We start from the raw sequence: 243793 nt of genomic DNA on the forward strand, positions 1-243793 counted from the left end.
ATACCTAGATTCCCCGGGCAGCAGTTCACTGTGGAATGAAGGTGGTGGGTGGTACAAACGTGCCCTCTATCTCTAACAGTCTGCCCCCAGGACGGCACCCGACCTCACTCTCTCACAGCTGGGTTTTACACACCTGAGGAGAAATATGGATTCATTCAGCTGGCCCCCTGTGGCACTCTTGGGCCTCAGCTCAGTCGGGTTGTCTGCGGGAGAAGAGTAATGTTATCCACAGGGACAGAAACCACCAAGAGCAGAACACAACACACCGAGACACGAACCAAGCCTTACCTAGCCTGAAAGACTGGCTGGGCCGAGGAGCTGCCTTCTGCCCTTTCCCTTGTCCATTCTGAGAGCTTGGCAAAAGCTCCCTGGAATCCTGTGGTCCAGAACATCCTATGACATTTCTGCTGCTGGACAGAAAAAAATCAGCACAAGCTCACTTCAGACTCCCTTTGGTTTTGTAAACAGCACAGAAGGTGTCCGAGCATGCCTGCATGGTGACTTATTCTACAAAGTCACAGAACTGGGCAAGTACAATTTCCCAGTGGGTAGCTACAGTCAGCCCTTTCTAGATGTGAGGCATCTAGACCGACAGGTCTAAAACCCCTTTCTCTGACAAACAGTCAGTAGCAGACAGACAGACACCAGAGCCTGGAGTGCCTCAAGAACCAGCATTAGGTTTCCCTTCCTGTTCCTCGGCCTGGGATCAAAGTCAACAAGCCATGGAAACTAGCGGTAAGAGAAGCTGGTCTGTTGATGCCCCAAAGAACAGAAGTGAGGGGTCGCTGAGGTGGAAGAGGGAAGAGAAATCCCCTGTTTGCTCTAGTTTCTTTTATCCCTGTTCATCTGCTGCTAGGAAACCCTGAAACTGTCCTCTGGAGACAGCAGTAGCTGCTGGCCATTGCCTGATGCTCTCTCTGGCAGAGCTAGGACTCCAGGCACGTGAGCACATCCCCACACCACCCATCCCTCACTGCCCTTCCACCATCCCAAAGGCATCCAGCAAGACACACGAACTGTCACAGCTCCCAAGGGGTCAGAATATCAGGTTGGCTCCATGTTTAAAGACCAAACACCCCAGTCTCTCACAGTAACTGCAGGACTGGGGAGTAAGACCAACTCGTCCCACCTGGCCTTCTCTCAGACTGAAAGACAGCTGCTCCCAAAGCCTCCAGCCCACACCATCAACCAAACAAGCAAAGACGGAGTGCTTTCAGCCCAAAACCCAAGGAAGGAGGCTGGCTTCCATCATTGCCAACACGAGTGTGCCTCTCAAAGTCCTCACAAGAAAAAGAAACAAGACACAGACTGAAAAGGAAGAATCGCATCGTGCAGCAGCAAACGGAAACACTTTGATTTCTAATTTTGAATATAGGGAGTTATCATCGATAGAGGGATCTTTTCCAGCTTTCTAAGTGTCTCTGTGTGTGTTGTCCGGTGTGGAGGACAGCATAGCAGGGGTACTCTCTCTCTTCCTGCTCCATCCCTCCTCCCTTTTCCCCTTTTCCTCTCCTCCCCCCAACACACACACACACACACACACACACACACACACACACACACACACACACACACACACTTTGGAGATGAGGAATTAAAGGTCAGAGGTGTCCTGGCTCTCTGACACCAACAGTCAAGGCCCGGAGCCCAATCTGCTGACACCACCTCAGCATCTCTAAGTGATAGTGGACCGGAAGGTGGAGCTCTAGCCCCACTCTGTAGCTTCACAGAGCAGAGGACAATAGTGAGAATGTGGCAGCTGCACCCTGGGTCACAGACACTGATGATCAACAAACTCCAGCTTCTCTACACAACACACTGAATTTGGCAAGATTAGAAACACTTAGCAGTCACTTACCACTGAGCCAACCAGCCGGGGAGGGAGGAGGGAGGCTCAGCCGACGCCAGTGAGCAATGGGGGGAGTCAGCCAACACTACCACTGTGCCTACTGTCTGACACTGAGAGATTTCAGAACAACAATGAAATGCCTGGGCAGGGCACACTAAGATGACTGTGGTCACACATGACCACCACATCCTTAGTGCTCTGAACTAACTTTGGGGTCACTTGGGTACGCAGCCACAGAAGGCTGGCAGGAAGCCCTCTACACTCAGGCTGACAACTCCATTCTGACATTTCTCTTCCCCATCACATGACCATTAGGGGAACAAATGCTGGCGAGTCACACACTGGTTCTATGGTTTCCCCGCAGGGGTAGCCATGTCACATCTACCCACACTTCATGACCACACTTCCCTGAATGGCACCCTGCTTTGTGCTCAGCACTAGGTGCGCTGAGCACACCAGACTGGGACTGCCACGTTCGACCCAATAGAGAAAAAACGAACAGAAAATGAACCAAATGGAGAACTAACACATCGTGACTAAACCTGTCCTGAGGAGCTCTAATTAAGCAGATGTTAGGGACCATCAACCAGATGGCAGAGCGGCACCGGGCAGGGCACTACCTGAAGATGCAGTCCTCAGAGGCCGAGGCCGAGGCCAAGTCTTCTCTTCTCAGGGCGTCCTTCCAGAAGGAGTGCTGCAGGACTCCCTCCCATGATAATCTTTAGGAAACACAGGGGCACAGCTCATGAAGGGGAATCCAGACCTGACCCACAGCGTGTCATCAGACCCCATCATTCACCAACATCACTTCTCAACTCTTTTGGTATGAAATTAATATTCCTTAGCAAAAGGAAAAAGTCAGAAACCTTTACAGCTATAGAACAAAACTCACGTTCACAACCCTCACAATCCACTAAGCCTAATAAAAGTTCTTAGGTTTTCCAACTAATGTAGGAAGGGATGCTATCGTCAATTTGAAATTTTAAGGTAAATCACTAATTATCAAATTACAGTTCTGTCCCCCTTTATCTTACTAAATGAGCAAGATTGTTTTAGTTGGCTGTGTGGCTGGAATGTGAGCTGTCCCCTGAGATCCATGTGTGCACACTCATTCCCTGCTGGTGGTTGTTCACGGAGGCTGTGGAGCCACCAGGAGGAGGGGCCTAGCTGGGAGGAAGTGGGTCATGGGAGTTGATGGACAGGCCTGGACATTTCCTAACCTGGTCCCACTCCTTGCCTGCTCTCTGCTTCCTGACTGGAAACACGATGTGACCAGCTGCCTCATGCTCTGGCTGCTGCCCCGCACCACCATGAAAACCTCTGTCTCCCTCAACTGTGAGCCCGAACCAGCCTTTCTCCTTCCCTTGACTTGCCAGGCTTGTCACTGCAGCAAGAAGCATCCCTTTGGAGCTGAGCACACTGCACTGATGGGAGCTAAGCCCCCCACTTACTGTCCAAGTGTGCACACTGCATACACTGCACCAATGGGAGCTGAGCCCTTACTGTCCAAGTGTGCACACTGCATACACTGCACCAATGGGAGCTGAGCCCTTACTGTCCAAGTGTGCACACTGCATACACTGCACCAATGGGAGCTGAGCCCCTTACTGTCCAAGTGTGCACACTGCAGTGATGGGAGCTGACCCCCCCTTACTGTCCAAGTGTGCATACACTGCACCAATGGGAGCTGAGCCCTTACTGTCCAAGTGTGCACACTGCATACACTGCACCAATGGGAGCTGAGCCCTTACTGTCCAAGTGTGCACACTGCATACACTGCACCAATGGGAGCTGAGCCCCTTACTGTCCAAGTGTGTATGTACACTGCACCGAAGGGAACTGATTCCCCCCCTTACTGTCCAAGTGTGCACACTGCACTGATGGGAGCTGAGCCCTTTGCTATCTAAGTGTGCACATTGCACTGATGGGAGCTGACCTCCCTTACTGTCCAAGTGTGCACACTGCACTGATGGGAGCTGAGCCCTTTGCTATCTAAGTGTGCACACTGCACCAGAGGGAGCTGAGCTCAGTGGAAGGACACTCTCTCCAACATCCAAAGAATACAGGAGGAACCAGAGGATTCTGAGGAAGAGGAAGAGGAGGCAGAGGAACAGGAGGTGGAGGGAAAGAGAGAGAAGGAGGTGCAGGTGGTGTTGATCTGTGATCTCAGTGCAGGAGGCTGGGGAGGGACCAATATGAGCCATACATGGAAACCCTCATCTCAAAAAAAAAAAAAAAAAAAAAAAAAAGAGACGGGGGAGGAGGAGGGAAAAGCTTTATACCCATGTAAAGGGAAGCAGGTCTCCACTCCTCACCCACACAATGCTGTCCGTACCTTTTCTGAGGATCCTTCTGTAGTAATCCATCCAGCAAATTAATGAAATCTGAGGACGCTTTGGGGAATGAAGAATCTGCAAACAAAGATTTTCCAAAGGGAAGACGGTGCTGAGAGGAGCATGGACTTTGTCACTGTCCATCAGCAACATCAAAAGTAACAGCATCTAATTCTTCAGACTGTAACAGACAGACAGACTGAACCCATGGACACAGCGTGTGAGTCACAGAGGACCAGTGTGCAGAGCAGAGAAACAAACTCTAACCCAGATCTCACATGTGCATCTCCACGACTCCATTTTAAATGCCCCAGAACATTCCTGTCCCTGAAATAACGGCACTGAGGGTTGCCAGCCAGAGCCTCACACCGGGTCTTCGGTGGTTAGCTGGACCTTATTCTCCAAAGCATTCCTAATTTTGCCAGCTTTGCTCTGTAATTCACTGTAACTCTGATCCTAGCAATCCCTCCTTTCTTTGGAAAAATGTCCACAAAGAACTAACAATAGTGAGCACTGGGACATGACAGAACTTTCCCCACTCCGTGGTTCTCAGAGATGGGTATGCACTGTGACCATCTCCAATCATGGTTGGAAGAAGAGGCCAGGACAATATGACCTAAGAAACAGCTGGGTACCCTTTCTTTTTTTCTTTTCTTTTTTTTTTTTTTAAGATTTATTTATTTATTATGTATACAGTGTTCTGTCTGCATGTACACCTGTAGACCGGAAGAAGGTGCCAGATCTCATTACAGATGGTTATGAACCACCATGTGGTTGCTGGGAATTGAACTCAGGACCTCTAGAAGAACAAGCAGTGCTCTTAACCACTGAACCATCTCTCCAGCCCCTGGGTACCCTTTCATAGAGCATCAATACACACAGAATGCCAAGTATGTGGCCACAGTCTGAGTACAAGCTCTGTGCAATGAGCCACCAGCTGTATGGAAGTATTTGGACTCACCAATAGGAGAACTGAGAAATGTTCCACTTCTTCCTACTGAGAAGCAACCCTGAAATAATCATACGGGGCAGTAATACACATACACACACACACCTTTAAATCTTTCAACAGACTTCTTGTGCTAATTCATGTTTTTAAATGAGGGAAGCTGTTAGTATGACTTGGTTTTCACTTTCAGTATCAAAAACGGGGAAGAAAATGTACTGATTTGAAGCTGTCATCATGTGTAGCTCTGAGGGCTGTGATTGGTAGAAAGAGCCTGGGTGAAGGTGGGCTTCCACAGGTAAAATGACTGGCTGTGCTCACCTACCCTTTGGGACTGGCGGCAATGGATCTTCATACAGAATCTTCTCAATTAACTCTGACACGGTTTCTGAGAAGAATGGAGGCTTGCCTGAAATCACATGAACCTGCAGAATCAGTTTGCCATCCACACTAATCCCAAACTTAACTACAGGTATTCCAGGGGAATGTACACTATCGTAAATACAGGATTTACATGATTGGTGGGAAAAGGCAATGCCTGATAACACACCAGGCTATGAACTTCCTTCCTTCTCCAATGCAAAAGAGGTTTCCAAGTCAATACTCAAGTTAACACGGGGTAAGCAGCACCGTGATCAAGGGTCTCATCTGAGTCACGGGCTCACAAGCCACAGTCTGAATTTCTACTTTATTCTCTAATGGTCAGGCACACTTCAACAATGCAGATAATTATGAAGAATCATTACAAGTCAGAATGCTCACAAGCCTTCCTAAGTCTAACATTAAGCAATTAAGTTGAAACTGTTCACACAAAAATTGTCTAAAACCAGTTCTGAGATACCTGCTAGGTCAGGCACTTGCAAATAACACATGAAACCCAGTTTGCTCTTGGTTTTAGTATAGTTTTGATTTTATAATGAACCAAACACCATCACCTGAAAACATTTCATAAAGCAGACAGCCCAAAGACCAGAGGTCACTGGCGACAGAAGAGTCTGTTCCCTTCATGATTTCCGGTGCCGCATATATCGGGGAGCCTGAAAACCAAACAAGAACAGTTAGACATCTGAGTTATCAAAGACAAAGAGCCACAGAGATGGAAAGGCACAGGGAAATGTAGCACGTACCATAAGGACAGAATTTCTGGGAGCCAGTGAGGTGGCTCAGTGGCCAGAGGTACTTGACACCGAGACTAATGACCTGAGTTCAATCCCCCACCCCCACCCAACAGAAGAGAGCAGACTCCTTCAAGCTGCCCTCTGACCTCCGCTCACAGTGGCACAGACATGCCCACATATCTACTCCCGTGTGTGTGTGTGTGTGTGTGTGTGTGTGTGTGTGTGTGTGTGTGTGTACATGTGCATCAAATGTAGGTAGAAGCTAGACGCTGACTTGACATTTGGTGACCTCCTCAGTCACTCTCCTCGTTTTTTGAGACAGGGTCCCTCACTGAACCTGGAAGTTACTGGTTTGACTAGAATGTCTGCATAGCAAGCCCCAGGGATCCCCCTGTCTCTTCTCCCCTGGACTGGGGATTACAAATGTGTGCAGCCACACCTGGCTCTTCTTACATGGGTTTTAGGGGACCAGACTCAGGTCCTCCTGATCATTCAGCAAGCACCTCACTCCTTTAGTACCCCTGATGCCGCTGGCACCATCTCCCTGTCAAACCCCTCTGCCAAGAGCACACCTGGAGGACCTGCCTGGACTGCAAAGACCAGCCCTCGACAGGGCTGAGCACACTGGTGTGTGCCAGGCACATTCTGAAGCTGACTGAGACGGGCCTGCTCTGGGGAGTGGAGACAAGACACTGTCCAAGACCTCTCCTGCTGACACACCGTTAGAGACACAGGGACACTTTAAGCCAAAGACGAAGCTACTCTTCGTCCAGAATCTCCCGTCTTGTTTCTCACGCAGTGTGTAGGTGGCGAAGCAAGTGGCTTGGGTTATGGCGAGGAAGCTGCCAGCCCGCCTACCTCTGGCGCGGTTTCTCATGCTCTTCTTCAGTGTGTTCTCTCCACTGTCACCACCTCCTTCTTCTGCAGCCACCAAAGCAAAGAACTCCTCCAGACTCTCTCCTTCCACCCTCGCCAGGCAGAAATTGCTGAACTTCAGTGTGCCAGGCCCTTCCAAGAGTATCTAGGAAGGTGGGAAATCATCAGTGTCTTCATAGACAGGTTTGGAGGGACCTCTCCTAACCGTGCCCAGGGCGTTGCAGCCCTCTCGCCGTGTGATGGCTCAGAAAAATGCTGACACACGATGCTTTTAAAAAGAATGATAGAAAATTACATGTCCACACGGTTGGGCTTGCCCGGCGGACCACCTAACTATTTCCGATTCAAAATAGCCATCTCCGGGTCAGACATCTGGCGGACCAAGACTCTGTGGCTTTACGTGGTTGCGTAAAGTGCGCATGCAGCCATGTAATCTACACGCATGCGTGGAGTACCCACACGAGTTCCTGTACGCATGCACAGCCCAACCTTTATAAAGCTGGTGCCATCTTGCATGAGCCCCCCTTATCTCCTCACCCACGTGTGTTTCACACAGGTCTGTCACCTCTATCCTCTTTAATAAAAACTCTTCTGTGGTCTTGTCGAGTTCGGGACGTGTTCCTCGCGGGTAAGAGCGCCATAATAACTAACAAAGAAGCCAATGGGCTGGAGAGATGGCTCAAAGGTTAAGAGCACTGCTTGCTCTTCCAAAGGTCCTGAGTTCAATTCCCAGCAACCACATGGTGGCTCACAACCATCTGTAATGAGATATGGCGCCCTCTTCTGGCCTACAGGGATATGTGCAGACAGAATACTATACATGATTTTTTTTTTTTTTTTGTCGGAGCTGAGGACAGAACCCAGGGCCTTGCACTTAGTAGGCAAGCGCTCTACCACTGAGCTAAATCCCCAAGCCCCACTATACATGATGATAAATAAATAAAAAGAAGAAGCCAATGAACTACAGAAATGATCCTGAGAGTTGTGGTTTAAATAAAACTGGGAGCTGCTCCCTAAAATACCAGCCAACATGACATCTTAGTAACAGCAGAATCAAAGCTGACACTGTCCTCTCAAATATCCATTCTCAGACACCATGGAGCCACCAAGGAGCCTTGGGCTGTGAGAAAGATATGAACAGACAGGCTGCATTAAGAGATAAAGGATAAAGGTAACGATGGCCGGCACTCCGTATCCTCAAACCCACAAAGTCAAACAACTGTGTATCAAGAAAAATGGGGGAAGATTTTCTGATGCGCACAAGTGATGTAAGGCAAACACAGCATTCGATGTATAGGCCTGGAGTATTATAGGATGTGGGTGTTTGGTAGGACTCAAGGCCACTCCCCAAGAACACACACAGAGAGTGAGAGTCTAAAGATCCACCTACCTGTGTGGGTCAAGAAAGGACATGTAGTGAGGGGTTTTAAACTGAGGACCACAGCTAGTGCTGGCCTGTAGACTTGGCCCAGGTGACCTCCTACCCACTGCCTAACCCTAGGGGTATGGCAGCCTTCTCAGGCTACAACAGGGAAGGAAGGGCCCTGCTTTTTCGGCTCTGTGGGGACTCATGGGAATCTCACAGATAAAGGGCTGGGACTGACTCAAGTTGGCCAACGCTCTGTGTGATCAGAAGTTGGCTGCGGATTGTCGAACCAGCCCGGGAAACAGCATCCTTTTCAGCCATATCATTGAAAATGCCGGTGGACACAGTAATGGGCCTGGTGACCTTCTGGTGAGAGCAGTTTAAAGTTGGCCTTAACTCCTAGGCACTAACACTCACTAAAGGTGCCAGCTAACCCACCACAGTGGCCTCTAACTCCACCATCAGCGTCCCCTGGAGACCTGTTCAAACACAGACTACCATCCAGCATGTCCTAACCCCACAACTCCAAAGTTGTTCAAAACAGCAGCCACTGGTAACACATAGGCCAAGGGTGGGGCAGTGTCTCAATGAAACTTTACCAGCAGAAACAGAACCCTGCCCAACTCTCTCCAAACCCTGGTTTTCTAGAACAGTTTACATGACAGACCCTCCTACAAAGTTTTGCAGTAAACTCCATTAAATGTCCCACAGAGGGCAAAGCAAACTATGGCCTTGGGCCTAAAGCCCACGTCCCCACTTGTTTTCACACAGCTGTGAACAAAGAGCTTTTAAAAAATAAATAAAAATTGTATGTTTTGGGCTGGAGAGATGGCTCAGAGGTTAAGATCACTGGCTGTTCTTCCAGAGGCCCTGAGTTCAATTCCCAGCAACCACATGGCAGCTCACAACCATCTGTAATGAGATCTGGCTCCCTCTTCTGGCCTGCAGGCGTACACGTAAACAGGACACTATATACATAATAAGTAAATAAATAAACCTTTTTTTTTTTTTTAATTGTATGTTTTTTTGGTGGTGAGAGGTTGTTTTGGGTTTTGTTTTGTGTTCGGTTTGTTTGGGTTTATTTGCTTGTTTTTTCAGACAGGGTCTCAATCTATTGCCCAGACCATTCTGAAACTCACTATGTACATCATACTAGCCTTGAACTTACGGCAGTCCTCAAGTGCTAGGATTGCAGGTATGAGTCATCATGCCTATCTCTGAATGGTATTTTTGTTGTTATTGTTGTTTCATTTTGTTTTGTTTTATTTTATTTTTCAAGTCAGGGTTTCTCTATGTAGCCTTGGCTGTCCTAGAACTCATTCTGTAGCCCAGGCTGGCCTAGAACTTATAAGAGATCCACCTGCCTCTGCCTCCTGGGTGCTGGGATTAAAGGTGTGCACCACTACTGCCCAGCAAGAAGAGAGGCAGTATTTCTTAATATGGGGAAATCCTGTAAAATTCAAATTTCAAGGTCTATAAATGACACCCACACATCTGCATATTGTCCTAGCTGCTTTCTGCACAATGACAGCTGAGTGGCTGCAGACCTGTTTAGGTTTGTAAATAGTCCAAGCAACAGTTATCAAGTGTTTCACAAGCTCACCACCGAGTTTTCCTTTCAGTTTTGGTGTTTGGCTCCCACCCTTCTTCCTTTTTAGTTCCTTATCCATAGACAGATGGCGGCAAAGCAAAGCCACAAACCAAACACTCAGCTTCCACTTTGCTACATAAAGGACAAGAAAAGTCAGGCCAGTGACATGTGCAACCCCTAAGCGTATGGTTTATGCAACAGGGCAGGATGCCACTGAACACACTGCAAATACCACAGAGAAGAAAGCTACAGAGTGAGGTCGTGACTCAAGCAGGGTCACACCAGCTTCCAGAGTCAGCCTGGGGCCAACCCGAGAGCTGAGCAGGCTCACTACGCTTGAATACAAACACAGAGGCATCTTCTTATGGAAAACAATGTTATGAAAACAAAACATTGTCTGTGCAGTCAGGAACAGTGCACAGTCACAAATGCTACTGTCAAAGCAAAGGCGTGGCCGTAACTGAGTGCTGGGGTTTAAGTGCTAGGAGAATACTGTGCGGGGCTTACCACTCACAGCACACAAAGCCAGTGAAAAATCAGAGAGAGACCTCTGCAGTGAAGAACTCTGTCCCAAAAGCTACTTAAATAGGCAGCTATACATAGGTGCTATAGGTTTCCTTTTATTTTATTGAGAAGGCTCTTGCAATTGAGACATGAGGCATGAGGAAATCAGAACTCAGGAGTTACCTTCCCAGGAGTAAGGTCACAAAAGAGGATGCCAAGCCTGTGCAGATGGTGCAGCCCTGTGACCAAATCCACCCCAAACTCTCTCACGACATCTTCTGGGAGGTTCTCGTCCTGAGCAATCACAGTTTCTAAAGAACCACCTAAGGGAAATGAGCTTAGATCAGCCACATCCACCATCCATCATGGCTCCCCCAGCCAGCATTGTGTCTGGCTCAGCCTCTGCTGCTCCTACCTGTGCACAGCTCCACCACCATCCAGAGATGATTGCTGGTCTCGTACCATTCATGGAATGTCACAATGTTCTTGTGTTTGATTTCGTGGGTGAGGCGGACCTACAAAACACACAGCGCTCACTTGGCATCTCACTGCAACTGGAAAAGCAGACAAACTGGGGTTTATCTACAGCCATCAGAAGTGTTGGTTCCCAAGGGTGGCCTCAGGGAAAGGCAAGGGACCTTAAGAAACAACACAAGCGTGCCAGCACTAACTGCAAAGAACTATTTATGGTAAATGGGTGAAAGTAACATCAATATAGCCACTGCTGAGGGAGGAACCACGGCGTTCTGTGATTCTGGGATGGCGCTAAGTCCCAATACGTCCAGTGGATGTTGAAAACATCATAATCTGAAGGCAAATTTAGTGTGTTTCCCTCACCCACAGACCTAGCTCAGCCTCACCAGATGTAAGCACACTCAGCCATAGGCTCAACATTTACTTTACAATAAACTATGTCATAGCACACACACACACACACACACACACACACACACACACACACACACACACACGTGCTTTGTGGACATGGCGGAATGAGAAAAGAAACAGTCTAAAATGTGCCCTGGGATTCCCCTCCTATCCATGACTGCATGGCAGACAGAGCTGTGGATCTCACCTCTGCCTGGCCACACAGGACAGACTACCCCAGACCCATGCCTCAGCCGTCTGCACTCCCCACCCATCTACCTAGTCTATCCCTCCTGTGATGCTTATGAGTCCCTGCCAGTGGCTCCTGGGGTCTGACCTGGCATCTGCTTCACCTGTGCTCACAGAAGAGCAGCCTTGGAAGGCCCAAGGCAACCTCATGCCTATCCTGAAAACATTTCCTCACCTCCTGCAGACAGCAGCAATATGTTACTAAAAGTCACTGGCCCAGCCGGGCTGTGGTGGTGCACTCTTTAATCCCAGCACTTGGGAGGCAGAGACAGATGGATCTCTGTGAGTTTAAGGCCAGCCTGGTCTACAGAGCAAGTTCAGGACAGCCAGGACTGTTATACAGAGAAACCCTGTCTCAGAAAAAAAACAAAAACAAAAACAAAAAAAAACAAAACAAAAAAAAAACAAAAGTCACTGGCTGAGATTTTTCAAGAAACTTCCAAAGGGGTTTTATTCAAGATACCAATCCTGAGCAGACCTCCTCCTCCTCCTCCTCCTCCTCCTCCTCCATTCCCAGCAAACTGCTAGGGCACGTGAGGCTGAAGAGATTTCAGAAAGACTGGAGTGCAGAGCCAGGCAATGAGGGCAAGCTGATGGTGGCAGCTTACATGTGCTGGATCTCCCTTACATGGGTGAAAACAAACACTTGGTGCTGAGGGCCGTGGGGGTACACAGCGGTGACAACTGATGATTGACAAGTAGACCCACCAGATGTGTAACTCCCTGATGGGGAGCCCTACCTGGCAAGGCCGTGGGGTCACTAGCTGTGGAAACCACCTGTTTTCTTATACCCCCCTAATAAGAACAGCTATGGGGTGCTTTCCACAACCCTCTGTTAGTGTTTTACATCTCTGGGCACACATTTAGCTGTGGATTTCTGTTTAAGCTGTATAGTTCTGATGAACAGAAATATTATCTGAATATTCTTCTTTACTGACACAGGAAAGTAGTAGTAATCTCAGTCTCAAAGACAGCCTTTTACACATTTTGCAAAAATCTTAGAACAAGTCCAATATAGACTAGCTGCCCCTACAGAATACATACAAAGACTAGGATAGAAACTTGAAATCACATGGCCTGAGGCAAAGTTATTGATGACCGTGAGAGACCAGCTCCCACGATCCGCTCAGGGTAATGAAAGGCATGCCTCAGAGTAGCGAGGGGTAGGAAACTTTCTTATCTGAGGGTAGTTAGGAGCAGATTTTAGTGTTGTTTATTGCTAAATCAAGGCCAGGCTGTTCACATCAAGACCTAGTCCTGGCAGTAGCCCCTTTCTGCAGGTACCCTGACCTCTCAAGGCTCCGCCATGTTTCCTGGCTGTGTGGGTGAGCTATGGCTGCATTCCTGCTGAGCTGCTCCTGGCCTGGCTCCAGGGAGGAGCACCTAGCCCTAATCCATCTTTTGTTTAACTGACACCTTTGTTTGTCCTCTGAATTTTCTCTCAGAGTCTCCCAAGGATACAAAGGCCTATGCAAAACTTGGTTCCGGAAACCTGGCAAACCGTGGTACCTGAGAAATCGAGGAATTTACACTTGGCATTGTATCTCTGGGAGCTCCTTTTAGATGGTTTTGAGCATTTGGAAATTAACTGGCTAAACTAGAATAGAGAGAAATTAAAATGCCCAGGGCGAAAGGAAAGGGTCAGTCCCTAGAGTCCAGAGAGGCTGGACCCCCCCCCCAGCCTAGAAGGGGGTCCATTCTTAAGGTGCCTCTGAGTCTTCTTTCCAGGGATCACGGCAGGAGCTGCTGCAGAATGTGTGTGCGTACGTACGTGCGTGCGTGCGTGCGTGCGTGCGTGCGTGCGTGCGTGTGTGTGTGTGTGTGTGTGTGTGTGCTGGGTGAGAGAAGAAGAAACATGAAGGAGAGAAAGAAGTGTAAGAAAGTGAATGTGTGAAAGAATGAATGAATAAAATGTGATAGACTAAAATCTGTTCCTAACTACCCTCAGATAAGAAAGTTTCCTACCCCTCGCTACTCTGAGACATGCCTTTCATTACCCTGAGCGGATCGTGGGAGCTGGTCTCTCACGGTCATCAATAACTTTGCCTCAGGCCATGTGATTTCAAGTTTCTATCCTAGTCTCAAATGCTCACCCAGACAACATCCTACACTCAGAAGAATGCAAGAGCAGTATCTACCTTCTCCTCACATCTTGAACACCCCAGCTCCAGGGTTTGTCTCCATTGAAGCCTCGCCTTGAAGGCCATTGGTCTGTCACCTCTCCACCCCCAAGTCCTCAGCTTTTACCTCCTTAGCTGCACAGTGCAGCTGAGTTCTCTCTTCACTTTGCATCTCTGACACTCCAGGCCCCAGCTGTCACAGTTGTCAGCTCTAAATTGCTGTCTCCACCTCCACTAAGAAGGCGCTTCCCGCCTCCATTGTATCAAGGTGCATAGTGAATATCCTCCCAGCAAATCAGTCAACAGAAGCAGGGCGGAGCCTAGAATACCAGCTCCAAAGAAGCCAGGGCGGGAGTCCACTCAGAAGGAGTGGAGAAGCCAGTCAAGGTGTGGCTACCCTCTCCACTCTCCTCCTGCTGGGTGCTGTCTTCTGCTCTTGCCTGCTGGGTCTCCACCCATCCCTCTGTACGTTCTTCAGGTTATAATGGAGGAACCCAGACCCCTGCCATCTTCCCTCCCCGGACCCAACATCGATAAGTACAATGATGCTCAAATTTGCATCTGTTCCAAATGTGCTTCTAACCAGACTAAAACACACACAGCCTTCCTTACAACCCACTGTAGACAATGGCTCCTTGAAATCAAAGTCAACCCTGTCCTTCTCTTAGGCATTCTGTCCCCTCTCATGACTGGCATCTGGCCAAATGCCCAACATAACCATTGCTTCTCTTCCAATTCTTAGGTCCTGTTAATGTCCAAAACATCAGCTCCGCTCCACAAAGGGATCCAGGCTCTCTCTTTACACAACACTAGAACCCACAAGAGTAATCTGTACTGTGAGAAGAGAGCGTCTGCAGGCAGGGAAGAGAAAGGCCTGGAAGGCTGAAAGCAGGCTGCTAGAATAATACTACCTGTGTTACCGAGTGCACAGACACCACTGAACAAAACTAACCTACAGGGACAAAACTCAGAGCAGTAGGTGTGAGCAGCCTGCCCTGCCACCATGGGCACAGACCCGGAGCTGTGAGAGTAATCTGTGCTTTATTCAGACAGTCAGCAATATGGGGGGCCACAGCAGACATTCCCAAGCCTTTTCTTGTCCTTCTGGTGGTCTCATCTTCTGTCACCATCCCCCACCCAGTGTGCACAGCAAAAGACAAACAGTACAGCCAGCAGGTCTGCATTCCTCCTCAGCCTCCATTTTGGACATTGTCCAGGTTTATAGTTAACTCAGAACAACCTGTTGGCAGCATGAGCAGATTCCTTCCCACAGAATGAAGTGTAAATGTGTTCCTACAAAAATACACACTGGGCCAGCAAAATGGCTCAGTGGGCAAAGGTGCTTACCCCCAAGCCTGATGATAGGAGTTCAATCCTGGAACCCACAACACAAAAGCTGGTCTCTGACCTCTGCAGGAATGTTGTACGTGCACAGGGGTTGCATACTGGAGCATGTATATGGAGGTCAGAGGACAACTTTTAGGAGTTGGGCACTTCCTTCCACCATGCTGGTCCCAGGGATGGAGCTCAGGCTCATCAAGCTTGGTGGCAGGTGCTTCTCCACTAGCCATCTCGCCAACCCTCACACACCAGCTCCTAACATAAATGTCTATCACCGACCCCTTTGCACCAGAACCAAAAGAGCTGCCAAGGACGTGCTCATTACTCATTATCAAGACTGACAGCACCAGACAGAGAGACAGGGCCCTCATTCCAGAGTGAAAACATTGAATCTGGACACAGCATACCCAATAGGTTCTGTTACCTATCTATCTATCATCTATCTATCTATCTATCATCTATCTATCTATCTATCTATCTATCTATCTATCTATCTATCTATCATCTATCTATCTATCATCTATCTATCTATCATCTATCTATCTATCTATCTATCTATCTATCTATCTATCATCTATCTATCTATCATCTATCTATCTATCTATCATCTATCTATCTATCATCTATCTATCTATCTATCATCTATCTATCTATCTATCTATCTATCATCTATCTATCTATCTATCTATCTATCTACCTACCTACCTGCCTACCTATCTACCTACTTGAGTACTAGGGATAGAATCCAGGGCCTTACACATTGTAGACAAGCATTCTACATCATCCCTTGTTTCTTTGAGCCTGTGTAGCCCAGGCTGGCTTTGAACTCAGTCCTCTTGTCTGCCTCCAGACTATTGGGATTGCATGCTCACATTACCTGGCATTCTGCTGCCGCCAGGCAGGTGGAAACACCCAGGACTTACCCAGTTGGTCATTTCAGGCCGTTTGCACTTTTCAGTACAAAGAATGGCCACAAAATTGATGGTGCCCTTCCGACGCCCCTTATACACAACAGTCTTGCTTCCTCTGCCAATCTCCTCATACAGGATAAAGTTTTCCATATCCGGGTCGATTTCTCATATGTGGAAAAACAGCATCTCTAGCTCCTGGAAGGCGAACAGAAATGACGATGACAAATGCAAGCTAGCTGCACCAGAGTTGGCCTAGGAATGTGGAAACTTTGCCACCAATTCAATGCCACCACCAGCACTGGAAGAGAGTTGCTGTGATTTGGGTTGTTTGTTTGCTTGTTTTGTTTCTAAAAAAAAAAAAAAAGAACTGAGATGTATTTGTTCTTATTTTATGTGTGTGGGTGTTCTGCCTGCACTTATGTCTGTGCACCTCATGCATGCCTGGTGCCAGCAAGGTCTGTGGAGGGCAGCAGATGCCCTGTGACTGTAGTTATAGATTGTTGTTAGCCTCAATATGGGTGCTGGGAATCGAACCCGGGTCCTCTGGAGAGCAGCCAGTGCTCTTAACTGCTGAGCCGTGTCTCTAGTCTCTCTCCCACCCATTTATAATTTTTGAGACAGGGTCTCACTATGTAGCCCCACTACTTAGGATTACTATTGCTATGATGAAACACCATTGTTGCAGAATATTTGTTTAACTATGTAAAAATGTGTCACTGTTTTACCTTGCCTGCCTAAGGCACCTGATTGGTCTAATAAAAAGCTGAACAGCCAAAAGCAAGGGAGGAGGTGTAGGCAGGTCTTCTGGGTAGGGAGAATAAGTAGGAGGAGGAATATAGGCTCGGGGAAGAGAGAAAAAGAGATGCCAGGGGCCAGCCAGCCATGGAGGAAGAGGGAAAGGGGAACATAAAGAAAGAAAGAAAGAAAGGTAAAAAGCCCGAGGCAAATCATAGGTGAATAGAACCGGTCAAATTAGGTTAAAAGAGCGACTGGGACAAGCCTAAGCTAAGGCCAAGCACTCATAATTAATGATAAGTCTCCATGTCTTTATTAGCGGCCCAAAGAAAAAATTCGGACTACCATGACCAAAAGCAAATTGTGGAGGAAAGGGTATATTTGGCTTACACTTCCACGTCACTGTTCATCACTGAAGGTTGTCAGGACAGGAACTTATGCACAGTAGGAACCTGGAGACAGGAGCTGATGCAGAGGCCATGGAGGGGTGCTGCTCACTGGCTTGCTCCCCATGGCTTGTTCACCAACCCAAGGATGGCACCACACACAATGGGCTGGGCCTTCCCCCCATTCATCACTAAGAAAATGCCCTGCAGGCTTGCCTGCCTGCAGCCTGATCTTATGGAGGCATTTTCTCAATTGAGGTTCTGTTGTTTGTTTTTTATTCTTTTTTGAGGGGCCCGTCACCCAGCTACCAAATAAATAACACATAGAGGCTTATTATTACTTACAAATGCCTGGACTTAGCTTAGCTTAGTTTCTAGCCAGCTTTCTTTATCTTAAATTATCCCATCTATCTTTTGCCTCTGGGCTTTTCCCATTCTCTAACTTCTGTAAATCTTACTCTTACTCCGTAGCTTGCTGTGTAGCTGGGTGGCTGGTCCCTGGAGTCTTCCTCCTCCTCTGGCCACTACTTCTCCTCCCAGATTTCTCCCATATTCTCTCTGCCTGCCAGTCCTGCTATCCTTTCTCTTGCTTTGCTATTGGCCATTCAGCTCTTTATTAGACCATCAGGTGTTTTACACAGGCACAGTAACACAGCTTCACAGAGTTAAACAAATGCAATATAAACAAAATTTCTTCTCCCGTGACTCTAGCTTGTGCTAATTTGACATAAAACTAGCCAGCACACACACGGATCTTTATTTTTCAACCTATGCAAAGCCAACCCTAGAACAGATCAAAGACATTAATATATGACTGGAAGCAGCAAGTGCTGGGAAAGCCAGGGGAGCATTCTGCGGCACAGGCAGAAGCAAGGACTTCTGAAAAGAATTTCAACAGCCAGGATATAACCAGGTGAACAAACAAATGGCATCAGCTTCCTCACAGCAAAGAAACCAGTCAGAGCAAAGGTACCTGACCAAACAACATGGTCTTTGCTATTAATATATCTCACAGAGATTAACATCTGGAATCTACAAAAGGAACTCAATAAAAAGCACCAAGAATATAAACCACCAGCAAACAAATGAGAAAATGAAAGGAACAGACAGTTCACAAAAGAAGAAAGACAGATGGTGGTAAATAAGTGAAAATGTTCAGCACCATCAGCCCTCAGGGAAATGCAAATTCAAAGAACACTGAGATTCATGCCAGTGTGAACAGCTGCCATCAAGGGAGCATGGGTGAGAACTTGTGCAGAGAGGGAGTCTGCGGCAGAGGATGCAACGTAAGAAAAAACATTCTGGCCAGGCAGTGGTGGCGCACACCTTTAACCCCAGCACTCAAGAGGTAGAGGCAGATGGATCTCTGCAATCCAGGCCAGCCTGGTCTACAGAGTGAGTTCCAGGACAGCCAGGACTATACAGAGAAACCTTGTCTCAAAAAAAAAACAAGCAGAAGAAGAAAGAAGGGAGAAATGAAGGAGGGAGTTAGAGGAAGAGGAAAAAAAGAAGGGTAAATAAAGAAGTTAGTAAGTTAGTTAGTTGATTGGTTGGTTGGTTAGTTAGTTAGTACTTAGAGCTGGGCAGAGAGTCACAAATAGGCTGACATGGGTCAGGCTCTTCTTTTTCACAGTAAACCAGTGTGGCCTCAAAAAACAGAGAGACACACCTACGGTCCAGCCCTTTTACTCCTGTGTGAACACATGCACATGTGTAAATACACGCACATGCATGCACACTCACACTAAGGAAGCTCAGGCAGCAGACACAGGGAACTCTGCATCTCCGTTCACCCCAGCCCTGCGCAGGCGCAATAAACAAGATGCAGAATCAACCTAGACGCCCCCACACAGATGAATGGAAGAAGAAAATGTGTTCTAGACAAACAAAAGAGTGCCATGCAGCTGTCAGGACGAGTGAAATGACACATTTTCAGGAAGATGAATAAGATCCGGGGTCACTGTGGTGACTATGAGGTAAGGCAGAGCCAGGAAGACAGACACTGCCTGTTTCTCTCTCAGGTGGAATCTAGATGTGAACATATACAATATGCAGTATAGTATATAACCTAGATTTAAACATATACTACATACAGGGCATGGGAGTAGATGGGGACTGTAAGGAAGAAAAAGAGCCTAAAGAAGGAGAGCTCAGAACAAAGGGTAGTGAGAGGCAGGGAACACACGACACCGAATGTTTTCTCTCATATGCAGAATCCATATGTAAATGTCAATGCTGCAAAGGCACAAGGGGACCACAGGAGGAAGAGGATAAACAGGAGGGACAACAGAAGCAGGAGAGGGTAGCAAGGGGCAAATATAAGCAAAACAAAAACTGGTTTATGTACAGAAAAATATCAAAATGAATCTACTACAGCTTAAAATATGCCTTTTTTGTTTTGTTTTGTTTTTTGTTTTTTGAGACAGGGTTTCTCTGTGTAGCTTTGCGCCTTTCCTGGAACTCCCTTTGGAGACCAGGCTGGCCTCGAACTCACAGAGATCCGCCTGCCTCTGCCTCCCGAGTGCTGGGATTAAAGGAGTGCACCACCACCGCCCAGCTTAAAAATATAACTTTTTAAAAGAGAACACGGGGGCTGAGAAGACTGCTCAGCTGGTAAATGCTTACCCTGCAAGCCTGAGGACTTCAAATCCTCAACACATGCACAGAACCCAGAGTGAATGCCGGTGCCAGTAATCTCAGTTTCGCAGGGCGGAAACAGGAGGAGCCCGAGAGCTTCCTGGAAGGCTAGTCTATTCTCAACAGCCAGCTCCTGGTTAGGGAGAAACCTTGTCTCAAGGCAAAATGACAGACAGTGACAGAAGACACCTGACACCCTGCTCCGCCTGCACACACAGGCACATGCACCAGTACACTCACATGCATGCCACACATGTGTGCATGCGAGTACACACACACACACACACACACACACACACACACACAGCCATGTCAAAACCGTATCAATGGACTGGAGAGATGGCTCAGCTGTTAAGAGTAACTGCTCCTGCAGAGGACCTGAGTTCTCTTTCCCAACACCGACATTAGGCAGCTCACAACTACCAGTAACTCCAGCTCCAAGGAATCCAACACCATTTTCTGGCTTCCAAAAACACTCAACATATACATGTGCACACGCACATAAGTAAATAAGTATAAGTCAACAAATAAACCTGGTTTTTTAAATTAGGACTTTAAGTAGGTTACAACAAGCCTCTGAGTTTGGAGTTCTTTAACTCTGCAGGCCCAACCTGGGAATGAGAGCTCCTCCTCCTCACATCATTTGAAACTGATCCTGCGGGCTGGAATTCCCTTTCTCCCATCATCTGAAAGAGCATTTTCCAACGCAACCAGCTTCAACTAGCAAGGAAATGTACATCGACCAGGTAGGTAAGCACGAGTGACCCTGCTCCCCCATCCCTGTACTGGAGGAAGTAGCCAAGCGTGTGAGGATGAGGTGGATCAAGGGTAGGATGGAGCCTCACCTACCCACCCACCTGTGCGATGGTGGGGACCCGCGTCCCACGCACTCTGCCTCGCCAAGGCGCGGCAGCAGCCTGGACAGGGGAACAGAGGCACCCAGCGACCTGACCAGCTTTCCCTGGACGCGTGGATACGGCCTCTGCGTCACCATGGCAACCGCCGAGACGCGGGAAAAAGAGCGGGGCCTTGATTGGCTGATCGCTAACTACGCAGAACCCGGAAGTGAGCGGCTTTACGTGCCCATCCAGCTACACTAAGGACCTCACGTCGCTTGTGGAGTGATCTCGCTGGTCTGAGAGGAGATTGGCAGCTGGAAAAAGACGAGACTCGTGAGCAGTTCCCAGGTCTGAGCGCCGAGCATCCCTCGTGTTTGGACGCTGCCACTCCCATCTCCATGACAACACGCAGAAGACCGGAAGAGAACCGGATACTGAATGTCTCGGAGCTTCCGGTCCTATGGGCGGGGCCGGAAGTGAGAATCCTCGCGCACACCTTCCCCAACCCTGAGGCCTGCGCATCCTTTCTAGAAAGATCCCAGGGATAAACTGGAAGGAAATGCGAGACCCACAGAGCACCAAGGCTGGCCCGGCTCGGCGTTTGCACGCCCTCCCGTCTCCATGGCATCCCGCAGAGCCCTGATTGGTCAACTGGCCGGAGATTGGCGTACTATAGCCGGTCCCCTCCACGCCTGCTTGTGGTATCCCCAGGGGCGCGGTTCCCTCAGCTTCTTCGGGAAACTTCTCGGCCTGGAGCCCCACTGGTCGCTGGAGGCTCTGCGGACCCAGGCCACGACCCATCGGCCTCCCAAGTCAGGGCGCGCAGTGTTGACTCAGATCACACCCGAGAAGACAGATCTGGGTGGGACGTTCGTTTCTGCCTGATCCCAGTGCCTTACGTGTTTATTTTGCTGCGTTTCCTCCTTAAACAGGATTTCACTGTGTAGCCCAGGCTGGCCTCCAACTGGAGTCCTCCTTCAACCTCCCCAGAGCCAATAATATCCTGGAGGCGCCACCAAATTTCCGTTCCGACGTCAGAGGAAGTTACTTCTATGGAAGTAACAAAGCCCAGTCCAGTTGATCCAGAATTCTACTTCCAGGTTGTGGGTAAAGGGGAGATAGGATCGATCTATGTCTACACCTTCCTAAGGATAGGTTTCTAAGGATAAACCAGAGTATAATTCCAGTTCAGCGCATTCTGGGGGGCGAATAAGTTTGTTGAGCTTGTTTACAGAGCCCAGATGAGGGGTTACAGACAGGAGCTTAGGCAAAGAGTCTCACTGGAAAGTCTGCCCAGCGTGGAAGACGGCTTCCCAGTGGCCACGTAGGTGGAGCGCCTCTCCCTCATCTTCCACCCCTGTATCTCTAGGTCCTCCCCAATGCACCCTGCCCCACTTGTAATTAGGACAAATATGCATATAAGTGAGTGCAAGGAGGGTCTGGAAGCTCAGGTGAAGGTCCAGTGACCCGCATGTCCCCTCCTATGTAGGAATGTCAGTAGTCAACTAGACCTGCCGTGATAATGGTTGGCAAGCAGACATACCTGGGCTTATGAAGGTGGCAGTTGTCGGACTCGCAAGATGGTTGTGTATGTGAGAGGGTGCGCGGAGGCAAGAGGTCAGCCTTAGGTGATATTCCTCAGGAACTGTCCACCTTGGTTTGATGCTTGAGACAGAGTCTCTCACTGGCACCTGGGGCTGACTGACCCTCAAGCCTTAGGGATCCACCTGAAAAGCTAAAAAAAAAAAAAAAAAAAAAAAAAAGTCGAAGTGGGCCATACCTTGAGGGCCCTGCCAAGGTATGCCACTAAGCAGACACGACATTTGCAACAGAATTAGTGCAAGAGGTTTGTTGGGGGAGAGAGAGAGAGAAAGAGCAAAAGGCCATGTCCAAGTGGGGGTGTGAGAGGCAGACAGACAGACAGACAAGAGAAGTGAGAGAGGTAGAGCGAGCTGTGCCTGTGGGCACCTTTAAGGGGTGCACACGTCCCATAAGTGACCATGAGAAGGCACCTGGCAACAGGTGACACGATGTGACTGCCGACTACAGAGGCAGGCAGCTGTAGCAGCGAGAATAAACCACCTTCCCACCTCCACAGCCCTAGAATTACAAGCATGCACTGTCACACTTAGCTGTTTATGTGGTTGCTAGGGATTGAACTCAGATCCGTGTGTGTGTGTGTGTGTGTGTGTGTGTGTGTGTGTGTGTGTGTGTGAAGCGCTTTACCAACTATTTCAGCAGTCCCAAAAGGAACATTTCGTACACATCAGACTTGGCAAGCATTTCTGTTTTTGTTTTTGCATCTAAGGATAAATATCTTTGTGATAGGGGACATCAAAGTTGCCGGGCGGTGGCGCACGCCTTTAATCCCAGCACTCGGGAGGCAGAGCCAGGCGGATCTCTGTGAGTTAGAGGCCAGCCTGGACTACCAAGAAAGTTCCAGGAAAGGCGCAAAACTACACAGAGAGACCCTGTCTCAAAAAAACAAACAAACAAAAAACGTTTTACTACATTCTGTGTTGAGGAATAGAATCCCAAGGGTCCCCACAGACTCATGTTGAAGGCTTTCTCTATAGCTGGTGTCGATGTTTTGAGAACTAGTGGAAATATTAAGTGGGGCATGGCTGGAGGAAGTGGGTCTTTGGAGGTGTGCTGTGCAGTGTGCCTTCCTCTCAGACTCCCTCTCTGAGCTTTCTGGCCACCATGAGGTAAACAGTCCTGCATCGCCAGCCCCTCCTTCCATGGCAGGGAGCCAGGAGCCAACTGTGCATTATGATGAACTCCTTTTAAATTATTTCCCTCATGTATCTGTCACAATGGCAATTAAAATTAACACCTTGTTTTCAAAATTCTTTTCAAACTTAGGCATTTCCCCTTAAAGAGATTTTTTTTTTTTCTTGTTTCCACTTCTACATTAAATTACTTAATCCACCTGGAACTTAGTTTGGCAAACACAGAAAATTAGAATGTAACTTTATTACTCCTAAGAATAATTAGGCAATTATGCTAGCAGTAAGATTGTCCCTCTCTTTGGGAATTTTTGATATCTCCCTCATTATAGCTCTAAATTTTAATGTATGCATTGAAGTCTATTTCCAGGCTATTACTTTTTCTCCATTGAGCTATTTTTGTATTATAGGAGAAAGTTCTTAATTTCAGTTTTAAATATTTATAATAAAAAAGGAAAAAATTATCTGCAGTGGTACCCTTATATTTGGGAGGCTGAGAGTGAAATACTGATTGAGCCCATGAAGTTAAGAAGCCAGCCTAAGCAACGTAAGACATTATCTCAAATTATTTAAATTATTTGCAGAGAAAGAGGGGCCTGGGCTGACCAGACGTGAAGGGAAAGGAAATGGCTGAGAGTCTAAGCTGAGTCGTTGCAGTGCTAAGCGGTGCTGACAGCCAGGCTGAGGACAGAGAAGAGCCTGATGTGAAACAGTAGTGACCAGCAACCTTTGCCTCTGAGAGCATCACGTTTTGGGGAGAGACAGAGTCTGGTATGGAGACTCTGGGGGTCATTTTATTCAAACCACCATATCATGTAGATATTGAGTGAATGTCCCAGCCTGCCTATAATTCCAGTCTTAAAATATAGACGGGATTCCTAGAGCAAGCTGGCTACCATGACTAACCATATCCAAGAGTTACAGGTTTGACTGAGACCTTACCTCGATAAATAAGGTGGAAGAGCTATAGATGATGGCCCCCCACATCAGCCTTGGGGTTTCATATACATGTGCACACACATGCATGCTCACCTGCACATGCCTGAGTACCCACACAAAGGAAATGTGCACAAATACCCCACTTGAAAATGAAAAGAAAACCCACATATATGAAAAAAAGAAACAAATGTTAAAATCTTCTAGCCTTTCGGAAGGAAGACCACACTGCGGCTATCTACAGCCTCATCTTTGTGCAACAGTGTATCAGTTCTCACTTACCTATCTGCCCATGACAGCACCTGCTATCAGCCTTTACCCATTCCTGCCTCTCCCTCCATCCTCCAGCCTCTGTCAGTCTAGTCTCCTGTCGACCTGTCAAGATAAATTTCTTCAGATTCCACATACAGGTAAAATCATGCAGCCTTGGAATACAAGGATACTGACCAACTTGTCATCATACAAGATGTCCTCTGGACCTGGGGCCACTGCAAGTGCTGCCGTGGAAAGGCTCCTATGGTTGGATGCAACCGCTCTCCTGGTGACTCCTTTTGAGGAGCAGTTCTCCTCAGAAAGCTGTGGTAGACACTATTAGCTATGGGACATGAGCTGTCAATCATCAAGTGTATTGTGTCATCCACTAGCCATAAGACGTGTGTGCACAGTGCTGCCATGCCATCTCTCCTAGCGGTCTTGAAGGCACTAATATGTTGCCTAGACAGGCTGTTCACCTTTGGTATGCCTTCTCTCTGTGCACATCCATCCTTTTCTGCCCTGCAGCTTTTCTCCATGGGGCACATTCTCTTTCATCAGTTGGCTGGCAAACATTCACGGATAAATTACTGTTTGCCTTGCATGATGATTTGTTGAAGTCAATCAGGAGTGCCGGATTCTGAGAACAGGAGAAACAGAGAGATGGGGGTTGAAGACTAAAGCAAAGAAACACCTCTCCAGATGGGGAATTAAGGGAAAAAGGAAGGAAGGAAAAGAAACCTATTAGGACCATTACTTTTTCTTAAAAAAAATATTTTATATGTGTATATGTGTGTGCCTGCTTGTCTGTTAAGTACCCCTGTGTGTGCAGTCTCTGTGTAGCCATCAGAGGGCATCAGATCCCCTTGAGCTGGAGTTACCAGACAATTATGAGCCACCATGTGAGTGCTAGCACCAAAACTCAGGTCTTCTGCAAGAATGTTGGGAGCACCAAGTTCCTTGAAACCTAGGAGATCCACACACAAGGGCAGCAAGTGCTCTTAATGACTGTGAGCCATCTCTCCCAGCCCCCAGAGGGAAAATTTTTCCCCCCAAGACAAGGTTTCTCTGTGTAAAAGTCCTGGCTATCCTGGAACTCTGCAGACTAGGCTGATCTCAAACTCGAAGAGATCCACCTGCCTCTGCCTCCAAAGTGCTGGGATTACAGCCGTGCACCACCACTTCCTGGCTCAGAGGGACATTTTTGAAGAGCAAATCCACCCTGCTGGATGGAGAAAAGCCTGAAGGAAATGCAACAAGATTATCATACAGAGACAACGGATTCAAGAAGAGGCAGCCACCACCCACACCTCACAGAGCCCAAATGTAGCATGAATCTTAACAGGTCTTCTTAATTAAAACAAACCTGGAGCCAGTATTGGGGTGAATTCTGGAAGATCAGAGAAGCAAAGCAAGCCACAGCTACCTCACCTTGCCGGTTCCTCAGCTGATCCTGTTTCCTCAGACTGGAGGCCTCTGTGTCCTCATCCAGAATGAATCTCAGCTGAACTGCTGCTCAAAATCCTAAAAACTTAACCAGCCAAATGCTTGTAGTTTCTGGCCCTCGTGCCTTATATACCTTTCTGCTTTCTGCCATCAATCCCTGGGATTAAAGGCTTGAGTCACCATGCCTGGCTGTTTCCAGTGTGGCTTTGAACTCACAGAGATTCCAAGAATCTCTGCCTTAGAAATGCTAGGATTAAAGGTGTGTGCCACCATTTTCTGGCCTCTATGTCTATCTAGTGGCTGTTCTGTTCTCTGACCCCAGATAAGTTTATTAGGGTGCACAATATTTTGGGGAACACAATATCATCACACTTATTCCCATCCTTCTCCACCCTGGAGACCCCCAGCCTGTCGCTGGCTGCACCTTGGCCATCTGCTGCACAGACTCCTTTTCCTACACCTACACTCTCTCTCATATCCCAAATGTTTTCATTCTTGCTCATCATACACCTCCTTCTTTCATTTCCCCACTCACAATTAACTATCTTGTTCCTGTTTCTTTCATTAAAGTTATCTGTTCAAAAAAATGGAGAGATGGCTCGGTGATTCAGAGCACTCCTCTTCTAGACGGAAGCCATGGTGGGTGTGGCCTAGTCTCTGAGGCAGAGGCCCCCCCTGCTCTAAGGCCGTAGGCTTGCTGTGTTTGTCGAGACGAGTCACGGTGTATTATATGAATGCCCATTCTAGGCTGGGCTTGAACTCACTGTACAGTACAGATAGCCTCTAACTCATGGAAGTCTTCCTGTGTGAGCAGCTCAGCTGCGTGCATTATACATAGCACCACTACACCCGGCATTTTTATTTGTCTGGTTGGTTGGTGGGGAGAGGAGTTGCTCATGTGTTCATTAGTTTTGTTTCATGACACGGTCTAACGTATCCCAGGCTGGCCTCAGACTTGCTGTGTATGAAGTCCAGGCTGGTGTTTAAACTTCCTGTCCTCCTCTGAAGTTCAGGGACTGTAAGTATGCACTCTCATGCATGTTTTGTGTGGTGCTGGAATTGAACCCAGGGCTCTGTGCATGATGGGCAAACACTCTACCAACTGAGCCACATCTCCAACCCTTCGTTTAGTTTTGTGTGTATTTGTTTGTTTGTTTTGAAACAGAGGTTTACCCTGCAGCTCAGATGGGCCCGGAACTTACTGTATGACCAACACTCACCTCAAAATTGTGGCAATCCTCCTGCCTCACATCCCAGGAGGCTAGGATTATGTTCTGAGCCACCGAGCCCTGGTAACGTGCTATATTGGGAATTTTTCCTGCTAAATGCCATTTCCCAAAAATAAGTGAGAAAATCTGATAAAAGTTACATATTCTTAGCCAAATGCAAACTAACTGCATAGGCTTGAAAAAGAGATTGGGAAATCAGAAGATAAAAACAGCAATCAAAGAAGAAACGGGACCTCTGTGTAAACTTGCCAGGTCCTCTGGGTCGCACACTGGTGATTCTTCTCTGCCCATGGGTAATAGCGTCCTTAAAGGACTTACTGCAGTCTAGAGACAATGCAATGCTTATGAATAAAATGATGTCTGGAGTTAGAGTTTGCTGGAAAATAACCGCACAGGGTTGGGGAATGAACTATCGAGACAGCCCACATCAAAATGACGTTCTAAGCCTGGAAGTATACTTGAGGGTAATACATAAGACTTGATTTTTTAATGCTTGAAATCTGTCTAGTATGCATTAGGCAATGGGTTTGAACTACACACTGCAAACCCAAACAAAACCAAACTTGTTAAATGTGGCAATGTTAATCTCAGGCCACCAAAGGATGAGCAAGTTCCAGAGACAGACAGTACTGGGTTTTTCTCATTCACCACAGGAAGAGCTGGGAAGGTGCTAGGCAGTGATGGAGAGAAAGAATTCCTCCTGAAACATATTTTCCATGAGTTGGACCCTAACCTTCCTGTTCCCATGGACACCCTGAGATTCATGAAATTTCTTGCACTAAAACACTTACTCAAAACTCCACAGAACCTGGCTACTAAAAAGGAGGGTGCCTAGCCTCCTGCTAGCCACAAATCCACATCCTCACAGTTCTTTCTCAGCACTCTAGTTCTGCAATGTTGAGAGACTTATCATTCCTGGGACAGAAATGCCCCTGATTTATATGACATATGTTATATTTTGCTTTCTAGTCAAAACCTATTTTTTGGAAGATTATTTATTTATTATGTATACAGCATGTATGACTGCAGGCCAGAAGAGGGCACCAGATCTCATTGCAGATGGTTGTGAGCCACCATGTAGTTGCTGGGAATTGAACTCAGGACCTCTGGAAGAGCAAGTCAGTGCTCTTAACCTCTGAGCCATCTCTCCAGACCCAAGACCTATTTTTTAAGTGTCTTGACTATTGTCTCATTTACAAGTTCTACAAAATTTATATCTGTAATTTGTCATCATGTTTTTTTATTAACTTAATTTTTGGAATTTTAAAATTTCTGTCTATGGATAGTTTGCCTGCATGTATGTCTATGTACCATGTATAATATGCCTGGTGTTCACTGAGGCCAGAAAGGGCATTGGGTCCCCTGGGCCTGGGATTACAGATGGCTGTGAGCTGCTGTGTGGGGTTGTGACTTGAACATGGGTCTTCTGCAAGGGCAGCCAGTGTTGCCAACTGCCGAGCCAGCTCTCTTACTCACTTTTAAATGACCCTATGAAGTCACGGCCTTCACTCTGGCATTTCCACACACATTTGTCTTGGATGTTTTTACTCCCTCTGGATTATAGAATGCACCACCATTGACTTAAAGTTCCCTTGGCATCTGAGTGGAACTGCCTGAGACCCACTGCACTGGGGAGAAGAAGCACCAAGTCTCTCCATCTGGCTGACCTGGCTAGCATCCCACTGCTATCCTGAGTCTTAATCAACTCTAATTAGCCATGACAGCCTCCTATCAGTCCATCTGGGTGGACAGTGAGAGGGCCCCAGAGTGGCAGAGAAGACCTGAGGGGCTCAGAGGCCCAGAGAGGGGTAGCAAGAACAATGGGAAGGGTTTCTAGAAGTTGTTGGTGTCTCGTGCTTTTACTGTGGAAAGGGAAGAGCAGAACACATGCTGAGGGTCACTGCTGCTTAGGAATGATGTCACTTAATTCTCTCTCTCTCTCTCTCTCTCTCTCTCTCTCTCTGTGTGTGTGTGTGTGTGTGTGTGTGTGTGTGTGTGTGACAGAGAGAGAGAGAGAGAGTGTGTATGTATGTGTGTGTGTGTACATATGTGAGTGTGTGGCTTTACTGAATACTCTTTTCTAGTTTTTAGTTGTTATTTTATTTATTTATTTATTCATTCATTCGTTTATTTATTTATTTATTTATTTATTTATTTATTTATTTATTTATTGTTTTTTTTCGAGATAAGGCTTCTCTGTGTAGTTTTGGTGCCTGTCCAGGATCTCACTCTGTAGACCAGGCTGGCCTTGAACTCACAGAGATCCACCTAGCTCTGCCTCCTGAGTGCTGGGATTAAAGATGTGCACCACCACCACCTGGCTTAGTTGTTATGTGTATGGGTAGTTTTGCCTACATGTATGTCTATGCACAACATATGTGCCTGGTGCCCAAGGAGGCCCAAGGAGGGTGTTAGATCCCCTGAAATTGGAGTCACAAATGGTTGTGAGCCACTGTGTGGATTCTGGAGCTAGATAGAACCAGGTCCTCTGCAAAAGCAGCCTGTGCTCCTATCCACAGAGCTGCCTCTCCAGCCCTATTGCATCTTCTTTTATTGTATTTTTATCCTTCCTGTTATGCTCATCTTTAAATACAATAGTCTTTTGATATATCTGTGTAAACACCATACATGTGGATTTCCATTTTCTCCCACATTGAGAGTCTTACTCATTGACTGATTGGCTGGTTGATTAAGATGGCGCCTCATGTAGCTCAGGTTGGCCTTGAGTTCACTATATAGCCAAGGACGATCTAGAACCCTTGACCAACTGCCTCCACCTCTTCATGGTGAGACTGCAGACATGGCCACTACAAGCAACCTGAGCAATCTAGCAATCTTAATTCCCCCACACACACTGTGTGTGTGTGTGTGTGTGTGTGTGTGTGTGTGTGTGTGTGTGTGTACATACCCACATGTGAGTGCAGTGCCTGTGGAGGCCCAAAGGGGACATCAGGACCATTGAAGTTGGAGTTAAGGGCAGTTGTCAGCTGTCAGATGTGTAGCTCAGGCTGGCTTTAAACTCATGACCCTTCTGTCTCAGCCTTCCAAGATGATGCTGCTTAGATGGAAACCCACCTAAGCTTAACTCACACCTATGAAAAAGATCCATCTTTTAGCAGCCACCCGGAACACTTGGACAGACAGCCTGCTGTCGGCTGTTTTTGGCTTCATGCTCCTGTCATCAACAGTGTCCTCTTCTGTGAGGCAGATGTGCTTTGCTGTCTTAGCACCTTCTGAAAGGCATGAACAGTCATCTCCACAGCTGTCTACTGTGGTGTCGTCACACCCTGGGTCAGGGTGATTCAGGATAAAGTAAACTGTGTTCCCTAGTCACATTCCCCAATGAAGTGCCCTTCCTCACTGCCCAGGGCTGTCTGTGCAGGCTGCTTCTCACTGGCTGATATAGTCCTGAATCTCAGGAAGATAAATGGGAGGTTATTCATCTTGGGTCACGGCTTCCTTTGCTGAAAGTGAAGTTCAGGAGGAAGACTTTCTCCTTGTTGGTGCTGAGCCCATGGGGGGGGGGGTGGGGGCTGGAGTTTTGTTTTCTTTACACATTCTTCACAGCTCAAAGACAGGTGGCTTCACAGCTGGCCCTGCCCCTCCTCACCTCCCTTGGGTGTGACATAATCACAGCCTCTCAGAGGTTCCTTCACAGTCTCTGTTCTGACGGTCTCAAGCATGGTCTAGCACAAGGCTAAGCACTGGCCAGTATGCTGCCTTGGAGCACAGGCTTTCTCCCAAATTAGCCCCAGAGATATTCAGAGGAAAAGGCTTTTTGGGTGGAGACAAGGTCTCAGATAGCCCTGTTAGCATCAAACTCGCCACATAGTCAAGCATGTATGAATGCTTTGCCTGCAGAGGCTAGAAGAGGGAATGGAATTCCCTAGGACTGGAATCACAGATGGTTGTGAGCCTGTGTGGGTCCAGGGAATAAACCTATGTCTTCTGAAAGAACAGCAAGTACTCTTAGGCACCCAGCAATTTCTCCAGCTGTGGTGGTTTGAAAGGAAATTGCTCCCAAAGGAGAGGCACTATTAGGAGGTGTGGCCTTGCTGGGAGAAGTGTGTCACTGTGGGAGTAGGTTCTGAGTGCTGATATGCTCAAATTGCTCCCAGTATCACAGTCCACTTCCTGTTGCCTTCTTATCAAGATGTAGCCAGCACCATGTCTGCCTGCATGCCGCCATGCTCTCCGCTCTGATGATAATGGACTGAACCACTGAAACTATAAGCCACCACCTCAATTAAATATTTTCCTTTATTAGAGTTTCCATGGCCATGGTGTCTCTTCACAGCAATAGAAAACATAACTAAGACACCAGTCCATTTTTAGTTTTTAAAAACAATCATTTATTTATTGCATTTGTGTATATGTGTATGTCTGTATGTGCATATATGTGTGTGCATGTTTGTATGTTTTTGTATGTATATATTTGTGTGTCTGTGTCTCTGTGTATAGGTGTGTGTGTGGCATTCAGAGGACAACTTTCTGGAATTGATTCTCATTCCACCTTCTGAGTTCCTGGGAACTGAGCACACTGTCAGGCTTGGCAGCAAGTGCCCTTACTAACCAAGCAATCTTGTCACCCTGACTCTGTGAGGTTTTGAGTCCTCCAAGCTTCCATCCTTACTCAACAAGGGAATTCCCACTTAGGAGGACACAGCTACACACTAGCCTGATCCAATGTGCACGACAAGCAGGCACACACATGCCATGCAGAAGAGTGTGTGATGGAATCTCATCATAGTGCCCAGGCTGGTCTCTGCTGTGGGATGTCTTTCTGTATGCGAATATGTGAATATGTGTGGCTCCCATTGGATAATAAACAAAACTGTTTTGGCCTATGGCAAGAAAGCTTACAGTCTGACGGGAAATCCAAGCAAAGATTCAGAGAGAAGGGTGGAGTGGGGAGAGATGCCAGCCACCACCCAAGGAGCAACAAGACGCCAGCAGACCGGTAACTCCATGGCCCTGTGGCAACACACAGATTAATAGAAATGGGTTAATTTAAGATGAAAGAGCTAGCTAGCCAGAAGCTGGAGCCATAGTCTATACAGTTCTCGTAATTAGTATAAGCCTCCGAGTAGTTATTTTATAAGCAGTTTCAGGACCTCAGGGCTGGGCTGACCAAAGAAACTTCTTTCTGGTTACAGGTCTCTAACTCCTGCTACCAAGTAGCCCTTATGCCCTGCTCTCTCTGGTGCTGAAACTCCAGCCCTGATAGTTCCAAGCCTAGCTGCACATGTCTTTTCATTTCATCAGCTGTCAATTCGAGCTGTTCTTTTTTCATTAACTATGAGTCAGGCACCATTTCGGGTGCTGGGAATGAACCATGAATAAACAAACAGGAATCTGGTGGGTCTTTTGTTTTCCTCTGCCCCATATTTCATCTTGTTTACTCATTTCTCTAGGCATCCCTTGAGTCCTGGGAGACGGGAGTTGAGGTTTTAAACTCCATGTTCCATCTTTGGGTCCTGGGAGATGGGAGCCGAGGGATTAAACCCCAAGTTTATCTTGCTCAGTTTCTCAAGGTGTTCAGTAGAACAGAGCCCTGGATACTCAGAGGGACTCAGTACCCTGCGGTGGCTTTCACATCCCTGTCTCATTCTTTCTATTCCTAATTCCTCTCCCTCCCCTCCTATGGGTTCACTTTCCTGAAGAAACTACCTATGTGTTAGCCTTTCTGGGCCCAGGCTGACACCGTGAAGACTTCCAGTCATCGTCTGCATTGACCTTGGGACCCAGGCTGAACAGCAGGTTTCTAACCAGCACAGAGGAAAATACTCTTTTTTGTATTTTCCCATAGTTACCACCTCAGAACCTGGAGAATATCAATACATGTGTTGGCTGTTTTTGAAATAGGTCTTACTATGTAGACCTGGTTGGCCTGGAACTATGTAGAGCAGGGTGGTCTCCAACTCACAAAGACCTCCTGCCTCTGCCTCCTGAGTGCTGGGATTAAAAGCAAGAGCCACAACTAACTCAAATGGGTTGGTTTTTATTTGATTCAACAAAAAAGAAGAGTATGGTGGAGTATGGAAGCCAGAGACCTCTGCCTGGTGTCCTGTAACGATGAGACCTTCCGGGGCATTTACCACTTCTCCCCAGTCCCTGTGCCCTTGCCTTGTGCTGCGGAGCAGTGGCTTGGGCAGTGCCTGCCACCTGCTTCCTCCATGCTGGGAGAAGGAAACCAGTTCCTTGTCCTCAGGGGCAGGACCCACAAGTCTGCACTCTGGCACCAAGAACAGTTGTCAGGGCCCTGCCCACAGACAGGACTGGGACCAGGTGACCGACCTCACCGTTCTCTGTCCCAGCTTGGCGTCTCAGGGCTGTAGGAATCCAGTCTCAGACAGCTGGTGAGAATGTAGCAGCACAGGACAGTTGCAGTTAAGGCTGACCACTAATTTGATGTTTCTGTGGTTCTGTGACACTTTTCTGCCCATGGTTTCCTGCAAATGAGAGGTGTCCAGACTTGTGACATGATGCTGTCATCTACAAAGTTTGTACTCTAGCATAGCCAACTTACAAAAAAATTAAATTGAAAAACATCATCAAGATGCCTTAGGTTTTAAGTAAGGTTGCCACTTGGTGCCGGTTAAGTTCAAGGTTTTCCTCAGGCACACATGGGCATTGGCAGGAGGCATGTATACACCAGGAGGGGCTCAAAGAACACCGCTCCTCATCCAGTCCTAGGGGTTTTTTTATTTTTTAATTTAAAATTTTTATATATTTTGGTCATATTCCCCTTCAACTCTCCCAAGATCTCCTCCTCACCCAATTCATGTTCTTTCTCTGTCTTAAACAAAAGCATGTGTGTGAGCACACACACACACACACACACACACACACACACAAAGAGCCAGTTTTGTCTTCGCTAACTACTCCTGAACAAGTTACTCCTTGGAGTGTGGTTGATACACCCAGTGACACTCCGTGGGAGAAAACTGATTTTCCCTTTACCAGCAGATACCAATTACAGTTTCTTGGTTAGAGGTGGGAGCCTGTGTTCACCTCTCCCACTCAGTGCTGAGCCTCTGTCTGGAACCTGTGCATGCTGCCACAGTCTCTGTGAGTTCACACGTGCATCAGCCCCACTGTGCCTGGAAGACACTGTTTTCTTGGAGTCACTGTCGCCTCTGGCCTTACACTCTTCTCACCTCCTCTTTCACGTGGGTCCTTGAGCCTTGAGGGCAAGGGTGTGATATGGAAATTCCACTTAGGACCAGTGCTCCGGGTCTCTCACTCCCTGCACATAGTCTGTGTGGTCTCTGTTAGTTCCCATCCACTGTGAGCAGCACTTTCTCTCACAGGAGCTGAGCAGGGCACTGGATCTCGGTCGAGTGTGGTAGCTATGGGTTCCTGGAGTGAGTCAGGAACAGCTGAGGAGGGCAGTGATGAAAAACTAGGGAACCCCTGCACCTCCAATGGTGGCCAAGTCCCAGGGGAATGGAGTTAGGCCGGGCCAGATCTTAGTTCTTAAATTCCAGAACTGGAAGGCACTGGACCTGTGAGTTTTTCTTCAGGTAATCCTACTGTACCCCTTTAAGGCCCTCACTGCTGGATGCAGCACCTTTTCTACTGAAAACTGGGTTCTGAGGCAGTTCAGTTTCAGAGTCTTAAAGGTTCCTGGACCCTGCTGGCCAGTCCCTTGTCTGATAAGTTTGTGTGTGATTAAAATTTTTATTGAGACAATTATACATTTACATTCTATCATAAAAAATGCTTTGCCACCTACCATAGTGGTGTATACCTGTAATTCCAGCACCTGATAAGTAGAGGCAGGATGGTGAGTTTAAGGCAAGCTTCAGCTACATTGTGAGTTCAAGGCCAGCTTGGGCTATATGAGATGGTCTCAAAACACCAAAACAAACCAACCACCCTCGAACCCAAAACAGGGCTGGGGAGATGACTCTCAGTGGTCAAGTGTTGACTATGTAAATATAAGAACCCAGCATTCATGCAAAAAGCCAGGCACGGTGGCATGTGACTGTCACCGCTGGGGGAAGAGGGGGACAGAGACAGGCTGATCCCAAAGGCTTGCTGGCCGGTCTAGACTCATCAGTGAGCCCGGGTTCAGGGAGAGACCCTGTCTCAAAGACTAAGGTGGATATCACCCCTCCCCGAGGCTCAGGGGCACCACAGAAGAGGGAGCCAGAGGATGAGGAGGAGGGCTGTGAAGTCTGTCCCCTGGATATGGTGTGGCTGTCACACACACACACGAATTCACCGACACAAGATCAAGCTGGACAGAAGTGGGCAAGATGGGATTGTTTCCAGGCCCACCCCTGACTGCAGGGCTGTCGGCCATAGACAGCTGCCCAAGAAAGGCGAGTCATTCTTTTCTGAGGATGTAGTCACATCCTTTTCTTGAGTCTCATGCTCCACACCCTAGTGCATATGGGCAGCACCAACTAGATTGGGTTATTGAAAGGAAAAAAAAAAAAGATATGAAGTTGTGAGGGGAATGTGTTGATGTGGCCATGGAGTTGGAAGCGGGACATGGGGACATATCTGACCATATTTCATTGTTCACATGCATAAAATTCTCAAGAAGAGGAGTAAGGTGGGGAGCAACAGAAGACATCTGATGTCAACCTCTCTGGCCTCCCCATGGGTGTGCTCACACACCCCACACATGTGCACACATGTATACACATACACATGCATACTTCATATGCACATATACATACACACTGCTCACCTGGCCTCAGCTTTTTTTTTTTTTTTTTTTTGAGACAGGGTTTCTCTGTGTAGCCCTGGCTGTCCTAGAACTCACTCTGTAGACCAGGCTGGCCTTGAACTCAGTCAGATCTGCCTGCCTCTGCCTCCTGGTGCTGGGATTAAAGGTGTGCACTACCACCCTCTATGGCTTCAGCTCTTAATTTATGTTCCTGAAAAGCCTTTTTATTTAGAAAGAACTTCAAATCTATTTTAAAAAAAAATCCCTAGGACCGCTGAGACCCAGACTCACCGTTAATCTTTGGCCCAATCAGTTTACCCCGCCCCCCCATCAAGATGTCTTTTCCTTCCTGAATCACTTGAAGGTACTTTTGCCTCTTAAATCCTAAGAATAACGATAGTCTTGTCTGTGCACATAGTAAATTTAACATTGACCCAGTATTTTAAGATCTATAGCACAGATTCCAGTTTTGCCAGCTGGAATGTTCTGTACATCACCCAGCGCTATAGAGGCTTATGATTTAGCCACAGTCATTCAGCCCTCCTGTTCCAGACAGGTCTCAAATCTTTAGCTGGTTTGTTTGTTTTGTAGCTCTGTGATTTAGGAACACAACTCATCTTCTGGGAATGCCCAATAGACAGAGTCCTGAGGACGATGGCCACCTGTCTCACAGGTGGTCAAGGTGTCGCCGAACTGTACCGTATATAGTCATTAACCCTTCCTCTGCCACACACACACACACACACACACACACACACACACACACACACACACACACACACTGCTGTCGCTGACAGTCTGGAGAAATGGGCTAGCTCAAGCCAATATCTAGAGACAAATACCTGCCTCCCTCACACCCCCCGTTCCCAGCGAGCATTCAATCAAGATTTTTGCCTGAACAATTTTCCTACTCAGTTCCTATCTAGCCCTGAAATTTGGAGGGCCTGGAGGAGTTTATTTCCTCCACATCTTTGGTTCAGGTTGGAGTCCGCTCCAAGTCTGTTCAGTGTCCCCTGGGACCGGAGGGAGAGACCGTTGGAAAGGAGCTCGCGTGGGCCGCGTTAACACGTCGGCGTGTTATTTGCAGGAAAGCTTCCTCCTGGAGGGTTTCATTGTTCTCTCTGTCCCCGCACCGGCTCCTTCACCCTTTGGCGGTGTTGCCCACACTGCGGGGCCAAGGCCCCCTCCTGCGGTCCTAACTCCGGGCTTGACTCGGGGCTCATTCCGGCGGACAGCCGCGCTAGCAGTGGGGTCCCCAAGCAGCCCTCGCGCGCAGGTCGGGACGCACGCGCCGGGATTTCGAGTGGGCCAGCGCTTGGTCCCGGAGCCTCTCACGGCGGGGAGCGCGAGCGTCGCGCGGGGGACCGTCGCGCAGGTGGCGGCGGGGCCCGGCGGGGCGGGGGCGGGGCCGGGCGGGGAGGGCCGGGCGCGCGTCGGGCGGTGACGGCAGCGCGAGGGGAGGCGCAAGGCCCGGCCGCGCGGAGCCATGGCGAGAGGCCGCGCTGCGGCGCCCGCGACACGGTCCCCGGCCCCGGCCCAGTCCCCGGCCGCGCCCCCGCCCGCCGCTCCGGGGCCTACTCGGCCCCCGCCCCCGCGCGCCCCCGGCCCGTGACACGCGCCTGAAGAGCCCCGGAGGGTTCCCAACCGCTCGGGCACCCACCCACGCCGAACCCCGCAGCCCCGGGAACGCGAGCCACGGGCGGCCGGGGCCGGGCCGAGCACGACGCGGAGCAGCGACACCGGCCCCGGGACCGCGCCCGCCGCCCCCGCGCCTCCTGCGGTAAGTCGCCAGTGCTCCAGGCCTGCGGCTGGGGAGGGGCCGCGGCCCGACTGCTCCCCTGTGGCACCTGCAGGGCTGGGGACACCCGGGAAGGTGCCCTAAGGCCATCGTGTCCCGCCGTGCCGCGTGTACTCGGATTCCGGGCCCCGGCAGCCTAGGTGACAGTCGGGCGACCTTCAGAGAGCCCCGGGCTGGAGCGCGCGCAGCACCCACATTTCCACTCGCCGCCTGAACTTCGTGTGCAGGACATCGTGCGCCTAGGGACCCCCTTTCCATCCTGAGAGTGAAGCAGTTCACTTTGGGTCACTTTTTGGACTTTTGTTTTACAATTCTCTGTCGTCTCCAAGGTCAGCCTCTTGCGGGTAAAAAGCAAATGTCATGGAATGTCTCTTTGTTATTAAGGGAAGATTTTAAAAGTTCCCTGGCTGGGTGCTGGGTGCTAGGTGCTACCCCCCAGCCCCTTAAGGCTCAGTTTTAGAACCAGTTATCGCGCTTGCTCAGACAGACTTTACTGCCCACTTTGAGCAGGAAGAATGAGTGCCGAGGCCCCCGGGGTTTTTGTTGTTTGTTTCCTGATTTGTTTCGCCAAACTTTGAAATGGTGTGTGAGAGCGTTGACAGTACTGTCTGTAGCCAGAACCCATGCTCTTTCCTGCCTGGTCTTTCTGGTCTGGGGCAGGTGGGAGGAAGCCATAAGGAAACAGGCTATTACAGGGTCTTTTCCATTTTCTGACCTACCAGAGCGGCTTAGAGGGAGGGGGCAGCTTGAGCTCTGACCAGCCTCCAGCGACCCTGAGGGTGTGTGTGTGTGGTGTGTGTGTGTGTGTGTGTGTGTGTGTGTGTGTGTGTGTGTGTTCACGCGTGCGCAGGTGCAGTGGGGAAGTCTCCCTGTTGGGGTGGAGATGACAGGTGGAGATGGACCTGCGTGACCGACAGCCACCTTCCCCTTTGGTCACACTCGAAAGGCTGTGTAGCTCTGTGATCTCTGACCCCCACTTGCTCACAGAGAAGCCCAGGCAAGTGGAGAAGTAGCTGAGGATCAGAGCTGTGCCCCGGGGGTGGCTGAACTGACTTAGTCGAGGCACAGTAGGTTTGCCAAGGGCTGGATTGCTGTTGGCCACTTGGCAAGGCACCAGGCCCATTTCCTGTTTGATGCCCCAGGGACGGTTGGGGTCCGGTTTCCTGCGCAGAGCCCAGCTCTCCCCTTGGACCGTGTCTCCACCCTGGTGAGGTAAGGACGCTGGTCTTGGAGTAGGGAAGCTGACATTCATAGCCTTTCTTCTTTGCGGTCCCTGTGACCTTGCTCAGCAACCTTTCTTACCTGGCTGTCCCCTGGGACAATGGAAGGAATAGAGTTGGTGTTACTTTATGGAAGTTTGACTGCACATCAATCATTGTGTATTCTCAGGTCTGACTGTACTTGTAGCTTGGTAACTTTTTAAAAGTCCTAATACGAATAATTAAGAGATATTATACAGTTATAACTTTTATAGGTTTACAGTGTGGGTCAAGCCAGATGCTGTAAATGGGCTTTGAGAATGATATGTCACATGATTCACACTGAAAGGGGTTCAAACTTTCAGTTTCCAAATGGCAGTATCTCGAAGTGAGCCATCAAATGAAGATGTCTTTCTTGCCGTTCCGAGGTTGCCCCTGGGCTTGCCCACCTGTCGACCTCTACATTGCTAGATGGTTCTGGCATGAGCCACCTGGGCTCCTGATGTGGACCTCCTGCACCCGCCCCAGGTACAGGGTAGGCCTCTGGCTTCTGTACTCCTCGGCTCTGGGTTTTATAAAGGCCTCATTGTTCAGTTACTCCAAGCATCTGATAAGAGAGTGGGTGAGCAGACAGGTGGCCACCTTTCCTACCAGGGGAGGTCCTTTTCTCTCCTTCAGGGTTCAAGTGAGCAAGGCTTGAAGGGTGAAGCGCTCACTTAAACTCATTGCTGGCTGTAGACATACAATCAGGCCTTTCGCATTTTATTTCATTTATTTCTGTGTCTATGACATTGTATGGAGGTCAGAGGTCAACTCCTTCTACCTCCTGAGGGCTCCCCAGATCGAGCCCAGGTAATCAGACCCCTCAGCCAGGCCTTTTAAGCATACTTTCATCTCTGTGCCCCGGCTTGATAAACTGAGAATACATTACAGTGACCAACCTCTCCAGATTGAGTGTGTGCCCCTTGTTGAAAATGGACCCCATCTGTTCAGGCCTCTGTGGTTTGGGGGAGGGGCAAAGGATGCTCTTTTTCAGAGATGCTAGAAGACTGGTCCCACAGGAAGGGCCACATGGGCCACATGGGTCTGACTTTACTTTGCAATCTGGGGTTAGTGTCTGCTGGGTGGGAGGTGCTCTGATGAATGCAAGTTCTGGCTCCGCCCCTTTTTTCTTTCTTTCTGAACAATGTTCCTTGATCCAGCTTGCCCTCTTAGTAGGGGTGTAAGTAAGGGTCACTCTCAGCTTTGAAAAGGTCCCTTTAAGTATGTGATGTACGTGAGAGCCGGCACGTCTGTCTGAAGGTGGACGACTTGGTGGTGCTGAGCCGCCTCTGGACAGGCTTTGTGTTTTCTGAGCGGCCGTGTAGCACAACTCACTTGGACACTTGCTTAATTACCGAGCTGCTACTAAGGCACCTGAGGTGAGACTGGGTGAGATGGTGGATAGGCAGATCTCAGAATCCTTGTCTAGGTTTTGGGGCAGCCAGCCAGTTCCCAGGCCACCTGTTCAGGAGGCCTTACCTTTCTAAGAAGCACAGTGCAGCCTGCGCTGGCTAGCATGTTTCAGTGGCTTCTCAGGTGGCCACTTACAGCCAGCAGCCTCAACATGTCAGACTGTAAAGTGTGCTATCTTGATGCTTGTAGTTTAGTCCTGTGGCCATCAGTGCTCTGGAAGCTGGCAGAGGGGCTAGGGGGTGAGCCCCAGCCTCCGATGCCTTTATGAGTTAATGATTACTGTGATGATGACCAGGATGTAGGATTCATCTTTTGGGGGTGTGAGAGGTGGGGAGGTCTCATGCAGTCCAGGCTGACAGCAAACTTGCTATAGAGCCAAGACTAATCTTGAACTCCTAATCCTTCTGCCTCTACCTCCTGTGGCTGGGATACAGGCATACACCACCACACCTTGTGGATTCATCCTGTTTTGATTTTGAGAATGTCTTCGTGTTGTTCTCAGCTAGTTGTCAATTCTGAGGCTGGGGGTGGGGTGGGATGGGGTGGGGGGTTCCAGCCTCAGGCTCCCCACTGCAGGGACTGCAGGCCTCAGCCACTGCACCCAACTAGGACTTGTATTCCTGTAGGGCAAAGGTCCTTCAGCTCACTGTCTGAACTGAGACGTGCTTATGGAAAACGCATCCTGCCTTCCCTGATGTCCAGAAAGCTGTCTGGTTAGTGAGTATCCTGTGTGGTTTGAATGAGAGATGACCCCTATAAGCGAGGCATTTGAACACTCAGTTTCCAGTTGGTGGTGCTGTTTGGGGAAGTTTAGGACAGCTTCCGCACTGGAGGAAGTGGGTTGCTAGGGGTGGGTTTTCTGTTCCACTTCCGGTTCTTTATGCTTTGTGCTTGTGGTTGAAAATGTGATTTCTGCATTTCCCCACCTCCCGTCATGCCTGCTGCTTGCCAGCCTTCCTGCGTGATGGACTCAACCTCTTGAACATGAGCCCAAATATACTCTTTCTTCCTTCAGACACCCTGACTGTGGTGCTCTGTCACTGTAGAATGTCATGTGTGTGCATTTCCAGCTGAGAGGTCTGGAGGTGGCTTCTTTCTAGGCTGTCCTTTAGCTCTAGACTGCAGGACATAACGGGACATTCAAGAGCAGAAGACAATTCACCAGATGGAGTGTTGTGCCCACATCAGAAGTAGATACTGTGAATAACTAGGGCAGATAGTATGTGAAAGTAGCCACCATGATACAAACAGCCTGGACTGCAATGTTAGACCATGCTGTATGGCTGTATGTATTCCCGGGTCTTTGAAATTAATCTCTCTCCAGCTCAGTCTTGGACTTTATCTCTCTGTTTCCCCTCATCTCCTCCTCCTCCTCCTCCTCCTTCCTCCTCCTCTCTTCTCTCTCTCTCTCTCTCACACACACACACACACACACACACACACACACACACACACATCTCTCATCTCTTTCTCTCTCCCTCTCATCTCTTACCTCTCATCTCATCTCTTTTAAGAATTAGGAATGGAGCTGGTGGTGGCATCGGTGGTGGTGGCACACACCTTTAATCCCAGCACTCTGGAGGCAGAGGCAGGCAGGTCTCTAAGTTCAAGGCCAGCCTGGTCTACAAAGTGAGTGAGTTCCCAGACAGCCAGAGCTGTTACACAAAGAAACCCTGTCTCAAAAAATAAACAAGCAAGCAAACAAACAAACAAAAAGAATTAGGGATGGATAAATGACCCAATTAGTTCATCCAGAACCCAGGCAGAAATGCCGTGTGGCCTAGGCTGGTAAATTCTTGCACTGAAGAATTAGAGACAAGTGGATCCTGGGGACTCTGGCCAATCAGTCCTAGTTGAGCTCCAGGCTAGAGAGAGACCCTGTGTCAAAACATGAGACAGACAGTTCCTATGGAACAACACCTGGGGTTGTCCTCTGGCCTCCATATACACAGGTGTTTACCCACGTGCATGTAAACATGCACACACACACACACACACACACACACACACACACACACACACACACGAAAAAGAGTTAGTTGGAGATAGCCCTGAATGTGTGACTTGCATGATGTGACATTTTATGAAAACTGTGTCCTTAGCTCACCCTCCCAGCACCTCAACCTACTGCACTCTACCTTTATACCCGGACTTTGGTACTTGATCATATGATCGTGTTGATTGAAATAAGCCACCATCTACTGACAAGTTCACAGAAGCAAGCAGGTGGGAAATTCCACGCTGAACTGTGTTGCTCCAAACTGATTTCCATTCCCTAATATCACTATTAATTATACCAGAGACACGAGATTCCAGTTTTTCTTTTACTTTCTCTGGATTTGGAAAGTCAAATCTACACAGAAGGAGTCGTTGGGTTAAAGGTTATAGGTTCCCTGGTTGGCTGATAGAGTGAGTGAGTCCTTATAAAAAATCTAGGCAGTTCTTTCTTACCAACAAAATATGCTGTGGGACTCAGTGATTTGTACTGGTGAACATTGTGGGAGCTCTCAAGGTTTTATTTAATTTAAAAAGTGATGTGTTTATGTGTGTCTCTCAATGAACTTGCACTTGAGTGCAGGTACCTGTGGAGACCAGAAGAGGGCATCAGATTCCCTAGAGCTTGAGTTACCGGTAGTTGTGGCCACTTGTGGATTCTGGGATCTGAGTTCCAGTCTTCTGTAAGAGCAACACTTGTTCTTAACTGCTGAGCCATCTCTGTAGCCCCGAGCATTGGATTTTAGAATTTGGCCCAGTGCAGGCTTATGGATCCATAAGAAAACATTTCTAGTTTGGGATCTGGCCAAAGAGAGGATTCTCCCTAATGCTGGAAGTGCTTTGGCCTCACCTGAGTGAGGAGGTTCTGCAGGTGCAGAAGCTTTCCCAGGCTTGCTTGTCTGAAGGTCGCTGGGGACTTCTTCAGGAGGTATCAGGTGTCCTCAGTGGGAGGAGAAGCAGAGATGAGTGACCACAGAGGGCTGGTCTGTTTGTGCCAAGATCAGGAGCTCAGCTTGTGGAAGGAGGAGCTTGAAGAGGGCACTGTTTATGAGAGGTTAGTCTCCACTGTTTCTGGGTGACCTTTGGTCCCTGCTGTAGTGGCACAGGCAGACTACAGGAACATAGAGGGCACATTGCTCAGATCAGGGCCAGAGGGCATCAAAGTCATCTTCATCACCATCACCATCTTCATCACCACCATCACCATCTTCATCACCACCATCACCATCATCACCATCTTCATCACCACCATCATCATTACCACCATCATCATCACCATCACTACCACCATCGACACCGTTAACCACCACCATCATCACCACTATCCTGCCAATCTGGAAGCTTCTTCGACCTGCAGAATATCAGCCCTGCTCAATCTAGCCTGCATTTTAAACACTCTCCAGGTGGTGTGTGTGCAGAGTCGTCTCTGTTTACACAGACAGGTTCCTCTCTGAGCTGGCTAGATCTTGTGGTTGTTGGGAAGAACAAGTCAGGAGCATCAGCCCCTTCCCTGGCTGGCAGAGCTTCGGCTCAGTGTCCCTTCACCCTGCCAGGCAATGAAGGGAAGGGCTCAGTGTTTCTTAGCAAAGATTGCTGAGCCCACTCCTTCCCCACCCTCACCTTCCTTTAGTCCTGTACAGTGAACTGTAAAGTGGGAGGAGCTGAGGAGAAAGGAGCAACTGCCCTTAGCAGCAGCCAGGAACACTCCCCATCTGCCTCCACAGGAATCTACAACACCAGCAAGATGTGTGTTGTTTATGTATACATCCTCATATACATGTACACATGCATATACATTTGCATATACATATAGACACATGCCTATACATACATGCACATGCATATATACACACACACGTGTGTATACATATACACACATGCATAGATATATATACACAACATATACAATACATATGCATATCATAAAACTACTGTTTTATGGTAGGGTCTCATGTAGCCCAGGCTGGCTTCAAACTTGTCATGTAGCTAAGGATGACTGAACTTCTGAGCCTCCTGTCTTCCCCTCCTAAGCACTGAAATTGTAGGGTGCTCCCTTGTGTCAAGTTTTATGTGCTGCTGGGGATCAAATCCAGGACTTTGTGCATGCTGGAGAAGCATTCTACCCACCCAGCCCCAGCCCCAGCCCAGGCTTCTTGTTCTGAAGGATTCACCAGTTCTGCCCAGTGGTTAGCTGGTCACTGACACACACACACACACACACACACACACACACACACACACACACACACACATACACACACACACACACGTTTTTCTGTTGAGTGAATCTAAGTTCTGGGTCAGTCACACTGAGCAGGGGTGGCTCAGGGCACAGAGTGGCAGCTGTTTGGGAAGGTGAGAAGACCCAGCACCACCTCCTCTTGCCCGCTGCCATCCCTCTTGCCTTTCAAGCAGGCACAGACCCCTCAGGCCCTAGGCGCCCCACAGCCTTATGTGCCGATGAGAGCAGGCAGGCAATCTTTGCCAAATTCTTTGTGTCTTTCCCCAGAGCTGCCCAATTCCCTTAGTGTGAGATAACTGAAAATCTACAGTTCCTTAGATTAGCCTCTTATTTCATTTAAAAATACTGATGAAATATATATTACATAAATCTATCATTTTAACCACTTTCAGTGTGTAGCATTTAAGTACTTCTGTGTTGTGTGGAAACCATCACCTACATTTCCAGAACATTCTTCATTGTCCCCAACTGGAACACAACCATCTGTCCTTCTTTCCTGCCCTGATGACCACCCTCCCCTATCTCTCTGAACTTGACCATGCTGGAAACTTCACACAACTAGAGTCATTGCCCTTGGCTTATTTTACCCAGCATAAGAGTTTTGTTGGTTTGTTTTGTTGTTTTTTTTATGTTTAAATGTGTTAAATTTCCTTTGTAAGGCTGAATAATATTTCATCCAGTAATGGACACCTGGGTTTTCCGTCATTTGCGCTTTGGTGTATAGATAATCCACTGGGTGCCTGCATTCATTTTGGGGGCGTATGTACCCAGAATTCCAGTTGGTGAATCTAGGAGAGGAAAAAAAGGCAGTTCTGTAAACTAGTTTGTTATGATGTATGCTGTGGTGATATACTGTGTACCCCAATAAAACTTATCTAGGGATCAGAGGACAGAGCCAGCCACCAGATTAGACACAGAGGCCAGACAGTGGTGGCACACACCCTTAATTCTATCACTTGGGAGGCAGAGAAGGTTTTGCTTGGGAAGTACACATACACACTTAATCCCAGGAAGTGATATGGCAGGACACAGAAAGGTTTATAAGGCATAGGAAACAGGAACTCTCTCTCGAGGCTGAGGATTTTGTAGAGGTGAGAACTTGTGGCTGGCTTGCTCTACTTCTCTGATCTTTAGATAAGTTTTATTGGAGTGCACAATATATTACCACAGTATGCCTTCTCATTGTTCATGGTGGGGATGGAGCCTACCTCTTCGCACAGGCGGAACCTGAGCCATACCCCAGCTATGTGTTCTGGTTCCAAATACAGGGTTCTCCTGGCAGATAGGGCTCACCTGTTAGGTTGTGACTTTGAGTTGGGGCCTTGGGGGGTGTGGTCATGGTATCAAAGGTCATTCTCAATGGTCCACATATGGGGGCCTTTCTCTACTGCTAAAACCAGTGGAGAAATTGAGGCTCTGCCTTAACTATGGGGATGGGCAGATGTGTGTCGTGTTATGAGGATGGAATTGGTGAACTTTGTGCCAGAGGATTAAAAAGGCAAGCAACAGAATAGCAAGCCCATGCTGTGATTCAGGGAACCCTTTAGTGGTTTCAGAGCGAAGGTGGGAAGGAGGGACAGGAGGGGCTGTTCCGTGTGACTCATGGCTGTGTCTCTGAGCATGGTAGGTGGGGGCCTATGTCCCAAGACAGGCAGAGAGAAAAGGAGCTTGCCGGGGCAGTGGGCATTTTCATTCTGACCTGGGATATGTTTTATCTTAATATTTTTTAAGATTTTTTAAATTTTTAAGTGTGTGTGTGTGTGTGTGTGTGTGTGTGTGTGTGTGTGTGTATGATGTGAGTGCTGGTGTGTTCGGAAGTCAGAAGAGGATGTTAGATTCCCCTGGAGCTGTAGTTTAGGTGGTCGTAAGTTCCCCAACTTGGGTGTTAGGAATGAAACTTAAGTCTTCTGCAAGTGCAGTCAGTGCTTTTAATCACTGAGCCATCTCTCCCGACCTGGGGCTTGTTTTAAATGAGATGCTGAATACTGTGGGTATCAGACAGGCCTGCTTTATGGACATGAGTGAGTGTTTTCATCCATTAGTTTAAAAAAAATTGAAGGTTTTTATTTTCTCATTTAATCATTTTTCATTCATTCATTCAGGCAAGATCTTATGGAGCCCAGGTTGGCTTTTAATTTACAGAGATCTGCCTGCCTCTGCCTCCTGAGTGCTGGGATAAAAGGTGTGCATCACCACACCTGCCTAAAATTTTGTTTTTAAAAAGACAGAGTCTGTCTATGTATCTAAGCTGGCCTTGCGCTCATGATCCCAACCGCCCCCCCCCCCCATCTCCCAGCTTCCTGAGGGCTGGCATCACAGGTGTGCTGGCATTGCAGGTGTACGCCACCATAACTATTTAACAGCTTTTGGATCTAATGGTCTGGATAAAGTGTAGTGTGCTGGTGAGCTCCCTCCCCCGCCACCTCCCCTTTAGAGGTGGTTAGAGGGATTGAACCCTGCAACAAAACTCTCTCTTCCTTTTCCTGTTTGCTACCCTGGGGTCAAACCCAGGGCTTCATTCATGTTGTACTAGTTTGACCATCCTACCCCCCACACCCCCCTCCCACCTTCCTCCCCGCACACACACTCCCCCACCTGTGCCTGGTGTTGTGTAACAGTTTCTTCAGAGGTTAAAACATTCCACCCTGCAGGAAGCTCCTTAAGCGGGAATATAAATAATTCAAAATAGCTTCATGCAGTCCCTGAAACAGACCACACCCACTAGGCCCCTCCTTTCAAAAGTAAACAATAAAGGCTATGAGACCCTCCTCCAGCTGAACTAAGCTGAGGCCAGCGGTGGCGCACGCCTTTATTCCCAGCACTCGGGAGGCGGAGGCAGGAGGATCTCTGAGAGTTCAAGGCCAGCCTGGGCTACCAAGTGAGTTCCAGGAAAGGCGCAAAACTACACAGAGAAACCCTGTCTCAAAGAAACAAAAAAAGAAGGAGGAGAAGAAGAAGAAGAAGAAGAAGAAGAGAGAGAGAGAGAGAGAGAGAGAGAGAGAGAGAGAGAGAAAGAGAGAGAGAGAGGAAGGAAGAAAGAAAGGAAGGAAGGAAGGAAGGAAGGAAGGAAGGAAGGAAGGAAGAAGGAAGGGAGGGAGAACGAGAGAGAGAGAGAGAGAGAGAGAGAGAGAGAGAGAAAGAGAGAGAGAGAAAGAAAGAAAGAAAGAAAGAAAGAAAGAAAAGAAGACGACCCAGAGGCCAGACTAGCTGCTTGGAAGAAGCAGAAACCCGCTGAACTGCCTGGGAGAGGTTTAGACCAACTGAGGCAGCTGGAAAGGATGCTCTCCGACCTGTTGAGCGGCCTGCAGGCAGTGCAGTGTGTGCTCCAGGTTCCTACCTTTGTGAACTGTCACCCATGCCGAGCGGGCTTTGGAGATACAATTGTCTGAGTCATTTCTGCTCTTGTAAGTATCCTCTCCGTAACCCCAGTAATAATAAGCTCATGGTTCACCAAGTTGGGCTTTGGTGGTCGTGGGCTCCTGATTTGGGGTGAGTAGATGTGTATGTTGCATCTTCCCAGGAGGAGTTTTGCCGCACACCTGGCACTCTGACAGTTCCCGAGGCTTTGCCTGCTGTGCTGGCCTGAGAGAGTGATTAGGGACGGCACGAGTTGGTACCTACACCTGGCCCACAGTGCTCTGCCGAGCCCTGGCCAGACTGCTGTCTTCCCTGGACAGCAGCAACACCAAAGGGCCTTGGCACCATCAAGCACTGGTGTGGACTTGGGCTTTGAGGAGAAAGAGTTAGCTTTGCCATGGTCCCAAGACATTAGGAAAATCCCTTTGGACAGGACGCTTGGATACAAATGATGACATTCCAAAGATCTCTTGTGGGAAACATGCTGCTTGTTGTTGTGTATTTAAGGAAACAGTTTGCTATTTGAGAAAACAAGCGCGATGTTTTTATTATTGCGACAGCAGATGAAGGTCCCAAAGACATCACGGGGAGAACAGGACAAATACATGCAGTAGATGTGTTTGTCCTGTAGAGGAGAGGGCTACAGAGCGAGATCCAGGACAGACAGACAGACACCAAAACTACACAGGGAAGCCCTGTCTCAAAACACAAACAAACAAAATCAATACCATAGTAATTAGTACTGTAGGAAAGCTTTTGTTACAGAATGGAACCTGGAGGTACTTTTAGGTGTGACGTGCATGGAGGTCAGATGACAACCTTGGGCATCGGTCCTCACCTATCTTTGAGACCGGGTCTCTTTTGTTGTTCATTGCTGTGTACCCCAGGCTATCTGGTCTGTGAGCTCCTGGGGATTCATCTGTCTCCACCTATCACCCCACTAGACTGTCACCCGGGTTACAGATGCACTACAGTGCTTTGTGTCACGTGGGTCTTGGGATTTGAACTCAGGTCTTCAGGCTTGTTCGGCAAGTGCTCTACCCCCGTCCAGCTGTTAGACAGAAAGCAATGATGCTTGTATAAAGGGGGCATGACTGTGATAAGGGCTGTATTTGTGGCTCAGGGCTGGGGATGCATGCAATTTAGGGATGGAACTCTTACCTAGTTTGCATAAGGCCCTGGGTTCAAGTCCCAGTACCACACAAAAAGTAAACAGTAATTTATAAGTATTCCTTAGAGGTTGGTTATTTTTATACATGCCAAATTCTGTTTGATGGAGGACAGCAGAGAGCATGACAGACAGTGCCCTCCCGGAGCAGATGTGAAGGTTCCCTGGGGTAGCGAAGGGTTGAATGGTGGAGCGGAGTGTCTGACTTTGCTGTGGTAAGATGTCCCAGACCGATGAGTGTCCGGACCCTTCCATCTCCACCTGAGACCTGCTGAGAGAGCGCTGCCTTTACTCAGCGTGAAGGAGGGCGGTGACTTCAGCCAGTGTGGTGGGTCCTGGTGGGGTGGGAAGAAGCTGAGGCAGGGGAGGTGGGGGTGGAGGGAGGGTGGGGGGGGAGGCAGGGTCAAGACTGAGCCTGTGAGTTGGTGAACCATCACAGTTGCTCTGGGGGACATCCCTATGGCAGTGCTCCCAAGCAGGCCTGATGTGATGCACTCCTCAGATCTCCATGTTGACATGTATGGGATAGTGGAGTCTTTAGGCCAATGCCTGCGACAGGTAAGGTCATCCATGGAGACGCATCTTATGTAGAAGGATTCCAGCAGAGTTGCAACAGATCAGGAGAGAGAGAAGTGCTGGGGCAGGAGCCCGAAGGAGCACTCATGGTCACAGTGATGCAGTTCTGTGGAGGCCACGGACCTGTTTGTACACAGTAGGTGTGCAGATATTTGCCCTCATACAACCTGGTTTCCCATACTTCAGTAGAGATGTGACACACTGTTTATATCTATGGAGGGCTTTAGTCCACTAGTTTCAGGGAGGTCTTTATTTACTTTACATTTTAGTGTATTTGTGTGCGTGCGCATGCACCCTGTGTATAGTTCAGAGTACAACCTGGCATAGGAAGTTTTCTCTGGAACTCAGGTCATCAGGATTAGTGATAAGAGCTGAGACAGCCGACCAGCTCTATTATTACTGTTTGTTCTTGAGAGTGGGTCTCATGTAGCCCAGGCTGGCTCACACTCACTATGTAGTCAAGGCTAACCTTAAACTTCTGATCCTCCTGCCTCCATCTCTGAAATCCTGGGCTTACAGGCGTACACCATGACACCTGGTTTATGTGCCGGGGTTCAAACCCAGGGATTTCTGCATGCCAGCCCAGCACTCCGCTCCCTGAGCCACAGCCTGTAGACATCTTACACCATCATGTGGTGCCTGAGCCCTGGTGCTGTTCGTGACCTTCTGTAGGTCCCTTTTGGACATCATCCATGCTTGTCTGTTTTCCGAAGTGATTGAGCCTGGATTAGGGACATTCCTGTCCTTTTCTGAGACTTGGGGATGGAGAGCTTGACAGTTAAACTGTGGAACTATGGTTAAGTCAGAGCCAATCAGAAATTGAGTTCACAAAGATTCCTCTGCAGCCCTGTGAGAACAGATATAGTGAGAAATTTGACAATACTGAGTGCTGGGAGGGTGAGGAATGTGTCTCATGGGCCCCACATAAAGAACAGCTGGGATGGGTGTGGTGGCGCATGCCTTGAATCCTAGTACTCTGGAGACAGTTTACACGTCTCTGGAGTTCTGGCAGTTTGATCTATATGGAAAGTTCCAGGCCAGCCTGGGCTACACATGAGACCCTGTCTTTAAAAAAGAACAGCAAAAACATCAACCACTAGGAAACCTATTAATATTTTCTAAAGTTGAGCATCCCCTGGTGTCCAGTGCTACACTGACCCTTAAGCATCTCCACAGGAGCAGGTACTTGTACCTACCTCATAGCAGCTTTACTCACGAGAACCACCAAACTAAAGTCCCAAATACCCTTCACCGGGTGACTCGGGAACGACTTGTGTGTGGTGTAGCCACACTCTGAAAGGAGTGAAGCATGAATACATTCAACAAACACCTGGGTGTTGAGAAAACATATGGAGCAAAAGAGACCAGATGTACAAGTCCATGCTGGAGGATTTCAGAAGAGGCAACATTTTTTTCATACTGATGGAGGCTAGAAATGTGAGTGTATTACACAAAGTAGCAGACAAAGGGGCACTGCCAGTGTAAGATGTCATTAAATCTGTAAAGTAGTTTGAGTTAATTTGTCAGCTCTCAGGTGGGAGCCCAGCAGGCTGTGAGATAAACAAACAGGACTGGCAAGATGGCTCAGCAGGCGAAGGTGTGTGCCGCCAAACCTGAGGACCTGAGTTCTAGCCTTGGCACCCACAACATCCAAGGAGAGAGCCAACTCTTGAAATTGTCCTCTGATCTCCATACCTGTTTTGTGGCTGGCAGGCTGGCACATGTACATGTGTGTGTGCACACCCATACACACACACACACACACACACACACACACACACACACTTTGACAGATGGTCCCTAAGGCAGTTGGTATCCAATCTTTGGGGTGGGTAATGAAGCTTGAGTGTTTATTCTTTCTTCCCTGTTTCCCTGGGATATTTAGTTCTTGTGATTCAGGGCGTTTGCCCGGGGTCCAGAATTTAAAGGACAATGACAAAAATCTCAGGAATTAAGATTGGACTTTTTTTTCTTTTCTTTTGGTCAGGAATTGAACTCAGGGCTTCAAACCTACTAAGCACACAGTCTACCATTGAGCTACATCCTCAGCCCAGGATTAATAGTGGTTTTAGTACAATACTTTAAACACTAAATGACAAAACCCAAACTCATGAGAAGCAAAATAAAAAAGCTTAATTCAAGGCAGGATCGGCACTGTTGGCTTTCATTTTGGCTCAGTTTCCAGTAGAGCTCAGTAGGAACTGAAGATGGAGCCAGGAAGAGTCTGCAAGACTTGAGAAAGAGCAGCTTGGCCTGAAAATGGAGCCTCAAAAGGACAGAAGGATGAGATTGGAAGGACAAAGACAATTCGATGCTCAATGGCCCGGCTGGCAGTGCCCTGTGAAGGGAGTCAGCTGTGTGGGTCTCAGAGCAGGTTCTGTTCAGTGTGATAGATACTCCACAAAAGTACTAAAGTGTACTGAGTATTTGTGATCTTGCTTAAAGTAATGTAAACAATAGTTTGTAGTATAAAGGCCTGGGCAAGAGCTCCTCTGTCCAGCTGTGTCCCCAGCCCTGCAGTTACTGTCTTGGTGATGTGTGTATGTGTGTGTGTGGTGTGTCTGTCTGTCTGTCTGTCTGTCTGTCTGTGTGTTTTCTCTTTAGTTTGTTTCTTTTTCGGTGTTAACTTGTGAGCTGTCATGATGTTAGAAATCAAACTATAAGCTTGTCAGGGCTTGTGCAACTCGTGCAGCGTAAATGAAGAGGACGGCACTACCAGCTTTTAGTGTGAAGCACACTCTTTGGCGGTTAATCATTGCCCACCTTTTATGAAGCTGTGTGATTGCTGTGTGTAATTACCTGGTAGACAGTGAAATCTGGTAATTTGTTAACCTTGAGATTGCATGTGTGCTATTGTGTGTTACAGAGTGTGGTTTTGCAGAGGGCTCCTCTTTGTCTTTCTCTGGTGAGTAAGCTCTGTGTGCTGGATGCCCATCTGCCAGTTAGGATGTGTTGCCCCAGAGTCAGAGCCTCTTCTGGTTGCCATGGAGACAACCACAGCACCACTAAGCATCCCCTCCTGTGGATTCTAGCCAGGAGTCCCCATCCTATGCCTAGGTGCAGTTTCTGAAAATGCTGGAAGGTCTTTCAAAGTGCAGTTAGTTTCCAGAGCAGACAGCCAGCCTGTCATCACACTGCTCTGTTTACCTCCCCACCCCTCCCTGGTCTGTGGGAAATGAGCCCTGGGCTGCTCCTGGAGGGACCCTTCACTGCCAGCAGGCCCTTGGGACTTCTGGCCTTTCCTAGTTAGGAATTCCCTCCCACCTGTGTCCTTTCTTTGTCTTTTCATTTCTTTCATGTGTGTGCATGCCTTTGCATGTGTGTGTCAGGTAGGCGGGGCAGTCCTGGGCTGATGTCTGGTGTAGTGTTGATATAGTCTAGGCAGATTTTTCCTGTCTTTTAATCTTTAACTGGCAGCAAAAACAAATCTGAGCAAGACCCCTAGACTGTCTCCATATCTTCCTCAGTCTCTCTACCTTATTTTATGAATAACATGCTTTTTGGCATTTATTTATGTATTTGAGTGTGTGTGTGTGTGTGTGTGTGTGTGTGTGTGTGTGTGTGTGTGTGTGTTGGGGCACTCTTGTGGGATCACATGGGTTCTTGTTTTCTGCCATGTGAGCTCCAGTGATCAAGCTCATTAGGCCTGAGGAATGCCTTTTTCGCCGCCGCCACTCTGCCTTATGTTTTAAGGTAGTCTCTCACTAACCCTCAGATATCCCTGTCTCTGAGGGTGCTGGGACTCAGACTCTGGGTCCTCATGCTTGTGGAGCACACACAGTGCCATCCCCCAGTCTCAGAACTTCCATGTCCCCCTCTCCCGTGCTTGTCTTTCATGCTAAGGCAGCATCTTTTCAGAATTGTTGGGTCTGAGCCCTGCAGCTCAGGAAGGTGGTGGGCGTGGCTTCTGGAAAGGAATAGACTGGGGGAGGGTTAGACTTTCCCTCTCCCGAGGATCTGCCGAGGAAGGAGGCAAATGCAGTCACGTGGGGGTGAGCTCATTAGTCCTGGGACGCCAGCTGCGCTATTCTTAGGGCATTTGAAGTCCTGGGCAGATGTTCTTAGGCGAGGTTCCAGCCATGCTCACTTCCCACATATGGTGTAATACACTCTGGAAAAGAAGGGTTCACACAAGTAGGTAGCTTTCCCGGAAACAGCGATGGTTTTTTACCAGACTTTTTCCTTTTCAGTCTTTCTGTTTTTCCTGTCTTTCTCTCACTTCTTCCCTCTCTGTTTTCTGTCTTTTCCTCTGTCCTCCACTTTATTTTCCAAGTTCTCTTTCTGCCTGACCCCCCCCCCCCCCCCCCCACAGCCTCTCTACTCCTTTGAGGCTCTTCTTATTTAACCCTGTGTGGAACTTGGATGCTGTGAGACACAAAGTCTGTCTGTCCTGGGTCTACTGTGAACCCTTGCATAGCAAGTGTCAGTTGTTCTGTGCTGAGAGGTCTGGGGTCTCCTGGGGTGGAGCTGTTATTAGCAGGAGCTAAGTTTGAATTGCAGATTATCTTCCTGTCCTCATACTGCCACAGTGGCGGGCTGAGAAGTGAGCCTGGGGCCTGTGTGACACTAGCCTGCTGGTCACCTCTCCTGCTGCTGTTGTCCTGGGTCCCACTGGTCTGCTTCCTCGGAAGCTTCCAGGTGGTTCCTCCCTCTCCCCTCACAGCCTCTGATCACAGGACAGAGTCACTGTCACACTGTCTTCCTGGGACCCGTGATGTGACGCGTCCTGGGCAAGCCTCTTCCAAGCACAGAGTGGTGCCAGCTTCTCCGCAGGCGCCCGCTTCTCTGTAAGCGCACCCTCATGTTTATTCCAAAGTTCAGCAATTTTGATCAGTTTAAATTTGTGACTATGGCAGAACTTCCTGATCACACATAACATAAGGAAGTGGTCTGTGCACAAATGAGCGGTATTTATGACTAATTGTGGTCACAGCCGTCTGAAGGACACTGCAAGGAGAATTTCGAAGAAAAGTCAGTATATCTGATTTAGAAAAATACTTATGGACTTAAAATAATGTTGAATTAAAAAAGTCAAAGATGGGGGGTGCCCCAAACCTCACTATGTGGTGAGGTGAACCAATACTGAACCCGGAAACTGAGTATAGCAGTTCATTTCTTTTCTTTCTTTCTTTCTTTTTTTTTTTTTTAAGATTTATTTATTACGTATACAGCATGTATGACCAACCAGAAGAGGGTACCAGACCTTATTACAGATGGTTGTGAGCCACCATGTGGTTGCTGGGAATTGAACTCAGGACCTCTGAGCCATCTCTCCAGCCCGTTCATTTCTTTTTAATTGGAGAACAAGTGTTTGCCTTTTCTGACGTTTCCTGTGTCTGTATCATAGAATACGAGGCCTCTGCTCACAGTTGCTGCCCCTTCTTAAGTTCATGAGTTGGACTAGAGAGATGGTTTAACAGTTAAGAGCACTGGCTGTTCTCTCATAAGACCCACAGTTGGTTCCCAGCACACATGGCATTGGGTAGCTTACACCTACCTGTAACCCCAGTTTTAGGGACTCGTACATACTCTCCTGGCCTCCACTGGCACGAACACACACACACACACACACACACACACACACACACACACACACACACACACACACACTGGCCTGCCTATCCCCCAGAGTGGTGAACTGATAAACTGGGCCTTTGTATATTTGCCTCATGGTTTGTGCTTATGTCAGAAATGCATGTTTTTCCTATTTCATCCCTTTTCAGTAGGTATGAATCACCCATGATTGGAGCCAGGGGATTCCTGGCAGAGTCAGGAGAGGGTACAAGATGGTGTGAAGTATGTGTGAGTGCCGAGGATGGAGCCAGACAGCAGCCAGGGGAGAAGACAGAGTGGCAGACCGGCAGGCACAGGTGTCTCTGGGGAGGTTAGGGGTGAGTAGAGACTGAATAATGGGAACGATAGGAGATGTGCAGGCCAAGGTTCCCAGGCCCAGCAAACAGCAAGTGCAGGGACTGGGGAGGAACACTGGGGAGGAGGGACCTGGTGGTGATCAGGGCACATAGACACTCCATATCCCGTCTATGACCTGCCTGGTCAGGAGAAGAAGAATTTAGATTGTGATTGGAATATGGTAAAAAGCTGCTCAGGCGAGCAACATGGTCCCTGTTGCTATGGAGAGCCGCAAGAGTGAGGCAGGAACAGAACCTAGGAAGGGGAGTTCTGAGGGAAGGTGGTGTTGGAGGCTGTGGGGTTGGAGGCACCTGGCTGTGGGCATAGAGAGTCTAGCATGAGAGCCGGATCCATGTGCCTTCCTAGTGGAGTTTGTGACATCAGAGCATGTCGACCTTTGGTGCTGATGGTTTGACAGGAGATGTTCTGTGTGATTGCTGATCAGGCATTTGCAAAGATGGCATCTGGCAGATGCATTTAAGAAGCAAATGTCATCATCACCTCAGGGTAGAGCTGGAGAACTGAGAACTGAATGTCCTTGTGTAGCTGAGCGGTCGGGTGTGGTAGTCACACTGTTAGATCCCAGCAGTACTCTGGCGATGATGAGGCAGGAGGATTGTGAAGGCAGCCTAGATCATAAAAAGAGTTCTAGGCTAGTCCAGGTCACACAACAGCCAAACTGTCCTGGTTTGCTTTAATTGTCAGCTTGACCAGCCATCTGGGAAGAAAGCCTCTGTTGGATCAGACTGGCCCATTTCAGTTGATACAAGAGACTGAGCCCACTTAGGGCGGCACCATTCCCTGGGCAGTAGTCCTGGGTTGTGTAAGAAGGCTAGTTGAGCATGAGCCAGAGAGTGAGCCAGCTAACAGTGTCCCTCTGTGGCCTCTGCATGAATTCCTGCTGTGGCTTTCCTCAGTGATGGACTGTGGCCTGGAAGTGTAAGCCACAGAAGCTCTTTCCTCTCCCAGGTTGCTTTTGGTCAGGGTGTCTTATCACAACAACGGAGTGAAATTAAGGAACAAATGTAGAAAAAAAAAAAGTTTTCTTGAAGGAAGAAGAGAAAATCTTGGACTTCCTCCTTCACTGAGGATCATGAGGCGACCGTTGAGCACATCACAGACAGGGAAAGGACAGAGTGCTGCATTAGCAATGACAGCTGGTGTCAGCCGACCTAAGTTGAAAGCTTTCCAGAGATTCTCAGTGGCTCGGTGATGGCTTTTCTTGTGTACTGTGACTTTGCGCCTCACCCTGGGGGCTGGGAATGTGGTGCAGTCCACAGTGTGCCTGTTTAGCTTACATGCAGCCCTGAGTTTGATCCCCAGCAACCACATAAACTGGGCGTGGCGGTGAGGGAACTCAGGAAGTGGAGACAGGAGAATTTCCAGTTCAAGGTCACCCTTGAGTACATTGAGCTTGAAGCCAGCCTGAGATACATAGGAGCCTGCTTCAAAACAACAACAACAACAAAACAAAGACAAAACAAAGAAAAACCCAACAAACATATAAAAAACATAAAAATTTACTACATTTAACCATTATTCTGTAAACTAGAACCTGGTTGCCTGAGGCGAGCCTGCACCTTCCTCAAGGCACAGTGCCGTTTTCCTCAAGGCATGGCAATCATGCGGTCCCAGTAAGGCTCAGCAACCAGCCAGCTGTGGAAAACTCAGCTAGTTTGCTAGAAGCTCATCATCACCTGCCTTACCTCAGCAAGGGATGCAGATTCATTCCTGGGCCCCAAGGCTCCTCCTTGGGAGGCCAGTGAGGGGACAGAATGTCCTGTTGCTTCCCAGACAAGACCAGGGTGGAGGTAGGGGAATCTTCTCTGGGCTAAAAGACTACCCTTTGCCCTGTGATGATCGTGTGAATTGCCAATTTTCTTTTTAAAAAATATGCATGTGTATTGATTGATTGATTGATTGATTGAGACAGGGTCTCAGTGTATCTCTGGCTGGCCTGGAACTCACTATGTAGGCCAGACTGGACTCAGGGTTGGGATTAGGGTGAACTCACAGAGATCTGTCTACTTCTGCCTCCTGAGTTCTGAGATTAAAAGCATGTGCCACTATGCCCGCCCACCCCCCTCCTCTTCTCTTCCCTCCCCCCTTTAATCCACATGTGCATTGGTCAGGTGAGGATAGCTGGTATAACTGCCATGCTTGGACAGCACATCTTCTAGTGGGTTTCTGGTTTGTTTTTATTGTCAACTTTGCACAAACTAGAATCACCTGGAAAGGGGATCTCACTTGAAGAACTGCCTCTATTTGAGTGGCCTGTGGGCATGTTTCTGAGGATTGTCTTGACTGATGTGGGAGGGGGCACAGCCCATGGTGGCAGCACCATCCCTAGGCCGGTGGGCCTGGGCTGTATGAGCAGGTTAGCTGAGCATGAGCTGAGAGGAAGCCAGCAGCAGCGTCCTCTGTGGCTGCTCTTCTGTCCCGCCCTGACTTTGCTCAGTGCTGACTATTCAAGCTGCAGTAAACTCTCCTCTGTTAAGTTGGTTTTGGTTGGACAATTGGGAGCATCCAGGATCTCCCCAACTAGCTCCTTCTAAACATCGGTCATGTCTGACAGGGTTACCTGCCGTTAGGAGCACAGGGAGTTTTTCCTTGCCCTTCCCTGTCCTGTTAGCCTTCCTCTCTCCACCCTTCTGCCCCTACCTGGGCTTCGCTAAGATTTTGCTCAAATAAACTTAGGAGTATGACATCCAAAAAAACATTCTTTCCAAACTCTAAAGAACTCCAGAACTTGTTTTCCTGATAACCAAATTTCCTGATAACCCCAAATTTTTGAGAACTATGTTGGGCCTTCACCTCATGTGTTCACTGTTAGGTGTGGTCTGTTTCAGTTTTCATTTCTTCCTGGGGTGCTGTGGCTACAGCTTTGTGGGTTGAGTGCCGGTCTAGGGCACCAGAGGCCCTGGGTTTGATCCCCAGCACTGTGATGGGCACACAGGAACCTTGGCGCTGGCCTCAGAGGGCTGGAGTCCCACCTGGGCTACATTAGACCCCTGTCTCAGAACAAAGGAAGAGAGCTAGCCCTCTCCTCGTAGTCTCTCCTGGGTCTTGTTGTTCCCAAGACCATTCATTCAACATTTTATCTTGAACTAAATGTGACAGCCTCTGCCTTTCTCATAATGAAGAGCCCGAGACAGCGAGTGAGTGCAGGCCCTGCTGGAGGTGCAGCTTTCCCAGCATTCTCTTAGACGCTGACAGCGGGGTGTGCTTGCTCTGGAAGTACTCACTTTCCCAGTTCTGGGTGCCTGTGAACAGACTTGAAGTAATTAGTGCAGCCTCACTGGTCCATCTCAGCCAGCACAGGAAGGCTTTCCACAGGGCAGCTGCTCATTACCCAGCCACCAGGGCCCTGACCCTCCTCCTCGTGAGTGGTGTGAGCTGCAATTAGGGGCTTTGGAATGGGGATAAGTGATTGCTGGACCATAAATAATGCAATCTACCCTGTCTCCCAGTGACTGTGGCCTCCACAGTCTCCACTTTGGAGTCAGGAAGCTGGGACCTCCAATCCTAGGTGCAGCCAGGGTAGGCTGTGTGATCTTGTGGAGTTCTTAGCCAGTGAGCCTTGATATCTCCATGCACAGAATAAGGCTGTGCAGGTGACCTGTTCACAGCAGTGAGACAGGGAGATGCGGGAGTCAGCCTTGTTCATGATCATTGGCAGCTCACAACTCCCCTGCCTCTGCTGCCTACATGTCCGATTACCTGAGTTTGCTACCATGCCCCGTTTGTATCATGCGTGCTGGTGTTTTGAGACAGCGTTTCTCTGTGTAGTTTTGGTGCCTGTCCTGGATCTTGCTCCTCGAACTCACAGAGATCCACCTGGCTCTGCCTCCTGAGTGCTGAGATTAAAGGTGTTCGCCACCAGCACCTGGTGTTTGTACCTAGTTCTTCTCCTTCATTTATTATGTTTACAGATGTATTCTGCAGGCCAAAAGAGGGCACCAGATCCCATTATAGATGGTTGTTAGCCACCATGTGGTTGCTGGGAATTGAACTCAGGACCTCTGGAAGAGCAGTCAGTGTTCTTAACCTCTGAGCCATCTCTCCAGCCCAGTACCTAGTTCTTAACTCAGACCTGATCATGGAGTTTGCAGCAGTGTATCCTTCTGTCACCAGCCTCTGTGATATAGCAGAATTTCTGAAACAATCGACTTATTAAGATGGATGATTTATTCTGGCTCATAGTTAAGAGCCTCAGTTTGTGGTCATTTAGCCAGTGGCTGTGTACCACGGTGGGAACTGGCAGGAGAGGAGAGCCCTGGTTCCTCCATCCACTGATGTCACACTCCTGACACCCCAAGGCTTCCTATTAGACCCCACCATCTCCCAGGGGTCCTGTGGTTTTTAACACTCGTTTTGGGGGGCTTTCTGGATCCAAGTGAGAGCATGGCTCACTGTGCCCCTCAGCTGTAGGGTGGACGATGGGCTAGATGCTGCCTGTTCCCTTTCCTGAAAGAGGGATCAGTCTGCCAGTACAGGTGGGGCCAGGCCCTTCCCCTAACCTTCCTGTCCTCCCATACCTGCCTCTCTGGTCAGGAGCCCCCAGGTTGTCTGCTTGCCCCCCTGGGTTGGCTCTTTGGATGGGTGGAGAGAGGGTCTCCTTATATAGCTCAGGATGACCTCGAACTCCACCTCCCAGGTGCTAAGATAATATGACCTGAAGTGTAAACCTACCGTCTTTCCTATGCTTAAAACAAACTTAGAACTCCCCCGGGCTCAGAAGGGAGCTGCCATCGCTCCCACTTGCTGCAGCTGTTCAGGCCTTTTCAGTTCCCCACCCAGGCCTGCTTTCTGTCCTCCAGACTTCCTTTCTGCCTGTTCCCCTGTGCCCCCTGCCCCCCTTCTCAGCACATCCCATTCTGGCAACCTAGCTGACTCCTGCTTGCCTTTGAGGGTTGACCTGGAGTTGGCGAGGAGGCTCTGTCTGACCCCAGGTGGCCTGTCGGGATCAGCATTTTGACAGTGGCTCAGCTGCTATTTTTGTCTGTGGCCACTTGAATGTAAAGACCATGGTAAGAGATGACACTGGTCAGCAGGGGACACCCAGGTGGCCGATCCAGCATCTAGCACTTCACTGGAAGGGCCATTCCTGCCCTTGTCATACAGGGCAGAAGTGGATGAGATCATTGCTCAGAAGCATATACGTCCTGTGAGGGCTGGCTGGGGCTGGCTCATTGGCTCTGGGCTCTCAGCAGCCGTGGTTCATGGTGGAACCTGCACATAGGAGGCACTTTCCCTGGCTTTTGATTTTCATGATGCTCAAAGTGTCTTCTCTTAGGTTTGAGTTGTTCTTATTCTGCCCATTTCTGCCATGGGGAGTGGAAATGCACACTCTGGGGGTTGGAAGCTGGCCCATCGAGCAGGCTTTCTCTGTGGCTTTACCATGCTTGGTCCCCACACATTTGTGAATATTCATTTGTTTATTATGTGTGCTCCTGTGTGTTCTTATGTGTGTAGACCAAAGGTCTCAACGTTGGCCGTCTTCTCAAGTTCTTCTCCACTTTGGAGTTTAAATTTTTTTTTGACTTTTTTAAAATTTGTGTGTGTGTGTGTGTGTGTGTGTGTGCGCGCGCGTGCGCGCACGCACCATGGAACATGAGTGGAGGTCTGATGTAGTTGAAGTTTTCTCCAGTCCCACTTGGGCCCCCACAATTCTACAGCCCACTTATAAAATAATCACTCAGAAGATCATATTAATTAAAACTGCTTGGCCATTAGCTCAGGCTAACTATTGACTAGCTCTTACATCTTAACCCATTTCTATTAATCTGTAAGTTGCCACATGGCTTGTGGCTTACCAGTACTTTTACATCTCGCTTCCTCTATGTCTGGATGGCGACTTAGCCTTCCTGTTCCCAGAATTCTCTTGTCCCGCCTATACTTCCTGCCTGGCTACTGGCCAATCAGCGTTTTATTTATCAATCAATCAGAGCAAACATTCACAGCATCCCCAGCAGTCTGAGAGCATCTTTTGGGAGTCAGTTCTCTTCTTCAGGTTGTCAGGTTTGGTGGCAGGTGCCTTTGTCTGTGGAGGCACCCTGCCACCATCACACCACCCTGCTTTTTGAGGCAGGGTCTCTCACTGAACCTGGAGCTTCCTGATTCACTAGACTGGCTCAGGCGACTCTCCTGTCCACCTCTTCAGTAGTGAGATTACAGGTGTGCACCCAGAATTTTTATATGTGCTCTGGGTGATTGAATTCAGGTCCTCATGTCTGTGTGGCAGACATGTTACTGACTGAGCTAGCTCCCCAGCCCACATTTGTGACATTTTAGAAATGGCTCTTGAGAAGAAGAGGCCTGCCAGGGCAGACTGTGTGCACTGCAGTGTCTTTTAGCCTTCTAGGGAGTTCCTACCACTTTGAGTATAACCCAGCCATTGCTGAGATATCACTGTGGAATTCCAGACATGTACTGTTAGTACATTGTGATACAAAACAAGCTGCTTTGGGAGTTTCAGGACGTGAATGATGGATGGGTGAGGAACATGAGTGAGACAGCATTCATCTCGATGGACTGGCCTTCCCTCTTCCTTCTGAAAGTGGTGGGAGGTCAGGGGCCTGTCTGTCCTGCGCTCTCAGTGAAGTGCTGAAGGGATGTGGAGGTGGGGTCTGGGGCGAGTCTGGGAGTGATGAGCAGACACAGCTCCTGCTCTGTAGCGCTTACCGTCCAGTTCTGTAGACTGAAGATTAAACATTAATGCAGGTTTGTCTGTGATACAGCGGCACCACTCAGGTCTGTGCACTGGGCTACTATGGGGCTGCATAGCCCAGGCTGGCTCTAAACTCACTGTGTAGTCCAGAATGACTCTGGACCTCTGCTCCTCCACCTCCCAAGTAGGCTTTGCAGTTTGCACACATGCCTGGTTTTACACACTTCTGATTGTCCTAGCACCTTTTGTTGAGAATTCTTCTTCCATGTTGATTGTCTTACTGAAAAGCTGAAAATAAGGGGTTATTTTTAGTGGTCAGAGCAGTTCCATTGATCTGCACTGCATGGTGAGGTGGCACTCTGGATGCCTCGGCTCTGGAGCAGGCAGAGCGGGCAGTGGGAGTCTTCTAGCTTTGTTCATCATGATCATTTTGTCTATTCTCATGCCTTACACTTTCAAATGTGTGTGCCTTCTCTCTCTCTCTCTCTCTCTCTCTCTCTCTCTCTCTCTCTTTCTCTCTCTCGTGCAGGTATGCATGTACTTGGGTTTTGAGGTCAGTCACCTTCAGGCATTTTCCTGTTCAGATGTCACCAAGGATCTCTCACTAGGCTAGATGTCTGGTGAGCCCCAGGGACCTCCTAACTCCGTCTGCCTAGCCGTGGGATTAAAAACACAGTCCAGTTGGGCAGCGGTGGTGCACACCTTTAATCCCAGCACTCAGGAGGCAGAGCCAGGAGGATCTCTTTGAGTTTGAGGCCAGCCTGGTCTACAGAATGAGATCCAGACAGGCACCAAAACTACACAGAGAAATCCTGTCTCAAAAAAACCAAAAACCAAAAACCAAAACAAACAAACAAAACAAAAAAACACAACAACAACAAAAACAAAAACAAAAAAAACCAAAACCAAAACCAAAAAAAGCTCACTCCATCACACTAGCTTTCTTAAAAGTGTGGGTTCGGGGAGTGAATGAACTCAGGTCCTTGTGTTTGCAAGGTGTGAATTTTAATGGCCTGTGGGTTTCCGTGGGAGTTGCATGAAGTGTGCAGATCCACTTTCCAAGCCCCTGACATTGTCATCTTTCTGTCCTCCCTCAGCTTGAACGTGTCTTGATCTCTGTCTGCAAAGTCTGTAGTCTGTAGGACACTGAGCATCGTACTTCACTGGGTTTACATCTAAGGCTTTTCTTTTGAGGAATATTATAAAGGGAACGGTTTTCTGAGTTTTGTTTTTGAAATGCGTGAAACAACTGATTTGTTTACTGCCGCTTTGCTGAACCCTGTGTTTGCTCTAATAACTTTCTCTCTTCCTTTTCCTTTTCCTGTTGTCTTTTCCTGCCTTCTATGTGGAGAGAACACAGAGCCTTACTCGTATGTGTATTCTATATTAACCCACACCCCCAGCCCTTGGATTATTTATTTTATTTTATTTTTTAAAGATTTACTTTTGCGGGGGGGGGGAGGGCACGTTTCGAGACAGGGTTTCTCTGTAATTGTGGTGCTTGTCTGGATCTCGTTCTGTAGACCAGGCTGGACTCAAACTCACAGAGATCCACCTGCCTCTGCCTCCTGAGTGCTAGGATTAAAGACGTGCCCCACCACCGCCCGACAGATTTACTAATATTTATGTGTATTGGTGATTTGCATGCTGGTATGTTCCTGCACCATGTACCTACAGTACCTGTGCAGGCCAGAAGAGGGCATCAGAGCCCCTGGACTGGAGATCCCGATGGTTCTTAGCTGCCATGTGGATGCTGGGAATTGAATCCCAGGTCCTCTGGAAAAGCATTCAGTGTTCTTAAGCACTGTATCATCTCTCTAGCTCCTTATTTTTTGAGACAGGGTCTCACTATGTATCTCTGGCTGCCCTGGAACTCACAGAGATCCACCTGCCTCTGCCTCCCAAGCAATGGGATTAAAGGTCTGTGCTGCCATGCCCAGCACAGCTGTGGATTTTTGAGACAGGGTTTCCTAAGTAGCCTCTGCTGGTCTGGAGGTTGCTTTATAGCCAGGCTGGCCTGTAATTGCAGCCTTCCTGTCCCCCACCTCGTGAATGCTGGGACGGTCAGCATGCGCCACGGGCTTTTCTGTGTAGATGGTGTCGCCTACCTTCTAGTATGAGTGACTTTTTTATTTTTGTGTAATTGCTAGATTGTGGCCAGAACCGTGGTTGGATGCTGAGTGAATTAGGCAAGAGTGCACGGACAGCTTTATCTTGTCCCTGATCTCAGGAGTAGATGTCCTGTTGGCTGTGAAGTCACAGATGCCCCATTAAGGATGGGAAAATGTGGCCTTCTACTTCAAATGCTTTCTTTACTGACACAGTCATATGCTCTTTGATGTTTTTATGTTATTAATGATTTTTTTTAAGGTTCATTTATTTATTTTATGTGTATGAGTGTTCTGTCTTCATGCACCCCAGAAGAGGGAATCAGATCTCATTATAGATGGTTGTAAGGCACCATGCGGTTGCTGGGAATTGAACTCAGGACTTTTGGAAGAGCAGTCAAGTGCTTTTAGCCATTGAGCCTTCTCTCCAGCCCCTAATGATGTTTTTGAATTTTCTTCATTGCTTGTTTTTAAAATACTATTTCTCAGGGCTTTCATGAATTGAAAATAGATTTCCATTAAACCCACTCTTCATTTTCTTTTGGACCCTGAACCTTTGAAAGTGAAGACAGGCAGGCAAACACACACACACACACACACACACACACACACACACACACACACCTAATTTTTACTGGGGATCAAACCAGGCTACAGTTCTAACTGTGGCTGGTGGTGGTGGTGGTGGTGTGGTGGTGGTGGTGGTGTGGTGGTGGTGGTGTGGTGGTGGTGGTGGTGGTGGTGGTGGTGGTGGTGGTGTGGTGGTGGTGGTGGTGTGGTGGTGGTGGTGGTGTGGTGGTGGTGGTGGTGGTGGTGGTGTGGCACTGTCTGGGACTTGGCTCCCTATTAGGAGCCACTGCGGCCAGACTTGAAGTCCACCAGGAAGGCCCCTTCTGTGTTGACTCTGAGAGCTCTCTAACCCCTGCCCCCCTTAGGGAAGCTTTGAAATTGTGACCAGCTCCTGGAGAAAGTTTAGTTGTTGTGGGCAGGAGGCTGCAGCTTAGCAACCCTGGCAGGCATGCAGCTGTCTGCCTCAGGCTGTCTGCCCTGCTTGTCACTCTCCCCTCCCCCACACCCTGCTCCTTCCCCTGCCCTGTCTCCCCCCACTCTGTTTCTCTGGTCCCTCCTTCTTGTGTTCCTCTCTCATTTCTCCTTTTCTCCCCAGTCTTGGGAGACCTTTGTCCTTAGCATGACCCCTGCCCTGCACACACCCCCATCCCCCTACCCACACACATGCAGGCATGCACGAACACACACACATGCACACGTACACTCACATGTACTTGCCCTGAGAGCAGGCCTCACAGCTCCTGACGGTTGTGTCTGGCTTCCTGTCTGTGCTTCTCTCTGAAGCCAGACTTCTGGTTTGGTTTCTGTCTTGTGGTGGGAAGGAAGTACAAGGGACCCTTGTTTTCATGCTGAAAAGGTGGTCTGTAGGATTTAGCCTGTTAGGGTGGCAGAGCCCCTCACGGTTTGAAAGAGGACAGCAGTTTGGCCTGTTAAGGACAGTTGGTGTGTTGACAAAGAGCCTCCCGTCCCCCCCTCCTCCCCACACTTTCCAAATGCCTGTTGGTTGGTGGGAGGACTTTTACTTTTAAAAATTATTATTATTTACTTTATCCTTGACAGCCTCCCTGTGTAGCTATGGCTGGCCTGTTTAGTATCTAGCCCAGGCTGGCCTCATACTACCAGCAATTCTCCTGCCTCAGCCTCTTGAGTTTGGGATTGCAGATGTGTAACGCTACACCTGGCTGAAATTATTACTATTTTTGGTTGTTGTTTTGAGACAAGGTCTCATGTAGCCCAGGCTGGCCTCAAACTATGCTGTGATGGTGACCTTGAATTTAGCCTTGTGCCTCCACCCAAATGCTGGGATTAAGCATGCGTCAGCAGGCCCAACTGAAGATACTTTTTAATGGATCAAAATAAAATACAGTAAGTGCTGCAGCCCAAGTTCTGAGGTTTGGTCATCCGGTCATGGCCCTTGGTGCTGGTCCCGGGTGCTGGTTTGGGATGAACAGGTGGTCCACAGACCAGCTGCTTGTCTTCCCTTGTTGCACCCAGATGTCCTTGGCCAGGAAAGAACTCCGCTTTCCAGGTGCCTAGCCCTGGGCTGGCTTAGAGCTGGAATCGTAAAACAGATAGAGGAATTTAGAACAGTTTTATTATTGAATGTATGCACCACAGTGTGCATGCGGAGGTCAGAGGGCAACTTTGACCTCCAATGTTCTCCTCTTTCTTTCTCCTCCACAACTCTCTTCTTCCACTGTGGGGTCTGGAGTTGAACTCAGGCTATGAGGGAATGGTTTGCCTGCTGAGCCACCGAGAGCTGATAGTGTTCCAGTTGCATTTCAGAACCAGGTGTGTTCAACATTATCAGCCCCATGCAGCTGCATTCAGCTAAGGAATGCAAAAATCTTTAACTTTCTTAAAAGACTATGAGATTCATTTTTTCAGTTTTTTAAAACTTGATTACTTGGTTCTTGAGTGACTGGGAGCCCTGCCAGTGCTGTGGTAGTGCTTTCTGAGCTTTTTTGAGAGACAGGGTCTAGTAAAGTCCTGGCTGGCCTCAAACTTAGTAAGTAGCCAAGGATAGCCTTCCACTTCTGATCCTCTTGAGTTCACCTCCTGCATTCTGGGATTACAGGTGTGGGCAGCTACTCTTGGTTTATGCAGAGCTGGGGGTGGAACCCAGGGCTTCCTGCCTGCCAGGTGAGCATCAGCCAACTTAATTCGAGGAAATAAAACCTCTCAGTGTATATGTGTGTTACAGGTGTGTGTTTATGTTCATGTGTTCATATATGTGTGCATGCATGTGGAGGCCAGAGGACAGCATCAGGTGTCCTCTCCTACTCTCCATCTTTATTTTATTTTATGTTTGAGACAGAGCCTTTCTTTATAGCCCTGGCTGTCCTAGAACTCACTCTGTAGACCAGGCTGGCCCTTAAATTCAGAATCTGCTTGCCTCTCCCTCTAGAATGCTGGGATTAAAGGTGTGCACTTACCATGCACCTCCACCTTATTTTTTTTTTGAGCCTGAGCCTCTCACTGACTGCTAGACTGGCTGGCCAGCAAGCCCCAGGAATCCTCAGCACTGGGTTACAGGTGTGGGCTGCACGTGCCTGGCTTAGTACACAAGGGCTGGGGATCTGAACTCAGGTTCTCATGCTTGCAAGCAAGAATTTGACTGACTGAGACATCTTTCAGCCAACACCAGTGTGGTTTTAAAAGATTAAAAAAATTTTTTTTTCTATCAGGAGGTTGGAGCTGGCAATCTTAAATTGTGAGGCAGTATGTTTCTCAAACAGACATCTATGTTTCCTACAGATTTCTACGATTGGGAGTTCACATCATAGAGCATGACATCTGTTTAAGTATGCATCTTTGCTCTTTATAACCAGATCAGAAGGTTCCCAGGACCAAGTCACAAGCTATGAGGATAAACAGCCAGAGTCTGCAGTGTCGTAGCCCAGTGCCCCTGCTCCTGGGAAGAGGGAGCTACAGGGTGCAGGCCCTCTGATGGGAGGATGTGCTTGCCATTTCCTAGTGAGGCTTGAAGTAGTCGAGATGCAGCTGCTAGAATTTACAGCGTTTATAGAGGTGGGTGGGTAGAAATGTCCACTTTCCCTTAAGACTCATAACAGCCCTGTACACACCAGGGGATCATCTCTGTGCTACTTCTTTAGTCTCCTCTTGTTCAGTAAGTGTATGGTTGTTGATTCTTTATTTTGTGTATGTTTGCCTGCATTATGCAGTGCCTGTGGAGGCCAGCGAGGGCATCAGAGCCCCTGGAACTGGAATTACAGATAGTTATGAGCCACCACGTGGGTGCCGGGAACTGAACACAGGCCCAGTGAGTGCTGTTAACCACTTGGCCATCTCTCCAGCCCTGCTTTTTGGTTTTTGATCCCAAGTATCTTCAGCTTTGGTGTTTCTGTAGTGCCTAGAAATCTACACACATCCTCATACCCTGTCACAGGCACTTTGTAGTAGGCTTGCCTTAGTTTACTTGTTTTTTTTTTTGTTTTGTTTTGTTTTTTAGGGGTGATAGAACATTGAAGATTTTTACTGAAATTCAATATCCCTATGCTCACCTCACATAACCCAGGATAACACTCAATAGAGTCAAATTCATTCATTAAATGCAGCCAAGTATTAGATTATTATTTCTATAAAGCAAAGTGATTTGAAAAGCCTGTGTTTAGTTTATATCTGAATTGTTATCAGGTGCTTCAAAGAAGCATTACAAGTTTGTGTGCCCATTAAAGCCAACTGTGTAGTCCATCCCAGAAGGTAGAGAAGCAGACTCATTAGGTTTACTTTGGGGCTGGAGGTATAGACCAGTTGGCTGAGTGCTTGCCTAGCATGCATGAGGCCCTGGGCTCCACACTCAGCACCACGTACAATTGAGTGTGTTGGTGCACACCTGTAGTCTTAGCATGCAGGAGAAAGATGTCTTCTTGTCATTCACTGGCCTGTGACAGGGTCTAGAAGCTTCCTGTTGCCTAGGTGACTGTCTGGATCTACCTTTACCTGCCCCCCAGTGCTGGGGCTACAGGCCCAGGTAGCAGTGGCCAGCCTTTATAGTGTGGTCTAGGGATCTGAACTCAGGTCCTCGTGTTTGCAAGCTCTCTCCCCAGACCCTCAAACTGCCAGTTCCTAAAAGCTCTCCCATCTTCCAAAAGTCCTTCCAGGCATTTCTTTGGGAGTAGTAGTTGATTGTTCTTTGCTGGTGAGTCTCCTGTCCCTGAAGGCATAAGGATAATGTTTTGAAGTTGGCTTCTGTTGTCTGTATTGTCTCTGATCTTGAGTTCTATCTTTCTGTTGTCTTCAGTGTCTGTAACCTCAAGGGTTTCTCCAAATGTCTGAGACTTCCCAGAGATCTGTGAGAGCAGAATGGAGCTGGTGGCTGCAAGCTCTGCCCTGCCTTGACTGAGAAGGCACTCAGCGGATTTTCACTGGGAGTTCTGGGAGTGGCTGGTAGTAGTTTTATCTGAGACTGGTGAGTTCCCCAAGAGGATGCCTCCTGTATCCTTTCTGCCTCTTCTGTGTTTGATTTGTGCAAGGGAAGGGGTGTACAGCGAGTGACTGCCTGGCCTCACATGTCAAGTATATAGATTTACATGTACCCTGTGTTAGGCCTACCTTTTTACTTATTTTACTCTTTTTTTTTAAAGATTTATTTATTTATTATGTATACAGCCTGTATGACTGCAGGTCAGAAGAGGGCACCAGGTCTCATTACAGATGGTTGTGAGCCACCATGTGGTTGCTGGGAATTGAACTCAGGACTTCTGGAAGAGCAAGTCAGTGCTCTTTACCTCTGAGCCATCTCTCCAGCCCTTATTTTACTCTTTAATTGTATCTTACAGTGCTAGGGATCCAGCCCAGGGTCTAGTGTATGCTGAGCAAAAGCTTTACACTGAGTTATGCCCCAGCCCCGCCCTCTCCTCACCCCATCTCCTTTCCACCCCGCCCTCTCCCCAGCCCCTTGCTTCTTTTGTGTCTGGTGTTGCAGAGCCCACAGACTCCATTTCAGCTGCATCTCCAGTTCCTGCTGGACCGTGGCCCAGGTGTTCCTAGAGGCGATGAGGCCCTTCAGAAGCTGGAATGGTGGCTCAGTGCTCTTTTACGTGGCCTCCAGGCCAGTCCTTCCCTCAGGGTGTAGCTCCGGTTCTTCTCAGCACCTCCAAAGCACAGTCTCCCAGGTCCTGAAGGTCCTCGCTCCTCCCAGGCAGCTCAGGCTTTGTCTTTAGTGGCTTTTCGTGGTTCAAAAATGTGTCAAAGGTGTTTGTTCTCTCTCACAGGCTTTACTTCATGTTTTGGTTTGTTTTTATTTGGTTTAGTTTGGGTTTTAGGTGTTTGTTTGTTTGTTTGTTTTTTTCTTTCTTTTTTTTTTTCTTTTTGGTTTTTTGAGACAGGGTTTCTCTGTGTAGCCTTGCGCCTTTCCTGGAACTCACTCTGTAGACCAGGCTGGCCTTGAACTCACAGAGATCCGCCTGCCTCTGCCTCCCGAGTGCTGGGGTTAAAGGCATGCGCCACTAGTGCCCAGCAGGTTTTAGGTTTTTGAAGACAGGTTTTCTCTGTAGACCAGGCTAGCCTTGAACTCAGAGATCAGCCTGCCTCTGCAGGCATGTACCACCACTGCACAGCTTACTCTGTGCTTTTAAATGCCTTTTTAATGGTCTCCTGAGAGTTAAGTGAAGCTGAAGGGGCCCCCTGGCAGACTTGTCTGTCTGTCTTTCTCTTATCTCTCTCTGTCTCTGTGTTTCTTTTCATCTCTGTCTCTATGCACATGGGACAGCCAGCCAGAGGTCAGTGCATGGTATCTCTCTTCTATTGCTCTCCACCTGAACCTGGAGCTCAGTAATTTTGTGAGACTGGCTGGCCGGTGAGCCCTGGGATGGGTCCACCTCCCTCCTCAGAGCTGTGGTTACCAGCTTGTGCTTCTGCGCTCAGCCTGATTCCCTTGGATGCTGTGGTTCTGAATTGAGGTCCCCATGCCTGCAGCAAGCAGCTTACCCACTCAATTTTTTCTATGTACAGAGAGCTAACAAGGTTCATTTAGCTGGGATCATGGCAGCTGCCACCTATGTTTTTCTGGGTTGGCCACATGAGCTACAGGCCTTGGGCCCCATGCATCCTAGCTCCTCATCGCTGGAGCTCCCAATGGCTTTCCTTGGCCTTGATGAGTTAACCTCTGTGAAAGCCAGAGTGTGTGGGTCTTTAGTTATTGTTTCTTTTGACACTTCAGCAGGGAGACTCCTTTCTGTGTCTCTTTCCACTCAGGTGGCCATGGCATTACACCTGTGCCAAGGTCCGGGTTTGTCTCCAGCCTGGGCTTCACTTTCACTGTTCCTTGCTCCCTTTAGTCTACGTCCTGCTATTGCCCTGGCTTGAGTAGTCAATGCCTGTCCATTTGCCCAGCACCTTCGTGGGCTGAACCAGCCAGCAAAGGCTCCTAGAGGAGGACCCCGGTGGCCACTGCAGGTGTGAGAAAGGACAGAAGGTGCAGGTTGACCAGAGACATGGGAGCACAGGATGCGGTGGAGGTCTGGCTGCTTCATTCTGCTTTCAGAGCCTGGTGGCTCTCCAGGCGTGTGTCGCTGAGACTGTTTTCTATTAAAAGTCTCCCCTTCCCGACCGTTCTCTTGTGATCACAGCTACCTCATGCTTTTGCAGCGTGATACTTAGAGCATACCTGGCTTTGAGTGATGATTGCTACAGACTCTGGAACACACAAGGAGCATCGGTGCAGTCCAGGCACATGAGGAGTCAAGCTGAGTAAAAGTAATAGAACTGCCCCTCTCGGAAATGGGGTGCAATGAGGGGATGGTGTCTGACCTCTGTTGGAGTGTGGGATATGGGCTAACTGCTACTGCTGGGCAGTGGTCTCAGGGTCCCAGCATCGTCAGCATCACCTCAGAGACCATCAGATTCTTGGGCTGGGAATATGGCTCAGTTGGTAGATTGCTTGCCTAGCATGCATGAAGTCCTGGGTCTCGTCAGCATCTTCATATAAACCAGACGTGGTGTCCTAGTCCCTGTAATCCTGGCACTTGGAAAGTATAGGCAGGAAGATCAGAAGTTGAAAGTTACCCTCAGCTACTTAGGGAGTTTGAGGCCAGCCTGATCTACACGAGAAACTGTCTCAAAAACAAACTAACCCAAACCAAGTGTTTTGGCTTTACTTAGACTTCCTTGACCTGGGTAGGGCTCAGCATCTGTGTTTCACAAGGCTTCTGGGGTGTGTGTGCGTGTGCGTGCTTTGTATGTATGTGCTTGTGGGTGTGTGTGAATGTGTAAGCATGTGTGGTGTGTGTACATGTGCATGTGTGTCCATTGTCTACTTCTTGGGTTCAGTGGTCTTGCAGGTGGGTGAAGAGTGGAGCTTCCGGGGTGAGGGGTTCCTCTGCCCAAGTCTGGAAGGAGGTGTGGAGAGCTCCTCTAAGGCCTCTCCAGGGCAGTCCCTCCCAACGCTGGAAAATTCCTCCTGCCTTTGCTGGAGTGTTGTCCCTCTGGTTTAGGACAGCAGTCCCTTGGATTCACAACGTGACTCCGCCTTTTTCTCTCCCCCTTCTTTCTTGCCATCCTTCCCCCTGTCCCCCCTCCTCCCTCCCCTCCTTCTCCTCCTCCTTCACTTCTTCCTCCCTCCCTCCCCTTCTTCCTTCCTGTCCCAGACTGACCTTGAAATCACTCTGTAGCCCAGAATAAACCTGAACTTCTTACTCTCCTTATTCTACTTCCTGAGCACTTGGAGGACAGACCTGCACCCTGCCTGGCACATGAGTCCATCTTGTCATTGAATGAGAGGGAATAGGGTCTGTGTGGAGGTGCCCATGATGGCCAAGGTTGCGTTCTGAGGTTCAGTCCAGGGATGAACACCGCGGCGCACTCTGTCACAGGGGAGGACCCTTCGCACCGCATTCATCCAGGGCCCTGGGCCCAGAGGGAGTTGGGCCAGGGTCCTGACCCTGCAGCAGTCAGCATCCCACAGTGTTTGGGGCGACCCTGTAGGAGCCTCTCCTCGGGAGCCACTCCCCTGCCTGGATTCCCTGGCTCCACAGGGCTCAGGGCTGCTGCTCTCTCACTGCTGGCACTGAGCCTGCAGATTCTTCCTCTAAACAATGTCTGCTTCTCAGCATTCTTGTTCCCCAGGCTGTGCGCAAACAATGAGGTCTTTCTTCTCCATCTGTGTCCACCCGTAGGCCTTATGGGTGATGTCTGCCTGATTTTATCTCATGGTGACTGTTAGCGTACTGTGATAGCCTGGCTGGGCTTTTCATTGTGGGGATAAAGGAGAGTCATCAGTCTAAGTCCCTGAGATGCAGTCTGAGAGACCGCCAAAGCCAGAATATGGGGTGGGATTGTTGGCGAGGGGAGGAGGGGTGGTGGGGGTGTGTTTGTGTCTGGGAGCACATGCTAAGGGATGCACTTCTGCAACAATAACGACAGCTAGCATTCATCATGTGCTTATTGTGTATCAAGTACTGTGCTAAGCACCTTGGCATAATCAGTTAGTACTTGTGGAGTGACTTAGTCCTTAGTATACCCTTTGGCTGGAGAATTGGGTCTGGCCCAGCTTGCTCCCCCCTGCCTTGTCTGGTGTCAGCTTGGTAAACTGAGGCAAGACAGGGCAAATGCAAACTGGATAGCAGGTAGCTTCCACTTTAGTCTAGAATCATGGATAAACACAGGTGGGTGAGGAGTGACCCGGACACTGTGGTGTGAATGTGTCCTCACTCTTGGTTGGAGGCTCGGTTCCCAATATGATGATGTGAGGAGTGGTTAGATGTTTAAGAGGTATGGCCTATGGAATGTGTGAAGAGACCCCTGAGCTCCTTTGAGACCCACAACAAGGGCTGCTCAATTTTGAACATGGAGCCTTGAGAACTGTGACCCACAGAATAAGCTGCCCAGCCTTGATCGTTTCGTTGTAGTAACCAAATATGTACACCTCAGTCCACCACCTGGGACTTCACACACCTCGCCTGCTTCCTGGTGGGAGAAATGTCCCATGGGAAACTTGGCTACTAATCTGTGTATACACCTGTCTGTAGAGACCCATCTTAGCCTAGGCTGCTGTTCCTCAGTCCCTCTCCACCTTGTTTTTGAGAAAAGATCTCTCATTGGTAGGCTGGACTGACTGGCCTCTGAGCCGTGGGGACCGCCATCCTGGCTCTCCAGCTGCCACCGTGCCTGGCTTTTACATGGGCCTAGGGTGACCTCTCTCCAGCCTTCTCAGTTACTATTTTAAAAAATAATTAAAATGACCTTCTGCTCTTTATTACTGAGTACTTCTTTTTGGTGTAGTTGGACATGTTGGGGCTGTTTGATGTGCGACAGAACTTTATGTATCATGGAAAGTGGAAATAGTGGGCCGTGTTTTTCATTTGCACAGATACAGTCAGGTCAGCCAGAGGTGACTCGTCCCCAGGTTTGAGATGAATTCTCACCAGGAATATCTCTGGACATTGGTTAATAATACATCGGTGGGGTGTGTCCAGAACTGGAGACACTGAGAACTTTCTTCTTCAGATGAGAACTTTCTTCTTGTACAGAAGACGACTTCTCCTCCCTGTACCCATGCCCTTTCCCCCTCCCCTCCTCCATTCCCCCTTTCTTCTTCTCTTCCTCCTCCTCTTCTTTTTTTGGTGCCTGGTTCTATTTTGTAGACAGAGTCTTGTGACCACCCCAAGCGTACAGGGAAACTGCCTAGAGTCCCAGAGATACTCCCTAGAGATGGAATCATGACATAAGACCTTGTAAGCTGGTGTCTTCCTTAGCCTGATGTTCCCAAGGTTTGTCCATGTTGCAGTGTGTCTGAGTCCTTTGCTCCTTTCTATTGCAGAGAACAGCCGTTGTGTGTATCACACATCTTCTCACTAGTTCTCTTTTTTGTCTACTGTGTTGCCATGAACATTCAGAAGCAAGTTATGTGTAACACATCTTCCTTCCTCTTGGAATGAGAGCATTTGTGGGGTGACTTCACTCTGATTAGCCTTCTGAAGAACTACCGTGGTGTTTTCCAAAATGGCCGGCCATGCCACTCATACCGCTGTCATCCTCACCAGCAGTATAAGAGAGCTTATTCTGCCTGTTTCCCTGCCAACACTTGTTATTATCTGTCTCACTGCTTAGGCCATCCTTCAGGGTAAAGTGGTGTTTTAGGATTTGATTTTGGTTTTCCTGATAGGTAAAGAGCTGGACGTCTACCCACCTACCCTTCTCTGTCTCTCTCTTTCTACATCTCCCCCCCCCCCTTCTTTCCTTTGCTTCTTCACCTGGATGCTCTTGAGCCAGCCTCTCCAGGACTGGGATTGCAGGAGAGCACCCACCATATGGGCTTTGAGCATCTTCCCTAAGACTCTGAATTTGGATAAGTAGCTTTCAACATATTCTTTTCTTTAGATTCTTAAATGTGAACAAATTGTAATCCCCCCCTCATTGACATTATATTGTATTGAGTAAGAATTAGTTGATACCAGATTATATCACCTGGGTAACTATTAGAAATTATAAATTTATTTATTTATTTAATTATTTTATTAATTTATTTTGTTTTTGTTTTGTTTTGTTTTTTGTTTTGAGAAAGGGTTTTTCTGTGTAGCCCTGGCTGTTCTGGAATGAACTCTGTAGATCAGGCTGGGATCGAACTCAGAGATCCACCTACCTCTGCCTCCTAAGTGCTGGAATTAAAGGCGTGCACCACCACTGCTCAGCTAGAAATTACAAAGTTTAAAATGTTGCTTTTTTATTCTCATCATTCAGAAATCTAGGAAAAGAGTAAAAATTCCCACATTTTAACATTGTCCCAAATTCAACATTAATGTACAATCATAAAAAAAACTGTGTGTGTGTTCTTGTGTGTAGGTGAATGTGTGCATGAGTTATCGTGTGAAGTGTAAAGGTCGGAGGACAACCTTGGAGGTCATTCCTTAAGCACCCTCCAACATTCTCTCTCTCTCTCTCTCTCTCTGAGGCAGGGTTTCTCACTAGCCTAGTGCAGCGAGCTCCTCGACCAGTGAGGAAGAACGACCACCATTCAAGGATTCTTCTCAAATCACACTTTATTGGAGCGCCTCTTGATTGAGGGAGAGTGGGAGGTGAGGGGCCCCAAGAACCAAAAGGCCGCTGCTTATATAGGGAACCAAGCGAACGGGTCAATCTGTGATTGGATTCCGCCAGAATGCAAGCACGGGGAGCCACGGGATAGGCTGAGGACATAAGGCCAAATTACCATATACGAGCATGCGCAAGCCTCGAGGTGCGCAGCCCAGCAAGCACAGCCAAATATGGAGTTGTTTACAGCAAAGCTGTTAGGAAGTCGGTGCCATTTTAGAATGGCAGCTCCCTACAGCCTAGAACTCACCAAGTGGGCCAGGCTGGCTGACCACTGAGCCTCAGGAATCCTCCTATCTCCACTTCTGCCCCTCAGGATTGCTAAATTCATGCCACCACCACAACCCACCTTTTTTTTAACATGGTGTTCTCCATCCCCAGAATATGGTATCTATTTATTTATTTATTATATCTTAAGCTTTAAGTGTGTGCTGTGTTAGGGCACCATATTGAATAGTTGAAATTCACATTTGTGGTTTTTTTTGTTTTTTGAGGTACCAGGGCTGGAACCCAGGGCCTCTCACATGTTAGGCAGGCACTCAATCCTTACGTCACATTTCTAGCCCTTAGATTCACAGCACTAGTAAGGCAGGGATGGCGCACACCTTTAGTCCCAGCAGAGGCAGGTGGATCTATGAGTTTGAGGCCAGCCTGGTCTACAGAGTGAGTTCTAGGACAGCCAGGGCTACACAGAGAAACCCTGTCTCAAAAAAAGAAAAAAATCACAGCCCTTACTCCACACTCACACCCCTACACCCCCACATCCCTACATCCTTACACCCCTATACCCCCACATCCCTATATCCTTACACCCCCATACCCCCACATCCCTACATCCTTACACCCCCATACCCCCACATCCCTACATCCTTACACCCCGCACCCCACACCCCCACACCCCTACATCCATATACCCCCAGACTCCCACACCCCCACATCCCTACATCCTTACACCCCCATACCCCCACATCCGTACATCCTTACACCCCGCACCCCACACCCATGCCTAGTTGCCATCCTGGATGGAGCCATATCCCTTTTCATCCTTTTAACCATAGCCTTTCCATTTATAATACCAGCATTTTAAAAATAAAAATCATGTATGAGGCCAGAGTTAAGTTCTGAAATTGCCTCTGTTGTAGGAGCCAGTTTTGTGTGGATTTGAACCAATTTGTAACCTGAGTCCCACACAGATGCTATTAATAGAGCTCTGGGTCTGCTGAAGGGCACCTTCTGTCCACTTGGCCCGGCCAGGTCCTGCAGCACCTGGCAAGCCACACTACTGTGGATGGATATAGGACAGCAAGGCGTGTCATTGTGTAGTAATCAAGAGCACACTAACTAACTGTCCCTGACAGTGAGAGCACCTGGGATTCCCAGTGCCACCTGGGATCTCAAGAGAAACCGGATATTCTTTTGTAAATGTAACTGGACGTATTTGTCACAGAGATGACAGTAGACAGTGGTGCTTCCTGAGTGAATGAATGAGTGGCAGTGTCCCAGACTGACTGTCTACTGGCGTCTATCTTCTGCCACACACTTTCCTTTCCTCATGGAGGGCAGACTTTGTTCCACCCTTTGGCTTCCTTTGCAGCTCACTAGGCCAGCCACACCTGTGCCATGCTTTTGGCTTAGGCCATGGCGATAAGGCCAGGTGTGCTGAGGAAGCCACCCACCCCAGGTGCGAAGGAGATGTGTGGAGATTCTCTCACAGGACTGTGGGTGATGTTGTATCTGCTTACTTCCCACTATGACCCAGGAAGAACCTGCTGCAAGGTGAACACTGACTGCTGTTTGCAGCCCAGTGGGAAGGGCGTGGTGAACCTGGACTCAGGGGCTGGCTCCATCTTGGGCAGACCATGTGTCTTCACTCCATAAAGTAATCTGTAACCTTGACGCTTCACTGAGTGACAAGCCACCTCATCCATAGCTAGGTGGTTTGTCTGTGCTCTTAAGTATGCAAATAAACCCAGAATATAACCAGCTGAAAGAAAAGTTCATTTTACATGCCAAAAAACAGATCATGGTCTTCTGTGAATTTCCTTTTAAGGCTGAGGTCCAGTTCACCTTTCCCCCCTCCCCCCCAGCCTCCCTGGAGCTGCCCTTTGCTCCATTTTGGTTTTGAAGCCACCTTTGCTGTCTCTGGCTCGGCTTGTGTCTACTACAGTGGGCATTTGGTTGGAGAATTGGGCATTGCCAATGTCCAGTTTTTGGGTCTCTGTCCTCATCTTGAAAATGTAGGCCATGTGCTTGTCCCCTGGCTCTGTGAGAGGGAGTGGGGGTGTAGCTCATCATACCATGCTTGTCTTTTGTTTTTAAATATTTATTTGTGTGTGTGTGTGTGTGTATGTGTGTGCGCACACGCACGCACGTGCGTGTGCGTGAACACGGATGCGTACTTGCGCCTTCAGAGTGCACAACATGTACATGTAGTGCCCACAGAGGTCAGAAGAGGGCGTCAGATCCTCTGGAACTGGAGTTATAGGCAGTTGTGAGCAGCCATGTGGATTCTGAGAATCAAATTTAGGTCCTCTGGAAGAGCAGCAAGTGCTCTTAACCCCTGAACCATCTCTCCAGTCCCCACGTTTCTCTTTATTATGGTGCCTGAGAGCAGGGCAAAGCTTCTGAAACCACTTTGTCCCCAGCATGCAGATGCTGAGGCAGGGGACTCCTGGGTATGGCCTTGCTTATTTAAAAATGTCCATGTATTTATATATTTGTATATATGTGAATCTGTGTGACTGCATGTGTGCTGTGGTGCAAATGTGGAGTCAGGGAACCCGTGGAGCCAACTCTTCTTCTACCGTGTGGGCCCCAAGAGGCTGAACCCCTGTAGTAGGCTCTGTGGCAAATGACTTGACTGGCATCTTGCTGGCCCCTCCATGTTGGATCTTTTGTGTTGTTCACCCTTCTGCGTGTCTGGGGAAGAGTCTGCCTTTCTGTATGTCTGATGGTTGTGATTCCCTTCCCACCTGATAAGGGTGAGTCAACTGTTCCAAAAAGACACAATTCCTCTTTCCTAGTACGATTTCTGGTGGGCGGTCTTCATAGATTTGAGTAAAATCAGGGAGCAGCGGCCTGTTCCTGCCTGTTTGCATCAGTAGGACCCCAGGTTTCCAGAAAACCGTCTGGGTGGGATGGGGACGTGACAACTCACTGCAGCCACCCACCTCAGAAAGCTTGGTGTTCTCTTGGAAAAGGTTGTGAGGTGATTTCAGAGTTTCCCTCTCTACATGGTAGGAACGTGGTGGGCAGGGTGCTGAGTGATGGGTTCTTACTCCAGTGTCAACGTGGACTGCCACCTCCCTCCTCTGGAACTAGAGTGGTGATGGCCCCCTAAACCCATACCACAGATTTGGGAGGAGAGATAATGTGGACACCACACACACACACACACACCACACACACACACACACACACACACACACACACACACACACTTTTATAAGGAATATCTTTCTTGAAAGTACTCTGTTCTAGGTGGTGTGGTGTGCAGGCCTGCAGTCCCAGCACTCAGGAGGTGGAGGGTACACAGAGAGTTGACAGCCAGCCTGTTCCTGTTCCCTGATGAGCCAACAGGATTCTGTTCTTAACCATCCCAAGAAACCAAGTCAATAAGAAAGATGCCCATAGAGGCTTTTGAAGAAACCCCATTGGCAGAGAACAAAACAGGTGGCTCTACCCTGCAGGGTGTTGTGGTTGCTGAGTAAATTGCTGTATTGGAGGGATTAACTTCTAAGAAGAAAGGCAAAGAAAGGAAGTGGATCCTATCGTGGGGAAGGGTGTGCTGCTTTAAACAGGGTTAGTCCAGGTTCAAGATGGACAGTTGAGATCCAAGGAGACCTGGAGTTGCTTTTTTTGTTTGTTTGTTTTTTCAGGACATGGTTTCTCTGTGTTACATCTGGCTGTCCTGGAACTCACTCTGTAGACCAGGCTGGCCTCAGATTCACAGAGATCTACCTGCCTCTGCCTCCTGAGTGCTGGGATTAAAGGTGTGTGCCACCACTGCCCGGATGACCAGGAGTTCTTTAAGATTTAGTTTTTATTTTTATGTATGTCTGTGCACACATATGCACACATGAGTAGTGCAGTGCCCTCAGAGGAGGGCATCAAATCCACTGGAGCTGGAGTTACAGGCAGGTGTGAGCTGTCTGATGTGGGTACTGGGATCTGAACTCAGGTCCTTGGCAAAAGTAGTGAACTCTCCTAACCTTGGAGCTGCCCCTCCAGCCCTCTGGAAACTCATCACAATGTGAACATGGCCACACCAGTGTCCCATCTGCTTGTCAGTCCTTTGAGGACGATATCATCAGCTTCATTTCAGGGTTAAATACTCTGATCTCAGTGGATTTTCAGACTTAGTGGGTGGACCCTGTGAAAACTGGAATGGTCACTTCAGGCTTGGAGGCTGACCTGGAGTTTATTAGATTTGTTAAACTCTTTATTATGGTATAATTTCAGTTTAATAGAAAATCCTCTGAGAAAGTACAGGCAGTTTCCATGGACCCTGACCCAGCCTCTCCTAATGTTAACATCTAGTGACCATTGATCTCATTTGTGAGAGTGATCAGTGTTCCTCCCGCATGTGCACACTGGCCTCCGGCAGCCCTTTTGAAGGCAGCACGCTCACCTTGGTCCAGCGTGAGCTGGGAGGAGTCAGGCAGTAAGCTGCTTTGGAGCCAGCAGCCCTAGCAGGAGACTCAAGGACAGTCAGCTGTCTGGAGAGCTTGGGGTCGTGTGAACCCAGTGCCACTTGAACTTTACTTAGTGGACGATTGGCCTGAGATGCTTAATATAGACCTCCGCTATCGTGTGAGAATTCCACGCCGCCCCAGCGCGAGGACAAGGGAAGTCAGGAATGTGCGCCTTTGCTGGTTTGAGCTAAGTCACCTCTCTTGTTTTCCATCTGCTTTGGGAACCAGAAGACCAACCAAAATGCCAGTTTGTTAATTTTTGAATCAGGTGCGACCAGATGATCTATGTTCTGCTATCCCCCACCCATCCCCACCCATTCACTTACCCACTGTGCTGGGTGGTCTTGTGTCAGCCTGACACAAGCTGGAGTCCTCTGAGAGGAGGGGGCCTCAACTGAGAAGACGCCTCCATAAGATCGGCTACAGGCAGGCCCGTAGGGCGTTTTCTTGACTAGTGACTGATGGAGAAAGGCCCAGCCCACTGTGGGTGAGACCACCCCTGGACTGGTGGTCCTGGGTTCTGTAAGAAAGCAGGCTGAGCAAGTCATGGGGAGCAAGCCAGTAAGCAGTGTTCCTCTATGCCATATAGTCTATGGCCTCTGTATCAGCTCCTGCCTCCAGGTTCCTTCTGGGCATGAGTTTCTGTCCTGACTTCCTTCAGTGATGAACAGTGATGTACAAATATAAGCCAAATAAACCCTTTCCTCCTTAAGTTGCTTTGGTCATGGTGTTTCATTACAGCAATGATAACCCTAACTAAGATACCCACCCCATCCGCCCACCCACCCATCCATTCATGTGTCTACCAATCCATCCATCCATCTACCCACCCATCCTTCCTTCCATCCATCCATCCATCCATCCATCCATCCATCCATCCATCCATCCATCCATCCACTCATCCATCCGTCCATCCGTCCATCCATTCAACACCTTACCCCATCCACTCTCCCATGCTCAGCTCCAAGTTTCTATCTCCCTGCCGGTTTGTTGCTTTTTCCCAGTAATGTTTTCTCTTGGAAATAAATGGTTCAATCACTCTAGAAAGGGCTTATTTTCATCCAAATGATGGAGGGAACTCCCACCCGTGCAGGACTGTGACTCCATCCTTCCAGAATGCAGCTCTCGTGTGAAAGTGTGAGACAGCTGCTCCTGGCTGGGCCTGCTCAGCAGAGAGAAAGTGAAGCTGCAGAAGTCAGGAGAGGGTCCCTGCTCGTGGGTGTGGCAGCCACCCTTCGGCACTCAGCTGTTAGGATGTCTGTCTACCTGGAAGAATAGACTTTCTGGAGTCAGGGGAAGATGCTGTCATTCATTCTTATGGAAGTCTCCTATTCTTTTGGTCACTCCTGGAATGACAGAGACACCAGCACTATGCTCTGGGCTTTGGACTCCATTGGCTGAGGATAGATTGACTTAATATTTTGAGGTAAGATGGCTTAGTCTATAAAGTGCTTGCTGCTCATATATGAACATTTGGGTCCTTTCCCAGCATCCACATAAAAGGCCAGGCACAATGATGCACACTCATAATCCCAGCACCAGGAAGGTGGAGACCAGTAGATCCCTGGAGTTGCCGGCCAGCCAGTCTGGTCTAATCAGTAAGCCCAGATGCCAGTGAAAGAGACCTTGTCTCAAAAAACAAGGTGGGAGAGCATGGAAAAAGGCATCTGATGTCAACCTCTGGCTTCCACATGTACACCCACAACATGCAGTCACAGGAACACACACCCATGTGCATACACACACACACACACACACACACACACACACACACACACACAGCACAATTTTTTTTTCTACCAGAGCCAACTTGAGAGAAAATAGTTTCTGCTTGCCGGTTAGAACAACAAAAGTCTAGTTGAATATTTGGCATGGTTCTTTGTTCACGTACATTGTGTGGCATTGCTGTACCCCGGAGGACACTTGACCTTTGAGGAACAAAGGCCCTCTCAGGCTTGTTTATGATGGTGTCAACAATCATATACCCTACTTAGTTGTGATACATGGGTTATGTCCATGTTGTCCATGTGTTAGCATTTAGGCATCTGTGCTGGCTGCCCTTAGGGTCCTGACAGGATATACCTCAGCTGCAGGCACTAAGAAAACTTCCTATACTTATTTGCTACGTTTTCTTATAAAAGACAGTCCTTACTACCCACCCCTCCCGTCTCCTTTCTCTTCCCTTCCTCGTACCCAGGGACCAGTCCCTGCCCCCTTCTCTGCCTCTTCTCTCCCCCTTTCCCCTCAATAAACCCCCTACATGGGCCCTGTTCTATGGTTGTGAGCCACCATGTGGTGCTGGGAATTGAACTCAGGACTTCTGGAAGAGCAGCTAGTGCTCTTAACCTCTGAGCCATCTCTCCAGCCCCTACAATTTTTCTTAATGAAGGGTTTGCTTTACGGGAAAGCAGTGCCTGGAAGTCCCTTGTCCCCAACCTGTGTCCTTCAAACTGCAGCTGGAGATAGGGTGTGCTACAAGGGGTGTGCAATGCACTTTCACCTCTGGACTCGCAACACTTGTAACCACCTTGGAAGATGGCCGACATTGTTCCTTGATTGACAGAGTGAGTATGGAGACAGGGTCTCAATGGTGTCAGCCAGGCTGGCCTCAAACTCAGATCTTCCTGCCTCAGCATCCCAGGTGCTGAGACTCTGGGTGTGGAGCGTGGAGCGAGGATCAAGCCCAGGGCCTTGCGCTTGCTAGGCAAGCACTCTACCACTGAGCTAAATCCCCAATCCCTGGAAGATACATTTTATAACTAAGAAACATCCAATCAACCAAAGCCACACTGGTGGTAAGTAGTAAAGTCATACTTAAGGCAGGGTTCTCCAGTGAGAGCTCAGCAAACTGACCCTTGGGCCAGATCCGTCCCACCCTCTGTTGTACCTAAAACTTACAGAAACACACCCATGCCCACTGCTGTGCTTGTCAGTGGCTGACCGGACCGGCTGCCCATCTGAGCGTCTGCCTTCCAAAGGGCTTTGGGAAGCAGCAAACCACCGTTTTTAGCAGCCAGGTTTTGGGGTCCCAGGGCCTAAGGAAGGTCCAGTGTGCCCTCTGGAGGGGCAGGGAGTGTTAGGTGGCAAAAATGTGGATCTTCTCACAGACAAGCTCATGAAGCAGATGTTTGAACTTGCTGGGTTGCCCAGGTGAGGGCTCTAGAATGTTCCTAACCGGAGTCTGAAGAGCTGAGTTCTGATTCCAGACCCATAGGCACAGAGGAGCATTGCCTGATGATGAGCTCATCCCAGGAAACAGGACCTGGCAAACGTTCCGGCAGCTTGGGGAACACTTCCTAAAAAAGCAAAGCTGCAGTGTTTGTGCTAGACTTCCTGGAAATGAAAGGCTTTTCTGAAAATGGTCTAAGATGCATTAGGATAACACTAAGGTGTGTCTCAAGGGTTAAGTGCCTGTGAGTTTCTGTATTTGATTCTGGTTGGAGATGTGGAGGTGACAGGAGATCTTAAAGGCTGCGTCTTCTCATAGCCCTGTTTGCTCTGAGCATTTCTGACCCCTGGGCTTTCTCATGTCAGAGCCCAAGCTTTCCTGTAACTCACTGAGCATCTCTCTGTGGGTTTTGTCTCTGAGCATTTCCAGCATTTCTGTGGCGGGTTATTTGCCTACCTGGTAAAGGCCAAGGTCTTTTTAACAGTGGATGAGAGGCCCTGACACCTTGGGGGGGATTATAAAGTAGGAGTTGTGCCTTCAAGAGGTGACCAGCCTGCTGGGATCAACCCTGCTGCTCCTTCCTGGTGTCAGAAACCATCTGCATTTGAAATTTTTAAAAAAATTTTTATTTGTTTATTTATTTTTGTTTTGTTTTTGAGACAGGGTTTCTTTGTGTAACAGCCCAGACTGTTCTGGAACTCGCTCTGTTGACCAGGCTGGCCTTCAATTCACAGAGATGCGCCTGCCTCTGCCTCCTGAGTGCTGGGATCAAAGGCATGTGCCACTTCACCCGGCTTCTGAATTCATTTTTCAGGTATTTTTTTACTCCTGCCCACAACACATCCCCTGCCCCTCCCTCCAACTAATGCCCCCTGCTGAAAAAAATAGATAAAAGAAAAATCCGACTGTTTATAAAGAATACATTTACATTGTATATACACACTCAGCTTGTAAATGTATGTACATTTAGTAGTGTGCATATGTGTGTGCTATCTGAACAGTAAGTATATTCAGAGTGTACCCATGAGTTCAGCATTGGCTCCTTGTCTCTACCAAGTTCAGGATTATTCTTCGAAGCTTATTTCCTGTAAAAACCTCCTAGTGAGGGTTCACATGATATCAGGTGTACTTTGATGATTAAGTTGGTCTCCTGCTGTTTATGGTTTCAGGGTGACATTTGAATTTTGAGATTATATAAAACATGAATATGGTCCAAAGTCCAAAGTGTAGCAAAAACTCCCCAGAGGTGACTTCACACCCTCTCGGTTCCTCAGCCCTGACGCTACCCAGTCGTTAGTTCTTTGTTGCTTACATGTTAGCGTTTTCTTTTCTTCCACAGAGGGTAATTTGCAGGAGTCAGTTCTCTCCTTCCGCCATGTGGCTCTCAGGGATCAAACCCAGGTCCTCAGGCTTGGCAGCAAGCACCCTTGCATGCTGAACCCTCTCTCTGGCCCCAGTGGCCATCTTTCCATACCTTCATTGTGAACTTAGCAACAGATCCCAGGGACTTTTGTATAATCAGTTGAAATGATCAGAGAGAAAAATAGGACAAAGTCCCCAGCCAGTGTTTTTTAGATTTTTTTATTTTGTGTGTAGTAATGTTTTGGCTGCTGTATGTGGGTATACCACAGTGTGAAGTACCCAAGAGGCCAGAAGAGGGCCTCAGATCTCCTGGAACAGGAATTACAGGTGTATATGAATTGCCCTGTGGGTGCTGGGAATTGAACCTGGGCCCTCTGCTAGAGCATCAAGTGCTCTTAACCTCTGGGCCGTCTCTTCAGCCCTTAAACAGGTTCTTTGAAAAGGATCTTCGGTGGCATTCAGTATTGTGCTCTTTTAATCTATGACACAGTGAATAGTGTGGTCTGAGGTTAAGAATATTTTCTGTCTTTTATTTTATTATCTCATTTTACTTCTGAGGGTCTTGCTTAGGCAGTAATGTGTGGAATTTTACTTTCTTTCCTATCTTCTACCTGGCTATTGTTTATGAATGCAAGTATGTGGATTTAGGGACTTGCAGTAATGGGGTCTTTGCCACAGATCTAGCTTTCCAGTTCTCTTTCCGCATTTCCAGGCCTGTAATTGTATCTGTGGACAGTTACTTTGCTTCTTCTCCTTCTTTGGTTTTTATTTATTTGTTTAGTTTTTAGTTTTTGAGACATGGTCTCACAAGGCCAGGTGCTCACTCTTTAGCTGAGGATGACCTTGAACTCCTGGTCTTCCTGCCCCTGCCTTCCTAGTGCTAGTGTGAGCCACTGAGTCCAGTTTTTCCAGTGTTGGGCATGGTTGCTGTGCGGTCCATGCTGTTCCTACCTCTTCTCTGTCAGTGGCTACTTCTTTCAGTGGGAAAGGCCTGCTGGCGCCTTCTCCTGGGTACAGAGGCTGAGCCCGAGCACGCTGTTCCTCCTTAGCTCCTGGAAGCTCTGGCTGTGGCCTCTGTTTCCTGGGTGTTCCTGTGCAGAGGCTCTGGGCTTCTGCTGAGCATTCCCTGGTACCCACCACTTGGGAGTCCTCCCAAGGTCTGCTTTAGATATTTGCTGAAAGTGGCTGTGACACCCTAAGCCTCCCAGACACCTTTGATGGGAGTCCTCTAGAACCTTTCTCCTTTGCCATCAGATTGGACTAAGTCCAGAATCCGTTCTCTTTTGGTCCTTGGAAGACCGGCAGATGACCCCCCCCCCCCACCCCAGGTACCCAAGCAGGAAGTACTCACAGGGAATTTTTGTGTGGTGCTTTGCCTATAAAATCAGTGAGGTAAGGGGTCTGTGTGCTGAATGGTGAGGCATATTTTACTGGAAGTATATGCTCTCTGTGGGTAGGTGGTGTAGCCACACTGGGTTGCTCCCTCTCACTGTATCCGACACTGAAGTCATAGCGGAGGGCAACTTGTGTTTCCATGGCTGCGAATTCTGTTTTGGAAAACACCAGGCTAGGATTTCACTGTAGTTTGGGCACGTTGAGGACCAACATACAAATGGAATATGAGTTTTCAAACAAACTCACGGTCCTTTTGGGTACCTGTGTGGGAAGCCCTCCCTCCCTCCCCTGTTTTCAAGCCCTAAGTTGTGTGGATTCATGTCAGGAGTTGACTGGTGGCTCTTGCCTGATGTCATTCAAGCCTGTCACTCAGGAAGCCCCTCAGAGATTCCCTGCTGTGACCAATGACACAGTGACAGTGTGTGCACCATTGATTGCTGGGATTATGATTGACCTGTCACACCGTGGAAAGGATGGGAGGCTGGGTGGCTTTTCTTCAGTAGGGGCAGGCATAAAGGGTGAATCATTGAATGTCCCAGCACATGAAGTTTTACTGTGTTCCAGGCACTGAGGTCCCAATGGTGACCTAAACAGTCAGAAGTGAGTCTTTAAAACCCACTCTTGGTCATCTAGTGCAGAGCTCTAAAGTCTGTATATTCCCTGATTGTAGGAGAATACCCATTGAAATGCCATGATTTGTTTTCCCCTCAGGCTAGCCTCTCCTTTGTGGGGGTAACCACAGAGCTGACATTTATGGAACACCTACTGTATACTTACCTCATTTATTCCTTGTAGCATCCCCTACTGTTTGGTACCATTATTGCCCTCCACTCTTTTGGGAGGAGCTAAGGTTGCAGGGTTCCTAGGTTTTCCTGGGGGCATCATAGTGTTCAGTAGTGAGTGGAGGCGCCTTGGGAAATGCATGTGTGGTCTTGTGCGTGTGGTGAGGAGTCTCACTCACATCCAGGCTGTTGGAAAGGTGTGGGTGGGGTAGATGTGTAAGGTGACTCAGCATGAGAGGCAAGGGCCAGATTGTGGTGTTGGAAGCTGACCAAGGACCTAATAAGGAGGGGTCACTGAGGGCTTCTGGGTGGGGCTCTGTGGGTGGGGATGGCGGTGATGCAATTCTGCTGGGCAGATACATGAGCTGTGCTGTTCTAGGTCTTACTTATTAAAAGTTCTTTGAGAATGTCATGCAACCTCTGTGATCTTATTCACCCCTCCCCCACTTCTTTCCAGATCCATGGCCCCCTTTCTAGCCCACCCCACCAACTTGGTGTTCTTTTTAAACCTACAAGATTACTTTCTCCTGCCCAACTAACTGAGACGTGTGGTCTTCCACTGCATGTAGTCAACTTACCAGGGGCTGGCTACTCAAGAGAGAACTCTCTCTCCTCCTCCCAACAGCTGACAGTTGCCAATAGCTCCATTCTGTGCCCAGCCCCCATCTCCATGAAACTTGATCCCTGAAACTTGCGGGGGTGGGGGGGTGGGGGGTGGGCGTGGGGTGGGGAGGGAAGAGGAGGGGAGCGGGGCATGTACTATTTGTGTTCTCTTTGGGCTGAGCCCGCCGAGATCTCTTATTCTCTGGGTAGCTGTGTCTCACCAGGTTAACCACTGTCTGCTGCAAATCGAAGCTTCTCTGATGAGGTTGAGAGCCATACTGATGTGACAGGTGCCTGTGGAGAAGCTTGTCATCTCCTTCTAACTTAGACATAGCATGCCCTGTGCTAAGTTGTGAGCTGCATTTTCATACCCAGCCATGTTCTGCATCTTTGCTTGGTGACCTAAATGGCACATGGACGAGAGGGACAAGTTGAGTCATGGACTGTGCCTTATTTCATTGAAGTCTGCAGTAGATACTGTGTTTTCCTGTCTTAAATGTGCATACATGCCAAGAGAAAGTTAGGTCTTGGCACAGGGTTCTGTCTTTCTTAGAAAACAGTTAGCTGTGGAATTACTTTTCAAATCCGTGAGATTTATTTATTTTATGTATATGAGTGTTTTGTTTACATGTATGTCTGCGTATCATGTGTGCATCTGGTGACCTTGGAGACCAGAGGGGGACATCAGATCCTCAGGGACTGGAGTTACAGATGGTTGTGGGCCACCATGTGGGTGCTGGGACTGGAACTTGGGTCCTTTGGAAGAGCAGCCAGTGCTCTTAACTGATGAGCCACCAGGCTTGGCAGCCTGCACCTGCTACTGGCTGAGTCCTCCTGCCAGCCTGTATATTTTTCTATCACTGAATTTGCTTTAATAAAGTTTTGGACTGGAGAGATAGCTTAGCAGTTAAGAGCACTGGCTGCTCTTCCAGAGGTCCTGAGTTCAATTCCCAGCAACCACATGGTGGCTCACAACCATCTGTAATGAGATCCGGTGCCCTCTTCTGGCCTGTAGGCAGACATACAGGCAGAACACTGTATACATGATAAATAAATAAATCTTTAAAAAACAAAACAAAACAAAAAACAAAGTTTTATATTGTATACTAAATAAGTGGTATATCCACAGGAGTCTGTTTAAGAAGTATTAGGGAAATTTATTAAGGTAAATTGAGGAAATACACTCACGAATACAGAATGGAGTAGACAGCTGAAGTCATCCTCCGATCTGACTGGGAGTGAATCCACCTTAAAAACAGGAGCAGGGAGAAGGGGCATGTGACTCTTCTCCCATTCCTTTTAAGAGGTCACTACAAGCGTCTCCTCCAGGCCCTTTAGCCCAAGGTCATGGGCCAAGCAAATACCACTACAGTGTACTTTTATTAACTTTTTTTTTTTTTTTTTGGTGTGAAAAGATCATAATTCCTTTGAACGCACTTGTCTTGAGTCACTGTACACACTTGAGAAAGCTGTTTTCCAAACATGGCTGTTCTTTATGTTGTCCCAGGATGTTATAAAAAATTCAAATCTGTACATAGTAAGGGGGGGAGGAGGGATGGGATGGGATGGGGGGATGGAGAACTTTGTCAATGTTTCCTAGATACTCCACAGAGCATGCTTTTAATAGAGATTAAAAAATTATTTCCTCTGTGTGTGTGTGTGTTGGAAGAATCTGTTCTATCCTTCCACTGTGTAGGTTCAAGAGACTAAACTCAGGTCTTCGCTTGCCAGCAAGCTCCCCTGAGCCCTTCTGCCATCCCTGGACTTCTACCATCTAGTTTCTTAGGACTGTGGGCAAATGACTTCCAATCTGTTTCCCCAGCAGTCACTGGGAAAGAATGGGCATGCCATCCTCCAGATGCTATGATTTTAGGGTTGGCAGTGCCCCCACCTGGCAGAACCCAGCCATGATATGATGCATGCTCCATGTGCCCTCTTTGTTGGTGGGCCCTTGTGAGGTTTGTTTTGAGAGTTGTGAATACATTAAAGGCTGCGATATGGACAGAGCTTCTCCGGTCCTCTCCCTGCTCATCTCATGTCCCTGTGTAGTAATCCTTTTGTCCTGGGATTTGAGGCTCAGCAGCCATTGTTCCTGGTTGGGTGAGGTTGATGACTAACTCCGGCCTGTACTAGGAGGGCAGGTGTGACCCCTCCCCAGATGCCAACCTTTTATAGATCTTGGCCTACATCCTTTCCGGGGATTCTCTGTCCAGTCCAAGCAATGACACCTACAAGGTGGGTTGCAGTACTCCCAGCCGATGTCCTTGGGCTCTTCTCAGGCAAAACTTTTCAAGGCAAGAGCTTTCCAGCCTGGTGTCTCAGGTGTTCCATGTGCACTTTTCAGAAGGGGGAGGGGGCGAGGCCGTCTTCCTCCCAGCTCTGGCCAGTCTTCGAGATTCCTCCTCTGATCCTGGGATGTGAAGGGTTTAGGTTGTGGCTTTCTGTGCCTGGCTTGCAGTAGGGCCTGACATATTATCACTGTGCTGGGCCTTTTACAGCTTCCCTCCTGCTGCCTGCCAGGCTGGCCTTGTGCCCCTTGATTGGCAGGATTAAATATCCAGGGGCCACTGCTGACCCTTCAGAGCCACCCCATTGGCAGGTGTTCAGGAGAAGCCCCTCCGCAGGGCCCGTCAGTGTTGTCCCCATGCCTGTGCCAGCCTGGGAGTGCTGGCTCTTGAAGCCAGTAGCCAAGGTTTGAATCTCCTGCCCAGCTTGTAGGGGTCTGTCAGTGACGTGTCTGTCCTGGGCCAGGTGAGCTTGCCTTACGCTGTGCTGGAAGGCTTGTGAAGGTTCCACTGCAGAAGAAAGAGGAGAGGCAGGGCGCCCCAGGCCCTGGGGCTGGATGGCCTCCTGCAGGAGAGGGAGCTATTTATGGTGCTTTAAAAAATCTGCTGCTGCAGCTAAAAGAGAAATGGGCTGTTACGTAAGGCTGAGCTGTTCTAGGTCTGTTCTCATTTTCTCCCTTATTCTAGGAGACAGACACAACGCTGGGCTTCTCTGTCCTCTCAGCTGCAACAGAATTATTTTTGGACATGGGGGTTTGGTCACGTGACAGCAGCTCTCATTCATGAAACCTTGATGGATCAATGCAGCTGTCCGTCCCTTACTTAGCAGGCCTGCGTGTGTGTATGTTGAGGAAATTGTTTCTGTGCTCCAGGAGGGTTAGAAAGGAGAGCTGGGGCTGGGGGTCAAACCAGGCCATAGTCATTTCCTCCATTGTGCTTGAGTTAGGGGACTTTCTTTAAGTGCTGTTGATTGCTTTATTGTCAGGGGCGGTAGACTCTGCAGAGCTAGAGAGAGGCTTCACGTGGCACTGAGGGGGTGACCCGGTTAGCAAAGCGCCAGCCATGCACACATGAGCTGGATCACCAGAAGCCATGTGAAAACGCTGGCTGTGGTGGCATGGAACACACTCCCAACCTCGGAGGAGGAGACAGGGAGGTCGCAGGGCTAGTGCCCTGGCCCAGTGGATGAGCCCCAGGACAGTGAATGAGATACAGATCAAGGAGGTGCCTGGTGTTTCTCAGGGTGACCTCCACGTGTATGCACACATGTGTACCCACACACATACACTCTCATGCTCATGCACACACACATGCATAATTCAAAATAATTACAGCCAGGAGGTGGTGGTGCACGGCCTTTAATCCCAGTACTCTGAGGCAGAGGCAGGTGGATCTCTGTGAGTTTGAGGCTAGCCTGGTCTACAGAGCTAGTTCCAAGACAGTCAGAACTACAGAGTGAAACCCTGTCTCAATAAAAAATAAAAGAAATACATAGCAATAACTGCATTGAGGTGCTGGGGAGACCAGTAGGAAAAGTGTTCACTGGCTATCATAAGCCCTGAGTTCAGGTCCCCAGAGCTCATGTGAGAGCCAGCCTTGGTGGCAGGTGCTTGTAGCGCCAGTGCGGGGGGGGGGTGGGGGGTGGGTGGGGGGGGGGTGGGGTGCAGACAGATGGATTCCTGTAGGCCGGCCAGTCTGGCAGCAATGGCAAGCTCCGGCTACAGCGAGAGACACACAGACACACATGGAGTAAATGGCGTTAACCTGGTGTGGTGGTGCAGGCCCGTCCTCTCAACACTTGGGAGGCTGAGGCAGGGGCATTATGAATTCCAGGCCAGCCTGAGCTATGGATTAAGACTATCTCAAAGAACCAAAAAGTGACATTGATTTCATGTGTGTATATCTGTAGGGGAGTGGGGCAGGCACTCAAGACAACTGCTTTATATGGCTGTCTGTCCAAGTGCAAGGCTGTCCTGAAGTCCTCCTGACAGAACCGTAACGGTATTCACTTGACCTCTGCTGTCTTACCTGGCTTACTTTGTTGTCATAGCACAGGCTGACTTTTGCTAAAGAGAAATGCTTCCTAGCCCTCCCTCTGCTGTGATGAAGGCGAGCTATGAGCAGACCCTGACTTGGCCAGGTCTTTCCACACACCCTCTCATGTGAGGATGCTTCTACCAAAAGCTAACTTAAAGTCATTTTATGAATAGGACAATTAGCACCCTGCATGTAGCTTGGCTGGGGCTCAGTAGTGGGTCCTGAGTAGCCTGAGTGTCCTGTCAGTTGGTGGCTTCATGGCCATCATGTTCTTTACCCCACCTGGCTGCAAACCTGTGACTCAGCTGTGGCTCCTGTTCTACCATTTAGTGTTGAGATGCCAGCTCCACTAGCTACTTGTCCAGCTATTTAAGGAGCCAGACTGGACTCACAGGAGAGCCAGGAAGGTCACAGAAGGTAGGAGAGTCATAACATGGGCAATTATGGGAGGCCGCAGCTCCCGAATGGCTGCCCACCAGGTGTCCTCCAATCATGTGCTGGAGCCCCACCTCCCAGCTGACTGGACAGGTGTGGTCCCATGGGTCTTCATGGAGCTCCTTTGATTCTGCTCTGGCAGGAGTGTTGTTCCATAGATCCAGGGCAGAGGAAGCAGAATGGTTGGTTGTTAGGGGCCACACGGTGTGCCTGACTCTCCTTGGAGTACAGTACTGCTCAGTCAGAGCAGTATCATACTGGGGTCCATTCAAAGCAAGGCTCAACTTCTTGGCAGGTGATTTGGCCTCCCTGAGCCCAGATTCTCCTGTGGAAGGCAGATGCTAACGCCACTTGGCAGGCCAGGAATGTTAAACAAGGCCACACATTCCAGGCGGTAGCTCATCTTCCAATTCCAGGCATGCTGGGGCTGCCTACACTTTAAAATAGTCAGCCCTGCTACCGTCTAAAGCAGGTGACAGCAGCAGTCGCTGTACAGTGGCAAGAGAAAGGATTGCCCTGGGTGGGGAAGGAGGCAGTTCCCTAGTTAGCTGCAGCAGGGAGACCCAGCCAGCATTGCTGCTGGTGGCCTGAGGAGTCCCCTTCCTCAGGGACCTCTGCTGAGGTAACCAGGGCCCTGGCTGCTTAGCAGAAAAGAGGTTTAGGATGAGAGAGAGTGAAGCAAGTGAGTGAGTAGAGATTTTTTTTTTTAAAGTTTATTAAGTAGACAAAGGGAGAGCATGTGTTTCAAGGGGAAACGGAAATAAGATAGATGAGATGGAAGAGAGAGAGACCAGAGAGGTGCACTTAGGAAAAAGGTTTTATATATATAAATGATTATATATGACATACATACATGGAGATGAATGACATAGGTGTGGGCTTCCTGAGAAAGCCAGACCTAGGTATCTGTACAGTGGTTATGTGTGTGTGCATGTGTGTGTGTGTGTGTGTGTGTGTGTATGATTGTGTCATGTGTCTGTGTGTGTAGTGTTTAGGTGGAAGCCCTGCTGGCGCTGTATACCCAGCCTAGGATGATTAAGTGGAAGCCCCACCTCTCTCCCCAGACTCTGCCCCTAAGAAAGCCTGCCAAGAGTCAGCACCACTCTGGGGCTGCTCAAGACCAGGCCCTACAGGCTACTTAAGACCTGGCCGCCATACCTGCTGTGTGCTCTCCTGCTCTCTCCCTTGCCTTCCCAAGAACCACCTGGGAGGTGCTTTGCTCTGCTCAGATTAAACCTGGATTTATTAATTTAACCTGATCTGACTTATTTCATAGGTGGTGTTACTCACTCCCAGGGTGAGGGGCTTCCCCCTTCCTGTGTCCCCTTCTTATTCCCTGTCTCAATTCTGCCTCATCTTCATGGGTGAGCTGGCCCTGGTGGTGAGCAGGTCTTCGAATGTCCAACCTCCAGCATAGCTTGCAGACTGGCTGGCTGGGCTGCTTCTGACTGCCTGAAGGCATTCTCCGGTACTGCCCCATGTCTTTATGCCTGCTGCTTGACAAGTAAGGTGATGCCCCCCACACTGTGGAAGAGACCTCTCAGACACCCAGGCCTGCAGTCAGGGGAGACTTGACCCCAGAGACATAGGAAATAGATGCTGGCTAGGTCTTAGGGCTTCGATTGCTGTGAAGAGACACCATGACCACGGCAACTCTTCTAAGGGAAAGCATCTAATGGAGGCTGGATTACAGTTTTAGGGTTTAGTCCATTATCATCGTGGCAGCACAGTGACAGGCGGGCAGACCTGGTGCTGGAGAAGGAGCTGAGAGGTCTGCATCTGATCCACAGGCAGCAGGAAGTCAACTGTGCCACACCGGGTTCAGCTTGAGCATGTGAGACCTCAAAGCCTGCCCCCACAATGGCACATTTCCTCCAACAAGGCCACACCTCCTGATAGTGCCTCCCTATGGGCCAAGCATTCAAACACTTGAGTCTATGGGGCCATTCTTTTTCAAACCTCCACAGCCAGTAACCAGAAGAGGTTTCTCAGAGGTCAAGCTTCATATAACGTTCTGGAAAAGGCAGGGGCATTTATTCTGTTGCACCCTCAGCCCCCTGGAGTACACTCCTCCCCTGGTGTACACCCCTCCCCTGGTGTACACCCCTCCCCTGGTGTACACCCCTCCCCTGTACATCCCTCCCCTGGTGTACACCCCCCCTGGTGTACACTCCTCCCCTGGTGTACACTCCTCCCCTGTACACTCCTCCCCTGGTGTACACCCCTCCCCTGGTGTACACCCCTCCCCTGGTGTACACCCCTCCCCTGGTGTACACTCCTCCCCTGGTGTACACCCCTCCCCTGTACACTCCTCCCCTGGTGTACACTCCTCCCCTGGTGTACACTCCTCCCCTGGGGTACACTCCTCCCCTGGGGTACACCCCTCCTCTGGTGTACACTCCTCCCCTGGGGTACACCCCTCCCCTGGGGTACACTCCTCCCCTGGGGTACACTCCTCCCCTGGGGTACACTCCTCCCCTGGTGTATGTCCTTGGCCTGCCCCCACCCCCATTCTTCTTTCTGGTACCCTTTGCTGACAAAATGGCCAGGTTGCAGAACTTCTCACTCCTGCTGACAAGGGTCCCACCTTCCCCACCATCCCTGGACTCCCCAGGCTGTATTGAGTCAACCACACAGCCCACACTGTGCTATGTTCACCCCCAGGCAGACCTTCCTAAAGCCCTGTTTGTTTCCTGTCTCTGGAAGAAAGCCCTGGTCTGTATGTGCCAGGCTTTGCTGGGGCCAGAGCCTTCAGGAGCTGCTCTTGAGCCTGTCTGAGTGAGGGGAAGATGGGAGACTTCATGCTCAGCTGAGGGCCACGAACCAGCTTCACACTGGCCCCCTCTGCTGGCTCCACGACCTAAGAAAGTTATTGAATCTCTGAGCATTCTTTCCTTACCTCTGAGTGGGGTTGGTAACCACATTCAGCTAAGAAGAGCTGACCACACAGGGAGGTAGTGGTGGTAGGCAGTTAGAGCTTCCGAAGTGGCCAGCACTCCCTTGGTAGTGGCACAGTTGTGTGGCTGTGTGCTGTCACAGAGAGCTGTTTGAAATGTAATTTTAGGGACATACAAGGCTCACTTCTCTTAGGCAGTCTGAGTAATTTGGAGGATGGTGATTGACGTATGAGCTTGCTGATACCCCAGGGGGAGGAATGTACCCCAGGAGGCTAAGGGTATAACAGAATAAATGCCCCTGCCTTTTCCAGAACGTTATATGAAGTTTGACCTCTGAGAAACCTCTTCTGGTTACTGGCTATGGAGGGTTGATGCGCCTTGGTCACAGCTGTGTCTTTTGCTTCAAAGTCTCAGGTGTGGGAAAGGTGCTGGGCTCAGCATTTGCTGAGATTCAGCCTGCATCTCAGCGGCCTGGAAGCTCAGTTCCTTCCTTTGCTGGTCTCCACAGACGGTGCCAGAGGCTTCGTGTGCACATGTGTGAACATGTTCCATATGTATATGTGTGGAGGCCAGAAGGTGATGTCAGATGCCAACTAGTTTCTTTCCACTTTTTTTTTTTTTTTTTTTGAGACAGGTTTCTCATTGAACCTGAAGCTTGACAATTTTTCCCCCCAAGACAGGGTTTCTCTGTATAGCTTTGGAGCCTGTCCTGGAACTCACTCTGTAGACCAGGCTGGCCTCGAACTCACAGAGATCCACCTGCTTCTGTCTCCCGAGTGCTGGGATTAAAGACATGCGCCACCACCGCCAGGCTGAGCTTGACAATTCTAAGTGAGGTTCCCCACCATCCCTGGGTCTTCTCAGACCCCTTCTACTGGGACTTCAAGCCAGAAACTGGATGGGGGATCGCGTGGGTCATTGAGTGAATGAGGGAAGCTCGTTAAGAACATTGGCTGCCCTTCCAGAGGACTCAGGTTTGATTCTCATCACCCACATGGCCATTCCAGAGGAGCTGATGCCTTCTTCTGGCCTCCTCAGGTACCAGCACAAAAGTGGTACACAGAGAGACGTGCAGCTGGAACACTCATACGCATGAAATAAATAACTTAAAAACTGTGGAATGCCAGTGTGCTTTTCTGTATTTTTTTCCTTTTAGTCTCTGCCTTCATGTTTTTTGGATTTTTTCTTTGTTTTATTTGGTGTTTTTTTTTTTTTTTTTTCTGGAACTCATCAGTGTGCCTTTTGATCTGTTTGTGGGTCACTTCAAGTTAACAAAGGTTCCAAGTCTGGGTGCTTAGCCTTCTTCCCACTTGTGTGAAAACACACACAGATGTGTGCCACTTGTTAGATGGTCTCTGACTATGCTCAGTGCTCTGACCCAGAGTCAGGACACAGCAGGCCCAGGAGAAGCCACCTCCTGCCCAGGACAGCCAGGGCAGCACCCGCACTAGCCTCCCGCAGAGAATGCCCATCCGAACACACTGAGCATGGCTGTGCAGGTGTGATGGTCCAGCTGGGGTGTCCTCCTGCAGAGGCACCGGAGTCCAGGCTTCTCCCTCCTGCTGCTGTCTCCTCACTGTGTGCAGAAGTGTCTCTTCCCACTTTGTACTCTTTGTCCATTTAAACCCTAGTATGTGTGTGCACCTGTGTGAGTTCATATGTACCATGTGCATGCAGTGCCTGCGGAAGCCATGGCAGATCCCCTGGAGCTGGAGGTACAGGAGGTTGCGACCTGTCCAGCATGGGTGTTGGGAAGAGCAGCACACACTCTTCATGTCTATCCCTTTTGAATGTTAGTGTATATGTATGCTTGTGCAAGTGTGTGTGCCACACACAGGGGTGGGGGTTAAAGGGCAGCCTTGGATGTCTGACTCCATCTCCCGCCTTGCTCATTGCTCTCTGTCCTGCACACTGGGCTGCCTGGCATGTGAGCCCCTTCCAACCCCCATCTCACTAAAAACGCTGTGATTGCACATGTGGGCTACTGTGCCTGGCTTTTACACCAGTCCTGGGGATTTGAGGTCAGGTCCTTGAAGGACAAGCAGGCACTTGATCTCCTGAGCTATCTCTCCAGACACTAAAGCAGGTTTTGTCGACCTCATTCATCACACTCCCATTAGACATTTTGCCATGTGTTTATTTGAGCATGTATGTACACCTGTAACGTGTGGAGGTGGGTGGGGAGGTGAGGGACCCTTACTGAATGGAAGGCTAACTTCTCGGGGCCAGCACTGTCCTGAAAGGTGCACATGCAGGGTTGTTCTTGAAACAGAGGAACCTCGGGCAGCTGTACTCTACACTGGCCCTTTTCCTGCACTTGGCTTTGACCCTCATCAGATTCCAGTGGTAGTCTGAATGAATGAGGCTGATGTTGCTGCAGTGGGCCCTAGAGCATTGGCCCGGAGTCATCTTTCCAAAGGCCTTAACCCATTGTTCTTGGCCAGGAGCCTGTGAATGGGCCCCATGCATTTTTTTTAAAGGTCTGGACTTAACCAGGTTCTCAAAAGAGTCCACTCATTTCTCACTGTAGCTTAAGGTGACTGCCAGACTTAGAGTTCTTCGTGCAGTTGTGTTTAGAAGAGTTGAAAGAATCATCATGTCATATGTAACGGATGTAAGATAACCGCATCACATGGCGTCTCACAGCAGTATGTATCTTTCTCAGAATGTACACTCAGTGCCCTTCCCACCATGACTTGGTACCTGGCCTGGCATCTCCCTTTCGGGATAGCCATCATCCTGCTAGCTGAGGTCAGTTTGTTTGTTTAATACTGCCCACGGCTGAATTCAGTGTTGGAGCCTGTGTTCCATGCTGGTCTGGACTGAGGCCTGGTTAGCTGGCGAACCATTTCTGCAGTGCTAATCACATCTGCCTTGATTTTAAAGATTTTTGTCTGGATGTATTCACAGACCTCATGTAATGGTACCCTTCTCTCTGGATTGTTCCGCAGATTCCTGTGAGCTAGCCATACTGGTACACTGAACCACCCGGGGGCCATCTGCCTGACTGCCCCTGACTACGGCAGCGGGGGCTCCCCCGGATGGCAGTGGGCACCTCCCCTTGAAACCTGCCAAGCTGGACGCCACAGCCCTGCACGACGACACCTTGGCCAGCTCCACACCCATCTCTGAGGCTTGCAGCCATGCAGTCCTAGCCTGCAGCCCGGGCATCCCTGAAGAGTACTATGTGAGCGAGGCTGTGGAAGATGCTCCCAGCTACAGAGGGTACCGGGATGCCTGCACCATCACTGGTATGCTGGCCTTTTTTCTGCTGGGGAGGAATAGGGGGCTTTAGTCATCACGCCTGAAAAGGGATGCAGCCCCAGGAGCGGGTCTGGGATGTATTAGCAAGCCCTTGTTGCTATAATAGAACAACTGCCAGAAGCACCTGGGGAAGGAAGGGCTTGTTCTGGCTCACAGTTTTGAGGGAACAGTCCACAACGGCAGGGAAAGCTTACTCAGAACTGTGGGGGAGCTGGGCATTTTGTGTCCGCAGCTGGTAGGGAGAGAGATGAACGCTGGTTCTCAGTCCAGGACCCCAGCCCATGGGATAATGGCCCTCGCTTAGCATTGGTTTCCCACCTGAGTTAACCCAGTGGAGAACCCCCCCATGGCAGACACATCCAGAGCCTGTCAAGGTGACAGTATTAACCGTCACAGGGAGGTTGCAGTCACCAGAGTGCACAAGAACCTGAGATCAAGGGCCTTCCATTCAGAAGCTGCTTGGCCGGAATGTCATTCTGTGGCTTGGGTTGCCATGTCACAGAATTGTCACAGAGGCTGAGGACAGTAGCCTGGGCCCCAAACAGCACACACAGCCCATCATGTGTGCTCAGTGTAGTTCAGTCCCTTGCTTTTCTCTCTCAGGTTCTGTTTCTCCAGACTTGCACGGGTGTAATGGAAGCCACATGTACTGTCAGTGCTGGATACAGGAAGAACTCCATGCACTGTGTGTGCCTTGGTACTCACTCATTTTCAGCAGTGGTTCTCACTATGGTATTTTCCAGGGTCCCAGGAACAGGGAGAAGTAGCCACAAGCCCACTGAGGATGTCTGTAGTGTGGGCACTTTATACTCAAGCCCTGTCCCCGGGGAACAAGTCTTGGCGCTAGCACCAAGGCACAGCTGTGAGAGGACACAGTGTGGGCTGCTGTACGCACGGCAGCAAGGGACAGTCCGCTGAGAAGTCTGCCTTGTTTGTTTGTCTTGTTTTGCTTTTTGCTCCTTTTTCAAGTAATATCCTAGGACACTTTGCTTGTACACACTGGCTTCCAGTAGAGTCTCTTTGTTCTCGGTTATCAGTTGAGTTAGGCATAGGACCTCCTGTGTGTTAGGGGTGGCCTGGCTCCTGAGGGCACAGAGACAGCCATGGTTCCTACGTGTGCTTCACCCTGTCCTGGGCCTCTGCACTCTCTCCCTGTTCCTTCTGGTGTGGCACCAACGCTGTCCTCCCCTGTGCCCTAACCCCTCTCTCACTCGCCAGAAACACCCATGTGACACAATCTGTCTTTCTCCTCAGTGAGGAGCATGCTGGGAACTCCTTGGGAGAATCCCAGTGGGACCACAGGCCCTTATTCTTGTCTCTACAGGGCAGCCCAGCTAGCTTACTCCAGTTGCTGTGAGTGCTAACCCTAGAGAGAAGGTGGGGGGGGATGTTTGACGCCATTAAGTTTTTGGAGGTTCCTTACCTTGTCTCTAAAGGCCTCCAATAGGATTCCCCTTGGCCTCTTTGGTCCATCTCCTTCATATGTTCTCTGCTCTGGGACATGGACGTCCTTGTGGGGTCTCCTGTTGTGAACATAATGGGGAGTGTTGTCCAGCTCTGAGCCCTGAGTTGGGGATGTTGTCTGGGTCTCAGGCCTAAGTGAGAGGAAATGGTCTCCAGGTCTGAGCCCTGAATGAGTCCTGAGTGGGTAAGTGCCATCTGGAGGTGATCTGGAGTCCATGTTCTTTAATACCCAGGGAAGTAAGCTGACTAGGGAGACAGGAGCAGGGAGGGTTGCCTGCATAGTTGGTACAGGGCACATGGGAGGGCATTGAGGACCACCCGCTCTGTGCTTTGGAAGAGGAAAGATGAAGATCAGAACACTCCCAACCACCAGAGCTGGGATTCCAGCGCCGACTCCACCAGTGAGACCCTGGGAACTTTAGCCAATGCAGCCAGTCTCAGAGCGTGACAGCTGAGGGCAAAGAAATGGTGGAAAGATTCGGGAGCTTCCCGCCTGTAGGATGTGGAAACCCCAGGTCTTTTGTTGGGATGCCTGTAGCAAGTCCCAGGGGACCACTGAGAGCCACAGTTCATGCCCATGATACCCGCCAGTGGCCCCATACACAGCAGTGCCAATTCAGGCAGCGTGGTACATTTGAGGAGCTGGGCATTCAGCCTCTGCCATCCCTCCCTGCCAAATGAAAGTCCTATCAAGTGGTCAGTGCAACAAAGACATAAAATGCAAACGCATTCTCTGGGAGACCTTGAATATGCCTGAGAGCGCTTTGCAGATTCTGAGGGCTTTGCCAAGCACAGCCCTGGGACACTGCCTGGCATGGTGCCTCCACCCTCACTTCCCAGGGAGTCCCGAGGAGAACAGTGGCTTTCTGTTCTATTCTACATTTTAGGCAAAACTAGCTGCTCATCACAAAGCCTTCTTCTCCCTGCTCCCTCATTCACCCCACCCCAGAGAGGTGTCGTGTTGTGGGTGTGCCTTTTTCTGTTTGGGGTGTTTTTATAAGATGAGGTGATAGGGTTCCTGGCTGCTGGAGTTACGTAACCCACTGTGCGTCCTGAGCAGTGCAGGCTCTCCGGCTCTGTCCCAACAAGCAAACTCAAAACTGCTGAGGAAGGCGCAGAGCTGTGGCCAAGCTTGCATGGAGGACCGCTTTTTCTCCGAGTCCGCTCTGGAGTTTGAGTCTGCCCATGGCATTGGCCTTTCAGCTCAGGCAGCCCTCCAGGGCCCAGCCTTTGCTAGGACTCTGCCACGAACTGGCTGGGACAAACTCATGTGGTAAGTGTGTTTATGGGAGTGTCCTCTATGAATTTGCTTTGTGGCGTGGCCAGAGGGAGGAAAGAGCAGAGGACTTGGTTCACCCTCTTTCTGAGCGTTGGTCAGTCGCTGGTGGCGTGGAGGGGTCACCAGGGTGAATGACGGGCAGGTGGCGTGGAGGGCGCCGGAAGCTACTTATTTACACACACCCTTTCCTGGGTTCAGGGGAGACTGGAAATACAAGCCAGGTGCAAGATACAGGCCTGTTCTTTGCTGGCTGGGGTAAGGTCTGTCTCTAAAGCTCCTGTTCCCAGATCTGTGCTACATCTGCTGCCCCTTCCTCTTCCTCTTCCTCCTCCTCCACTCCTTCCTTTTCTTCCTCTTTTTTTTTTTTTTTTTTTTTTTTTTTTCTTTTGAGTCAGGGTTTCTTTGTGAAGTCTTGGCTGTCCTGGAACTCTCTCTGTATACCAGGCTGGCCTCGAACTCACAGAGATCCACCTGCCTCCTGAATACTAGGATTAAAGGTGTGCTCACCACCCTGGCTTCTTCCTCTTTTTTTCAGTACTGAGGATCATGCCTTCTAGAAAGTGCCCCACCACAGAGCTCCATCCCTAGCCCACTTCCATTTTTAATCATTTTTATTTTCTGATTGAGTCTCACTAACACTCTCAGGCTGACCTTAAACTCACTCTGTAGCTCAAGTAGGCCTTGAATTGGTGTTACCCTGCCTCAGCCTCTGCATTTAAACAGTCTTTATCCTCGTTTCTTAGAGCCCAGGCTGGTGTCCTAGGACAGCAAGGGATTTTTCGAATGTAAAGTACAGAATTAGTCAGCATTCCTTCCTCCTGCCCCCACATCCTCCTGTCTTCTCTACCCAAAGCTGGGCCCTGTGATTGTGGTCCCCACACCCCGACAGAGCTTATGCTGGCCTGCTCTGGCTTGCTGCTTGCTGCCTGCTGCCGGCTTCTCACTTCCTCTGAGTGGATAGACTCAAGTCTGACAGTGGGATGACCCATCTAGTTCCTGTGTGCACTCCAAACCCTGCTGAGTTTCAGGGAGGTGTGACCTCTTCTTGTCCCTTACCAACAATTTCAGGTTTGTAGATGTTTAAATCATATTAAGCCTGATGACTTTTTAGACCTACAGTCTTACTGATGATGCTAGTACACTTGGCCATAAATGCTCAGGACAAGCTTCTTGCTGGGCTTCTATTAATTTCTGGGGTTTCTCAGTGAGAAGTGGTTCTGCTCAAAGCCCAGAGGTGAGCATGGGTGTGTGTGAGCGGCTGTAAACCTCTGAAGACAAGCAAGAACTCAGGGACAGGAGCTTCTGGCATCTGTCCTGCCTGAAGGAGACCATGCTTGGGCTGGGAGATGGCTTAGTCAGGAGAGTGCTCACCACTTGAGGGCCAGGGCATGAGTTCCATCCCTAAACCCACATATAAAGGCCAGGTGTGGTGGTGACACGTACTTCTCAGCACTGGGGAGGCAGAGACAGGAGCATCCCTGGGGCTTGCTGGCCACTCATCTAAATGAATCCATGACCTCCAGGCCAATGAGAAGCCCTGTCTCAAAAGCTAGGATGGAAACCAGTTGAGAAAGACACAGGCTGACGACTTCTGGCCATCGTCGGAACATGTACATACATGCATGTATACACATGAACTCATTAAAACAAACCAGCCCCCCTACTTCAAAGCAGATGCAGGAGGAGCTTGTCCCTTATTACTAACTTAACCCACCAAATGTGGCATCTTACCTCCCTCAGACTCACTCAAATAAAACATTGTGGCCTTCCTGTACAGTTCATTGATTTAGCTCAGGTATTATTTAGTAATTCCAGAAGTTTAATTTTAATGCCTCCCTTTGAAAAATCACAATCTAAGAGATACTTACTTGACCATGAATGAATGAGGAAGGAATGGACAGTGGGATATCTCTTGTGGACACAATGAGAAGCCGCAGCCTAGAATCTGGGGGAATGCCTAGGATTTCCTAAAGTTGTAAATTTGGAACCATTACTATCCTTTCCCTCCGTGGATCGCCCTGACCTAACAGCGGTCAGGTTCTGTAGATGAAACGGATGACAGAGATCCTTCTGTGAGTCTTGTGCTGATTTTGGAGCACAAGTCTGATCTTTGCAAAGACCGAACACTCCTGTGCACAGCTACTGCTTCCTGTTCTGACCCTGGGATGATGGACAAGACACTGACCACAGGGTTTTTAATATAAAAGAGATGTTAAAAATTACAGTTTTATATTTCTGTATGTTTGAATATGAGCACATGCGTTATCAGAGGTCAGTTGTGGGAATCAGTTCTCTTCTGCCCCCGTGTGGGTCCCAGGGATTGAACTCAGGCTGTCAGGCTTGCAGCAGACCCCTTTGTGCTCTGAGCCCTCTAGGTGACCCAAAAAATCAGATTCTTGACCTGTAACTTGGGTTGTAGTTCTCAAGTACTTGTTATATTTTTATCTTCCTCCCAACTGGTGTTAGTTCTACCTGGAAACAGGCTTTTAATGTAGTCAGTGGCTCTCATTAGCATGCCATCTGTTACAACCTCCACCCACCTCAAGCCCTGTGGGGAGGCAAGCAAGCAATAAGTTATAATGGAGGAAAATTAAACTGAGATCAGGCTTGGACTTGAGTCCTGGCACCTGGTTCTTCCTACTCCGCAGGGGTGTGCTGTTGGGGGCCTGGAGGTCTAGGTGTACCCTGTCACAGGAGTGAGGAGTCCAGAACAAGACCAGGCAGACACTCTGTTTCTGTGTTGGAGCCTCAGAGGACACAGGGGTCCCCTTCCAATCCCAGTGACTCATGGGCCAGCAGTGGTGCCGTGTAGCTGGTGATAGGCATCACACAGGCAGGCCAGGGTGACCAGGGGCCTTCTTAGAAGCCTACAGCCATGAGCCATGCAGCATGACAACCTTTGAAAGTCTGTCTTACACCCTCTTCATATACAGATGAGGTACAGATGACTGAAGTACGGAGAGCGTAATTGAAGCCTTACAGGTCCCTGGTGAAGCCAGGCTTGAATGTGGGCCCTCTGCCTCGAGCTCTGCTGTCCAAGCTTTCTGCACTGAGACCACCGGGAAGAAAGTCATGATACATGGTGACTCGTGTGCAGACAGAGCCCCAGAGCACCCCAGGATGCCCTTCTCTGGTCACAGAAGTCCCTGGGATGTTTTCTGTCCTAGATAACAAGGAGAACGGTGATTCGCCAAGCTGTAGTCCCGCCTGCTTGTAGTCGGGAGGATCTTGCAGTATTCTCTCCTCCTGTCTTTGCAAAAACATAGACCCCTGTTTCCACTCTAGCCAGTCCCACAGTCTGTACCTCACCCTGAGGTGCCTCACATAAAATAGTGATAAAATATCAGAAAAAGAATACACCTGGGAGTGAGTTCCCACCACAGCACATATGTGACCCTCTACCCCAGAGGGTCTCAACCTCGGAGTCACAGCCCCTTTGGCAAACCTCTGTCTCCAAAAATATTTACATTATGATTCATAACAGTAGCAACATTATGAAGTACAGTAAAAATGACTTTATGGTTGGGGTCACCACAACATGAGGATCTGTATTAAAGCTGCAGGATTAGGAAGGTTGAGAACCACTGCTGGAGCCCCCCTCTCCTCAGGAAGCTCCTCACACACCTTGTTGCCTTTTCTACTCACAGCCATCTGTGTTGAGACCTTTCCCCACGAGCAAGCTGGCTTCACGGCTGTGGTCGGTAGCTGTTACTCACTGTCTCCAAAGCCAACATTGATATCATTAGTTCCCTCCAGAGGCCTGTGGGCTACTCCTAACTTCGAAGATCCTTCTCTAGGGCTGGGGAGACCCTTGCTTCCACCCAGCAGATGTCCTAGATGTCTGAATGGGATTGCTTGGAGTCAGACTTGAGTTTTGATGGGCTTTGACAGAGATGTTGTGGTTTCTGTATTGTTTGTGTTGTCAGTTCTGACTGTAGCTCACACAGTGGGCTCCTTCAGTTTGGTGAGGAAATCCCTTTAAAATCCCTTTCTTTACCGTTTGTTGTACTGCTGAAGGGACTAAGTGAGCTCACACATAAGGCAGAGTAGGAAGGCTTAGTATGCAGTCAGTACTCACTTAATGTGCATCTTCTCTGTTACAGCTCCATGTTTAGCCAGCTCACTCTGTCACTGCCTGTCTGTCTGCCTGCCAGTTTGCCTGTTTATCCATGGATCTGTTCGGCATGGAGGAAACCCTGGTGGCTCTGCTGGGCTGTGGGGAAGCCAAGGGCAGTTGAGGGAAGCTGGCAGAGCTGTTTCAGACAGGACCCTGCAGCTAGACCCCCTTTGTGGGCCTCTTCCCAGTTCCTGTCCCCATGGGGGCACTAGCCTGGATCCCAAAATTCTAAGTTGCAGATGTGGCCAGATCAGCACACCTGTGACACTTACAGAGTGTCCTTAAATCCTAGTAACAATTGTCCCCTGGCCTCAGTCTCTTTCACTTGCTGAGAGAAGTTGTTCTTCCAGCCCCTCCCCCCTTTTCAGGGCGGGGAGAGCAGCTGCCAGGATGCGCACAGGGGAGCGGCCAGGGAGAGACAGGACACCACCCTGGGAGGGGCTGGGTGGGGCTGGACACAAGGAAGCGGGATTCCCCCTCCGGAGCCCTCCCTCCCCTCTGTCACTTCAGTTCTGTTTAACCCTGCCTTTTCAGTGAGTGTGCAGACTGATCTTATTTCATGTTGATTTTAAGGGTTCTGTGGTTCTTGATCCAGTGTATGGGGAGCATTGGCTGACTGCCCTTCAGGGAGCTGTCATGCATTTTCTCCTGAGAAGCTGCCTAACCTCCTGCAGGCAGGAGCTTGGACTGAAAGCATAGGGCCCTGGGGCAGAGTGGACTGTTCACAGTGGTGGCTGTGGCCCTTACTGTCCACCCCAGGCCGGTCATCTACTGACCAACATGTTCCCCTCTCTACAGCACCTGTTAAGAGCCTGGCACTGTGCTGATGTGTGGAGATGTGCAGGTAGCACCAGTGAAGGCTTTACATTGGCCACTGTAGCTACAGCATGAGGCCCAGGGCGCTGTTTACAGTGGTCCCACCAGCCCTTGTTTGCACCCCCCTCCTCTCTTCCCACCCTCCCTCCCCCTTCCCAGTTCCTCTTCATCTCCCTCTTGCTCCCTCCTCCCATCCACCTTCCCCACCTCCCTGGCCTCTCTGGGAAAATGAGGGCCGGCCACAGCATCCCAGGGCTCTTATTAGCTCCACTTCCAAGGAGACTCGGGACGTGAGTTCACTGTTCTGCTCGTTGGTATTACTGTTGTCACTGTCATTGGACACAAACTAGAGCCGTCTGGGCAGAAGGAGCCTTTGTTGAGAAGTGCCTGTGTCAGATTGGCCTGTGGACAAGTCTGCGGGGCATTTTCATGATTAATGATTGGTGTGTCACCCCTGGGCACATGATTCTGGATTGTGTAAGAAAGCAGGCTGCACAGAAGCCAGGAGGCAGTGCCCGCCATGGTCTCTGCTTAGCTCCCACCTCCAGCTTCCTGCCCTCACTTCCCTTCATGATGGACTACAACATGGACGTGAAAGGCATGTAATCCTCTCCTCCTGCAAGTCACAGTGTTATCACAGCAACAGGAAGCAAATGAAAACAGGTTTCTCCAGACTTTTGGTTTTTGCCCACTGGGAGCTCTGCAAATACCCTGGTGTGAGGGCCATCATCAGGCCTGGACCCATTGCAAACTGAGGCTGAGCAGACTGTCCAGCCATTGGTCTGGATGAGGAATCCTGGGAGAAACTGTTATGAGTTATTGTGTGAGGGGACCCCTGAGGGTATCCCACACATGCAAGGAAGCATGCTGGGTAGATGCAGCAGTGGGCTGAGCAGATGCACGGCATGTGGGCGTGATGGCTGCGGCCAGTAATTCACAACCCAAATGCTGCATCCACATGGAGAGTTTTATTCTAATAGAGAGATGAAGAGAGAGATAGGAAAGAGAAAGAGAAAGAGAGAGAAGAAGAGAGAGGTCAAGAGTGTACACCTCATGGGAGGAAAATCGAGAGTGGGGAGTAGGGAGGGGCAGAGTTTTTCCTTAAAAAGAGGCTTTTACATCAGGATGCAGGGTGGGGTCAAGGGGCGGATCAGAATATTGACAGAAACAGAGGTGGCATTGGAGACACAGGCTATGGTCAGACAAGGTATGGAGGTTCAGAATTCAGAACTGGTCAATGTGTGGCTGGCAGAGGCCAGATATGATCCTGTTGCTGCTGAGGAGGCCCTGGAACTGAGAGGCAGGGATTCTGTGGTGTCAGGTGTGAGAGGGTGGCTGCAGTCCGGATGACTGGCTGAACTTGGTAGAAAATACCAGAGGAGGATGAGTAGACCCCAGTGAGCCCGGGATCTGGACCTACAGGACGATGGGAGTCTCTAGTAAGTAAGACCTTCTCTGGGCCTATGAGACAGAGACCTGGATGCTGGGGAGAGTGCAGGACTCTCACTCAGGGCTCAGTCCCAGCTGGACTGGCCCAGGTGCCTCCATATAAACCTGGGCAGACTAAGCTCCTGAGAGAGAGGGAAGGAAGGCAGGCCTTGTTTCTAGTGCCTTTTGGGGTGCTGGAGATGGATCTCAGGGCATTGTGCTCTGCAAGCGAGCCACACACCCCAGCCCTGGGTCCACGAAGACAGGTCCTTCCTGCAACCCCTCCCACAAGCCTGAGCCTGTGGAAAGACAGCTTTGCCAAGGCTGCCCCCACTTGCAGACATCTATTCTGGTTTGGGTTCCTTGGCTCAACACTAACAGCTGTCCGTGTGTACGAGGACACGACTGCTCCAGGTGTGGTGGAAGGGAAGTTTTTATAAACAGGAGGGAGAGTGCAGCCAGAGGCATCTGAAGAGTCCAGAACAGGGAGAGAAAGTAGCAGACTGGACTTGCCTGGGGGTGGGGGAGGAAGAGAAGGAGAGGACCAAGAGAGAGACACGACCGAAGAGGCCAAGAGAGGAAGACAAGCAGGAGAACTCTTGGCCTGAGTGCTTTTATGGGGCCCAGAATCTGGGGGAAGGGAGGCCCATGAGCTGGAGAAGTTTAGGGCACAGGTCAGGAAGAGAAGAGCTGAGAGGAGCCAGGAGGCCAGTGTTTGCTTTGGTATGCTAACAGGCACTACAGTCAGCCATTGTCCCGAGTTTCTTTTTAACTTGTCACTTAGGCAGGTGTTTTTTTTTTTTTTTTTCTTTTTGGTGTTTGTGCACAGAGGAGACATGAGCAGAGCCAAATACGCCTTGTAGCTGGTGTGGAAGCTTTGTGTTCTCACCTCCTTCCCAGGCCTATGATTGGCAGTTAGGCTGCAGGATGGGAGGACCCTGTGGGGCCGTGAGGGTGGTGCTGCAGCGCCACCTAGTGGGTCTGTAAAGCACTACAGTAGCATTCTGATAACGCACACTCAGCATCTCCGAGAAGGGGTCTGTTGTGAGGTAGTGAGTGACCTGTTTGCTCAGGACACACTGAGCCATAAAAGCATGCTTACATGGACCACATCATGTGTAGTGTGTGCTGCTTCACCTGCAGGAAATCAGCAGAGCACAGAGGGGTAGGGAACAGAAGCAGGTTCTGTCCCAGCAGGCTGTGAGGTAACAGCCTACGATGACAGGCAAACAGGTGACCTTTCCCAGGGACAGACACCTCCAAGCCCTCTACTTCACTCAGCTCTGCTGGGCCAGAGAAGTTGGGAGAAATGAAGAGGGCACAGCTCCGATGGCCTTGAGCAGGAGTTGGTAAACCTCTGAAGGGCCAGAGGGCATTTCAGGTGTGTTGGCCAAGTGTGCCATACCCTGCAGCTCAGAAGCAGGGCTGGCGGACTGGCTGTCAGAACCCATCCTTATGAGAACAGGCTGAATTTCCAATGGGATGTGGCTTGGAGACCTCCAGCCTAGCCTGTGAAGGGCAGATGGGTAGCTGGCACTCACATCTTTTCTTGTGACCAAATGCTGGACACCTTAAAGGGGAAGCGTTGATTCTGGTTTTCGGTTTGAGAGGTGCAGTCTGTTGTGGTGGAGTGGGAGGCTGCTTGTTCATATCCCAGTGGATCAGGTACTCAGCTGGCTTTCTCCTGTTCCTGTCTGTCAGTGTAGGACCCTTTCTGGTGGGATAGTGCTGCTTACATTCGTGATGGATCATCCCTCCGAGTCAATCCTTTCTGGAAGCATCCTTACAGAGGCATGGGAAGGAAGGCCTCACTGATGCCCCAGACTCAGCTAACCCAGTCATCCTGACCAAACGAACCGCCCCAGACCCCAGCCTTAACAAGAGAGATCTCTGTTGAAGCCAGATGAGGTCCTAGCCCCACCCACTCAGCTCTGAAGCCACACAGTCATGTTGTACTCAGGTGTGTGTCACCTGGCTCATGGCATCCTCTGCAGAACCACGACACAGGCACCTCGAGAAGCTGCCTGGCATTGCATGCCGCTGGCACAGATGGCAGCTTGACCTTCAGGACAAGTCATCCTGATCTCTGTGGTCAGCACAGCCCTATCCCGGGATCTGGCAACCTCCTCCAGGGCTGGAGTGCGGGCTTTTTTCTGGCTGTTTGTGTTGGAATTCTCACACAGGTACAATTTATATTCAGACACTCCATCCATATTAGATGTATAGTATTGAGTAGCTTTCGGTGTGCTTTGGGAGTAGGCAGTCACTTTTACAGTGTTAGGGCATTTTTAGCACCCCCACAAAGCAACTGCATAGCCTTTAGCCATCCCCAAATCTGCCCTGCAGGATGGCTACATATTGACTGTGTTCTCAGGGCCCTCTGAGTCCTCTGTATTGTTCTTTGTCTGTTTTTGTTTTTTGAGACAGGGTTTCTCTGTGTAGCTTTGGAGCCTGTCCTGGAATTAGCTCTGTAGACCAGGCTGGCCTTGAACTCACAGAGATCCACCTGCCTCTACCTCTTGAGTGCTGGGATTAAAGGTGTGCGCCACCACCACCCCGCTGTCTGTATTGTTCTTAATGCTGATGGGCTCACTGTCTGGGTGGGCAGAGCTGAGTGGGGGATGCTGGAGTGCATACTCATAGCTTTCTGGTCTATACCTGAACTGAGTGATGATGGCACTGAGGAGTGACTTTGAGATTTGCCCTTGGGTTGGGAACATGGGCTTAGTCACTGACAAAGTGTTGCAACAAGGACCTGAGTTTGATCTCCAGAACCCAACAGCTGGACACAATAGTGCACATTTGTCTTAGTGCTGGGGACACAGAGATGGGCAGTTTCCTGGGGTTCTCTGGACAGCCAGCCCGCCCTGCTCCGCGAGTCCCAGATCAGTGAGAGGCCTGTGTCACAAAAGCAGATGACTCCTGAAGAATGACAGTCAAGGCTGACCCCGGCCTCCACAAACACGCACACAGAGGAGACAGAAATTCTCCCTTCATGTCTGCCATGCTCTGTTCTGAGGTTGGGTTGAAGCCTGGTTTGAGTACCGTGGACTCAGGCCACAGAAGTTGTTCTCACTCTGTGGGTCTTCTGTGTTTAGCTGCACAGTGTGAGGTGGGAATGTTCTGCTGTGCAGGTGACCTCACTTTGCTGTTTTGAGAATACCACTATTGTTCATTTAGCGGAGTGTAGGAAATAATGTAGACCAGCAGTAAGGCAGGTAAGAGCCCTGAATGGTGGAGCCACCCCTGGGGCTGTGGTTTCTCAGGGTTTTGTTCTACTAATAAGGTGAATGTCTCCAGATTTGGCATTCAGCTGACTCCCATTGTCCCCCAGGCAAGCTCACACTGGGAGGAGAGGCTGGGAAAGGGTGTGGGCCTGATCTCTGCCAGATGCTCAGGAAGTTTTTGTTTTGTTTTGTTTTGGTTTTTTGTGACAGGTCTTATGTAGCCCAGATTGGCCTCCAATTCTCCATGTAGTAGAGAATGAACTAGGTCTCCTGATTGTCCTTCCTCCACCTCCCAAGTGCTGGGATTATAGACATGTGCCACCACGTCCAGTGCATGTGGCCCTGGGCTCTGACTCTGGGTCTTCATGCATGTTGGGCAGCTGTACCTATTGAGCTATGTCTCAGCCCAGCTCAAGCGCTCTTACAAGCTTGGACTCATGCCACAGATACCAATGATTCTGTACAGAGCTGCAGTGACTTGAGAACAGGAAACTTGGTCCAAAGCCCCACATTATCACTGTAAAGCCCAAGAGGAGGGCTGGGGATGTGAAGTGACTCACAGATACTTGTCCTGCTTTGTTCTGGGTCACTAGGGAAGCACGGTTCACAGCTAGTCATTTAATGGCTATTAGCAAAAGGTGAAGTTAGAATGTTTTGAACAGCAGCTTCACCTGATACTACTTATTTCTCTCTGATGTGAAGAACTTGCGCTGAAGATGGGCAGTGTAAGTATCAAGACCTGAGTTCAGTCCCTAGAACCCACATAAAAAATATCCGGGGGTGCTAGTCTCTGCCTGTAATCCTAGCTTTGAGGACAGAGACAAGCAGGCCCTTGGGGATTGCTGGCTAGTCAGTTTAGCTTAGCCTGTGGGGGACCAGGGAAAAGAAAGAGACTGAGAAACTCTCAAAAAACTAGGAGAAAGAGTGAAGACACCCATGACCCCTGGCCTCCATAAGCACGTGCACACACACACATACACACACACACACGCACACACACACACTCCCTTTGTTTATAATTAGCATTATCAGCTCTGGAATCTCAGACTTCTCCACTGCTCCTGAGCCTTCTGATGGTTTGCCTTCATGCGGTCTCCCGAGTCATCGCCTCCGTCTGCTTCTCTCACAAGTGAGCCACCCTCACTTCTTTTAAAAATGAATTTATCATACACACATACATACACTGATGTATTTATTGTATGTATATGTGTGCCATGCCAGTGAGTGGAGGTCAAAGGACAGTTGGAAGGAGCCAGGGTTCTATTTCCACAATATGGGATTGAATTAGGCGACAGACTTGGCAGCAAGTGTCCTTACCTTCTTCGGGCTCCCCCAACCCTCACATCTTGCCTGGCCTGTGAGCAAAGCCTCTCCATCCTGTACCTGTTGGACAGTAGAAGAGACACCCTGTTTCATAAGGGACTGCCCTCATCCTCAGGGAGGAAAGGTTGAGGAATCCTAGCAGACCGGTGTGGGCAGTCTTCACTGATCTACTGTCCTGTTCACGTTTCCACGTGGCTGGCCATGCTGTTTTGATGTTTTCCTCACTTGCTGGTAGCTGAGGACCTGAGGTTTCAGGATGGTGGGCACCGAAGAAGAGGCTTGGCCCACACTGAGATGGCTCTGTACTAGCTTCATCTGTCTGTCATAAGCTGAGCTGCGTTCCTCTGAGTTCTGTGAGCCATCCAGGCAGATTTAACTGAATCCACAAGTGGACTGTGGGAACCCAGATTCATCAGTCCTTGGCTAGAAGCACGGGTAGGACTCTGGGGCTTGCGGCTGATATCTGAAATTGAGGGGTGCATTGTGGGAATCAAACCTGTGGTATGTGGGATCTAATGTTGTCTCTAGGCAATGGAAACCTGCACTAAATCCAGGGACCCTGGCTGAGATTGGCTGTAGCTTGCTTGTAGCATGGGGAGCGACCCTGCATGCCTAGGTTGGAAGGGGCTCCCATGAGCCAGTGGGAGAGTGCCAGGGAGCAGGGCTTTATTCCATATCTGTAGGATCACCTTTAGTTTTGATTTTAGATTGTGTCATAATTGGACAGAGCTAGGCTCACTGGACAAAGTCAGACCCACACAGCTTAACTGAGGTCTGTTTATCATGAGCCACGGATCTGGAGTGTAGACTTCAGTGAAGGTTTAAGTCGATTATAGACATGTACTGCTGTCAGAGCCATTGTATCTCCCTCTTCTATTACTGTGTGTAACTTCTTCATGTCCTTGCCAACTCCTGGCATTATTGCCTCCTGTTTTCATGTGTGTATGAGAGAGAGTATTATAATGCATATTTGCGTGTGTATGCTGTAGTGTAGATGTAACCGTCTTGTTAAATAAGAAACACAGAGCCAACTGCAGAGTTAAAAGCCAAGAGGTCAGAGCAATTGCTGAGAGCTCAAAACCTTACCCTTCACTGATGCTCTGTCTTTCCTCTCCGCAAGAGAGCTAATTCCTGTGTCCTGTCTTTTTTATAGACTTTCTGTTCTGTTTTCTCATTGGTTGTAAACCCAGCCACATGACCTCGTCACTGCCTATCTATACAGACCTCCAGGTCTTCTATGGTTGGTATTGAGATTAAAGGCGTGTGTCACCATGCTGGCGGTATCCTTGAACACACAGAGATCTGCCTAGCTCTGCCTCCCAAGTGTTGGGATTAAAGGCATGTACCACCACTGCCCAGCTTCTGCTATGGCTTGCTCTGATCCCAAGGCGACTTTATTAATATACAAATAAAATCACATTTCAGTACAAATAAAATATCACTATATTGTAGTGTATATTTGTGTGTATATGCATGCTTGTATGTGTGGGCACATGTGTGTATGGGTACACTTACATGTGTGTACATTCATGTGGAAGCCCAAGGTTGATGTAAGGAATCTTCTATTGATCTTCCACCTTTATTGAGGCAGGTCTCTTAATCAAACCCAGAGCTCACTGATGCAGCTAGTCTCCCTTGCTCTGGGATCCCCTGTCTTCTTTTTGCCCTGGGCTTGAGGTCTCCCCACCAGTACTTGCCATTGGATTCTAGCCATTCTATTTGTATGTATTATCTTTGAACAAGGGTACTTTTTTTTTTTACAAATTGTGTTAAAAATACATATTTGTGAATGAACACTTTTTTTTTTTTTTTTTCCCGAGACAGGGTTTCTCTGTAGCTTTTGGAGCCTGTCCTGGACTAGCTCTGTAGACCAGGCTGGCCTCGAACTCAAAGAGATCCACCTGCCTCTGCCTCCAAAGTGCTGGGATTACAGGCATGCGCCACCACTGCCCAGCTTGAATGAACACTTTTTTTTTTTTTTTCTTTCGGTTTTTCGAGACAGTTTGTCAATGTAGCTTTGTGCCTTTCCTGGAACTCACTTGGTAGACCAGGCTGGCCTCGAACTCACAGAGATCCTCCTGGCTCTGCCTCCCGAGTGCTGGGATTAAAGGCATGTGCCACCACTGCCTGGCCAAATGAACACTTTTAAAGCATATCATTCTGTACCCTTTCTGCCTCACCCCCCTTAAGTTGGCAGTTCTGGGGATTGAACCAAAGGCCTCATACATGCTAGGCAAGCACTCTATCATTGAGCTACAGCCTCGGTCCTTAATTCTGTGCCATTAGTGCATTTAAACTACTGCACACCCACCACTGCCTGGTTGTTGGACATTTTCACCACCCATAAACAGCCATGCACTATCATCCATCACCTAGCGACAGGATTGCATCCAGGGAAATGTATCAATAGCCGATTGCATTGATGTGTGGGCCTTCCAGGGCGTGCTTGCCCACAGTAAGCCACGACGTCACCAGCATGAGACCATCTGCTTTGCTTTGGGCGTTTTGGAGGCGGCTTCTCAGCAGGTCCCTCCTCCTTCCCTTTGCTCTGCTCTTCCTGCCTGCTCTGTTGCACAACAAACCAGCATGCTCACGTGGACCACGCCACATCAGTTGCCCAAGGTCGACCTTTAGCCTCACACTGGAAACCCTGTTTCTAAATGTGACTGAGTGGGTGGACTGTCTCAGCTCAGCTGCTTGACAAGGGTACGTATCTTAGGCCTGTGTGTGTGTGTGTGTGTGTGTGTGTGTGTGTGTGTGTGTGTGTGTGTGTGTGTTGGGAATGGTGGGCAGATCCATGTACCTGAACTAAGCCACTGCTGGTTTTTTGGATACTGAGTTCTTCAGGTGTTTAGGCTGCAAACATTCTAGAGAATTCTCCAGCGTCATTAGTTTCTCTGCAGCTCAGCTTTGTTGGCCTTTGCTTTCGGTTTCCTAAGTGTTTGTCTGTCCTGTTCTCTGGAGATCCTCCTGGCTGCTGAGAGCACGGAGTACCTCAGACACTGAGTCCTGCCTTCTGTCTGGTAGCTGCTCAGCCCACAGCTCACCCAGCACCCTGGGGCTCTGAGGCCTCACTCTCCCCTCTGTCCACTCTTGTTTCTCAGCCTGTGACATACTTCCAGGTCTCCTGCACTCAGGGTCCAGCAGAGCCTTGCAGTTGTTGTGGATTAGCAGGTTCTAGAAGCTGCTGAGACAGCTCAGGAACCCGTGTTCAGAAGGCTGTGCTCAAGGCCCATGTCTGGCTACTGTTTTGCTGTGTAGTATCACAGCCTCTCTGGGCTGTTTGGTGTCACTGGCTGAAGTGGTTGAGACAGTAGATAGCTCTGATGGTCCCCTGTAATCTGTGGAGTCACAGTGTCTGTGCTATAGAAGATAGTGTCAGTGGCCTCAGTGTGTGGTCCCAGGACTCCAGAGCCGGGGATGGGGGGTGTTCCATGCTACCCTGCAGTATGCTGGATAGAGGAGGTCTGTCTTCAAAACAGGCAGAAATAAGTGATTGAGACAGTTCTCCAGAGATGCTTAGGCAGGTTTCCAGAGGGTCCTGAGATGAGAATGCTCTAGGTCATCAGATACTGATTGCAGTCTCATGCATTTCCTGCACTGTGTGGCGGCTATATGTCTTTGGGTCTGTGTCCTTTCATCCTTACAGTGTCAGGAAAGTCCAGTGGTTTCCAGGCCTGTGTGGAGATGAGGGGCCTGTGAAGCTTTGGCACAGTGAGGTCGATAACAGCCCATGCCAAGGGTGGCAGGCTACAGAGAGGGCAGCTGTTTCCAGCCAGCTCCTGGGAGTGGACCTGGGGCCAGGCTGGCTCATTCCTCACCATTATGGCCTCAGGCAAATTTGATGGGTAAGCTGTGGAATGGGGAGGGACTGGGAGGAAAGGTCAGAGACAGATGGAAGCTGGCAGTTCGGTCCTGTTTGTTGAGTGGCCCTTGCTTGTCACTCACTGTTCATGTAGCTGTGACGTACTCCTGAGGTCTGCAGTAACGTGCAGGGTAGGAAATCTCTGCAGACAGACTTGTTTAATTTGGCCCTCGAGTGCTTAAAACTTCTAAATTAGTCTAGCAGTTAGAAATCAAGGGACCTGAGGGCTGGTGAGGTGGCTCAGTGGGTCCACCGCCTGACACCAAGCTAGAAGACCTGAGTTTGGTCACCTTGACCTATGTGGTAGAGGAGAGAACTGATTTCCACCCATGTGCACTGTGGCGTGTATGTCCCCAAATACATAAATGTGAGTTTAAAAATTAAAGAAGTCAGAGAATTTTGTGTGAAAAGTTCAGATCCTGAGTCTCAGAAAACAGCATTTGGGGGACAGAGAAGGGCTGTGGGTGGTGGGTACCCCAGAGGAGGCTCTGTAACTCCTGTGGCCTTTCTGTAGCTGTTCAGAATCATTTCTGGTGGGCAGAGAGTGACGTCCTCGTGCTATAGTTCTACAGGTAGAGAAACTGAGTCCAGATGGATGAAGATGGAGTTTGGATGGGGTTACAAGGTAGAGTGTGGCAGAACAGCGCTGGAGCCCCTTTCTCCAGAGTGCTTACCCACCCATACAGGGTTACATGAGGCTGTTTTCAGAGCATGTTCACCCTGTACCCTCTACCTGCCCTGTCTCAGCCTCCCCACCTCCAATCACCAGCTTTGTCCTTACAGTATAGGGTCTGGACAGTTCCATTTTAGCTTTTATGTTACCTGCACCTCTCCAATATTATGGATCTGTATAAAATCTAGGAGCTAAAAATGGGAGAAAAATGCAGGGCATTTGCCTCTCTGAGACTCCCTTAATTTGTTCTCTCTGGTAGTCTCTAGTTGCATCCATTTTCCTGCAGATGGCAGGACTTCATTCTTCCTTATGGCTGAAAAGTGGTCCAGTGTGCATATAAAGTCACTTTCTGTATCCAGTCTTCTGATGCTGGGCACCTAGGCTGGTCCCATAACTCAGCTATTGTGAATGGTGCTGCAGTCAACACTGATGTGCAAAGATCTCTGGGGTGTGCTGACTTGGAGTCTTTTGAGTGAACATGTAGAAGTGGTTGAAGCTGGTCATATATTCGGTTTTGTCTTGTTTTTTTTTGTTTTTGTTTTGTTTTGTGAAACCTCCCGACTGTATTCTCGAAGCCTTGCTATAGGCTGGATGTCCAGCAGGTGACAGTGTAGCACTGCTTCTTCCCCTTTGTCCTGGAAGGCTTCCTCTTCCTGCCCCCTCGGTTCCTTTTTTCTACCTTCCTGGTTCTCCCTTTTATCCCTTCCTTCCCTGATGTTTCCCCTCGCCTGTGGATCTCCATCTGTGGGTGGCCACCCCAGGGCAGTTATGTGCTGCAGGAAAGGGGCTCCTCCCCACCCCTTTTTGTTGAGAACCTGACTTTTGTTTTGTTTTGGTTTTTTGAGACAGGGTTCTATGTGTAACAGCTCTGGCTGTCCTGGAACTCTGTGTAAGCCATGCTGGCCTTGAACTCACAGAGATCCACCTGCCTCTGCCTCCCGAGTGCTGGGATTAAATGTGTGAGCCACTACACCCAGCTGTGAGAACCGGGCTTCTAAGTTTCTCTGAGTTTTAAACTTGAATGCTAATTTAGAACCATTGTCTCTGCTGTAAGAAAGAGGCACCTGGGTAGGTCACCTCAGCACAGAGCAAATCCTCGGGTGGAGGGGCTCCTTGAAGCCCCCTCTGAGGGTGTGGATTCTGTCTGAGTCCCTGGGAATGGAGAAAGCCACCTCTGTAGACTGAGATTCCTGGAGTGCCCTGCACCCTTTCCTTCCTCCCAGGAAACTCTGAGGGGTGCCCTTGTCTTAGAAGGTGGATCACTCCAGACCTTAGGGCTTGGGGATCCTGAGGTATCATAGGAGCAGACTTCCATGGCAGGCATGTCGGCATTTCCCCAGGACTTGGTACTTCCACCACCCTGTGACACTCTTTCCTAGTAGATAGAGCTGGGGACATGAGATGACCTCTTCAGCAACGGCTGCACCAGGAGGAGCTGGCGCTTCATCCTGGGTCAGTGGGTGAATGAGAGGCATGCCACCCCTGCTGCCCTGGCTTCCCTTTGTTTATCTGAACACTTCCAAGCACTTTGAGTTTTGAAGCGACAGACGTCCTCAGGGCTGTTTGAGGTTGGGCCTGAGTAGCTCTTGGCTAGGGGGAGGAGCTATGGAGAAAGCCCTGCCTGGCATGTTGTGTAATTGTGTATGTGCTGAGCACTGTGGTAGCCTGGGGAACTGGTCAGGCAAGACTTCACAAATACAAGCTGGCATTTGAGTGACATTTTAGGGTGCAGTGTTGGGGTGGGGAGCCCTGAAGAATGGCAAGAGGTTGGCCTGTCTTACCTGACCAGAAGCTAGAAAAAACAGCAGGGGCTGAGCTGGGAAGAGTGGTTCCGTCGTGGGCTTGGGTGCTTCATCAGAGGCAGAGCCGTTCATGGATTGTGACCCTTAAGGCAGGCCTGTGGTGATAGTTTGTGATCTAACAAATAAAGCTTGCTTGAAGATCAGAGTGTGGAGCTAAGCCACTAGTTAGCCATGGAGGCCAGGCAGTGGTGGCACACTCCTTTAATCCCAGCACTTGGGAGGCAGAGATCCATCTGGATTTCTGTACGTTCAAGGCCACCCTGGTCTACATGAGATTAATCCAGTCTAAAAGAGAAACAGAGGATGGTGATGGCCCACACCTTTAACCCCAGCACTAGGAAGGTGGAGACAGGAAGGGATATGGCTGAGCAGAGAGGGGAATATATGGCAGAAGACAGGAACTCATTGCATTCAGTCTGAGGATTCTGGAGACAGGATCTTGCCCCCTTTCAGCCTGAGGATTCCTAGAGGTAAGAAGTCTCTCTGGTGGATGGCTGCTCTGCTTCTCTGATCTTTCAGCTTTCACCCTCCATATCTGACTCGGGGGTTTTATTGTTAAGATTAATTAGGATTCCCATACACAGGCCTTCATGTGCTTCTCCCTCAAGTCTACATGGAAGATGCCGTGTGTGCTCGCCTCACCTTGTCCAGGCACTCGGGGCTGCTGTGACCATGCCCTGGCATTGCCTGTGTGGCTAAAGATGGCTAGTGCCTGCACTGGGCAGGTGGCAGGGACACAGCTTGAGTCTCGTCCTTGGCCCTCGAGGGGATCCTCTTCTACCTGCCTCCTGGTGTGATGTTATGGGAAATCCCAGGTTTCACTGCATGCTTCCAGAGATGGGCAGCTGTGGCAGAAGGATCTGTGTTAGCTGCTGCGGAGGGCACTGCTGCCACCTGCTTAGTCACGTGACCCTGACTAACAAGGTCTTCCGTGCTCCTGGGAATCGGCTTCTTCACCTATGAAGCTGAGCAAATAGAACCTTGTCATCAGTTTCCAGGTGGGACAGTCTGCAAGTACCTGGCTGTGGGTTTCGGGCGTTGACGACATTCCTGTGGATCCTGTGTCCCTTCATGCATGTGTGTGAGGTGTGTGAGGTGTGTATGGAGGCCTGAGAAAGCCTTGGATGTCATTCCTTGGACGCCTGGTTTGTTGAGGCAGTCTCTCACTGGCCTAGAGATTACCAAGCAGGCGAAGCTGCTGGCCAGCAAGCCTCAGGGACCCGCCTGTCCCTGCCTCCCCAGAGCTGGGATGACAAGTGTACACTGCCACACCCCAGCTTTTTTATGTGGTTCCTGTCAGTTGACCTGGGGTTTCCTTATGCATGTATGGCAAGCAGTTTGCTGACTGAGCCATCCCCCAGTCTCAATCCTGAGATTCTTGGTAGTTCTTTATGCTACATTTACCCACCCTCAGACCTTGGTGTGTCTTCTCCAGCCAGCCAGCACACTCCTGCCCATTTTCATAGGAATTCCGCAGAGCCTGAGGCCAAGGAGAGATCCCTGGCTGCCTACACATGACCTTCATGATTGATTTTCTCTGTTTTGAAGGCAACTGAAGCCTTGCTTATGTCTAGATGGTTGGCCACATTACAAAAGGTCAAATGCCCTGAAGTTTGAGAATGCGTTTGGCCCTGTCCTGGGAGGTAGCTGAGCAGCTGACTCTCCACGCACCCCGGCTCTGTCCTCTTCCCCACAAACAACATGGAGACACCAGAGGGCGGCAGCCTGTCATGTGGGTGTTGCTGGGGGAAATGTGTCGGTCCCTGCCCACTCTCCCGCAGACAGGCTTTTTTGGAGCAGCGGTGCAGCGCTGGTTTAGTCAGAGCTGGCTTAGCCAAAAGACGCCACTGACTGGCAGCAGCCGTCTTGATCCCAGCTCCCCTTTCATACTGTGGCTAGGAGGAGCCATCACTGTGGGCCTGTGTGGACAGTGTTTCCCTGGGAGCTGAGCAGGAAGGGGAGGTCCTTGTATTGAGGACATTGGGCTGTCACTTTCTGAGGGCGGTCATGGCTTCTGTTCTCACAGACCTTCCTTTGGACACAGCAGGTCTGGTCTAGGCTTTGCTAGTTGAGATGCCGAATATGCTGGGCATGACCCTTCTCATGTTAGGCAGAGAAGCCCCTGCACCCAGATGCAGACATTCCCCCTCCACAGGGCTGAACCGTAGCCCTGAAGCACCCTCAAATCCCCATTGCCTTACTTTCCAATCGTTAATTCTTCTGAGCACTTTGAGAAACCATGCTGGCTCTCTGCATGGCAACGTTCTGCAGTGAGGTTTTACAGATTGAACTGAGTGGGGTGGTGCAGGCTGGGGGAATCTCGGGGTGGACAGCCAGGCCCCTGCCTGAGAGGGACAGCTCATAGATGATTTAATACACTTTGAGGGAGCTGTAGGGCCACCTCATCAGGAACAAAGGAGCAGGGTTTGGCTTAGCCTGACCTGTGCGGTACCTGCCTCCCCACCATGTCACTGCCTTCTTCCATCTTGCCTTGGCTGCTCCAGGGGGAGGAGGGGAGGCCCAGCCTAGCTGGTATTCTCATGTGGCTCCCTCCTAGTCACTGGTGCCAATCAATCATTTCTTCTGAGTGTGTGGTCAGGGCTTGGCTGTTCCCCTTTAATGGGACTCCCCATTTTAGCAGTACCCCCTTCAGCATCTCCACTTCCCCATGTGGCAGGTGGTTTCATATTCCAGAGTGTTCCCTCCCCTGCCCTTTCCACCTGGAGCACATCAGAAGGTGATCGGGCCTCATCTTCACCTTTATCCAGGTTCCCACATTCCTTAACTGTCCACTCAAAGTGTTTGCTAACTTTCTGATTGGTTTTTCCCAGCGGAAGACTGATTCTTAGTGCAAAACCCAGAGTTCATTGCCCTCCCTATTCACAGGAAGATAACTTGGTTCCGGGTTGGCAAGACCCCTCCTGCTCCCAGGGCAGTTTACTGTTGTAGGCTCCTGCTAACAGGGCTGAGCTCATGGCTGATGCCAGAATTCCATCATGTTGATTCCATCATTATCTGTCCTTGTGAGTAAGCATGGAGTAGAAGAGTCTGCAGGGTACTATGGTCTGTGTCCTCATTCCATGTGTCACATGGCTGAACTACCGTTTAATTAAAAAGACTGCTTGGGTGGAATGTGGTTATAGTTTGTTTGTGCTCTAACAAATAAAGCTTGCCTGGAGATCAGAGTTCGGAGCTTGCCACTAGAGGCTAGGCAGTGGTGGCGCACTCTTGATCCCAGCACTTGGGAGGAGGAAACATTAAGTGCTATGGCTGGGCTGAGAGAGTAGTGACAAGGCAGGAGGAGACAGGAGCCTGGGCCCCTTTCAGTCTGAGGCTCCCTAGAGGTAAGGGGTCTTTCTAGTGGCTGCTGTTGTCTTTTTAAAAAATTTCCGCTGGCCTGCAGCTGGAGGGAATTCTGTTCCCTCAGGCTCCGACTCTTTCAACGCTATGAAGGGAACTTAACTAAACATCTCTCTATCTAAAGAACTCAAGATTCAAAGGTTAAGGTGGAATTCTCCTCAGAGAGGCTGAATAACAAGTAGCTCACCTCTTCTCCTTGCTCTTGTCATCCAGAAAGCCCTCATGCTTCTCCTCGCCCCTCCTTATAAATAAACCCTTCTCCACCTGGCTTCTCCCTGTCAGCTAGTTGCTGACTCAGCATCCTGATCACAGGTGAATTTTATTTAATCAAACACATCTTTGCATCATTAAACAAATGTTCCAGAGCATAAACAAAGTAACACACCTTAAAATAATATTCTACAACAGTTAGCTACTCTGCTTCTCTGATCTTTCAGCTTTCACCCCAGTATCTGACTCCAGGTTTTTATTATTAAGACCAATTAGGATTCGTGCTACAGGTGGGCTGTGTGCAGGAGGTTCACCGTCAGTTGGTTGTATTTAGACTCGCCGTGGAAACACACCTCCAGGGATGTCTGTGAGGTTGTTTCCAGAGAGGTCTCACTGAAGTGGGAAGACCAGCCCCGATGTGGGCAGCACCAATCCATCCACTGGACTGCTGTGCTTCGAGGAAAGCAGAAAGCCAGCCTCGCTCCAGTGTTCTCTCATCTCTGCTTCCTGAGGGGCTGCAGTACCACCAGACACTTTGTGCTCTTGTCACTGTGCCCTGCCTGCCACAGTGGACTGTGTCCCCCCAAACTGTGAGCCCAAGTCAGCCCTTCCTCTTTAGGTCGGCTCCTATCAGGGGTTTGGTCAGAGCAGCAGGAAAACTGCCCACCATACCATTCCAGGCCTGGCTACACTCCCACCTGAGCACAGTGGAGATGGAGCTGTGGGGTTCATGGGCAAATCGAGGACCTGTGTGTGAAAGATTGCATCGCATAGCCAGATGAGATGAGTGCCATCGTACTCAGAAGACAGAACCTACTCACACAGTAATAGTTCTGACAAGGCACTGTGAATATAGGGAGCAGTTATGGTCTAGCTGTGCCTAGAGGATGGTGGACACAGGAGGGAGCATTGTGTGTCTGGGAGGATGGTGGACACAGGAGGGAGCACTGCACCTTTTATTTCATGGTGTTGGGATCCTTCAAAATCCTCTCTACTGGTTATTTTGAAATATACACTTAGTGGCTGTCGGCCACATTTACTATATGTACTGGCTAGTTTTTTGTCAACTTGACACAAGCTGAAGTCATCTGAGAGGAAGGGACCTCAATTAAGACAATGCCTCCATAAGATTGGATTCTATGCAGGTCTGTAGAGCATTTTCTTTAGTGATTGGTGGGTGGGGGTCCACTGTATGTAGGGTCATCCCTGGGCTGGTGGTCTTGGGTTCTATAAGAAAGCAGGCCGAGAAAGGCATGGGAGGCAAGCCAATAAGCAGCTCCCCTACGTGGCCTCTGAATCAGCTCCTAACTCTAGGTTCCTCCCTGACTGCGTTTGATAATGAACTGCCATATGGAACTGTGAGAAATATAAACCCTTCTCCCCAAGTTGCATTTTATCATGGTGTTTCATCACAGCGATAGTCACCCTGACTGAGACACCATACTGGGATGTACAATGTTCAAACTGTGCTCAGTATCTACCTGTACCCTTTGTCCATCAGACATGCCCACCTCAACAATTCTAAGTCTTGAGAGTAGATTTCAAATTAGAAAAGATCCCTGATGTGTCCTTGCCTGGATTTTGCCTGTGGCAGGTGGTTGACAAGACATGAGTGATAGTGTCTTCCTTCGCTCCCTAAGACCACACTTACGCCTCCATCTTCTTCTCTCTAGACGTGTGTAACAGCACCAACCTTCCAGAAGTTGAGATCATTAGCCTGCTGGAGGAGCAGCTGCCCCATTACAAGCTAAGAGCTGACACCATCTACGGTTACGACCACGATGACTGGCTGCATACACCTCTCATTTCCCCAGATGCCAACATCGACCTCACAACCGAGCAGATTGAAGAGACGCTGAAATACTTCCGTAAGTAGCTGGCCCCTTCTGTGGGCACAGCAGTGTGATGACCAGTCCTTCCTTGCTAGGGCCCCAAGTCAGGTCCGCCATGAGTCACCATGACATCTGTAGAAGGGTGGCCAAGGGGGATGTGGCCTGAGGAGTGGGTTAGCCTTATTAGTGGTCTTCTTGATCTGGATGAGTAGTGGGGAACCATGCAGAATAACTTAAAACTATTCTCATCTCCCTTTGTTTCTGTTTTTAAAAAATAATTATTTGTTATATTTATTGTGCATTATTTTGTGTTTGTCTGCCTGTCAGTATGTGCATCATATTGCATGCAGTGCCTGAGAAGGCCAGAAGAGGGCGTTGGATGCTCTGGAACTGGAGTTACAGATGGTTATGAATCACTGTGTGGGTGCTGGGAATTGAACCTGCATCCTCTGCATCATTTCTCCAGCCCCATCATTTCCCTTTTTACCTACATGGGGAGTGAGTCTGTCTGTATTTAAAAGCAAAAGTCACAGGAAATTGAGGCAGCTTCCTCCCATAGCAAGACATGGACCAAGGTTGACTGGCTAAACTGGAATTCCAGGAGTCAAACCATTGCAGCATAAAGTTATGTCACTAGGTGGCAGAGCTGCTTCCTGGTGGGTGAACTTCCATTTAAGGAGGGCTCAGAGATGTAGGAAGGAGGGAGGGAGGGGGAGAGAGGGAGAACAGTGTGTTGGCCTGGTGCTGCTGACAGAGGATCGTGATTTTAAAAGTTAATATTTAATGTTACTAATGCTTATTCAAGTGACAGCTGCTTTTCTCTCCTTCTTCCTCTCCCCTTCTCTCTTCTTTTAATGCTGGCATTTGAACCAAAGGTCTTGTACATGCTAGGCACTAAGCAAGTACTCTACCAGTTCTCAGTGCATCCAGACTTTAAAGGGTTGCCTTTTATAAAATTTCCTTTTTTTGGATAGAATCTCACTAGGTGGCCCAAGATGGCCTATGTAGTCTAGGCTGGCCTCAAACTGTGGCGATCCTCCTGCCTCAGCCTCCAATGCTGAGAATATAGGAGGGCACTACCACACCAAGCAATAAATGCTGCCTTATTTTCTCCCACAGTAAGATAAATCCAGAGCCTCCAACATGTGGGGCGAGTGCTCTGCCATTGAGCTAGCCTCCATCCCTGTAGTTCTGTTCTTTAGAAGGTCACAAGGTCTGGGTCTGGAGAGGTGGCTGAGCAGTAGGAGACCAGAGCTCAGCACCCGAGTGGGGCAGCTCACACCCATCTGTAACTCCAGCTTCCGGAAACTGGGTGCTCTCTTCCGGAGTGTGTGAGCTGCACTCATCCATAGGCCTACACCCAGATATACACATATACACATAATCTAAAAAATCTGAAGATGAAATTAATGTCTCCTTTGTCATTTACATATCTGTTTATTTCTCATTATTATACCCCATGTGTCATCATGCTACCCTCTTTTAAAGACAATCCTGCTTCTCTGCTGGCGATGTCACTCGCTGAGAACCAGTTTGTGGTACATCACCGAGCTTTCTGCAGTTTTCACTAGCCTAGACCAGTTGCTCCAATTCCAAGATCATTTATAATAAACACATTAGCACTGAAGGCCTCTACTTTAGGGTGTGTTCAGGACTGTTCTCAGGTTCTCTGTATTAAATACTAATAAGAAAGGAATTTTGTTTGGATTGACCTGTGAGTTTTTCCTCGATGCAATCCACACAGTATCTTTTTGAGCACTGCTGATAACCAGTGTCAATAAGAACAAAAAACAGAATAATCCCATGCCTAGAGTGTCTAATGTGCCTCACAGTGGGTCAGAGTTCTTTGTGAGTCAGTTTTGTTTAGCCAGGGCATACGCACCAGCAAGGGATGTGGGATTGTGCATGGGAAGCCAAGTCACTTCTCTTGTAGGTTCTGTATGTTTCCCACTGTAGAAGTCCACAGTAGAACTATTTGTGAGAAAGTGTTGTGTCCCTGCTCTTCTGTCAGCGCCTCACTGTTGTCTCTGCCACGGGAGACTCCTGGTTCCTCCTCACACAGCGATTGGCCATGGACGTGTGCAGTGTAATTAGAGCATCATTCATGGATGCACACGACCATTTTACAGGACTGTCACAGAACTGACGCATTGCAGGCAGGCAAGGCTGCTTTGCTCTAGCACCAGCCCATGGTTTTTCGAGACAGTGTAGCTTTGCACCTTTCCTGGAACTCACTTGGTAGCCCAGGCTGGCCTCGAACTCACAGAGATCCGCCTGCCTCTGCCTCCCGAGTGCTGGGATTAAAGGCGTGCGCCATCACCGCCCGGCCAGGTCTTTTTTTTTTTTTTTTTTTAATCAGGAGACACAAACAGGGATGCCTCTCTTGTTTATTTTCAGTTACATGAGTAAGAAACCCTGTTAGGGTCACCAGTGGTTCTGCAGCGTATAACACAACTGGAGGGGCCGGAATGAGCATGGAGCAGGTCTTACAAGTGCTTACAGCTGGGTGTGGCAGAGTCTCGTTGATTCATTCTTCCTGCAGATTCTGTGCTCAGCCAGGTGGTCAGCTGTCTTGATGGATCTGGAGAGATGGCTTAGCAGTTAAAGGCACTTACTTCTCTTGCGGAGGACCTGAGAGCAGTCTCCAGCACCCACATCAGGCAACTCACAGCTGCTCCACAGGATTGGGTGTCCTCTTCTGGACTCTGCAGGCATTGCACTCGCAAGTACACACACCCACAAAAGCACAAACACATATAATTATTTAATTATATAATTAAAAATAAAAGAAATATATTTTTTTGCATTAACTTTGAGATGCAGGACTTAAACTGAAATCCTAGGACCCCCAAATGGTCTGTAAAGAAAATTTAGAGTTTTGTGAATTTAGTTATTTGCATTAACTTCAGACTGAAATGTAACATTATCCTCCATGTCAGACTGGCAGACAAGGCTGAGTGTGAGCAGCAGAATATGCAACTTTGTTACCAGTCGAGGTCAGAGCCGCTTGTATGCGGCACAGCAGCTGGCAGACACTGCAACTGCCTCTCTGCCTGTCACTGGGTTGAAGATGCTGGGTATTGTTTCCAGTGCAATGGACCGCCTTATTAATGTGTTTATTAGTTGCTCTTATGTTACGGCTTTGACTCTCCTTGGGTTTTAGTAACTACGCAGACGAAGCTGTTTCCCTTTGCGCAGACGTTAAGTGCAGGTGGTGTGTAGAAGGCGCCAGTTAGGGACCCTATCTGTCTGGTGTCTGGTTTTTTATTTATTTGTTTGTTTATTCTCAAGAAAGAGTTTCACTATGTAGCACTGGCTGGCCCCGAACTCAAAGAGATCAACTTGTCTCTGCCCCCTGAGTCCTGGGGTTAAAGGCATGTACCACCATGCCTGGTCTTACTGTTTTCTCTTTTTCTTTTTTGTGGTATCCGTGTGTTCATATGCATATATGCATATATGTATGTGCATGTAGAGGCCAGAGGTTGTCGTGACCTTTGTCTATCCCTCTCTAACGTATGTTTGTTTGGGTCTCACCATGTGTGGTGGCTGAATGAAAATGGCCCCACAGGCCTGTAGGAGTGGCACCATTAGTATGAGTGGCCATGTTGGCTTTGTTAGAGGAAGTGTGTCACTGGGGGTGGGCTTTGAGGGCTCAGAAGCTTCCAGCTGTGATGATAACGGACTAAACCTCTGAACTGTAAGCCAGCCCCAATCAAATGTTTTCCTTTGTAAGAGTTGTTGTGGTCATAGTGTCTCTTCACAGCAATAGAACCCTAAGTAAGACACTATGTGTCCCTTGCTGGCCTGGAACTCACAGAGATTCACCTGCCTCAGCCTCCGAAGTGCTAGGATTAAAGGTGTGCGCCACCATGCCCAGCTCACTGTCAGCTTACGTTTTGAGACAGGCTCTCTCACTGCACTTGGAGATCACTAACTCAGCTTGACTATCTGGTCAGGGAGCCCCAGGGGTCCTCCTCTCTCCTCTTTCATAGAGCTGGGGTTGCAGGTGTGTTCCAACATGCCTGGCTTTTTACGTGGGTGCCAGGGATTGCACAGCTGTAGAATATTAGTTAAAGATGTGTTACAGTTGTTTATGCTGTGGACCATTTGTTTAATGATGCAAAGATGTGCTGCATTCTTTTATGTTGCATTTGTTTAACTCTGTGAAGCTGTGTTACTGTGCCTGTCTAAAACAGCTGATTGTCTGATAAAGAGCCAATAGTTAGGCAAGAGAAAGGATAGTTGGGGATGCCAGGCAGAGAGAATAAATAGGAGGAGAAATCTGAGGGGAGAAGGATGGAGGAGCAAGAAAAGAAGGGGGCAGTAATCCACCCAGCCAGCCAGCCAGAACAAGAAGGAAAGAAAGATATACAGAAACAGAGAATGGAAAAGCCCAGAGGCAGAAGGTAGACAGGACAGGTTAGGTCAAGAAAAGCTGGCAAGAAACAAGCCAAGCTAAGGCGGGCATTCATAAGTAAGAATAAGCCTCCATGTGTGATGTATTTGGGAGCTGGATGGCAGGCTCCTAAAAGAGCAAAGTGTTAACAAACAACCAGCGATAAGGCAAAGGCACTTTATCGACTGAGCTATCATCCCGGCCCTGTTTGGGTTTTGTGTATCTGTTTACACGTCCGTAACCCAGGTGATACGTGACTCGGCACAGTGAATCATGGGCATCAGGCCACTGTGAGTGTCCTCCTGTTCCCTCCTAGCTCCATTATCAACATTGTGTAGGGCAGTGTCCTCTGTTGCCGGTGGAGTTGGGGGTACAGGACTCCTTAAGGTGAGAAACCAGAAGTGGGTAGTTACATCTTACTCTGCAGCCAGAGTAGACTCTTCCTGGCTGTCGGTTTGGGCTAAGACTCGGACCCCCCTCTGGCTGACGAGAAGGAAAGTTTCCACATCTTCCTTTTGGAGTGGCTTTCCTCCACATTGACCTTTTCAGAGTCCTCCAGCGCTTCCCCAGCTAACTGTTGATGAATCTGAGAAATGCAGAGAATAAGAAAGACTTCCAGATTACATGCGCATGAGTATTGGGTATTTGAGGTCAGACGGCTGAACAGGAAGTAAGAACAGTTCATGTTTAGCACTTCCTATGTGCAGGGCCTTCTCACCCTCACTCCTGCTGTCCCTGTTTCATAGCTGAGAATCCTAGGAACCAGAGAAGTTAGGAAGCTTCCCCACAGAGACACAGCAAAAAGGGTGCTGAAACGTAGGTCACCTTGTCATGTCCTGCCCTCTCTGAGAGCAGCCGAAAGGGGAGAGAAACCCAAGGCTACCGCTCACCTGATAAAACCCAAAAGACAAAGCTCAGTTCCTCGAGACCTCAGTGTTAGGATCTGTTAAAAACTTATTTATTTATAAACTATGTATTCAATAATTCATTTTCCATGGCTCACGGTCACATAACATGTGCTACATAGACGGACACAGTTTCATGTCATTGCTCTGTGATGTCCAGCTGCCTTGTGTGGTCTGATGGTGTCCTGTGTGCAGTAGACCAGTCAGCAGGCACAAGGGGAAAGGTCACCATGTGTGGTGTTAGGTGGACATGCTCCTGTGGGTCGCTCTTCCCTAGCCTCCTATGGTTAACACACATTGATCCAAGAAGGAATTCTGTGTCACACCTGGGGTCTGCTGACCACCCCACCTCTGAGGTGACGGGAAAGAGCAGGTCCCCAAGCAAACAGGTTTCAGAGCATTGGCCCAGTGTTTGCTCTCACTGTGAAGAAATCTAAGCAGCCAGTGTATTCAGGGTAGGTCAGGCACAGCAGGCCTTCTAGTGCTTGGATTCTGCCGAGGTTTTCTGACTAAGGAGGTGAACACATCTCTGCAGTTTTGATCTTCTCCATGTCTTTACCTGGTATTGTGGCGTGTACAGGTTTGTGGTGGGGTAGTAAGGACAATGGTCTCCTCTCTGGGGCATCCTGTCCTCTGGGACACCGTGACTGTGCTGCCCTGCTCCTCCTGGCAGGTTGGGGGCAGCGTCCAGCCATGTGCTGGCTGGATGTGGGAACACACTTCTGTTCTGCTTCCAGGGTCTTTTCCTGGCTGATCTCACACACCGAGGGGCCTCACCTCCAGAGAGCGCCTACTGGTAGGGTACCAGGGTGCTGATTGACTATGGAGAGCCTTATTCAAAGTGTTCCCACTGGAGTTTACTCTGTTATGCAGTTAAATCATTTGCAGCAGTGGCCGCCCCTCCCCCTTCTCTCGTTTTAATCCCTCCCCCTCCTCCCTTGCCCCCTCCCCTCCTCATCTTCCCTTTCCTCTTCCTCCTCACGCTCCCCCACATCTCCTCCCACACATACTCTATCTGCCTTCTCAGAACCTTTCTGCTCCTTGAACCCACTGTAGCCCAGGCTGGCCATGAACCTCAGCCTCCCCCAGCTGGGATTCCAGGCCTGTGCCACCATGCCTGGCACAAATGTGCATTTCATACTTAGATTTTTCAGTTCCCCTGATAGCTCTTTTTAAAGCTGAGTGTGAGTTATTTATTTGTTAAGTTAGCACATTGCTTAATAAAGTCCGGGGTTTTCTCCTCCTCCTCTCTCCTCTTGCTCTCCCAGCCCTGCCATAGATAATCTTGCTTCTAGATGTCAGGGCCAACAGTGTAGTATATATAAGCTGTTTGTCCCCAACCACCAGACGTAGACTTTTCAGATGTCTGAGCATACCCTAAGATTTCTTATGAGGTGTCTGAGGAAGGAAACCTTCACTTTACTGTTGTTTATACAGGTAACCAATATCCAGGAATGGATGCTCAGAGAGGGTAAAGACAGATAGTCTGGGAGTGTGATTGGTTATTTCAGGATGTGTGTGTGTACAGCTAACCAAGAATGCATGTATACACAAGTGTGTACTCACACGTGCATGTATATACACACCTGGGGAGGGTCAGTGAAGAGGCCAATCTTATCCAGGTGGAGCTGGACAGGATGGAAGGAAGGACAGACAAGAAAGTGGATGAGAGTCTGTGGAGGATCGAAAAGAGATCAAGTTGCCAGAGGGATTTGCCAAAATGCACCTGTGACAGTACCTTCCTGAGTATAGCCCCGAGTTTCTTCCATGCGAGCAGAGAGCCCTTCCTGCCACTTTGCTCATGGGTAAAGACCGTGGAGGTCCAGGACCCGTGCCCTCACCTTGTAAATTCCTTCCATCAGCAAGGCCTGGTCCCACATTGCTCTGCAGTAGCTGGCTCAGAGGGGGCAGCTGTGGGAACGAAGGGGGCAGTGTGGTCCTGCCACCACCGCGTCCCTTCACACAGGAGCCACTCCACCTAGCCGTGGGCCTGGGCACTGCTGTGGAGGGATGGAGTTGCCTATTGAAAGCTGCTACATGTAAGAATGCCTGGCTGCCCTCAGCCTCCTGGACGGTTTCTGGAGAGCAGCCCACACTCATGTCCCATGTCTGTCATCTGGAGCCTTTCATCTTTTTGATCAAAACAGATTCCAACAATATCTTTTTCTGCTCAAGAACAACATGGTTGGCAAGCTGTTCCTTGCAGATTGTTTTCTCCTGGTGTTCATTCTGTGAGTTGGAGACAGAGCTGGACCCAGCTTGGGAGGAAGACCAACACGACAGCTCAGCGGTCACTTCCTGTCTCCCAGGCTGCCACTGTTGTGTGGGGTCTGGGCAGGAGCAGGGGCTGGGCAGGAGCGGGGGCTGGGGTCTTTTGAGGCTGTGGTTTATGTGTGTTTTGAAGTGATGGCATCAGCTGTGAGCCATGCTGGTCATGGGCATGAGATTTCTCCCCCGGACCTTCTGTGCTGACAGGTGGGGGACTCAGCCCGCTCAGGCTTCTTCCTAATGCCAAGATACATTCTCTCCCCCTGCACTTGCAGCGAGGAGGCTGATGTTAATGACAGCTGCCCAGAGACCTAGACACTGGTCTCTCTGCTTGAGGGTGCTTCTATGAATGGTGGTCTCCACCCCTGCCTTCCTGGGGGTGGGGGTGGGGTGGCCTGTGCCTGGGGGGTGGGGGGTGGGGTGGCCTGTGCCTGGGGGGTGGGGGGTGGGGTGGCCTGTGCCTGGGGGGTGGGGGGGGGGTGGCCTGTGCCTGGGGGGTGGGGGTGGGGTGGCCTGTGCCTGGGGGGTGGGGGTGGGGTGGCCTTCCTGGGGGGGGGGGGTGGGGTGGCCTGTGCCTGGGGGGTGGGGTGGGGTGGCCTTCCTGGGGGGTGGGGGTGGGGTGGCCTGTGCCTGGGTTAGAAGGAGCAGTTGACAGCAAGCGGTTCCTTGCAGCTTGTCTTCTGCTGTGAGGCCTCACGGGCTGGCAGGGCCGTTTCCAGCACTGAAGACTGGAGTGATAAAGCTGGACTGTCATGCTGAGTGAGCCCTCTCTCTGGTCAGGCTCTCCCTGTCTTCTGCCTCAAGCCTCCTGGCTCCATCTGGGTATGGGCAAAGGTGGTAGTGCTCTTTGGGGGATGAAAGGTCTAGAGCCTGGGGACATGTTTCAGATGGGGCTTGGGGGCCTGCAAATATCTACAGCGGGCTCCTGGTACTTAGGGTTAAGCATGGCATTCCGAGTGTCCTTCCTCATTTGATGATGCATGTTTTTCTCTCTTTTCCAATAATTGTGTGTGTGTGTGTGAGTGTGTGTGTGTGAGTGTGTGTGTGTGTGTGTGAGTGTGTGTGTGTGTGTGTGTGTGTGTGTGTGTGTGTGTACATGTGTGCTGCTGCACCTGTGGAGTTTCAGGGGAGGCTGAGAAGACAGCTTCAGCCATCGTTCCTCATTCACATTTTTGTTTGAGACAGGGTCTCTCATTGGCCTGGAACTCACCAAATTATACGAGGCTAGCTGGCCAGTGAGCCTCAGGGATCTGCCTATGTTCATCTCCCCGGGACTAGGGTTACAAGTGCAGGCTACAACACCTGGCTTAAAAACATTGTTTTATGTATTTGAGCGTTGTACCCGCATGTATGTCTGTGTACCATGTGAGTACTTGGTACCCCTAGAGGCCTGAAGAGGTCATCAGATCCCCTGGAGTCACAGACTATTGTGAGTCACCATGTGAGTGCTGGGAATTGAACCCAGATCCTCTGGGAGCCTCTCTCCAGCCCACACATCCTGCTTTTTAAGCACATATATTGGGGATCAAGTCCAGGTCCTTACATTACAAACTGAGTTATCCCCGCCCATCTCCCCTCAGGAGTCTTTCAGCTGGTAAAGAAGTTACCTTCTCTCAGCAGTTACTTAGCTTTCTGGTGCTTAGGACAGATGGCCACACAGCTGGTGCCCTGGAGCAGTAGACATCCCATCACTTCCGGTTCTGAAGGTCAGGAGCCCAGAGTCCAGGGGGCTGTGAGGAAGACCTCATACCATTCCACTGCCCCTGGCACCCTGTGACTGTCCTGTGACTTTGAAGGACACCGGCCATTGGATTTGGTCTATGTAATTTAGGACGATATCATCTTAACTTAGATCCATAGCTTCCAATGGTAATTTTTTCCTTTTAAATTACATTTTCCCTGATTTCTCTTTCTGAGGGGTAGGGTGGGGGTGCATGTGAGCCACAGCACACACGTGGAGGTCAGAGGACACCGGTGAGACTCGGTCCTCGCCCTCCTCCAGTGGTCCCACAGATTGAACTTGGGCTGTCAGGCTAAGCGGCGGGTGCTTTTACCCACTGGGCTGTCTTGATGGTCCAGGGGGTAAATCTTCACACAGGTCTTCGGCCTTCAGTCTGCTGTTCTCTGAAGGGACACAGGATTTGCCCTTGAATGCTGTGACATAACCTACTCTCCCAACCTCTAGATCCACCGTCCTGGGATCCACATACAGATCTGTTCGTGTCTTGCTGTATCTGTTAACTGGGTCCTTTACACTTTGACCTCAAGAATTTACCCCTACTCCACCCTATGTGGGGCAGTCTGCTCTCCTCTGGAGCCTTTTTGCTGCCCTGGGTCTGACCCTCCTCTTGTCTGGGTGTCATTTACACCCACAATGCCAGGCTTTTCTGTTCCTGGTACCTTGTCCTCATCCACATCCGGCTGGTGTATTCATAGCCACCCTACACAGAGATGCATTAAGCAGTCTTCCAGAAGGTGGGGTGGCAGGGATGGAGCAGTAAGGCACACCTACCCGACTTCCTAAGATGGATTAAAATAGCTCCCTGTTAGTTTTCTGTCCTGCGTGGATCAGTTGGTGTGCTCCCTGCTTGCCTTTTTTCTGGATATTCCATTCCCTGTGGTGTCATGGCTTACAATGATGCCACCTGTTCCCTTTAAAAACAATTAGCTGTATTTTCCCCTATAGTATTTAAATTGTCACAATGTGGTCCAGCTCTTTTAAGCTGGCTTTGTCCATTCTCTCTTCCTGAGACATTTGGGAATGACCTTTGCTTCTTCAGAACCTGGGCTTACAGACCCATCATGATCCTTCCCTGCTCCTTCAGCCTGTGGAGTCAACAGCTCTGCAGGGAGCCTGAGTGTTCCCTGACCCAGAGTGGGTCCTGGAGTGCCCATGTACTGTAGTAGGGGAGGGGTGTTCTGTGCACTGTTGTAGGGGAGGGGTGTCCTGTGCACTGTTGTAGGGGAGGGGTGTCCTGTGCACTGTTGTAGGGGAGGGGTGTCCCGTGCACTGTTGTAGAGGAGGGGTGTCCCGTGCACTGTTGTAGGGGAGGGGTGTCCCGTGCACTGTTGTAGGGGAGGGGTATTTCATGTACTGTTGTAGGGGAGAAGTGTCCTTGCCAGGCTACACTATGGCAAAGCTGGAAGCAGTGTTTCTTTTTAATATCAAGAAGTCACAGCAAGGATGTAGGAGGTGGCTCGAGGGTGCCATGCTATCTGCTCATCCACGAGGACCTAAATTAGGACTCTCAGAACCCAAATACAATGCCAGGCAACTGTGGCAGGACCCAGTTCTCGGCAGGTGGAGACCGGGAGTCCCTGGAGCAAGCTGACTGGCTAGGCTAGCAGAATCACCAGCTCTGGTTTTAATGAGGACCTCTGTCAATATATATGAGATGGAGCGTGACCGATTAAGACACCTGATGTAGCTTCTGGCCTCCATATGCACTTGCACACATATGTACATGTACCTAAGCACACCTGTGAACATGCACACACACACACACACACACACACACACACACACACACACACTATATACACATACACATGCAATGAAGAAGTCACACTGACCCAGGGTTGGTGGGACAGACCTGTAACCCAATCTACTTGTGAGGCTGAGACAGGAAGATCAGAATTTGAGACCAGCCTGGTCTACATAGTAAGTTCAAGGCCAGCCTTGGCAACTTAGTGAGACTTTGTCTCAAAATAAAAATACGATAGGGCTGCAGATGTCACTCACTGATAGAGCACAGATCCCAAGGTCTACCCCTACTGACAGGAGCATTCTTTTCACTATGTAGACCAGGCTGGCCTGGAGCTTACAGCGATTCCCCCTGCCTCTGTGGTGTAGGTTACAAGTGTCCCCAGCAACACCTGCTTCTGTTTGTTTTTCGTGAGCTGCTAACTCTAGTTCTCATCTTGTCCACACAGCTCTCTTCTCTCTTTCAAATTACATTTGCGGTCAACCCCACCCCACTTTGGTGTTCTCTGGGTCACTGATGAGGGAGCGGGCAGGCTTGTCCATAATGGCCGCTCTGAGTGTTTGCTGTGGATCCTGGTCAGGTGGTGCTTGTCATCTGAGTCCCTTTCCTTGTGCACACAGTGGGAGAGCAGATGACCTGTGGGGTCTGAGGATGATGTGCGGTAGAAAGTCCCGCCTCTAGATTTTATTTCAGATTTATCTATTATATTGTCTGTTTTGTTTTGTCTGTGCACTTTGTATGTGTCTGGTGCCCGGGGAGGTCAGAGGGGGTGTTGGAGTCTCGGTAACTAGAATTACAGATGGTTTTGAACCATCGTGTGGGTACTGGGAACTGAAATCTGGGTCCTCTACAAGATCAACAAGTGCTCTTGAGCCCTGGGCCATCTCCAGCCCCTGTGCTGTGCGTTAATCTTTTAATCATCCTTGCAGAGATATGGATGGATCATTTCCTCCTTCAGAGCCTATTGGGGGGTCCTTTGCTTGTGCTCACTGATGCATTCTGGTTTGTTCACACACCCCGTGTGTGTGTGTGTGTGTGTGTGTGTGTGTGTGTGTGTGTGTGTGTGCATGAGTGTGCTAGTGCATGTATGTTCTGTTCTCTGTGGTATGGTATGTTCATGTGGGCACATGTATATAGGTGCACATGCATATGTGTGTGCACACATGTGGAGGCCAGAGGTCGACACTGGTTGTCTTCCTTCATCTTCCCTTTGTTACTGAATCCTAGTCTGTGGCAGTTTGAATACAATTGGCCCCTGTAAGGTCATAAGGAGTGGCACTATTAGGAGCTATAGCTTTGTTGGAGTAGGTGTGGTCTTGTTGAAGGAAGTGTGTTACTGTGTGTGTGCATGCATGCTTTGAGGTCTCCTTTGCTCAAGCTACTCCCAGTGACACAGACCACTGTTGCCTGTGGGTCAAGATGTAGAACTCTCAGTTCCTTCTCCAGCACCATGTCTGCCTGCATGCCACCATGTCACACCATGATGATAATGGTCTAAACCTCTGAACTGTAAGCCACCAGTGAAATGTTTTCTTTATAAAAGTTGCTGTGGTCATGGTGACTTCGTAGCAATAGAAACCCTAACTAAGGGTCTTTCACTGAACCTGGAGCTGGTCTGTTCGGCTAGTCTAGACATCCAGCTTGCTCTAAGGGTTCCCTATAGTAGGAATTTTAAAGGTACTTGTTAATAAAACTCAAACCCGAGGCCAGTTATTGGGTGAATGCTGGAAGGTCAGAGAAGCAGAACAAGCCACAGCTACCTCACCTTGCTAGTTCCTCAGGTGATCCTGTTTCCTCAGACTGGAAGCTTCTGTGTCCTCATTCCAATCACTCTCAGCTGAACTCTGCTGCTCCAAAGCCTGAACGCTTAACCAACCAAATGCTTAACTAACTACATGCTTTTTCCTCTAGTTCCTGGTCCTCACGCCTTATATACCTTTCTCTTTCTGCCCCCACTCCCTGGGATTAAAGGTTGGGTTTCTGGGATTAAAGGCGTGGGTCACCATGCTTAGCTGTTTCTAAAGTGGTTTTGAACTCAGAGATCCGATAGCTCTGCCTCCCAAGTGCTGGGATTAAAGGCGTGTACCACTACCACCCAACTTCTGCTATAGCTTACTCTTCCCATTTTCTAGCCACCATTTTTGGCTTTGTTCTAGTGGCTGTCTGTTCTCTGACCCCAGATTTGTTTATTTCGGGGAACACACAATATTTCAGGGAACACAATACCCACCACAGTTCCCTTTCTCCACCACCAGAGTGCTGGGTTACAGGTGGACCACTCCACCTGCCTGACTTTCACCTGGTAATGGGAATCCAAGCTCTGTCCTCGTATCTGCACAGCAGGTGCCTTAACCACAGGACCATCTCCCCAGCGCCGCTTTCCCAGGCTTTAAACATTGAAATGTGTGTGCAGGTTTGTGCTGATACAGGTTGTGGCCAAAACCACTTTGCTTTGCTGCTTAGTGTTCACTGCTCCCAGGCAGCTCATGACTTCTGCTCTGCTGCAGCGTGTGTGTGTGTGTGTGTGTGTGTGTGTGTGTGTGTGTGTGTGTGTGTATGTGTGTGTGTGTGTGTATGTGTGTGTGTGTGTGTATGTGTGTGTGTGTGTGTGCGCGCGCGCGCGCGCGCGCGTGCGTGCACATGAATGGTGCTTCTACCTCCTCTCCCTAATTATAGCTGGGGATCTGTACTCATAATTGCTCATGCTGGGTTATTTCCTTTTTATAAAGAGTTAGTGGTGAGGATGCTTGCAACCAGCATTTCTTGCTAGCTTGCCTTGTCCTAAACCCATGCTGATGTCCATTAGCTCTAGCCCCGCCCCATCCCTGCAGCAGGTACTGGCATCACCTCCACTTAGCAGACATCTCTGGTATTTCTAGCAAGGTCAGAGACAATAACTGCCATCCACCCACCTGTTAGCCTTTGCTTGTATATGTGATGAGGCATAGATAAATATTAATGAAGTTCATAGCACTGTAAGATCCATGTGCCCAGCTGTAGTGGAAAGGGTTTGTAGCTTCATTGAAGATTTCTACATGCCCCAAGGAGCTTCATTTTCTTATTTCTCATTTTTTATTTATTTGTATGCATGTGCATGTGGGTGCACATGTATGCAACTGTGTTAGCCTTTGCATTCCTGTGAGTCCAGAGATCAACACTAGATGCCTTCTTCTCATGCTCTCCATTTTATTTTTGGGGACAGAGTCTCTCTTTGAACCTAGAACTTGCCATTTGAGACAGACTAGAGACTAGCTATTTAGTGAGTACCCAGTGACCTCCCCATCTTCACTCCTCAGTACTGCTGTTCTAGGCTTAGGGGCCATTTCTAGCTTTAAAAACAAAACAGACTTGGGCGCTGTGGGGATCTGTACTCCTCACTGAGTCATCTCCACATGCCCTCTTTTTTTTTTGAGACAGGGTTTCTCTGTAGCTCTGGCTGTCCTGGAACTCACTCTGTAGACCAGGCTGGCCTCGAACTCACAGAGATCCACCTGCCTCTGCCTCCCGAGTGCTGAGATTAAAGGCGTGCACCACCACTGTCTGGCACCCCTTAATCCTTTACCAAACCACCCCCTTTTTAGTTTCTCTCGAAGCTTCCCAAGCTGACAGAATGAGGCAATTCTGTCAATTTTTTGGGAGTCTGTTAATGACTCATTTAACTATGAAGCCTGTCATCTTTTATAAGGAATTTTTTTTATTTAGTTGAGGGTAGGGTGAGGGTGTGCCACATATGTAACTACTGTAGTGTTTAACTGGAGCATAGCAGAGGTTGGCATCCATGGGGTCTGGAACCAAGCATGATGCCAAGAATAGATGGTATAAATATGTGATGGTGATTTCCCAGTTCTACCCATTTTTGTTCTTACTGTCAATATTAAAATTATTTTTATTTGTGTATGTGCCTATGTGAGTTTATGTACATCACATATGTGCAAGTGCCCATGGAGGCCAGAAGATGGCATCAGACAGATACCCTGGGGCTGGAGTTGTAGGTGGTTGTGAGCTGCTTGATGTGGGAACTGGAACCAAACCCAGGTCTTCTGCAAGAGCAGCAAACTCTTAATTATTAAGCCACCTGTCCAGTCTCTCTAGAGATTTAAAAATAAAAATTATTAAACATATTCACAGAATCTCTCATAGCTGAGTATTAGACATTTACAATTTCAGAATTTCCATGCAGAAGTATTTGCTGTTGTTTTGGGGAAAGAAGTGGATACATTTTTGATAGTCAGATTTGGAGATCAGAGCATGGAGCTACTGACATCTAGTAGGTCAAGGTCAGAGTGCTGCAGAACGTTCTGGAATGCCAAGGACAGTCTTCCATAAAGGATTCTCTGAGTGCTGAGAAAAAATGTTTCTGGGATGGAGTTAACCTATAGTAAGCCTAAAAAGATCTGTCCCATTATCCAGTGTTTTATTTTTATAATGAAACATTTTGTTGTTGTTGTTTGTTTTGTTTTGAGACAGGGTTTCTCTGTGTAACTTTGCACCTTTCTTGGATCCAGGCTGGCCTTGAACTCACAAAGATCCACCTGCCTCTGCCTCCCGAGTGCTGGGATTAAAGGTGTGCGACACCACCACCCAGCCTTTTTTTTTTTTTTTTTTTTTTTTTTTTGCTTTGTATCTTTTTTAAAATTTATTTATTAAAATTTTTTCCATTTTACATACCAACCCCAGTTCCCTCTCTCTCTCCCCTTCTCCCGCCTCCTCACCTCCCTCCCACTCTACCCCCATCTACTCCTCAGAGTGGGTAAGGCCTCCCATGGTAGTCAACAAAGTCTCGCATACCAAGTTGAAGGAGAGCCTAGCCCCTCCCCATTGTATCAAGGCAGAGCCAGGCATCCCACCACAGGGAATGGGCTCCAAAAAGCCAGTTCATGCACCTGGGATAAGTCCTGGTCCTGCTGCCAGGGACCCCACAAACAGATCAAGCCACACAACTGTCACCCACATTCAGCGCCGCCCATGATATTTATAATGAAATATTTAAGCATGCCATACTTAGAACTAAGACCATTCACTGTTTCTTTTTATTTCATTTCATTTTTATTTTTATGGATGCAAACCATTCCATGTCCCCCTAGGGAGTCTCTAAACCCCCCTGCCTCACCCCTTCCACAGGGCATCTGCCCCCTGGTGGCCGTTCTTGATTATACACCTAAGCAGCAGGTCCTTTGTAATGGCGGCCCCTCCATTTCTGTGTTGCTACTTGGCTAGAAGTTTGGGTAAAGACACAAGCATTAATAATACTGAATGTGAATGAAAATGTTTTCATTTTCTGGGTCATTCAAATCTTCTTGGACTGGTGTTTGTAAGTTTTAAAATAAAAAAAAATATTAGGACGGGCTATTAAATGTTAATATTAAGTTGAGGAAAGAAAACCAAAAGCAATCCTTTGCAAATTAAAAGGTGGCTGTTTTCAGATGCAGAAAAACCAACTTTCTGGGGTAACCCAGGTTTAGGTACCGGAGCCGGGCCTCCTTCCTGAAAGAGGGTGGGGGTGGCTCTAAGCCCCGCCTACATTCTTCTTTTCTCCGCGCTGCACCTCTGCTCCCAGGATCCTTGGAAGACATTTTCTTCATTTCTGTATCATTTTTCAGAGCTAGCCAGTTTCTATGGCAACAGTTAGATTGAAAGCTGAGCAGCGAGCAGGGGGCGAGGCTTGAGGGAGCCAGCGGGTGGTGGTGTGTGTCTCTGACGTCACCTTTGGGGAATCTGGATAGGATGATTACAGCTACTCCCTTTCAGGGCCGCTGTCCAGTGTGCTTCATCAGCCGGGCGTGCAGGGTCTCTCCACTGCCCTGCCAACAGCCTTCCTTTCCTCGGCTCCCCCACCCTCCCGCCCCTGTAGAGTCTTCCTTGCCCCTGCCCCCTCGCCCATCCTGGCTCCAGACTATCATTAAGAATGCACAGCCAAATTCTGCGGTGTTTGGGGATGCTCTTCTGCCGGGTGTTCTGGAAGGGCTGGGAGGCATGGCAGCGTTTGACTTGACAATTCATGGCGCCGTGAAGTCCGTGCCTTCCTCTGCAAGAATACTGACTATGCAGAAATTCACTGACACGGATTATTATGAACTGGATTGGTATTATGAAGAATGCTCAGACGGTAATTAAGGCCCCTGAGGGAGAGCGGGGATGAGCAGTGGCGGCATTGTACCTCGGGGGAGGGGAGTACCAAATCTTCCCCAGGGAGATGGGGGCACAGGAACTGGCACCCCAGAAGGCACAGCAAGCATGACAGAGGGGATGGCAGGTGGGCAGGGCTCACTCTTGGTGGTGGGTGTTTCTTGCCATGCACAGTCATTTGCTTGGAATGGGGACATAAATGGCTTTCTGTGTGCTGGGTTCTGGGTTTGCAAGCATGGGACTTCTTGAATTTTTGCGTGTCTGTGTATATATGGAAAGTGTGTCCCCTGTGCTCTGGTGGCAGGCTTGGGGCACTAGAGGCTGGAAGTATGTGTTTAGCAGGTCAATAAGTAGGTAGTAGGCCTTGGGACTGGGGGTGTGGGGAGGCTGGGGAGGCAGAAACAGCTTCCCCAGCAGCGGGTGATTCAAATAAATTTTGCTGGCTGCATTCAGCACAGATGGGGCCCAGGAGCCCATGGAAGGGGCAAAGAGAGAAATTGCCCTTCTTTCTGGAGCCATCTGGGTTTGTGTGGAGGGCGTGGCCCTTTCAAGGAAGCCTCTTGGTGGCTGAGGTGTGTGGTTGGACAGGTGTCAGCAGGTTTCAAGTACAGGGGAAACAGTGTTGAGAGGTATTCTGAGAGGGATTGAAGGAAGGGCCTAGTCGGGAGGCAGCGTTGTGGACTGTAAGAGCTTCTTGTCTTCAGTCTCTCTTTGCAAATGACCCTTAAATCACAAGCCTTTACCCAAAGAGACAGTTCATGTGTCTGCTTTGGAAGTCTGTTTTTCGAAGTGAAGGCCTCTCAGCTCCCTCAAGCCCATTAGGAGGTAAGGTTGAGTGCTTATTAATTGACTCACAAGTTTCTGACTGCTCGAGACACAACTGCGCATGAAGACCCTGTGATGTAACAGGCCAAGAGCTGGCCTAGTTAGTAAGCTAAAAGAGCTATGTGATTATCGGTCATCTTCTAATGCCTGGCTGTGGGCTGCAACAGAGAGGCCAAGAGGCTTTCTTGGGCCATGTTCTTAAAAGGTAGAGAGAAACTTTACTCTGTCCCCTGGCAGTAGGTGGAGTTGGCATGTGGGTCTGTCTGATCTGCAAGCATTCTGGGTAATGAGGAGAGTGAGGTGTGTCTGTAGCCTTGGAAAAAGGATAGATGCGTTCTTTTCTTGGCTCTCTCTCTCTCTCTATGTGTATATATATATTAAATCAAGTTCCCATCATGTCACTGCCCTGCGAGAGGCAGTGTGGCTTTTTGCCTTTTGGAAGCCGCCGTTGGCCACTTCTGGTTTCCTTGGTGATTTGTGGGTCACTGGGTGCTCTTAAGAATGCCATTCACTTCTTCTCCAGTGTCTTGTTGGTTTAGGGAGATTCAGTTCCCTTGGGTGATTTGGGTGTGTCCCTGAGCCATCCTCAGGGGAGGAGGACTTAGTGTCTGGACCATGGCTATGCTGTCCAGTTCTCAGGGAAGCCAGCTGCTCAGTACCCCATCTGGAGAGGCATGGGAGACCGTTCTTACCTGCTGTCCACCAGGACTTTCTTACTTCAGGTTCTCAAGAGTCTTTTGGCTGTAGACATCATGATGGGTCCTTCCTGAGAGTGAGGGAAATAGAAGAGGGGATGGCTCATGACCCCAGGGTCACTAAATATTGATCATCAGTTGATTGCCATTGCCATCTGAGTCTGTGGAGAGCAAGGTCTTTGACGTTTTACCTTTGACCCTGTTGTCAGGTGCAGGGGAGAGAAGTTGCTGGGACCAGAACAAGTAGAACGTTCTTAATCCCATTTAAAGATGGCAGGATCGGGGGAAAGGGCCTGGGGCCTGGAAATCACCTGCTTAGGAACCCCACAAATACTGATCTGGGGTTGTTGAACCATTTTTTCTTCCTTTTCCTTCTTGTATGTGTTTGGGGATGTATATGCCAAGTGCCCTTGTGGAGGTCAGAGGGCAGTTTTATGGGGTTGGCTTTCTCCTTCCACCATTGTGAAGCTCCTAAAGATTGAATCCAGGTTGTCATACTGGCACAGTGAATGCTGGTGTTCACTAGCCATCTCTTGGCCCTGGTCTACCATTTCTAACTAGTTGGGTTCTTCCTGGCTTCAGGCAGCTTAGCCTGGAAATAATATTTTTCTTCTTTATGTGGCTGTCTCACACAGCAAATTATTAGACGCTTGCTATATCTGTCTTTATCAGTTGGCCTTTGAATCAATACTGAGGGAAGCTTCAAGGAACGTTCCATGATAATAGCAAAAGGTGAGTCAGTGCTGAGAAAGATGTGAAGTCATCATTTATGATGGAGGTCCTGACTCACACATGATGGACAGAGTTGCACTGAAGGTGGGAATTTGCAATCAGGGCAGCGAGGACCCTCCTCTGTAAGTTGGAACTAGGTGCCAGCTGTGTTCCCTCCTGGACTCTGAGGTCCCAGAGAGTTTCTTCTGGTGCTGAGTTACTGTATCCATCTCCGTGCTCAGTTTCAGGTATGTTGGTCTTGCTCACACATACACACAGTCAGATGTTGAAGGGTCTGACAAGGCTCTGGCGGCATCTTACCCTGAGACTTGGAAGACATTCATTGCTCAGTGCCTTAGAGTGATTTGCAGCTGCCATTGTAGAACCCATCCACATGTACTCAGCATTTAGTCTGAACTCTGAGCCAAACAGTGTTAGTGACTCACATCGGGTGAAGTCTCACTAGTAGCTTTTTTTTTCCAGACAGGTTCTCTTGTAGCCCAGGCTAGCCTTAAACTTGCTTTGTAGTCAAGGAAGACCTTGAACTTTTGACCCTCCTGCCTTCACCTACAGAGTGCGGGAATTACAGTTTAAATTGGCATAAGCAAGACCATTGGGGTGACCTGGACAGCATTTTAAACATCAGTTTAGACTAAAAGATGGATGTGAACAGCTCAGTGATGGTGAAATCACTTGCGTGTTCCCGAATGTGTGAATGGACCTTTGTTGTCGTTTACTTTCTGGGCATAGCATCCTCTGCATCCAGTAGTCAAGAGATGAGTCATGCTCCAGGTGGGGGGTTCCCGCCCCGTCCTCCTTCCCACACTTTGGAGTAACCAACCAGTTTTCTCAGGTGGAAAAGCCCTGATATCCGCCTGTGCTCACTATCTTTAGAACTTAGTCAGTAAGCATGATTTGATAATGCTTATTGAGACTAAACTATTTTTTTACCGAGTGTGTGTATTTGAGATATAGTCTTGCTGTGTAACCCATGCTGGCCTTGAACTCATAGTGATCCTCCTGCCTTAGAGAGGATTCCAGGCATGTGCTACCACGCCTGACTCTTGGTATGTTTTAAAAAGCATTATCTTTAAAGCTTGTATACATAATTTTTCAAAAAATTTGAAATTCTAATTTTGAAACCTGCTCATGATTTCTGCAGCACTGTCTTTCCCAAACAACACAAGTTTAATGTGTTACAAAGGAGCAATCATTTTGAAGTTCTAAAAATTTAACCTAGGTTTAACCTACCCCTAGTTGGAATTTTTTAATGAAATCTTTCTCTTCTCGTGGCTTCCTGCCTGAGCACTCATATGTGATTTGGTACTAGTCTTTATGAAGGCAGAAATTCAGTGTGGCAGGCAGTCTCAGCAGCCTTACAGACTCCTCAGTCCCTCAGCCTCAAGGCTGGATGGAACCCAGACCTCAGCTTTGATGTCCTTGCTGCTCAGATCTCCCTTCCTGGTTACTTGGCAGAGGGCAACAGCTAGAGTGCTCCAGGCCGCAGGAATGTAAGAACTCAGCTGGTTATGGCAAAGCCACTACCTGAAGGGATCATTTCCTTCAGAGGAAGCCAAATCCCAGGGAGCATTTGGTGTTATTTGGCTTGTTGTATATCAGCTGGCTTCTTTATGAAAATCATGTGTGCCTTCATAGTTTTCCCAATTGATTTTTCCCTAAGAATTGCTAGCAGTGTGGACTGATCACTCTGTGAACATACACATTCAAGGTATTTGGAGAAGAGCCTCAGGAAAGGCTTCCTTCCCCGGAGCCCATCTGTTTCTTCCCTTTCAGCACTGGAATCAGATGTCTCCCTTAGCCACATTCAAGGACTAACAGAATGAGTCCAGACCACCACATGCTAGTCTCCTGATTTAAGGTAAATTCTACAAGGAGACACTGCCTAGGTCAGGTGGACCTTAAGTAGTAGGTTTACACAGTTTAACTCGATCTCCTTCTAACTTGATAGACCCTAACTTCTTACCTAACCACCCCTAGGAATGTAGATTGAGCACATAAATTCTCTTTTTGATATACGGATGTTAGCTCTCAGCTGACCGCCTCCCTTCACCACCCCATTTTCAGGTCGTAAAAGAAAGCCTGACACTCACTGCCTGAGGAATCTCCTACCTGCCTTTCCGACCCTGCAGGAATTCAGGCCTGGGGACCTGGCTGGAGGGGAGGATTGTGATTGTTTGGGTATATAACTGTAAAGCTAGAGACTGAATGGTGAATTAAAGCTAATGGACTAAAGAGCTCAGTGTGCTGAGATTCTTCTTCCTGAAAATAGTCCTCACCGTTGGTAGTTCCCTCTCCTGAGCCCCTGGGATGTATAATATTAAGGCTGGTCCTTCTACTATTATACAAGACCAGAGAGACAGAAGAGGCCAGTAGGCATAGACTTGTGGGGCTGGGAGACCAGTCACAGTGCAGCTGGGGGAGGCTGAAGCCAGCGAGTTACAGAGAATCTGATAGAGTCTGTGTTAGTGACTGTTGCAGGCAAAATCAAGCAATGCAGAGGGATCTCTGTCAAGGTAACCTTAACTGTGCATCCTCCTTAGGGCACCATTGCAAGCTATTAGGATTTCGATTTTTCTGTTTTGTTCTAGCAGTGAGAGAAATCTTTTTGGATTTGTGGACACAGCTTGAAGAGGAATGTGGAGTTTGTAAAACCCAGGGTAATGAGGAGAATATGTATGTACCGCTTGGTATGCCAGAGGAGGGCTGGGTGGTTACATTTAGCCTGAGCCATGGATGGTTCCCACACACACTGCTCCCTTTGCTGGGAGTCAGGGCCTGCCTTCCCTGGCTCCCACAGTCCTTGGCCCAGTGCCTTCTCCTCGGATTCCCAAGCACACCCGCAGGAAGTCTCTCTGCTCCAGGGTGTTGGGCAACTCCACCAGGACCAGCTCAGTGCCTTCCTACAGACCAGTGTGCCTGCTTGAGGCGCGGCTGCTGTTTCTCCGTTGCTATGAAACTTTCAGGACGCCACCATTCCTCTTCCTGTCCAGGGGGGAAGGCCAAGAGCCTGACTCACAGTACAGACTTTCCTGCCCGGCTCCCCTCTGTGTCAAGGGCATTTGGCAGGGTGCTGCCATTCCGACAGGTGCTCTGCCTGCCCCTCCTCCAGGGTCCTGTGAACCTCCTTGTCCTTGTTCCCTGAGTGATGCTGGGCGGGTGGCCCTGTGCACACCCGTCCACTCCTGCTGAGCCGGGGCATGCCTGCGACCCTGTCTGGAACCCAGCATGTGCCCCTTGGGCACAGGCTCCGATGGCTCCTCTGGGCAGGTGGCCAAAGGCTCTCCCAAGGACAGTCCTTTAGGACAGTGTTTCAAATTTGGGGCAACTTCAACAATGTCCCTGAGAGATGTGGGAGAGGAAGAGGAATGTTTTGAAAACGACTGCCAGGATGAAGAGAAGGCAGCCACCCTTGAGCAGCATGATACCCTGGACATCTTGGAGGAGGGTAAAGTCTACATTTTACTTCTGTTTGAGCCTTTTCCTATTACTATCTAGACAGGTCAGATTGATCACCGATGTTGCCACATTCTTTTACTTTTAAAATAAGTTCTTAAAGGAGCAGGTAGGTGTGCAAATGGCTTGATGTCCAGGTAGGACACCAGGTGAAGCAGCAGCTGGGCTCCCTGGGACGTCTTCTCAGCCTCCCCAGAGACCGCTAGGATCTGCCTCAGCCCTTCCCGATCCTTGTAAGCACACCCATCATTGGGCACTGTGTGTGGTCCTGCTTCCCACCTCTGGCTTACGCTTTTGGTTTTGAAATCCCTCCAGATTCACAGGGTCTGGGTTGCTTGCCTTTGTGATAGTCCAGCACTGGCTTAGGAGTTTCAGTTGTTTGGGGACTAAGTGGTCTTCAGTAAGTTGATGGGCTCAGGAGAACCAGTCAGCCTTCCTATCAAGCAGAGTGTATTAAACACTAATCACTCGTTTGAAATGGAGATTTTGTTTTCTTTTGGGGTGACAGGGTCTTGCCTATGTGGCCCAGACTATTCTAGGATTGTCCACCATCCTGCTTCTGCCTCTGAGTGCTGGCATTGCCAGAGTGTGCTGTTGCACCCAAATGGGAAATATATATTTTTTTCATTTAGAAGTACTTCAGAGATATCATAGGCTAACATAGTAACCGTCTGACCCTGAGCTTTCTTGGGTGGGGAAGACAGGTTCAGTGAAGTATGCCCAAATATTGGTGCATCTTAACACCAATCAGGCTTCTGGATTTCACCTGCAAACCTAAGAAAAATAATTTTGGAAGCGAAACAGGTTTTTAAGCAGCGACTACACCATTGAGTCTTTTGAGTGACAGCCGTCAGGCTGCCTTAGAATGCTCTATTTTTGTATCTCAGGCTAACTTTTCAGAATTATCCAAACTACTCTAATAGTTAAAGTTCTTTTCTTTTTGACGTTAGTATCCTGAAAGTGCCGTTGCCATGGTACCCTGGAGAGCTACACATATGTGATTGCAGGAAAGGGAAATGGGGCAAGCCAGAGAGAGTGGGAACTTGGTTTTGAGAGCTGGAGCTTATCTGATGTCTCACTAGACTTCGAGACAGTGGGTAGGGAAGGAGTGATGGGTGACAGGGGTAGTGTTGGGATAGAGTGATGGGTGACAGGTAAGAGGGTGTGGGGAGGAATGCCGGGCTGACAGAGGTGGTGGGTTGGGGAAGGAGTGACAGGCTGGTGTCTGGATTCTGATGGAGTAAATGGTCCCTGGGAATGGTCAGAAGAAAGGCATGGTCTTTGCTTGTGGAACCTGGTCCAGCCCAGACACCACCAGCTCTTTTTACTGTCCTGTAAGTCCATTGCTCCAGTGTGGCCCATGCCAGCATTACCAGGAGCTGATGCAGAAGCCTGGGCACTGGCCAAGAACCAGTGACCCTGAATCTGCATTTTAACAAGATTTGAAGATGTGTGCAAGCATCAAAGTGTCGATTTCACGGGCGGTGGTGGCACACGCCTTTAATCCCAGCACTCGGGAGGCAGAGCCAGGTGGATCTCTGTGAGTTTGAGGCCATCCTGGGCTACCAAGTGAGTTCCAGGAAAGGCGTAAAGCTACACAGAGAAACCCTGTCTCAAAAAACAAAACAAAACAAAAAAGTGTTGATTTCAAGCACAAGAAGGTGATTTTTAAACCATTCATGAGCCATGTGGTTCTAAATCAAAGGGTGTGGAGGACTCTGGAATGGTTTCATATGTCCTCAGAGTGGAGGACAGGTTCATGGAACACCTTACAAACTCACAGTTCACATACATGCATACACACACACAAACATGCATACAAATATAAATACACGTGCACATACAGACAGACACATACACATGTATGTGTGTACACATGCACACATTTTTGTTTTTGTTTTTTGAGGCAAGGTGTCACTGTGTAGCCCTGGCTGTCTTGGAACTCGCTCTGTAGGTCAGGCTGGGCTTGAAACTCACAGGGATCCCCCTGCCTCTGCTTCCCATGTGGTAGAATTAAAGGCATGCGACACCAGATCCAACTTAAAAGATTTATTTTTATTTTGGGGTTTCTTTCTCATTTTGGTTTTGGGGTGTGTGTTGCTTACACAAGTCAGAAAAGGATGTTAGATGCCCTGAAGTTGGAGTTACAGACAGGTGTGAGCCACTGTGTGGCTCCTGGAAACTCAGGCCCTTACAAGATTGGAAGCTCTCCTAATGCTAGAGCGGCCCTCCAGCCCTGTGTGGACTCTTAACACACTGTGGGGTTAAGTGTGTTATAGTTTACGGGTTCATAGGAGGGAAGACACCAGCCTGCCCCAGGCACAAGCGCAGATGTCCCTGAGCAGAGCAGCCCTCTGCGCCCACCTATGCTGCTGGCTAACACTCTCCAGCTCCAGGCAGCTCCCAAGAGCTCCTAAGGCATGAAAGACTTGGCCCTGCCCAGACCTCAGCCAGGTGGGCCCTGTCCTGGGGGTCCCCAACTGTACACCTAGGGCGAGGGTCCTGTTCTAAGTTCACAGCTAAGGGACCTTGATGGGTATGATACGACTTCTGCTCCTTCTTTGTAAGGTTCCAATGACAAACCAATGTTCAGTTCCCCAGAGTTCACCCTGGGGCACCAGTGAGTGTACTGAGGGCGTGGATGAGGGCTTATTGACAGAAACATGGTGCCCCCAAAGCAGCTGCATGAGACTGTCTACACATAGCATGGATGATGGCTCCATAGAAGGATCCCCATTCTCCTGTCCTCCTCAGCCAGTATACTCTAACCCCTGCCCCAGACCCTAAGACTTTGTGCAATTAGGACAGAATTCCACACAACTGACTAGAAAGAGGCCGGATAGACAGGTGAGAGTCCCATCACCCACTCCACCTCCTTCTGCGAGGGAGCATCAAGTTAGCAAGCCATCTGTGATCAGTCTTGCTAATAGGCACAGCTGAACTGCTGCAGGTGTAGTCTGTCTGGGAGGATAGTGCTGTACCACAAACCCCGGAGAGGCCAACCTAGCAGGCCCTGTGAGCCCTGCTACACACCCAGGATCTTTCTTTCTCATGTGGCTCCAGGGCTTTCTAGACCCTCTCCTCACACTGTCCCCGTGACTCCTACCCATCTTGTGGAGAGGGTTGTTGCTGCTGCTGCTGCTGCGCTCCTGCAGTCTTGCCAGGGCACATAGCTCAGGCCCCTGGGAAGCTGCAGCAGAAACCGTTGGTGTCCAGTGCTGTGAGCCCTGCTCAAAGGGGCTCTGTTCTACTGACACCCCGCCTCCCACCAATCCCATTCTCTCCTGGGATGACATCAGGCAGGGCTGAACAGTGTGAGGGAAGTGTTCACACCCTCTCTATACCTGAGAATCACACTGGTATGAGGAAGACCAGAGAGCAGAGACCATGGTGTATTGCTTGGCAGGTCCCCATGGCTTTCTCAAGAAAACGCCTGCAGAAACCTGGTGTCTTCACCCCTTCTCGCCTGGCTGCTTCTCCAGCCTGTCCCCAGTTGCAAAATGAGTTGTGAAAGTTTAGGTCGGTGCCTTCCAGGATTGCTCAGAAGTCAGCGTTTTCAGAGAGCACGTGGAGTGGGCCAGAGTGTACTGAGACTCAGAGGAACATGTACCCATCCTGAGAAGCAGGAAAACATTCTAAAGAGATGCTGCAGCCCGTCTTATGGGTATAGACTGTGGGCCCCAAGAAGTGATTTCCCCAGGAGTCTTGTGTGGGGAGAAGGAAAGGGCGGGAGCCTGGTGCCAGCCAGAAGGAAGCTGATAGTGTGTTGACCACAAGGGAGAGTGGTGCTGACGGTGATGATGGCTGGGACCACACCTTGATCCTGGGTACACAGCTGAGCATGCTTCTTGCCTCCTGTTTAAATCTTAGCCTCACGTCAGATCCTGAAGATGGGTTCAGAGGCCACTGTACCCCATTTGCCACACTGAACAATACTACTTTCTGTTCTTTGCTATTCCTTGTTTGTTTGCCTGACCTATATGAGGACATCTAGCTGAACTTGGTGTAAAAGGTCTGCTAGGGTCCAGCTCTGACACACCTCTGGTAACAGGTCCAGGGTCCCGGAAGCCATAGCATATGCATCCCACTGTCCTCACGGGGGCCACTGAGTCAAAAGGTGGTATCAGTCACCTGCATGAAGTTTTCAGCTTGAGAGCACTAGCCAGAGGTCAGAATCTGGACAAAGAGAACTGGGAAGACATGGTAGCTACCATGGAAACCCAGAGCTCAGTGGAGTACATTGAGCCAGCCCCCATGTCAGCATCCAGGTTGGTATCTACTGGCCAGCCAAGGCCCCCAGTTGGTGCCCAGGTGAAGCTTGGGAAGTATAAACTGAGCATTTTCTTCCAGTTCAGAGAGCCTCCTGGGCTTCAGGGGACGGCTCAGCCATACAGAGAACAAAGGGTCTGTGTGCAGAGCTGCGGAGCCTTGGGTCCTGCTGGCTGTGGAATGTAACATTGTGTGAACAGCAGGACTCAGGTGTTCCTGGGACACCCCTGTAGAGTCACAAATGAAAAACAGACTAACTGGTTTATCAGAACCATTGTGGGGTGCCAGCACCACCCCAGGTGAGTCATGTGTGGAGGTCACCCCAGGTCTCTGTATTGGGGTCCTTTGGCAGATCCACCTACCTCTGGGCTCCTGGTCCCTCCAAACTCCCAGGAGCATCTTTGCCTGGCACTGCCTGTCTGCTGGCCACTCTGTGTTGTACTAATGTATGTGTGTCCTTCCTTCTCAACTAGGTCAATAATTCCTTAAGGAGCCCATTTATTTGCTCAAAAGATAGTGGTCTCTGGCAGCTTGTGGGAAAAACAAGTCAACCTCCACCACCCCATAATAGCTGTGAAGACACTGGGGTGGGCTCTTCTGGGATGGGTATCAGCTACAAAGAAGAGGGTATGCATACACACTTGGCCAAGTGCCAGGACCATGCTTCCCAGGAATGAGCAATTTGGTTATCTCCTTGCTAAATGTCTGGGTGATAAGTGGCCACCATAGGTCAACATTAAGAGTTCCATTCTGGGGTGAGGCCTGTGATTACTGCATTAAGTCCATAGCTGCAGGTCTAGAGATTGAACCAAGGTCTCATTAATGCTATAGTAGTGCCTCACCTGTCCTTGAACTAGAAACTTGGCTTTAGTCTCTGTTTGATTTGCTATATGGGGCTCATGTTTGCATTGTAGGTTTGTTCTGGTTAAAAGTAGAATAGTGTTTATAAAGTGTTCAGGTCACTGACGTCATGTTGTCAATCTTAGTAATGGCTAGCTCTCATTTTTCTTCTCTGCCGTGTGTGTGTGTGTGTGTGTGTGTGTGTGTGTGTGTGTGTGTACATAGGTGCACATGCTTGTGTACTTCTGTATGCAGAGGCCAGAAGTTGACATCAAGTGTCTTTATCAATCAGTTTCTACCTTATTTTTTGAGATTGAGTCTGTCACTAACCCTAGAGCTCACTGATTGGCCTGGACTATCGCCCAGCGACACTCAGACACTCCCCAGCATGAGACTCGCCCAACTTTTCTCCTGGTTTCTGGGATCAGCTCAGGTCCTCATGCTGCATGGCAAACACTTTGCTGGGTGCATTGTGTCCGTGTGTGTGTCCGTGTCCGTGTCCGTGTCCGTGTCCGTGTCCGTGTGTGTGTGTGTGTGTGTGTGTGTCCCGCCCTCTTCTCTGACTTTAATTGCTTGGTGCCCTCAGCCTCCTGGCTACCAAGATGAGGGGGCATGCCACTTCAGTAACTGATGACACTCAGGAGCTGCTCTTGACATCTCACACCCAGACATGGGTCAGGGCTTTGTGGATCGCTGTTGTGGTGGACCTGGCTCTAGGCTGGCCTCTGTCCATGCTGCTGTCCCCAGTGTGCCTTTGTCTGGAAGCCAGCAGGCCCGAAGCTCCTGTGGTACGGATGTCCACCACCTACCTCCTGCTTGCTAGGGTCACAGCTGCTCTGTGAAACCCTCTTGAGAATACATCTTTCCCTGAAACCTGCTCTTCATTTTTGTCACCTTTAACTTGAACTTGTTTGTAGGAAGCTGAAGGCCAGGTGAGGGACTCAGCTGCATGCATGTTCATTTGAGGTGATAAGATGTTTTCACCCCTCTCTGGAGCATTGGGTAGGAATGGACTGTTATTTGCAAACAAAAAGATCTTTCTAGTTTTTTTTTTTTTTTTTTTCCGGGATATCAGCCAGCTTGGTTGGGGCAAGACCTCTTCCTGGTTCCTGCTGGTTCCTTTGCTGTTGTTTCTGGATGGTTCCCTGCCTGGCAACAGCATTTAACCCCAGCAAAGCTTAGTCAGGGCTGAGGGAACAAAAGAATGCTTTTCTATTATTACCTTGCTATAGGGAAGTGGTAGGGATATGGTGCAGTTAGGGGCCCTTGTTTGCATGTTAAATACTAAGATGGAATTTACATCCTATAAAATTCACCCATTGTTACTGGGCAGTTTCATGGTTTTTATAAATGCTCTGTATTATGCAACCTTTATTCTGATTCACACTTGGATTTTGCACCCTTTCTCTCTAGTAAGAACCCCCATGCTGTTTATACTCAGTCTCAGTCCTGAGCAAATGTTAATGCACTTCCTATATAAATAGAATCCTAGAACAAAGCAAAATTTTATGTCTTCTTTTGGATTTTGAGGTTTATTATGTTGTGGCATGTACTCATTCCTCATTCCTTTTTATGGCTAAGCAATATTGTATGGAACACCATACTTTGTTCATTCACCAGTTAATGTATATTATTTCTACTTTTTGCTTATAGTGATTATTGCTGCCATGTACACTCATGTTCAAGTTTAGGTAGAGGCATGTCTTCATTTCCTACTGGTAGGTACTTAGGATGCATGATCGACTGACTCTGTGACTTTAGGTAGTCTAACTCTCAGAGCCTTTGTTTCCCTGGCTTGCAATACGTTCAGTTTACCCAGCCCCGTGTCTCTGTGGGGTTGCCACTCTTTGCCCATTCACAATACCCACACAAAGATGCCCTGTGGCTAATGGGTATTTGTCAGATCTTTCTAGGCCATTTCATAGATGTGGGCATGAGAGGTGAGAGACGGTGTCAGATAGCCAGAGGGACTTCCTTCTTGCTGGGCTGTGAAAAGAGGAAATAAATTCCCCGGTGGAGACATGAGAGAAAGACAGTCTTCCCAGAAGGAAATAACAGGTGTGGAGGCCAGGGCAGACTAAGAGTGACATCACCAGGTGTGCATGGGCGGGTGGAGAGTGGGCATGAGCACCTGGCAAGGAGGTGGAGAGAGCTGACTGCACAGAGGATGTTGGCCCTGGGTGTTCTGTGCATGGAGGCTGCTGGTTGCAGGAAGTGGCAGAGCTGGGGACATTTTAAAGCAGGACATGGATGTAGCAGGAATCTTAACAGGTCTTATTAATAAGAACAAACCTGAAGCCAGTTATTGGGGTGAATGCTGGAAGATCAGAGACACAGAACAAGCCACAGCTATCTCACCTCACCAGTTCCTCAGCTGATCCTGTTTCCTCAGACTGCAAGCTCTGAGTCCTCATCCAAATGGGTCTCAGCTGAACTGATGCTCCAAAGCTTGAATGCTTAACCAGCCAAATGCTTAACTAGCCAAATGCTGCTAGTTTCTGGTCTTCATGCCTTATATAATCTTTCTCTTTCTGCCCCCACTTCCTGGGATTAAAGGCTCCCTTTCTGGGATTAAAGGTGTGAGTCACCATGCCTGGCTGTTTCCAATGTGGCTTTGAACTCACAGAGATCCACCTGGCTCTGCCTCCAAGTGCTGGGATTAAAGGCGTGTGCTAGGATTAAAGGCATGTGCTACCACTGCCTATCCTCATGTTTAATATTGTGGCCGTCCTGTTCTCTGACCCCAGATAAGTTTATTTTGGGGAACACACAATATTTCGGGGAACACAATACCACCACACATGGGCCTGTTAAATCAAAGGCATGTCTACAAGCTTTGCAGGACGCTTGTTTTGTGAGGCCTGGAAACTTGATGTGTGTGGTGACTCAACCAGGATTTGATGGGAGTCTTTTGGATATGGATCATAGGTTCTGGGCCTCCACCCACAACCCGTGTGAAGAGGGCGGACAGTAGGCTTTATTATGCTTGCTTCCTGGTGGATCAAGGGCCACACTGTAGTGATACTTCTCATCATGACACCTGCTGCTGAGCAGAGAGGGACCCAGCCACCCACTTATGGATGGCTCTTGTTTCACACATCAGTTACCTGCTCTGCCTACCCGAGCATATCTGAATGTCTAGGGTACATACATGTCTGCTTTAAATGCATGTTCAGTATGTCTCAGTTGAAAAATATTTTCTTACATTTATATATTTGTATGTGTGCACACGTATGCCTCGGCATGTATATGTAGGTCAGGGACAACTTCCTGGAATCGGTTCTCTCCTTCTACCACATATCATGGGGAATGAACTCAAGTCAGCAGGTTTGGCATCAAGCTCCTTTCCCCACTGAGCCATCTTGTCAGCTGGCCGGCACTGCTTATAATAAAAGTTATGAAAGATAAAACTTATTTTTATAAGAAGTGGATGATAAGGTGTGAGTGACGGGAGGGAAATTCTTGGGGGATGAAACCTGCTATTAGCGCACACTTTGTCGAAAACCTGCTTTAATTAAGTGACCTAAGCATAAGGCAAAGCACAGGCAGCCCCACATGCAGATTGGATGGGCGATCCTGATAGCCTTCATTCATGAATGTTGGCTGGTGGTCTTTGAGTTATGAGGAAATGGCATTTTCTTGAGGGTTAGGAATATCTTTGTTGATATACACGCACCCACAATTGCACACATACATATACACACATATATGCATATGTGTAAAATTCTCATTTATGTATTAATGCCAAAAATACAAGAGGACACAGGATGTTGATGCTGACAGGAGGGATGTTTTCAGAGCCAGGTTAAGTAGTGACATCAGTTACGCATTTATTCCACCAAAATGGAGGAGAGTGAGATCTCCCAACTCTGAGACAAGCAATCAGGCCACAGTGTCAAGGAGCCTATCAAGCTTGTCGATGTAACATGTGGCATGGTGATAAAGGTGCCTTGGGAAGAGCAAGTGGCGGTGCTGTTAGATCTGAGTTCTTACAGCCTGTCCTCTTCCCTGCGCCTCCTCTCTGCTCTTGCTGTCTAGCACCCCAACTTTCTGCTGCCTGATCTAGCCTTGTAGTCAGCATCTCGTTGACCCAGTGACCCCAACCACCATTGCTTCCTTCCCCAGGAGAGTCTGCGTCTGGGCCTCAGCCAAGGTCATCAAGTCCCGCCCACACAGATGCTTGGGGTTTGGCAGGGACTGGGGTCTGCCAGCATGTATTTGTAAAATCATTTGGGGTGTGGTTTAATTTACATAAATATTACACATTGGTTTTTGGATCCAAGCACTGCTCAGAACGCCAACCTAGTCCAAGGTGCCCCTTGCTCTGGTCAGCCAGCCCAGGGCTAGTCCCCAAGAAAAAAGCCTTGATCTCGTCCAGCCCTTCAGAGTGGAATCTCTCCAATGCAATACAGTCGGCCAGCTCCTTGGAGGGCATTTCTACCACTGGACCTGCTCCAGCGGTGGCCAGTACTCTACTCAGAACCTCATCTGCAGTGCTGTGACTGTCCCAAGGCCACTGGTTTCATTGGCAGCCTGTCTTGCTACTGCTCTGGTGGGGGTGGATTGCTCTTGCTGGCTGCATCCCAGCCAGAAGGAAGAGCCCACATTGTCCTACCTCCTACTCAAACTTATCTCAGTCCCCCTGTGAAGGAGTTCACTTGCTGTCACCCAGGAAGGAGCCCTCTGGAAGAATCGAGCCTGTTTAACACAGGTCACTGGGCCAAGATGTTTTTTGAGATATAACCACACACTGATGCTTTCCTATGAAGAACCTCTAGTGGTTTTCTGTTGGCCTGTGATAAAAGTCCAAGATCCTTAGCTTTTGGGGACAGATGGAGGATAGGGTCTCACTATGTAGGGCTGCCTAACCTGCATGCTGGGATCACAGGTGCATGCTTCTTTGCCTAGTTAACAGTCCCAGCTCTTTGAAGGGGCTTGCACCTGTGGACTCTTCCAACTGTTTATCTCCAATATCTCTCCTAAGTTGGCCTATTTCCTGTGTACCCCAAGCAGTACATGAGGCTAGTGCAGGACGACATCACTCAGAATTGGTGATAGTACAGAAGGCTGAGGATGTGTACTGTATGTCTACCTGGCTGTCTGGCGCAAGATACAGTAAATGTCTTTGTTAGTATTTGGACCATAGTTTTCCATTGTATTCAGTGAATTGAATTTGTATTTCCATGTACAGTACATGGAGATATTTCCATATATAGTATATGGAAGCATGTGTTCATTGTTAGAGATTTGTAGCTGCTCCTGTACTTTCTCTTTGAACACACTTTGGGGTGGAAATGCATTTGTCTGGGTCCCTGTGGAGAGAGAACTTAGCTGAAATTTATGGTATTTCATGTGTAAAAAGTGAAACGTGGAAAGCAGAGCCTTTGTGTAGCCTCCTCACAGTTTAAAGGTGGGTTTGTTCTTTTCTCACCTTCTTAGTCTTGCTCCCCCCCCCCCCCGCCTTTTTTTTTTGGAAGAGGGAACCTAAGACCCAGCAATTGAGGAGCCTGCCTGGGACCTGGGGTTCCCTGCCCTACCTTCTGTGAAGACCTCCTCCCAGGTCAGGGTGCTCTCTGCTCTCTTGCACAGGCTCTGAACACTGTTGTGTCCTGGCCCCAGCCTTGCTCTGTCCTTTATGGTGTCCTTATTTGAGTTTAGGAGCCACACTAGTCAAGGTTCAGCTCCTACAACACAGCCTCATTCTCTTTGACCTGTGATGGACATTATGTAGGCAAATTATTGTGTGTTGTTTGAGCTCACAGAGAAGCTGGAAGCCAGGTTGCCCCACCCCACTTCAGACCTAAGCATGTTTGTGTCAAGTGTCCTCCAAGGCCCCTTGTCTGGACGTGAGTTGACCCCCTGCCCCCAGCTCTGGGACGGAGAGGGATAGAAAAACTAAATATCCCAAGAGTGAATTGTGTCATTGCAGACAGTTGAAGGCAAGCCATTTCCAACTGAAGTTGCTGACCTTTGTCCTGTGAAATAAAAATGCCTACAGTGGAGATGGAAGCAGAAGGTTCAGCCATGGTCAGACCATCTGTGGAGGGAAAGCTCAGCCAGGAACTGCAGCTGATGGCCTTGTCCTCTCTGGTTGTTGTCTGCTGGGGGCTGTAAGCACCAGTTTGACGATGCTATCTGCTGCTTATGCTCTGACTTTGGCTAGGTGTACACTTAATAAACTCACCCAAGCAAAACCAAAGCATGACTGTTGTAGGTCATTCTCCAGGCTGCATGACAGACCTCCATGGTGGCCTTGGTGTCCCGTCCTCTATGTAGAAGTGCCACCTGCAGGGTTGCTGGGAAGGGCCCATGGGACAGGGTCCAACTTTGTAGACACAGAGGTGAGCCGCTGCTTTCCTGGATCCATCTGGTATTCAACTCAGCAGCTCCCAGCTGTGTGATTCTGGGGAAGTTACTTAGTGATTCTCTGAGCCTGATCTTCTGATTTGTGAAATGGTGTGAGTAACCTAACCACTTCTGTAGAAGGATTTTTCTTTGGGTTGACAGCTTGCAAAAAACAACATGAAGACTTATTACTAATCATGAAAATTCAGCCTTAACTTAGGCTTGTTCCTAACTAGTTCTTATAACTTAAATTAACCCATATTTTTTAATTTGTGTTTTTTTTACATGACTCTGTTACCTTAACTCTGTACTGTCTATCCTGCTTCCTCTCCATCTGGCTGGTGACTCTGCCTTTCTTCTTCCCAGAGCTCTCTCTTTCCAGAATTCCCTTCTATGTCTTCTGCCTAGCTATTGGCCATTCAGCTCTTTATTGAACCAGTCACAGTGCACATCTTCACACAGTGTAAAAGAATATTCCACAACACACCTCTCTGACTGACCTCTCTGACTGCTCTGAGGGCTGCACGATCTGTAGAGCCAGATGAGGTCAGTGCCTGACCTCAGTGAGCATGCTCAAGCAGCCTGGATCCATCTGTGCACAATGTTCAAATGTGGTCAGCATCTCGCTGCACTCTATAAAGATGCATTTTTATTATCTATTAATTAAGAAAATGCTTGCTGCTGTTATTAATTTGTTTTAAATGTCAACTCAGGTCCCATGTCCTTATTTTAGCCAACTGTATATTTCCTGAAAAGAACTTAATTCCTCTCACTAGAATTACTATAGTTATTTCAGAATCATATTAAAGCACAAACAAGAAAGTTAAAACCTGCGATCTATCCAAATGTTGGTTATTATTATTATTATTATTATTATTATTATTATTATTATTATTTAAACTGATTGGCCATTAGCTCAGGCCTACCATTGTCTAGCTCTTACTCTTATATTTAGCCCATTTCTATTAATCTGTACTTTGCCATGTGGCTCGTGGCTCACCAGTACCTTACATCTTGTTATGGCAGCGGTTGGCCATATCTCTATGCCTTCTCCTTCCACTTCCCAGAATTCTCCTCTCTCCTTGTCCCGCCTATACTTCCTGCCTGGCTACTGGCCAATCAACATTTTATTTATACAGATCAATATCGACAGCACTTCCCCTTTTCTTTTTTTTTTTTTAAAGGAAGGTTTTAACTTTTACATAATAAAATTACATATAACAAAACAATTATTATGCAAGAATTACAGTTACAATATTAAGGAAGATATCATATCTATCTTATATTTGTGAGTCTGAGGTTTTTATATCTAACTTATCTTTTATCATAACTGAGGAAATTATAACTATCTAGTCTTCAACCACATCAAAGACCTCAGAAGGATATAATATTACCTGAGAACTGGGAGAAGGATGCCAGCAACTTCCGGGAGTCTTGCAGGGTAGACAGAGACAGCTGGCAGCCTGGACAGTCACCTAATGTTCCTTTGTAAAGTTGGGGCATTTGTCTTCAGCCCACAGGGCTAGAGTCTCTTGATCACTTGTCTCAGTGTCCTGTAGAATGTTTGTCTGGCAGTTTCCTCTGCGAAGCAGGAACCTGAAGGACCATTTTGTCAAGCAAAGTTTAGTGGTCACCTTTCTATGGGTCCTGCATGTCCAGGTGATCAAACAGTCCAGGCAAGAACAGTTTCTTGCCCAAATGGCTATTTTTGCTAAAGTGAAGATAAGATATGAAGTGTCTTCAATGCCCATCCTCCTCTCTGAAGTAAATCGGTGCTGCCAGGAGCAGACATGTCTCACTGTCCAGAAAGTCTAAATTTTAAAAATATTTTAAGTGCCATATTCTGTAGACCTTTGAAGTATTTGAAGATTACCTATCTATCTGAAATATCTCTATGTATACCTAGAAGACTTAACTAACATGGATACGAGTATGATTATCATAGATGACTAATTAATTACCCATTACAATTTAAAATGAAATACCTTAAACAAGAGTAGAAATATACACACAGTATAACAAAATTAACTTTAAGTTTGTATCGATAGACTAAAATCTATACCGATGTAAAACATTTTAAACAAGTTGTTGCTCTTTAGAAGTAAGTTCCTTAATCTACCCTTTCATCCTATTATATCTATATCATATCCCCTTTTATTCTTTAGAAAGAGATCACATTTATAATCAACCTGCTTTAAAGAAAAATATTGGTTTTTCTCTGTCCCACACCTTCTGATTTGGGACACAAGAATCTCTTAACCTTTTCTTTTAGCAATATGTCTGGGTTTAGAGAAGGAGTGAGCCAATTCCATCTCCAAAGCCAGCTTGATCATTTTGGGAATGTGGGCATAGTTTTTCTTACTACTTCCTGCTGGAGGGGGGCGCTGTATCTTATGGGGACATAAAGAAAATTTTAGGATTTTGGAGTAGTCCATGAGGGTAAACCTCTGAGCCAGTTGCCTTGAAACCATTCTGGATGTCAGATCATCTGGGCCATGGTGTCATCGGAGACCTTTCAGGTGGTCTTGGCTGATCAAACCTGATGTATCTTAATCTGGAACAAATCCACAGCCTCTGGCTTTCTGTGGAAACAAAAGCAGAGACTCTTTTCCAAAGCAACATATCCTTATATCCAAAATTTGAAGTCAAGGTACCTTTAAAATTTACATATGTGTTTAATTTAACAGCTTTTATGATCAAATCTTTTTTTGTAGTTAAAAATTCCAAAGACAACATAAACCAGATTCTCTGTGTAATATCCATCTTTGTAAGACTGAAATGCCGCTGTGGCTGCTGGCTCCGCCCACCTCAGCTTCCCAAAGTGGCGGAGGTACAGTTTACTGCCAGCTCTGGGTCTGGAGCCATGTGTACCATCAACTATCAGAAGCAGTTCCATCAAAGCAGTGCATAGCCCAGAAACCTTTTTTTTTTTTTTTTTTTTAACTAGCAAAGGCTAAATCCACCACGCAGCAGAGTAAAGTGCTGCTTGTAGATTCCTCATTCCCGCCACACTGCAGGTCAGACGCACACGCCAGGAACCCACCATAGTAGCTCAAACCGGCAGGCTGCCGCTAACTTGAGAGAGACAACTAGGAAGCTGTATTTAGCTCTGTTTTAGAATCTTTTTTGTCAGGTTTTAGGTGGAAACTCTTGCTCCATGTTGGGCGCCATTTGTATTGGAGAGCTTCTCTCCAGCCCCCACCAAGCCCTATTAGTTTAACAACCCACTTATAAAATAAACACACAGACATTCATATTATTTAAACTGCTTGGCCATTAGCTCAGGCTTACCATTGTCTAGCTCTTACTCTTATATTTAGCCCATTTCTATTAATCTGTACTTTGCCATGTGGCTCGTGGCTTACCAGTACCTTAACTCTTGTCATGGCAGCGGCTGGCCATATCTCTATCCAAATGTTGGTGTTTTTGTGGTTGCTCTGTTTTTTTTCCTTTCTGTGTACTATTAGTATATATTTAAAGCATAAATACTGAAATGTTTGGTACATCCTTGCTTAGAGCAAGCAGTGGTTTCTACCCAGATAGGGTAAAACCAGTGGTCCTGAGTCTGTGGAATATCCCTGGTGCCCCCAGTGTAAACAGGCCAGCATGAGACTGCTATGCACTGGGCTTTTTCCTCTGTGTGGCACCTCCTAGCTTCTCGGAAGAAGTGCTGTTGGGGGCACAACAGTGTCACACAGAGACAACTTGTTGGCTTGAACTACTGAACCGTCCAGGGCAGTTTGAGCTGGATTCCATGGACATGAAATTAGAGTGGGTTTAAACTCTCTCTTACATATCTCCCTGTTGTCCCCTTGCTGGCCAATGTGAAGGCAAGGGGTTCTAGAGTCAGAAGGCAGAGGGGCCTGGGGGGTGCCGGCTGTGCAGAGGGAGGATTGTGGACGGCCTGGCTCTTGCTTCCAGGGTGCTGATGCCACAGATTGAAAACCAGATTTCAGACTCTACTGAGCTAGGAAATCATTCCAGCAGATCAGGTTTCTCTGAGCTCATCTCTAGGATCAGCTCTGCTTGTGTTGCTAAATGATTGAGAGACTACTGAATTCCAGCAGCAGCTCTCTAGCAAGGCTCCGGGTGTGACTTGGTGAGAGGCTTTGTGTCCCAGGTGCCTCTCACGAGCTATTGTTGGATGAAAGCTTTCACTTAATCGAATTATTCTCCAGGGTCTGTGTTACATGGCATCACATAGCATCACTATGAAGTTGTATGTGTGGGGGTGGTGATGCTTGTAGAGGTCAAAGGTTAACTTCCAGTGTCCTCCATCTCTTCAGCACAGGGATTATAAACTGATACCACTATGCCTGGATTCTTTTTTTTGACATGAGTTCTGGGGTCAAACCTGGGGCCTTGCGTTTACCACTTTACTAACTGAAAAGCATCCACTCTTAGGATACTTGTATTTAACCCAAAGTGACAGGTTCAACATTTTTTCATTGGCCCTACATCCAAATACAATCACTTTCCCCTGCAGAGGAAAAGTTGTGGGACTCTTGGTGTGCCCTGAACCATCAGTCCCTTGCCGTCAATCACTTTAGCAGCCTTCCTCCACTGGGATAAGGGGATGGGACGGCACAGTCCTAAAGTGGTTCATGAGCAGCCTCTCATGATGCAGTGAGCTGTATGTGTAATGAAATTGTGCTCAGTGTGCATGCATATGTGTGTGTGTGTGTGTGTGTGTGTGTGTGTGTGTGTGTGTATACGAGTGTGCAGCAGCTATGTTGGTAGAGCTTGCAGAGGGGATTGTCAAAGGCTAGTACGATATAGATACAGAAGCCACACAACTTTGGAATCTAGGCCAGTCAGGAAGAAGGGTGTGTGTGTCCCTGTGAACTTGTCAGTTTGAGAAGGTTGTTTAATAATGATACAGATGTCTGCCTTCTGCGAGCTGGGCCTGTGTGGTCAGTGGGTCCTCAAGCCTTGTAGTGATTCACACTTTAGTGTCACTGGCGGCGGACGTGGACAGTGTGGGTAGAATCTCTGGTGTCTAACGCTCAGACACAGTTGAGGAGCAGCTGTTGCCAGCTTTCTGACATTAGCGATCTCATTGCCTTCTCTGTGTTTACAGTTCTATGTGCTGAGAGAGTTGGCCAGATGACTAAGACATACAATGACATAGATGCTGTCACGAGGCTTCTTGAAGAGGTGAGTGTCTGGGGGAGGGGAGGGCTTCTGTGGGGATGGGTTCCCATGGCTCCCTGCCTATTCAGGAAGGAGCCTCACACTGGGCCCTTGCAGGATACCTATAATCCAGTGGTTTCATTTTGTTATTTATCCATTTTGAAGCAGGATCTCACTATGTAGCCCTGGCTGGCTTGGAACTTGCTGTGTAGACCAGGGTGACGTAGAACTCATCGAGATCTACCTGTCTCTGCCTCCCAAATGCTAAGGTTAAAGATAATCACCATCACACCCAGTAACTCTGTCTTTTAACTAGTAACTATGTGCTGAGGTCTTTGCAGCTGATGATTTTGTGGGCATGTATTGGATTTGTTGTTATTGTCTGGAAAGAGAATCCTGTGAAGAAGCCGAGGCTGGCTTTGAACCCCTTGTGCTCTGACCTCTGCCTCCTGGCGGAGGTTACAGGAAGTACCATCATGCCCAGCTGATGTTTTAGATTGCGTTGCCCAACCTTCTGGCATTGTAGTATGACGTTGCCATATACAAGTGTGTTGACCCACTCTCTTAACTGCCCTGAGATGTCTACAGTCACTCGGCAGGGTGCAGGTCAGACATACCTTTTTAGATTTTTGATATTATGAATTTACAACACAGAAATACAACGCCATTTAAGTACTTGTTGGAACATCCAGTTTCTGATCAGAGAAACCCAAGCTGTCCAGGAGAAGAATATGTCCTTACCTGTGGCTTCCTGAATGTAGTTTACGCCCCTGCTTAGTCTGGCCAGTGGAGTGGAATGCAGGGTCAACACAGAAGCACAATGCAACGGGATGGTCACTCCGGTCAGGGTGGCTGCACGCCCTTGAGAGACTGTGACGACTGTGACGTTCTCAATTGCTCCCGGTGTTTGTTTTCATTTGGGAACAGGGTCTGTGCAGTTCCATAAGGACACATGGGTATACCCTGTGTATCTGCAGGCCAGGGTGGGCAGGGCTTGGGGAGAAGTATTGGTAATCCCCCCCCCACACACACACACCATGACCAAATCTGACAGAAACAGCTTGAGGGGGAAGGACTTTAATTTGTGCTCACAGTTTCAAGGAATCTCAGCACAACACATCAGGGGAAGGTGTGGCAGAGAGGCTGTGGTTCATGGGGTAGCTAGGGGTGAGGACCAGGTTATAACCTTCAAAAGCCAGCCCTTAGTGGAGGAGACCAGGTTACAACCTTCAAAAGCCAGCCCTTAGTGACTACCTACTGCCTCCAGCCAGGCCCCGCCTCCTCAGTCTGCTAGAGCCTCTCAATGCAGCAGCACCACCAGCTGGGGTGTGTGTGTGTGTGTGTGTGTGTGTGTGTGTGTGTGTGTGTGTGTGTTTTCAAAACACCAGGGCTGTGGAGGGATCCCTTGATTAGGTCAGACCCTAACAGTGCCTGCCCTTCCACACTGGCCCTCACCACAGACCTGGCCTTCAGTGGACAGGTGGCTTAGGGCCTTGTTTCTGGAATCTCAATGACTCTGGGTTCAGTGACTTCTTTAGCACCTCCCCGGGAAGAGGGTAGGTTCTTAAGGGAGACCCAGAAGACACTGTGGCTGTTGCAGGCAGTGGTGGATGATGCTGAAGCCGACAGGCGCTGGCAGCACGGTGGCAGTCAGGGCTTCTGCAGCCCCACTGTCCATCCCTCGTGCCCCCCCCCCCCCTCTCGTCTTGTTTCTTCCTTCAGTGTGTGACATTTCCACTTTCCCTGGGACACATTTGTGTTCTGAAGGAGGAGTCAAGAGCTCCACATAGGTGATGTCGGGGTGTGAGACTGTTGACAGTCACCTAGGGATGGCCTTCTGGTGACATTACAGCTGCTGCCATTGTTTGGCTGGCGTGGGCCAGTGGCAGGCCCACTTGGCTGCACATTGGATTTGGAAATGGCCTTGCTGACCTTTCCCTGTGGGATCCGTTTCTCCAGCAGTGTCACTGTGGGAAAAGTGTTTCTGGCATCCTCCCCCTATCCCCAGGTCCATGCAACTGCCAAGTCTTTGGGGGGGGGGGGGGATTCTCTATATCCTCATTTTTGTTCTGGGCTCCTGAGCCTGGTGGTGGGGTTTGCCTTTACCTGTTCTAAGTTCTTGGCCTCTGCTGTCACCCCATACTGTCCACAATGACCTCACCCCCTTCCTGGCCTGCAGGGCTTCTGAGGTTGCATTCGGAGTGGTCCACAGTTCACATTCTTCAGCCTGCAATGACTTGCTGTCACTGCAGACATACCTTTCACCTTGAGACCTTGTGACTTCATGATATTTCTCATGCTTTCTCACTGTCAGCTGCTCTGGAACCTGGTAGTCTGTGTCTCGGTTAGAAATTGCCAGGTCAGAGCTCCTGCTGTGCGATCTCAGACCTTCAGTGGGATGCCTGTCTCCTGGCGCACTTTCAGGAGTGAAATCTGACAAGCAGCTATGTGCCGATCACCCATTGTTGCATGAATTCTGTGGATGCTCTTGACAGTAGATGCTGTTATAGTGGAGGAACCTGAATCTGAGGGACCAGTGCCAAGATCCCAAGGGTTTTCCACTGCTGGCTCACACCGGCTCCCTCCCCGGTGGGACTCAGCATCTTTGCCTGCCTGCTGCATTTGCTATTCTTTCAGGCTCTGGTAATATCGCTTGTTGGTTGTCAGGAGGATATTTCCACTTTTGGAATATGACCTGGGCTCTGCTGCCCTGCTACCCTGTGGCCCTGGGCATCTACAGCCCATAGTCCTTGGCCGTGATACATCTGAGGCCTCACTGTGGGCTGATGTTCCATGGGGTTCCATCCTTCTCTCTGCTGTCACATCCAAAGGCTACTTCCAGAGGACTCGAGGTATCTAGCCCTTTATGCAGAGGCCCCCTGTGAAGAACTTTTTCTGCTCAGGCTTGGTAGTGCATGCCTATAATCTCAGTGCTTGAAGATCCAAGTGGAGGAGTTTAAGGTCATCCTCAGCTATCTAGTCAGTTTGAGGCTAGCCTGAGCTACATGAAACTGACTCAGAATTATTTTTAAAGAATTTACTTTTTCCTGGTTAATTTTCTAACTAAGCATGGCTGTATGAAATATGAACTTTCCTTTAAAAGAATTTGAGTTGGTGGAAAGGATGTCACATCTCGTTAGGACAGTTTCTTCCCTTGGCCCTTTGTAGTACCTTCCTGTTTTGTTTTTGATGGGCAGTCAAGTCTGCACCTCTGTGTTTTATAAATAGCAACTGTTCCCTTTGTTCTCGGCCCTGATGAGATGATCACAGGGAAGTCCCTGCCTTTCTCTTGTAACTGGGCGTCTTAGAGTCTGACTGCTCAGCCAGTCATGTGGCAGTCAGTCTCCCTGCCTGGGCGCTGGGCCTCTGTTCAGGAATGCTGGCTTGCACACCTGGCCTGCCACATTCTGGGGTGCTGCAGGATTTGCCCAGGATGTACAAGTGCAGCTATGAGCTGTGTATGTGTGTGCTGTGTATGTGTGTGTGTGTGTGTGTGTGTGTGTGTGTCTGTATGTCTATGGGTCTGTGTTTTATGTGTATATGTGTGTGTGTCTGTCTGTCTGTCTTTCTCACTGTGTGTGTCTGTCTGTATGTGTCTGTATGTCTGTGTCTGTACCTGTGCGTGTGCATGTGCGTGCGTGCGTGCGTGCGTGCGTGCGTGCGTGTGTGTGTGTTGGGGAGGGTCCTGACTAGAAGGAGATCTTGAAGCTCATCTTGATTGGTGGAATTGAGAATGCACCCAGAGTTCACCTCTCTGCCCCAGTAACAGCATGCTTTCCACTGGCCCATAGTTAATCTTTTTATCCTAAAATTGGTGAATGAGATGAGTCATTGCTAAGTGTGGGAGGTAGGCTAAGCCTCTGCAGGGAAAATGCTAGCCAGCCTGGTGTGTTGGTAACAGGGCCAATACCAGGTTGTAGGCTTTCACGCCACCTCGATTCACTTCTCAAAGAATAAAGAACTAGGTTTTTTTGGCTTGTTCCAGGGCCTGAGTTAGTTACTTATAGTCTCTGATTGTCTCTGAGGTGAAAGCTAAGCTCATTTCCTGGCTGTTTTCTTGATTTTAGATCTAAATGTTTAGGAGGTGACTCCTTACCCCTTACACACACACACACACACACACACACACACACACACACACACATACACTCTCACACACTCACCTCCTACACACACGTGCACACACTCAGCCCACACACATGCACACAAACACCTTGTCCCATACCTGTGATTCTCAAAAGAGACCTAAGTAGCCTGTTGCTGGATAAACCTAGACAGAGCAAGGCATGGCCATGCAGGGGGATCAAGGTCAACCTGGGTTGCATACCCAGACCCTGTCTCAAAACAACAATACCAACACCCAAAAAGCCAAAAACAAGCTAGACAAGAAAGACTGGAGATGGTGCAGCAGCCTCAGGTTTCCTGTCACCATAAGTAGTTCTCTGCCCCTCCTTGCTTTTCATCCTGCAGACATGCCCTGGGTAATTACAAGAAAGATTAGATTTCCAGCATAGGCCCGAGATCCCTGCTCTCAGCAGGACGAGAGCAAGAGGACAGAGGCCCTCAGGTGTGAGGCGTGGTCAGTGGGGCAAAGGGCTTCCTGTTGGAGCTCACTGCCGTCTTGTTTTTGTTCCTGGATTGTTCTCTGTCCTCATTCCTCCCAGGTGCCAACCCTCTCTGTCCCTTGCGCAGCCTTATCCTTCATGTCCTCCAGTAGCACCTTGATTCTCTGCCTGCAGTGCTCCTTATTTTTGCCTGTAGTGCTCCTCATTTCTGCCTGCAGTGCTCCTCATTTCTGCCTGCGGTGCTCCTCATTTCTGCCTGCGGTGCTCCTCATTTCTGCCTGCGGTGCTCCTCATTTCTGCCTGCGGTGCTCCTCATTTCTGCCTGCGGTGCTCCTCATTTCTGCCTGCGGTGCTCCTCATTTCTGCCTGCGGTGCTCCTGCATTTCTGCCTGCGGTGCTCCTGCATTTCTGCCTGCGGTGCTTCCTCATTTCTGCCTGCGGTGCTTCCTCATTTCTGCCTTCGGTGCTCCTCATTTCTGCCTGCGGTGCTCCTCATTTCTGCCTGCGGTGCTCCTGCATTTCTGCCTGCGGTGCTTCCTCCTTCCTGCCTGCAGCGCTCCTCCTTCCTGCCTGCGATGCTCCTGCATTGAGGACTCACATCTGTGCTTGTGGAAAATTGGCGGTGTGGTAGAGTGAAAGCAATGGGGAATGGGGTCAGGACGTGAGTGAGTTTTAAGCGCCTGCTGGCCACCTTGACTGGGTGGGGCGTGTCTTGGCAGGCTCCTAACAGGCCTGAATTGGACTTCTGCCGAGAAGTGGATGCTGTGACTGCAGTTTAGCTGCGGTCAGAGCTCACAGCACTCTGACCTGTGCTGCTCTGGAGTCCGCCTCTGGGCACTCACTCCTGGACAGCCTTGGTCACACTGTTCTTCAAGTCCTTCCTCAGCTAAGCACAACCACTGAGTCAGAAATGACCAAGGGCCACCGGCGAGGAGTCTTCTTGTCTCCCCATGGCCCCTGTGACAAATGCAGGGTTGAACCTCTCTGATTGTCTGGGCTTTCCTGTGTCCCTTGGCCATGTGAAGAGCCCTTTCCACGTGTGCTGAGCTTCTGAGTGATTAGGAATGATGGGAAATAAGCAAGATAGAGGTGTGTAGGGTATTTATGCGTCACTTCTACAAACACCTGGCCAAAGCTTGTGCTCTAAATAACACTCGAACTATGTGGGAGGCATTTTGGTATTTTCATTTTTGAGCTGTTGTTTTCCATTGAAAACAATGTGGGGAGTAGAGAGAGCATTTGATGTGAGGTGTGCTTAGAGACCATCAGCTTCATGGATGAGCAGCACTAGACCCCTCTCGCCTGTGACTGGCGGCTGATGCCTGCTTGTCTCAAAACAGAAAGTTACAAATAATCACATTTATGATGAGCATGTTTGATTTTCTCTAATTTTTTGTTTTTTGAGGTAAGGATCAAACCCAGGGCCTTGTGCTTGCTAGGCAAGTGCTCTACCACTGAGCTAAATCCCCAACCTAATTTTTTTTTAAAGGCTTATTTTATGTGTATGACTGTTTTGCCGTCTGTGCACTGTGTGCCCAGTGCCCACAGAGACCAGAGAGGGCATCAAATCCCTGGGACAGAAGGTGGTGAGGAGCCATGTGAGTGTGGGGACCTGAACCTGGACCCTCTGGAAGAGTAGTTAGTGCTCTTAATGTAGCATTCTGCTACATGACTGAGCCCACGGTCAGAAAAGGGGGTCATCTCAAACTCCAAGTCATTATATAAGGCTGGGTGTCTCAGACCAGTGAGACGGGAATTTAGAGGGTCAAAGCCCAGCTTATGGGAGAAGAGGACAGGAATTTCTCATGATCCGAGAACTTTAAAAATGACTGTTTTGCACCAAATCAGCATACCACCCATACTTGCCTGTCTCCATGCTGGTACCCCTTTCTGTACAGTGAAAAACTGATTCCTCCTCACTTATCTCTTAAACTTCTTATTATCTTATTTCTGATGAACAAGACATCAATTGCAATTACTTTAGTGATTTCTCAGCTCCCAGTTATATAGCCTATGGTTTGAACAAAAACTATAGTTTCCTGATTCTGGAGAAAACAAATGTTCAGGCCACGAGGTAGTGCCTCGTGTGGAGTCAGAGCCCCCGACTGTCGCTACAGCCCGCCACTTCTGTGATTTCATTTCCTAGAGCAAGTGAACAGGGTACTTGGCATAGACTGTGAATTGGTGCGGTCTTCTAGAACGTCTTTTGCCTTACCAGCTTCCCATCTAACACAAGCAGGTGAATCTTGTGGAGATGGATTTGGATTTGGCATCTGTCCCCTACCTGGGACACCTTTCTTCCCACAGAGGCAGTTATGTCTTTGTATGTATGTCTCTGTCTAACCGTTGACATGGCTGAACTAGCAAACATCCCATCCCTAAACGGTGCCTCTGAAATATGACCAGCTGCTTTGACATTTCTTTTTCTAAAAATAAAGTTAAATAAAACCTGAATAAGAAAATGAAACAAGCAAAACAGATGCATCTGAGTTATTTTAAACCTTTTCATTTAGGTTTAATGAAGAACTCAGCATGTTCTAACACAGTCCAGCCTGATGTGCGCTAAAAAGGCCTACCTGCCTGTGCCAGCTCTTTGCTTTATTCAGGAGCACATTCAACCCATCCATCCACTCATTTATTGATTCACCTATCTACCATCCCTCCGTCCATCCAGATCAGTCGATGATCTACCCACCCATCTACTCACCTGCCCATCCACCACATATCCGTCCACCCACCCACCCATCCATCCAGCTGAGTCAGTGGTGTTCCCATGTGCTGGCTTTCAAGTGGAGAGAATGACTAAACAAATAATTTTTCCTCCATGTACCTGGTTTTCACCAACTCTTCCTGCATAGCCCCTGCACATATATGGCCAAGGTTATTGTTCTTGAACAGGCATCAAGTACCTAGATGGAGAATTGTCAATTCTCCCACTGGTTTGAGTATACCCGTCTGACACTGAGCTGGATTAAGTCCCCATGCTCCCTCTTGTCTATCATAGAAAGAGCGGGATTTGGAGCTGGCTGCGCGGATCGGCCAGTCATTGTTGAAGAAGAACAAGACTCTAACTGAGAGGAATGAACTACTGGAAGAGCAGGTGGAACACATCCGGGAGGAGGTGAGGACCCCTAGCCTGGGAGCTGTCAGGGAGGCGGGTGGGAGCATGTGTGCAGGTGTGGCCGTGACCTTGTCCTCAGAGAGCCCAGATTCTACATGGAGGCCCACCATGCTGGGAAAAAGCACACACAGGCCCACATAGCAAGCAGGCAAGGAGCCAGTGGCCCTTACACCACTCATTCCTTACACCACTATCACTGTGTAAGTGCAGAAAACAAGGCAACACCGTAGCCTGCAGCTTTCATTGTTTTCATGATACACGTCTTAACTCACGGCTGTCAGAGGAGAGCGGACAGACTATCTCAGCATCTCCAAAGGGAGCCTACAGTCAGGAGGAAGGATGCTAATCCCTGGAAGTGAGGTATAGACTCATCGAGACTATCAGAGTCAGATGCAGTTGGTGGAACAGGGATTCGGGCTTAGAGTCCAGCTTCTCTCCCTTGACTTGTTTTCCTAGCAGTAAGTTTAGCCCTGAGGACTCTTCCTCACTGTCTGTCAGTAACTTCCTTAGTGGGGAAGGGCGCCCTTCTCCATAACCCTACGGTACAGTCAGTCTTTCTCATTAAAGCTCTTCTGGGGCTGAGTTTACTGTTTCAAGTCAACCTGTCAGAAAGAGTTTTATCCCCCAACTTGCTCTCTGAGATTACGGTAAGCTGGAGTGTTGTAGTGTTTTTGGAGAAATGAAATTGTTCTGGCCTTCTCTGGCCCAAGGAAATGGCCTCAGTTAGGTGAGAAAGCACATGGGCCAGCATGTCTTTCTGAGCAGAGGGACACACCACCTGGGAGCTGGTGAGTGGGTGGCCAACCACTGACCTCCTTCCATGGCGGTCTGTGTGAGACCTACTCGGCCTGCATGAAGTACAGCCTACTCCACAGGATGCAGATGCCTGCTTCCCAGGAGAAGCTTTGAATGGGAAAACTCTGAGGCCATACTTCTCTTGGAGAATTGTTTAGTGGTCCCTCTGGGTAGGGGGACCCTTACACAGCATATGATACAAGTGGATCCTCCAAGGAAGATGGAGTCCTCTCCCTGTGTGGTGTAGGAAAGCTGGAACAAACCCCAAGGCACGTCAGAAAACAGACTTCCCATCCTCCTTTACGGCCCTGGTCCTGTGCTTATCAGGACTGAGTGCTAGAAGGGCAGATGAGACAGTATCCACTGCTTCTCTGAAAGCCTTGAGCCCAAATCGGCAACATTTCAGTCAGCAGCCTGGCTTTCCTCACGGCTCATCTTTTCCTCACACACTCCATGTTTCTGCCCGGTAACCATTGTGTGCAGAACAGGGCCTGACTGCCTTGGTCAGGGACAGTGTGAGGTGTGCTGATCACATGGCGGGGGGCGGGGAGGGGCGGCGGCCTGTGGTTTTCTAAGTGGAGTCTGAATTGCTCCTGGCAGCCCACCTGGCATTAGCACATGCCCAGATCTGCTCTGAGATGGCATTGAGTTCTGACAAAGCAAGTGGCTGCTCCTTTCATTGAGCGTATGGCCCATTGTTCTGGCCACTTGCCCAGCTGGTCATCTGGCTGCTTCCAGAGCCAATGAACAATCTCACTCCCACCCCTGTGATCATTCCAGAGCCTTCTGCTCCCCTATCTGCCCTTCTAACTAAACATCATAAACATAGAGTTTCCCACCTAGACATCATTGATTGGGATTTTCTTAAATGGTATCAAGCTCAATGTCTTAAATTTTGAGTAGTAAATCAATCCTCATTTGGAGCATCGTGCCTCCCCAGGAAGCATTTGAGCACAGAATGGACATTGCTACCTTCCAGAAACCTTCAACCTGCTCTTTCCTATCTGTGTAGGTGTCTCAGCTCCGACATGAGCTGTCCATGAAGGATGAGCTGCTTCAGTTCTACACCAGTGCTGCTGAGGAGAGTGAGCCTGAGTCTGTCTGCTCAACTCCGTAAGTCACAGCACAGGTCCCTGGAGCCTGAGGGCAGGAGGGCTGTTGGGGATGTCCTTGGAGGCCTCTAGGCAGGTCACTAGCAGCTTGGGTTCTGTCTACAGACGAAGCCATCTCACTGCTTCCGTGGGAGCTGCAGGGGGGTGTGTGTGGCTGTTTCCCTCTTACGGATTTCATTGCTGGCTTGTCAGAGCGGCCATTTGCCCTGGCATGTTCTTGGGAAGAAGGTGGGCCCCCTTGTGGGAAGGAAGCACAGACCCTGGGGCCGCAGGCCCTCATGTTGGGAGTCCAGGGACCTATTTGGGGTCCCAGCTCTGTTGTGACTTAGAATCCGTGTTCCTGCAGCCCAGATTACTTTCCACACCGCAGATGGAACTGTTAAGGACACTTAGGTCATAGGGTCACTGAGTTCACATACAGCATACATAGAGCACTTACTTTTGAATTTAATTTATTTATTAGTATACGTTGGGGGAGGGCACAAGTCATGACTTCCAGCTTGCATGTGGAGGTCAGAGGATAGCTCTCAGGAATCAGTTTTCTTGTTGGTCCTAGGCATTGGACTCTGTCAGGGGTGTCAGCAAGAGCTTTTACTCCCTGAGCTGTCCCACCGGCCCATGAAGCATTTCTGTGGATAGGTGTGCATGAACTGAATTGGTTAAATAAAACTGACCACACCCCACCCCCAGTTCTGAGCTAATGTGGCTCCTACACCTTTGGGGTAACCCTTCCTGTCTCCACATGGGACCGGGTGGGAAGGAAACACAGCCGTCCTGACTGACTGCTTTTCTCTCAGACTGAAGAGGAATGAGTCATCCTCCTCTGTCCAGAACTACTTCCACCTGGACTCCCTTCAGAAGAAGCTGAAGGACCTCGAAGAGGAGAACGTTGTACTTCGATCCGAGGTGACGCACACACCCTGCTCTTGCTCCCTCCAAAGGGTAGGGGTGTCCCTCTGGCAGCAAAAGTTTTGGTGACAGTACTATCTGCATAGCGTTCATCTGCAGAAGTCTTGCCTGAGCGTGCCCTCCCTGGCCAGGGTGCCCAGATGCAGGCTCGGCCACGGGTGGCATTGCTTCTGGGCTGGCCATCACAGCGGGTGAAGACTGAAGGGGTATAGGCCTTTCTCCTTCACCCCGTGCCTTCCATGGGGTCCCCAGCAATGGCCTGAAGGCTGGAGTGACACCAGCTGTCACATTATTGAGGGTCAGATCTGCTCCAAGGAGACTGTATACCAGAACATGGAGACAGTTACACAGTGAGCTTGCAGAGGCTGAGCAGAGGCAGCCTGGGAACTTAGGCTTCTGAGTGTTTCCTGTGTGGAAAGGAAGGCGCTGCGCCAGGCATCGTCCTGTGTTGTCACTGTTGTTGTTGCTGCTGTCCATCTTCACAGCAAGGCCAAGAGCCGAGCCTCTTCTGCGCCAGGCTGCGGGTGTTGGAAGAGGTCAGGGTTAGTAGATGACAAAGGCCGGGTTTGCACCTCTGCTCCTGAGTAGTTTTCCCTCCTCACCACCACCGCTCTCTGAAACAAGTACTGAACAGATTTAGTGCTCTTTGTCTTAATGAACATTGAGCTTGTCTGTAGGCAAGAGATGGCACCACCCTGTCCACCAGGCCCTTGGCTGTCAGGTTTGGGCCGTGAGCCTACCTAAGCTGACTCCAGACTCCCAGGGCCCCTCCTGGGGGGAACAGGCCATCTGTCACTTTGGACTTGCAATGCATTGCAAAGAGCCTCCCGTCTGGACCTTACAAGGCACCTGACCTGTCCTTGCAGACCCCATACCCACCAACCTTTTATTTCTTACAAATGGGAACCACAAGGCAGGATAACCAAGAAGGTCATCAGGTTAGCTCTGATAGCCTGTGGCTCAGATGCTGGGTCCATGCTTCTCGTCTGCAGTCTCCTGGCATCTGGTCCAGGGGACTGCCCCAGTCCCAGGCACCCAGCCCCTCTTTCCCAAGAGCTAGCTGAAGGATTCTGATTCAGGTGTGGATTCCTGATGGCCCATGTCTACCCTCAGAATTTTCATGTCTGCCTGTGGCCAGGACCCAAGCCCTCACAGCCACCTGTCCTCAACTCGTTAACTGAGCATTTATGTAGCCCTCTAGACCATTCTCTTTTCTTCCTTTCAGCCAGAACAAACTATCTAAAGTCCTGTGGATAGCTATGCACTCTCTCTCTCTCTCTGTCTCTCTGTCTCTCTGTCTCTCTCTCTCTCTGTGTGTGTGTGTGTGTGTGTGTGTGTGTGTGTGTGTGTGTGTGTGTGACTTTTGTTTTGAGACAAAGTCTCACTATGTAGCTCTGACTGTCCTAGAACTCACTCTGCAGACCAGGCTGGCCTTGAACTCACAGAGATTTGCCCACCTCTGCTTCCCAAGTGCTGGAATCAAAGGTGTGCACCATCGCTTCAGCCCATTTTGTTTTTAAGACAGGCCCTCAGACTGACTTGTTGCTCACTATGTAGCCCAGGCTGGCCCCAAACTCATGGCAGCTCTCCTGCGATAGTCTCCCAAATATTAGGGTTATAGAGGTGACACTCCACACCCCCTATTTTGGGAAAGCTCTGGAGACTGTGTTTTAGTGCTTTCATGTGAGTTTGTTCTTAGGGAGCTGAGCCAGAGAGTTAATGACACTTGAGAACCTGGTAGCTTTGTCTGACGTGGTAACAGTTCTGTTCCTGTGTTGCTGTTCATAGAACACATGCTCTAGGCAGGGCAGTGTCTTAGGCACTATAAGGCCCATAGAGGTGCCATGTCTACAAGAGCTGGACACACACAAGCAAACAACAAACAGACCAAGGTGGCTTGGCCTTTCAGTGAAGTACTTATGCTCACGTCTCTGTGTAGCGCCCCCTGGTGGTCCATAGCCTTCAGGTCTCTGCTTTAGGAATGTGCCCATTACCCAGGCAGGGATTGCAGATGAGGTGTCTGTCCTGGACATGTGATGGTCGCAGGTGCAGAGATGTTGAAGGGTTTGCCCAGCTCTGAGCCTGGACCCTGGTCCACGTGCCAGGCCTGGTTGTGTGAGCGCTGTTCCCTGACTAAGTCCCATCCACAGGCCTGTCAGCTGAAGACTGAGACCATCACCTATGAGGAGAAGGAACAGCAGCTGGTGAACGACTGTGTGAAGGAGCTGAGTATGTCTGCCCCTCCCACATGCTCTTCTCTTCTCAGATACTCCCATCACCATCCCCTCCACCCAATAGCTCAGTGGCATTTTTCTGAAAGCAGGAGGCCTATGCCAGACTGTGTGGCAACTTTTGCCCCATTTTCTCAATGAGGTGGATATTTAATTTTAATGGGATTTCCCCATGCCCTCTGTTGTAAGTTTGCAGGTAAGATAAAAGAAAGGGCATTTCGGTGAAGTGAAACAGAGCTCATGTTCACATCTAGTAAAATGGGCTTCTGCTCCAAATGCAGTGGAAAGCCACAGGGAATTGCAGTGTCTGCAGAGTTCCAGTCGTGATGTGGATCTGCTCATGGTGGAATGTGGGAGTTCAGCTGGGTGCAGTGTGTGGCACTTTCAGCTTCCTTCCTGGAGCTTGCCTCACCTGCCTTGGGGACAGCCCATGAGAAGCCTGGGTTCCTTCTCTTTGCAGCCCGAAGGAGCCACATTATCACTTTAAAGGATGTCCACTGCGACTCCCTTCATGTCCCATCTCCAATCCCCCCATTAAGACACTGTTCACTCCCTGGTTTGTGTGTGCTTTTCCAACTCAGCCACCTGCTTGTCATTACTTTGTCCCAGGGGATGCCAACGTCCAGATTGCGAGCATCTCAGAGGAGCTGGCCAAGAAGACAGAAGATGCAGCTCGGCAGCAGGAGGAGATCACGCACCTGCTGTCGCAAATTGTGGACTTACAGAAGAAGGCAAAGGCTGTAAGGCTCCTGCGTCTTGGCTGCCCTGAGAGTGGCCGTGCTGAGATGGGGACTGTGGTCACTGGAGAGGATGGCTTCCCACCTGAGCCACACATGCAGTTCTTCTGGCTTAGTGGGCTCAGGAACCGACCCACCGCCCTGAGAGTCAGCGGAGGCTTTATGATCGTAGGATGATCTGTAAATGAGTGGCACACTTAAAGCTGTGCTGTAGATACGGAATCTTGGCCTTTAACTTACAAATCATGGGGCTGTTCTTTGTTCTCACTCTGCCAGTCAGGTACATTCCATGGTAGAGTGGTGTGCTGGCTGATTAGTTTCCTGTGGGGGCTTTGACTGGAAGGAGGAGATGAGATGCCTCCAGGGACAGAAAGAAGAAACGATAGAAAGCAGCCGTTCTCTGGAGGTGGGGGTTGGGCTGTGGAGAATAAACAGGTGCAGAGGAAAGGCTGTACCTTCAGAGTCACATGAAAGGGGCTGGCGAGGTAACTCAGCGGTTAGAGACCCGCTGCTAAGACTGACAACCTGAGGTCCATCTCCAGAGAGAACCAACCCACACTGTAGGCAGACCACTCACGTGCACACACGTGCACACACATGCACACACACATGCATGCGCACACACGAATGAAATCAGTTTTAAAAAGAACGTGTTTTGGTTTTTTTTTTCCAATTATATTAAAGACAATGTTTGGCTCCAGCGTCAGGTCATGGTCCTCTGTGGACAGGTGCTGAGTTCCTCACAGACAGGCTGTTGACAGGTAACTAGAGGGAAAGGTGGGCTCTTCTGGGTGTCTTAACAGAGGACTTGTCTTTACCATGTTTAGTGTGCAGTGGAAAATGAAGAGCTTGTCCAGCACCTGGGCGCTGCCAAGGACGCCCAGCGGCAACTCACAGCAGAGGTGGGTGTCTCTGCCTCAATTCTCTAGGGCCTCATGTTCCAGGGAAGGCATATCCACCCCACTACACACACACACACACACACACACACACACACACCAGGCCTAGGTCATTCCCCTCATAACAAACATTTTAATATCGAGTTAGCATAATACTGTTTTACTTGGGTCCTGTGCCTACCGCCTCTGGTGGGTGTTTTAACACAAGGAGGCAGATTCAGTACCAGCTCAGGACTTGGAATATTCTAGTTCCTGACAGATGCCAACCGTCAGGATGTTCAACTAGGTGAACAAAATATACCACAGGCATGTGTAAAGAGCTGTTCAAAGATATGGCTTGAATCTGGGCATTTTGGTACATGCCTGCAATCCCATTCTATGAGTGGCTGAGGCAGGAGGATTGCTATGAGTTTAGGCTAGCCCGGGCTACAGACAAAGTCCCTGGATCAAACAGAAATGAAAGACGATGGAGCTGGAAACAGGGGTTATGATTTGCCTCTTACCAGTTAGTGTCTGTCCGGCTTGCCCACAGTGAACATTTAGCAGCTTTTCCATCTAGAAGCATTCCCCAAATGAAAGGAAAAGCTAGCCTTGTGGATCCAGCCGGCTTTGCTGTGGTTCCATGAGAACTATTGTATCATTCTGCCTCTCAGGTGGGAGGGAGGGCTGGTGGGTGTGTTAGTGCCTGGGCACTCACTGGTGCAGTGTAGGCCTGACCCTCTGCCTTTCCCTGAAGCTGCGTGAGCTGGAGGACAAGTATGCAGAGTGCATGGAAATGCTTCACGAGGCACAGGAGGAACTGAAGAACCTGCGGAACAAGACGATGCCCAACACCACGTCCCGGCGCTACCACTCACTGGGCCTGTTCCCCATGGTAAGTGGGTTCTCCTGTGCCCCTCTGTTCCCTAGACCATTGCCAGGGGTTTTGTGTCCCTTTCTGACCACTGGGCCTGCATCTTTCCTGTTTGGACCTGGACCTGCCCATCTGGGGGCTCCCTAATTCCCTAGGACAGACTGGCCCTTTATTGTCTGTTCTTTCTACTCCTGCTGCTAAGAGATAATTTCACGCGGAACTTGTTTAGTTAGATGTTACATATGGCTGCTATTGCTGTGTGAGCTGTTTTGCTCTGAAGTACCTTCCCCATGTCTTAAAGAGCCTGCTCTTCTCCTGGTTCTTTATGTGTTTATTAACCCTTCTCTTGGTATCATTTAGTGTCTAGTATCTGAATCAACTTTTTTAAAAATAGTGTTTCTCCATGATCTTATTTTAGTCCTGGCCTGGCTTGCTCAGTATTGGGGCTTTGAAGGGAACATGAAGGACAAAGGGGGTTTCAGGTTTAGTCTCCCCATGGACACTGGGCTGTACGAGGGTGGAGCCTTTAGTCAGTTGTTCCGCTATGACATCTGCTTGTAGGGAACTGAGCTGGCTCATTCTATCGTCTAGGACACCATAGTGTCTCGAGGGGGGGGGGCACACGTTAGCTGTGTTCCACAGCACTGGGCAAGTTAGTACATGGCTTTAAGCCACTCCACATGGACTGCACGGTGGATGACAGACAGATGGCTCGGGAACAGGCCTCCCAGAGCTCCTGTATATTCAGACTTTGTTCCAGACATTATTCTGGCAGAATAACAAATCCTCTCTGAAGTGAGAAGAGGTTTTTGTTTTTTAATTTTTTAAAATGTTTATTTATTATTATTGTATTTGTATGTGATGATGGGAGAGGGCGCATTGTATATGGTACAAGTGTGGAATCCAGAGGAGAACTCTGTGGAGTAGTTCTCTCCTTCCACCTTGACATGGACTCCAGGAATTAACCTTCTTTGAGCCATCTCAGCTGAGAAGGGATTTAGGGAGGAAGCTCTTGCTGAGATACTTTCCTGGGAAGTCTCTTTTCTATCCACCTCAGACAGAGAGGGTAGTCACAGCCCAGAGGAACAGTTCCACCAAGTCCAGCTCAGTGAGCCAAGGAGTTTACTGGGTAACTTAGTGGGGCATGGCTGAGGGCTTAAAACTGTCTTGTAAAACCAGGGCTCAGCACATAAAAACACCAGCTATGCAAGCCTGCTCCACTGAGTGTGATCCCCAGAAACAACATGAAAACCGGAACTAGTGGTGTACATCTGTAATTCTGAATTCGTATTATGAGATGGGAGGTAGAGACAGGGTAATTGCCCAGTTTACAGGCCAGCTAGCCTGGAATACACTGAGAAGTGGCCGAAATGAGAACAACGCCCATCTCAGCAAGGCAGAGGGAAAGAACTCACTCCCAAAACTGACTGAGGAGTAGGTATACCATGGTACACAAGCACCCACGTGTCCCTGTGTGTGTGCATACTCATACAAAATAAACAAAAAGAAAAACTCGAACCATTGCACGAGGAAAGATGGATAGCACACATGTTTTTCCATGTCTTCTGGAAGGATTCTCAACTGTCATGTTTGCTGAAAAGATTTTGTTTGCCTTTTTTGAGGCTCTTGGCAAGCCCAGGTTTTGAGGGTGGTTATTTTGAAAGGGCGTTGTGCGTTAAAGGCAGTTAAAGCAGGAAAGGCTGCAGCGTGCCTGCGTCCCTGGAGCTGAGCACCCAGATCTGCCTCTTGCTCTCTGCCGTTCCAACTGCCAGTAGCAGGTTTTACTCAGCAATGTTCCCAATTCCTTCGCTTTGTGGTGGGAGTTTTTAATCTGTAATCCATGGATAGAATCTGGGGACCCATGAATATCGAGGGAACTATGTCTTCTGTTTTCATAAATATTCCTCAAATCAGAGGTCTAGGTGGGACACATGTGGGGTCAACCTTCTCAGTATACCCAGGGAGTCAGTAGCGTTCAAGAACCAGCCTTCTGGTGCCCCTAAAGCTCACGCCACCCTCTCCTGCCCCACAAAGAGCGGAGTGTACTCTGAGAAAACCAGTAGGAGTTAAGGGGTTGAGAGGTACACATGTGCAAAGGATGGGGTTCAGAAATGTCAGGAGTGAGGGATGGGCAGGGAGTGTTTACAAAGAAGAAATACGGCATTCTTCCCAGGAGAAGCGGTCCTGTTTCCTGAGCACATGGTGAATGTGGATGTTGGGCTGGCTGGTGGGGTGAGGAGCTTCCAGAGAAAGCACCAAGGTGGCAGTGCGCATGACTCAGTCCATGCAGGCAGGGACACTTCCTGCAGAGCCCGAGAGCCCTTGGCAGGTGGGTGCCTGCCTAGGAGTCAGAGGTACAGCCTTGGCCTCCTGGGTGTCATAGTCCTAAGGAGCTGGGACTGCAGACCTGGGGCCTGGGAGGACAGTAGCTTAGTGTGACCTGTGGGGGCTGAGAGGCCATGTAGGACCTTTCAGAAGGCTTAGAGATATTTGGAGCTACGTCTGTTCCTGCTGTTCTGAACACACTTTCCTGTGCCCCCTTAAGTTCCCCGTCCTGTAGCCACAATTTTATCTCTGTAATTTGGCCAAGGGAGCCTTGAATGGACTGGCTTTCAGACACAGCTACATTAGTGTTAGGGCTGTTCACTCTCACCCAAAGATGCTGTGTGTTCAAAACCCATCTTGGCCTTGGGTCAGCAGATTCTCTCTGTAGAGAATGCTTTTAGCCTTGTGCTGTGTGGCAAGAAGTCTGGAGACAGCTGGACCCCCTGTTTCTTCCCCTGTGGCTCTTCTGGCCTCAGACCTGATACAGAAATGGATGCCCTTGCTCACTCAACATGGCTTCTGTCTTTTCCCAGGACTCCTTGGCTGCAGAAATTGAGGGAACTATGCGTAAGGAGCTGCAGCTGGAAGAGCCAGAGTCTCCAGACATCACGTATGGCTGCATGGTTTTTGTTTTTCAAGTTCCCACAAACTGACTCAGGACTGGTTCTGTTTATAACCTGACATGTGTGGACCTCAGCCACCACCAGCCACAACTGTGGTCCTTCCTGTCGAGTTAAGGGAGCCGAAACCACACGCCTGACCTTTTCCTGCTCTTTTCTCATGATAATGGCTTGGGCTCAGCTGGTAGAGGACTTCCCTAGCATGCATGAGGCCCTGAGTTCTATCCCAGCACCTCATAGCACCTGGTGAAGTAGAGGGTCAGAAGTTCAAGGCCATCACAGCCTGTGTGAGTGAGTCCCTGTCTCAAAAGACACACCAAAGCAACAAAAGAAGTTACTTGATGAGCTTCCAGGATGTGGGAAGGAGGCTGCATCTCCCTGCCAATCCCCACTTTCCCTAATGGAAAGCATTGCTCTACACAAAGAAAACCATCAGCAGTAATGAGACAGGGCTCCTCAATGGTGTGAGCCAGGCTTGTTTTCTTCTGGGGACTCCTGGGTGTCTACAGCTCCCCTCCTAACTCCAGATTCAGGTTTCACCTCCCTGGAACATTTAGAAGGAATCTGGGGACCATGTTTTCTCTCTCCCCAAACTCCTGGGACAGAATTTATATGAGACTGAGTGGCTGGTGTCCTGGTGACTTCAGAGTGTGCAGACCTGGCACCCCAGGGGAAGCAGCCAGTCCAGAAATGTGCCCACCCTTTTTTCCTTAAAAGAAGACACATTCAAATCAAACTATGGGTTCTGCACTGAGAAATGGTAGTTTCTACAAATAGCCTAGTATTTATCATCTCAAGGTAGAAACTTCAGATTAGTTTGAAGTTTTGCTTTTTCTTTTATATGAATGCTTACACATAATCATTCTGCAAATGTCTGCGGTTAGCACTGCCCTTGTGGAGCTCACACTCTGGTGTAGATCCGAAAGAAGCAAGCATACTAAAGACAAAAGCAATACTTCAGGACTGTTATTTCCAGGTCAGGCTTTGGATCTGTGAGAATCAGTGTCATTTGGGCTGGCTGAACCTAGTACTGAGCTGTGCCAGAACCTCTGGGCACTGCATCTTCCCAGTCCATACTGTGATGGAGGCGCCCACACCCTCAGGAACACATGAAGCCCTCAGGCAGCAGGCCACTCAGGCTCCCTGAGGTGTTTCTTTGGAGGTGGAGGTGCTAGCTCCAAGTTCTTCCTGATGTGTTTGCTCATGGCTGCCATGTTCTCCCCAGCCACCAGAAGCGTGTCTTTGAGACGGTGAGAAACATCAATCAGGTGGTCAAGCAGAGATCATTGGCCCCTTCCCCTATGAACATCCCCGGCTCCAACCAGTCCTCAGCCATGAACTCCCTCCTGTCCAGCTGCGTCAGCACCCCCCGCTCCAGCTTCTACGGCAGCGATGTTGGCAATGTGGTCCTTGACAACAAGACCAACAGCATCCTCCTGGAAACTGAGGCAGCTGACCTGGGGTGAGCAATGGGCTTTTCTCCTGTTGTTGGGAGGGGAGAAGAGAGCCCCATTGAATGGGGACTCAGCCACCATCCAAGAGACTTCTCCACATCCCAGTTACCCACCTTACATGGTGTTTTCAAAAGGGATATCTCAAGTTGATATCCAAAGCATGCTTTTCCATAACATGAAGCTGAAGGGGAAACTAACAAATTCTTCCCATGAATCATCACTATGGCCCCTTGGGAGCTTGGATGCTGGAAAGGGTGAGGAGGACCCAGGCTCTCTGGTTTGCTTCAGAAGGTGGGGTGAAGAGGGCTGTCTGTTGTGGGGTCTCCTTAGTGATAGTCAGTTCCTCTCTACCCTTAAGCCCTATAGAACCCCAAACCCATCCTGTCATCCCTGTGCACCCCAGCACTTGGACTTCTAAAACAGGTACTTTGGACCAGTTGAGCCATACAGAGGGCTACCCAAGATCAGAGATGGTTTCACTCAGACCTGAGAGCCCAAGTCCTTTTATCTAAGAGACACAAAGCGGGGCCCCTTGAATCAGCTCCCCTCTGGTACCCAGGAATAGCAACCTACAAAAGGTCTTCCAAAACAACCAGGAGGGAGATTGTTATGGAAACACATATTTGCTTATGTGTAATTTTTCAGTTCATCCTGATGTAGCCATCTGTCTCTAAAAAAAGTCAGCTCGGGCCCACAGAAATAATTCCTCCAAGTGTCCGCTCCCATCCTGGCTGGCCTGGTCTCCTTAGACCATCTCCTGTCCAAGCAGTGGCCTTGCCCTGAGGAGTCCTCAGTGCCCTTTAGAGTACTTACCTCCTGTCTTCCCCAGGAATGAGGAGCGCAATAAGAAGCCAGGCACCCCAGGCACCCCAGGCTCCCACGACCTGGAGACGGCACTTAGGCGGCTGTCCCTGCGTCGAGAGAACTACCTGTCTGAGCGGAGGTTCTTCGAGGAGGAGCAGGAGAGGAAGCTGCGCGAGCTGGCTGACAAGGGCGAGCTGCACAGTGGCTCACTCACGCCCACCGAGAGCATCATGTCCCTGGGCACACACTCACGCTTCTCGGAGTTCACTGGCTTCTCCGGCATGTCCTTCAGCAGCCGCTCCTACCTGCCCGAGAAGCTGCAGATTGTGAAGCCACTCGAAGGTGACCCTCAGGGGCCACGGCCCCTCTCTGTCCTCCTCTGTGACTCACTGTGGGCCCTGATCCACCACAGGGAAGCCAGCCACCTCTGTCATACCTATTCCTTTTTCTTTCGAGACAGCCACCCACGCTGCTGGTTTGAGTTCCTCTGAGGTGGCCTCTGTTAACAGTGCACTCCTAGTGTGAACTGGCCTAGGGAGCCACCACAGGTGGCCCGCAGGTCTCTTCTTTTGTCCTTAGTGCCTTAGGAGCCAAGCCTAGTGGCGGGGATGCAGCCTCAGACCCTTCCCGATGGCTGCTGTGGCCATTTGTCCTCACTACAACAAACTAGATCTAGATCACCCCAAAGGTCTGAGAAGGATAGAGAAGGAAAGCTCTGGCTTCTCAGAATTTTCACTATCAAATAGCACAAACCAAGCTTTGTGAGTACCACCCCCAGCCACGTGGAAGTGTTGTGTGTGTTCATATGTTTGGATTTGTGGCTTTCTGGAGGTGAGCCAGGCCCCTGCAGTCTGCAGTGTGGAGGCAGGCAGGAGGTAGAGCTGGAGGCCGGCCCTAGAGCCCGGCAAGCCCCTGTTCAGGGGCTTCCCTCTTTAATCAGCACCAGGGGCTCCTCAGAAACTGAGTTCCTAGAAAACCTCACCATTTTCTTTCTTCTCTTGCTCTGCATGTCACACGTTCCCTGGAGCCCGTGGCCTTGTCAGGAGCCACCAAGTGTATGGTGCTCTTGCTTTTCCCACTTGAGTGGGAAGACCTGCTTTAGAGCCATGCATCACATTTGTATGTGAAGCCAGATGTCTGCACATCTGTGTTTTCTCAGCTTTTATCACTGTCCCTTCTAAGGAACGTCTCTGGATGCTTTAGTCTAATTATGCTCCACACTCATCGTGACATTTCAATGCCACAGGTTGTTTCTGTCACACAGTACAGGCTTGTACCTGAGAGGACAACAATTATTTTCATCTCAAAAGCCTCTGTCTTTGTTGCCTCAGGGATGCTGTCAGCCTTGCGGAACAGGCAGCCTGCAAGCTGAGGCCATGATTAGTAAAGGCGTGCCACAGTCTGTATTTCCAAAGAAAGAAGAGGGGCTATTTTTGGCTTTTCATTTTAATAATGATGAATTAATTGTGTAATAGGTCCTTCCTAGCTTCCAGGGAAGGGGCGGCTCACTCTTTTTTAATTGTTTATTCAGTTGTGAGCTTGTGTTTTCTGACCTTCAATAAAACCTTCCATTTCTGCAATTTTATTTCTGCCTTTCTTTTCTCCTTTTGTCTCTCAAAGTTCATTAGACACTGACCATCTACCTCTCTGTTTCCCATACGTAACTGTGTTTCACTGGGTGACCTATGATGTATTTTGGGGTCATTTTTCAGGTGCATTGCAGGATGAGATTTTGAAAGCTCAAAATTTGACCAATTCATCTTTGTTTCTTCTAACTCTGTGCCTTTATTTTTATGACGTGAGTAAGAAGAAACTCCACTCATGAGTAAGATGAATTCACCTGTGGCGTCCTGCACCACCTCCCCTACTCCCAAGAAGTTGAATTACTACCATTAAAAAGTCATGTCTTATCACTGTGGCCTGTAACACACCCTGTGATATGGATCCTTTTGGCTTCTATTGTATTTCTCAGACTTCTTAGCTGTTTAGAGGACAGCTGATAGGTTCTTTCCTCCTTTCCCTCCACAGTCAATATTTGCATCACTGTATTGGCTCTAAGCTGGGATGTTAGTGTCCCTGATCACAGTTTCTGTCCTTGTGTGGGTGAGTTAGCCCTCCTCTTGAGCCCTCTTCTTGAACCATCTCCCTTATTTGTAACATGGGCATATAGCTATCAAACAGGAATGTCAGACTTGGCCCTGATTCAGCCACCTGGGTCTAAAGGGCCCAGTTATGGCTGTTGACCCCTGAACCGTCTTTATGATGGGGTTATGTTCTCACACGCGCTTCCATTGGCCTAGTGAGACACCATTAGAATATCCTTGATCTCTAGCAGTCTAGGTAAAGGCACCTGGGGTGAGGTCCCTGGAGACCATTGTCTGGGAACATCACTGAAGCCAATCAGTATCCTCCATCTACTTCTCCTTTTCCCATTTCAACCACCATGCCAGTAAAGAACAGGATATTCAAGATAAAAAGAGAGAGAGAGAGAGAGAGAGAGAGAGAGAGAGAGAGAGAGAGAGAGATATTTGTCTTAAAAAGACTGAGCTGGGCAGTAGTCCTTCTCCTGTGTCCTGCCTGCCCAGTGTGTTCTCATGTGGGTGGGAGGAGTGGCAGTCTTAGATGGAGTAAGTGATGAGAAGTGGTCAGTAGCACAGTGCTTTTCCCGCTTCCTGTTGGACAGGAAAGGAAGCCAGGTTGAAAGGTGAGACTGAGGTAAAGGGGCAGCCTGTGCTCACCTTGGCAAGGTCTGCTTCAGTTACCTTTAACTGTGCCCCCTGTCTCAAGAAAAGGTCGCAGGGATGGGTGGTGGAGCTGGGGATGGGTGGAATTCCTACAGAATGGTTTGGGGCCTGGAAGTGGCAGGATGGGGCAGTGAGTGTTCCTCTGCTCAGGTGCTGGGTTCCTTGAATACCTGGAGCCTCAGAACCAGCCAGGAAGAGAAAGTGCTCTTGAGACCCACTGTTGACGTAACTGAAATCACAGCTAAGGCGGAAACAGTGTTCAGGTCTGTGGGATTGAAAGCACCTGTTCCACAATCCGCTATCTGGGTTTGCTATTGGCTGGATTCATGAGATTCACGTGGGGTGGGGGTGTCTCTCTGCTGAGAGCTTCAGGGAACAGATGCCAGAGGCCTTCATTTTAATCCCAGATGGGCTGCTTGCTACTTAATACAACCTCTGGCGAGTGCCTCTCTTCCCCATACTCACTGTCCTATCTGTGAAATGGAGACACTCAGCAAGTGCCTGATGAATGGTATGCTGACACAGGGGATGTCGAGTTGGCGATGATGATGGTTTCTTCCTGTGACCTGTGAGAAAGCACATGGATAGTGTGATAGGAACTGTCAGAGGTGGCAGAGCTACCCTCAATGCATGTATGTGGCCTTCCTGCTGGGCCTTGGACACCGACCTGGAAGTTCTGCTCTGGGTTATTGATACCACCTGTACAGCTGATGGCCAGCCCCTGCTGCCCACTGAGCTCACGTTCCTGGCCCACGCACTCACGTTCTGGCTCATACACCACTAGTTAAGTCACTTAGCTTCAGGAACTTTCCATTCCCATGTTTGTACAGTGAGCAAGAATCCCTCCTGGGGAGTTTGAGGTGTGCATTGCTGTGCTTGCATATGTAGAGTCCAGGGAGTTTCTATTGGAATGTGGAGTTCATGTGCCATCATTTCAAATGCCAGTAAGCAGAGGCAGGAACGGAGTCTTCAAGCTGTCTTTATTCAGTGAGCTGACAGTGGAGAAGATGATAGGTCAACCTGCCAGAGACCTGTCTTCCATCTCATCTCCAGCCAGCGAATTATATAGGGAGGGGAAACTGAGGCAACCAATCATTCCATAGTTTAGCCTCATCTCTGAGTTGCACAGTGCTGGTGTGTTTCCCTATCACTTCCTGTGTCAGCTCAGTGTAGTGGAGGTCTCGCACACATGAAGGCTACCATGTCTTGAGTTCCTCCCAAGTCCCATTTGGATTGCACCTAGGTCAAAGAAACCATTACAATGTGTATATGTAACTACTTACAATGTGTTTTGCAGATGATGCTACAATATAAAGTTAGGATGTGGCTTACACGAGCATTGGGAGACAGAGGCAGGTGGATCTCTGAGTTAGAGGTCAGCTTCGTCTACAGAGTGAGTTCCAGGACAGCCAGGGCTACACGGAGAAACCCTGTCTTGAGAAGTCTACAGTGTAGTGCTTCTTCTGTTCCTGCCGTCCTCCATCAACACCATGCATGGAAATCACGCAGGCACACCACACTGTCATGTCCAATATGAGCTAGATTTACGAAACAGTGGCACTTTGGGAGTTCCTGGCACATGCATTTCCCCTTTGGTCAGCGATTTCCTTCAGATTCTCAACAGATACGGACCTTAAGGATCCTTAAGGACCTTTTTGGGTCTCAGCGCCGGGTGCCATTTGAAGCTGAGTCTTCTGCCCGTGGGGACTCTGGGGTCACTGGAATGCTCAGCTCCACCCCCGATTTCTGCCACTAGATGGCATTAACGTTCTTGTTTCTCCCAAGTTGTGGTCACCAAAAAGAACTTGTATTTTGTTCTAAGTTAAGGACTTCTGGAGTCCATACAGACGTGAATATGTTGTTTTGTTTTTTAAACCTCTTTGTTGTTTTGTTTTTTCCTTTTGCTCACAGAGGGTGTTTTGTTTGTTTGTTTGTTTGTTTGTTTTGTTTTTAAACTCTGTTCAGTAGGCCCAAGTCTGTTAAGGAGGATGAAGTGTGCATCCTTAAAACTGGTGTGGACCTAGAAGGGGTGTTGAGGGTGTTAGGGCTCAAGGTGTGATCTTTGTTTTTTCATTTTAAGTGGGATTGAAATTGTCCATTTTCAAAATCTTTCTCAGACCTCCACAGCAAGTTGTCCCTGACCCAGGTGTCTGGAAGCACTAGAGGCCTGAGCTGCCCCTCACCCACCCCAGCCACCTTTCTGTCTGAGATATCACTTAGCTCCTCAGCACCCAGGATATACAGACACTCCTGGCCCTGTGCTCCTTCTTGGTAGAACGCCTGGGACACCTGAGGTCATCAGGGACACACTCTGTTATTACAAACCTCACAGGCTGTCACCTGAGTCCTAGGGTCCAGTGTCACCTTGGAGATGGCTCCACTGCTTTAGGCCTCTGGGATGTCTTACCTTGTTCTTGAACCCCTATCCTCACCTACCTTCCTTCATGGCTACTCTTTTTTTATAACTTCCATTTGCAAGAGTCTTCAGGCTTGTGCCCGAGTGTCCCGTGGCTTCCTGGTCCCTTTGTGTTCTCATGCTGTTGTTACAAGCTTCCTATGGTTCCTGCCTGCCCATTTTCACCCTCTTCTGTCAGAAATGACAGTGTGTTAAGTTTGGCATGGGGTGCTCCAAACACTTGGTAACCAAACGTTGGCACACAGTATAGAGCATGTATTTTCCTTTAGAAATTGTTGGTTCTTTACAGTGGTGCCCCCTCCTGGTGTGGCAGGGATAGGGTCCAGATGGAAGGGTCAAGTGAGCTCTATCCCAGTCCCTCCCACAGTCCCATGCAAGCAAGCACAGGTGTGAGGGTGGGAAACATTTGTTCTAGCTGGCCTCCTTACCCCCTTCTCTCCTTCTCCTCCCTCTCTCTTTTCTCCCACAAGGTTCAGCCACGCTTCACCACTGGCAGCAATTGGCCCAGCCTCATCTTGGGGGCATTCTGGACCCCCGTCCTGGTGTGGTCACCAAGGGCTTCCGGACGCTGGACGTTGACCTGGATGAAGTGTACTGCCTTAACGACTTTGAAGAAGATGACACAGGTGACCACATTTCCCTCACGGGCCTAGCTACCTCCACGCCAGTTCAGCACCTGGAGACCTCAGGTGAGAGGTCCCGAGCACGTGTGACTGTCTCAGGCAGCAGAAGTTACTCCAGCCAGCCTCAGGCTTCCCCAGAGGAGATGCACAAGCCACCAGCGCCAGCGGGCCTGGAGGAGGAGGAGGAGGAGGAGGAGGGGTCTGGTGAGGGCGCCTCAATTAGTCCTGTAAACCTGACACCTTCACCAGAGACAGAGCTCTGGGCCTTGCTCACCTCTGTTCCTGGCACCATCCGTAGTGACTCTGTGTCTGCAGCTTCCGCTCGTCTGTGCGGGTAACCGGGAAAGCTTTCCCATCGTCAGGTTCTGATTTTAAAACAGACCACATCCTCCACTTTATGACAAGTGGACACCTCTGTCCATCTTGGATTGGAGGTGCAGGGCCCAGCAGGGCCCCAAGGGGGAGCAGGAGAGGCTGCTAAAATGTGGGATATGGTGCCCCGAGAACAGGTGCTCCTGGGTTCTGTAGCGGCCATCCTGCCCTGACTCTGATGTGGCCGTTTCCCATATCATCTTGGGACTTGCAAAGTGAGCAAGCTGAGCAATTTTAGGGGAATGATGGAGAGTGAGAGGCAGTAGGATGTGTGAAAATCAGACCACGTCCAGGGGATAGTTAGATGAGCTGGTCGGTCACGACAGCTCTGGGTGGGAAGGAGTGTGTGCTATTTGGATGTATTCAAGATGGATTTTTATAAGTGTTCAGCGACACTCTTTAACCAGATACACGGTAAGAGATGTCATTCATCTCTTAACAAAGAGGATGCTAGGTGCTCTGGCTAGCCCCTGTCTCACCACCAGGTACCAGCAGTGTGACCATGGGTGTACAGGGTGACCCACAAACATCTTGCACTGGGGTGGGAGGTTTGTGCTCAGAGCTCCTGGGACCTCTAGGGCATTATGTAGTTACTGCTAATCCATATGCCCCCTCTTGCTTTGTTCTTGGACCTCCTAGCTCATTGTCCTGGGAAGACAAAGAACTTGGGGTGTGAGAGAAAAGATGAGTGACCCTAATACTGTCATCCTCATGACATCCCCAAGTCACTAGCTGCAAAGAAAGGATATTCACCTTTCTGATTCATAATTTTAATTTGTAGAGGCCACAACATTGCCATGCAATCCAAGGCAGGACAAAGCCAGGTTTTCGTGGTGTCGCCTATCCCCAGGTTAATTGCAGACAGCTGTGGTCAAGAGGCTTGACCTGGACCAACTGTTTCTTTAAATGTCAACTTTAGAGGCATCATCACAAACATTTATGTTTTGAGTTTTTAAAGTAAGTTACCAAGTAAAGGGTATAGGGGGAATGAGCGTTCATCCTGTGAGATCTACACAATTAGGCCTGGTGGTGTATACTTACAATCCAAGCACTTACAGTTCCCAGGAAGCTGAGGCAGGAGGATCTGGGCTACATAGTGAGATTCTGTTTCAACAAACAAAAGGACAGGACAGCACCAGTGTCTGGCTAACTGCCATGGAGAAAGGACAGCAGTCAGAGGTCACATGGATCCTTGCTATAGCTGGAATGCCCATCCTGGAAGATGAAAGACACACCCCCCAGGTGCTTTTTGGGGTGTGTGTGGGGGGTTGTTCAGAAAGAATAAAATTAGTGCACCCAGAGCTGTGTGGGAGATCAGAGGGTGAGAGCCCTGGTTATGAGGGTGAGAAGCCCAGCCTCTGCCTTTCCTGTGATAGTGGACTTTCTGGCCTAATGCCCCACCCCTCGCTGAAACTTGTAGCATATTCAGCCAGCAACTTGAGTTGAGTGCAGTCAAACACATGTAGAGCAGAAACTATGGAAAGATCAGACTTGAGGTGTGTGCTCTCAGCAGAGCTAATCAGTTGTTCGGAGTCATTCAGGAAAGGTGCCCCGTGTAGCAGTGAGTTCTCTAGAGCTGTTTTCTTCATGAGAAACTCTTCTTTGGAAGCGCTGTGCAGAGAGGAAGTGTGCAGAGCCATGCAGAGGGAGGTGTGCAGAGCCATGCAGAGGGGAGGTGTGCAGAGCCATGCAGAGGGGAAGTGTGCAGAGCCATGCAGAGGGGAGGTGTGCAGAGCCATGCAGAGGGGAGGTGTGCAGAGCCATGCAGAGGGGAGGTGTACAGAGCCATGCAGAGGGGAGGTGTGCAGAGCCATGCAGAGGGGAGGTGTGCAGAGCCATGCAGAGGGGAGGTGTGCAGAGCCATGCAGAGGAGAGGTATGCAGAGCCACATGACTTCTTTTCTCCATTGAAATGACAGATCTGTTCTGCTGTCAGGAGTGGGAGCACGAGACTCCGCCACCCCAAGACAAGCTGGGTGCCCCAAATGCTCCTTATGCATAGTCAGGGAGAGTGGGTAAAGGCTGATGGGTCTTCATGGGAAGGCCTGGAGCTCCACAGTCTTGGGATTTATGACCCACTGGCCTGGTCCCTGCTGGCCCAGCACTGACACCTGAGCTCCCAGAGCTGCTGTGTGCTTGGGAGCATCTCAGAGGGCAGAAGTCTGAATCAGAAGGCAGTTGACAGTCTTCCTTACAGTTGGTACCAGCAGGGGTGAAGAGTAGGAAGACTTACCTAGAAAACATTTTCATTAGTGTATTTTAATGTATCTTTTTGAAGCACCCTGTGATTTTTTTTCCCCCTTAATCCCATGTTTTGAGAAGGCTGTTCCATGCTGTTGTGTTGTGAATGATCTGGAAGATTAAAATAGACCATTGAAACAACCTTTAGGTCATAGTTTTATTTATTTTGATGATTGTTCGATGTCCTAAGTTGACACAGGAAGCACATTTTTCTCAGGATAGTCATCGCCAGGTCCCTGGTACTCTGTTTTAGTTCATGGTTGGGGATGGTCTGCATGAGGAAAAGGGTTAATTAGTCCACTTGGCAGCTGGCTGGTGGGAGAGGCTCAGGCTTGAGCTCAGCTGAATCTCTTGAAGACCCACAGGGGAAGAAAAGATTAAACCAACACCAGAGATGAAGTCAAAAGTCAGTTTGTCTGTCTATCACTGGCATACATGGAGATAATACCCTGAGGCTGCCTATGACCATGACTCACAATTGGGCCCCAAGATCTACACTGGCATCAGTGTAGACCATTAAAATCACACTCATTCAAAACAGACCTCAGAAGTTCTGTTCTCAGAGGCAGAGGTCAGGAAACAGCCTGTGTACCACTTCCTTACCCAAACAGATCCAAGCTGTGCTCAGGAACTTTTGTGGAATGAAGGAATGAAGAGAATAGCCTGCCATGGGAAGAAGTCTGGCCAATGAGGCATTCCTTCAGTTGAGTCACAGAGCGAGTGTACCATGAGAGCAAGCCCTCCTCCCTGAATCTATGTTACACCCAGTCCCACCACTATCCACAGAGGAGGGTGCACATAGCTTGTATGAAGAAGCTGGCCCAGTGGCCCAGTGGGTCTGGAAGGGAAGGTCGGTACAATTGACTCATAGACCTTCTGGTGTCTTTGGCAGAGGAAGTGCCTTCCGTGTTCCCCATGGAATGGGGACATTTTCTCAGCCCTGACTGTGCATCCTTGAGTCCTTAAAGAGTGAATGGTCTGCTCACATCCACCTGGGTCAGGACATGCTAAGAAAGTCTAGGGCTGTTTCAAAGAGCGCTTGGTGAACTGAGCGTAACAGACCATCTGCAACCGGAAGCAGAGCAGTAAAGGAAGGGAATGGAAGACCTGGTTCTTCAAAGATGGACAGTGCAGGCACGGCCTTGCCTGAAACTTAGAGAGTAGAGCCAACTGGAGTGTCTCCTCTCCAGGACACTAGAGCTGCTGTGTGGCTCTGTTCATGTGGAGAGGACTTTGTGAGCATACATACAGGGGTGTTCAGACAGACGACAGCCACCCCCTTGAGAAGAAAGGGAGACATACTCTCCAATCTGCCCTCTGTGCCAGCCCCAGAAGGGAGGACGAGGAGGCAGCGGTGTGTGCTCTGGCCTTGTTAGTGAAACAGATCCAGAGAGAGTTGTGCATTTACCCCTTGGACAGCTTAACCATGTTCTAAAATGTTCTTTCCTCCAGGGGATACCTTAGAGGCACTCAGAAGCTGTCCCTGCCCTCTCTGCAGGATGTTATGAAGTGGTTCATCTCCTAATTCATACACATTTTTGTGATTAAACAGATAAAACAGGCAGTTTGCTACGGTGAGAATAGAATTTTTAAGTTCACAAGAACTAAATGTCAGTTGTATAGAAGCAGAAAACGATCTCATGATTCTTTTCAGTCTCCACAATGATAACTTCCAGAAGATCTACCAGACTGGGGTGTAATGGGCTGGGAGCCAGGGGCTTTCACAGAGCTACAGGACGAGACTAGGGCTGTTAAAAGAAACATTCAAGAATCGAGAAAACTGGGAATGGAGGGAAGCCAGAAGCTAGGAGCTTAGAAAGTTTGGTCACTAAAGTACAACAATTCATAGTTTAAAACCACTTTTACCTTGGTGAAGTAGGGTAGATACCTGTCATCCCAGCTCTCAGGGAGCTGAGACATGGGGATTATAAATTCAAGGGCTAGCCTGAGCTAACGTAACTAGACTGTATATCAAAACAAGTTTTGCAGTCTCATTTGAAACCAGTGTGGCAGTGTCCCTGTGCTGTGGACAGCACTCTGCAAATAAAACGCTGACTGACCAGCAGCCAGGCAGGAAGGGTAGGCGGGACAAGAGAGGGGAGAATGCTGGGAGGTGGAAGGCCGAGGAAGAGAGACACTGCCAGCCGCCATGACAAGGAAGATGTAAGGTACTGGTAAGCCACATGGCAAAGTGTAGATTAATAGAAATGGGTTAATTTAAGATAGAAGAACAGATAGCAAGAAGCCTGCCACGGCCCTAAGTTTGTAAGCAATAGAAGTCTCTATGTGCTTACTTGGTTGGGTCTGAGTGACTGTGGGCCAGGCAGGAAAACTCTACCTACATCCCCATATGGAGGAAAGCACAGGTTAACTGTGCAACACCCTTCTCTCTGTGCTTGTATGGATGTGGCCATTGGGCGCACGGTTTTATACATGGTCTTTCCCAGGTGCTGATACATTGTGACACTTTCCCTGCCCTGATGTTTGTCTCTTTAGGAAGAACTCTAAAACATTACTTTGGCCTCCTTCTTCTGGCTCATGGAAAGGCAGCCTTCCCATCCCAAGCAGGACAGTGCCATTACCAGCTGGGTATTCTGTAAAAACAAACACCAGCTCCTGTGCTTAGGGCTTGACTCAAGCCAGTTTGAAGAGAGCAGCTTTTCAGCAATTTTGGGAAGGAGGATAGGAAAGACCCTTGGGTACCACTGTTGATGTGGTAGCCATTACTGGAAGTGTGTGTGTGTGTGTGTGTGTGTGTGTGTGTGTGTGTGTGTGTAGGGTGGGGAAGGAGAAAGAGTTCATAGAAAGTGCACACCACATGACAGCAGCTTCACACCCAAATGGTCAAGTCAAGGAAAGGGGGGTTTTCTTACTTTCCTTACCCCAGGCACCTACTTCCCACAGATGAGTACAGAAGGCACTCTGTGCACTGTAAAGATGGGGTCCCTTTTAAGATTTCCATATACATTTGAAAAAAATGATTTTGACATTGTTAGACGTTATTTATGTGCTCTTTAACAAACATATCTAAAGATGTGGTTCACTTGTTTAGCATACACAAAGCCCTGGGTTCTATCCTCAGGACTGTGAACCAGGGGTGGTGGTGCACACCTATAATCTCCACACTTGGGAGGTAGCGTCAGAAGGATCAGAAGTTCACAGTCATCCTAGGCTGTCTAGTGAGCTCTAGGCAGCCTGGGATGCATGAGCCCCTATCTCAAAACAAACAGGACAGAGCTGAGTGTGTGGAATGGCCACTGTGTCCCCATTCTCAAAGGTCTGTGAAATAGCCAGCCCGGGTTTGTATTATACCTCAAGACTCCAGTTGCAGCAACAGGCTTCAGTGCCTCTGCGTGTGCCCACTGGCTTCTAGGGTGTTCTGAGAGGAAAGTGGTTAATCCAGCTTGCCCTCCCCAGAGGATGGTGAAAGAAATAGCTGAATGAAATCTAAGTCCAAATGTGGCTGCCCAGATGGGCGGCCCCAGTCATCTCGAAGTCCCTGCAGGCCCTTGAGCTCAGCAGAGCATCTGGTCATACTCTTCTCTTCTGAGAGCTTTGGGCTGTGGGGAAGCAACAGCCCTGGGAGGCTTCAGCACTCTGCAGGGCAACAGCCACCCTGGTGTATGTGCATCCCCTCCCCACCACCCTACCACCCAACTCTGTTGGAGTCACAGGACTGTGTCAGGGATGACCTACCATGGGTCCTAGCCGCCTCACCGTAGGCAAGCAGGTAGTGTTCTTTCTCAGGTGCCTTCACTCCAAGCAGAAGCACACAGTGGCGCCACACCAACAAACAAGAACAAAGTGGGCCTCAACCTTCCCATACCCTCCCACAGCTGGCCATAGCGGGTGTTAGCGTGTGGTTCACCAGTTATCTTTATTTCACCCCTGTGGGTCTCTGACAGCCAAGGCTTAGCTGATTTTAAACCTTACCAGTTCTTGTATCAGCATCAAAACCTAGACCAGCTAAACATAAAGAGTTGTTAAATGAAAGAAAAATTCATTTCCATCTAAAATGTGGTCAGGTACCCAGCGTGGACTGTTGTCTTAGTGAGCACAAAGCCCAAGTCTACACAGGGACCCACCTCTGGAAGTGCCTGGCTTGCTTAGTTATGAACAGTAACCTTGACCCTGCTTGCAACCTGCCACTCAGCCTTTGGCTGTGACCAAGTGTGTCATCTGCCCATCCCCTATGATGCCCGAAGCCCTCCAGTCAGGCTGAGACAAGAATAAGGACTTCACCAGGAAGTTGGAGTAGTCCTTCCAAGAAACCCTGCCCTTTGTAACCTCAAAATGAAGCCTATGAGGTAAACAAAATTTGAACTTGCACTTGAGCGGGGCTTTGGGCTTTGGTGTGCAGTGTGGTCTTGGCAACTTCAGTTTTGAACCCAAGCCCCAACTGCTGAGAGTGTTTTCATGTCTGGATTGTTCTTTTCCTAAAGCCAAGAGTCAGGACTCAAAGTTTTGCTTCTCTAGTACAAACAGGAGAGCTCTGGAGAGCCCTTCCTGGGGAACTCACTGTCTCTATATATTATGTCCCAAGGAAGGGAGGCGCAGCTGCGTCCCGGCAGTCCGTGGTGACACCGAGAGTCCGAGACATCCCCGTGGTATTGTGGAGGGGCCGAATCCCTGGCTTTGGCTCTTCAGATAATCAGTCATCTTGGTCTTCAAAGCTGTCTGTTGCTCCTGGGGAGTGGGGACATGAATTTTTAGCAGCCTTTTCTTATCTCCCAAACCCATTTGGATGTGATGGGTTTTACTTCTGTTGATTCAACTCCATCTCTAAAACGTTCTTCTTGGAGTCTGTACACCTAATGGGCTGGGGAGGGCAGTTGCACATTCTGGCCACATGTTCAGATGGAGCTGCACTTCTAAATTTAATCCCACCTGGCCTTGGTTATTTATTTTCCTCCTACTACCATTTTGTCTTAATGATCTATTTACTCCTTTCCCTGTCTGTCTTTCCTCAATAACCCTCCTCTCAGGCTTCCTAGTGTTCTTTTTCGTGGACTTTGTCGCTGTCCAAGACTTGTGATTGTTTGGATGCCCTGTCTTCATAGCTTGATCCATTTTCCGCAGCATGTTCTCAGTTACCTGAGCTCAGAAGCCACTGCCTGCACCCAATACTAAAGCCATTGTTCACGAAGGCCGTTGCTTTTTCTCTTTTTATTTATTTTTTAAAATTTATGTGCATTGGTGTTTTGCCTGCATGAGGGTGTTGGATGCCCGGAATTGGAGCTACTGATAGCTGTGAGCTGCCATGTGGGTGCTGGGAATTGAACCCAGGTCCTCTGGAAGAATACTCTTAACTGCTGAGCCGTCTCCAGCCCCAGGAAGGCCATTTCTGTTTCATTTGCTGTGTCTCCTTCTGTGCTTCCCACTCTGCTGGAGGTCCTGACGCTAGCTGCCACCCCGGTGTCCCTGGGCCCTCCCAGACACAGAGCGGGGGCATGCTGCCCACACACTGCCTGTGCCCTTCTCTTCTAGCCATCGCCACTATTTTTGTGCTCTGGAGTTGTCCCCCTGCTCCGATCTGTGTCTCCAACCCATCCCCACCCCTTATTATTATTATTTTTTACTTGTGTTTGCTTCATTTGGTTTCTGGTTTCTTTTAAGGCACAGCCAGATTCTTTTTTTTTTTTCCTTTTCAAACCCAAGAGAAAACTTACCACAAGAAGATTCTAGTAGTTTGAATCTTCATAGCCTTTGAGTTTCCAGGAGGTGTCTGGGGGCTGAACTGCTGCAGGGCGAGGCAATGGGATGGGTGCTCCTCTTATGACTTCATCATGCATATGTTTTGATGCCCCCCCCCACACACACTTGTTTTTCTCTTTCCCCACCAATACTCAAGTTATGAGTTCGGACAACCTTGACAATCACGATGTCTTGGGAGACTCCCTCTCTGATCCTTGGCTGGCTTCTGGTGCATGCTCCTTCCACCCCATGATTTGCTTGGCTCCAGCCTTGGTCATCAGCTGCCCTAACAACAACGTGTAGAGCAGTCAGAGGAGAGCACCTTGTTTCAGTTCTAGTAAAATGGACATCCTGGAGACTGAAAGAAGGCTACATGAGCGTGGGGCAGGGATAGGTGTGTCAGACCAGACTGGGTTCTGGAGCTCCTGGACGTTGTTGTTGGGGTTGCCAAGGCCGTCTCTTACCATGACCATCGCAGGCGGACAGTAGTGGAGCCAATTTCCCTGAGCCCCTTTTTGTGTGAACAGAAAAGGGAGCTTCGTGAACCCTGCCCTGCTTCCAGGTACCAAGCACCTCTCCCTGCCCACTCCACCCCTCCCTCTGGGCAGGGCATTGGCACCTGCTTGTCAGTGAAAAGAAATACACGGCAAACAATGCTGAAAGCGAGCAGATCTGAGCTCTGAGGTGGAAAACTAAATTTATCCATGAAGGCCCATTGGCCCTCCCCCACCCCCTGGGAACTGGATCCACTACTGGTCCAGAACTCTGATGAGGAACCCTGTCTGGATTGGGCCGGAAGCTGGGATTCGATGCTCTGCAGACCAGTGCTCAAAAACATGGTTATTTTTGAGGGACCACCTTCAGTCCAGAACATCAGTGTCTTGACTTCCTTGCCCAGATCCAGTTCACAAGGTAGCCCATCGCCTCTCACGTCTGTGGAGGGTCATGCTGTATTTTAACTTTTATTGTGGTTTATTTGGATGCAAGGAATGTGTTTGTTCTCTTCCTGTCCCAATCCAGCTCACTATCCGGGGAAATGCATGTCACAGACCAACTCCACTTTCACCTTCACCACCTGCCGCATCCTGCACCCTTCAGACGAGCTCACGCGGGTCACGCCAAGGTAAGGGACCATGGCTCCGGGGTGGATGGGAGCAGGACAAGTTGGGGAATGGCCTTTCTCACAAAGTGTGGTGGTGGAAGTCAAGAGCCGGGTCTGGTGGTGCACACACCTTAAATCCCAGTACTCTGGAGGCAGAGGCAGGTGGATCTCCTGTCTTGCTTTCTGAACCTTGTTTGTTCAGATCACTGTCCACAGTGTGGATTTTTAGGACTTTCCTTTCCTGACTGAAGCCAGCATTTCCGCAAGCCCTGGGGATGAGTCCCAAAGCTTGCCAATGGAGCGTGGAGTTCTTTCATGGTAGAGTTACTGAGCACTGTGGAAGCCCACACATCCCTGGAGCTGACTCCAGGAACTGTTCATCACAGCCAAACTATAATGGGCAGCGTGAAAAAACTGCAGTGGAGTCACATGCCCACTCTGGCTTGTTTCCCTCTGGCACACTATCTGCAGAGGTGTTGGTCTGTCTGACTTGATTTCAGCCATATGGCTCCCCTCCCTGCCTTACAGGGAGACAGGAGAATGGACCCCACAACACAGGAGAGTGACACCCCTTTTTGTGTGGCGCAGTCAAACAAGATCGCAGAATTAATGGATGGTGTCAGGGAGGGAGGTGAAAAGGGCCAGCTCAGAGAGCATCCCACGGAGCACCTTAAACTATGGATAATTCTCCACAGGTCTTGTGAGGATGACGGCGAAGCAACCATATGCCCTGTTGAACTGAGAGGACATGTAGGGCAGAGAGTCTGAGCCCACGGGCAAGGCAGGGGGTGAGCACACGGCCAATGGGGCCTGCTCCTGCAGGGCCACGCCGAAGGAGCTGTGTGTGCAAGTGTGGCTGCCACTAACCTGGGGACAAAGGCTTTGATGTGTCTCTGTGGTTGTGCCTGGTTAACATGGACGTGACCATCATTACTTCTAATCCAGCTAAACCCCAGACCAGCTGAGTGTCGACACTAATGAAGGCCTAACCACAGGTCTCACCCGATGGGATCCCTCAATTTCTGCTTTCTGTCTGTCTCCCTTGCTTCCCTGGGAGATGCTGGCTTCCAGGCCTGACTTTGTTTAGAAAAAATATATATATTTTTAAAGTCACAGGGTGTCCCTTGTAAAACTGAGTGTATTTTTGGCTGAAGCTATAGGCCTCAGACTGCCCCTGAGTATGTCTTCCCCTGCAAGTCCCATGTGGCCACACTGGTGACCAGGAAAGCCTTGGAAGTGAGGAGTAAGTGAGGAGTAAGTCTTGCTTGAGTTGGGAAGAAGTGCAGTGGACCCCAAACCCCTGAAGACCTTGCTGGGCTGACTGTGTCAATAAGCCTTCTAGCCTAGAACATTCGTACCTTCTAGAAACAGTCAGCATCTGTAGAAACCTTCCCTGTGCCTTTTGCACCCTCACCTCTTCAGTCCCAGAAGTTGCTGTGGTCTCCAAGTGCTCCAGCTTTCCAGGGTCTCCCCTCCCGAGTGAGGGGAGCTCACTCAGTGTGGGATGAGCTGTTCCACGACTCCACGCTGCGCCCACACCTCTGGGGAGACCATCTGCAGGTGGGGCCTTACGGCACCTCCAGCTGGGACTTGCCTTTGAGTTGTCTCTCTCCAGAGAGGAGGGCCCCTTCTCCAGAATGGGCTCTGTTCCTCTTCTTCTAGCTGGTACCTGCCCAAGGTACCTGGGCCTCCTGGGGAGAGGTTGCTATGCCTAAGTCCTGGGGACCACTCAGCTGGCCTGTTGCTAGGGAAGCTGACCACTCCAGCTAAAGCCTAGAGCAGGCAACCACTGACATGGGTCCCACAAGGTGGTGGTAGCAGATTCTCTTTTGTTTGCCTGCACTCAGAAGCAGGGCAGAGCTCCCTGAAAACCAGCTTTGTGAGCACAGAGTGCTGCTTCTCCCTGCTCCCCTGCATCATGGAGCTTTCCCAGCTGGACAACAGATGCTGTGACCTCAAAGCCTCCAATCAACAGGCCATGGTGAATGGGCAGAGCTCCCTGCTGCAGTCATTCAGTGTCAAACACTCTGTGGGCTTTGAACATTGCAGAGCCTAGACAGACGGATCATGTGACTGTGGCTTTGTCCTCTGCCCTTGCCACCCCACTGTATCCCAGGGAAGAACAAGCGAGAACAGCAGGGTAGAGGGGTGAATGCTGTGTGTGGCCATTTTTGCTGCTCCTATAGCATAGCTCTGATTTGATCTCATGAAGATCAAGGTTTGAGAAAAGAAATATTTTGGGTAATTTGGTTGTTGAAGGGTCTGCTTCCTGCCCTGTGGGGCCACTTCATGTGTGGAATCAAATCTAGGATTGTCCACTTACTGCCCAGTGTGACACTGAGCAGGCTAACAACTGACCGTGGAGCCTACATCCTTTGCCCAGAGGAGAGGGCTCTGTATGCCCCTGCCAGGAATGAGCAAAGGGGACCATGTGCAGCTTCCTGTTAATTGAAGCACAGTCTTGTGTAAGGGGAACCACCCCTAAGAAATAAGGAGCAGATGCAGACAGAGCACCTGAGGGCCCTGGGGTCCCTCTCTTACCCCATACTCCTTCTGTGCACTCTGCAGGAGGCAGGGCCACTGATCCTTACAAAGGTGCCTATGGTCTTTCTGATGAGTGACCAGACCCCATTTTCTTTCAGCCTTAACTCAGCCCCTGCTCCGGCTTGTAGCAGCACTAGCCACTTGAAATCCACACCAGTGGCCACACCATGCACCCCCCGGAGACTGAGCCTGGCAGAGTCCTTCACAAATATCCGCGAGTCCACAACCACCATGAGCACATCCCTGGGACTGGTATGGTTACTGAAGGAACGAGGCATCTCGGCGGCTGTGTACGACCCCCAGAGTTGGGACAGAGCCGGCAGGGGCTCCCTCCTCCACTCCTACACCCCTAGGATGGCTGTGATCCCATCTACCCCACCAAACTCTCCTATGCAGACACCCGTGGCCTCCCCGCCCTCCTTCGAGTTCAAGTGCACGAGCCCTCCCTACAACAACTTCCTGGCCTCCAAGCCTGCCAGCTCCATCCTGAGGGAGGTGAGGGAAAAGAAACACGTGAGAAGCAGCGAGAGCCAGACAGACGTGTCTGTCTCCAACCTCAACCTTGTGGACAAAGTTAGAAGGTTTGGGGTGGCCAGAGTGGTGAACTCAGGACGAGCACATATTCCCACCTTGACTGAGGATCAGGGACCTCTCCTCTGTGGAGCCACAGGGCCAGCACAGGCTCTTGTTCCTGGGGGCCTGGTGCCCGAGGGCCTGCCTCTGGGGTGCCCCAGTGGCATCCGACGGAATCGCAGCTTCCCCACCATGGTTGGGTCCAGTGTGCAGATGAGAGCCCCCGTGATCCTCACCTCGGGCATCTTAATGGGTGCTAAGCTCCCCAAACAGACTAGCTTGCGGTGAGGCCAGGGATCGCTGCCCTCCAGGAGACCAGCGTTTTTCTCTATCTGCTCCTCGCCTCCTGTCCCCCACAGAGCACTCATACCCTTTCCTCTCGGAGGTCTACTTCTCCTGAGCTAGACAAATCAACCTTGTGCCTCGTGGGGGGAGAGTAGAACTCCACACGGTGTGTACACAGGCCTTGGGAACCTTGCGCCTGCTCTCTTCCACTGTGCAGGAAGGGATAGCCCTACAAGGTTATACTCTCATGATGTCACCTGAGCTCACCTGGGGGAAGGTGGCATCCTTTCTTCTTTACTTTTAAGAAGCACTGAAATTCCCAACGGTGTTCTTATCCCATGGATAGGAATTTGGTGAATCCTGCATAAGACTGTCGGGTTGCACACCATAGCTGCACATGGCGCAGGTCACAATGCAGCCTCACCCTGGGTGTCGCTGGCCTCCTTGCCCACCTTGGCAGCCAACAGTGCTGCTCACCATCAGAGAGCTATCCTTCTGCTGTAGGTGGTCCAACTTCATCAAGATCTGCTCTGATGGATTGTCCGTTCTCGGGGTGTGACCTGAAGTCACCCCGTGTCTGTCATCAGCTGACAGGCTCAGAGCCTGACCTGAAAAGAATGTATTTACACACCATCAGGCAGTTCCTCTATGTTCTGTGTGATTGATTTTTTTCATTTTTAAAAAATTTTATTAGCAGGGAAGTCTCAGTACTGATAATTTCTCTTGGTGGTTCTATGACACCAAGATGCAAATGACATACACACTAACTTGCTGATAACATAGCTGATTTCTGGGACCCAGTGTCACAGCCAGGTTGATGGATGACCAGTTATCGCTGTAACAGTAGGATCAAAGGGATAGGGGACAAGATTGTCAAATCTATACACAGTGGAGAAAAGGGGCGAGTCCCCAGCACCTCATTGCACCCTGGGTCAAGGTTGGCCAGGTTTGATGGCTGCTGGCGCCTCTCCTCTGAAGGGAGCTCAGGTAGCATGGTTGAGCTCTGTAAGCATTTAGTGGCTGTTTGTTTGTTTGTTTGAGACAAGGTTTCTCTGTGTATCCTTCCCTGTCCTGGAGCTTCCTCTATAGACCAGGCTGGCCTTGAACTCACAGAGATCCACCTGTCTCTGCCTCCTCAGTGCTGGGATTAAAGGCGTACTCCACATTTTTTTATCCTTGTTTCAAAACAGGAATAGTTTCCTCCCATCCCCCAAGCCCTTTGACTCCTCACCCATTTCTGCCCATAGGGAAACTCAGAGGTGCTTATGAATGGGAGGATGAGCCTGGGCCTGTTTCTGTCATCCCTCAGTTACAGAGTTTTATTTATTATGTATGTGTGCTGTATTTTAATCAGATGCCTCCCCCTTCCAGTTCCAGCCAGAGTGTGTGTGTGTGTGTGTGTGTGTGTGTGTGTGTGTGTGTGTGTGTGAGAGAGAGAGAGAGAGAGAAAGAGAGAGAGAGAGAGATCCCACCCCAGGTATAATATTTATTTACCTTTGTCTGAATATGACTGTCCATCTGTGTGTCACATGATCACCTGCCCCAGACATCTGGAAAGGTAGCAGCCTGTGTACAAGAAATTATCACATGGACCCTCCCCCCAGCAAAAGATGTGTCCTTGGATGGAGTGAGGGTCACCATATATCCACCAAGGATGCTCTGAGAAGGTCCCCAAGCAGCAAGCTTCAGTCCCGCTATTTCAAACTATTCTCCAAACACGAGAGTGCTGGTTCGTCAGTTCTCCTGCCTCTCGTGGGTGTGCGGTCACTCCGGTAACTTACCTTTCTATTTGAATGTATTTGAAAGCAGGAGGTAGAACAGCAAAGGAGGGTGACAACCATGCCTTTGAACGGACCATCCATATATTCAGAGGAGCCACCCATCTGCGCTGGGAACACCAGTGTGAAAACTGGCATGTTAGAGGTTGTGATACTTAGTGTAGTTAGTAAACTGGTGAGCAACATCAAGCAACCACGACCAAAAAGTGTGTTGTAATGCATCAAGATCAACAAGAAAATTTATTCGCTAATGAATATCAATAAAACAAGCTCAAAGGCTGGAGACTTTGGTCTATCTCTTTGTGTGCCTGTGTGTGGATATGCGCACCTGAATGTAGTTGCCCTTAGAGGCCAGAAGAGGGCAGTGAGTCCCCTAGAGCTGGAGTCACAGGTAATTGTGAGCCCCTGAACTCAGGGCCTCTGCAAGAGCAGCAAGTGCTCTTCACCTAAGCCATCTCCACCTTGGTACATATCTTTTCACTCAGGAGATTACCCTCTTCAAAGAGTTGGGGGTGTTTGGCTCTTTGGGGACAGTAAATGAAAGGCATATACTTCACATACTGTCTCCCTCCCATCCTTTCCCAACACTGACACACTTTTCAGGACTGCATGCTGCTCCATTGTATACACATGGTGAACACACACTTCTATAAGCCAGTCCCCCAGTTGGTCAGAGTTGGTTCTCATCTTTTGTAATCAAAGCATAGAATGAACAAAAACTTTTATATAAAGACTCTCACAGAGAGTCACCGGACAGGTAGTGTTGAGTTTCATTGCATAGAGTTTTGCCAAAAGACTTAAAAGTGAGATAGAGGAAGTGTGAGGTGGAAAGGATAAACTCACTAAGGTAAACACTGGGGGCCTGGTGTCATGAGTGTTAGAGACATAGGGGGTGTGGCATCATGAGTGTCAGGGACAATGGGGGTGTGGCTTCATGAGTGTCAGGGACAATGGGGGTGTGGCTTCGTGGGTGTTAGAGACAATGGGGGTGTGGCTTCGTGGGTGTTAGAGACATAGGGGGTGTGGCATCATGAGTGTCAGGGACAATGGGGGTGTGGCTTCGTGGGTGTTAGGGACAATGGGGGTGGGGCTTCATGGGTGTTAGGGACACTGGAGAACATTTGGGGGTATGGCATGAATGCTAGTCAGGGACACTGTGGGGGCATGGCTTCATGAACATCAGGTCCAATCATTTGGTAGTGCTGACCCTGGGGGAGCCACTTAACTGTTTGGGGGCCTTTACCTTTTAAACCGTGAGGAGGGACAGTAGATGTACCCACAGAACGACAGGAGCCAAGCAGAGGATTGATGTGAGGGCTACTTCAGATTAACAGTACCCGAAGGCCTCTCCAGGGAGGGACATTGGCTTTCCCATGTGAGATCTGAGACAGGGACGTTTACTTGAGCAGAGGGAACAGGGAGGGGCAGAGTATGTTTGAGCAGAGACAGGAAGCAGTTTAAGGTGGGGCGAGCTTATTGTAGCTTGTACCTCAAGAGAACACAATCTGTCCATCATAGCAGGGATGAGTAGTGGCAGCAGTGTAGGGGACATCTGGCCACACTGTGCTGGCAGGTGAGGATCAAGGCTGGGCTAGCAAGCCGCAAGGCCAGTCCCCAGCGACATACTTCCTCCAGCGAGGCATCACATGCCAAAGGCTCCTTCACAACTTCTCCAAACAGCCACAAGCTGGGGACCAAGTGTTCAAACCCACAGACCGATGGGGGACAGCTAAACCATCTAAAACCATACAGAGAGCAACCATGGGGAGGATGGCGGGGGTCCTGGTGCCACCCTGGTGCTGCCCTGGGCTCCTCTCTTCCCTCATTAAACACTAAGCCATATACTGATGCAAGGAGAGAGGGCTCATTATCAGAGCCTCTAAGTGTGGAACAGGAATCCCCTGCCAACCTGCACCTAGAGGGGAAAGAAACGCTCATGTTAAGTCAGTATGCTTTTTGGATGGCACAGGGGACCCTCTGAGATGGGCCACATGTCTGTATCTTAAACAAAACAACAACAAAAAAACCCTCAATCCTTTGAGAATTTCATACAATATATTTTAATCATATTCACTAGCGACTCCATAACTTCTCCCACATCCACTTCCATCTCCCCACCTCTCTCAAATTCATGTCCTACCTGCAGCCCAGATGTTTAACTCGAGGACAAATGACCCTGAAGAGGTCAATACAAGAACCAGGAAAGAAAGACATCAAGTTCCTGGTTTTCAGCTACGAGGAAAGAAAAGGCTAAGCGCATGGTGTGCTGTGAAACCAGATGTGGAGGGAAGCTTGCCGGGTCATTTCCTTTCATTTCTCTGCCAGTCCAGTGCTTACCCCAGCCAACCCCTCCTAGGCGCACTAGCCGAGCACCCGTAGCAGGAACTGAGCAGAGTTCTTGTAGCAGACGAGAGGAAGGGGTAGGAGAGGTCCCAGTGTATTTTATGCATTGGATACTGACACACCCCATCTTTCCCAGTGGTCTGAGTCCCAGGTTATGGGAAAAGCCTGGGATGACTCTTAGGATCAAGGACAGATGGTCTAGTTTTACACAGTCCCACCCAGGACTCACCTCCATCACAGGCAAGGACGCCACTGAGCAGTGGGGATGGAGAAATGACAGCAGATGGGTCTCGGCAGAGAAGTGCCTGGTCCCACATAGCTGTGAGGACTCACTACCACGTATGGCCTGGGAGCGGGAAGGCAGGTGTGTCACAGGCCTTGTGGATGAGACCAAAGAAAATATTCATAGACCTCCCCCACAGCTCTAACAGCATTGCTCTCAGAACCTAGATTCCATCTGGTGGAAAGCTGGCAGAGAGACGTATCAATATGAATCCCCAGAAGTGAGTAAGAGGGATTAATTTAAGATAAGGGGTTGGAGGAGAAAATGGGTGCTATCCTAGCACAAGAGGAGTTTGCTTCCCTTGCCAGTAGAGGGCACTCGGAGATAAAAGATGATCTGTGGGCACCGGCTCTGGAGATCAATGGCAAGATCAGAAGTTTGCTTTTCCCTGAAAAGCAATTAAGGGCAGGCTCCTGTTCTCCCCTTCAGGTCATCATCTGCAAACAGGCTTTGCCTGGGTTCAGGGTTGGGGAAAAGGCCCAGGGAGCAGGACTGTTCTTATCAGTGGGCTTTCTCCCTCTGGCTCTTTCAAGACATTCTGAGGCTCCACATACCTAGCTCTCAGCCTCAGGCTGCTCTGGGGATCCAGACTGCTTCTGGTGGGGGGGTGGGGAAAGGGCAGCAGAAGCAGTCATGAGTACAGCTGAGTGGGTCCCCGTGCTTGGGGCACCATGAGGCCAGTGGAAATTCTCCAAGTGAGCCTGAGAGGCACAGCAGCAGAAAATAGCATAGCAGCATCCAATGGGGAGGAAACACTTCACACACACACCCGCCACACCTAGACCATCCAGAAAGCACCTTAAAAATAGTTACAAAAATGGTATGTGTTATTAAGATGTCATCCCAACTTGGACATGAGCCCTACCTAAAGTCAGTTTTAGTTGTCAACTTGACATCACCTGGAATCACCTGGGAAGACAATCTCATTGAGGGATTGTCTACATTTGGTTGGCCTATGGGCGTGTGTGTGTGTGTGTGTGTGTGTGTGTGTGTGTGTGTGTGTGAAGAGATGGTTTCTAATTAAGCTAATCTATATGGAATGGTCCAAGCCACTGTGGGTGACACCATTCCCTAAGCAGGGGTCGTGAACTGATTAAGACAAAGCAGGTGCACAGGCATCTGGTCTGTGATCTCCACCTCAGCTGGGCTGCATGGAGGCCAGGCAGTCTCTTGTCTCGCCCACTGCTTGCTAGCGCTCTTTCCCTGCGCCAAGTCTTCCCCATTCCTCAGTTCTGTTCCACCTTCACTTCATTCTAAACACTGTTACCCTCCTTTATGGTGAAAACAGAGACACACAGGATGGCTCCCGACTTTCTGGGACCAGACCAGCTTGCTGTGCACTCTCCTTGACTTTTGTATCTGTCTTTCATGAAGGAAACAGGTTCGCCATCCATATTCTGATCTGCTTCTGTAGCTGGAGTTTTCCTGGTCCTGCCTGGCCCACAGTCAGGACAAATCTCTCTCACCTACCAGTCCTGCGGCTGCTCAGACCCAAGTAAACACACAGAGACTTATATTACTTATAAACTGTATGGCCGTGGCAGGCTTCTTGCTAACTGTTCTTATATCAACCCATTTCTATTAATCTATAAGTTGCCACATGGCTCGTGGCTTACTGGTATCTTAGCATCTTCTCATGGTTGAGGCTGGCAGTGTCTCTGCCTCAGCCTTCCACTTCCCAGCATTCTCCTCTCTCCTTGTCCCGCCTATACTTCCTGCCCGGCTACTGGCCAATCAGTGTTTTATTTATTAACCAGAGCAACACATTTAACATACAGAACATCCCACAGCATGCTTCTGCACGAATTCTATGGATTTCTTCTTCTCCTAGACCTGATTTCATCTATCGTACCTTCACTTCCCTGCACTCAAACCATTCTCTATGAAGCATTTAAAGCTTGAGACAAGAAAAATGCAACAAATGGGATGTTCTTGCTCTTTGCATAAGCAAAGTCTCCTAGTTGCAGATGGAAGAGCTCAGATGGGTCAGAGACTTTAAAAGGGTTTATATAATAATTATAATTATATACTGGGATAATAATTAGAGAGAAGAGTCTCCCTAAAGACTGAGAATCAGGCTTAGTGACCAGGGGGGAAGGAACATGCCAAAAGATGCCACCACCAGGAGACCACTCGCCCTGTAGCCCACACTATTAATGGAGTCCAATGTCATAAGCCTACGGCCCAACAGAGGCTGGGGGTGGGGATCAGCAATTAATAAACCTATGGCTCAGCTTCAAGAGAAGGGTAAGGGGAGTAGGGAAGTTCTACCTCCAGCAAAATTGCATGTATGACCTCCAAAGGGAAGTTCAGGGCACATGGAAACGTCCAGCTGGTTTTCTGTCCTTCTCGATCCTATCTGGGTACACAGCAGCCTATAGGTGCTTTGAAATGTGAACTACAATAACACGCTCACTGTGGGAAATGTAGGGAATTCAGTTGCACTGATTTATGAATTTATTGTCTCTTAGCTACAAATTTATCTTTTCTGCTTTGCTTCAGCTGGGGTTCTGTGAACCATTTCCCTGGAGACTCACCCTTCCCAGTGCATGTTCCTGTCCCATTAACATCATCCCAGCACCTTCCTACCTGGTTCCAGGATGTAGCTTTCCCTGGTTCTCTCCAGAGGGTATCACTGTTGTGTAGCAGTTCCCTCAGATTAAAAACTCCCACCTGGGAGAGAAACTTAAGACCAATGTAAAAAAGGGAAGCAACAGCATATTTTAGCACCGGATGTTTATAAGGAGGTAAGAAAATGGGGTATTCTCAAAGAAGAAGTAAACAACTCACAATATCTTCAGGAAGTCCCTGAAACTGACCAGGCTCACTAGGCCCCACCCTCCCTGAGTATGTAAGCAGGAAAGACCACTGAAAGTCACTCTCAGATGAGCTTAGCTACTTAGAAGAGGCTCAGGCCAACCGAGCCTCTGGGAAAGGACACTCTTCAACCTCCTGAGCTGACTGCAGCTCCAAGCTCCCAGCTTTTGTGAGCTGTCGTCACCCATGCTAGGGTAGGTTTTGGTGACATAACCGTCATTGAGTCAGCTATGCTCCTAATCCCAATAAAAGTCATTGGTTCTTCAAGTTCAGCTGCGGCTCTATACAGTCTGTTGTTGTTCCCTGTCTGCTGTCTGAGGTGAGTGGACTTGGCCCTTGTCTCTCCAGGAGCAGCGCCACACAACAGTCACCACAACTCTCAGTGCAGGAGTAACTTCCAGTCAGGGCACTCTCCTTGGAGCTCTAGGCTGCTGCTTTCTCAGGACAGCTCCATCAGCCATCTCAGGTTTTTCAGCTCCCTACCTGAGGCCTTTGATCCCCGAGTCCCGAAAAAGTGGGGGTTCCGATTCCTGTTGTTATTTGCACTATGCCACCCCAGTGTCCTCTTTTCCTTGTCAGTCTTAGAATACCAGTGTTCTAGGTTGGGAGCTTCTCAGTGCCAACAAGCTCACAGAGCATGCATGAAGTCCTAGGTTTGATCCTCGGTAATAACCCACAATGTTGTATATTCCTTCCTTTGAAAACAGAGCCTTGTTACTGGTTTAGTTATGATTTCATTTCTCTGCCACCCAGGTCACACCCACCCACCACACACCACATCAGCTGATGTGAGCTCTTTCCTTGTTGGGGGTAGAGAAGTTTTCATTTCAAGAAGACCCAAGCCATCTGCACTTCCTAGCATGATGCAGATGCACAGTAAAGCAAGAAGGGACTGTGGGCTCAAGCACTGCTCAGACGCAAAGGTTCTGGCTCACTTCAGCATCCTAGTGTGTGCTTGGACCACAGGCATCCAGGAAACAACTGTGTTTTTTTGTTATTGTGCATGTGACATACACATGTGTTACATGTTGGAGCATGAGTACATGCCTGTGGAGGCCAGAGGTCAATCTCAGATGTCTTCTTCAATCTCCACCTTACACGCTGGTGCATGGTCTCTTTACTGACCCTAAAACTCACCAGTTCTCTACACTGACCAGAGAGCTCCGGCATCTGCCAGTCTCCATCCTCAGCTTACTGGGGTTTCAGACTCATGCCACCACGCTCAGCTTTTATATGGTGGTGGGGATTTGAACTCTGCTCCTCCTGCCTGTGCGTCAGGCACGGCACCCATGGGACCATCTCCCCAGACCAATAAATAGCATTTGAATAAATACATGGAAAAATAAGCAGCAGCTTCAGAAGTCTCAAGTGCAGCCCAAAGATCATGTTACCCAGCTTCCACATCCACATGTCTTTCCCAGACAGAGGCAAACAATAGCCATGTTGTCTGTCTGCTGTGGCCAGAATGAACTGGAAAGCCGGCTTGTTCTTTTGTTTGCTGCAAATGAAATCGTTTTTTCCTGGAAATAGAGAAAGTCCCCAGAGACTCAGAAGTCTTGCACCTCCCTGGACTCAGCTGTGGGCTTCTTCAGGGCTTCAACCAAGTCTGAGGTCCAGGAAGACTCCAGGGACAGATGTGCATGTTCACTTGGGTGTGGACACGGTGTGCATGTTCGCTTGCCTGTGCATGCGTGTGAACGCATATGTGTGCATGCGCATGTGTGTGTTACCTCCATCTCTTAGGAAATCTAGATTAGACCCTGACAGTTTCTATTGCAGGATTCCTCTTTGCTCAAGTCCCAATCTAGGTAATTAAGTTCCTGCTGGGTGCTTGTGACCAGTGTGACAGCCAGGTGTGTCCCTTTCCTTCTGTCCAACACAGAACAGGGGTGTGAGCATTTTAGACTTTTGTCTTGTTCTAGTTTTCTTACTGTTGGGAGAGAGATACCATGACCAAAGCTACTTGGGGAGGAAAGGGTCTGTTTACTTTACAGTCCACCACTGAGGGAAGCTGAGGCAGGGGACTGGAGACAAGAGCTGAAGCAGAGGTCATGCGGAAGACACTGCTTACTTGATTGCTCCCCATGACTTGCTTTGTTACCTTGTTTATGTAGACCAGGATCACCTGCCCAGGGGTGGCAGCCACAGTGGGCTGAGCCCTCCCACATCAATCAAGAAAATGCCTCACAGACCAATGTGATCACTGAGGGTCCCTCTGCCTAAGTGACTCTAGGTTTAGGCCAAGTTGACACCTGAAATTGGTCATAACACACCCAAATTTCACAAGTTGGGGTTCTGAAATAAGTCACCTGCCTTCCTGCACCATGACCCCTGGTGTCACCTCTTCCAGGAAGACTTTCTAGATGCCCCAGGTTGGGGCTCTGACTCCCTGTGGGGCAGGGAGGGAGAAGACCAGATGGTGAAGGCGGGGTAGGCAGGGAGCCACAGCAGCAAATTCTCCACCCTGTTTTTATGCTCTAAACACAAAATTATATGAACTCAAGAGAACTTAACATTTTCACTTTTTGGGAGCTGTTTTTCCTTTCACATTTTCTCCACTCAGATCTGGAAGGCAGAAGATACTGGTTTGCTAATTGGAGGTAACCATGGTTACCGAGTTGCCTTCAAAATATCTTGAAGAGTTGTTTGTTTTTTTTCCCCCTCTTCGTTTTAATTCTACAAAAAGCATTTTATTTGACAGCCATTATTATTGTCTTTCCAGCGACTGGGTGATCTTTCCAAATCCAGGGGTCTTTTAGCAATTGTGTTAAAAAGCTCAGAAATAAAATGGAAAAAAAAATGACTCATTAAAAATATAAATTCATGTACTCAATTATCTTAAATTTTCAGTTGATTGGCTGCCACAGGAGGGAGACCTACAGATTTCAACAGGGCCTCAACAGCAAAACATTAGCAACCCAAGCAGTACGGGTAAGTATCCGCTTGGGGTACCGTTTCCTTCTGCAGGAGCAGAGGTAAATCCGTTTCTCTGCATAGGTGAGTCACTGAGTCTGGAGCTTTTCTGCCAGGATTATGATTCATGGCAGCAGTTACTGGACACTGTGCTGGTTACTGTCTTAATCAGTATTCTATTGCTGTGAAGAGACACTGTGACCACCGAGTCTTTCTTGAATTGGGGGCTTGCTTACAGTTTCAGAGGTTTAGTTCACTAGTCTCCTGGTAAGGAGTGTGGTGGCACACAGGCAGACACAGTACTGAGAATTCTACATCTGGATCTGCAGGCAGCAAGGAGGAGCAAGACACTGGGCCTGGCTCGAGCTTTTGAAACCCCCAAGCCCCCCCACCCAGTAACACACTTCCTCCAACAAGGCCACAGGCCGCCGTGGTGACTAAGCATTCCAATCTGTGAGCCTATGGGGCCATTCCTAGTGAAACACCACAGCTGCTCTTCTCATTGGTGTGTAGCCAAACACCTGACAAGACGCTCTTTTCAGGAGGAAGGATGTATTTAGTGGTAGTCTACCACAGGGAAGACAGTCAGGTGGGGTGGAAGTAAGGGGGAGGCTGCTGGCTCACATCTTGGTGGACCAAGAAGCTGAGAAGGGAATGCAGTGTCCGGTGGCTTCCTCCTCTTTTATTCAGCCTGGAATCCCAGTCTGTGTGCTGATACCACAACATTCAGGGTGGGTCTCCCTGAGTTAATACGCTCTGGAAACACCCAGAAACGAGCTTCACCAAAGCCCCAGGCACCTCTTTTATTAATATCATTGACATTTAAGTTCTTTCTAGATAATTTTGCATGCGTACACAATGTTTACCGACTCTCACTCCCCCACCAAAGACTTTGATGACTGTGGCCTTGGGTAAACCCTCCCTGTTCCCTGGATGGTTACTAGGTCACATGCCAGGAAGGAGGCAAAGGAGCAGCCTCCAGTTTTGCAAACAGAATGATATGTGCAAGGCCAAAAGAAGGTGGGTTGAAACTTGTGAAGACTTCACCAGGCTGATAGCCTACTAAAGCAAAAATACCAACATGTTCTAAGATGTCAACAAGATTCAGGGCCTCATAAAGTAATGTTCCTGTTGTTCAGGGTACACACCGTGTCCCCAGCATACAAAGTCACATGAAATGCTCAATTCTCCTTGGAAAAGACAATCAATAGATGCTGCTGGTCAGATTCATAGATGCCAGAACTCTCAAGGCCTTTAAAGAACTTTAAAGTGATTGCATGAGCAAACACACATGCATGCATGTGTGTGAACATGTGTCTGTGTGTCTGTGTGTATGTCTATGTGTGTATATGTCTATATGTGCACATGTGTATGAGTGTATAGGGGGAGTATAAATCTGTGTGTGCATGTGCATGTATGAATGTGTATGTATGTGTCTGTGTATATGTCTGGGTGCATGTGTGTGTATGAATGTGTCTGTGTATATGTCTAGGTGTACGTGTGTGTGTATGAATGTGTATGTATGTGTTTGTGTATATGTCTGGGTGTGCGTATGTGTGTGTGTGTGTGTGTGTGTGTGTGTGTGTGTGTGTGCCAGCAGCTATTTAGACAGTTTCCATACCTTTAATACACCAAATAAGCCCACTGAAAAACCATCATTGCGTTCCCTTTCTTCCTTTGGTATTGTCAACACTTTGAGCTTTAAAATGTCAACTGAAAAATACTATGTTGGGGGTATACACATGGTGCAGAGTGTATGTGGAGACCAAATCATGAGAGTCAGTTCTCTGTGCGCACATCTTGTTGACATCTTCTGGAGCAAAAGAAAGGAGGCTGACTGTGTGTGTGTGTGTGTGTGTGTGTGTGTGTGTGTGTGTGTGTGTAGTTGGGTGTCCTTTGGAAGACTCTGACACTCTGGGCATGTCCCTCATGCATGACATCAACCGTTTAAGTAGCCTGCCTTTCAGCTTCCTATACCTATATCATGTCTATGGTGATATATTGTGTACCCTAATAAACTTGCTGCAGTTTTCTAGTCCTTGAAAGTTATTACCAACTAATTAGGATCAGAGGACAGAGCCAGCCACTAGATTAGACATAGAAGCCAGGCAGTGGTGGCACACACCTTTAATCCCAGGAAGTAATATGGCAGAGCAGAGAAAGGTATATAAGGCATGAGGAAACAGGAACTCACTCTCTTTAGACTGATGATTTCGTAGAGGTAAGAACTAGTTGCTGTCTCTGTCCTCTGATCCTCAGGCAAGTTTATTAGGATACACAGTATATCACCACACATGTCCCTGTGTGTGTTTGACTTTGCTGATGAAATTGCTTTTAAAACTGATCTGTAACCTTAGTGGAAGGGATTCTGAGAACTTTTTCTTTGCTGACTAATCCATCATACAAATATTGATTGAGTGCAGACACTATGGTAAGTGATGGAAATGAAGTGAAACAGACAATTCCTGCCCTTGTGGGACTGATGCCTTGGTAGACAAGGCAAAACAAGCAATCGATTAATATACAATGTAATTCTGAGAAGGAAGGAGGCAGAGAGCATGGGAGAAGTCTTGTTTAGAGAATGATCAGCAGGTGAGGTAGGGCTGCAGGACCTGGAAGGTCCAGCCATGCTTTCGGGGGAGATGAGACAAAGATGAGCGCTGAGGAGGAGGCTAGAGTTTACTGGGGGGCGGGGGGAGATGAGTGGAGCTGGAGGTGAGACTGCTGGGCGGGGGGAGAGGGGCTCTGTCTAGGGGGTCAGGAAGTGATTGGGAATTTGGGGCAGATGCTGTAGCCCAGAGCAGAGGAAAGACACGGCAAATCTTTTTCACATTCAATAATAAAAATTCACAGAACCTAGAGCCCAGGGGAAATTAGTGAGGCCACAGCTCTCTCTTTGCTTGGCTTCTGCTGTATTTACCTCCAGGATGAGCAATAATTTAAAAGTACTGGGAAAAAATATTGAATGTACCTAGAAATGAGGTTGAGAGATTAAGAGTCTTTCCTTTGGCACATACTACGTCTGGTCTTACCAGTTTGATGAGATTTAGAACCACTTAGAAGAGACAGCTCTGGGTATGTCTGTGAGGATGTTTTTACAGATATTTAACTGAGGAGAGAAGATTTACCCTAACTGGGTGGCATCATCCTGCAGACCAGGCCCCTGAACTGAATGGAAAGGGAAAGACAGTTGAATGGCAGCATCTGTCTCTCTCTGCTTCCTGTCTATAGATGCCATGGCACCAGCCACCTTCTGCTGCCACCGCCAAGGCTACTCCACCCAAGGGACTGGGTCATTGAACTGGGAGAAGAGCAGTCAACACACCAAGGCCCTTCTGCGGGGCTTCACTCATGTATTTGGCACTGGCTTCTGTCTTGGAGTTCATAATCTGTCAGCTCTTTAGACCCTGCTGATGTGTCTATAGAAACATGAGGGAAAATATCCTAAAATGCAACTAATTTCTGTTCTGGGAAAGATTATTCCAGGCATTGACTTTGTTGATCTTATTGACACAGGGGCCACTTGTGAGTCACTTACCAGGTCATAGTTCTCCTGACAAACTCTGTGTGTCCGCTGTCCTTTGAGATGTGACTGAACTTCCTACAGGGTCTTTATTAATGGATGAGTTAAATGACATGACTGAAATGTATTGGTAGGAGTCATGTGTGGCTGTATCTTTGAAAACTTAAGGCTCACATGCCTGGTGATTGAAAAGCCACCAATTCAGATCAGTTCTTCATTTCAGTTCTTCATTCACTTGATGCTGCTAGCTTTGCATTCAACTCTGAGTCCTTTGTCACCCGCACAACATACACATTTGCACAGAGGGTGTCATCTCACTTCACCCCACCCCATGCTTGGCGGTGTGCTAGAAATACAGACCTATGCATATTTTTTTAATGAATTATGGTATGTTAGTTACCATTCCCCTCTCTGTGACCGAAGCAACTTCAGGGAGAAAGGATTTATTTTGGCTTGTGTTTAAAGGGATACAGTCTGTCATGGTGAGAAATGAATGGTGGTGGGAGCATCAGGAAGTAGAGTTGGACACTGGTGCTCAGCTAGCTCTCTCCTTTTATTCAGTTTGGGATTCCAGCCCATGGGATGGTGCTACCTGTGTTTAGGGTGGGCCTTCCCTCTTCAGTTAATCTTCTCTGGAAATGACCTCACAGACATTCCCCAGAGGTGTGTCACCTAGGTGATTTCAAATCCAATAAAGTTACCAATGAAGACAGACTATCACACATGGATACTATGAGGCAGTCTCAGAGAGCAAGTTGTTGGGACTAAATGAGGTGGGAACCTTGGAGGTGACAGTGTCTTGGGTTATCTATTTGGGATCTTAATTTTACACTAAATTCTAACCTGTTTGGGTTAAAGATTGCTCTGACCATGTTTCCCTGAGGGCACCAGAAGGACTGTCCCTTTTTTGCTACTGAAGTATCCCAATGGGTGATGGTGGGCTGCGGTGGGCCTGCTGAGACATAACAGAGATTGGACAATGTTGCTTTCAATGTCTGTCCCTTTGTGCCACCCTGTCCTGGAAGCCTCGGCCAGGAGGTCTGGGAAGCTGCATTGTGGGTGGCAGGTCCTAGATCATCTCTGGATGTCTCTGTGGACTTGATCCCTTCCCTGATGCCCACGGGGAATGAACAGATTGGCTCCTGTTCTGGATAACAAGAGCCCTCCCAGCATGCCCTCTGACTGACTGCACTGTGACAGGAGAACTGTCACTGATGTTATGTAACTGTTTCCTCTGGATTAAACATTCCACCCACAAGGGACCAGGGAGGCTCATGAAACTCCCAAGAAACAAGACCCGAGAGGCCCCTCCCAAGGCTGTAAAAGTGGAGAGCTGTTTCTGGGAGAGAGGAGATTCTTCTGTGGAGTTGCCTGAAGACTGTGCAGCAAGCTCTAGAGATGCAGCTTTCATGAGTGCCCCACCCCCCATGCTGGGGTGTGCTTTTTGGTGATGCAGCTACCTAACTCACCCATGATTTCATAAGTGACCCTGATAAACCCACCAAGCCAGGTGTAGATGGAAGCATTCCTTTGGTCTATTGGTGCCCAAGAATGGTCTGGGGCCAGCATCACCTGGGAGTCTGTCTGGGATTTAAGCCCTAATTTTCTGGGTCAGAACATGAGTTTACCATGATCTCCTGGTGATTCCTTAGACTCTATATTCCGAGGGTTGCTAGGTAATGGGTCCTACTCACATAGGTGTGTCAGCCTTCAAGTCTGGGACTTACCAACTGGGGCACCAGGGTCAGCCACTTCCACTTTTCAGGGCTCACTTCCTTATCTGTAGAGGACAGGCTGTGGGGTGATCACTGACATATGTAACTTATTAAAGTTTGAGAGAACCCTAAAGAAATGTTGGGGTGGGAGAGCCTGGAAGAAGAGATTGGGGATCAGTGTAGCCAGGTCTAGGCTCTAGAGCTGAGCTCAAGGGCCCTTAAACAAGCCACCTTACTATTCAGTGGGGAGGCCAGCTCCATGCCTGCACTCATGTCCCAAGCTCTTTCTGGGACCATTTATTGCAAGGATTCACCTATGGATACCATGTACCAGTCTCCCCTCCTTGTCCATTCTGGAGATCCTTGCTGGACACAATGAATGAGGGGCAGGAGGAAATCTCTTTAATAGCATAGCAACATTAGGTCTGGGAGTCACTGGGGAAACATTGGCCTTCCAACCGCCAGCTGCGCTGAGGTGTGTGGCTGCACTGCACACTCAACAGATTTCACACTGGGAACTTAATAAATAGATACTCAAAATGTCAAACAGCAGAGGCAAGGGGTTGTGTGCGTGATTCTTTTCTCTTCCACCTCCTCCAAGCACGACTGCGAAGCTGGGCCACTAGGATGGGTATTCGTAGTCCTCGGCACTGCGCCGGCCAAAATCCATCCAGCCCGTGTAGTCCCGGTCACTTATCCTGTGGCTGGGGTCCAGGCTCTGCAGGCTCTTAAGAACGGACATGCGGCCGGAAGGAGCTGTGGGTAGAAGAGGGGAAGGAGACAAGAGCCGTAGATCTGAGAATATGACTAAGCAGTGGAGAAAGCCAAGGTGTGTGTGTGGGTGTGTGTGTGTGTGTGTGTTCATGTGTGTTCAGTGTCCATACATGTATATACATGTATCTTCCTCATTCTTTTCTCCATCTCATTGAGACGGTGCCTCTTGTGCACCTGGAGCTCACTGACTTGGCTAGACTGGCTGGCCAGCAAGCCCCTGGGGTCCTCCTGTGTCTGCCGCCACAGTGGGAGGATTGTGGGCACACTCCACAGCCAGCTCTTTCACGTGGGCTCTTGGGGATTGGACTGAGCTGTGCCTCACAGCTCTTCTGAAAGGCATCAAGTAGCTGCTGCTGGGCCAGAAACAAACAGACAAGGAGGAACTGTCTATGGAAGTGTTTAGATGGTTCACTTCTTGCTGCCTTGGCCAGCCTGGGAGCTATCTAGGCTTTCCTACCCCAAACAGCATTTCATAGTGCACATAACCCTCATCGGGAGCCACACAGAGATCTTCCCAGGACTCACTACTTCTAAATGTCATGACTAGCATCCCAGCATGCTTAGCTCATCAGGGAGCTTCCAGGGACTATGACACCATGATAGTGTCATGCATAAGATTGTCTAGTATAAGATTTTTAGAAATGGAATCAAGGAACCAGGGAGACTAAAATCGCTGGCTACAACCTAAGTGCAGATTCCTGGAATCCACGCTGGAGACACTGATGTATGCCCTAGGCTGAGGTAGGCAGAGCCAGGGAAAGCCCCCAGGAGCTCATGGGCTAGGCAGCCTGGAGCATGAAGTACAGCCACAAACAACAGAGGTCCCTAAAACTAGGTAGAAGGTGAAGCCCAACCAATGCCTGAGGTTGTCCTGTGGCTTCCACATGTGTACTGTTACACACACACACACACACACACACACACACACACACTCACACGTAAGTAAATAGATACATAGTTTCTTAGAACAAGGACCAGTCAGGTAGCTTGGTGGGAAAAGATGCTAACTGCCAAGCTGGACAAGGTGAGTTTGAGCCCCCTGGACCCACATGGTGGAAGAAGAGAGCAGACTCCTGTGGGTTGTCCTCTGAACTCCACAGGCCTACATAGCATGCCCCCTCCTAAATAAATGTAAAAAATTCAAGTTCTCTTTCTATGTGAATATTGTTTACAAATTATTTATTTGGAAGCTACAGTCTTTTAAAAATAACCAGAAAAATACACCCTGTCGGGTTAAAATACTGGCATCTTGGTAACATTTAAAGAAACTGAATGAAAAGTCACAAAAGATGGAACTTTAATCAGCCATTTTGATCAAAACACACTGATGTAACCTGCAATGGGGTCCAGCCTGTGATGGGGTCCAGCCTGTGATGGGGTCTAGCCTGTGGCAACTGTGTAATCTGAAGGAGTGGGTGTGGAGACATGATTCCTTCTTCTGCAGGCACATGACACAGTCCCAGCCCACAAATGGTTGACAATGGCCTCCTGGACTTGTAACCAAGGTAGCCTTCTGTGCTGACTCAGGGTAAAGAGAGGCCCCTGGGGGCCCCATGGAGAAGCAGTAAACCTCTCAAGGGCTCCCTCTGGGAGTAGTGTGCAGGCGGCTTCCCTGCCAGTGCCTGACCCCAGGATAGCAGAGCCAGAAGAAAGAATACTGGGCACACGCTCCATAAGCAACCCTAATGAGACCCATTAGGTCATTGAAGTCATTGAAAAAAAAAAGCAGGCAAGTAGAAGAGGGGTTGGTTGGGAAGAGGACTTGGAGGGGTGGGAACAAGCCAGGGGTGTGGGTGAGTGTGATCTGAATGTGCATTAATCATCACAATGAAACTCACCATTATAGCATAATTAACACACATTAATAAAACATTGTTAAATGACACCACAGAGGCAGTTACCCTGACTTACTGCACAATGGACTTAACCAGCTAAACTTAAAACACTACGTTTCCTTTCTCTGACCCCATGTCTTCCCAGTTTGGGAACTGAAAGTCCACTTGTTGCATTCTTTGAGTAGACAGCCCTAGCCTGTGCAGAACAAGCCCTGCTGCCTAACTGCTCAGTACCTCTCAGGTAAAAATAATAATAATAATAGTAAAATAATAGATAGATAGATAGATAGATAGATAGATAGATAGATAGATAGTCAGAAATATATGCAGTCCAGTTCCCTGTACAATCACATGAAAACACAGCCCATCCTCCAGCCTGCTCAGGGATTAGTAGTGTCCACTGTGAGGGCTGGGCACAACCCACACTTGCTTCTATCAGCCAGCTGTCTGGTCAATGGCTGGGCAATCAGCCAGTCTTGGGAGCTGCATTTGGAACATGCCTCGGCTGGCTCTCACACCCCACACAGATCTGTCTTCAGGCATGGTGTTATCACCCTCCAACCACCGTCCCCAGCACTACACAGTAAAGAACTCTTATGCCCAGAGCGGACAGGTGAGCTAGGAAGCCGAATGGCCTCCAGGCCTCAGGGGAAGTCAAGGCTGTATAGATTCACTCTGCTGCCTCCTAGATATGCCAACATGTGCACAGATATTACCTGCTTTCTTTAGCATGGACTTCCATAAATGAAAAATGAGTGAGATGCTTACTGTGCAGAATGGTTTTAAGGCCTGAGGGAGATGCACGGAAATAGCACCCAATGCCTGTGACGCTGATGCCTCCCCCCACTTCCATGGGAACACACTTCCTCTTGGACCACTGATGCCTTCCCCACCTCATGAGGTCACACTTCATTCTGGACCACTGATGCCTTCCCCACCTCCCACAGGAATACGCTTCATTCCAGACCACTGAGGGCACTGCAGAGAAGCCCTAAGGATAAACTTTGTTTCATTTTATATTTTAGTTTATTATTTTTTTAAATACAAGATATCACATAGCCCAGGCTGGCCTCAAACCTGCTGCATAGCAGAGGCTAGCCTTGAACTCCACCTTCACCTCCTGAGTGCAGCACCATACCCAGTTTCATGTGGTGCTAGAGTTGAACTCAGACTTTTGTGCATTCTAGGCTAGTCTACCAACTGAAACCAAGCCCCACTCACTCAGAAAGTATCTTCTCTAGAATCTTTAAGAATGCTATGCAGTAGAGTCAAATACAAAATCATTTGTAAAATATTCAAAGAAATTGTAAAGTATTGACAATATTACGTCTGAGTTTATATCTGTCAAATAAATGAGCATCACTCTTCTAGACTTAGCCCTGCCTGGATGTGGGCAAACAAACTTTCAAATGATGGCTGCTCATTTCTGGGTTTTGTAGGTCCAACAGGCTGAGGGCAGAGAGGGACTGAGAAGAGCTGGGAGGGGCTTCCAGCTGGGAAAATTACTGTCACGTGTTGGTTCTAGGCAATAATTCAGCAACCAGGCTTTTGTTGCTAGAACTGCTTGGGACATTCTTAAACGTAGGCAAAAAGGTTCTGGAGTGATGGCTCAGTGAAGTGTCTAGGAAACTTCAGAAGGGTCTGGTGGTGGTCCATGGCAGAGGGCAGATTGGGCAATCAGAAGAATGGGGAGGGGACATCCCAGGTGCCCAGGTTTTCTCACACCTGATATGAATCAATCAATCTCTCTCTCTCTCTCTCTCTCTCTCTCTCTCTCTCTCTCTCTCCCCCTCCCTCCCTCCCTTCCCCTTTTCTCCCTCCCTCCCTCCCTCCCTCCCTCCTTCCCTCTCTCTTTCTCTTTCCCTCCCTCTCCCTCTCTCCCTCTCTCTGTGGAATTAGCAGGAAAACAACCTAGAAAGGAATGGCTGTGGGCTGAGTTGCCAAACAGGAAGAAAAGCAAGAAATCTCTGATTCCCCTGAAGTCCCTTGGTCTCATCTTCATGTAGAACTCTAGGAGACTCAACCAAGCACCCCTGTTTCCCCTCACTAGTCAAGCCCAACGCCATGGGCTGTTGAAATGCAGACAGCACAAGTTGGGTAAGTGAGCTCCACAGAAAGGGTGCCCACCTCCCACATTTTAATCCAGATCTACTGGTCTAGTTTAACACCCCAGCCAGAGATCACCATCAAGTCCCTGCAGATAAAGTCAGAGATGAAAGCTGTCTTGGTGCTAGCCATGAATCTGAGCTGGGAGGAGATCTGAGTCGTTCTGCTCCATCGCCTCTCTGAAGATGTGAGATCGGGTACAGGAAAGGAACCCTCAGCTGGCGAGCCGCTGAACTGCCTACGGGGTTCCTGGGGGAAGCCTTCCAACGCTAAGAAGCCCTGCGGTGGTCCCCATCGAGGCCACCTTTCTGACAGCTACAGACTGGGCAGCCAAGGGAACTCCGACTGCTCCTGGCCCTTTGACCTTTTCCTCCTGCTCGATACTGGGGGAGACATACACAGTGCCTACTGCTTTTCTCAGATCTTGGGCTTTCTCAGCACCGACTCACTTTCTGCCAGAGGGGTTCCAAGGGTCAGTGTCTGGGTGGTCCCCAATCCTGTTGTATATACAGCAGAGAAGGCAGATGTGGGGACTCATTTACCAGCATTCGTTGTGTGTGTGTGTGTGTGTGTGTGTGTGTGTGTGTGTGTGTGTGTGTTTTAATGTTTTCCTAAAGCGGTGTTGGACTTCTGCCCTAACACGGTGCCGACATCAGTTCAGAAAAGGCTTAGCCTTCCCTTACCCACGAGGTAAACCATCTCCCCTCTTGGGTGCTGCCAACATCACCTGCCAAAGGCACAGTGCGGTGAAGCAGCGTACCTTGGGGAAAGAAAGTGAAAATCTTGCTCCTTGTGTGCACCCTGTTTCCTCCTCCCTGCAGGTGCTCTGGGGATCAGGACTGGGACCCCAGAGCCGCAGCAGCAGCAGCGTGAGAGGGAGCGGACACCCTTACCTTTGCGGGCCTGCTGGATGTATCGCGCTAGCAGTGCGCCCAGGCGCGCTCGGGGCTCACCGTCGGTCCTGAGCATGGCCCTCAGCTGCCTTCGGGGCGCTTCCTCCGCCCGCTGCACCGCGGAGTCCGCGGCTTCTGCCGGGACCACTGGCTGCGCCAGGGCGCCTGCGGCCAGGACTGCCATCAGCACGCACAGACACACGCCACTCTTCATGGCTGTGGGGAGCGGAGGCGAGGAGCGTGAGCCAAAGACTGACCTCGGCGGGCTCCAGCCGAAAGTCCTGCACACCCAAGTCCACTGAGGCTGAATGGGAGGGCTGCAGCCGCCAGGCTGGCTCGTGGCTCTAGAGCTAGCCAAGCGCAGTCCCCAGCTGCGCCCTGGCCACCTCGCGCCTCGGGACACTCGGGACACTTCTGCCTGGCTTTTGTGTTAAACACTTCTAGGGCCCCCGGGACCACGCAGACAGGAATTCTACTCCAATCAGAAGCATTGCCTACTGCCTTCCTGAAGTTAGAGGACACCTTTGTAGATCATCTCTCTTCTAACCAGAAAAAGCACAGAGTGAATGAGTGAGTGTGCGTGTGTGTGTGCGTGTGTGTGTGTGTGTGTGTGTGTGTGTGTGAGAGAGAGAGAGAGAGAGAGAGAGAGAGAGAGAGGATAGTTCTGGAGAGAAACGTGTGGGGTGTGGGAGATTAAAAGCTGTCGTTACAGAAATGAATGGGACAACGATGGGAAGCCCCGTTTAAAGTATGAGCGCACAAATAGAAGCTGTGTTTATAGATGTTCCTCGGTGTTTATATGGGAACGAACAAGAAGTCACTATGCAAGCAAAGCAAAACCCAGAAATCTGCGCCCAGTCCTGAGTTGTGGCCAAAGCCCCGCCACATTTGAGAACTGAGCCGATAGGTCCTGCATCATAACGATGTATTTCTATCCCCAAAGCCTTAATTTTTTTTCTGTAGCATTTAGAAAACAGGCATGTCTTAAAACCTCTTAGTATTTTCATTTAAATAATTGCAAAGTGATCCGAACATCATGGGGACCCTAAGAAATGGCCATCCCAGCCTTGCATGAAAAAAAAAAAAAAAAGCACACAGAGAAACAAGTCTCCACCCAGCAGTACCCACCCAGACGCATTTTAAGACCCAGAGCCGTTATTTCTGACTTCAGGAAACCTTCCCAGCTGTCAAAGCAGGGAAGAAGGCACAGAAAACAGAGAGACTATACGGCAAGGCTGCAAAGCTGCGGGCCGATATACTTCACACTCAGGATTCTTGGCTCGGCCAGCGGAGAGAGACACCGACTTACCTTTGATGGAGAATCAGCAGGCTTGGCGGCTTCCAGCAGAGCAAGCTGCAGTCCAGCCAAGTTCAGGGCTGGCGGGTGGGCAGCTGCCTCTTAAATAGCCCCGCCCGGGCGCGCAACCAGTCATCTGTTTACCCAGTGCTGACGCAGTCCGGCATGACACGTGCTCAGAAAGCGGCCACTGGAGCGACCACCGATTGAAGTGGCCCCAGAAAGAAGGCAAACAGCTCAGTAAACGAGGTTAGCCCCTCCCAGGCGGGGTACCTCGTATGGGATCTCCTCTTTATCTAAAGAGCTTCCTTCCCACCTGCCCAGCGCCTCTCCAGTCTCTTCAGGCAGGATGTCCTCTCCTGGGCGGGAGACAGTTTATCTGGAATGGGAAGGTGACCATGTTCAGTGAGCTTTGGGGATGAAGTGGTCCTTCAAGGAAACTGGGGGACCTTCACAGGCTTGGGTGTCAGCAAGTGTAATTCTGGTGCGTTTTCTGGGACCTGAGTGGGCTCCCACGAGTGAGTGAGGGGAGTCGGGCTCTCAGTTTCTCAGAATCCAATCTCAAGTGGCCTTCTGGGTCTGTTTTTGCACAATTGTAAAATCTGGGTGTAGCTCCTGTCTTTGTGCGTAAGAAACCATTGGGGAGAGGGCTGCGATTTCTTTCCAGAACTTTCCCACCTGCCCACACTTATAGCTACTCCTGGTCGCCAAGGGGCGCCAGAGAGTCTCAGGCACCCCCAAGCTCTGGCTGTCTGAGCCATCCTGGCTTGGCTTGCACCTTTCCAGGGAGTTTGTGATCGCCCTTTCCAGGCCAGTCCCTCTAGAGTCGCCTGCGGCTCAGCTGGGTGATGAGGATCTTGGCTGGGATAAGGACACTCACTGAGCCAGATGGAAGAGAGGCACCCGCTGCTGTAGAGCTCACATCCCCTCGACAACGCCCCCCACCCCCAGCCTCCACAGGGCACAATGATCATCTACACCCGCGGTGCTAGAGTTTGCTGAGTCCCTCTACCCCATTTCACAGAACACAGACTGGGGACCTAGGAAGCCCCACACCAGCCCCTCTGCTAACCTGTAACCTGGGGTCACCAGCCATGCCCAACCCCGCCCCCAACCCCTCCCTTCTAGCATCAGTCTAAAGAAAAGGAGAAAGGTTTGGAAACATTTTCTGACTAGAAATTACACCCAGCCCTGGAGCCCTGCGGCTGAGGAGACCATGGAAACGCAGGCAGGGGAGTTAGGTTCCTGGTGATGGCTCTAGTGGTCTCTGCAACAGAAGAAACATGTTTTAAACAGCAACAGATTTAACCGCCGTGGGGTGATTTCCCACAAGGCAGCTCAGGTTGGAGAAATTAGCTTTATTTTGAAGGAGCCAAGCACATCTGGAAACGTGGATCTGATTTAGAGCAGCGTTGGGAAGGGCTGCTTACTCCAGTCTGTTCTGCCGAGCTCTCCCTGTCCTGCGAGCTGAGACATGGACATCTAGTGGACTCCCGCTTCATCTCTTTCCTCACGATTTAGGAACCATGCTCAGTCTCTGGGACACAGTGTGAGGAAGACTGACAAAATAAATACCTTAGTAATAAACACCTTCGGGGGTAGGAGGGTAGGGGGCTGGGGTGAGGGCTGGGGGCTGGGGTGGGGGCTGGGGGCTGGGGTGAGGGCTGGGGGCTGGAGTGAGGGCTGGGAGTGGGGGAGTAGGAGCTGGGGGCGGGGGTGAGCGGGTGGCTCAGTGAGTAAAGTGCTGGCCTTGCAAGCACAGGGACCTGAGTTCAATCCCCACTAAAAGCCAAGGAAGGGCGGAGTTTTCCCAGGCAAAGGAGGTCTAGACAGAAGGATCCCTGGAGCTCACTGACCAAGTGATGAGTTCCATGTTTAGTGAGAGTCTGTGCAGTCACTATGGAGGAGACACCTGATGTGAACCTCTGGCCTGAACATCTGTATGCACAAGTTCACACAGTCATACAAACACATACCGCCTGTGACATGCACACCGAAATGAATGGCTTTGAAGGACTCTGATATTGGAGGCGACTCTAGAGGCAAGGTGGAGGCAGATAACCTGAGGAAAAAAATGTTCTTATCAGGTCAGGGAAGGACTGAGGTAAGGGTTCTCGGTGAGTCTGGTGGTGACACAGAAGGGTTCCCAGAGCACAGATGGGGGACCAGGACAAATTAGGACAGGAGATGGACGAGTCATGAGGAATGAAGACAGGCTTATATTTAGTCTAATATACCTTCGTGGACTCTTCGCCATCATGAAATGTAGCAGACACAATACAAGTCCTAAGTGCCTATGACAGAACACTCAGATTATTAGAACAGTAGACAGTAAAAACTTCCAGTCATGGCTGCAGCCTCTTGCTCTTGAAGAAATCCAAAGGTGACTTGGTGACTGGGGTTGACCAGGAAGTTCTAGTTGAGAGACAAGGGTGTGTGTGGGTGTATCACCTATGCAGGGAGTTCAGGAGGAATGCACACCAGCTGGTGTGTGTACGGCCGGGGGGAGGGTGATGAATCTGAGTTGTAGAAAGACAGCTAGGATGAGATTGGGGCCCTGGGTCCTGGGCATGGGGACACTGGAGGTATGACCCCAGGCTCTCACCTGGAAGTCGTAGGGAGAGGCTTGAAAGGCAGGTAGCAGGAAGGGAAGGTTTTCACAGATCCTGAGTAGTGATAGTAAGAAGGAAGGAACTGTGGTGGTGATTGTTTGTGATCTAACAAATAAAGCTTGCCTGGAGATCAGAGTGTGGGGCTAAGCCACTAGTTAGCCATGGAGGCCAGGCAGTGGTGGCACACACCTTTAATCCCAGCACTCAGGATTTTATGCCTTTAATCTCAGCACTAGGGAGGTGGAAACAGGAAGTGAGATGGCTGGGCTGAGAGAGGACTGTAAGGCAGGAGCAGACAGGAACTCAAGCCTCCTTTTTGGCTGAGGAGTTGGTGAGGTGAGAGGTGGCTGTGAATTTTTCTTTGTCTCTCTCATCTTTCAGCATTTACCTCAGTATCTGGCTCCGGGTTTTTATTAAGACTAATAAAGAATTATGCTACAAGGAACATGAGAAGGAACAGGGTTAGCAGAAATGCCACCAGGAGAAGCCAAAGGTGCAAAGACAATTAGAAGCTGGAAGAAGGCTGGTTCAATGGGCTTTTAATGTGAAATAGCATTGTAGCCGTGGTCTCTCCATCTTCCCTGGGAATTGTGGGTAGGAATGGTGGAAAATAAGAGTCTGGATTCCATGGCCACAGTGAGTCAGTGAGGCCCCTCCAAACAGGCAGAAGAGAACAGTAGTTCTTACTGTTGCCCTCCGGCAAGGGAGCCCAACCGAGGCTTGCATTTCTCTTCTGTGTTAATACCTCCCAAAGAAGATGCTTTATGCTCCCCTGCCACTCAGGCTTTCACCCGCCCCCAGCTCCACTTCTCTTCCTCAAAGCCCCTATAAGTGAGGATGTTGCTCCCTAGAGGGCTAACACAAGCCAGTAAGTATGGAAAACCCAGGTCTCCATGGAACATTCTAGAAACTTCTGGACACTTCTCAAAGGTCCTTTGCTACAGCAGTAACCCCAGTAACATTTCTAATTAGCTTCTGCTGGTCTTCACTTGCCTCATTTCCTTACTTCTGCTCCCTGACTTGATTTCTCATTCCCTACCCTGTCTCAGCTCAGTATCATCATGCTGAAAACACCAGCAGCCATCCAGGCACTGTAGCCGTATGGCAGCAAACAAAATACACATCCCTGAGTAGTGGTGCTCCCATTGCAGGGCGGGGAACACATGGGGGAAATATATTGCGTATGTCATGGTCATGGATGGGTACACAGACGTGGGAGAGGGTGGAGATGGCTGGGTGGCAAGCTTGCTCGAAAGCATGCAAGGCCTGCTAGAGGACCCTCTGCTAGGATCTTTGGTGTGTGAGCTCACTGTGTGCTTAAGAGGAAGGGGCTTGCCTTTCTGCCCAAATAAAGAAGGGGTTTCACTTTGTGGGTTGTGTTGTATTTTGTCTGCTGTGAGACGGTAACAGACATGGTTTGAATTAGAGATATCCCCCACAAGCTCTCATACTGGGATACAAGTTCCCAGCTGATGGCTTGCTTTAAGGGTTGTGGAACCTTTAGAAGGTGCAGCCTCACAGGAGGAAGTGGCTCACTGGAACTGGCCTGGAGGTTGATAACCATGCCCCACTTCCTGTCTCTGCTTCCTGTCCCACCTGTGAGCAGGTGAGGTGTTCCATCCCTGCCCTGGTACTAACATGAAGCTCCCCGCTGCCAGGCCTTCTCCATCATGGTGGACTGTATCCCTTTAAACCACGGGTCAAAATAAATCTTCCTCAAGTTGCTCTCAGGAACAGGATGGAAAAGGCAGTGCCCTTTCTGTGATCTCCTCGCCCATCTCCTCTGTGACTCTTCAGCAGGAGCCCAGAGTTCCTCATAGGTGGACCCTTCCTGTCCCTGTGGAAGACTGACACCATCATGTCCAGATGTCATATTTGAGAGGAAGCAGTGGAGAGAAGAAATCTATGGCTGTTGACTGATTTGGGAATCTAGATTTTTTTCTCTGATTTTGGTGGTTATAATGTTGACAACCTGGAGAGGTGGCTCAGCAGTTAAGAGTGCTTGTTGCTCTTGCAGAGGACACAGGTTTGCTTCCCTGCACCTACATGGTGGCTCACAACCATCTGTCACTCCAGCTCCAGGGGATCTGACATCTTCTTTTGACTCCTCAGGCACTGTATGTATGTGGTATGCATACATACATGCAGACAAAACACCCATACCCGTAAAATAAAATAAATGAACTTAAAAAAAACTGTAATGTTAAATGATATCTCATCCAGACTTAGGGAGACATTTCAAAGTGCTGAGAAATGTGTGACATTTTCAACAGAGGTCGTTTCCAGTCACAGGAGGCATCTCAACAACACAGGCCCATTTGATAGTGTAGGAAGCTTGTTGGGATATCTAGGGACATACAGGAGGCTGGTCTTATTATTCATTGGATAATGAATAATACTTGTCACAGCTCATCTGTATTTAATGGAAGTCAGGAGGTGTCTGCTGCCACCAGGAAGGTGTTGTTTTGACACTCCTGTTTTAGGCCTCGAGGGCTTTTTTCTCCTGGACAAATTTTAGAAATACCATTTGTTATATATGGTTTTCCTGGGACATAAACGAGATGTCTGTTTGCTGTAGCTGTACTTTCTCATTGGGACCGCCAGCCCATAAATAACAACACGAGCCATTAAAAATTATGAGAGCTCAGCCTTAGCTTAGGCTTTCCCCCAACTAGCTCTTATAATTTAAGTAATCCATTTTTTTTGAATCTACATTCTTCCATGTGGCTCGTTTACCTCTTTTTAATACAGCACATCTGACTTGCACCAAGTCTGCTGGTGAAATCTGAGCACCCAACTTCCTCCTCCCATTCCCCCTGCTCCTGGGAGACCCGCCTGTCCTCTCCTGCCTAGCTGTCAGCCATTCGGCTTTTTATTACACCAGCCACAGCAACACACTTTTGCACAGTGCACAGCTATTTCAAAACAGTTTACTACATGGATCTTCCAACTCCTGTCTTCTAGATGGAAAGAATTCAGTTGAAAGGGAGACAGTGAAAGAATTTTATTTAAGGAAGCTAAGCAAAGTGTTTACTCCAACAAGATGTTGAACTGGCTGTCCCAAGAGTGGGTAGGGTATAATGACCTTTCCACTGTGGGTTTTAAAGATTTTTTTTTATGAATATTTATGACATGGGTGACATATATATGGGGAGAAATGACCCCTTTTCTCTCCTAAATTTTGGTAAACAAGATCTCTATTATAGGGTATTCTCATGATTCTTTAGAAAACCCCACAAGGAATGGGATCTAAACTGTAGTGTAAATGATGTTATAATGATGTGGCATGCTCTGTGTGGGCGTGGCGACTGAACCGCTGGTCCTTTCTGATGGAGCATCACAACCTAACTGCAACTTCAGGGTGTTTCACAAAGGGATGCTCTGACCACCAGGAGAGACCACTGCTAAAGCACAGTGCAGTTTGTCTCTGTTACTCACGCCTAGCACTGTCCAATGGATCTCATATTCACCCCAAGTGAGGCAGGTGCAGACAGACCAAAGAAAGACTCCAACCGGTACAGTTGGGCCAAATAAATGAGTTTATTGGTTTTATGAAGAGTGTGGGTGGCCCAAGAGTGTCTGCATGACCCTGTCCCACAGCTCCTGTTATCCCCATTTCCATCTGCAGCCCAGTTGATGCAAACCTAGGTCCAGAGGGTTGCCTGGTGTCATAGTGGTAGATGTGACCACAGGCTCACACAACCTGGACACAGGTGATACCTTGCTCAGAGACAGTCACACTTATGTGTGCTCAGTTGGGAATCAAATCCAGGTCCTCTGCAAGAGCAGCTGATGCTCTTGACAGCTGGGCCATGTCTCCAGCCTATTCTCAAAAGGCATTAATATGTTTTCTCTGTGGCACAATAATAGGTTTTGCCTCCAATGCAGTAAGCCAGATCAAGCTGAATTGAAAAAGCAAAAGAATAAGTTTATTCAAGCAAAGCAACTCCAGGATGAGCCCTCCAGTCCCAGAGATTATGGCCAGAGAAGTCATGCAGCAGAAATAAAGCAGGGAGCACATAAATCCTGTAGACGAGAAGTGTCCTCCACAAGCTGGGGTTTGTGCCCAAGTATGGCCAAAAGCTGACTGCTTTAGGCGGGGTCTTGGGCTACTGGAAACTTTAGGGGATGCGCTGCTGTAGCCACCAAGAATGTAGAACTTGGCTTTTTGTCATTTTTCTTTGTTAGAGATTCTCTGTGAGGGCAGGGTTTGGAGAGAGATGGAGATAGGGCTTCTCAGACTATGCAGGAGTGAGCTGGAGGTTTCAGCCAAACATCTGACCTTTTAGGGTATATGGGCACAGGTTTAAATATGACTATTCCTGTTGGCTTCGGACGATGTGGGGAGGAGGCATCGGGAGTCAGTGGGCTTGTGTTCAATAGGAGGTATGGGTGTTGCATGAATCCTAAATGATCTTATAATAAAAACCTGGAGCCAGATATCAGAGTGATAGCTGAAAGATTAGAGAACCAGAGCAAGCCACAGCCACCACTGTGGTGATATTTTATTTGTGCTCTAACAAATAAAGCTAGTCTGGAGATCAGAGGATAAAGCCAGCCAGTATATTAAATATAGAGGTCAGGCAGTGGTAGCACACACCTTTAATCCTAGCTTTCAGGAGGCAGAAATTCATACGGATCTCTGTGAGTTCAAGGCCACACTGGGAACAGAGCCAGGAGTGGTGGCACATACCTTTAATCCCAGCACTAGTTAGCCATAGAGGTCTGTTCCAACAGACAGGAAGTGATAGAGCTGGGTGGAAACAGGAAGTGATGTAGCTTGGCAGAGAGAGGAAGTAAGATGGCACAGAAAAGTATATAGATGTGAGTATACAGGAAGCAGTTCTCTTTTGGGCTTGGCTTGTTCAATTCCTCTGATCTTTCAGTTTTCACCCCAATATCTGGCTCTAGGTTTGTTTTTTTTTATTAATAAGACCATTTAGCAATTTGTGTTACACACCACCTCTTACCTCACCAACTCCTCATCCTAAAAGAGAGTGAGTTCCTGTCTCCTCTCACCTTATATGCCTTTCTCTGCCCAGCCATATCACTTCCTATCTCAACCTTCCTAGTGCTGGGATTAAAGGTGTGTGCCACCACTGCCTGGCTCTGTTTCTCTTTTAGACTGGATTACTCTCGTGTAGCCCAGTATGTCCTTGAACTCACAGAAATCCAGACAGATCTCTGCCTCTACCTCCGGAGTGCTAGGATTAAAGGTGTATGCCACCACTGCCTGGCCTCTATGTTCAATCTAGTGTCTTGTTCTGTCCTCTGACCTTCAGGCAAATTTTATTTGTTCAAAATATCACCACATATGGGTGAAGAAGCATTCAGTTAACCACCACCCTGGAGACCTCAGGAATCTGTTCCAGGAGGAAGCAGACAAGGCAAGTTGCTAGGAGAAAAAAATACTTACCACCAGCCATATGAATGGGGCTAGCCATGGGAAGAGTGAAGATTTTCAGAAAGAATGGAATAATGGAGATGTGCCCTGGTTGTACAAAAGAGACAAGGGTGAATGAGCAAGACATAAGAGAAGACAGGCTTGACCATCATGGCCCCTCATTGGGACATTCTGGAAAACTGGAGAGTGGAGGGACCCATTTTCTGTATAGACCATTCATTCTGAGTAGGTGCCCACTTGAACCTGGAGAGGTGGTACCAGCACTGATGTCCCAGGAGCTTGGCAGCTGAAGGGGTGGTGGGGTCACAGTGTAGGGTCCTGTCCACCAGGGCTCTAGGGACCTAGGAGATAACTGCTCGAGGGGTCCCCATCCCCTGGGGAGAGCGGGACAGGCTCAGGAGCAGCTGGTCTGTTGGCATGAGGGCTGATGGGGAGGTAGCTGTCAGCATGTGAACTGAGAGGGACCTTAGGAGGGAAAGGTAGGGTAGGTGCCTGGCCAGTGGAGGGGTCTGGGTCAGGAGGCAGTGTGTGAGGAGCAATGGTCTTCCCTAAATGAGCTCAAGAGGGCTTAGGCCTATAGGATAGCATGGGGTGGCTTGGAGGCAGGTAAGGGCAATGGGGAGGAGAGAGGGCCAAGACAACCTGAGTTCAGTAGAGGCTTGTTTGATGAGTCTGTTGGCCCTCTCAACCTTTCCTGAGATTGGTAGGAGTGTGAAGTTTCCAGGGGATGTTGAAATCTTTAGACATGAGCTCAGTGACCCTGGAAATGAAGGTTGGGCCATTGTCCATTTGGATGGTGTGTGGCACACCAAACTGAGGGATGATGTGTTCCAGGAGCACCTGAGCCACCACATTTGCTGTTTCTCTGGAGATGGGGAATGCCTCTATCCATCCTGTAAAAGTGTCAACAAGAGTTAGGAGATAGCAGAGCTTTTTATGAGTGGGCATGTGGGTGAAGTCAACCTGCCAGTCCTCACCTGGTTGGTGTCCTTGGAGCTGGCATATCTGGAGGGCCCCTTCATGTTGGCCTTGGCACACATCTGGCAGGAGGAGTGGACCTGTAAAATATGGGCTCAAAGATGGTGGGATCAAAGAGGGTTTCTCTGTGTGGCCCCTTTATTCAGTTCATCCCTCTTCTCTGGATGGTAACAGGGCTGATAGGAAGGTGTCAAAAACAAAGTATGTCCTGTAGATCCAGTAGAGCTGGAGCCAGCCCCTGGGCTACTGAGTCAGCCCTGGCATTGTCTAAGGCCATTGGGTCCTTGGAGGACTGATATCTTTGGCAGTGGATTATAGCTACCTCTGCAGGGAGCTGGAGGGCCTCCAAGACCTTGGTTATAAGGGGTCCATGGACAATGGGAGTGCCCTTGGTAGTGAGGAAGCCCCTTCCCTCCCAAAGGACCAAATGGGCTATTGAAAAAGCATATTTAGAGTCAATACAGATGTTAGCCTGTTGACCCTTAGCTATTTGGATGGTGGTTTCCTGATCTGTTTATAAGAGAGCGTCTATCAACAAAGTGGGTGAGTTGGGGGTCTGTGAGGGACTGGTCTAGGAGACCAGGTCAGGGTGAGCATAAGGCTCCACAGCCTCTGGGCAGAGTAGTAGGGGTATCAGAGGAGGAAGAAGGGGGGTTGCAGGGACCTGTGAGACAATGAAAGGAAGAAGATGGCAGGAGTCAGAAGAGAGTGTGGGGGCCAAGGACAGGGTGGCCCCAAAGTGGCCAAGTGAAGGTACTGGACAAATGGATATGACTAGAAGAATATGAGAAGAATCATCCTGCAAGAATGCAGCAACGTGCTGAGGTCTTAGGCGGAAAGTAGGAGTCCCATTCACCCCATGACAGAAGATGGTGGGGAGACTCTGGGACCCGAATGGGGGCCAAGACTGAAAAGGAATCTCCATGTCTACCAGGAAGGAGATGGACTTACCCGCTACCTGGAGTGTTATCCCAGGTCCATGAGGGTGATGGGAGTCTCTGAGTACCATCAGTCCTCCACAGGCTAAAGAGCTTGAGGGACGGAAGAGTCAGGTGCCTGTGCTGGTGGTGCTGGACCTCAGTGGCATGGCATAGAGGAGGAGCCCCTGGGGGCGTCCCAACTTCCAATGGCCAGACTGCCAGCAGACAGGGCATGCCTTCCTGGCGGCCGAGTGTTAGGGCAGCATTGGGACCAGTGGCCTTACTGGCTACATTTGAAGCAGGTCCCTGATGGAGTTGACTTTGGCTGGGCTTTGGCCAGATGGAGCCTTGCAGACTTCCCTTGTTCCCCCTGCAGGGGTGCTGATGGTCCCGGGGCAGCTGCCACGGTGTGAGCTTGGAGCATAGCCAGACTCAGCTGCCTCCTCTTGGGCATTAAAAACCTTAAAAAGCCATCTTCACCAATTCCTGCATGGAGGTTTAGGAAATGTTCTCAGCCTTTTTAGTTTTTGTTCTAATACTTAGCAATGACTGTGAAATGAAGTGGAGAGCCAGGACCGCATCTCCCACTAGGGAGGCGGGATCCGGGTGGGTAGAGCAGGAGAGGAAGATTCCAGCATGGTGGGGTGGAAGAGCAGAGAGAAACAAACAGGGAGACAGGATCTGTTGCGGGTGGAGTGGGCAGGGAGTGGCCAGCATAGTTCAGGCCAGATGCCAGGAGAGCCCAATGAGTAAATAAGGCAAAGTGGGTACCTTTTGGCAGGGGGTCCCCAGGGCCTTTGACCCAGAAGAGATCTTTACCTGGAAGAGGTACCCTGTACCTCTTTTAGGCAGTGGCTGGGAAATGGATGACTTACCCCAAGTTGAAATTTGATCATTCTGGTGGAGAGGAAGATAAAGAGAGAGGAGTGGCCCCCACATGCCCTGGGGACCCAGTCCACCCAACAGGAGGGCTCAACTCCTCCCGGGTTTACAGCACCAAAATAATAGGTTTTCTGAAGTGTGATAATAGGTTTCTCTGCTGATGCAGTAAGCCAGATCAAGCCAAATTGAAAAAGCAAAAAACAGGTATATTTGAGCAAAGCAACTCACGGGTGAGTTCTTTAGCCCCAGAGATTGGGGCTGGAGAAGCCGTGAGGCCAAACTAAAGCAGGGAGCATATATACTCTGTAGGCCTCTACAAGCTGGGTTTGTGCCCAAGTATGGCCAAAAGTTTACTACTTTAGGCGGGGTATTGGGCTACTGGAAACTTCACAGGAGGAGGTGCTGTAGCCACCAAGAATGTAGAACTGGGCTTTTTGTCACCTTTTCTTTGTTAGAGATTCTCTGAGAGGGTGAGGTTTGGAGAGGGAGAGATGGGGCTTCTCAGCCCATGTAGGAGGTTTCAGCTGAACAGGCATAGGTCACATTAGCAACATCTATGACATAATTATTTTCAGAGTGACCACTATCAGTACACTAGTGGGGAGGGAATTTCAAAAAAAGCAAGGCTAATTCCTGACAAAGAGAAAACCCCCACAGATTAGAAAAGAGTCTAGCTTTTCATGCCACGAATGCTGATATACACCAATAAACCCAGCAACTGGGAGGTGGAGGCAGAAAGATCAGGAGCTCAAGGTCATCCTTGGCTGTGTGGCCAGTTAGTGGCTATCCTGGGCTACGTGAGACCCTGTCTCACAACAATCAAGCAGTCCAACAAAGGAACAAATAAAAATAGCAGAAGAAACTGTTTCAGCATTTCCCTGGGTTTTCTGTGAGGGTGGTGGAATGGAGGAATCCTAATTCTGGGGAAGACTTTGAAAAGGATCCAATTCATTCAAGAACACTGAAGGAGAAAACAGCAGGAGGAGCCCATGAAGAAGTTCCTGGGAGAGTGGTACATTCCACCAAACCCTCTGCCCAGCTAAATGCTGATCAGAACTTTAGTGGTTGGGTGCATGTCCAGAGCCCGACTGTAATTTTCCTTGGGCCATCATTCATAACCCTAGTTGTGGCCATTTCTTTGCCCCCTATGCAGTTGACCTGATGTCCTTGTGACTAGCAGGTGGAAACATTTGGACTATACTAACTTAACAGACCCCTAGCTCTCACCAACCAAAGGCTAAGAATGCTGTTAGGCAGCATTGGAGGCCTGTGCAGAAATTCTCTACTTTGCCGTGAGCTGCCCACTGGTGTGCCCACCAAAGTGTTTGAAGTGATTTGTGACTTTATTTGTTCTGTTATTGTGATCCTAATCTGCATTCCCTAGACCGAGGCCCTGGTCACTCATCTTTGCTCCAGAATAAACTATCTCCTATGCCCTTGAGGTGAGAATCGTGGTTTTATATCCAGTGTAATGGGTGATGAGAAGATAACATGACACTGATGGGTTGGTGGTGGCTATTGTGCTGAGGCTCTGGAAGGGCCAACACATCATTGTTTGCTTTGTCCTTGAGGGGAGGAGAAAACTGGGGTACACATCATCTTCAGCTTGCCCCCCTCTGAGAGCAGTCCCTGGGGTGTCTGCATCCAGCTGGGTGTACACAGCAGAGATTGCAAACAACTGGAAACAACTGGGAGCTGGGTACAGGCATTGCCGTGCTGAGGCCTGAGGGGCATCCACAGGACAGGACAAAACACCCTCATCTCTCTGTCACTGTGAACTCAGTGTTTATCAGATTTTACTTTAATTTCCCACCATAGTGCCTAATGTACAAAATATTCTCTATAAATATTTGTTAAGTGGAATATTTTTATATAAATGTCTCAACTGGTTCAAAAGAAAATGACTCACAAAGGGAGTGGCACTATTAGGAGGTGTGGCCTTGTTGGAGGAAGTGTGTCGCTGTGGGGGTGAGCTTTGAGGTTTCTTTTGTTCAAGCTTCCCTCAGTGTGACCATCAGTCAACTTCCTGCTTCCTTCTGGAGTGTCACTATTTGAAAGGATTAGAAGGATTATGAGGTGTGTCCTTGCTGGAGGAAGTGTGTTACTAGGGGCAGACTTTGAGGTTTCAAAACTCACACCAGGCTCAGTCTCTCTTTCTGCCTATAGATCACAATGTAGCTCTCAGGCACTGCTCCAGCACTTGCCTGGGTGCCACCATGTTCCTCGCCATGATGAAAATAGATTAAACTGCTGAAACTGTAAGCAGGCCCCAATTAATTAATGCTCTCTTTCATAAGAGCTGCCCTGGCCATGGTGTCTCTTCACAGTAATGGAACAGTGACTGAGACACCACTCACACGTCCTGGAGCCTGGCAGCCCCAGCTTATAAACTTCCTGAGGGAAGTGCAGATTCAATAAAGGTGTCTGCCTTTCTCCTAGAACCTGGTACCTGCAGAGTCTGTTAGGTGTTTGAGTCTCACTGGTAGGGGATGTGTCATTTATTTTACAGCAACAGAGAAAGGCCATGGCAGGTGGTGTGGCCTGATTAGATGTAGTCCCATACCTAGCAACCCAGGCTGCTCTTTAGGGAAAGGGCTGAACTGAGCACCACATGCTGCTACAAGCCCAGAGAGGGATGTGTGCGTGTCCATGCAGTACTTCCCTCTTACTTCACCATCAGTGGAAGAAGTTCACCAGCTTGTGGGGATGGCGGCAGCATCCTGGCTCCAGATGGGTGAGAAGCTCTTGGCTGCCATGCCTAGGGCTGCCAAGGACTTGCAGAGGAGTGAGAAAATGTTTTTTGTCTGCCAGATTGTGTTTCTTATGTAAGGGCTTGGAGCTTGAAGTCAAAAGGAAAAAAAGAAACTCAGCCCTTGATCAAGAATCTTGGTTTTATAGTTTTGGTCCCTGCCTTAGTTTGCCAAACAGACCCTAAGATTGAAGGGTGGGGCATGGGATGCTAGGAGCTTTACTGAGGAACTAGAGGTGCTGGGTGCTGGCAGGAATGGCGATCCTCTAAAGGGAGACACAGACCCCTCCCCTTTGGCTATTAAACTTTGCTATAATGGACTCCAAGAAATCTGAATGTTCCCAGAGTCTCATGTTGAGAGAATTAGGACAACCTGAGTCCATGTGCCCAAGAAATGGTCACTCATGAGCCGAGAGCTGTGTTTTCATTGACGAGAAATGGTGGACAAGATGAAGCCTTGGGAATGAGAGAATTTTCGCATTTTCAGCCATTTCCCCAAGTTCTGTCCTTCTCTGAACAAAGTCTGATGTCAAAGCAAAGCTCAGGGGATGGAGAAGGGCTCAGAGGGTCTTGGGATGGTCTCCGTTTCACAAATGCATCCCAAGGCTCCCAATTACTCATTCTCCCTTTGGATTCTCTTAGGCAAAAGAAGAGGAGACACTACACAAAAACCCTTGAGTCCATGAAAGCCCCCAAGTCTCTGGCTATTTCAGGCTCCTGGTAGACGGACAACCCTTTGTTTCATGAATCCTAAATGGTCTTATAATAAAAAACCTGGAGCCAGATAGCAGGGTGAAAGTTAAAAGATCAGAGAAGCAGAGCAAGCTGCCTCTAAACTTACCAAACTCCTCAGCCTGCAAGAGCCTGAAAAGACCTGAGTTCCTGTCTCCTCCCACCTTATATTCCTTTCTCTGCCCAGCCATATCACTTCCTGTCTCAACCTTCCTAGTGCTGGGATTAAAGGTGTGTGATTTCAAATTCTGGAGTTAAAGGTGTGTGCCACCACTGCCTGGCTCTGTTTCTCTTTTAGACTGAATTAATCTCGTGTAGCCCAGTGCAGCCTTGAACTCACAGAAATCCAGACAGATCTCTGCCTCTGCCTCCTGATTAAAGGTGTGTGCCATCACTGCCTGACCTCTGTGCCTAACTCAGTGGCTAGCTCTGTCCTCTGATCTTCAGGCAAGCTTTTATTTCTTAGATTACAAGCAATATATCACCACAACCCTTTGTATAATAAGATACTAATTTTAAATAAAATTTATGGATGCAAAGAGCAGAGAGTGTAGCTACTCCTTGGCAAGTCTCATTACTGCAAGAGGTGCCAGGCTGCTAAAGGAGATGAGTGTGCTGTGCCACAGCTGAGAAGATCCAGAGCCAGGAGTGGGTGAATTTGCAGCCGGAGCCCTGAGATTTACAGGCAGTCGGCCTGCCTTGAGAGGACGCAGATGAGCCTAGAGGATCCTGAGAGAAGCTGCTGCTGGCTTCAGGGGTGTGGTTAAGTTTCTTTTTTCACCCATTAGTGTTTGCTTCCAGGCTTTGGAAAGAACCTCACCACACTGTGAGTGGGGGAGCTGGCTTTCACACGTAGACCTACATTCAGTACTCCAGAGGCTTCCAAGCCAATGGGTACCCTACCACAGCTCTCCCTACATGTTGACCTGACTTCTGTGGCCTCACCACTCTCTGCTTGTGTTCTCTTTGATGGAGCCTGCTGTTGTACACAGAGGTAAATCTCAAATTTGGGGAATTGATACTCCTCCACCATCCCTCAGAACTGCCCTCCATCAGTGCCTAATGAGACTTGATGTACAATGTTCCACCCCCACCCCCCCCCCCTTCATGGGGATTATCTGAGGCCATGTTGTAGACTGGTCTTGAACTTTGAACGTGAAATATCCTTCCTAGGCTGATGTGTTTGAATACTTGGTCCCCAGGTGCTGGTGGCACTTTAGAAATTTTAACTAAAAAACAGGTTAACTTTGTTTTGTTTTGTTTTTGTTTGTTTGTTTGTTTGTTTTGACAGGATCTTATGTAATCTAGGCTTGCCTCAAATTCGACATGTAAGGGAACACACAAGCCCTCTTAAAGCCGAATAGACAGTCTGTATTGCTGGCCAGCAGCTGCATGAGCGATTGCCCAGGTCATACAGCCCTGAGCCTCACTGTCCTTTGCATTTTATGCACAAAAACCACATCCTGGTTGACCTGGTAATAAAAGCAGTTAGTGAGAAGAAAAATTACAGAAACCAAAAGGCAACGTTAATACATTTAGGGGCTTTCCTGGATCCTGGAATTGTGGACGAGGTCTTTCTTTGATGGATTATGCCTTTGTTCCCATCTTGGCAGGTGCTACATGCTGGGTTCTAAGGTCAGAATGGCATCTCTAATGGTGTCAGATGTGCTGGCCTACATCCTCAGCTCTGACCGGTTTTAAGGAGACTGGATCATTTGTGTGGGGCCTGAGAGTCCGAACACATGACATCATGGCCACCTGCAGTGTGGCTCCCAGACAACCCAGCCAATGGTCCCAGAATTGCCCTGGTCTTGATTTTAAGAGAGTTCAGAATGGCATCTTTATCCTGCAGTGTAGACACGTCTCCCTCATCCTGAGTGTAGACATTTTCCCTCATCCTGCAGTGTAGACACATCTCCCTCATCCTGCAGTGTAGACATTCTCCCTCATCCTGAGTGTAGACATTCTCCCTCATCCTGCAGTGTAGACACATCTCCCTCATCCTGCAGTGTAGACATTCTCCCTCATCCTGCAGTGTAGACATTCTCCCTCATCCTGCAGTGTAGACATTCTCCCTCATCCTGCAGTGTAGACATTCTCCCTCATCCTGCAGTGTAGACATTCTCCCTCATCCTGCAGTGTAGACACATCTCCCTCATCCTGCAGTGTAGACACATCTCCCTCATCCTGCAGTGTAGACATTCTCCCTCTTCCTGCAGTGTAGACATTCTCCTTCATCCTGCAGTGTAGACATTCTCCCTCATCCTGTAGTATAGACATTCTCCCTCATCCTGCAGTGTAGACATTCTCCCTCATCCTGCAGTGTAGACATTCTCCCTCATCCTGCAGTGTAGACATTCTCCCTCATCCTGTAGTATAGACATTCTCCCTCATCCTGCAGTGTAGACATTCTCCCTCATCCTGTAGTATAGACATTCTCCCTCATCCTGCAGTGTAGACATTCTCCCTCATCCTGTAGTATAGACATTCTCCCTCATCCTGCAGTGTAGACATTCTCCCTCATCCTGTAGTATAGACATTCTCCCTCATCCTGCAGTGTAGACATTCTCCCTCATCCTGTAGTATAGACATTCTCCCTCATCCTGCAGTGTAGACATTCTCCCTCATCCTGTAGTATAGACATTCTCCCTCATCCTGTAGTATAGACATTCTCCCTCATCCTGCAGTGTAGACACTCCTAGCAGTGACCCTTGCTACATCACCCCTGATAGAAAGGACTCGGGTCCAGGATGCTCTCGACTCCCCAGCAGGGTGTGTGCTGAGTGGAAAGGGAGTCCTTCAGAATGCCCACACTGTAATTACTTCCATGTATGAGAAGCGTGCTTTGGAGACAGCTCAGTTTGTAAACTAGGTCAAGTATCAGACTGACGGTGATGCCCCTGTGAAGTGTACTTGAAGCTGTCAGAATGGGGAGAGCAATTACAAGATCTTTTGTGAGGGAACCATTTCCTCTGGATACAATTTTATGGCATAAGAGTGTGTGTGTGCATGTGTGTGGATGCATGAATGAGTGCATGTGTGTGTGTGTGTGTGTGTGACATATTTATCAGATTTTTATCATTTCAAAAATGTCACATTTTAGCATTTTGAAGCAAAGACATGTACTCCAATTTATGACCCTTCATAGTTGCTGAGAATGGCTGGCCTGTGATTGACTTGGTCATTCACTGAGTATCCTTTCAGCTGGACTTGTATCAGCCAGGGTTCTTTAGAGGAATGAACCAATTGATCTATCTGTCTGTCTGTCTGTCTGTCTATCTATCTATCATCTATCTATTATCTATTATCTATCTATCATCTATCATCTTTCTGTCTATACTATGTATAAAGGAGATTTATTAGAGTGACTTACAGGATGTGGTCTGTGTAATCCAACAACGCTGTCTTGTGCTGTGGAGAATTGGACAGTAGTTCAGTCCACAATCCCAATCTGATGCTGAAGGTTTAGAAGATTCCTAAAGAGCTGCTGGTCTTTAACCTACCTTGGAATCCCAAAGAAGCTGGTTCTAATATCTGTGAAGGAATATCAGCAACAGGGTAGAGGAACTTTCCAGTGAGAGTCAGGGCAAGCAGGCAAAAAGCAGTTTCCTTTCCAAATCCTTTGGTCTGGGTATCACCAGAAGGTGTGGCTCAGATTCAGGGTAGATCTTCCTGCTTCATATAATCTGATTAAGAGAATCCCTTACAGGAGGGCCCAGCCACTTGTGTTTTAGTTGATTCCAGATTCAGTCAAGTTGACAACCAAGATTAATCATCAGAGGGCCACCTTGTCTGTTCATACTGCTATTACCCATCTGATACATGTGCTTAGTATTACACTAACCTGAGGTGCTGTTTAATCTGGATTCATGAAAGTTACACTGTTATTTAGTGTTGAAATGCACTGAAAGTTCCATGCAGTTGGGTGTTGTATGAACAGAAATACAGACACCTCAGTGAGAACCTAGAGCTGCTGTTAGTGAGGTGTCCATCACAGCTGATCCTACCCTACATTTCCTCAGCCCACATTAGTCAGGTGATCTCCACAGGTCACAAAAATGAAGGCAAAGATGCACTGTGCTTCACAGTTACCGGCAGGATTGCCCGACCCACCACACGATGCATCTGAAGGAGAAAGCCTGCCTGTGGCTTCGATTAGGTGAAGGAAGTTCCAGATCTTGCCTTATGGGGACCTGAGTTCAACCTCAAGCACAAATGTAAGAAGCTGAACGTGGTGGCACAGACTTAGAATCTCAGTGCTGGGGAGGCAGTGGCAGGTAGATTCCCAGAGCTGTCTGACCAGCCAGCCTACACGGAAAAGACTTATCTTCTCCTTGAGAAACTGGTCTCAAAGGAAAGAGGGAAGGGAGCCAAAGAGAGATCCTGC

The 243793-nt window shown here is 49.0% G+C and overlaps 3 protein-coding genes across 9 annotated transcripts in view; 1 reads left to right on the plus strand and 2 right to left on the minus strand.

The window, feature by feature from the left end:
• Ulk4 (unc-51 like kinase 4) overlaps positions 1-21045 on the minus strand; it is a 317659-nt gene extending 296614 nt beyond the window's left edge. Inside the window, exons 1-11 of the mRNA XM_036191627.1 lie at positions 20687-21045; positions 16084-16266; positions 10999-11098; positions 10767-10906; positions 7105-7267; positions 6064-6165; positions 5454-5537; positions 4185-4260; positions 2470-2568; positions 289-407; positions 134-203 (exon numbers count right to left, since the gene is read on the minus strand). Coding sequence (XP_036047520.1) covers positions 134-203; positions 289-407; positions 2470-2568; positions 4185-4260; positions 5454-5537; positions 6064-6165; positions 7105-7267; positions 10767-10906; positions 10999-11098; positions 16084-16221 — 1091 coding nt within the window. The 5' untranslated portion in view covers positions 16222-16266; positions 20687-21045. The remainder of the gene's footprint in view (positions 1-133; positions 204-288; positions 408-2469; positions 2569-4184; positions 4261-5453; positions 5538-6063; positions 6166-7104; positions 7268-10766; positions 10907-10998; positions 11099-16083; positions 16267-20686) is intronic.
• A 77664-nt stretch (positions 21046-98709) lies between these two features.
• On the plus strand, positions 98710-202963 carry Trak1 (trafficking kinesin protein 1). Of its 7 annotated transcripts, none has more exons than XM_036193997.1 (16): positions 98710-98953; positions 124204-124398; positions 163782-163858; positions 171404-171520; positions 173328-173428; positions 174225-174333; positions 176487-176565; positions 177177-177307; positions 178132-178206; positions 178940-179077; positions 181915-181991; positions 183227-183463; positions 184285-184601; positions 189890-190246; positions 199369-199471; positions 202093-202963. In XM_036193997.1, the coding sequence occupies exons 3-16, from the start codon at positions 163808-163810 to the stop codon at positions 202853-202855; spliced, it is 2655 nt and encodes an 884-aa protein (XP_036049890.1). In that variant the 5' UTR covers positions 98710-98953; positions 124204-124398; positions 163782-163807; the 3' UTR covers positions 202856-202963. The 7 variants fall into 7 exon arrangements, with proteins under 7 accessions (XP_036049890.1, XP_036049885.1, XP_036049888.1 ...); XM_036193992.1 differs by lacking the exon at positions 98710-98953 and adding an exon at positions 101365-101703; XM_036193995.1 differs by lacking the exon at positions 98710-98953 and adding an exon at positions 101371-101703 and having other exon boundaries at positions 189890-190108.
• A 15641-nt stretch (positions 202964-218604) lies between these two features.
• Positions 218605-225352, minus strand: Cck (cholecystokinin). Its single transcript, XM_036191761.1, has 3 exons — positions 225142-225352; positions 223833-224048; positions 218605-218980 (listed from the first exon to the last, which is right to left on the minus strand). Exons 2-3 carry the CDS (start codon positions 224044-224046, stop codon positions 218847-218849), a joined length of 348 nt encoding a protein of 115 aa, XP_036047654.1. The 5' UTR covers positions 224047-224048; positions 225142-225352; the 3' UTR covers positions 218605-218846.
• Positions 225353-243793: the final 18441 nt, after the last annotated feature.

The sequence above is a fragment of the Onychomys torridus genome, chromosome 7, assembly GCF_903995425.1.
Source record: "Onychomys torridus chromosome 7, mOncTor1.1, whole genome shotgun sequence".
In the NCBI taxonomy this organism is placed as follows: Eukaryota; Metazoa; Chordata; class Mammalia; order Rodentia; family Cricetidae; genus Onychomys; species Onychomys torridus.

Excerpts from the sequence above, each read along its gene's own strand:
- Cck (XM_036191761.1), bottom strand. The coding sequence starts at position 224,046 with ATGAAGAGTGGCGTGTGTCTGTGCGTGCTGATGGCAGTCCTGGCCGCA. Across the intron at positions 218,981-223,832 it reads CATCCAGCAGGCCCGCAAAG|CTCCTTCCGGCCGCATGTCC; the intron begins GTAAGGGTGTCC and ends TTCTACCCACAG.
- Trak1 (XM_036193992.1), top strand. The coding sequence starts at position 101,616 with ATGGCATTGGCCTTTCAGCTCAGGCAGCCCTCCAGGGCCCAGCCTTTG. Across the intron at positions 176,566-177,176 it reads CGACTGTGTGAAGGAGCTGA|GGGATGCCAACGTCCAGATT; the intron begins GTATGTCTGCCC and ends ACTTTGTCCCAG. Across the intron at positions 184,602-189,889 it reads GATTGTGAAGCCACTCGAAG|GTTCAGCCACGCTTCACCAC; the intron begins GTGACCCTCAGG and ends TTCTCCCACAAG.